Source organism: Heterocephalus glaber, unplaced genomic scaffold (assembly GCF_053883595.1).
Source record: "Heterocephalus glaber isolate CG9 unplaced genomic scaffold, H.glaber_assembly_v1.0 deba00001687, whole genome shotgun sequence".
Classification (NCBI taxonomy): Eukaryota; Metazoa; Chordata; class Mammalia; order Rodentia; family Bathyergidae; genus Heterocephalus; species Heterocephalus glaber.
In genome coordinates, this window is record NW_028258412.1 from 21,005,031 (window position 1) to 21,283,893 (window position 278,863).

General features: G+C 42.9%; 9 protein-coding genes, 1 long non-coding RNA gene and 2 pseudogenes across 28 annotated transcripts; 8 read left to right on the forward strand and 4 right to left on the reverse strand.

Moving 5' to 3' along the window:
- Window positions 1–8,003: 8,003 nt before the first annotated feature.
- Hvcn1 (hydrogen voltage gated channel 1) lies at window positions 8,004–42,584 on the forward strand. 4 transcript variants are annotated; one of them, XM_004843814.3, is made up of 10 exons: window positions 8,005–8,107; window positions 8,409–8,495; window positions 9,633–9,718; window positions 9,819–9,916; window positions 12,503–12,542; window positions 27,208–27,489; window positions 30,973–31,077; window positions 33,106–33,337; window positions 34,750–34,862; window positions 35,209–36,821. In XM_004843814.3, exons 5-10 carry the CDS (start codon window positions 12,522–12,524, stop codon window positions 35,272–35,274), a joined length of 819 nt encoding a protein of 272 aa, XP_004843871.2. In that variant the 5' UTR covers window positions 8,005–8,107; window positions 8,409–8,495; window positions 9,633–9,718; window positions 9,819–9,916; window positions 12,503–12,521; the 3' UTR covers window positions 35,275–36,821. The 4 variants fall into 4 exon arrangements, with proteins under 4 accessions (XP_087054468.1, XP_004843871.2, XP_004843870.2 ...); XM_004843813.3 differs by lacking the exon at window positions 9,819–9,916; XM_087198342.1 differs by lacking the exons at window positions 9,633–9,718; window positions 9,819–9,916; window positions 35,209–36,821 and adding an exon at window positions 42,344–42,584 and having other exon boundaries at window positions 8,004–8,107.
- Tctn1 (tectonic family member 1) lies at window positions 26,479–70,416 on the reverse strand. 8 transcript variants are annotated; one of them, XM_021257492.2, is made up of 15 exons: window positions 70,094–70,415; window positions 65,904–66,024; window positions 54,715–54,845; window positions 53,477–53,625; window positions 51,466–51,565; window positions 49,764–49,873; window positions 47,724–47,744; window positions 42,993–43,127; window positions 42,375–42,500; window positions 41,896–41,981; window positions 41,231–41,371; window positions 39,298–39,460; window positions 37,025–37,150; window positions 36,307–36,480; window positions 35,487–35,721 (listed from the first exon to the last, which is right to left on the reverse strand). In XM_021257492.2, the coding sequence occupies exons 1-14, from the start codon at window positions 70,362–70,364 to the stop codon at window positions 36,337–36,339; spliced, it is 1,824 nt and encodes a 607-aa protein (XP_021113151.1). In that variant the 5' UTR covers window positions 70,365–70,415; the 3' UTR covers window positions 35,487–35,721; window positions 36,307–36,336. The 8 variants fall into 8 exon arrangements, with proteins under 8 accessions (XP_087054466.1, XP_021113153.1, XP_012927241.1 ...); XM_087198340.1 differs by lacking the exons at window positions 35,487–35,721; window positions 36,307–36,480 and adding an exon at window positions 26,479–26,698 and having other exon boundaries at window positions 70,094–70,416; XM_021257494.2 differs by lacking the exons at window positions 35,487–35,721; window positions 36,307–36,480 and adding an exon at window positions 31,065–31,197 and having other exon boundaries at window positions 70,094–70,416.
- On the forward strand, window positions 63,352–64,698 carry LOC106009311 (G kinase-anchoring protein 1 pseudogene; annotated as a pseudogene).
- Window positions 70,417–90,766: 20,350 nt separating the features above from the next.
- Window positions 90,767–129,186, forward strand: Pptc7 (protein phosphatase targeting COQ7). Of its 2 annotated transcripts, XM_004843815.4 has the most exons (6): window positions 90,767–91,313; window positions 113,413–113,592; window positions 118,319–118,517; window positions 122,469–122,592; window positions 124,206–124,335; window positions 125,373–129,186. In XM_004843815.4, exons 1-6 carry the CDS (start codon window positions 91,082–91,084, stop codon window positions 125,429–125,431), a joined length of 924 nt encoding a protein of 307 aa, XP_004843872.1. In that variant the 5' UTR covers window positions 90,767–91,081; the 3' UTR covers window positions 125,432–129,186. The 2 variants fall into 2 exon arrangements, with proteins under 2 accessions (XP_004843872.1, XP_021113155.1); XM_021257496.2 differs by lacking the exon at window positions 113,413–113,592 and having other exon boundaries at window positions 90,776–91,313.
- A 663-nt stretch (window positions 129,187–129,849) lies between these two features.
- On the reverse strand, window positions 129,850–169,456 carry Rad9b (RAD9 checkpoint clamp component B). The gene is given in 13 exon segments (XM_087198677.1): window positions 129,850–130,245; window positions 130,247–130,274; window positions 133,586–133,664; window positions 139,379–139,622; window positions 140,929–141,051; window positions 141,649–141,713; window positions 141,806–141,912; window positions 149,962–150,065; window positions 154,934–155,033; window positions 164,999–165,113; window positions 165,437–165,586; window positions 166,402–166,472; window positions 169,272–169,456. Coding segments are annotated over 13 exon segments (1,251 nt in total). The 5' UTR covers window positions 169,309–169,456; the 3' UTR covers window positions 129,850–130,217.
- Vps29 (VPS29 retromer complex component) lies at window positions 169,432–178,395 on the forward strand. Of its 2 annotated transcripts, none has more exons than XM_004843819.4 (4): window positions 169,432–169,611; window positions 174,339–174,530; window positions 177,341–177,576; window positions 177,814–178,395. In XM_004843819.4, exons 1-4 carry the CDS (start codon window positions 169,609–169,611, stop codon window positions 177,929–177,931), a joined length of 549 nt encoding a protein of 182 aa, XP_004843876.1. In that variant the 5' UTR covers window positions 169,432–169,608; the 3' UTR covers window positions 177,932–178,395. The 2 variants fall into 2 exon arrangements, with proteins under 2 accessions (XP_004843876.1, XP_087054648.1); XM_087198522.1 differs by lacking the exon at window positions 169,432–169,611 and adding an exon at window positions 171,817–171,903.
- An 844-nt stretch (window positions 178,396–179,239) lies between these two features.
- Fam216a (family with sequence similarity 216 member A) lies at window positions 179,240–190,882 on the reverse strand. Of its 4 annotated transcripts, none has more exons than XM_004843820.4 (7): window positions 190,389–190,882; window positions 189,064–189,101; window positions 184,415–184,533; window positions 182,333–182,462; window positions 182,081–182,258; window positions 180,702–180,784; window positions 179,240–179,685 (listed from the first exon to the last, which is right to left on the reverse strand). In XM_004843820.4, exons 1-7 carry the CDS (start codon window positions 190,487–190,489, stop codon window positions 179,567–179,569), a joined length of 768 nt encoding a protein of 255 aa, XP_004843877.1. In that variant the 5' UTR covers window positions 190,490–190,882; the 3' UTR covers window positions 179,240–179,566. The 4 variants fall into 4 exon arrangements, with proteins under 4 accessions (XP_004843877.1, XP_004843881.1, XP_004843880.1 ...); XM_004843824.4 differs by having other exon boundaries at window positions 184,481–184,533; window positions 189,070–189,101; window positions 190,389–190,804; XM_004843823.4 differs by having other exon boundaries at window positions 184,481–184,533; window positions 190,389–190,641.
- Window positions 190,883–190,990: 108 nt separating this feature from the next.
- Gpn3 (GPN-loop GTPase 3) lies at window positions 190,991–206,552 on the forward strand. Its single transcript, XM_004921075.4, has 8 exons — window positions 190,991–191,217; window positions 194,121–194,229; window positions 197,454–197,621; window positions 198,744–198,868; window positions 203,482–203,597; window positions 203,685–203,781; window positions 204,675–204,803; window positions 205,364–206,552. Exons 1-8 carry the CDS (start codon window positions 191,170–191,172, stop codon window positions 205,424–205,426), a joined length of 855 nt encoding a protein of 284 aa, XP_004921132.2. The 5' UTR covers window positions 190,991–191,169; the 3' UTR covers window positions 205,427–206,552.
- Window positions 206,553–207,932: 1,380 nt separating this feature from the next.
- LOC147822027 (uncharacterized) lies at window positions 207,933–208,861 on the reverse strand. The gene is made up of 2 exons (XR_015446304.1): window positions 208,748–208,861; window positions 207,933–208,108 (listed from the first exon to the last, which is right to left on the reverse strand). It is a non-coding gene; the product is annotated as an uncharacterized LOC147822027 (long non-coding RNA).
- Window positions 208,830–221,381, forward strand: Arpc3 (actin related protein 2/3 complex subunit 3). Its single transcript, XM_004843825.4, has 7 exons — window positions 208,830–209,006; window positions 211,669–211,768; window positions 215,370–215,446; window positions 217,624–217,692; window positions 219,101–219,227; window positions 219,561–219,655; window positions 221,064–221,381. The coding sequence occupies exons 1-7, from the start codon at window positions 209,001–209,003 to the stop codon at window positions 221,124–221,126; spliced, it is 537 nt and encodes a 178-aa protein (XP_004843882.1). The 5' UTR covers window positions 208,830–209,000; the 3' UTR covers window positions 221,127–221,381.
- A 19,829-nt stretch (window positions 221,382–241,210) lies between these two features.
- On the forward strand, window positions 241,211–242,554 carry LOC101696348 (flap endonuclease 1-like; annotated as a pseudogene).
- Window positions 242,555–243,440: 886 nt separating this feature from the next.
- Window positions 243,441–269,350, forward strand: Anapc7 (anaphase promoting complex subunit 7). Of its 4 annotated transcripts, none has more exons than XM_087198519.1 (12): window positions 243,441–243,649; window positions 248,528–248,714; window positions 250,537–250,656; window positions 256,619–256,730; window positions 257,431–257,584; window positions 258,798–258,940; window positions 260,686–260,803; window positions 261,684–261,880; window positions 264,466–264,690; window positions 265,749–265,811; window positions 266,978–267,128; window positions 268,682–269,350. In XM_087198519.1, exons 1-12 carry the CDS (start codon window positions 243,549–243,551, stop codon window positions 268,869–268,871), a joined length of 1,761 nt encoding a protein of 586 aa, XP_087054645.1. In that variant the 5' UTR covers window positions 243,441–243,548; the 3' UTR covers window positions 268,872–269,350. The 4 variants fall into 4 exon arrangements, with proteins under 4 accessions (XP_087054645.1, XP_004843883.4, XP_087054644.1 ...); XM_087198518.1 differs by having other exon boundaries at window positions 243,447–243,649; window positions 248,504–248,714; XM_004843826.4 differs by lacking the exon at window positions 265,749–265,811 and having other exon boundaries at window positions 243,442–243,649.
- Window positions 269,351–278,863: the final 9,513 nt, after the last annotated feature.

Below are 278,863 nucleotides of genomic sequence, written 5' to 3' on the forward strand. Positions count from 1 at the left end.
TTCTGTCTCTCTCTCTTTTTTTTTTTTTTTTGGTGTGCTAGGTATTGAACCAGGGCCTCTTCCATGCTAGTCAACTCTACTATAGAACTACATCCCCAGCCCTCAAGTGATATATTTTTAAAATAAAAGTAAATATGCTCTCCTCACATATATGGTAGTATGTACTCAATAAGTATTTGTCAAATACATGAGCATTTTACTGCAGTTGCAAAGGCAGACACCCCATTCGCACTTTTTCCTTCTTCTTTTGGGTGGGGTGGACAGGATCTTGCTACGTAGGTCAGGCTGGCCTTGAACTCCAAAAGATCCTCCTACCTCAGCCCCCTGAGTGGTGGGATGACAGGCATAGGCCACCACGCCCAGCCTTAAATTTAATTGTAAATTACCCAGGTTGGCCTAAAATTTGAGTGGCTGGGATTACAGCTGTTCACCACCACAGGTGCGAGCAACTTTCTTCATTCAGGGCATGAATGTGGCCCTGGTGGCTCCTCTGCGCCTGGCCCTGGGAGGGAGGGCTCAGTCTGGCGGAGAGCCAGCACGGATGGGTGGGGGAGGGGCAGTCGCAGGGGCAGGGACCCTGAGAAGGAGCAGCTGGCCTCCTGAGGGACCGAGTAGGGGAGGCAGCCCTGGTGAGGAGCCCTGTGCTAGGAGGGACACACTGGGTGCTGGGGAGCAGCATCCCTCTGTGGCCACGGTCAGGATTCCCCACCTAGGAACAAGCGGAAGCCAGTGAAGGACCCTGAGCTTCACAACTCAAGAAAAATTCCTTTATTCTTAACTTAGTGGTGAGGACATGGGTTTTTTTTTAATGATAGTCCGAGATACGTTTTAATAAAGAGAGGCTGCCTTGCCTAAGACCTCACAGCAAGAGACTTATTTTAAAAACACTCTCACCCAGGCATGGTGATTACATTAATGTAATCTCAGCTACTTGAGAAGCTGAGGCAGAAGGATTACAAGGCCAGCCAGTGCAGCTGAGCAATTTAAAGAGACTCTGTCTCAAAATAAAAACTAGATAGGACTAGGACACAGCTCAGTGGTAGAGCACTGTCCTAGCATGCATCAGGCCCTGGCTTTGACCCCAGCACTGCAAAATCAAGCATTCAGCTTTGAGTCAGGGAAGGAGCCCCAAGGAAAGCAAGAGGAGAAGCAGTGGCACGGACAAGATGACATGGTTCCTATGACGTGGAGGTAAGGACAGAGGCTGGACTCCAGCATGTCAGGAGGGCACTGTGGGGCCTGCTGAGCCAAAGGTGAGGGGGACGGAACCCTTGTCCAGAGGTCATATGGTACAGTTAGGCTTGGGGCTTCTAAGGTAGAACATAGGACAGGCAGAACTGGCTTCTGGTTCATCTGTGCCCTGCACAAGCGAGAGCTGCCCTGAGCCTCCCTTCTCTCCTAAAGGGAGACACTGAGGTGGCGCGACCAAGGGAGGCAGGCTGCCTGGGCATCCCTCAGCACACAGCCCAGCATGCTGCCAACAGCGGTGGGTGTCTTGAGATGGCCTGGAGTGCTACAGGGAAACAGAGTCCCGGGACTCCACCAGAGATGCTGGCTTGGCTGCCGGGCCCAGGAATGTGCATTTTCATGGAGTTCAACATCAAGTGCTCCAGGGCCCACAGCTTTTATAAACCATGTACATACCCCCTGCCCTGTGTGGTGATGAAACAGGCCTGACATCTCTGCCTCTCAGTCAGCACTCTTCAAGGTGAAAGTGCAGAAACACCATCAAACCACCTGTACCAGAGAAGGATCCCATGGCTTAACAACTACTGTGCCAGGGTAGCTCGGGATCAGCAGGGTGCAGGCCTCGTGAGGTTCTAGGGACATGGCCTCTGCTCTTCTCCTAGCTGGCCTACCCCCCCCACACACCAGGCTTCGCCTGTGAGGCTGTGCATCTGTGCCCACAGTGGTCCTGGCACGAGGAGTCCCTGGCCAAGCTTGGCAGCCAGAGTGCTGCTGGCCTGGTTCAGCCAGTCTCACACCACTGGGACTGAACTCGGGACAGTCGATGTCTCCAGAAGGGGGAGCAGATCACCATCAGGGAAAACAAAGGACAGCCACCACTCTGTCTAAAACAAACTCTGCTTAGAAATAGCCTCAAGTGTCACAGGAAGTGCAGATAGCCTGGCTGTGATCAGAGTGCTGTGTGAGATGAAACCCCAAGAGACGCTCTCTTGACAAGATACTCCTTCTTCCAGAGCTTGCTGTCCTTCAGATGTCCTTCTTTCCCCCTTTTGCTAATTCAGGAGACCCAGCTTAAGTGCCACCTCCCCCAGGGAGCTGCTTCTTCCTGCTCTCCAGTGACCTGCACAGTTCCAGCAGAGTGAGTTCAAGTCCTACCCCACTGCTTCGTGGCCAGAGGACTTCACCTCTCTGAGCCTTGTTTTTCCTGTCTGAACAAGTGGCAGCTCCCTAGAGGTCTCTTCTCCACTTCCACAGCATAGACTTTGCCCCTGCACCCCTGAATAAGGCCATAGTTCTGCCTTCCCTTGAGCTGTGCATCCCTGGGACTGACTGTGGCCCATGGGATGAAAGTGGAAGTGGCAATATGTGAGGCTGATCTGGGACCCTCCTTGCAGAGATGCTGGCACACAGATTGCCCCTTGTTCATCCCCCGCTCCCCAGTCCTCCCACCTGAAATGCAGATGCTGCATTTCATCTTGGTCCAAGAGGACAGTGGCCCTGGAAAGGCAGAGGGGTGAGCTGGAGGGAGCTTCGTGCCCCAGCCTGTGGCATGAGGATACCGGTGGCTTGGTGAAGCCTCAGACAGTGGGAATTCGGCAGTGGGCTCGCTGCATCCTGTTCATCAGAGCACCTGCCCACAGGGCCGTGAGGACCCAAGGAGACAGGGATGTGCCAACCTCACTGCCCAGCGAGAGGAGAGGTGTCCCCTTTCTCCTCGTGCTCTTGTCCCCATCCAGGTCATCCTCCTGCCATCAAGATAGCTGTGCCCAGGGCCAGGGATTTAGCTCAGTGGTTCCGTCGCTTGCCTTACAAGCGCAAGGACCCGAGTTCGATCCCTGGTACGAGGAAAAAAAAAAAAAGATAGCTGTGCCCAGCCCCGCCACCACACAGGGCCACAGTCCTGACTGCAGAGACCTGACCTCACTCCCTCTCGTGGCCTGGGTTCCTTGGGTACAAATGGAAGACGCTAGCTCACACTGACAGCAGCAAAGATTTGCTGGATGGCCCGTGGTCCCCGCAGGGTGAGGGGGCCTGGAGACTCTCACACACCACCTGCAGCATCTAACGCTGAGTCCCGGGTCCCAGCCCTGAGCATCCCACCTCTTGGCTGGAAAAGGGGACACCCTGAGGAACAACACTGGTGGATAGGACCCAGCAAGAGTAAGTGGGTTCTCCCAGAGAGGAACCAAAGTGGCCGCTGAGCCAAAGCCAACGCAGGTGCACGTGTCACTGCAGCGGGGTGTCCTGGGCCAGCTGCAGGGGAGCAGATCCTTACCAAAACCCCAGGCAGCAAGGTGGCAGCCCAGGGAGTAGAGGAGGCTCAGCCCTCTCCTCCTTTAGCTCTCCTTCCTTGGCAGGAGCACACCCCTTGTGGCTTTGTCCAGTGTCCCTGCCCAACGTCCCAGTTGGGTTTAGGCCGCTCACCTGGCCAGAAGGTGGGAGTCACCCCTGGGTCCAACCAGCTGGGGCCAGAGCCCGCTGTGATTTTTTTCCCAAGTGACCAGCAGGGGGGACAAGTCACTACGGCTGACTCCAGGGCGTCGGCCTCTGCGCAGTGTGAAGGCCCAGCCACCCCAGCAGGCAGCAGGACAGGGACTTGGCCAGAGCATCAGCACCCCACCTGCGTCTGCCTTGGGTGCCCCCTTCTGCTTGAATCCCTTTCTCTTGGCTCACGACCCCCCAGAAGCCCACCCTGGTTTTCCTGCCACCTCTGCCACTGTTTCCTTTGTAGCTGCTTCCTCACCTGTTCCACTTGCACATTCTTGCCCTGTGCGTGAACTGCAGCCCCTTCACTGGTCTCTGCCCTCCTGTCTCCCCCACTGAAGATGTTTCAGTAATCCTGGCCTCCTTTAGCCTCTTTCCAGGACCAGCTCTTTCCCACCTCAGGCCCTTTACCTGTGCTCTTCCCTCTGCTCGGAGGTCGGTCCCTCTTTTCATGGTCAGCTCACCCACATCTTTCCGCATCTGCATGCTGGCTCCCTAGAGGCCTTCCCTGGCCCTGTGCCTCTATGCCCTCCTCTGTTACTATCTGCCTTAACCCCTGCTTATTTCTTGTATAATACTTTCAGTTTTGTAATTTGATCTTCATATGCCTCCCTGTAGACAGGAGGTGTGCTGAGGGCAGATGATACCTCTGCATTCTCAGGGCCTGACACATAGTTGACACTCAAAAACAACTTGCTGAATTAACGACACATCACTCAGCTAGAATGGGAAGGGATGGAGGCGGGACTGAGACCAAGTCCTATGTTCTTTCTACTCTTCCATACAATTCTGAACAATGAAACGAAGAGGGGGGTCAGAGTCATGCCTGTGTGCGCGCGCGCGCGCGTGTGTGTGTGTGTGTGTGTGTGTGTGTAGTCATACTAGGCAAGTGCTCCCCTGCTGAGCCACATCCCCAGCCCTGGCCATGCCCTCTAGTGTAGCTCTATCATCACACACAGATATGGTATGGGGCTGTCACTGCTGTAGATGAATCATATGTGCTGCAAAGTCTCTGCTGGGCCCAGGCAGAAGATGTAACTCTGGGAAATGCAGAGTGCCTCTTGCTCCCAGGCTGAAATTCACTTCTTTCCCCTCCTGACTTCTCACATTCCCTTAGATCCAGGCCTGGCTTGTGACCTAGGAAGGGAAGTGGCCAGCTGAAAACACTGCCCTGGAGAAACCAAAGCCACCACTGCCACGAAGGCAGCCCTCTTTCCTCCCATGGCCTGGCCTGGCCCCAGCTGTTCGTGGGCGTAAGCAGGCACAGACACCCAGGAATGGGTTAAGAACCCTCTGGAAATGCTCCATACACATCAGAAGACAGGGCACCCACATGCTTGTGTGAGGATGACTGACACACTCAGGCAAGACCGGCTCAGAGCTGGGTGACAAAGGAGAAGGTGAGGCGGGCTGGGGGCGGGGCCTCCCTTGTGCAAGAGAACGGCAGGGGCCTTGCCTAAGCCAGAACAAGGGTCCTCTAAAGCAGCTCGGAATCTCTCCGGGGCCTGGGCCTCTGACAGCTGTGAAGCCTCTTGGGCTCTTCTCAGAGTAACGTTTTCCAGTGCAGTATATTCCAAACCCCAGGTTATCGTGAAATGGTTTTTAATTACTTTTAAAACTGCAGCAAACACAAGTTCCTTCTTAATACTATAAGAACTAATGTGGTTCTCCCGCCTGCCTCGCAAGTGCAAGGACCTGAGTTAGATCCCTGGTACCAAAAAAAGAACTAATGTGACTCATGCACATTATATTTTGAATTCTCTACAGTATTTTGATTATAAAATATAATTTCAATTGATAACAAAGTGTTGATATTGCTCATGCAACTCTGATTTGTTACCTATATTCTTAATGGAAGAAAATGCTAATTTTCCATTTCAGATAAATAAAAATATAGATGTAATTGTCTTCTCACCCAGGTTTGTGACCTCCTGGATTCTTTCTGGGGACTGCAGGTTACTCTGCCCTAAGGACTGTTTCACTTCACCAACCTCAGTGGGATCCCTGCAAGGACAGAGGTCACTCCTTCATCTTTTTTATTTTTATTTTTTGAGGCAGGTCTCTCTATGTAGGTTCAGAACTCACTACGTAGCCCAGGCTGGCCTCGAACTCGAAGCAATCCTCCTGCCTCAGCCTCCCAAGTGCTGGGATTACAAGCATGTGCCACCACGCCTGGCTCATCTTCTATGAAGTATGCAGAGAGGGCCACACAGAGGCCCACCACTGGTCTGTTGTGTCTCATGGAGTTTCTTGGTAGATTACAATGATATCTTCTCTCTTCAGTCTTTGCACTTACTTCTTTTCCTGGCTTAATGCATTGGCTGGGATCTTCAGTACAGTGTTGAATAGGAGCAATGATAGCAGGTACCTCTCTCTTACTAAGCTCAAAACTCATCTACTAATTTATGTGATAAGAATGTAAAGCATCCACAGTGTGGCAATCTTTATGCCCTGTGTTGGGCATAAAGATAAACACAGATGACAAGACAGCAGAAGGATGTCAATGAAGGTGGCAATGCTGACATTGTGGATTCTGCAGAGGTGCTGAGCCTCTCCCTCGGGGTCCTGTTGCCCACAAAGTATGAAAGTAGACCCATGCTGGGCACCCCAGGCCCCAGGGCACAGGTCAGGGTGGGGCAAGAGGCAGGCAGGCAGGTGGGTAGAACCCACAAGTAAAGCCTCCAGCAGGGCATCAGCCAGAGCGTGGGGCCCAGGCCTGGCCTGGTGAGGACCCGTCTGTGCTGAGCTTATAGCTGCCAGCAGGAGCAGTTGTTAACATCAACCAGAATGGGGGCAGCCCCAAGGTGGGCAGTTGGAGGAGGGGATGCCTGGGCCCTCTCCTCTTCCCTCCCCCACCGTAGGCTGTTACCCTGGAGTAGGAGCTGGGGGCACTGCCCTCGTCCTCTCTTTTCTATCCAGCTGGTCCACGGGGAAGAGGAGAGCTTTTAGTAAAATACAAGGAGGTAGAAGTTTAGAATGGACCAGATTACACTTTAGGGCCTGGAATAGGACTGTGAGAATAACCAAATGTGGATAAGTCAAGAGATCAGACCAAAATTGTTTTAATAAAGAGTGCTTCCCAGCAAGAGTGGGAAGAGGGAGACAAGAAAAGCCAAGGGGAACAATACCCTCTGCGGGGTGGCTAATGCCCCCACAAGACAACCACACCCTAGTCCCCTGGAAGCAGCGAGTGTGTTGCCTGCCCTTGTGATTCCACTCTTTGGAGCGGAAGGGACCCTGGGCCATGCAGGTGAGTCCAGTTTTGGCAAGGCTGGGGCTCTCTGATGTGCCAAATCAGTGAGCTCGGGAGGGTTTGCAGCTGAGGTCACTTGAGTTGCCCCTTGGCCTGTGTTTCTGTTGGCGCTGAGCAAGCCATAGATAGAATTTCTTTGGGGAGGGACAAACTTCACACACCACAGCTGGAAATCAGCCAGGCAGGGCTCACTGGGGCTGTGAGGGACCTGAGTAAACCAACTCTATGAAGTAAGCCTCGTCTTCCACACCCTGCCCCATTTCTTAGTGACCTTGCAGAGTTTACTACCGCGGCCCAGAGAGCCATCTGTCCTGTTATTCCCTCGCCAATCATTGTCTAAAATGTATAAAAGCATCAGGCTGTGGTCATTTCTTTAGACTACACTCGCCTAGGAAGGTCCCGTGTGTGTAAAATTAACAAAACCTGACGCTTTTCTCTCTTATTAATTGGCTCCGTGGATCCAGCCAAAGCGCCCCCAGAAGAGCTGGGAAGATATCCTTCCCCCAACTAGCCCCAGGGGCCTTAGAAGAGGGGAGGAGGAGGCGCAGCGAGAGGGAGCAGATGTGGGACCTGCTCGAGCTGGGGGGACACCAGAAGCGCTGGCCCCGGGCCTGCAGGATGCCGGCAGCCTGCCAGGGCCACGTCAAAGTTCAGGGCTCCCCAGGTCCCACATCTGCGAGCGTGTCTGTGCCAGTGAGCTAGAGCGGTCGGGACCCCACAAAAGCAGAGCGGAGAGGGGTGTGGGAGACGGCGGCTGCCCTCGGGGGCTGAGGATCAGTGGCCCGCGAAGACGGAGGCCAACAGAACTGACCGTGCCGTGGGCCCGGGCCAGCCCCTCCGGGGGAGCCGGGGCGGCGTTTCCAGGCTGCCCACCCCTTAGGAGGCCGTGCCCAGCCCGCGCCCCGGCACGGCAGACCCTGCGGGGCCCTGGGGCCGCCCGCGCTGGAGGTCTCGCCCCGGCCGGCCGCCCGGAGGAAGGAAGTGCTCCCCTCCTCCCTCCCTTCCCTGGGTCCGGACCGATTCTCGGGATTCGCGATCGCTCCCGCGAGCAGACCTTCGTCCACCCGCGGGCGGGCCGGGGCCGGGCCTGCAGGGGGCGGGGCCCGAGGGCGGAGCGAGGCCGGGCGCGGCTGGGGCCCCGGGCCCACCCGTCGCCGCAGTGGCCGGGCCGGCGGGCGCAGGGTAAGTGCCGGGCCTAGCCTGCCCCTCCGAGGAGAGGGGTCCCCTCGCACCCAGCGCTCCGGTCCTCGAGCGAGCGGGGCTCCAGGGGGACCCGCCCCGTCGCCCTAGGTGCTCGAGTTTCCCGGCGCGGCGGCTGTGGCGCCCTGGACCCTTCCCCTTCCCCGGGGCCGGGTGGGGTCGAGGTGCGGGGAGCTCCACAAGCCGCCGCGTGCTCACCCGATCCGGGCGCCTCTGCTTCCTCCGCGCCGCCCGGTGAAGCAGCAACAGGTGAAGCCGGTGCCGTCCTTCCCTCCCTATTCAGGTGAAGACAGCAGGACTCGCAGAGACCGAGCCGCTGGCCTTGGTGACACAGCCAGAGCGGGCAGAGCCAGGACGCACAGCCAGCCAGGTACGTGAAGCCCGAGTCCCTCGTTCCTCATCCCACCTCCCCCTACTGCCTCACAGGGCAACCGTGGTAAAGGAGACCGGGAACAGGTAGTGCTGGGTACCCTAGGAGGAGGCTGAGAAGTGGGAGCGCCAGGGCAGCAAAGGCCTCACCTGGAAATACGTGAAGCACCCACTTCTTCGGGTGACTAGAGGACCGAGAATGGTGACTCGGGGCCGGGGGAAACTCCAGGACAGAGAGGGAAGTCCTCTCCGGAAGCCTCGACCTTCACCCAGGAGGTACTTCCCTGGGCAGGGGCCCTTGCAGGCTTAGCCATGTGACCTTGCCTCCCACTGCCTCAGTTTCCTTATCTGGCCCATGAGGCTCTGGGTGGTGCCTACCTCCCAGGGCCGCTGAGGGAAGTGAAATCCTGGTGCTTAGCCCCTCTGCCCTGATGCCCACCCTTGGAAGGCCCCACTGGAAAGCCAAAGCCTGTTGAGTGAGCCCAAGGGAGGGGCAGCAATTTCTCCCTTGATTCCCCCAGGAGACAGGCTGGTAAGGGCAGGGTTCTGAAAATCTGAGGACAACTTGCACAATTCCAGAACCGCTGTGTTACCCCCGAGCCCAGCCCTGACACTGGTTTAGCAAGAAGGGGAAGCCCAGGAGCTGGTGTCCCCAAGCCTCCCTTCCTGACCACTGCAGCCTACAACTTTGGAGCCATTGTCCCCAAGCCAGCAGCAAGTTTATCTCTGTCCTGAATCTGGCCACTGTGTCTCCACTCTGACCCCCAAATCCAGGCCTCCCCATGGTTCCCCTGCTGCACCCGACTCCCAAATCTTCAGCGTTCCTCCCATGCCTGTGACACATGGCTCCCGGTGCTCCTTCCAGTGCTGTCCACCACTCCTCTAGCAAGAGCCCCCTTGTTCTTCTGAGCCCTTGGCCCTCTCAGGGCCTGTGTGCTCACTCTTCCTTTTCCTGGGAATGCGCTTTCCTGAGATCTTGTGACTTGCCCCTTGAAATTCAGGTCACTTCCTCAGAAGTCTGCCCACTCCACTCAGGAGCTCTCTGGGGCTTTGCTCTGTTTTCCTTTCATCTCTGTGCTCAGCCCTGGATGATGTGATCTCCCTTCTGTGTTTCTTGTCTTTCTGTTTATATTCCCAGCTGAATCAGCCCACGGAGGTCCTGGCCTTTTTCCTGCCTCTTCATCTTGGAGTCCCCAGAACTCAGCGCCTGGCATTTAGTAAAGGGTCAGATAATTGTGTGCATTTGCAAGCAAACTGTCTAACCATCTGAGTTCTGCGTTTCTCCCTTGTTGCTTAACAGCGTACTTTCTACATCTCCACACAGACCTCAGCACTGTCTTCACTTCTAGCAGCTGTCTGCCTTCTTTAGCACTTCCCTAAAGTGGGACTTCTCCAGGTTTTAACACAACATCCAACTTAGCTGTAAGCATTATTTTCCCTCTTATGCATTATTTATTTATTTATTTATTTTTGCTATCAAATGATTTCTTTGAAATAGTTCTAAAATGGAGTGTTCAAGCCGAGGGCCTGCAAACTTGGAAGCCAGTTGCAAATGTCTGTTTAAAATAATCACCTCCCGGTCCATGTGTGTAAGTTTCCCCACAGCCCTGCAAGCATTGGGTTTTATCATTTTTATTTGTTTGGGCTAATTCAGTGAGGGAAGCAAGGGAGGTTAAAATTCTCTGCTGCTTGGGAGGGCAAAGCTGGCTGTTCTCCTGGATTCCCTGCGTGTGCTAGTTCTGTTTCCTGGCTTGTGAAGGAAGCTAGACTCTGCTGGCTGCAGAAGCTGCTCTGCCAACCAGCAAGAAACCTGCCAGTCCCATGTGCCCTCTGTGTGGAACCACTGGGGGAGAGAAAGTCTTTTTTTTTTTGAGTCTTTGTGAATATTTTTTTCAGCGTGGTAATATTCTACTTTATCAATTATAAACTAACTCAAGATGTGAGAGTTACTGTGTAGAGTTACTTACTGGAGCATTGGGGCAGGAAAAGACAGGGAATCACTTGAATGTTCACGGTCAGGGGGCTGAAACAGGTTGCTTGAGGGGACACCTGAGCACCATCCCAAGAAATGTCCTTGACCTAGGACACGTGGCACAGACCCATGCCCTGGCTGCTGAACAAGTGAACGTGAACTTGGTGGCTTAAAACAACCCACATTTATTATCTCCCATTTCTGTGGGCCAGAAGCCTCAGCCTTAGGCTCAGTGGTCCAAAGTGAGTTGCTGCCAAGGCTGCACTGCTTCCAGAGGCTACAGGGGGATCTGCTCACCCACTGCCATTGCCAGCTTCTAGAGGTGCTCAGGTTGCTTGTGTCTACCCCTTCTTCCATCTTCAAAGCCAGCAATAAGCATCTTCAGTCTTTCTCTGCTGCCAGCTATGCTTCTGTCTTCACATTGCCCAGGTCTCTGCCTCCATTCATAAAGACCCTTCTGGCTGGGCATGGTGATGCATGCCTGTAATCTCAGCTACTTAGGAAGCTGAGGCAGGAGGATTGCAAGTTTGAGGCCAGCCTGGACAATTTGGTGAGACCCTGTCTCAAACTTCAAAAAAATTTTAAAAGGCTGGGGTTGTAGTGTAACATTACAGGACTTGCCCATCGCACATAAGACCCTGGAGTTGATTCCCCAGCACTGTAAAAAACAAACCTTCTCTGATTACAGGGATTTTACCTGGATTATCTGCCCCCCACCGTCTAAGGGTCCTTAGAAGGAAATTATTCTAAGTGTCCTTAAGTGAAATTATCCTGCCTACCACCCCCCAAAGGAAATAAGCAAGATTCAGAGCAGTGTGTGGGCTCACATTTTTTTAAGGAAAAAACAAAGGAAAGGGGAGTGAAAGTATATATGTGTGTTTGTGAAGGCACAGAATACCCCAGAAGGCTGCACAGGCTACTGGCAGGCATAGCTGCTGCTGGGAAGGGCCTGTCTTGTCCTAGTACATCTTTTTGTATTATTTAAGATTTTTTACTACATGCATATGTCACTTATGTTAAAAATAATTTTGAAAAGTAACACATAGTCATTGTAGAAGTTCAGAAGCAAAGAGAAGGAAAGTAGCCACCCAACTGCCATGCAAAAATGACTCCCTTTTCTCCTAAAGATAACCACTGTGAAGAGTTTGGCTGTCCTTACAGACTTAACATTTTTGATAGCATTTTTTTTTTTAACATAGATGGGTCATCCAGCACATACTGCACTGTAATGGGGTTTTTGTGTTACTCTCCTGTATCCACATATGAAGACTGGGCAGCACTAGTCTCATGCTGCTCAGGTGTCCATCAGCAGACCCCATGGATGGAGCCCAGATGGCTTTCTGGCTTTCAGAGCAGTCCCAACGCTGTAATGCAGTGCCTGCCTTTCTGTCTTGAAATTGCAGTGAAATTCACAGAGCATAAAAGAAGTCACTTGAAAGTTTATAATTCAGCAATACTTCCTTCCCAGTACTGTGCAGCCCTCAAGCCATGACCCATATCTAGTTCCAGAACATCTTCACTGCCCTAAAAGGAAACCCCACACCCATTAAGCAGCCACTCCTCGATCTTCCCTGCCCCTAACCCCTGGCAGCCCTCTCTCTGCTGCTTTCTGTCTCCGTGGACTTGCTGTTCTCATCTTTTGTCAATGCAGATCACAGAGGATGTGACATTCTGTGAATAGCCACCTATCCTTAGCATAGAGTTTTCAAGGCCCATCCACGTCATAGCCTGTGTCTGTGGCTCATTCCTTTTTCTGGCGGGAGATCCCACATCCTGCTTCTTCATTCACCTGCTGATGGACATTGCTTTTGGAATGCTGTATTTCCGCTGCATACTCTCCATAGCAGCCCAAAAGCAGAGCCAGTGCCAAGCAGGCACATGTTGGGTGTATGTCTTTCTATGTACACTTTTGAGCTTTATACTAAATCAGACACTGTTACAACTAACTTATAACTAATTCATAAGCTAAGATTGCCAACCACATATTCAGAGATCGAAGACAGGATGACAGATCTGACAAATGTTTTCTTTTCCAGGTCCAGAGACAGCAGGAAAATGGCATCCGGTGATGGAGAGGTAAGTCGCTTCGGGTGTCCAGAAGCCTTAAAGTACCTCCCAGCTTCGAGAAGATAATTATGTTGTGGGGTTCCAGCAGGATAGAAAAAACCCCGTGACCTTGGCAACCTAGCCAAGGTCACAAAGGTGAAAAGCTAGAGAAGGTCTTCACAGATTCCCCAGGTAGCCTGGTAATCCAAATCAACCAGCTCAGCTCCCAGCTTTGCATTTTAATAAACACAGGCCATGAGGCCACACCCTTCCCCAGCCTGAGCCTCAGTTTCCTTAACCAGAAGATGACAGAAAGGTTCTTTACCACCGTTTTCCTGAGGAACTGTGGAAAGGATGAGACAGTGGTCTCTAAGCACTAGACCATCCCTGAGCCCGTTGGGCCTTTTCCTGACCACTCCCTTTTATAGGTAAGGAAACTCGGGCCCAGGGAAATAGAGCCACTTGTTCAGGCCCACACAGCTAGAAAGTGCAGAAATGGGCTTTCAGCCTGGCCTGACGCCAAAGCACAGATTTTGCCCCCTGTATTGTGTAGCCATCTGGAGTAGGCTGATGAAACTCTGTCCTTGATAGCTGGGGTGCCAGGCTCTTGGGGGCACAGGTGGCAAGCTGGAGAGGAAGCGTTGGCTTCCCCTTCTGTGTTCACGTGAAGGTTGTGCGGGCCCAGCCAGGGCAAGCTGTGTGCAGTGGGGTGAGGAGCTCATGGTAGCAACATCATGGGTGGGGCAGGGTCCCCAAAGCCCGTGTGGGTCAGCAGGACCAGGGAATGACAGCGATGGAGAGCTTGGATCTCCTCACACTCATGAGCCCCGTGCTCCACAAGTTCCAAGCATCGTTAGTAAGAAAGCTGGTTTCCAAGAAAGGCGGTTAGAAATAATACAGACGGTTCCTTGTTTTGCAATTCCCTATTATGTCAGGCAACCAAAAAGCATGTAGAAAGTCTGGCTCCTGGTTACCTTCTAGTTCCCAGGATACTGTATCAAGTATTAGCACAGGGCTGGATCAACCCCTACAACTGTTCTGGAAAATGAGTTTGTATCAGGAATCATAAAAATGTTCATATTGAAGCCTTGTTATCTCACAGAAAAAGAAATAATCCATAAAAACAAAATATTTTGTCATGCACAGTATCTTTGACAAATGTGCAAAAATGACTAAAGAAATAATTTAATGGCTTTTTAAAAAACAAAACAAAACAAAAAATGATGAGGCAGGAGGATCACATGTTCGAGGCCAGCCTGGGTAATTTAGTGACCTAGCATGACTTTATCTCAGAATAAATAAAAACGGGCTGAGGATGCAGCTCAGCAGCAGGGTGCTTGCTTAGTGTGCACAGAGCCTGGGTTCAAACCCCAGTACTACAAAAGGACAAATTCATGGCACTAGATACTGAGCACATTGGATGTGAGATGCTGTCTGTTGTAGATGGACTGTTATGTACTGTGAAGTACTTTGGTGAGATAAAATGACACAAGGCTGAAACAGACCCATTGCGAAACAGGCACATCCACCTTTCAGAGATGTTAAAAGGTGAGAAAATGTGCTTCTAGAATTGGTGATAAAGATGCTGAAAATGAGACTCAATCAAAATGCAACAATAAGACCATCTGATTCCTTGGAAAGTGTCTTGGCCAGGAAGAGGCATAAGTCGGGTGCCTGTAACTGGGAGAAAGATGCAGAATCATCTGTGATCTCAGACTATAACCCTAAAGATGCAGGTTTGAGAAGTAGATAAATGCTAGAGAAGCTGGGTGTGTCGGGCTGTTAGGAATGTGTTTCCCTTTTGCTCACGTTTCACACTAGTAACACTAAAAAAAAATGGATGTGGGGTGCGGGTCTGTCCCCTGGGATGAACAGCAGCAGGTAAACCTGGGGAGTCCAAGGGAATCTGGAGGAGGCAGGCAGGTGCGAGGTGTAGAGGGGGCCTCGTCCAGGCCTGGACCAGGGCTCAGAAGCTGCAGGGGCAGTGGTACCCAGAATGCAGGGCCTTCTGAGGATGCACCTTGGGGAGCTCTGGGGGCAGGAGCCTGCCTGTCGTCACAGAGGCGGTGGCATTGCTGGGGACCTGGGGAGATGGGCAGGGCCGCTAGGGGCAAATGGTCTGGTCAGAGAACACGTTCTTTGTCATGCTTGACTCTTGTCAAGTTCATTGTGTGGTTTGGGGGGGGGGGTTTGGTACCGGAGATCGAACTCGGGACCTTGTGCTTCCAAGGCAGGTGGTGGAACCACTGAGCTAAACCCCTGGCATGTTCCTTGTGTTTTGAGAACCTTGTTTTCACTGGTTTGCTTTAGAGCTCTCCTACTTTTTATGACAGAACAGCTGTGTTGTTCAAGAAATTGATAAGGTGGTTAGGGGATTCACAGTAGCCAGTTCTATGGAGATGGACTCAGCCCACTGTGGACCCCTGCCCTCCATGGAGACCTTCTCTGAGCCTCAGTTTCCCTGTCCTGTAAAATGGGAACGACCACACCAGGGCACACAGCAGTGGCAGGGGTTAAAGGAGACTGCACACAAAGTCCTTAGCAGGGTGCTTGGCCACAGCCACCACCACAGCTGTAGAAGAGGCATTAGTCGGGTGCCTATGAGTAGCTGGAGAAAGATTCAGAATTGTCCGTGGTGTGGGGCTGCGGTCTCCATCCTGAGGGCAAGCTGGCTTTGTGGCCCGTCAGGTGACTCGAATCCTGGTGGCATGTGCCAGCCCCACCAGGAGCCTGGGGCTGGCTGTGCTTTGACGCCTGCAGCCCCACGGCTCCTGTCACCTGATGGCTCCTATGCAGCAGCTGTGGGTCAGTGCTGGTGCCAGGCTGCACACCGGCCATCGCCACACCGAGGCTGGTTGGGTCGGGATCTCGGAGTCCAGGACAGGGGCATTCGAAACCCTGCAGCTGATTCCACTGTGCAGCTGGGTCGAGAGCAGGTTTTCCTAGTTACAGCAGTGCGGGGCCGGGCGTGTTCACATGGGGTCCTGCAGGAGGAGGGAAACAGGCTGGGCAGCCAGGTTGGAGCCCTAGCTCTGATTCTCTTGGGCTGTGTGACCTGGGGTTCATCACTTGGCCTCTCTGTTCCCCATTCTTCACTGGTAAATGGAGACAGTTCAAGACTCACTGCATGGGGCAGCTGCGCTGAGTATAATGGGCTCTGCCCAGAGCTCCTAAGACAACTTGGGACTTGGGACTTGGGACAGTGGCAATGGTCTATGCTTTCCACCCCGGTGAACACAGCTTCATGATGGTGCCAGGGTGGCAGCTGCTCTGCAGAGTCGGAGGGAAAGGAGGTGAGGAGCACAGTTCTGGGCCACCAGGTAGGTGCCTGGGCCCGTAAGACCCCGTCCTGCCAGAGCCAGTCAGCCGGCTCAGGGCTTGTTTTCATGAACCTCAAACTTCCTCCCCACCCTAGAGAAGGAACAATTTCTACGCTTATTTAAAGACTTCCCTGATCTTAAAAATAGGCATTCCTCAGAACACACAGACCAGTGGGGCGGGGAGGCACGAGCAGGTGGCTCCTGTGTCCCGGAGAGGAGAGCTAGGCTGAGGGGCTCATCCCACCCCCTGCGTGTGGCTGGGCACAAGCCTGCCTAGGGCCCTCCTATAGAGGGCACACTGTGTTACCTTGTGTTCCTGTGGTCTGTACGAGTGCCCGCCTCCCTTGCCTGCCACCTCGTGTTGGTTTGTGACCTGATGTGACTTCAGGCCAGTGTTCTCCCCGTGCTTCTGTTTCTCCTCCTATGGAGAAATTGATGGAGAGATTGTTCTTCCTGTCCTGCCAACTCCTTGGGATGGACACAGCCCCAGGGGTGAGCGGGGGAGCAGAGCTGGACCACAGCAGAGGGGCTGCATCCTGTGCTTTGTGGCCTCTGCAGACACACTTCTTCTGGGGTCCAGGTGGGCTGCACGGCCCTCAGGGTGGAGGGAGGGAGCTCGTGGCACGCAGGCCACCTGGAGCCTGACTCTCGCTCATACCCTCTGTGCCCAAGTCCTGGGGCCAACCCTGGCTCTGTGCTGTCACCAGTGTGTGGCTTCAGAGTCCCCTCCCTCACTGACCCCCTACATGAGATGGGCTCAGCCCCAGGCCATGCTTGGGAGGTAAACTGAGACCATACGTGGAAAGAAGATGAGCAGTGTGCTCCTGTGACACAAGAAATGTAAAAGCAGAGTCAGTCATACTACCTGGTGCTGCTCGTGTGTCTTGCTGGAGTTTGAGGGGGAAGTCGGCGGTTAATAAGCAAATCAAGTCCCCCAAAATAGCTCTGGAAGGGAACAGGGAAATGGGGACTGAAGGGGCACTGGGCACTGGGAATTGGAAGTTGGCTGAATTTCTGAAAAAGTCTTTGTCTGTGGTTGTCAGATGGCCCTGAGACAGGGGCTCCCCCGACACAGACAGTGGCTGCCGAGCCTGTAAAAATAGACACTCACGCGAATCTCTTCCCCATCCCTTGGAGGTCTGCTTTTCTCTCGCACGCACCCCGGTAGTGATTTGTGTAACACCTGTCACGTGTCAAGACGTGTACTTTGGAGGAGCAACTGGGATTCTGTTAATTTGTTTACTAAATACTTATTGGGCCCCTCCCTGTGGCTGAGGGAGGACAGTCTCTGCCACCCTCCACTGGCCTTCACAGCCCAGCACAGGACGCGGGCAATATGAAGGTGTAATGGCGCTGTGTGCGTGTGCAGGGAGACCCATCTGGGGCCAGGTAAGGAAGGCTTCCCTCCAGGGAGGCAATGTCTGGGCCTAAGCGGCAGTGGTGCACAGGATAGAGGGAAGGAGGCCGGGTGTCCAGGTACGTGCCTGTCATCTCCACTACTTGGAGGGCGAGGCAGGAAGGTCTGGAGTTTGAGGCCAGCTCAGGCAACTTAGGGAGATCTTATCTCAAAATAAAACTATAAAGAAGGGCTCAGATGTATCAAATAGTAGAGAGTTTACCTGGCATGTACAAGGCCCTGGGTTCAATCCCCAGTATCCCTCCCATACCAAAAGAAAAAGAAAAAACATCTAGGCCTAAGCCCTGGAGGATACATAGGGTGAGAGAGGCAGAGGGCGTTCTAGGTCATGGGGTCGCAGAGTGAGAGTGTGGTGCACTGTGGAACTGCAGAGAGGTGAGTGTCGCTGAGACAGAGGCAGGGAAGACCAGGAAGAAGTGAGGCCAGGGAGGAGACTGGCCTTGGGGACCGAGAGTTCAGAAGTGGCCTGAGACAGTGGGATGGGGCAGGGGCGACACAGCCTGATTGACATTGGATGGCATCAGAGGAGGGTCTGGCACACTATACTTTGGGGAGAAAAATGGGCACCAGGCCATGCCCTGGGGGGACGTAGAGGGAATGGGGAGCAATTTCAGTGTAGGTCAGTGAACTAATGAGCTGGTGGATCTCAGACATGAGGTGCAGACTGATTTGATTTCACATGATTTGAATGTGAACATTGAACACATAAGTGCGGTGATGCACATCTAATTTTAGCACTGTAGGAGGCTGAAGCAGGACAATCATAGGTTCAAACCCACCCTGGGCAACCTGGCAATTTAGCAAGACCCTGTCTCAAAATGAAAAAGGACCGAGGCCATAGCTCAGTGTGAAGGCCCTGGCTTTAATCCCAAGTACCCCCAAAGAAGGTGGGGGAGTCCCCCAGCCTGAGGACAAGGTCAGGGTCATGCTCAGGGTCCTGGGCTTTGTGACAGGAAGGTGAGCTCTGAGAAGCTCTGGGATATGGGAGGAACAGGATGGCAGGGACTCATGCAGGGGTGATAGAGTCCCCGTCAGCCATTCTGCTGGTGTAGCCGCAAGTGACAGACCTCCCTGAGGCACGGAAGACTCCGTCATCAGTCAGTTCCCGGGACTGACTGAGAAGTCTGGGGTCACAGGGGCCCTGCATAGTGGCAGATGAGCAGAGAAGGGCAACACCCATGGCCAGAGGTGCAGGAGAGGAGGGCAGTGAAGGGAGGGTGGAGCCAATCCCCGGAGGCTACTGCAGGCCAGGTACAGAGGCTCTGTGCCCCCCAGGCCTCTTCCCGCCAGAGCTGGGGCGGAAGCCCAGGCCCTGCTACTTCCGGGCCAGCTCTCTCTGACCCCTCTGTGGAGCTTTGCTGCTTCTGGCATGACAGAGTCTTGACTTAAAACCAGAATTATTTTCTGCTCTGCTGGGCGCCACAAATATTTTCATCCCAAATTACTAAAAGCTGCTTCTTTTACTGGTCGCAAGGTTTCAGAAAGAAAAATGTTCCTCTCCTGTAATGTAGAAAAGTGGTTTTTGCAAAGCCACCCAGGCTCCCACTGTGCCGAGAAAGGGCTCGGGCGTTTCCGGGGGAAACCATGGCCCAGTGTGGGAGGTGGGGGTCCAGTGTCCTCAGCACACAGGTGTGCGGGGGCTTCTTCCCCAGGTCAGATTTCACATTTGACCTGGGACACAGGCCCTGTCCTGCTGGAGGTTCAGAGCCAGTGAGGAGAGAGAAGTAATACTGGACACAAATCCATTTCTAATTGGAAATTGCAGCGAGGGCTCTGGAAGAGTAAAGAATGGGGGAATGAGCCAGGCATGGTGATGCACGCCTGTAATCCCAGCACTCGGGAGGCTGAGGCAGGAGGATCGCCATGAGCTCAAGGCCAGCCTGGGCTACATAGTGAATTCAAAACCACCCTTCACTACATATCAGGCTGTGGGAAGGATAGAGGCCAAGCGCTGTGGGGCTGTGTACGTCACAATGAGGGTCCTGGCCTTTGGAAGACAAAGGTGCAGACTGGGTAGCAGCAGAGGAGGAAGTAAGCTGCGGCAGTGAGAAGAGGGACAGAGACAGGCCCAGGACCCTGGCTGGGGAAGCATGGAAGCAGAAGAATCCAGGTGCTGTCAGGTTATGCAGGGGTCGTAAGGGCCCCTTGGGCAGCTCAGCATCTGGGAATCTCAAATCCGGCCTTTCCAAGGCACCGAGACACCGTGGAGAGTGGGCAGGGAGGGAGCCTGGAGCCCAGATTTCTGGATGACCCACTTGGGAGCACCAGCCCTCTACACGCCACCCGCGCCCGGCCTGCAGGGCCTTCCCCCGCTGCTTACCTAGAAGCTGTTGGGGGCATGGGAGGCTTAGGAAACAGATGGCATTCTCTGATAGACCTTGGAGCTTGAAGATTCTAGAAAGAAGAGGGAGATCAGAGGCAGTAACCTGTTTGCACCCTAGCCTTCCCTGAGCTTGTAAACGTTACCATGAGAAACATCCGAGCTTAGCCAGGTACAGTGGTGCATGCCTATGATCCCAGCTTCTCAGGAGGCTGAGGCAGGAGAACTGCAAGTTCAAGGCCAGCCTGAGCAATTTAATGAGACCCTGTCTCAAACCAAAAACAATTAAAAGTGCTGAGGATGTAGCTCAGTGTGAGGCCCTGGGTTCAATCCCTACCACCGTACCCCCCCAAATAAAATCTGATCTTGCACCAAAGATGAAGATTTTCTTAAATTTTACTTTCAAAGGTGTAATATATATAAAAGAATAAAATATTATCAAATACTTACATAATTATCAACCTGAATTGGCAGCTGTTAATATTTTGTCATACTTTAATCAAGTCTTGGGCTGGGGATTTAGCTCAGTGGTTCCGACGCCTGCTTTGTAAGCTCAAGGTCCTGAGTTTGATCCCCAATACCAAAAAAAGGAAACTTTAATCGATTCTTTTGGTTATTTAAAAAGCTATTTTTCAGATATTGTTCAAGTACATTTCTACATTTTTACTCCTATAGCCATTACTCCTCCCTGAGGGAATGACTGTCGTGAATTTCACTCATAAATTTGGTATCTTCTGGGTTTTTGTTTTTATTTTGAGGGATTTTTCTTTCTGTTTTGGCAATACTGGGGATTGATTGAACCCAGGGCCTTCACACTGAGCTACATCTCTGCCCTTTAAATTTTTTTTTTCTGGACCAGGGATTGAACTCAGGACCTTGTGCTTGAGAGGCAGGTGCGGCCACACTGAGCTAAATCCCAGGCTTTAAAATTTTTGATACAAGGTCTCACCAGGTCACTAAGTTCCCCAGGCTGGGCTTTAACTTGGAATCCTCCTGCCTCAGCCTCTCAGAGAACTGGGATCACAAACATGTGCTGCCACCATGCCCAACTGAGTTCATTCTTTTGTGTGTATCTAGAGGTAATCTGCCTGGAATTCACTGAGCCAAAATTTGCACCAACATGCTACGTTTTCCCATCAAATTGAGACAGTTTTCAGTCATTTTAAAATACTTTTTCCTTAATCACCCTGTTATCTCCTTCCAATACTATAGGCTCTTATATGTGACACCACTTATTATTGTTTCTGAGGCTCTTGTGTGTTGTTTGTTTTATGTGTTTTGTTTGTGTTTTTGAGACAAGGTCTTGCTATGTAGCTCAGGGTGGTCTTGAACTTTTGGCAGTCCTCCTGCCTCAGCCTCCCAAGTGCTGAGATTACAGATGTGCACCACTATACCTAGCTGTTCATTTTTTCATATAGTCATTTGTGTCTGCTTCCTATTTCCTATCGCTCTGTGTTTAAATTCACCGAACTTTTGTTCTGCAGAATCTCACTAGCTGTTAAGCCCATCAAGTGACTTTTCATTTCACATATGCATTTTTTAGCTCTAGAGAAGCCATTTAACTCTTTATAGTTTCCATTTCTTCGTTGAGATTCTTTGCCTTCTAATTAAGTTCATGTTTTCCTTGAAATCTTAATAAATTTCTAATAACTATTTTCAAGTCTTTATTGGCCTGTTCCATGATCTGAGTCCATTTGTGTCTTCTAGCTGATTTTTCTGCTGATTATATGTCACATTTTTCTGCCTCTCTGTCTAGTAATTTTTATTGCATCCTGGAAAATATGAATTGTATGTCGTTGAATCTATGTTATTTGTCTTCCCTAAGTGTTTTGAGATTTCTTTCAACAGATAGTTAATTTACTTGGGGATCAGCTTGATCATTTCAGGGTTTTTTTAAAGCCTTGTTGGGATGAGTCTAAGGTACCCCTTACTGTGGGACTAGATCAGGTCTATTTCTTGTGATCCTCTTGCCTCAGCCTCCCAGAGTCCTGGGATTACATCATGCACTACCATGCTCAGTTTATTTAGGTTAGGTCTCCATCTAAGGCATGCTCTTCAGAAACTTCTACTGAATGCTTAGGATGTTCACTGAAACCTTGATACTCTGACTATTGGAAACTCAAATCTGTTCCAACCCAGCCCTGGGTAATCTCTGATAGTTGCTCAGCTTATAAGATCTATTTTGGTACCAGGGATCGAACTCAGGACCTTGCACTTGTGAGGCAGGCATGGCACCACTGAACTAAATCCCCAGCCTGCCAAGAGATGTTTTATTTTCTGAAGGTTATATTTTGCCCCGCCTCATAGAATTTGCTTTATGCTGGTGAAGTGTATGACTCGGTCAAGTCCCTGAGTTTGGAGATCCTCTGCGAGTCCCCTTTCTTTGGTACCCAGACATGCAAGCTCCTGAGGTGGAGCCTCAGCCCTGTCCCCCTCTATAGCCCAGGAAGTCCCTTCAGGCAGAGTCGAGGGGACTGTGGGGCTCGACCCCAGTGGTTTCTCTTCTCTAGAATCACAACATATTTTCTGTTTTATCCAGTTTCATAGTTGTTTATAGCAGGAGGGATAATCTAGTGAGTTACTTTGTCATGGCCAGAAGCAGAAATCTTATTCTTTTTATATATTTACACTCACATTTTTATACATTCCAAAAGCAGTACATAATATTTTCCATGTATTTAAAGTTTTACCTATGTGGTTCATATTATTTTTCCATATCTTCCATTTTTTTTTTTTGGTACTGGGGATCGAACTCGGGTCCTTGTGCTCGCGCAGAAGGCAGTGAAACCACTGAGCTAAATCCCCGGCCCTCCATATCTTCCTTTTATACTAAACATAACCCCAATCCCTGCCAAGTACTGGAGAGTGAAGCTAGGCCCTTTGCACTGAACTACAGCCCCAGCCTTTTCCTTTTGTTTCTTTTCTTCTTCTTTTTTATTCTTAAGTTCTTCTATTGGTACATTTTAGGTATACAATGCATTTACATTTATGATTGGGTGTTTGTACCTATACATGATGTATCTTAGTTCTTATTTTTTTCCCCATTACCTGTGCGCCCTTCACCCCCACCACCCTTCCCTATTTACATAGATTTCGTTTCCATTTTTTTTTCTTTTCTCATAATTTTTCCTTTCCTTTCTTCCCTTTCCCCTTCCCTTCCTACCACCCCTACCTCTTTGGACCTTTTTTCCTATTTCAAATTATCAATTCATTTTAATCATTTTAATCCTTATTTACACTTTCAGTTTCTCACACTAGAGAAACTATTCGGTATTTACACATGTGTGTCCTATTTATCCATTATTATTTATCCATTTACCTATAAATGTCTCTAGTTTCTCATTCTTTATGGCTGAGTAGTACTCCATTTTATTAAAAAAACCGCATCTTCTTTATCCAGTTTCCAGTTGATGGGCACTTGGGCTGCTTCCAAGCTTTAGCTATTACAAACTGCCCCTATGAACATGGGTGCACATACATCACTGTGGTATGATTCTTTTAATTCTTTTGGGAAGATACCCAGCAGGGGAATAGCTGGGTCAAATGGGACCTGTAATCCTAGTTCTTCGAGGTATCTCCATACTGACTTCCACAGTGGTTGCACCAGTCTGCACTCCCACCAGCAATGGAAAAGGGTTCCTTTCTCCCCACACCCCCGCCAGCATTTGTTATTGGTTGATTTCTTGATAGCAGCCATTCTTTCTGGGGTGAGGTGGAATCTCAGTGTTGTTTTCATCTTCATCTCTCAAATGACCAGTGATGTTGAACATTTTTTCATACAAACACATGGAAACTGAATAACACCTTCCTGAATAACCAATGGGTCACAGAGGAAATTAAAGAAGAAATTAGACAGTTACTACAAGTAAATGATAATGCCAGTACAACATACAGGAATATATGGGACACAATGAGAGCAGTTCTATGTGGGAAATTCATAGCAGTGAATGCCCATATTAGGAAAACAGAGAGAACTCAGATAAATAACCTAATGCAAAACCTCAAGCTCCTAGAAAAAGAAGAGCATAACAAATCCAAAGCTCGTACAAGAGAGGAAATTATAGGGGCCGGGGATTTAGCTCAGTGGTTCTGCCGCCTGCCTCGCAAGTGGAAGGACCTGAGTTCGATCTCCAGTACCAAAAACAAAACAAAACAAAACAAAAAAAACACCAAAAAAACAAGAGAGGAAATTATAAAGATCAGAGCAGAAATCAATGCAATGGAGACTAAGAGAATGATACAAAAAAATCAATGAATCAAAGAGTTGGTTTTTCGAAAGAATAAATCAATAAACCTTTAGCTAACCTTATCAAAAAAAGGAAAGAAAAGGTGCAAATCCATGCAATTAAGAATGAAAAAGGTGAAGTCACAACAGATCCAACAGAAATCCAGAGGATCATCAATACCTACTTCGAGAACCTGTACTCTAATAAAATGGAAAACACAGAAAAAATGGACAGATTTCTTTTCTTTTTTTTGAGGCAGGGGCTCACTATGTAATTCAGGCTGGCTTTGAACTCACTATGTAGCCCAGGCTGGCCTCAAACTCATGTCAATCCTCCTGCCTCAGCCTCCTTGGGATTACAGGCATTCATGCACCACCATGGCTGGCCTCTGTCCTTTTTTATTTTTTATTTTGAAACAGGATCTTGCTAGCTTGCGTGGGCTGGGCTCTCAACTTATGATTGTCCTGCCTCAGCCTCTCAAGAGTGCTAGGGTTACAGGTGTGCACCACCACACCCAACTACACTGAAGATACTTTTTCAGATCTATCCACATTGCTATATTCAGTAACTTACATAGTTGAGTGTTTCAGGGTGTCTGGTAAGGGCAAGGGACTGTGCTAGCATGTGTGCCACTGCCCAGGGCAGAAGCAGCCCCTCTGTTGTGGGAGGAGGCAGATAGTAATGTCTGATAGCAAAGGCACAGTAAAGAAAATGCAGCAGGGGATGGAGGGTAATGGGGTGACCGGGCACAGCCTTCCAGGAGGGGAGAGGTTGAGCAGAGTCCGCCCTGAGCAAGGTGGGGCCAGGTAGGCGTCCTGGGTGGGGAGAATCCCAGGGAGAGACCAAGTGGCGCGAAAGGCTGCAGGAGGGTTTTGGGTGAGGGCACAGTGTGCTCTTGTGCACGTTTAAAAAATTCTCCATCATTACGCATGGGGAACAGGTATTGGGAGGCAGCGGGGGCTACTGCAGAAATCCGGGCAGGAGATGACGAGAAAGACCGGCCGGGACCAGACACGACAGTGGTGGTCCTGTTAAGGATGTGTAAAGGCTGGCTGGGTGTGGTGGCACACACCTGCAGTTCCAGCACTCAGGAGGCTGAGGTAGGAGGATCTCTGGGAGCTCAAGGCCAGCCTGGACTACATAGTGAGACCCTGTCTCAAAAAAATCAATAAAAAGGATATAAAGGCAGAGCCAGCAGAACTTCCAGTGGGGCCATGTAGGGCAAGGCAGGAACCAAGACTGATGCCCATGTCCTCACCCTACCAGAGGGGACAAACAAAATGCCTTGTGCTGAAAAGGACGTGGTTTGTGTGTTGGCTATTGAGTCTGGCGTTCAGGTGAGAGGTGGGGCTGGAGTTTGAGTGTAATCAATGTAGAGATGGTTTTTAAAAGTCAAGGTGCCCGGCAAAATCCTCTAGGGTCTAGGAATGGAGAAGAGGGGTGGTCAGAATTGAAGCCCTGGGAATTCCAACACTTAAATGTAAGGTTTTCCTTTTAAGAGATCGAGCAAGAGACTGGCAGGAAGCAACCACTGGGGAAGGAAGAAAACCAGGAGAGTGAAGGAAAGCATTTGAAGGGAGGAAAACCAGTGAAGGAAGCATTTGGAAAAAGGAATGACCTCTATTCAATGCCGTTGAGTGGGTACATGTGCTATACAACAAGGTAGTTCATTCTTTTCACTGCTGTCTAGTATTCCATCACATGAATAGAGAAGATTCATTCATCTGCCTCCCTCCATTTTAGTTAATGAATATTTGCAGCAAACATTCTAGAACCTGTCACCAGTTGGAGCACATGTGGGTGAGCTTGTTTTTGGATTGTGTCTAAGGAGAGAATCAGGAAATCATTAAGAATGAGACACACATGGTGGGGATTTAGCTCACTAGCACTGCGCCTGCTTCGCAAGTGCAAGGTCCTGAGTTCAATCTCCGGTACCCCCCAAAAAAAAGGAAAAGAAAGAAAGAGACACACAACTTCAGCTTCTCAAAATAATGTTGCCAGAGTGTGTCCCTAAGAGCTGCCATTTAACACCATCACCACCATCGACTAGTGTAGACGTTCGGGTTCTTCCCAGCCTTGGGAGTGGCTGTGAGTTCAGTGTGCATCTTCCTACGTAGTGCTGAGGTTGGGTACTTGGTCCTCTGGATTCCCTTTTACCTGACCTGTGTGTCAGTGTCCGTTGCCCAATTTCCTGTAGGGTTTTCCTTTTCTTTTTTACTTCTAAGATTTCTTTGTATATTCTAGACTCTAAATCTTGTTTCATTAAGTACATGCACATCCTTCCTCTTAGGGTGGGTGTCTCTGACCGTGGAGGGATATGGGGTGTGAGCACTCATGCCTGCATGTCGTATAAAAGCTTTTAGTTTGGATCCCGTAAAGTCTATCTACAAGAGAATTGCTTGTATTTGTTCTAAGATGTGTAGTATTTTTAAAACATATACATGACATGTCAAGGTATCGAAATTTATTGTGTGTGTGGTATGAGGTGGGGACAGGGTTTATTTTTCTTGGGTTGGAAAAGCCAGATGTTCCGACTTTTCCAGTCTGCTCCCACTACTGGAGACTGCCACCACCTCCCCTCAGGTTCCCACGAGGACATAAATCTGTTTAAATTCTCTTTTTCTGTTCCATTTGTCACATCACCTATTCTTGAATTCATACATGTACGTTATATTACTTAATACAAATTTGATACCTGGTAGAGTAAGGTGGGCACAGGGGAAGGCGAAACAATTTGCTTTTGCCTTGAAGTTATCTCTGTGAACAACGGCATGTGTAGTTAAAATAGCACTGGCTGAGCCAGGTATGGTGGTTCATGCCTGCAATCCCAGTGCGCTGCGGAGCTGAGGCAGGAGAATCACAACTTCAAGATCAGTCTGGGCAATAAGCAACTTAGACCCAATCTAAAAGTAAAAAAGGGAAAGGGGTGGAGATGTAGCTCAGTGCAAAGGCCCTCGGTTGGATTCTCAGGGCCATACACCCCCCCCCCCCCGCTAAATTTAGAAAAAAACTCCATTTGCCGCTCACCTGTCCAGGACTCATCTGTGGAACGAGGAGGGGAGAGGTCCCGTGACTTTCCTGTGACACTCTGGGTACTTTTACTCGTGGCCTGTCCTCCTCCCCTGCCTCTCACTCTCCCTGCCAGCCCTCAGGTTGTGATGTCCCTGAACCGTGGGGTGGCTTCCGGTAGGGGGGTGTCCTGCAACTGGGCTGTGGTTCCGACTGCGTTCGTCACAGCCAGCCAGACCACAACAGGGTTTCCTGTTGCCTCACTGACTCTGAGACCCTGGATTCTAAAAATAAACACACCAGAAGCTGCTGTGACCTCCCGGCCTCTGTGCCTGGGTGCTCTGGGGGCCCCGGGGCTCAGGCTGCCTGGCCTCACCCTCTTGCTCCTTGGCTCCCCTTTCAGGCCGTTACGCACAGGGCCAGGGTGGCCCCAGCAGAGAGGATGAGCCGGTTTCTGCGGCACTTCACTGTGGCCGGGGATGACTTCCACTCCTGGAACATCAACTACAAGAAGTGGGAGAACGAGGAGGAGGAGGAGGAAGAGGAGGAGCAGCAGCAGCCCCCACCTGCGCCTGCCTCGGGTGAGGAGGGCAGGAGCGCTGAGGCTGCCTCTGTCCCTGGGCCCAGAGCCCCCCTGGACTTCAGAGCCAAGCTGAGGAAGCTCTTCCACTCCCACCGCTTCCAGGTAGGGGGGCGAGGCCAAGGCTCGGCCGGGGCAGGGAAGGGCCCTGTGGGGAAGTCGCCAGGCTGCACGGTGGCCCCTATCACCACCACTCTTCACTGCACAGATGGGAGGTGAGCACCGCCGTGTGCCCGGCACCTGAGCAGCCCCAGGGGTCACGGGAGGGCCCCTGTCGTCAGGAGAACAGGAGGGGACGTAGCAGCTTCAAAGAAGAGCAGAGAGAACTGAGCCTGGCAGGGTGGATGTCTGTCCTGACATTTCGAAGGACATTCTGACTGTGGAGGACAAAGGCAGACTCACACAGAGACTCTGCCCTGGACAAGTGAGTGTCTGGAGCACAGGGAGGCCCTTGGGGCCACTGCTGTGGGCCTCCTCCCAAGGCCCACATCTCTTCGGAAGGAGAGAGGCAGCCCCTGCCCCCCTCATCCCTGACTTTTTTCTGGGGTAAAGCAGAGAAATTGTTTCGGCCTCTTTTTTTCTTGCTCTTGAGTGGCTTAAAGGAAGCAAGCCAACGCCACAGAGCTCTTTGCGGCCCTGGCCGTCTTCTGTGGTGTGACAGGAAAGGAAACGTGGTATTAACTTGTTGGGGTTGAAATCCCAAACCCTCAATTTCAGGAGCAGAAGGAAGGAGGCAGCTTCCTTCCAGCTGCAAGGGGAGCCCTGAGCAGCCCCCTCCAGATGCCCTGCAGCTCCCAAGTGCCCGGCCTGCTGGGGGCTGGGGCCGGCACCCTGAGCAGGGGCCTCCAGAGACATTCCCACTGGGAAAGAGACTGACTGCTGTGAAGTAGAGAATTAATTCTCATGCCACAGTCACACCTACTATGTACAGCAAACCTGTCCCCCCGCTCGCTGAGGAGGATCTGAGTCTGCAGAGAAGCAGGAATTGCAGGGGTGGTCACCCACACGGATACCGGTTACGAAGAGAAGTCCCCTCAGGGACACAGCGGGGCTCTGGGAGCTCAAGGGGTCAGGGACCTGCTGCATGCCTGGGACTGGGAGGAGGTGCTCTGTTGCCTGACACCCAAAGGCTGAGCAGCAGTGAGTCCTGTGGGTGTGGGTGGTTCTTAACACCGGTGATCTCCAGAGTTTTCAGTTTTCTTTTGGTTTTGTTTTCTTGTGGTGCGGTGATGGAGCCCAGGGTCTGGCCTGGGCTCTGCAAGCCACCCCCTCCAGTGCCCCAGCCACACCCTGTGGATGCAGCGGCCACCTTCCAGGCAGAGGGGCCGGGTTTGCCCAGGGCCAGGCTGGGACGGGGCTGCTGCCTTGAAGGAGTAGAGAAGGGCTCCTGGCTCTGTAGTGAGCAGAGCGACCACCCAGGAGGAGGGGCAGCAAGGTGGCCTGTAGTGGCACTTGGCTGCCATTGGGGGCTCTGGTGGGGGGGCATGGTCAGATTGGTAAGGGGCTGGGGTGGAAGCAGGGGAGCTGATTGCGGTAGGGGCTAGGGCGTAGAGGATTTACTCTGATGGGAGAAACTGTACAAGAAGATCTGGGAGGATTGTGAGTTTAAGCCTAGTTGGGGCAACTTAGCGACTTAGCAAGGATCTGTCTCAAATAAAAAATTTAAAAAGGCCTGGGGATGTAGCTTGGTGTGAAGGCCCTGGGATAATCCCCAGTACCACACACACACACACACACAGCCCTGGAATCCCATCCTTGGGGAATTTGAAGTGGCCAGGATGACACGACACAGAGTTACTGCTGTCACTTTGCACACAGGATGGCACAGCCAAATGGGAAGCCATGATGGACAGGACTGAGTAGATCTGGGACTTTGCTCTTACCCTGCACCCCTGCCTGCCAGGTCCTGTGCTGCAGCTTCCGTTTAATGGAGGCTCACAGCCCTGAAAGGTGCCAGGTGTGGCTGACAGGACCTGGCTGGCTCCCCTGAAGGGACGGGTTGGGGGTTATGGGCTGCTCCGAATTCCCTGTCTTTTTCTGTTCTCTGTGACATGGCTCCATGGCTCCGTGGCTCCCCTCAGACACCGTGCAGCCCAGTGAGTGGCACATTCAGGCCTTGGGGCTGGGGTCTGGGCATTGTAGTTGAGTGATCTTGCATTTTCTGTCTCATTTTTGTTTTTGTAAATTCAGGTGCAATTCACATAAAACTAAACACTTGAAAGTGAATAATTCTGCAGCATTTAGGATGTTCACAGTGTTGTATAACTCACCATTATCTAGGTCCAGAACACTCTCATCACGCCCAAAAGAAATGCTGTTACCCCCCATCCTCCCGCACCCCTGGGAACCATCCATCTGGATTTTGTCTCTTTGGAGCTCCTGTCCTGGGTGTTTTATCTTTTATCTCACCATGATGTTTGCAAGGCCTTTACCAGCATCACCCTACTGGACAGCAGCACGTATCAGTGCATCAGGCCTCATTATGGCTAAAACACGGGTTTGTTCTTAACATTGCTGTGCCTTGCTTTTAGACTACATGAGCTCTCAGATCCCTCGGGCTCTGAAATAAATCCAAGGATTGAAAAAAAAAAAAGAAAAAACCCACCACCATCACCAGAAGCTTGAATCTTCATTGAGCTACTGCATTTGGATATGTGTGGAAACTGAGCAATGCCACATCATCAAGACATATTATCAGGGCTGGGAATTTAGCTCAGTGGCACCATGCCTGCCTCCCAAGTACAAGGTCCTGAGTTCCATCCCCAGTACCAAAAACAAAATAAAACACATTATCAGATACTTTACTGCAATCATTAACTACAGGTTGAAATGGTCCAAAAGCTTAATGGTCCATTCTTATGTAGACATCAGCTTGTTTAATTTCAACCCAGAATTGCCAGTTGAACAGCAGACTCATTTTCAGAGGTCAAGATCCCACTGATCTGGCCAGGCCTGGTGTTGCAGGCAGGGAGGGCGAGGTAGGAGGGTCACTAATTCGAGGCCAGCCCAGGCAATTTAGGGATTAAGCGAAACACTGTCTCAAAATAACAAAAAAAAGTCTGGGATGTAGCTGTATGGAAAGGCCCTGAGTTCGATCCCTATTACCCCCTCCCTAAAATAAAAAGAAAACTCCGCTGATTTGAGGGGCAAGGCCAGGGACTAAGTGATGTCTGGAATCCTTCTGGGAAGAGAAGGCTCATGCACGATCCTTTGGGACTTCACTTTCAGGGTGATGCTGCCTGCTAGGTACAGTGACATTACTGTCATCCAGTTACCTGAAGAGCAGGTGGTCCCCAGGGTAGGGATGTGTTCAGTGACTGAGCCTCTGTTCTGTGCATGTCCAGGCTCCAGCAGAAGAAGTAGAAAAATACAAACTTTCATTACATTATCATTTTTTCCACCTAGGAAGTAGCATTCGATTTGAGATCGTGTATTTGAGAAAGTGATTGAGGAAGGCAAAGTCCAGTGGTGGCCAGGGGGCTGGAAATGAACCACAGACGCTCCAGTGGCCAGGCAGGCTCCTGCCCTTGGTGTCCGTACCCGCCATCCTGGGGGATTTCCAGGTCTCATGGTTTCTGCTGCTTGCAGGTCATCATCATCTGCCTGGTGGTTCTGGATGCCCTGCTGGTGCTGGCCGAGCTCATCCTGGACCTGAAGATCATCAAGGCCGACAAGAACAAGTATGCGGCACAGGTAACATCACTGTGGCTTCTCTGCACTTCGGGGCAGTGTGGAGCAGCGGGGAGGAGCTGGGCTGTTTGGTGTCATTTGCTTCCTGTCTTCTGATGTTTGTGCGGTGCCTACACTGGAGCCCTGGGTGACACCACTGAATCAGTTACTGACCACATTGGACCCTGATGTCACCCAAGGGGCAGTGGATGAGGGGGAGACCCAAGCTTAGCATCTTCCTGTGTGGTTTATGTGGAGATGCTGGGGCTCGAACCTGGGCCTCATACATGCAAAGCACGTGCTCTACCACTGAACGATGTCCCCGAGCCCTATGTGCTTTTAAGGAAAAAAGGGAATCCTGGACCGGGGATTTAGCTCAGTGGTTCCGCTGCCTGCCTCGCAAGTGCAAGGTCCGGAGTTCAATCCCCTGTACCAAAAGAAAACACACACAAAAAAAGGGAATGCTGTGCACATGCCTATGTTTTCAAGTGGTAAAAGGGCAGAAGGAAACATCAAACCTCCACGCACTCGCCCAGGGCAGCCCCCCTATCTCACTGTGCCTTAGTAGAATTTGTGATGCTGCCTTTTTTTCCTAAGTTTGTATCATGAGAAATGGCAGATAAACCTTTTGCCACATTAGCTTTATTGCTGTACATCCCCACCAACAGACATGTGTTTCTGTCACCGGCGTTGTGACTTCACCCCTAAACACATCAGCATGTCTACAGCCTGGCCCACATTATCAGACCTAAATCAGTGTCAGCAGCACTGTCTCTCACACCACTTGGATTCGCAGTCCTTCACTGGTCCCGAGAATGTCTTCTGAGATGCTTCTGTTTGCTGATCTACATACACCTCTTTCCCTCCTCACAACACTGACTTTTTTTTTTCTTGGTATTAGGGATCGAACTCAGGACCTTGCACTTTCGAGGCAGGCAGTGGAACCACTGAGCTAAATCCCCAGCCCACAACACTGACTCTTTAGAGTCCCACCAGCTGCCCTGTAGGATGTCTTGCATTCTGGATTAGCCTGTGCAAATCCGGACCAGAGGCCCTTTGGTTTGTTCCCTTCTCCCAGAAGTACACACTGGAAGTGAGGTCAGAGGCTCCATCAGTGAGGACTGCTCATGACGGGCTGTGTTCTTCACATGCACCCTTGGGGGACATCATGCCAGGGCCCCCGTTGGTGACAGTCAGATCATGACTTAGGTGGCAAATGCTGGTGTGCTCCACTGTCCGGGGCACTTGTCCCTCTGCAGTTATACATAGCCTTCCCGGTGATACTTTGTTCCACACAAATTTCCTTCCCAGTGAGCATCCAGGTCCTGGCCTGAGTCAGCGAATTCACTGGGGATATAATAATTTTCTAATTCTGCCTTTGCCTCCACCTTTAGTAACTGCTGTTCTCCCGTAAAGAAGAGCTTTCTTCGCCTTGTGTGTGCCTGCCTCACTGTGGGCTCATGGGTTTTTTATTCCTTGTGTGTAACTGTATTATTCTTTTTGATGTTCCAATTTGCCCCTCCTTGGTCACTGTGAGCCTCTTCAAGCTGTGTCCTTTTGACCTGAGTCTTTAGGCATTTCCCTGCTTTCTGGCACAAGAGAGAGAAGAACCAGGGACAAGAGAGAAAGGGGCTGGGGACAAGAATGCACCCTTCTAGGTCACAACCCCAGTGACTACCTCCAACCAGGCCACACCTCCCAACAGCACATTCAGATACTGAGCTCCTCCATGGAGGAGTCCACTGATGAGTATAGAGCCCATGATCCAATCCACGCCTACACATTAGACTTTGGGGGGACACATTAGATGTAAACTATAACATTTAGGGCACAGCTGTATGCACTGATTGCCCTTCAAAGGGCAGAAACCTGGCCAGTGGTGTTCGCAGCTGTATCAGAGAACAGGGTCTGGCTCTGGTGGCTCAGCATTTGTCACACCATGGAAGTATTCCACTGGCACCAGGGCAGGGGTCCTGAGGCCGGTCCGTGTGGCCTGCCTCAGCCTGTGACCAGAGGCCCAATCTCCTGACTGTGGCTCCTTGTCCCCTTCAGGTGTTCCACTGGATGAGCCTCGCCATCTTGGCCTTCTTTATGATGGAGATTTTCTTTAAGATATTTGTCTTCCGCCTGGAGTTCTTTCATCACAAGTTTGAAATCCTGGACACAGTGGTCGTGGTGGTCTCGTTCGTCCTTGACATTGTCCTCCTGTTCAAGGAGCACGAATTTGAGGCTCTTGGCCTGTTGATCCTGCTCCGGCTGTGGCGGGTGGCCCGGATCATCAATGGTACATGAGTCTCCTGGGCTGTGGAGGGGACAGGAGAGCAGGTGGGGCCGGGCATGGTGCTGGGGCCAGATGTTCAGACACACGTAGGTTCCACCATGGCCACCACCACCACCTCCCAGGAGCCTGGAGAAAAGGGAGCTGGTGACATTTGGTGGCCAACTGCTGCCTGTGTGGCCACAGATGGACAGGGCAAGTGCCATGAGAACTCCCTTTCTCCTTCAGCCCTTATTTTTATGATTATCAAAAGATAGAGAAGTTTAGACTAATCCCCAAGGAGTCTCTTGGGGTTTTTTTCTCAGAGGTTCTTTTTTTCCTCAGTGTTAGGGAGTTGAGCCCAGTGCCTTTGTGCTGAACTACACCCCTAGCCCTTTGTTTGTTCTGACACAGTGTCTAAGTCACCTAGCTGCCCAGGCTGGGCTCAAACTTGTGATTCTCCTGCCTCTGAGAGTGCTCAAAACACAGGCATGTGCCACCATGCTAGGTGGTCATCTTTTTTAATTTAGTGTTTCCCAAGAGGATTCCACTAAACCCAGACCACCTGGGGAGGGCACCCGCCCGAGGGCCCAGGAAGCTGAGCAATGCTACATGCCACATTCCTCCCTCAGAGAAAGTCATGGCATTCAGTAGCATGAGGTAGCCACGGTTTTCTAAATTGAACATTTTGGTGCTTCGGGAGAAATAATGCCTATAAACATGCCCTAGACTCTGGCAAAGGTGTGTGGGGAAATGGTATTTCAGGAGAAACTCTTTTGTCTTACACCCTTGGGCCTAGGGCCTCCAGTTCAGAGCTCTGCACTTCTGCAGATGTGACACGGCCGTGGTGACAGCCAGCTGCTCAGCTGGCAGTGACCTGGACGTCAATAGTGTACATCGTCTGCCACAGAGGGTGGGCAAGCTTGGCAGTGTGATCACTGCAGCACCCCTGCCAGGCTCAGGGCTCTCCAGATGAGGGGTTCACTGGGGAGGGGAGGGGCAGGGTGACACAGAGCTGCTCCTCTTGGTGGCCTAGTGATAACAAAGCTGCTCAAGAACCTTGCTTTGGACTCTGCCAGGGAGAAGGAAGCTTTCAGTTACCACTGGGGCGGCTTCTTCAAGCGAGTGACAGCTGCCAGCCTGGTGCTTCACGTGGCATTTGTGCCCCAGCTCCTGTCCCCAGAAGGTTTTGTGACAGAGCCTAATGTTCATTGTGACTGTGTGTGAGGATTTCTCAGGCTGTGTAGGCCAAAGGCACCTGTCGGGTAGCTGGGTACTGAGCAGTGCAAAACCGAAACACCTGGCCCACTGGCTCCACTCGGTGACGACTATCACTGCTCTTCCTACCTCTGTTCATGCATAAGAATATACTGCACATCTTTGTTTTTTCCCAATTACAGTAGAAACCAGTATTTCTGATGTACTCCATTACCTTCCAGGGATAATTATCTCGGTGAAGAGCCGTTCAGAACGGCAACTCTTGAGGTTAAAACAGATGAATATTCAGTTGGCGACCAAGATCCAACACCTTGAGTTCAGCTGCACTGAGAAGGTAAGACCCTGCGGATGTCCTGCTTGACATCCCTGAGTGTGGGGCTTCACATATCCCTGCAGTGGCCGCCGCCCTTTCGCTGGACCAAGTGGCCCCTGTCCCTTCCCACTTCACCCATCCCGCCTCCCAGAGCCATGCCCACAGCCCAGGCTATGCCAGGCAGCCCTCCTCTGGGCAGCTCTTGTCCCCACTGTGCTTGGGGAACCCTGTCTGATGGAGCAGTCTCCTCAGCAGCCTAAAGTCCACAGGACAGCAGCTCTCATGTGTCCCTGTCCCTGGGCTCCTCAAATGATTGTCATAAACCTGCTGAGGTTCAGGTCGATTCTGATATTTGCTTTTGCAATAGGAACAAGAAATTGAAAGACTCAACAAACTGCTGCGACAGCACGGACTGCTCGGTGAGGTGAACTAGGCATCTGCCAGCTCCGCTGGGGAAGACCCAGTCTCCCAGGCCACAGGGTGACGTGGGCCCCGTGGGGTTCGGGCAGACACAGCCTCCGAGGACAGCTCTGTCCTCTCTCGGTCTGACCGAGAGCTGCTCGTGTTATATGACAAGCGTACCAACTAGTTTCTCATACTAGACACTTTACTCTTGATTGAAAACGAACAAACCTGGACAGTGACTAGTTGTATATAAAATTTAATCTCCTCAAATGTACAGTTTTGAAATTTCACATGTCTCTGGTAGGGGCAGCACATCCTTTTGGATGAGCATTTAGAGAGGAAAAGAAGGCAGCTGGCTTGGCTGCTGGCCCCTCCGAGCAGTCCCTCCTCAGTGCAGACGCTCCAGGCTCCCGGCACCCGGCCTGGGATCCAGCTGCCTCAGCAGCTTCTCGCTGGCTCCACCTACTTCTGCCACCTGGCAATGTTTTTCTCGATTACTGTACAATTAATGTGTAAAAGCACCGCACTCCTTACCCTGGGCCCTCCCACCGCATTCTTCCCTCAGTGGCATCCCACGCCACCCCACCATGTGGAGAGCCAGCGAGATGTGGAGTTCGGCGTGGAAATGCCAATTAGACCCGAGCTGGCCCTGTAATTAATGTGATCTTCGGGAGAAGAGCCCCTCATGAGGCTTTGTACGCTCCTCGCATGATTTTATATGGTATTTTGCTATTTTTGTACTTATTTCAACGGGACTTGAAAGAAAACCTGAACTCTGAACAATGAACATTTTTAAAATAACTCGCATTAAAGCGGGATGAATAAAGCAGATAGACTCTCCCTGCGTGCACTGTGTCACAGGCTGTTCTCTGCAGTCTCCCAGGGACAACTTGGTTTCCACCTAGGACCTCCATATAGGATCAGCTTGAAATCAGAAGCAAGGAGAGCACAATGCCTGAGAGGGAAAGGTTCTGTCGGGAGGGGAGGAGAGGGCCAGGGTGTTGGTTCAGGGGCAACCTGGGGTGAAGAGGAGTGCGACCAAGTGGTCACAGGTGCAGACCTTCACAGCGGGCCTTCACGACCACTCACGTCACACAAACGGGAAGAAGAAGTCGAAGGGCAGCCTGGCATGGACGGTGGGCCGAGCCCGGAAGCCAGCCAGAGCAGGTGCAGACACGTCCACAAAAGTCACTGCCGTGGAAACGACAATCGTCCTTCCACTTCCTGCGTGGGTCTGTAGTAAAAAGTCAGAGCTGCACGCCTGCCCTCCAGTGTGTTAGCAGGGGGACAACCAGGGGACGCTGCCTTCCCCTCACTGGCTGCTACACCTCAGGCGTCTGATGGGCACGTGGTGGGCCAGCGAGCAGCTCCACCAGGCATCCCAACCTCACCAGGCTCGGCCGAGATGCGGCACTCACGAGACTCAATCAACTCTAATCAAGAATGCTAATGCCGACAGAACCTTGGCCAGTGGGGGCTTTTCTTTTCAAGTACAAGAATAACTGCAAAACTGTTTTGAGATTCCAGATTGTTTATCTTTTTTATCAGGTAATAAATTTCACCTGTCATATCTGAGTTTTGTTTGGACTTGTTTGTCTGAACCTCCAGCGTTTGGATTTTTGGTTTTGGTACTGGGGATGGAACCCAGGGCCTTGCTCTCTCACTGAGCTCCAGCCCCAACTTACGCCTTTTTATTTTTATTTCTGTGGAACTGGGGATTGAACCAGGGTCTCGAACATGTAACCCAGCCTATACCATTAAGCTCCAGCCAGGCCTACCTCGGGAAAGGCGGAGGAAAGGAGATTCGCCGTTACGTTTACTATTCTGGCCTGGGGGTTCAGTAAGGATCCATACTTGGTCCACTTCACTTCTATGACCAAAGCTACTGGGAGCAGGCAAGAATTCTGCAAAACAAAATGCCAGTCATCAATCTGAATATTATACAACCTCAAGTCAAACGTAATCTGCAGTTCAGAGTTTTAATTATAAAATGTTCCACATATTACAAAATGTTCCAAACAAGAGAATGAATAGATTCCAGAAGTTCAGATTGAAACAGCTTTGACAAAGCACATATTATTAAAACACTTAGTGCTTCAAAAATACTTCACACCTAATGTGACGTTTCCATTCCCTCTGATTTCCAGAGGCCAGTGTCACCTGTGAGTGGTGGTTGTCCACTCTCCAACTGTGGGACCTTCATGGCCTTAAGGGCCCCAACTTCATCTACCTGTCTACACCTACCTCAGGAGAGAGGCTGGGTGCGCTTGTGGATAATGGAAATTAACAGAAGTTAAACTTGACTGCATGTCTCCCTAAAATGCTCTGAGAGGAGATCTAAGCATTCTTTCCATCTGTCTAATTTCATAAACTGGCAACTAAGATATGACATTTGGGTATCCGGGCAGTGCCCGTTATGTTGAGCACCGAGAGCTCAGGCTGGACTCTGCGTGCCCCAGGACCTTTGCTTGTTCAGCCCCAAGGGGAGCATGGGGATCTGGGGTTTCCAGACTCTTGTCCTGCCTCAGTGTCTTTAATTGGCACATGTGTTAACTCTAGAAGCCGAATGGTGGGTAGCTGGGGATCCCATTGTATGAGGGTACTTTTCTGTGGGTTTGAAATTTTTCCATAATAAAAGCTTTCTACTAAATACTGCTTTTAGGGCATGAAACGCTAGCAGGCCTGCTAATACCTGGTGCCTGACAAAAAGTGCCAACGGGTCACGCAACTTAGAACTTTTCAAACCACGCAGGCTGCACAGTCCTTGCCAACACCCTAATACTGGGAGAGGCTGAGTACGGCTGTGCTCCCTGCTACCTGCACCTGGGTTTCACTCACGGGTGCCACAAGCCTGCTCCAGGCCCGCTGGGCTCCCTGGGCCAGCACAGCCCCAGCACAGCCACGAGCAGTGCCACCTCTGCCCTCAGCCTGTCCACCAGGGCAGCAGCCATAACTGGTGACTTCACCCAGGAGAAGCCAGGAGCAAGTTGCTGGGTCCCCTGGGGGCCGAGCAGCAGGGACAGAGACCTGGTCTCAGGTCTTCACTGGGGACTCAGCTGGGAGGGCAGACGGCTTCTGAGCATCCTCACCTCATCATGCCCTGCTACAAATGTGCCTGGAGCATGTGTGACAAGATAGCTGGGCAATTAGGGCATAAGACAGTGCACTGCAGTGACAGGACGGCCCACACTTTGCCAAGACAAAAGAACAGGTGGGCGAGGAGGCACATGTGAGCGGGCACCTATTTCTAGGATGTCGACTTCCATTAAACTTGCTGGGGAACTTTGGCATTAAAAGCACTTGCGTGTGGGCTGCCCAGTAGAGCAGGGAGAGTGGGCGGGCAGTGCTGTGGACAGGGAGGCATCCAGCTCAAGTGGGGTGGGCTCATGCTGTCCCCAGCGGGCTTGTGGGGCACTGATGACAACAGTGCAGGTTAAGCACCCCTTCTCTGAAATGCTGGGGACCAGGAATATTTGCATATGCATAATGAGTGAGATAGCCTGGGGATGGGGCCTACATCTACACGTGAAATTTGTTTCATATATACCTCATTCACAGCCAGAGTGTGGAACTTTCCACTCATGGGACTCAAAAAGTTCCAGATTCTGAGTTTAGGAATGAGGGATGCCCAACCTATAGGAACAGGATGGCGATCAGTAGCAGTTCCAAGTCAGTGAGTGACTGCCCACTGCTGCCCTGCCAAGGGCCACAGGCCAGGCCACATTACCTCCACTAACCTGCTCGACAACCCCTGAGGTCAGAGCTGTCCTTCCCATTTCACAGACAAGGAGACAGGCTCAAACCCATAAAGCTGCTGGCCAAAAGTGGGCGTGGGAGCACCTGCCTGTATTCCAAGCTCCTCAGGTGGCTGAGCCTACCTGCTAACAGTGGACAAAATCAATACTCAGGACACAGGCCAATCGGACTGATAGCAAAGCCTGAGCCCACCCAGAGCCAACCCACTTCCTTCACAGGTGGCCCCAGCTGCCTGTCACCTAACCCAAAGGTAGAAGAGGCCACCAGCACCTGGCCTTTAGCTTCTCTCCTTTACCTTGATGGTAGGCGAGTGGGTGATGAAGTGGACAGGCACCCAGTCCAGCACATCCTGCGCCCTGGAGTTGCCAAACGAGGCCACAAAATCCGGGAAGCCCTGGCCCTTCAGCAGGTCCTTCACCTTCCGTGCTACAAGCCGGCACGGGATGGCAGGGCTCAGCCTTTGGGGTAGGAAGAGGGCCGAGTAACTGTCAGCAATTTTTTTTTTTTTCTGGTGATACTGGGGATTGAATTCAGGGAGTGCTGGCTACATCAGCAGCCCTTTATTTTTTGATTTTTGAGACAAAGCCTCCAGAAGTTGCCCAGGCTAGCCTTGAACTTATGATCCTTCTGCCCCAGCCTCCTGAGGAGCTGGGAATACAGGCAGGTGCTACCATGCCCGGCCCACCAGCAGTTTTTACAGCAATTTTTACTTGATGACACACATGCCTCCCCAGTTTCATTTTCTCTCTCTCCAGAAGGGGGATCATTTGATAGATGGTAAAGTGTCCCTTAATGTTGCTGAATCCTGGCCATAGAGGCAATCCAAAACAGTATTTCCCAAAGTGAGTTCCACAGAAGCTCTTTCTGTTTAAGAAGGAACCATATCCAAAAGTTGGGAAGACATTCCATGTCCTCTGTCCCTCCTGAAGCATAGTGGCATATTAAGGAAGAAATCATAGTTTTAGCTGTAATTTGGTGTTTCCCAAACATAATGTAGTAAGGCCCTACACCCAAAGGCATCTTATGGGAATGTATTCCATGCAGCCCCTCTAAGAATGCTCTAAGGAGATCAGAGCTAATAATACAAATGGTGAATACTGGTCTAACTAAACAATGTCAGAATTACTCTGGGGAGAAGTACAAAGTATATGGGCGGTGGGGTAAGGAGGATGAAGGGCAAAGAGCCAAGTCTTTGTCTTCCAGAGTGAAGACACAATTAAAAACTCCTAAAACCAGCTGGGTGTGGTGGTGCACATCTGTAATCCCACTCTGTAAGGCTGAGGCAGGAGGATCACACATCCAAGCTCAGCCTGGGCAACTTGGTGATTTAGAGACTCTGTCAATGATAAATGAATGAATGACAGATAGATAGATAGATAGATAGACAGACAGACAGACAGATAGATAGATAGAGATAGCAAGATAGCCAGCCAGCCAGCAGCCTGCCAGCCATGCCTGGGGATGTAGCTCAGTGTGAAAGCCCTGGGTTCGAATGCCAGTACCAAAAAAAAAAAAATCAAGAAATACTATTATGTGCAGGTTATTTGAAGATCTAGGAGTAGGTTTTCAAAAACCAGCTACAGATGTTGAAAGTGGTTGCCTTTAGCAGGGAGCAAATGAGAGAGAGCTTCTGGCTATATAAAAAGCTGCAGGGCTCCTTGACATCTCATATTACATGCATATTTGATTTAAAAATTTAGGGGCTGGGGATTTAGCTCAGTGGCACCACACCTGCCTCAGAAGTGCAAGGTCATGAGTTCGATCCTCAGTACCAGAAAAAACAAAAAAAAGCCAGCACATTCAGGCTTCCTTTCACTGGTTTTCTTCTGCTATGTATATTAAATTCAGAAATACAGGAAGGACTTTCAGAGAAAATATTTTTGCCCTGGACTCAAGTGCTATGCAACCTTAAACATGAAACATACAGGTCCAGGGATTTAGCTCAGTGGTTCTGTCGCCTGCCTGGCAAGCACAAGGACCTGAGTTCAATCCTTGGTACAAAAAAAAAAAAAAAAGGAAACATACAAAGCTCTGCAATTTTTCCTCTGCCATGTTTGGCAAGAGAATGGCTATAATTGTTCTGCTACTATTCATTAATAGTAATAGACTCCACATGGCTTTCACAGGAGCTCAGCTGCTGAGGCAGAGGTTTGGTTACAGTGGGGAAGGGTGGGGATGCTGTGCTTTCTGATGGACACACACGTCCCCCAAAATGAGTCACCCCTCACCTGAGTTTGCAGCCAGCCTGCATATTGTAGCCGAACAGCACTGGGGTCCGGAGCCCCTCCGCAGCGAGGCAGTCTTGCTCAGTCGTGCTACGAAGAATAGTGAGTTGTCCGTATCTATTCGTGGTCTGAATTATCCCAGACATTCACTGAGAGTTAAGGGACAATTGCCCAGTGCCAGAGTAGCTTAATTCTCAGGTAAGAATGTGGTGTCACATGGTGTCCCTCGTGGGACCCAAGACCTGAGCAAGACCCAGATCCTCCTTCTCTAACCCTCTGGGATGTCGACAGTTACTTTCTAAGGGGATGGCGGGGGGGACCCCAACAACCACAAAAAAACCTCATTGTAACTGTTTTCCTTGGTAAGTCCATCCTCAGGAGAAAAATCCTCAGAAACTGGCCCTTCAAAATTCCAAATTTTTTAAATCATCAAGTTTGTTTTTAGGAGGCTCTGTTTAAATGTGAAACAGGATGCATCCAAATGTTGACTCCTCTGTCTTCAGATGTGTTTTAGAAGACTGGCATCTCCCCCTGCCATGCGGTGTCCCCTGATAACCCCCACCCTGGGTCACCAGGAGAAAGCTCCAGCCTGTCTGGCTCTCCCTCCCACGAGCAGCCCACAGAGCCCCGAGCGAGGCAGAGAAGTGCCCTCCATGAGGAAAGGATATCCCTTCTGAGGCTGCAGCCCGGCAGCCAGCGGGAGTCCCACCACATAGCCAGGGTTGCCACTGAGAGGAACAGGCCTTGTGTTTTGCTGAAAAACAATGCAGAAACGCCCCCCACCATAATGCTCATTTTTATAAGGAAATGGCAGGGAGAAAATGAAATGCTTTTCATAATAAAATCTGGAATTACCAACCAATAAAAGAACCTCTCCCCCTACTCAGAACTATAAATATATCTGCTGAGCGTGGGAGTACATCATGCTGTAAAAGAACAAGCAAACATGGCAGGGAACCTTGTTCCCAAAGGGAGAAAGATGCAGGCCGGGCTTGGTTGAGTTACAAACTCCAAGCCCGAATGAGCCCTCTGGTCAGTACAAAAGGTTAGCTGCAGTCATACTGCTAAATTGATTTTGTCTCATTAAGAAGTTATGATTCTTTTTTAACTTTGCAGTTAAAACCTGGACAAAAGTGCTCCAACTTACCTGAATAAAGTGAATTTCAAATGTCTGCTGCAGGGGGATCGATGCAGAGCTAACCGTCCCCAGAAGCAGTGAGAGGCCCGCTCTGGTGATCTCGCCCGAGTCTGTATACGTAAGGCTGTACTTCACCTGGAAGAAAATGAAACTCCAAATGCACCAGGTCCCCTTACATTTCAGCGGCTGCATTAATAATAAATAAAAGAGCCATAAACAGCAAGTCCCTTCCCATTTCTTGCAGGTTTTCTCCATCCAAGCAGATCTGAGCAGCATTCCCTCAGCATTACCCAGTGGATGGGGTCATCCCAGCCTCTCAGGGCCTAACATATGTCACTGGTCTAAACAAAAGGTGATTGGCCCCGCTCCACAGAGGAAACGAGAGTCCCAACAAATACAGCCATGACAAGACTGGGATGCAAGTTGCTAGGTTTGTGCAACAAGTAAATAAGCCTCCTCTGAGAAGATGGCATAAAGGCAAGCAGGAGGCCAGGCCAAGAGTGGCGGCACTGTAGGGCGGCCCAGGGCCCCCTTTGGAAGGCATCCCCTTACCCCATACCCCATAAGACGGGCGGCTAGATTCCACCACAGAAGGATGGAGCTTAAAAGGCCAAGCTGGGCCCCCACCTCAAGCACAACGTTAGTGCAGAACCTGTTGTGGCCAGAACCCACAAGAGACGGCACCCATACGCCAGCGTCTTCCGGGCGGGTCCGTGTTTGATTTAGAGACTGAACGGTGATGGACTGGACAGTGATCGGGACCTGCGAAGTAAATAAGACCTGTAGCATTAAAGGCTCTACCCTACAACAGAGGCGACGGGACTCAAGTAACAAAAGTGTGAGACAACCCCAGCCTTGCGCAGTGGGGGAGGCGAGCAATACACTACGAAACACAAAGACAGGGCCAGCTGGGGCGCGGTGAGAGCATGCACCTCACATGCACGAGGACTGGCTTCCAACCCCAGCACCAAAACACCCCACAAAAAGCAAAAGATATTTATTTTATTTATTTATTTATTTATTTTTGGTGCCGGGGATCAAACTTGGGTCCTTGCGCTTGCGCAGCAGGCGGCAAAACCACTGAGCTATATCCCTGGCCCAACAAAAGATATTTATATGTCAGTGCACATATACATTCACAAAGAAAATACTACAGAAGGTCATAACCAACTTTAAAAGTAGATACCTCTGGGCTGGGGATTATAGCTCAGTGGTTCCCCCACCTGCCTCGCAAGCGCAAGGACCCGAGTTCAATCCCTGGTACCAAAAAAAAAAAAAAAAAAAAAGTAGATACCTCTGAGAACATCTGTTAGCACAAAAACTTTCAAATGAATGTTCATGGCTGCCAGGTCCTAATAGCTAAAAACTGCAAACAACCCGAATGTCTATCACTTGATAGACAAATAAAATGTGGTCTATCCACACAAAGGAATATTATTCACCTGTAAAAATGAAGCACAATACATGCTGCCATGTAGATGAATCCTGAAAACATGCTAAGTGAAAAAAAGCCAGACACCAAAGGGTACACAGTGTGAGAAATGTCCACAGAGACAAAAAATCGTGGTTCCCAGGGGTGGGGGACAGCCTGGGAAAAATGAAGAGAGACAGGTAATGGGGTTTCCTCTTCAGTGATAAAAATATTCTGGAATTGGTGGTGATGGTTGCATGACCATGTGAATGTACTAAAAGCCACTACACTGTGGGATGAAAGTGGTTAAGTTTGAGGCTGGGGATATAGCTCAGTGGTACAGTGCATGTTTAGCATGTGAGGCCCCGGGTTCAATCTCTAGCACCAAAGAGAAAGCACAGAGGTTTCCACCACACATCTACATTCACGCCCTCAGCCCTAAACACAACTCCTACAGATAAATCCACACACGAGCACAGCGTGCAGCCCCAGTGTTCTCAGCCATGGCCCTCACAAGCCCCTGAACACAGCATGACTCAGTGAAACACTTCTCCACACAGCCTCACACACACACAAACTGGCTCTCTCTGGGTGGGGCTGTGGGCACCATGGAACAGATGGCAAACAGTTAAAGCAGAATCAGGAAGCCCTGGTGACCCTAATGCTATTAAAGGACACTTGTCATTTGTGGCCATCAGCAGCAGCAACAAAGCAACAAGCAATCTTCTAAAGATGCCTGGGCCGCCGGATGAGACCCAAATCTGTCACACATGCTCCACATTTCAATTGCGGAAGCCACCCTTTAGAAAGGACCTTGACGTATCCAGTTGTTTATATTGATTTGGACTCTGCCCTCAGCAATGTGCCAAGCTGTTTTTAATTTAAAATTGGTAAGGACTGGGGGAGTGATGGGCAAGGCAAGTGGATTCCAAGTTCAAAGCCAGCCTGGACAACTTAGTGAGACCCTGTCTCGAAATAAAAAGGGCTGGGGCTGCAGCTCAGTGGTAGAGCGTTTGCCAGTGTGTGAGGCGGGGCCCTGGGTTCCATCCCCAGCACAATATATGTAGGGAACAAGGAAAGGGCACGTTACTAGAACCTCTGCAGTGAGTCCTAGTCTCCTGTGAGCCACGGCAGCACAAGGTGAATTAACTTATTATACAGGAAAGGTAGAAAAAATGAGACTTTGAGAAGGAGCTGAGCTTTGAGTCTGATCAGCGCTGCTCTGGGCGGCAAAGACGAAAGCCCCCGAGCCTGCTGCACCTTTTACTCTGTACATCGGGGGAAACATGTAACAGATGACTCAGGACAGAGAGTTCAGTACATCGGGACAAACAAGGTGTAACAATCCAAGAACAAGGAGGAACTGAGTAGATGAAGATTTGGTTCCTCCCAGGATGTCTTCAGCTGGTGTAAGCTTGTCCTGAAGCATCACAGCATCACCGGATCATTGAGGTCTCAGTTGTGACCAGGGGCCAAAATGGAATTATGTCTCAAAATGCCATAGCTGGGTTGTAGGCAGGAGAACTAGGCCTAATCAAATGATTTTTCCCTAAAATTATGTAGCTTTGCTCCCAACAAATATATACTTATATGGATACATACATACACACACAGATGTGCAATTATTGAAGTTGTTTCTTTAGAGATAAATCAGCAGTCCTTATGTATCTGCTCTCATGACTGAGAAAACCTGCAACTGTCCTTCCAGGTCAAAACCTGTCACAGTAGAATGTGACGTGGCTCAGTAACAGAGTGAGCTGTTGTGTGACAAGAGTGGCAGAAAGACAAAGCCAATCACTGCTGTGCCCTCTGCCCAGCAAGCTGTACCAGTGGCTGAAGAAGCCTTCAGGGAGCCCTGTGCTGTGAGCTACCGCACTGCTCCTTCACCTGACTCAGGGAGACCCTGGGGTCCTGGACAGTGCCGTCCCAGCCCCAGCAGAGGCTCCAGCGGTGTGAACCTGGCTGGTGACTGCAGGCTGCAGTTCACACGAGCTCTGAAACACCTGTCACTTGGTGTCATTGATAGAGCTGCGATCGCCATCCACATCTTACTAGCAGGGTCACGGGCATGAGGCAGTGGGACTGGTCTGCTCTCTTCAATGTCTGTTCAGTCATAGCCACCCCAGCCCATCCACTGGGAAAGCAGCAAGCACATTTGGGGCAGAAAACACTTTCCTGGGCAGATCAGCAGCCAGGGACAGGAATTCAGGGAAATCACAGCAGGCTTCCAGCAGACAGGACCCAAGTCCATATTCCTGACCCACTGACAGTCCCTGCAAGTTTTGTCTTTTTTTCTTTTAAACCTTGCTATTAGTTTACATGCTTGTCCTTCAGGGCATAAGCTTTGGTGTCACACCATCCTGAGGTGAAGTCCCAGTTGGCCACATCCTGAGTGAGCAGCTGCAGGAAGCACAGGGGATGTGTGTGAAGCTGGTGACACGGAGCTGTCACGCTTGAGCTAGTCTAGCATTGTGGCAAAGTGCACAACCTCTGGGGCCAGGCTGCCCACATCTCCATGCCACCTCTGCTGCAAGCATATATGACTCGCCTGCCCACGAGTGACCATAACAGGACCTGCCTCCCTCCTAGGACTGGTGAGAGGGTCCCACACTTAGGACAGGATGGTGCCTGGCACCCACTCTGTACTCCTTGGCCATACAGTCATTGCTCGTGACAGGTCTCCCTACCCTGACGGAGCTGCCCTGTCAGCCACTCATCACGTAACCCATGACCCACATGTGGGGTGCTGCCCCAAACAGAGGCCTCATGGGCCAGGTAGAAGGGATGCTGCCCCAGACATACCAGTCTGGAGTGGCAGAATCAAAGCTCGTTCTAGTGGCTGGAGGGACCTAAGGGCCCTTCACATGGCTTTCAAACTGGGCTCCTCATAGGGATGGAGGAGGAAGTGAGAGGCTGGGCAGGCAAAGGCAGCAGCCTCGCTCTGGATCCCACTGTGCTGTTGAGGTTGTGCTGGAAAAAGGAGCCAGGAACTAAAGCAAGAGCCTCACAGGTAAGGAAATCCAGTCACCTGGCTCATCCCTCTCCAATATCTCCCTAAACCTACATGTGTGCAGAGACTTTAATGAAACAATGGCAGCCTGTGTCACCGCTGGGTGTTTCCTGCATGCTTCACCACCTGCCTGCACCAGGCTTCTGCAGATAGTCACCTTCTGTTCATTCACCCAGGGGCTGAGGTGCCGGGCAGATGAGAAAATAACAAAGCTGAAGTTGCCCCTAGCCTGTTCCACAGGCTTTGGGAGACCACAGCAAGGCCACTGCCTCAGGCCTCCTTGGGGACTGTGCACAGGGTGCAGACCTGGAATAAGGGGCAGAGGACCCATCCACAGACACCTGGGCCTCCTGCCCACAGCCCAAAGACTCCCGGCTGGGGCGAGAAGGCCTTGGGCAGAACCCACCCCAGCCACCCCTAAGGTGCACACCTCCCACCCAGGGCAATGCCAGGAGTCTCTGCTTTGCACAGAGCATCCTGGGAGGCACCGGCCCTCCTGACAAGAGACCAGGGTGGCAGCAGCCATGCTCACTGTCTGTCAGGTGGGCTCTGCCAAGGAAGGAGGAAAAAGTGTGCAAAAGCTGGGGTGCAGCTCAGCAGTAGAGCACTTCCCCAGCATGTGCAAGGGCCTGGCTTCCATCCCCATCCCCAGCACCTCAAACAAAAGGGAAGAAAATGAGAAATCCTAAAAATCTGAAGTGTGATTCCAAAAAGGTCATCTATAAGGAGTTTCCTATTTCATACTTCTGCTCACTGTACCCCATTATTATAAATGTACCCGTCTCAAAGGGCTCAGTGGATTATAAACTCTTACATTCCATTAAGAAATACTCGGTTGGGCCAGGGATTTAGCTCAGTGGTTCTGCTGCCTGCCTCACAAGTGCAAAATCCCGAGTTTGAGCCCCGGTACCAAGAAAAACCAAAAAACAACTCTTACCTGTGTTGTTGAACTGGGCACCTAGATAAAAAGAAACCACAGCAAATTTTGTTAAGTACAACAAAGAGAAGCATTTTCATAGCTCTTTCAGACCTTGGCCAAAGGCTATACTCATTCTTAAAGATTTCACAAGGAGAACACCACAACTGCCTTAATCAAGGCCTGCCATCTGCATGTCTGCATCTGGGCCACTGTCACTGCAGTTTCCTTCTCTTTTCACTTCCTTCTGGTTGGAAGCACAACAGGCCAGCTCAGCCAGCTGGTGTCATGAAGCCTCTGCACCCTGGTGTCATTACTGCACATTGCCACATGGCCATGGCTGCCATACCGTGTGGGAAAGGGAGATGCAGCCCCCACCCTCCTGGTCACTCTCTTGGCACCTGTCTTCACAGGAGGGACACCATCCCTGGCCCAGGAGCTTCCCATGGGCTCTTCCCGTTTTCCTGCCAAGTGCCACGCTTTTGTCTCCAAGCACAGCCAAACTCTCCTGAAGGATCGATCTCCCTCCTCTTCCTGTCCTTCATTTCTTGCAACCTCATCCCCAGACACCCTTGAGCCATTGTGAGCCATTGTGAGAGGGGGTGAACAGTCATGTTTAGGGAGGTCTGTGCTGAGAACTTACCCAGATGCTTGAGATGCTGTGAGAAGCCAAAGTAACTGGAAGAACTCAGGCCCAGAGGGCTGACTTACAAGAAGAGAGGGAGAGAGGAGAAGGGAGGGAGAGGAAAAGCTGAAACTTCATTCTGAACACAGGAGCCCAGATGCAGATGGGGCCATGGACTGCCTACCCCTACACACCACACACACACCCCAAAAAAGAAATCAGAGCCAGGTGCAGTGGCACAGGCCTAAAATCCCAGTTACTCAGGGTGATCACAAATTTGAGGCCAGCCTAGGCAATTTAGAGAGATATTGTTCCAAAAAAGAGGCGTAGGATATAGCTCAGTGACACACTGCTTGCCTAGCATGCATGAGGCCCTGGGTTCAATCCCCAAGACCCCACACACATATACCAAAAGAAATAGGGGGAGGAGGACTTTGGACAATAATCTTGTTTTGTTTTCTTGAGACAGGGTTTCACTATGTAGCCCAGGCTAGCCTTGAACTTGCCGCCAGTCTCCTGCCTCAGCCTCTTACATGCTGAGATTATAAGTGTGCGCCACCACACCTGGCTCAACAATCATATTGTTTTGTTTTCTTGAGACAGGGTTTCACTATGTAGCCCAGGCTAGCCTTGAACTTGCCGCCAGTCTCCTGCCTCAGCCTCTTACATGCTGAGATTATAAGTGTGTGCCACCACACCTGGCTCAACAATCATATGGTTTTTAATCACTGAAAAACTTCTCCTCTTATAACATCTCTCATCTGTCCAGTGGGCCAGGCCCTTACTCTCTGATTCCATTGCAGCTGGAAAGAAGGGGGCTCCCTCGCCCCATGACCTCTTCTTCCTGCTCCAGAAATCCCAATTCCTATCTTTTCCTGACTGCCAAGTTCATCTGCCAACCAGACAGTGAATTTTATCTTCTTTTCTGGTCTGCTTCTGACAGAGAACTCTTTTGGGTTCTTATATGATTATTTCTGTCATATACATTGAGATGTTTTTATTATTTCTAAAGTTTTTAGGTTCCTGGTAAAGATTTTGTTTTATTTGGGAGACAGACATTATTGGTTACTATCAAAATGAATGAGAGAAAAAACTGAAAGAAAAATATGAGCTAACTATATAAAGATAAAGATTATTTAAAGAATTAGTTCGATAATCATTGATACCAAAGTCCTTGAGAAATTTCAATCACACAACTGAAATTATTCTATACGTCTCATACTTTAACAGGGCAAAAAGAGCTGGGTATGGTGGTGAACACCTGTAATCCCAGCACTCCGGAGGCTGAGGCAGGAAGATCACCCCATGTCTGAGGCCAGGCTAGAATAGTGAGTTCAAGACCAGCCCAAACTGTATGGTGGGCAAGATAAAACAAAATGGCACAAAGAATAGAAAACGTACCTAATGAATCAGTTCTACTTCAAAATAATTCTTACCCTCAGAATCACAGGGCTGCTGTAATAATCCATCCTAAGGGCCTCCATTTCTTCACACTGTTCTAAATTTATGCTTCTGGTGCACTTAACAGCCTGGTTCACCAGAAATGCTGGAATCATAATATTCCCAAGGGAGAAAAAAAAACACAAAGAAGTGTTTCAGCTGTCCAGTGGTAACTGTCATTTAGGTGAAACTGCAAAATAAGTTGTAACATGGATAGGCAATATGTTTGAAGTAGGGATTAAAAATTAGTTTTCAACTACGTATAAATTTCACAACTCAGAAGGCACAAAAAGATACGGAACAGTCTCCCCACAACTCCAGTCCTTGCCCCACCCAGCCTTCCCCACAGGCACCAGCAGGAAGTTTCTGGTGCCTCTTTCTGGAAATAGACTATGCAAAATCAAAGAAAATATGTACATGGAACCGATTATAAATTATTTTTTCCACTCCTGGAAACAAATGCGTGCTAGATATACTATTCTGCCACTTGTTTTTTCCACTGAACAATGAACACCTAAAAGCTCAGTCTGTCTCAGTACATGAAGAGCTTCTGTCCCCCCTTTTGAGGGTCAGTTAGTGCTCTTTTGGAGATGCAGCACCACAATTCCCCAGTCTCCTACTAATGCACACCTAAGGCTTCTCTGCCCCTGCTGTCACCAACAATGCTGCATCTATTATCTCGCATGTGGGCCAGCATTTCTGCAGGATCAACTCCTTGGGGTTCAACAGCTAGATGGAAGGACTCCATCATTTGTAATTTTGATACATAGTATTGGCAAACTGCCCCTCACAGGGGTGGCACTGGTTTAAGTCCCACAACTGTGGAGATGAGTGCCTGCTTGCCCACAGCTTCAAGTGTTTTGAGCGATGTCAATCTGACAGGTGAAAACAGTATCTCGGTTTGGTTTTATTTTCCCCTGTCCCCAGCATGTGCAAGGTTAAGCACCTTCTCAACAAAATACATTCCCCTCCTTTTTCCTTTTATTTTGGTTTGTTTTTTTGAGATAGGGTCTAGGTATATATTCCAGGCTGGCCTTGAACTTGCGGTGAGCCTCCTGCCTCAGCCTCCCAAGAGCTGGGATTACAGGCATGTGCCACCACACAATTCCTACTGTCCATTACTTAGCCACCACATGATGGGACTCTGGGGGTGGTCTGTGGCTCCTCTGTCACTCTAGAAAGGAGGAGCAGGGGGTGTGGGAGGCAAGGGAGCCCAGCAGAGCATGGGCGCAGGCTGACTGCAAGGTTCTGTCCCTACTCCACTACCCCATGAGTGAGCCCAGCAAGAAAGCCTCTGGCTCTCCATTTCCCCACCTAAACAGTGGAGATTCTAACCTCGCCTTCAAGGATCATTGTGAAAACCATAGGTGATTAACACAATGAGCAGCACATAGTAAATGAGCTCAATAAACGCTGGCTGGTGATGGCCTTAGACCTTCCCACACCTGGAAACATTTACCAGCTGAGAGGGCTGTTTTCAGGTAGTGAGCTGCTCATCACTCCCAGCATTCAAGCAGTGAATGTCTGTGGCTAGAAAGACTCCTGCACTGGCCGGGGTACTGAACTCCAAAACCTCTGAAGCCTCTTTCAACCCTAAGATTCTGTTTCTAGTTGTGAACCTGTTTAATCATGACTGCTCCAGATGTAAACTAGCTGCAAGGTCTCTTTACAGAGAGGAAGAACAGCAGCCATTCTTACCAGCAGGGTTGTCATCAGTGCACAGAGCCGACGTGAGAGGCGAAGGAAATCTCAGAAACGGATGTGGAGACGCCTCGGGAGCCTGCAGAGGAGCCCCGTACTGCAAACACAGTGTGCAGCCACAGTGAGCATTTGTCTGACACTTCCAGGGCACTGACCAAGGGCCATGCAGCACTGCAGAGGTCAAGGTCACACTGGTGTGCAAAAGCCAGGCGAGGCCTTGCCCACATGGAGCTGGGATCTGGCTGTGGCACCTTTACAGATGTGCTTGTGTGGGCACATGTCGCTCGCTGTGTATCTGGCAGGGGACACAAGATGCCAAGCGTGTGGCTCCACAGACAGGGGCTGGGGGCTGGGCACGGAGGCTGGACAGGTGTGTTTTACAAGCGTTAATCCATCGGCAGTTATGGTTTACATTACAATTATACAACTTTTACGAATCAGTATTTTATGAAAGAATGCCTTCTTTCCCTAAACCAAATCCCCCATGAAATTCTCCCATGACATTCAAAGCCCTAGTTTATAGCTATTGGCCATATGGATAATTTTTGTGAATTTGAAAGTTCACCCAAATGCCTTGGTGCTAGTAAGGCTGTGGGAAAACAAGTCTTCTCACTGGCTACAGCTGGGGAAAGTGCTCAAGAAACAACAGGTTTTGCACTGACATGGGAAGAGGTATAAGATTATTACTGAAAAAATAATTTTCTAGAATAATGTAGATAACTATAAATCCAATTTCTATATAAGTACATTTCATAGATGCATTTAAAAATCAGGACGATTACATCAGTATTTCACATGCAGGAGTCTGCAGTATGAATTTTTAAAATTTTTTTTGGTGTGGGGGTGTGAACCCAGGGCCTCAAACAGGCCCATCACCAAGCCACACCCCAGTGCCTGCAGGATGAATTTTATTGGAGACCAGGGACCTTTAGATTTTTACTCAGGCACCTCTATATTTCTGCTTTTAGAACCACTGCACAAAGTTGGGCATGGTGGTGCATGCTTATAATCCCAGCACTGGGGAGGCTGAGGCAGGGGGATCGCCATGAGTTTGAGGCCAGCCTGGGCTGCATAGTGAGTTCAAGGTCAGCCTGAACTACATAGTGAGACCCTGTCTCAAAAAAAAAAAAAAGAGTATATTTCCCTTTTAAAGACATACTTTTGACAAACAGTTTATTCAAAGTTATATGTTACATTTCGTTCTTTTTTTTTTTTTTTTTTTTGGTACTGGGGATCGAACTCGGGTCCTTGCGCTTGCACAGCAGGTGATGAAACCACTGAGCTAAATCCCTGGCCCACATATGTTACATTTCGATGCCTTACTCAGGGATAGAAAATAGTGCACATCTTCCTAAAGTTTATGAAACTAAATACAATTTTAAGACAAGCATCCAGCCAATCCACATAATGTTAATAGCAGCAGACCTCGAGCATTTTGCTACATCTCTTAAGGCTGAGAACAAAGAATTCTGCAGAGGCAAAATGTAAGCTTACCACAGAAAAAAATCCTATGTAATTTTCACAACTTAGAAACATGAACATTAAGGCCAGATGCGGTGGTGCATGACTGTAATGCCAGCACTTGGGAGGCTGAGGCAGGAGAATCGCTGAGAGTTCCAGGCCAGCCTGAACTACACAGTGAGATCCTATCTCAAAAAACCAAACATGGGCTGGGGATTTAGCTCAGTGGTTCCACTGCCTGCCTTGCAAACACAAGGACCTGAGTTCGATCCCTGGTACCAAAAACAACAACAACAAAAACAAAAAACAAAAAAAGAGATATATGAATGTTAAAGTTTTTAATCTATAATATCAATTCTAGGGGCCAGGGATTTAGCTCAGCAGAACTGCACCTGCCTTGCAAGCACAAGGTCCTGAGTTTGATCTCTGGTACCAAAAAAATTCAATTCTAAGACTTGGGAAAGCCAGCTTTGCTGGTACCATATTGGAAGTTAACTCAAGGACAAAGTATTATGACATGGTGAGTAGACTCACATTCTCAACTCACCTCATATTTAGTATTTGAAGCATCTGATTTGCTTGTAAAAGAAACATCTGCTTCTGCATTCGATGTAAAACCTTCAGATGTTTTCATCCACCTATTAAAACTGTTCTCATCAGGGACTTCTGGGTTAATAAAGGATAATGCAGGTTTATCTGTTTTAGAAAAGGTATTTTAGATCAGCATAGAAGGTGTACTACAAATGATATCTGTAATATTTCTGAAACAGTTGTTAGCACTAAGGCTGATATTTAAGAGTGTCTTTTTGCATGTTCACTTCTCCAAGGACTTCTGGAGGCTTGTTAAATAAACAGGATCCTAGGCCAGGCCTGCTTCTCCCAGTGGGAGAATAATGGTTTCCCCTGCCTACAGGTAAACAGCATAGTAAAAACCATGGAGAATCTATCACTTTCTCCAACCCAGGGAAAACATGCTACAGATGGAGGACCGAAGAGGCTGGTGTATGGCAGAGAATGTGACAGTCTCGGGTCAGCCATCACTTCAGGTAACAAACCACAGTGCACACACCTGTTTTCAATCACAAGAGCACAAAACCAAAATATATAAAGACATTCCAAGAAGACGATGAAGTTGGACAGACAAAACTATAACTGTGTCCCTGATCTCATATTCTGAGAGCACTTCACACTCACATGTACTTTGGATCGAGACACTGACTTGAGCTGATGCTCAGATAAAAATAAAGATCCGGTTTTCATGCAAATATTCTTAGTAAAAAGAAAAAAGAAAAAGGAAATAGAAACCACAGGCAATGTTCAAAGCTGAAGCTGATTTCCAACCATTATGCCAGGAAGAAATAAGGTGAAAAACACACAGATAGCTAGATAGATAAAAATCTGGATTCTTGTGTATGTCTACATAGTATAAAACTTTAAAACCAAGAAGTCAGAGGCAACTACATAGCACAATTACTTGTAAAGAAACTGTGCATGCCACAGATCTGTAAAGTTCCTTTCAGTTACCTGTAAAATGGCCCCAGGGATACACACTACACATGTACAGCCAAAACACAGAATTTCCTAAAAATTTAACTGAATAAGGCATTTTTCCATAAATTTTATTTTTATTTATTTTTTTGGTACTGGGAATTGAACTCAGGACCTTGCACTTGCCAGGCAGATGCAGCTCCACTGAGCTAAATCCCCATCCCTGTTTTCCATAAATTTTAAAGAAAAATTTTCCAAAGTTTTACAAAATACTGTCTATCAACACCAAACACTTACAGTTTGTAGTATGAATGCAGAAAATAGATGGATTGATCTGGTCAACAAGTTTAAATACCCTTTGAGGTGGGTTTGCTGTGAAATTCAATGAGTAGATGGCTGCTTTTTGAGTGCAGAAGTGGCTGTCACCCCTGGAAATTAAAAATAATAATAGAAAGTTTGAAGGTAAAAGCACACAGTTTTAGCAAGATTATTTTAAAATTGTCAGATGCTTGTACTACATGGAGGGTACTTCTGGAAAGCGATGTTAAAATAGAATCCATTGTTACTTAGTTTCTTCAGTGTTAAAATGTTTAGCATTTGAAAAGTTTTCCATTAGAGGAAAAAGTTAAGACAAGTATATTATTAACTTCTAAGGAAATCTTCTCAACCATGAAATATAGATCAGGGTATAATTTTGATATGAATGAACCTTGTAAACTCCGAAAGCATCAATTATATAAAATTTTGTAGAACTTTAGATTGTTCATAAGTACCCAGAATAGATCCAAAATTCCTTGTCTTTAGGATAAAGCTGTCTTCAAAAGATTGTGAAAATGTGCAATCATCTGTAAGATTCGAAGCTTAGACATTATGGTACAGTCAAGTCTTCTATCAACCCCAGATTAACAAACTCCAATCAATTTGAAGCATACATCAATATGGTATGAAGATACAGTTATAACAAAAACGGTATTATATTCTATATATTGCTTTAAAGCCTTATTCAATTAATACATAGTATTTCCCATGTTATCAAATATGCTTTTACAATATTATACTAAATGGTTTCATCATTGTGGTGGTACATAACTGTAATCCCACCACCCTGGGAGGCTGAGGCAGGAGGATCACAAATCTAAGCCCAGCCCAATTTAATAAAAACCTTGTCTCAAAATCAAAAAATAAAAAAAGAGGCAAGGATATAGCTCAGTGTAAAGGCTATGGGTCCAATTCCTACTACCTGTCAATCAACCAATCAATCAATAAGGCTTCATGATATACCAGCTTCTGAATACACCCCATTTTGGTTTACCAATCCTCTACTGCTGGTGTAAGTTGTTTCTAACTCTCACCAATTATACATAAAGCTATGATGACATCCTTGTACATATGTCTTTATAAATATCTCTTAGGACATATTCCTGGAAGTGGAATTGCTGAGTCAAAAGGTACATTATTTAAGGCTTCTGCAACATGGCCAAATTGCCCTCCAGAAAGAGTCAATGTCTGAACTCACTAATGCTGTAGTAGGAGTGCCTATTTCCTTGTACTCTTCCCAAGACTGGATATTGTCATTAGGTTTTTACTGTTTGGGCTGGAGTGGCTGGCCTTGAACTCACTATGTAATTCAGGCTGGCCTTGAACTCACAGCAATCCTCCTGCCTCAACCTCCTGAGTACTAGGATTACAGGCATGTGCTACCATGCCTGGCTATGTAATGAGACCTTTTGAAGGATTTTTAGCAAGATGAGTGACAAGTTGAGGTGTGAGCTTAAGAAGTGGAAGGGGCAGGAAGGGACACAAGGCCTCTAGGGCAGGAAGACTCAATAGAACGGGGCTCCTGACTCCGGCTGCACTTGGCCAGCCCTCTAGTCCTGGGGAGTATCTCAACATCAGATCCCGAGCCTCTCTCCAGTCCCACTGTTGCAGCCTGGGGGAAGGGAGGATGGGGAGCCATCAGTCCTCATCTGACACAACACCTTACTCTGGCACCAGGCTTGGCCTCTGAGATCCACTGTGTATGGTGCTGCTGAATTAGGTCAGATGGGACCACAGGGTAAAGTCTAAACCCCTCAGCACACACGTGCACACACACAGGATCCCAGGAACACAAGTCCTGCTCTCTCCTCCACATTCCTTGCATCCCAGCCCTTTCAGACACACAAAGCTGCCTATACCCTCCTTCACCCCAGGACTCTGGCCAACTGGCTCCCTTGACCCAGAACGCCTGTTGTCTTCCTCTGTGCTAACTTCTACTTGTCCTTCAGGACACCGGGCAGCACAGGTTATCTTTTCTAGAAAGCCTTTCCTGGCCTGGCTGGCTGAGTTGGACGCTGATCCTCTGAGTTCTCCCATGGCTTGGAGCAGAAACTGCCATGCATTCATCCATCTTCCTCAATCAACCATAAGCTCTTTAATGGCGGGATCCACCGAACTTATCTCGATGCCTGGTGCTGGCAGCAAGAGGTGCTCAAGAAAGGCATGGTGAGGAGTGAAGACTGCTTAGTGCACACAGAGAAGGCCGACAAGAGGCATGGGCCAGGAACCTCCAGGTTTCTGTCTGAAAGGCTGACCACAGAGGAAGTCAGAGGGGATACAAAGAATCATTTAAGGGTGAAGAGGAGTCCATTCATCTAGTCAACTCTTTTTTTCTTTTTTTTTTAAGTGCTGGGGATGGAACCCACGCTAGGCAAGCCTCCTACCACTGAGTTCCAACCTAGCCCTGTCATTTTTAATGAGGTCCAACTGGATGGCAGGGCCTGTTTTAGGCACTGCTGATACATGAAGAACATATTTCTCTTGTGCTCTTTTCTTGTGAAATTGTCATCTGATGGGGGAAGTTGATGATAGTTTTATTATAGACAGTTAAACTAGGCAGAAATATTATAGGCAGTCAGACAGGGTAGACCCTTGAGAGAGTCAGGACAAAGGTAAAAACACATTGAAACTGTGGCCAGAGGCACATCTGTGAGAGGCCAGGCCTAACATAAGTGATAACACCTGGTCTAATAAAGTCTAGATAAACTTCAGTCACCTCCAAATATGACCATGTAAACACAAACACAGACATCTTCCCCAAAATGTAAAACAAATTAAGTTGAAAAACCAAGACACCCACTGCATTTTGGATATTAACCTCGTATTAGATAATATTATTTGCAAATATTTATTTCCATTCTGTAAATTGTTTCCTTATACTCACAGAAGTTTTAAAGTTTTATATAATTCCATTTATCTGTTTTTTAATCTTATTTCCAACATTTTTTATTCAGGAAGTCATTGCTCAATTCAATGTTTGGATTCCTGATTCTTCCGAGAGTTTCATAATTTTAGATCTTGTGTTTCGATCTTCAGTCTATATTGAGTCCATTTTGAATGACGTATAAGGGTCCAACTTCATTCTTTTGCAGGTGGGTATCCAGTGTTCCCCACACCATTTGTTGAGGTTATTTTTTTCCATTGTGTAGTCTTGGCACCATTGCCAAATAATTTGGCCAGATATTGAAGAATTTATTTCTGGGCTCTCTATTGAGTTCTCCTGGTCGATGGGTCTGTCTTGATGCCAGCACCACATTCTCTTAATTATTGTTGTTTTGTAGCATGTTTGAAGACAGGAAGTGTGAGGCCTCCAGTTGTGTTGTTTCAGGATTGGGTTGGCTATCTGGAGTCTTTGAGGCTTCATATAGCTTTGGGGATCACTTTTTTTCTGTTTCTGCAAAGAATGCCATTAGGGTTTTGGTAGAGATTTCCTTGAATCTGTAAATTGCTTTGTGTAGTGTGGACATTTTATCAGTATTATGACTTCTAATCTATAATATATCTTCATTTGTTCATATCTTTGATTTATTTATGTGATAGTTTGTAATTTTTATTGTAGAAGTCTTTCACTTCTTTGGTTAAGGTCATTCCTGGATATTTTTATTCTTTTTCATACTATACATTGTTTATGCTATATATTGATTTCTTAATTTTCTTACCATGATGTCATTATGAGTGTATAAAATCCAGCTGATTCTGTATTTTTATTCTGCAATTTTACTTTTTTTGTTCTAATAACTTTTTAAAGATGCTATCTTTAGGTGTTTCTAGAGATGAGCTCCTGTTATCTGTGAACAGAACTAATTTTATGGTTTTTTTCCATTTGTATGCCTTTCTTTTTCTTATCCAGTTGTTCTAGTTGGAGCTAGCTTACTAGTTCCAGTTATTTACTGTGTGAATAGCGGTGGTGAGAGTGGGTCTTCTTGCATTTTTCCTGATATCAGAAGGAAAACTTTTAGTTATTTCCTGTCAGTATGATCTGCAGTGTGAGATTTTCGTATATAACATTTTCTACCGTCTTCTATGTTCTCAGTTTATTGATTTTTTTTAAATATAAAAGGGTGTTTGGTTTTATTAAAGAATTTTTCTGTATGAAAAAAAAAACAAAAACAAAACTTCAGTCACCTCAGTGGGTGACCAACCTCAGACTCATCCCTTCCTGAAAAGTTCTTTGTTCCTTCCATGCACACTTGCTACATGACTTGCTTCCCCATTGGATCAATGTTATCTAAGAGACTATAATCTTAGTGGTTGATCATAGCTGTAACCCACATTGTACTCACATGGTTGTGCTCTAAAACTTCCCCTGAGAAGTGGGGTCCTTGGCAACCCACTTTCAGGTCCCCTCCTGCCTCTCAGAAGCTGTATCTTTCCCCTCAATAAATATTTCCTACTCTTCCCCCCACCCCACACTGGGAATCCAACTTGGGACCTTGCGCTTGCCAGGTAGGCACAGTGCCACTGAGCTACATCCCCAGCCCAAATATTTCCTACTCTTAGCCTCCATTGTTCCTTAAAATTCATTCTTCAAATTTGGGGAACACAAACTGGGTGTGTTGAACATCTAGCAGGTTGAGACTATATTTCCCGTATATCATTTGGAGGTCCTCTATCATATTTGGAGGTCCCACTGAGACAACTGGAAGGAGGTAAGAGTTTGTTTCATAGATTCTGGATTGTGACTCACTTAGGTAATCAAAAATTGTCATTCTTGTTTGTCAACTGCTTATGCCTTGAATTCTTATGCCTTGTCTCTTTTATGCATTGTTTTTTGTTAAAGTGATGGGAAATTTAAGTTGAGAACATGGGAAGATGATGTTTTTCTGATGAGGCATTATGCTTTTACAGGCAAGGCCTTATATTCCTGTTTTGTATATGCTACATTTGGCTGAATTTACTGGTGTTCCTCACTTGACCTGTTTGACTGTTGTGGTCTGTTATCTTAGGCAGTAGCACTAGGAAAAAGTAATGTTAAAACATCCCCTAGTGGACTCTGATATGAAATGTGATAAAATGGGTCTTTTATGAAATCTAGTTTATATTTAGGAACTACACATGCCTATTAATAAATCACGAGACCCCCATCTTCCAGTTAAAAGGCAATGGCCAGCAGCTATTATTAAGACTTGGGGGACAGGTTTCACTGGGACAAACTGACCCTGATCGCCCCTCTATACCCTAGAGGCAATGTCAAACTTGTTCTGCCTCAGTTTCCTTTCTGGTCTGATCTTCTGCTGGTGAGGAGGCAATCTTAGCTCTTGAGAGTCCCCTTTCTCACCTTTCTAGGCTGAGAGTGACAACTCATGAGCAAATTGTCTCAATAACTCACCATGAACATGAGAAGAAAAGACTTCCTTTTTCTGATCTCATTTCTGATCTTTCCCTGACACTTTGTACTTTTCTTTTTTGGAGGTATGTAAGATTAGAAAGAGAGGAACACTTTTCCCTATCCAACAGCTTAAAACCTTTACATTGAGCCCTTAGAAAATAAGCAGTTGTTAAAGCCAAAGACAGGAAAGTCATCATAGAGACAGTTTTATCTGTTCCTTACAAAACTAACAAACTGCTAGATTCCTTTCCAGAGACAAATCTCTGTTTGCATAAAACCACTGAAAGCAGAGAGGACAACTGAGGGCTCATGGCCAGGGCACCTCTCTGGCAGATACCCAAAGGTTCCTCAGTGGACGCTGGGTCCTGGTAGTCCAACTGGGTAACCAGCAGAAAAATCTTCATTTATCTATTGTCCCTACCTGCACTCCTCAGTGAGATGAGAGGTAACTCTCAGCAATCTTCTGGTAGTCTCTGTTCTGGAGTCACCAGAGATGACACTGTTAGAGCCCTCTCTTAAGCCTCCATTAAGAGTTGGCTTAGAGTTGGGCTTTTCTTTCTGCTAATAAGAAAAAAAAAAGCCCTAAATTTTTCTCCAACTCACTGAAAGTTAACTTTAAAATTCCCTGATTAGCTTTATCATCTTATAGCTATCCACCCCTCCCTCCAGAAAGTCAAGCTGAGACTGCTTGCAACAACTGTTTGACTTTCAGAGAACAGCTATCAGCTAGCAATTTACATTTGTGCCTTGTTTATGCAAACTAGAATAAAAAAGGGATTTTAGTCAGCCCTTCTCTTTCATGTGTATGTGTAGGAAACTGATAAATGTTTACTAACATATAAATTGTGGTTGATAAGCAATGGGTATAAGCTTAACCTGTGAGCTTTGGAGACATAGAAATTTTAGGGTAGATTTTGAGTAAAACTTAGCCTTATCTTGCTGCTACGGAAGACTACCTAGGTATTTAGGTAGATAACCTGACTATCTCTAGATTTCTTTTGCAGGCTGGGAGGTGATCCTATCACTTTCAATTTGCCCTCACTCTCTTTCAAAGAATTGGAAAACAGTGGATTTAGATCTTTTGATTATTGATTTTGTTAACAATTCTTCCTTCTTTAAACATGATTGTTACAGCTAAAAGCAACTGTAACTTGTGCTTTTAGAAACACCTGCTAGACTCAGTGGTGCTACCACCTGACTCACAAGTGCAAGGTCCTGAGTTCGATCCCTGGTACCAAAAAGAAAAAAAGAAAAAAAAGAAACACCTGCTAGAATTAGGAGTGTGAGTTTCCAGGAAAGATAGGTCATGAGCTGGTAAGCGTGGCCAGTCTGACCCGACCTATCTTCTACTCTTCAGACAGCTCTGGAGTGGGTCACCTCAGGGGATCCCTTGAGGATATGGAATCAAGTAGAAATTAAAGGAACACCAATTCTTTCTCTTGTATTTTCATGTGGGAGACTCAATGTCAAAATCTCATTCCTGGGCCAGGGATTTAGCTCAGTGGTTCCGTTGCTTGCCTTGCAAGCACAAGGACCCAAGTTCGATCCCTGGTACCAAAAAAAAAACAAACAACAACAACAAAATCTCATTCCTTTAAAATGTATTCTTAAACATTAGAAAATGTTTGATCCTCATATATTGAAAAAGAGTGGTTTAGCATTTTTCTGTACCCACACATGGCCTGCCTACTACCCCCTAGAGCCAAAATGGAATGCAGAGAGAAGTACAGATTATGATACTATTTCACAACTAAAATCATGCTGTAAGAAAGAGGTAAAATTGTCAGAATTACCTTACATTTAGACTTTCGTTACATTAAAAAATAATCCTTGTGTTCAAAATGCAAATATAAGCCACAAGAAGACCAGACACCTCTGGCCCTTAAGGTATTCACTATCACTAAGCCTGAGATACCCCACCCTTACCCTTTGGAACCTGAGGATGAGGTTTTCAAGGCAATCTTGATCAAAGCCTCATCCACTAATAACAAGCCTGAGGTTTTCCCTACTTGCCCTTTGGAGTCTGAGGTCCCTCTCCCTTACTCCGTGGAGTCTAAGGGTGAGGCTTCTAAGTCAGCCACAACTGAAGCCTCTACTGAGCTATAGCCACCAGTAGCTGATTTTGTTCAAGCCCCTCAAGGACAATACCCCTTACAAGAAGTAAATGGCAAATTCAGACATATTCATGTCCACGTGTCCTTTCCTCTCAATGACCTCAAACAGATCAAACAAGATCTGGGAAAGTTTTCAGATGATCTTAATAAGTACACTGAGGTCTTTAGAGGACTTACTCAGACCCATGAACTAGGCTAGAAAGATGTAATATTACTCTTAAATCAAACATTGACTTCTAATGAGAGACAAGCAGCATTACAAGCTGCTATTACATTTGGGGAGAAATACCATATTGTTAGTTTTAGAAGACCAGAAGACAGGCAGCCAGGGGAACAGCCAGTTCTCACTGGAGCCCAAGCAGTCCCTACCCAAGACCCCTACTGGCCTACCAACCAGATGGGAGAGTAGGAGACATCTCCAGGCACACATTCTTAAAGGTCTAAGGAAGACAAGAACTAATTAATTCAATTATTTTAAATTGCTAACTATTCATCAAGAGAAAGACCCCCACTGCCTTCTTAGATCATTTACTAGAGGCACTGATAAAACATACATCCCTAGATCCTGATTTGATAGGTCATATTATTTTTAAAGACTAGTTTATTACTCAGCCTCAAATATTGTTTAAAAAAAAACTACAAAAGATGGCTTTTGCTCCAGATAGCTCACTTGATACTTTAATGAAAACTGCCTCCTTGGTTTGTTGTTGTTTTTGGCACAGGAGATCGAACTCGGGGACCTTGAGCTTTCGAGGCAGGCAGCGGCACCACTGAGCTAAATCCCCGGCCCAGCCCTGTTTTCTATATTAGAAGTCTGCAAACTGCTCCTGTGTTTATAGTTAACACTGGAACATAGTTATGCCCCTTCACTTCTGTATCTTTAGCTGCTTTTGCTCAACCAAGATAAAGCTGAGAAGCTGCAAGACAGATCTACTCACCTGTGAAGATTAAAATATTTATTATCGGGTCGCTGAGCCCACCGGCTGGATCCTGGATCAGCGGAGGGCCACTCTCGGGCAGGGCCACGGTGGTGCTGGGTGGGAAACAGGAACCCAGGCCTGGCTGAGCCTGGGGCCACGAGTGACAGATTTGAAGCCGCTGCTGCCCAAGCTGGGTATTCCCTAGCCCCTAGGCTTCCTCTGTGTAGTTGTGAGAAATATTATCTACTGGGTGTCTACTGGTTTAGGACAGCTGTGATTTTGGGGTTAAGGAATTATTCTTGACAGAAGCATTTGAAAAGACAAAGCTGTACCATGGCCTCAGCAGTACTTATTTCTGTTCCCACTACAGCTTCTCGTTTTGCCCTTTTACAAGTAGATAGTGGCAGCGGTTCTGATTCTGAGCCTGGAAAAGGGAAAGGCTGGAATACTGGAAAGTCTCAAACTATGGGAAGCAAATCAATTACAAATGAGAAAAAAAGAGAAAAGGGAAGAAAAAAGAAAGAACAGCAACAGAGTGAAGCAAATGAGCTTAGGAATCTTGGTTTTAAGAAGATTCCCCAGAAATCCTCTCATGCCATTTGTAAGGCTCATCAGGACCTTCCATTGTCAAACCCTGTGTAGAAGGATTCACCAGAAGAGAACTGGCAAGAATGGAGACAAACAGATGAACAGCTGATATCTGAAATGTTTGCAGCTGATCTTGAAAAGGCACTATTGCTAAGTAAATTAGAATATGAAGAGCACAAAAAGGAGTATGAAAATACTGAAAATGCTTCAACTCAGTCAAAGGTTATGCATAAAAAAGATAAAAGAATCATCAAGGAAGAGATAAACCTCTCACAGTATCACTAAAAGACTTCCAATCTGAAGATCACATTAGTAAAAAGACTGAGGAATTGAGTTCTTTTCAGACCTTATCACATGATGGAGGATTCTTCAATAGATTGGAAGATGATGTTCATAAAATTCTTATTAGAGAAAAAAGAAGAGAACAGTTTACAGAATATAATGGAACAGATAACTGTACAGCTCATGAGCACAAGGAAGTGGTTCTTAAAGATGGAAGAACTGAAAGACTAAAGTTGGAACTTGAAAGGAAAGACGCTGAAATCCAGAAGCTGAAAAATATGATCACTCAACGGGAGGCAAAGTATAAAGAAGACAAGAAACGCACAGTTACTGAAAATGCTTCAGGAAGGTGAAATGAAAGATAATGCAGAAATACTTCTGCAAGTTGATGAATCACAAAGTATCAAGAATAAGCTAATTATACAGGTAACTTCACTTCATGCTGCATTAGAACAAGAAAGATCTAAAGTGAAAGTATTACAAGTAGAATTAACCAAGTATCAGGGTGGCAGAAAAGGAAAAGGAAACTCTGAATCTGACCAGTGCAGCTCATTACATTAGCCTTTGAAGTCAACACAAAAATTAAACTTTCAGGGCTTTTCAAAAATGTAGATATTTAATGTTGTGCAGCTGCTAGACTATGCAGTTTTGTTGAAGGAACAACAAGCAACTAGTTAATAATCTATAAATTTATGTTTTTTGGCTTAAAAGTGAAAAGAAAAAATTAGAATTCCAGTAGAACTTAATGATTGTTTACTATCCATACTTCTTGTCACTTTAGTTTTTCATCATTCAATAAAATTACTTTACTATTCAAAAAAAAAACAATGTTTATTATCTGGCCCCCTAGAGAAAAAGTTTGCTGACACTGATCTAAATACTGGACTCCACATCTAAAATCATCATACAGGCTAATAAGAAAAATGACATTCTAAATAATGCTCCCTAAAGCAGAAATCTCACTCTTGGGGTCCTGTACTTATGTAGGCAGGGGAGTAGATAGATTTTCAACAAAGACTGGACCATGCTATAGTCAGAAAATTAATCTGACTACACCACCGCATTCTCCCAGTTTTTTATTTGTTTTTTTTTGGTACCGGGGATCAAACTTGGGTCCTTGCACTTGCAAGGCAGGCAGTGGAACCACTGAGCTAAATCCCTGGCCCTGGGCTTTTTTTTTTTTAAACAACATTAGAAATAGATTCAATTTCCCATTGGGTGAATAAAATCAGTTCTCATGGGAAAAACCCAGGTACTTCAAAAAAAAGATTCAACCTGCCAAGTGTCAATTGTTAAAATGTGCTATAAGGAAATTTATATCCACTCTCTCAATAGCAAATTGGTCCATCCTGAATAAACAAACCTTTTTGAAGTGCTAAGTTTTTTCAAGACACTGAAATCTGAGATCAAATCATTCAGAGCAGATTATCTCTACCATGTAATCCACTGGGAGTCATTTGTTCTATACGTGAGCTGTGAGAACTCCTGGTAGAATTATATATCAAAGAGTATAAGCAAAACATTCCTGTCTGCTCAGTTGTTACAGGTGCAATGTTCTCAACAAGAGCCGTGAAATTAAACCACACTCTTCACCTGCACATGAGACTAACTCACTGATACAAGTATGATAGAGATCTGTTCACAACTCCAACTGAAATGGAATCTGATCTCCAAGCACCAAACTATCCCATTCTACTCTGAGCACCGTACACTCTTCTCTTTTCTTCTCTTTTGCCTGCACTATCACCCAACTGGATGCAAATAAGGGCTGCCTACTGCTTTACATATGGTTCTGCCCAGGATGGCTTCTGAACTGTGCAAAACATGGGAAATCAGGTTTGGGTTTTTCAACCTGGGGAAGTTTTCACTTTCTGTCTCCAGATTTTACTGGCCTAGTCAGTCAAATTTTATCAAAACTACACGTCATACACTTACGTGACAACTGGAACTGAGCAGGTGGAGAAGACACTGAAATCCACAGAGTTGCAGTCAGGGTCACAGCAGCAGTTGACATCACACTGTGCCGGGGACAAGTCACAGACACACAGAGCAGCAACTGCAGGAAGAAGGGTAGGATTCAGAGGGTTACCATCAGCGGGTGGTGACTGCCCCCTGCCATCACAAGGTGCCAGAAATCAGTTTCATACAAAAGGTCTGCTTTATGTTCCCTAGGGTGCTTTGGGGGAAATCTGTGAAGTGGATGTTATTCAGTTTGGGTGCTCTACATGAGAGGCATCTTGAGGCAGCTGATCACCTGACTCAGGAAGGGCTGTTCATGTTCCCGCTACAAGGACTCTGATTTAGAAAGCTCAATACGAAGACCGGACAGCTTCGTTTTTCAAAACTTTCAGGTGACACTGATAATTGGCGTGTGTTTAAGAACCAGCATACCTAATCATCAGAGAGCCATGGGTCCAGCCCCAGATTCCCAAACCCCTTCTCCTCTAGAGATTATAATTGGAGGAAGGACCAACTTAACACCTCTAGGGAAAATGGGTTTTCAGGTTTGTCCCTCTTCTTAGTACAGTATAATCTACAGCTTTGACGCTGAACTCATATTCCAGGTCTTTGTTTTTTTTGGTACCGGGGATCGAACTTGAGACCTTGCGCTTTCAAGGCAGACATGGCACCACTGAGCTAAATCCCTGACCCTCCAGGACTTTGGCCAAGAATTACACTGTCTCGGGTCCTTAGAATACCTTTGGTAATTCAGACAACAAAACTTGAAAGAAAGGCAGGACTCTCCACTATACAACTTTTAACTGCTGGTGATGATTATCCAGATTTTTAACTCCTACCTTTGTATCTCCATTTTTAACAGATGTAGTAATTACAAGGGGCAACCAAAATATACTAAGTGAATATTTAAATTAAAATTTTTATTATAGTAAAAGACACACCGCCATTAATCCCACTCAGAGTATTCCCCCTCAGTTTGAACACACTTACTCTATCATTCCTGCCACTTTCAGAAGCAGTTCTGGAAGTCCTCTTTTGTGTCTTTACAAGGTATGATCAAAAATACGGTGAATTCAGCTGCTGCGTGCCATCCAACAGGAAGGCAGGCTCATAAACGTTATGGTGTATGCCGGGGATTTAGCTCAGTGATTTTGCTGCCTGCTGAGCAAGCAGAAGGACCCAAGTTCGATCCCCGGTACCAAAAAAAAAAAAAAAAAAAAAATCAAGGAGGTGAACATTATGGTGTATCATCCTTTACTTTATTCACCAGATTTGGCAACGTGCAACTTCTTGCTCTTCCCCAATGTCAAAATGATCATGAAAAGTAAACATTTTGAATCAATTCAAGGCACTGAGTCAGCCAAGATGTACAACTAAAGACACAAAAGAGGACTCTGGACGGCTTCAGCAAGTGGCAAGAATGATGGGATAAATGTGTGGATTTTGAGGGAGATTCATGGCAATGTATCTTTGCTGTAATAAATTTTTAAAAATTTAAACATTTGCCAGTTTTTGATCATACAGCATTATGTGGATAAAGACCACTAAATTAAAAAATCTCAATTTCAGGCACTGAATTCTCAGCTATATTCTGTCCCACTTTATCACTGATTAAACTTTCCTACTAATTCACCCTCTGTCAAACAAGGAAAGCTTTTCAAAGAAATAGCAGAGCATGAGAATAAAAACACTGACTTCATGTTACTGATTATTGGAGGGTAGAAACAAGAGAAATAAAATCAGGGCTTCAATCTTATCCTATGTTTTGCTACTTTTTTTTTTTTTTCAGAAAAAGATCTCAAGTCAAAAAAGCAAAAACCTAACAAGAATCTCATGCAAATGCTAACAGAGGACTCATACAATATTATTTGTCTCTCTGAATTATTTCATGATAAAACTGTGGCCCCACAAAAGTGTAACATACTCTAGAGAAGGGTGTGAGAGGGGACGGTTTTATCAATAGATATGCAATGCTTTCTTACAAACATCTTCCCTTAAGTTACCTGCGCCTATCAGCATGTGCTTAGTAAGAGATGGAGCCCATGCACACTAATGGAACAAAGGGAAAGGGCAGTTAGGCTCCCTGCCTTATGGGTTTAAACTTACAATCTTCACTTGTTTATAAAACTTAAAAGCCCTTATAGGTAGCTATAAGAGTCCTAAGGATTAACCCATAGTATTTAATAATTCCACTCAGAAAAAATAAAGGTCTCTATTTGAGATGCAAGTGCACTGAATCATCCATCAAGGATCTGCGGAGCCCTGGCTGGATCCAACAGCACTCAGCTGCCCTTCTAAGCCTCTCATCTGCACACCTGGCTCAGATAGCAGGGATCACTCTTCTCTTCCACCAATACAGCCTGCAACTCATTCTGCAATTTTCCACCTAGCTCTCCAGAGATAGTCTCCCGCTCCAAAACTTGCAGCTGTATGGCCTAAAAGTAGGTAGGCCACCTGAAAAATGAAGATAACAGTGTCCACACCATTAGGGTACGTGATGATTAACTAAGACATCACAGGTGAAATGCCTAGCCCTGTGCCTGGCATACAATAAGCAATTAATAAATGAGTTATTACTGTCACAAGTCTAAAGAAGGTTCCTTTAAAAAGGAAGTCAAGCTGGGTGTGGTGATGCACACCTGTAATCCCAGCATTCTGGGAGGCTGAGGCAGGTGAATCAAAAGTTCAAGCCCTGCCTCAGCAATTTAGTGCTTAGTGAGACTTTGTCTCAAATTTTAAAAGGGCCGAAAATGTAGCTCAATGCAAAGACCCTGGGTTCAAACGCCAGTACTGAAAAAAAAAAAATTAAATACAAATTTATCACTCATACTGGGAAAATAGCCCTGAATACATACCTTAAATACTGATAGTTCAAGTACAGCTTCATTTAAGTGAGAAAATGTATTAACAGATGGGAGTGCTTCTTATGTGAATAAAAGATAACTCAGTCCAAAAACCTTAGAAAATTTGGGGTCATTGAATACTTGGTTATATTCTGTCCTAATAAATCACTGATTTAACTTTCCTATTTACCAGAACAAGCAGTTAAATATAAAAGTTTTATTTATGCATTAAAGTAGCAAATATATTTCTCTAATTTTTTTTGGTGCTGGGATTTGAACCCAGGGTCTCGTGCATACTACAGACACACACTACCACTGAGCTACATCTCTGACCCTGTATTTTTTCTTGCAGACTACTCAATTTCCAAAGGTGGCCTTTTGGAGAAATAATGGCTCAGTAACTCAAATTAAGGCCTAGAGTTCAGGATGTCAGAAAATGATGGCTTTTTAACTTACCAGAGCCTTAAAATAGCTTTTTCTCTCAAAAAAGAGATTAAAATGCATAGCTATTAAGGTTACTCTCAATCCAGACACAGGATTAAAAAATAATTTTGAGATCACAAATCCCACTGAGAATCTGCTGATTCCAGAAATACATATTCACAAACTTTTGCACTTACAAGGAGTCACTGACATCTCCTGAAGTCACCATGTCAAATCAGATTATAAAATATTCATTAAATTTTTAATTACAGAATTAAAGGATCACTTTTTGAGAGATACGTTGACTATCCCTAAATATAAATCCTACAAAGTACGAATAACCACTCATCCCATACCTTCCCAACTCCAACAAAACACAGAACTCCTGAGTTCTTGCGAGTCTAATCAGCCTCTTTAACCAGTCACACTAAGCTGGACCTTTGACGTCTGTTTTTAATAAGTTCAATGGAGCCTATGCATTAATTTCCACCACTGTCCAAAAACTTTTTTTTTTGGTACCGGGGATCGAACTCTGGTCTTCGCGCTGTCCAGGCAGACGCCGGAATCACTGAGCTAAATCCCGGGCCCAAACCTTTCTAATTTCATCTTCGGCTGCTCACATTCATTCATTATTGTCTGTAGCATTAATGATATCCAGGGCCAAGTCGAGTACTTTCAAAGATCTGATACGGTCCCACTCACGCTGAGCCTCAGTTTCCTCATCTGTATGACATGGATAATATCTACCAGGGTCACAAGTGGGAGGATTCACGCCTACGAAATACTCAGCCTGCCAGCACACTGTAGGTGTTAAGCTATCACTGTTACTCTAAGTCACCCAGGATACCCCTGCAATTTGGATCACTCTGGGCCTCCCAGGAATTAGCGTTTGGTACCCACCATCCGTGACCGGGGTAGGCCTGGGGCCGGAGGCGGGCTCCGGGGTCCTGGCGGTGCCTAGGGTCCTAGACGTGAGGGAAGGTCCGAGAGTGGCTGAGGGTGCCTCGGTGGAGTTGAGGTCCTCCGTCGGCACCGCGGGGGTGGCCACGGTTTGGGCGCTCACGTAGGCCCAGCGGGCCAGGAGCACCAGCAGGAGCACCAGCAGGAGCGACTGGAGACCCTGAAGCCCCATGGCCCAGCAGAATCCCGCGGAGCCTGAGCCCGGGACCATTAGTTGCCCGGCAACCGCGACAGCCAGGCGCGAAGCACCATGGGAAAGGGCCCGCGAGGAGGCGGAGTAGGCTAAAGGGGCGGTTCCTAGGCGAGGCCGGCGTGGGCGTGAGGGGCGGGGCCTGGAGAGGCCGGCTGAGGCCTGTAAATCCCACCTGTGATTCTTCGTCAGCCTCCTGCGCTTGTTTAAAAAAAAATACGGATTCCTGATTACACCCTCACGGGATCCTGAGTCCATTAATATAGGGCAAGGTCCAGAAATCAGTATTTCTAACAAACGTCCTGACGCAGCCCGAGAGTGAACGAAGTTTGGGAACCACTGTTCTAACTATAGATCTTTGGAAGCACGTGGAGTTCACATCCCCGTCCTGCAATTCTGTGTCTCAGACCCTGTCCACCCTGGCGTTGCCGTCTTTGTTTTGCATTACTCAGGAGGTCGCCGGAAAACTCCGTGTTGTAATAAGGGGGACAAGTGAATACTTAATAATTTTACAAACAAAAAAAGCTTGGGTAAAAATTAAGTAGACTAATTTATAAATCTTCAGGGGGAAACAAATCAAATCTAACTGGAAAATTACCCGGAGACCACAAGATTTAGGAGAGCTGTTCACTCCAAACTGCTCATTTGGGAGGTACGGAAGAGCAGAGATGCTGGCTGTACCTTTGACACAGTTCTTACAATTCAGAAGTAGTCAAAATACTTACACATATCACGATACTTATTCAAGAAATGCATTTCCAATTCAGAATGCCAAGCAGTATACATACCTAGTTTATTATATTTGTGTGGCAAGGCTAAATCATCAAAGTGACATGTTTAGCACCTTTGTGTGGCATTCCAGAGGCAGTGTATAAAAATATAATTGGATCACTCAAATGTGTAATACAGATAGTTCCAAAATTTTTTTCTACAAAGGATTGTTTTAGCATCTGACTGAAATTCTAGACTGCTTTTAGTAGTTAATGAAATATTTCACCAAAAAAAATCACAGATGGGGCTAGGGATTTAGCTCAGTGGTTCTGTCGCCTGCCTTGCAAGTGAAAGGTCCCGAGTTCGATCCCTGGTACAAAAAAAGCCACAGGACCGGGGATTTAGCTCAGTGGTTCTGCCACCTGCCCCCAAGCACAAGGACCCGAGTTTGATCCCAGTACCAAAAAAACAAACAAGAGCCACTATATTTTCCATACCTTCATCTGGTAACTTCTAAATTTAGGACATTTTCTTTTTGAAAACTGTTCTTTACTTCGAGGCCTCTACCTTCTTTTCTATTCCTTAATGTCCGTGAATCACTTTGTCCTATTTTTTGGTTTGACTGTGTGTGTGTGTGTGTGTGTGTGTGTGTGTGTGTGTGTGTGTTATTGGAAATTGAACCCAGGGCCTTCACACTGAACTACATTCCCCAACCCCTTTTGTATTTTTTATTTTGAGACAGGGTCTAAGTTGCCCAGCCTAGGCTGGGATTTATAATCCTCCTGCCTCACTGACCCAGAGTGCTGGGATTACAGGTATGACCACCATGGCAAACTTCTGGTTTGAATTTTTAAGCCTAAAATTAAATTAGGCTTAATTTTGGCTGGATTAAAATTTTGATAAAGTGCTCTGTGGCTCTACCATTTTTGTCTTTATGATTATGTAACTTCTAAAATCCTCTTAAAGGCTCACATCCAATGATTCCAACATGGGAAATCATCTTACTACCCTCTTTTGTCTAATCTCAACACTCAGTGGATGGCCCAAAAGTAATTTTATGACATCTAACTTCTTTTTATTTATTTATTTTTTTTGGTACCAGGGATCGAACTTGGGTCCTTGCGCTTGCGCAGCAGGCGGCGAAACCACTGAGCTAAATCCCCGGCCCGACATCTAACTTCTTACAAAATCAAAATGCAAATGGCATCAATTCAGTTTTGCAAATTTTAGGAATACTGAAACTTTTCATTTCACAGGTGACCCATTCCTGCCAGCTTTTTCGTCTTTCAACTGAAAGCATTCTTTCTCTCTTCCTTTGCCCTGACTTTTAATAGGTCCCCTCCTAAAGATGGAAGGATAGGAAGAGAGGCTGAGACTTAGATCCATGTCTTACCCCAAACTCAGCATTTGGGTTGTGCATAAATGTTTGTGATTTAAAATGTCCATCCTGGGCTGGGGATTTAGCTCAGTGGCACCATGCCTGCCTTGAGAGCGCAAGATCCTGAGTTCAATCCCAGATACTGCAAACACACATACAAAACCCAAAATCATAAAATGTCCATCTGTCACTCTAGGGTTGTTGGCATTCATAATTCCTTGTGGTCTGTGACAAAGCTAGGAGGAATCAAGACAATTCAGCTTCTTGGAATTCTCACTTGGAAAGTGCCACATGAACAGCCTGGAAAATCTGACAGGAAGAGTAGGTAGGCAGAAGAGAAAAAAAAAAAGCTAAGGCTAACTTCACAAGCCCGTGTCTATCACTCTGTTTTGCTCTTTGGTATGGTTTGGTGAATTGGCTGTCGTTGTTGTTGCTAAAATCATGGCTTCTAACCTGCTTAAAATTAGGTACCTAAACCAGATGTGGTGGTTCACACCTATAATCCCAACACTTGGGAGGCTGAGACAGGAGGATCACTGTGAGTTCAAAACCAGCCTGGGCTAAATGGTGAGTTCAAGGCCAATTTGAACTACATAGCAAAAAACAAAACAAACAACCCCAAACCCCCCTAAAAAGTCAAAATTTAAAAAGAGGCTGGAGATAAAAGATGTAACCCAGTGTGAAGACCCTGGATTCAATCCCCAGTGCTCAAAAAAAAAAAAGTATCTTTTTCTAGCATTTAACTACATATATTCATTCATCTTACCCAAATAGTTTACAAGAAGAGACAGAATCATCAAACTTTGTAAAGTTTGGAGCCACAGGGAGATCAAGACTGTGAGACCACGTCTGGTGGCATAGGCCTATACAGTAATCTCAGCACTCTGGGAGGCTGAGGCAGGTGGATCATGAGTTTGAGCCCAGTGTGGGCAATTTAGGAACTCAGTGAGACTCCATCTCAAAATAAAAAATGAGTTGAGGATATAGCTCAGTGTGAAGGCCCTGGGTTTAATCCCCAGTACAGGGGCGGGGGGCGGGGAACACATGGGAAAGCAAATGATTGGTCCTACCAGCTTGGCTGAAGAAACCAGTAATTCATTTCTAGACCAACACCCCAAAGAAAATAATCTTCAGCTCCTCTCCCTGCCCAACTCCCACGTGCCTAGCCAACCACTGCCCTTGTTCTTCCAATGTTTTCTGAATCATTTTGGGGATAGAAGGCCTATTTGAGCAGAATTCATATTTTTGAAAGATCTCAAATTTACATTTGACCTTTTCTCACAAACATACAGAGACATCCACAGACAGGCCTGAAATAAGAATTCCTTGTTTTATTATACAATTTTAAACTTGCATCCTATTATTGGGCCGAACTGCAATTCGAATAAACTAGTTGGCTTTTTTTAAAAATCATTTTTGCTTTCACTATTTTCCAATTGAAACATTCCAAACACAAAGAGAGGCCTAGAAAGAACACTGGGCTGGTGGTGTGGCTCTGTGAAGAGGGCTTGCCTGACATGCACAAGGCCCCGGGTTTGTTCCATCCCAGCTTCAGAGGGTGGAGGAGGACACAAAAACAAAAAGAAGGGAAAGAACACACTGTACTCTTCACCAGAATTATTCAGGTCTTAACATTTTGTTGCTTTGCTTTTTTCTCTTCAGTCAGGCTTATTGAGGGATAGCCTATATACCATCCCCTAATATAAATTCCAGAGGTACCAGTTTTGAAATATAGGTTTTTCTTAGACATCGATGTAAAGATCTTTTGGGTGTATAATTTTATGAGTTTTAGAAAACACATTACAGTCATATAACCACAAGTACAATCAAAGTTTAGGACACTTTGGAACCCCAGAAGATTCCTGCATGCACCTTTATAATTAGCCTCTCCTTTGTCCCAGCTCCTGATGACATTGAGCTAGTTTCTGTCCCTGTAATTTTCCCTTTTTCGGAATGTCACATTAATGTTATGTACCTTTTGAGCCTGGCTTCTTTCACTTATCTTTAAGATTCATCCATGTTGGGCCGGGGATTTAGCTCAGTGATTTTGCTGCCTGCTGCGCAAGAGCAAGGACCCGAGTTTGATCCCCGGTACAAAAAAAAAAAAAAAAAAAGTTTCATTTAAAAAAAAAAAAAGATTCATCCATGTTGCCAGTGTCAGTCCATTCCTCCATTAATATTGTTATTATAAACACATAACAGTGCATTTACCATCTTACCTGTTTTGTAGTTAGTAGTGTTAAGTGTATTCACTGATCATTGTGCCATAGACTACAGAACTTATCCATCTTGCAACACAGAACTCCATACCTCCTTAACACAAATTCCCATTTCCTCTCCCCTCACCCTTTGGTAACCACCCTCATGCTTTGTTTCTATTATTTTTACTATGTCAAATGCTTCACCTGCATGGACTCATCTGTGACGGGTCCATTGTGATCAGATGGGAAGACTGAGGCCTAGTTAGCCTCCTCAGTGAGAGCTGAGGAGAAAGAGGGCATCTAAGCGAGCTAACACACTGCAGGGAAAAGTAAAACCACCTGAGGTTAAGTCATTTACCTGGAGAAGTACCATGGAGGGAGACAGATGAATCCTGTGGAACTCTAATTGCTCATGCCTGTGTCTGAGTGAATAAAGCCAAGGTGGGCCAGTCATTTGGGGCTCTATGTCGAAAGAAGAGCCCCCTTGTCCCCCATATTTTAATTTGTTTCTGTGTCTCCTTATTTTTCATTCTTGTCACCCCTTGGTCAGGTTTGAGCTCAGCTCATAGGCTGGTTCCTACAGGGCATGTTGTAACATGTGACAGCCTTTCCTTCCTTAAAAATTTTTTTTTCCAGTACTGGGGATTGAATCTGAGGCCTTTGCACTGAGCTACATCCCTAGCTCTTTTTGTATTTTTAACTTTTGAGACAAAGTCTTGCTAAGTCACTCAGTTGCCCAGGCTGGACTGAACTTGCAACCTTCCTGCCTCAGCCTCTTAGAGTGTGTTCCACCACGCCAGGGAATCACATTTATTTATCCATTGATCTGTCAGTGGCCATTTGGGTTATTTTTGCCTTCTGGCCATTGTATAAGGCTTTGATGAACATGAGCTGTATCTCTTTGAGATCCCACTGTGAATTCTTCAGGGTGTCTCCTCAGAAGTGATATTCATGCATCATAATTCAATATTTAATTTTCTGAGGAGCCACCATCCTATCTTCCATATTGGCTGCACCATTTTGCATTCCCACCAACAACACATAGAATCCCAACTCCTCCCATACTTGTACTTTTCTGTTCTTCTGTTCTTTCTGTCAACCATCCTGACAGTATGAAGTGATATCTCATTGCACTTTAGACCTGCATTTCCCTAATGACCAGTGATGTGCATCTTTTCATGCACTTTTTAGCCACCTGTAGGTCTTTGGCAAAATGTCTATTAAGTCTATTGCCCATTTTCAAATTAAGTTATTTGTTGTTTTGTGGTAGAGTTGTAGAAGCTCTTAGATATTCTGAACAGTATCCTCTTATGAGGCAGAGGGGGCCTGACATTCCCCAAAGGTGCTTTCACTCCATGCCTGTCCCAGGCCCTTGGATCACTCTACAGCCACTCTAGGAGATACTTGCTTCAGTCCCAGATCTATCACAGATGACTCCACCCATCTGCAGCCAGGTCTGCAAGGGGCCCTTCACCTACCCATAAGAACCCTGTTCAAGCCCCCTCCTACAGGTCATCAGGGGCCCCCATGATGTTCCCCTTTGGTTGCAGCATGAGCTCAAAACAAAGCCTTCCCCAGGTGCCGTATTTCTGCCTATTCTTAATTTCTGTCTGGAGTAGCATGTGCTGAGCTGGCAGGTAGCCAGCGAACAACAGAGAGGAACAAAGAACTGCTGGGAGCTGCCATATCCCAAAGAGTTCCTGAGGCCTGCTGTTAACTGCTGGCTTTGAGTGACAAGAGAGGAGGGCCACGATCACTAAAAGAACTGATAGCTACTGCCATTCAAAGTTCGGGGATGTTAATGGTAAAAGACCTACACTTTGCCACTTTGTGATTTCTATAAGCATTGAGCAAGACTCCCAGCTGCTTGGTAACACCTTAGAACATATGGGACCCTCCCCTACAGAGGGCCCTGAAGAAGAGGGCAGACAGCATTGCTGGCGGTCAGGAGGCTCAGGAATCAGCTCATGTCTGGTTTCTATGCTACATGTGGCCAAGAAGCCACACTAGGTGGGGACATCATCAGATACACGATTTGCAAATATTTTCTTCAGTTCAGTTCCAGATCACTGTAGATCGAGTCTCTTTTTTTCCCCCTTCCCTTCCTTTCTTCATTTTTTTTTTTAATTTCTTCTTTCTAGTGCTGGGGAATTGAACCCAGGACCTCACACATAATGGGAAAGTGATCTACCACTGAGCTACATCCCAGCCCTTCTTAAAATTTTATTTTGAGACAAGCTCTCACTAAGTTGCTCAGGCTAGTCTCAAACTCACAACACTTCTGCCTTGGCCTCCTGAGTAACTGGGATTGTTTTTTGGTTTTTGCTTTTTTTGTTGTTGTTTTTTTTCGGTACCGGGGATCGAACTCAGAACCTTGTGCTTGCAAGGCAGGCGTGGTACCATTGAGCTAAATCCCTGGCCCTGCACAGAAATTTAAAGTTTGATAGAATTCTACTTTTCTTTTATTTTGTTGCCTGTGCTTTTGGTGTTATATGCAAGTAATCATTGCCAAATCCAATGACCTGAAGCTTTCTCCCTATCTTTGAGGAGCTTAACAGTTTTAAGTTTTATATTTAGGTCTCTAATCCATTTGAGTACATTTTTCCATATGGTATGGGGTAAGGTCCACATTCATTCTTCTGCATGTTTTCCCAGCATCATTTGTTAAAAAGATGTCCATTCCCCATAGCATAGTCTTGCCAGTCTTGTTGAAAATTATTTAGCTATGTATATGCTGGACTTTCTTTTAGTTCATCCCTTTTTATTGCTGTTAAGTGTTCCATTTGCCAGTTGAAGGAATTTGGGTTTTTCCAGATTTTAGTGGTTATAAATAAAGCCACTTACATACATTCATGTGTAGACTTTGTGTGACCATACACTTCTGTTCTTTTAGGTACATACCTAGGAGTGAGATTTCTGGGTTTTGTGGTCAACGTGTGTTTATATTTACAAGAAGCTGTGCAAGTTTTTTCCAAAATGACTGTCTTATTTGTATTCCCACCAACAGTGGGCGAGAGTTCCAGCTGATTCCCATGCTCATGAGCACTTGGAATGGTCAGTTTTGTTTTCATTTTTTGTTTTTAGCTACTCTGATAGGCTTGTCTGGTGGTGTCTCATTGTGGATTAATTAGTTGAATTTTAATAAATCCAACGTCCTTGCAAGGGCATACTTACATTGCATTTTAATCATGGGAGGCCAAAAGCGTCTGTAACATGTTAAATTCAGAAATGAATTCTTCACTTTTCTGTGCACGAGGTGCCTCAAAAAATGGAAGTGAGCTGGCCTCCTGCCTCCACTGAGATACACTGCACTATCCTTCCCTGCTTCTATTTTGGTTTCTGTGTCGTAAACATGTTTTTACTCATGTCCTGGGGACGTGCAGGTAGTTCCTCTTTTAGTCACTTCTTACTAGCAGCCTGTTGGTGAATTCTCCTTGAACCCTGAACCTGTCTTTTCATGCCCTGTTGTGAAGGTGGCATTCCAGCCTCAGCTGGTTAAAGCAGGTACGTGCTGTGAACCTACCTGTGTTGGAAAAAGCATAGAGACAGAAGAAAAGCAAACACAAAGTGGGTGGCAGTCTTTGGACATTGGTCAGGAGTCTCAGCCTCACAGAGTTGAAGTATGTAGACCCAGGTCTGACAAGGGTGACTCATTTATGGAGAAACTGAAAAATGTGGAATGTGCCTGACACTTCAGAGTTACCATAGACATAGTTAAGAGAAACCAGGGTAGAACAAACCCTAATTCCATCTTCAAGTCCCTGCATTATTGTCTGCTCATTTCAGAGTTAAAAAAACATGCCTGATACAAAGAGAGGAAGTCTAAGTCTGTTTGGACAAAGATTCAAATTGCTACTTCTTTTACCTGGAGATCACCTGCGAATTCTTTAAAACAAACATATGACACCTTCCAACTTGACCGTAGCCACAGGCTCCCCAGAAGAGTCTGCAGCTCACCACGAGGGGACAGCAAAGCATCACTCCTCTGTCCCACCCTACGTGACTCTGCCTAAAGGTCCCTCTAAAAATAGTCTCTGCAGTGCACAAGAAGCTTTCAACACTTGTGTGTGTACTACTTTGTGATTTAAAATGAATTATTTAAATTAAACAGCACTACTTTCTAACATTCCTGTGTAGCATGAGGGGGAACACTTTGAAAATAATGCAAAAAGTCCTTCCCTCCCACCAGCCTTGTCCAGTGCCTACTCCTTGAACTAGATTTGAAAGTAAATAACAAACAAATAAAACTTTTGCATTGTTTTCAAGCCTTTAAAGAATTAGACTCAAATATTATAATATGCTATAACTGGACAGACAAGAAGAGTATCTATTTGAGAAATTAGTAAAAATGTATCTCACTGTTCATAGCAACAGAGGGAAACCTGGGGCCAACACTGCCCAACAGAAAAATAATGCAAAGTACAAATGCAAGCAATTTAAGTAACATCAGATTGTCTAGTGCTGATTGTAAAAATGTAAAAAGACCCAGTACCCCCAAAAATGAATAAAATAAAAATTTTTTAAATGTCAAAAAACCCCAGTCAAGCCAGGTGTAGTGGCACACACCTATAACCCTAACACTTTGAGAGGCTGAGGCAGGAGGATTGAAAGTTTGAACCCAGCCCAGGCAACATAGAGAGATTCTGTCTCAAAATAAAAAGAGGAAAAAAGACAGGGATGTTTGGTCATTATGAAGGCCCTCAGTACAAGGGTCAGAGGGAGAAGAAACCGTCAGAGTTATGCTAAATGTGTGTTTTGGTATAAAGAAAACAAATTATGTTCCAAAAATGATTTTTTAAAACAGTATTGGCTGTTCGATCCCTGGTACCAAAAACAAAACAAAGCAAAACAAAAACAGTATTGGCTGGAGATTGGACTAGGGGCTCTCTGTCACTTACCTGAGTCCCCAGCCCTTTTTTTTTTTGGTACCCAGGATCGAACTCGAGTCCTTGTGCTTGTGCAGCAGGCAGTAAAACCTCTGAGCTAAATCCCTGGCCCTCTCCAGCTGTTTTTGAGACAAGGTCTCACTAAAGTTGCCCAGACTGGCCTTGAATTTTCAATCCTCCTGACTCAGCCTCTGGATTAGCTGCGATTATAGGCTGTGCCACTGTATTCAGCTGAAGCATGGTAAGGATTTGAGATCCCTCATGAGCAGTCCTCTTTCCCTTTCTCTGTGGGTTTGTACTTTTTCCATTCCTTTACTATCACTTCAGGAGTATTTCTGGAGAGAGCACAGATAACCGCATGGGCTCCATCTGCCATGCTTCTGTGTTTTATGTAAACATTTTCCATATCAAGCACAGAGAGATGGTACAGTAAAAAGATTAAAAGAACATATTCTGTAGTGAGGGAGGCTATGTGGTAGGGGGGTACATGGGAAATTTCTGTACCTTCTGCTCAATTTTGCTATGAACTTAAAATTGTTCTTTAAAAAAAAAGTCATGGTGGGTGTGGTGCGCATGCCTGTGATCCCAGTAACTCGAGAGGCTGAGGCAGGAAGATCACCCTGTATTCAAGGCCAACATGGGCTACATAGTAGGTTCAAGGTAGTCTGAACTACATAGCAAGACCCTGTCTCAAAAAAAAAAAAAAAAGTCTAGGGCCAGGGATTTAGCTCAGTGGTTCCGCCGCCTGCCTTGAAAGTGCAAGGTCCTGAGTTTGATCCCCAGTACCAAATAAAAATAAAAATTAAAAAAAAGTCTACTAAAAAAGGCACATAATCTGGAACCACAGAATTTGGGTTCAAACTCCTTCTTGTGCCACTTGCTGGCTTTGTAACCAAGGACTCACTTTCCATACTCAGATAACTGTAAAATGGGATAATGGGGCTGGGGATTTAGTTCAGTGGTTCCACTGCCTGCCTCACAAGCACCAGGTCCTGTGTTTGATCCCTGGTACAAAAAAAGGGGGGGCGGGTAATGTACCTGCTGCAAAGTGTGTGTGTGGTGACACTGGAACTTAATATGCCCTCCAAAAGCTTAAAATATTATTGGAGAAGTAGTACAGAGACCCTAACAGGGAAGAACAAGATGAGTCTGTTGAATTCCACATACAGCTAAAGAAGAAAAATTCTGTTAATCTTGAAGTTGACTTTTCCAGGTTTAGCAGCCCAGACTCAAGCAGTTCTACCTTCTACCTGCAGATGGCAGCCTCTGTCACCAAAACTTGGTTCCTTTCTCAGGGTTGACCTTGAGGAGAGAAAACCTCATCTTTCACTGGCTCCCGTTCACAGCGCAAATATTTACTGAGCGACTATTATGTGTCAAGAACCAGGGGAACAGGAGTGGTCAAGCAGATACTCAGAGTTGGCAATAGTTCTACAGCTTCATTCAGAGAAGCTGAGGGAGCCTCTTAAAGGTGTGTTAGTGCCAGGCAAAGGCTACCTGGTGAGACCTCTTTGGCAAAAAAAACCCCATGATGTAAAGGACACTACTTACCACCTATTGTTTTTAGGCCTATTTGCACTTAAAAAGAGATTTTTTTTGAGACAATCTCCTTGCTATGTAGCTCAGGCTGGCCTTCAACTCATTATGTAGTCCAGGCTGCCCTCAAACTCATGGCTCTCCTCCTGTCTCAGGACCCTGGGTATAAAAAAGAGATTCGTAAACTTTTATAAACTGCATCCTTCAGGAAAAGGGTTAGATGCTGACTAAAGGGCATCAGGATTGTCATAAATGCAGGAGGGCATTTCAGAGTAATGGGGTGAATGAACGCCAAGATTTAGGAATGATATGCCAGAGACTAATGATCTCAAAATGCTGCCAAGTTTTTACACCAAATACCTCCTTTTTAAGGAAGAATTATCCAAAATTTGGAAAGAAGACCAAGAGAGGGCAGCATAGTTCTTCTGACCTCTCCTCGAAAGCCCTTTGATAAACTCACACAGATTATATTAATTTGCCAGGCATGGTGGTACATGCCTGTAATCTCAGCACTCAGGAGGCTGAGGCAGGAGGATTGCCATGAGTTCAAGGCCAGCCTGGGCTACATAGTGAGTTCAAGAGCAGCCTGAACTACATAGCGAGACTCTGTCTCAAAAGATTATTTAATTCTGAAGCAAAGGTCTGCAAACTTTTTCTGTAAAGATCCAGAGAGTAACTATTTCCAGGTTTGTGGGCCACAGGCTATGTGTTGATAGTTCAACTCTGCTGTCCTAGTGTTTCAGCAGAGCAGAGTAGCTCATTGCTATAGTCAAGAGTTACTGCTCAGTGTCACAGCTAAGTGCCATAGCTCAGAGGCAGGGCTGTTTCAACTCAGTGTTGCAGCCAAGTGCCACGGCTCTGAGGCACAGCTGAGCTTTACAGCTCGGTGTGGTGGGTCTGGAACACAGCTCTTGATAATCAGATGGTCAGTAGAAGAGGTGGAGAAAAGCATTTATCACAGAGGGGTGCTGAGGCATGTTCAGAGGAGTCTGAGCACTGTACCAGAAATGAGAGCCTCCTTATATAGGGATCTACAGGGTAGGGGAGCATGCTCAATGAAGCAGGGGGCAGAGTTACAGAACATTCCTGAAGCAGAGGGGAGGAGTAACAGAACATTCCTGAGAGGGGGCGGAGCTTAATAGAACCTTTTTGTAAGGGGGCAGAGTTTAACAGAACATTCCTGAAAGGTCACACAGTTCAGTCACAAACCATTTTGATTCATTGGACAGGAGCCCAGCAACACTAACTTATATTTCCAAAACAAAAAATTCTGTGGAAAAAAAATGGAGGCAAGGCAAGGGCCTGTCTTATTGTATAGCACTTCTCTATCACTAGAACTTGGTGGCTGTAAAATAATGCAGCTTTACATGATATACAGATAAGTGGATAGAGCTGGGTTTCAATAAAACTTTATTTAAAACACAGAGCCTGGCATGTGCTATACTCCTGTAATCCCAGCAGGCCTATAATCTGTAAGGCTGATGCAGGATGATCACAAATTGGAGCCCAGCCTGGCAATTTAGCTACTTAGTGAGACCTTGTTTTGAAATAAAAAATGCCTGGGAATGTAGCTTAGTACAAAGGCCATTGGTTCAATTCCCAGTACTATAAGTAATTTAAATTTTAAAATATTTTTTAAAAAAACACGAGGAGGGGCCAGGGATTTAGCTCAGTGGTTTCACTGCCTGCGGCGCAAGCGCAAGGACCTGAGTTCGATCCCCCATACACAAGAAAAAAAATAAACACAAGGAGGGCTTGGGATTTAGCTCAGTGGCACCAAGCCTGCCTCAAAAGTGCAAGGTCCCTGAGTTTGATCCCCGGTACTGGAAAAAAACCACAAAGAGCAAGGCCAGATTTGGTTTATCTTCACATGCTTAGGCAAGGAAACATACATACTTGTTTGCTTTGCTGTTTATTACTTATAAAAGGCTCAGATTCTTGCCCAAAAGAATTTTGGATTATGTCTATCCAGTACAAAAAAAAAAAAAAAGAACCCACTAGGCTTATTTTTTTTTTTAGGCTTATTTTTATTAGTCTATAGATTAACTAGCTTTGTACCTGTTTCCTCCTTCTTCAAAATGCTCTCTGAACCAACTTCACCATTTTACAGTTTGCTCTTTGACAAGCTGAATATATTTTTGGCATGTGTTCCTTCTGTATGTACTTGAATGAGTCATATTTGAATTTTTGACTTTCTGCTTTGTTACACTTTTGTTGCTTCCTAGTAATTAACAGTAAAACCTATTCACTAATAAAAAGCCCCATGTTACTGAGAACAGAAAAGGAAGGAGGAATTTAGGGACTGCTTCCTATTTTGTTGTCAAACTCAGAGAACAGAAACAGAGAAAACTTTGCAGTTGGGAAAGAGTTTTTGCAGTTTGCCAATTGTATTAGAGAGGTTTCTGTCACTAGAACAAAATACCTGACATACACAATTTAAAAAAGGAAATGTCTGTCTCGGCTCATAATTTTGGAGGTTTCAAAGCCACGCCCCCAGGGACCACGTCCTTCAAACAGGCCCCACCTCCACTCTATTTTCTGTCTATGAATCTGACTACTCTAGCTACCTCGTAGAAGTGAACTCAACAGTATTTGTGCTTTCATGTCTGGCTCATTTTACTGAGCGTTAGTTCCATCCATGCTGTAGCAATAGAATAGTATTCCAGTGCAGGATTGCCTGTATTTTCTGTATCTATTCATCCATCAGTGGACACTTGGGGTATATCCACCATTTGACTGCTACGAATAACGCTTCTTTGAACATTTGTGTTCAAGTATCTGTTTGAATCTCTGCTTTCTCTTCTTTTGGGTGTACACCCAGAAATGGATTCCCTGTATCATGTAGTAATTCCATGTTTAATTTTTTTCAAGAAACAACATACTGTTTTCCATAGTGACTACATCATTTTATCCCCCCCACCACACACACAACACAAAGGTCCCAACTTTGCTGAATCCTTGTTCACATTTATTTTCTGTTTTTCGCAGTAATCATCCCAATAGGTGTGAGGTGATATCTTATTGTGACTTATTTTTGGTACTGGGGATCGAACTCAGGATCTTGCATTTGCGAGGCAGGCAGCAGAACCACTGAGCTAAATCCCCAGCCCTATTGTAACTTTTTGTTTTGCTTTGTTTTCGTTTTTTTGTTGTTGTTGTTGTTTTTGGTTTTTTTGTTTTTGGTACCAGGGATTGAACTCGGGACCTTGCGAGGCAGGCGCCAGGAACCACTGAGCTAAATCCCCGGCCCTGGCCCTGTTTTTGTTTTTTGAGACAGAGTCTCACTGTGTCACTCAGGCTGGCCTTGAACTCACTATGTAGTACAGGCTGGCCTTGAACTTGTGGCAATCCTCCTGCCTCAGCCTCCCAAGTGCTGGAACTACAGACATCCACCACCATGGCTGGCTTTATTGTGACTTTGATTTGCATTTCCTTAATGACAGTGATGTTAAACGTATTTTCATATGCTTATTTGCTCTTTGTATATCTTCTTTAGAGAAATGTCTTTTCAAATTTTTTCCCATTTTTAATTGTTTTTGCTGTTGTTGAATTGAAAGTTTCTCACACATCCTGGATATTGACCCATTATCAGATATGATTTGCATATATTTTCTCCTTTTTAAAAAACTTTTCACTCTGTTGTTTGTATCTTTTGATGCACAGAATCTTTAAATTTTGAGGTTTGTCCAAGTTATTACCTATATTTACTTTTATGGCCTGTGTTTTTTATGTCATATCCAAGAAATAATCGACAAATTCAATGTCATGAAGATTCTTTCCTATGTTTTCTCCTATAAATTTTATTATTTTAGCTCTTATACATAGCTCTGATCCCTTTTGAGATACTCTTGACTGTTTGTTTGTTTGTTTTAGTAGTGAGGATGGAATCCAGTGGTGCTTTACCATTAAGCTGCACTTTTTTTTAATTTTTGAGACTGGGTTTCACTGATTTCCCTAAGCTGCCCTTGAATTTAAGATCCTTCTGCCTCAGCCTCTCAAATAGCTGGGATTACAAGCATGTGCCATTGCATCTGGCCTTTTACTTTGTAATGTAGTCAAATTGACCATAATTTTCCTTAACAGCGTGTGTATTTTTATATATTATTAAAGTTATCATCGGGGCCAGGGATTTAGCTCAGTGGCACCGCGTCTGCCTTGAAAGCTCGAGGTCCTGAGTGCAATCCCCGGTATATATAAAAAAGAAAAAGTCATCATTTCTTCTCCTTATAGTCTATACTTTCTTCTAAAAGTTTTAGGTTTACTCTTAATCCCTGAAATTTACTTTTTTTTCTTCCTTTCTTTTTCTTTTTTTTCTTCAATTTTGAAATGTATTCTTGTCTATGCCATGAGTAGGGATCCAATTTATTTTTTCCAGAGGGATAACCAATTTCATATCATCTTTTAATAATAATAATTTACTATTATTTAATAATTATAATCATGCTAGTCATGAAGGTGTTCTTGATCGTGATAAAATATTTATTAAAGGTTTATCATACACCAGGTCTTAGAATAAGATCTGTGTCTCTTTTTTTTTTTTTATTTAAAAAATATTTCCAGCTGAGCATGGTGGAACATGCCTGTAATCTCAGCACTCAGGAGGCTGAGGCAGGAAGATCACTGTATGTTCAAGGCTAGCCTGAGCTACATAGCAAGACCCTGTCTCCAAAAAATACATACAAAATTTTTATTAGTGCATGTTTGCATTACATGTTTGCATTCATCACAGGGGGTTTGCACATGTACATAGCACATCGAATTCTTTTTACTTCCCCTTCTTATCCTTTCCCTTCCCTCCATCTCACACTACTTAAAAACTAATTAGTTTTTTTCCCACTCATTTGTAATATTACCTCAGCTTCCTGTCAGGTTTCCATCTGTTTGTGGGTCTTTTCTCCTTCTTAATATCTATCTAGCTGAGCCTTTAAAAACTCATTTCCTTTTCAAATTTGTCTGGTCTATTAAGGTCACACTTGTACCTTAAAAATATCTGCCTTTCTCCAGTTTAGTCAGCCAGCTTTCATTTGTCTTTCTCTCTTGAACTGGTTTTGTCCTGGTAGCATGACAGAAGCATATTTGTAAAAACCACCCATGTCCTCCTTGGCTTCCTGAGCAAACCTGTCTCCCCAAGACAGAAGCTGCTCAGTGTCAGCCTCCTGAACCATCATCTTGGGTTAGTTTGGGGGTTTTCATGAGGTTTTTCTACCTCAGCCCATGAAGAAGCACATCTCCTCCTGTTCTTCTCATCTGTTTTCATTAATAAACCACACCTCTATTCTGTAGGTAAAGTCAGAGTCTGAATTCCCCAAGTCCAAAGCCACGTTCAAGGCTCATGCAAAAAACAGTCAACTTGCGCAGCCAAAAGCTTTGCTGTCTGAGAGATCACAGGAAGCACAAACCTTCTACCCACCGGAGCTTGAAAGTTTGTAAGCTAAAGCTCTGCCCTCTTTAAGGTAAGCCTTCTCCGTCCAGGGGAGAAAGGCTTTTTTTCCCAATAATCTAATCCCTGTTCCAGCTGCCTGCTGAGGTCAAAGCTTGTACTCACATGAGTTAGGTCGAGGCCACCTGAGTGGCCTTGTACTCAGGTCTTTGCCAGTTAAAATCTTGCTGAACAACTGGAGTAGGCCCAAACTGCCCAGGTCAAGAATCCATTTGACCCACAATTTACCTTTAAGCCCAGAGCCCTGATTGCACCAGAAATTTGATCTTCACATGTTTTTTTTTTTGCCCTTAAATGTTAGTCCTTGTGTCTGCCTAAGTTTTCTGAAGAGAAAATTTTAAATTTTAAATTAACGTGAGTTTCATGAGGTGATATTTAATTACATTCTTTTTGGCCTTTCCAAATTCCAAACCCACCGAGGAGGAGATGCAGGAATCATGATACTAGAGCTCCAAAGTATCAACTTTATTTTGAAGGCTGATTGGAAAATATGGCTTAATTAGGCATGTTTTCCCTCTAGATCAAAGGATTTATTCAGTCATAGGCTAGGTTACTGCAGATCCCAAAGTGGAGCTGCACTAGATGACTAGCCCATCTCCAATTGTACTCTGCATTCACTGACTATCCGTGTTTTCCTTCTGGGATAATGATAGCCCCTCCTAACACCTCCAGTTGTCCACTCAGGCCTCTCACAAATGTCATCTCTGCACGAAGTGTCCCTGAGTGTTCTCTACTCCCAGTGGTCCCCGCTTCTCCTTTCTGAATACTTTGCCTCCTTTATTTCAACTGATGGCATTTTTTCCCTGTATTTACTTAATTTTAACCATCCTACTACAATGTGGCTACCGTCAAGTTCCCATATGTGTTTTTGCCCTTGACCTCATGCTTCAAATGTAACAAGTGATCCACAAATATTTACTCACTTGCCTGGCATTATTATAATCCAGTGGTGCTAAGTCAGGGGTGATTTTGCCCCCTAGGGGATATCTGACAATATCTGAAGACATTTTTGGTTATCCCAAAACAGGGTGAGGGGGCTGCTATTGGCATCTAGTGGGTAGAAACAAGAGATCCTAGTAAGCCCCCTCTAGTGCACGAGAGAGCCCCCCATGACACAAAATTATCTTGCCCAAAATGTCAATGGTGTTGCAGTTGAGAAAGCTTACCATAAACTAATGAGTGCTCCTTTTGATAAGGTTAGCAAGAAGAAATGAGAGGAGATCAGTGTATCAGTGTGGGAGGAAATTCTCCCTAGGAAATTCATGCCTATTTTTTTTTCTTTTAGAAGCTAAGGTTGCGGTAAGTACAGCGCAAAGCTCTTTCCTAATGCCATAGAGGTGCCCTGGGAGCACAGATGGTATTTTCACCGCTTGCTGGCTTCAGAGCATGGCGAGTGACCTCCCAGGAATCCTTGAAGTGTTAGGAATGTAACTCTGTTAAAGAAGAAAACTCAGGGCTGCTTAAGTCCAGCAAAAAGTCAAACGGGGAATTGTGCTCCTCAGAGAGGGCAGGGCAAGTGTTTCTGAAAGCACTCTCTCTTGCTACCCCAACCAAGGTGAAACTTCAGAGCAGGCTCTGGAATCAATGATTGAAGGGAACCTGAAGTCCGGTTGCCTTTTCCAAAAAAGTGGAAAGGAGCTTGAGAAAGGGTTCTGTGTGCCACGTGCTTCAGTACACATCTCATTTGCACGAATCTCATGTGCTGGAGACTCGAGGCACGTGGATCACTTGACTGAAAACACCAGCCCCATCAGAGCAGAGGTGACCGGCTTACAGGTACCTCTCATGTTCTTACTCACCCAACCCAACCGGTTCCAGTGACTGACACGGAAACAGAGTAATATACGCTCTGAAAATGAAAGGTAGGCTTGGTCCGAAGGAGTCTGACAAGGCCAGGAATAGGGGTTGACATATTATTTTTTTTAAAATCTTGGGCTGGGGATTTAGCTTAGTGGCACCATGCCTGCCTTACAAGAGCAAGGTCCTGAGTTCGATCCCCCATACTGAAAAAAAAGAAAACCAAAAACATACAAAGAAACAAACAAAATAAAACTTTTAAAAAACCTTGCCCTTGGAGTAGAGTTACCTGACAGGCTGGCTGGGACCTAGCAGTGGTGTGTATGCTTGAAAGAACAACCTTGAGCGCAGTTGGCACAGACAGAAATGCCAAGCAGAGGATTCTGAGAGGGGCCACCCCTTCTTATGGACACTCTCCAACTTTTATGCCATAAACACACACACACACACACACACACACACACACACAGAGCAAGGTGTGACTGCATTATTGGATTGTTCTGCCTTTTATCCAGGAAATAAACCTTTTATTTTTGTCTACATATTTGACGAAGTGCCGCTCACTACGTGATTTGTTCAGCTCAGTTTTGAAGACAAAAACATACAGAGTATTTGGCAGATTGTGAACTGCAAAAGTATTTAATGATGACAGTAATTAGGATAACAGAATAATATGTATTGAGTGGATGGTTCACAAGACTTTATATATATTAAGAAAATATAAAAAAGGATCATTTGAAGAACCAGATGGGTATCCCCAAAGTAACTGCAATTCTATCAAGAGTGAACTGGAAAAGGACCAACAGTGTTCCTAGGTGGTATATATTTATGTTTGAACTAAACTAAAAGTTATTTCAAATTGGATTACTTGCCCCAAAACTCAGTTTTCAATTGTTTGGGAACCTCATTCATTCAGTCATTCAACTTTTCAATAAACATTAGTTTCTTTTATTATTTATGTTCCTGTTCAATTATTCCTTCTTTTACTCAACATTTACAAACTCCCCTACTGTGGGCCAGGGATTGCGTTAGTCTAATAATATACAATGGCAAATAATTCTTGCCCTTGGGAAATTTAGACTCCAGTGAAATACTCATTCTTTCTTTCATTCCCTGAAGGAAGTATTTACTGTGTGCCCAAATGTTTTGGGAATACAGCAACAAAAAGCACAGGATCCTCAGATAATGGAACTACATCATAATGGGTAAAAGGAAGAGCAAAGGCAAAGATTTTGAGGCAGCCGTGAGCATGCTGGAGGCCAGGTAACAAAAAGAATATGGCACCAAACGGGATGGAAAAGGTGACTAGGGGCTGGATTATGTACCACCCCACAGGGCACTGTACAAACCCATGTTTGTACATTCCTGCACATATACAAACACATTCCTTCCTATTAGATTACACACTCACCCATAAGATTTAGCTGTTTGTTATTCAGCCTTAATAACATCAGATGAAAGTTACTTATAATAGTCAATATCTGGGGAAAGCTAATGATACCTTTGTTAGAGCTGATCTGAGATCTAAAAAAAAAAAGAGCTGCCTTTCTTTTCTTGCCAAGGGCTTCTCGATAAGGTGGCAGGAAAAAGAAAAGGGCTCCATCTTTGCAAGTCTGTAGCCCTCCATGTTCTCCATAGGCTTCCAAACCAGAGGCCAGGTGAAGATTTGCTTGTCCAGGTGAACTGTCATGAAAACTAAGATCCAGAGCAAAGAAATCTAGGCTGTGGAATTTACTCTCAATTTGGCAGAACCATGTGCAAAGTTTGAAACACTTGTTTGATGTGTCCATAGTATCCCCTCTACCCTGATAAAGTTGTATAACATTTTTCAGTACTTAAAGACTATGCAAAAAGTCTCTTCTTTCCAAACAGACTGCCACCCTAAATCATTCCAGTATACTGATTGTGGAAGAGTCATTATATCTGTAAATCCGTTTCTCCATATGTATACTACTACAGAATAATATGTGACTACAAGCTTGGTTTCTTTCATGTTTTTGTTTAAAGAAGTGGTGCCACCAAGACAGGAGGATTGCAAATATCAGGCTAGGCTGGACAATTTAGTGGAACCCTGTTTTAAACAAAACAAACTAGGCTAGAGATGTAGCTCAGTGGTAGACCTTGGGTTCAATTCCCAGTATAGCAAAAGAAAAGAATAAAGGACAGTGTTGTTATTTTTTATTAGCCCTTAAAAGATACGGTTAAAACAGAAAAGAAAACCTCCAAGAAGCTCATCTGTAATTCTCAGTAATTTAACCCAGATCCTGCATCTAGGGAATCCTCATAGGTCCTGGATTCTAGACAGCCAAGTCTAAATCCAAAGCGACTACAACTCAAGGACTACAACTCCCAGGAGACACTGCGTCCACATCTGCGCACGCTCAATTTCAGTGACCGCGTAGGGCTTCGAGCCCGAGTGGGCGGGGCTTGGAGTAGACTAGGGATTGGGGCGGGGATAGAGGTGTGGCCAGAGGGGGGCGGTGCTGCCGGCTCGGCCCGGAACACGCTAGTGGAGCGGAAGATGGCGGCGGCAGCAGCGGCCGCCTCTGGGACCACTCTCTGGCTTAGGTGGAGGAGCCGCTGGCTCTGATCTCGCTCTGGCTCCTGTGCGGGCGGCGGGGAGTGTGCGAGGCCCGGCGCGTCGGGCAGGGGCGGCGGCCATTGCGCGCCGCCCTGAGGAGCGCCCCGGCAGCGGCGGTTCGGCTGCGGCTGAGGAGAGAACCGGCTCCGGGCCTCCGCGTCCTCCTCCTCCTCAGGACCCCCGCCTCCTCGGGGGGGCGGCGGCGGCGATGTTCTCTGTCCTCTCGTACGGGCGGCTGGTGGCCCGCGCCGTGCTCGGCGGCCTCTCGCAGACCGACCCTAGGGCCGGGGGCGGCGGCGGCGGTGGCGGTGGCGACTACGGGCTGGTGACGGCGGGCTGCGGCTTCGGCAAGGACTTCCGTAAGGGCCTCCTCAAGAAGGGCGCGTGCTACGGGGACGATGCGTGCTTCGTGGCCCGGCACCGCTCCGCCGACGTGCTCGGTGAGTCCCGGGCCCGGTCCCCCTGCCCCGGGTCCGCCTCTGGGGACTCCCGACGCGGGGCTTCCCCGTTTCCCCGCGCTCACATGCCGGGAGCGCTTGTTGGCAGCCCGGCGCCGTGCCAAGCACTCCGAGGGGCGGTTTTCCTTTCGAACAAAAGCCCCCACCCCCATCTTAGGAGGAAACTGAGGCGCAGAGCCGTGGAGCCACGTGCTCAAGGTCACCGCTGGAGAATGTAACCAGGCTGTCCCCATCCAAAGCCGCACTCCCATTAGTCACTTGGCTTTGTCGGCCTCAGGCAACCAGTCCTCTCTCTCTCTCTCAGAGACACCTGCAGGCTCCTAACCTCGCTCTGGTTCCCTCCAGCCTTTCTCTGGGTGCCCCAGGGTTCTCTGGTTCCTTGCGTGCTCCTGACGCCTCAGCCTGGCCACCAGCTGCGGGATCGATCCCAAGCAGGCAAGACTCCTGATTCCCTCACCCCGAGACAGCCCAGCCGCATTCTCTTTGCCGCTTAGATCGTGACCCCATCTTCATTTTCGGAGTTTTCGCAGTAGATGCTAGTGGCCTGGTGATAAAAATTATTTTACTGTTTTCTCCCAATACGATCTTGTCCACTTGAGTTCACTTGGGGTGGCAGACATTCTCCTTGACCCAAAATAGAATGGTCGAACCTGCCTGCAGACTGCTGCCAAGAGGGCTTTGAGAATTGGTGTGAGCCTTTTGAGGCCACAGGTGCTTCCCAAGGCCTATTCTAGTTGGACCATTGAGGAGTGGGAGACAAAGTGCAAAGAGGGGTAAATAAAGTTCACAAGCAATCAGAAACTTTACTGAAAGGTACATCTTTGAAGATTTTATGTGTGCCACAAAATTGTATGTCGTTAAAGCTCTTTTAGTAAATCACGTCCTTTGAAATTGAAGGACATGCTGTCATTGAATTTTAAGTTCAACTGTCTCTTTCGTTTTCTCAGGTGAGATCAAATTTTTGATTATTTTAGATTTCATATGGCAAGGTAAAGTTTGGCATTGGAACAAATGATTTTGTAAGTTTTTTATGACAGTAATTTTTTTTTTTTTGATACCGGGATCAACAAACGGAACCTTGCGCTTTCAAGGCAGGCAAGTGGAACCAGAGCTAAATCCCCAGCCCCTGAAAGACTATCTTTTTAAAGAGATTGTCAGTACCTTTTTCTGCTACATTTAGAAGTACTTCACTCAATGAGCTTGTGACTTGGTTTGCATTTAAAGTACCAGTCAGAGTGGGAGTGTAGCTCAGTGGTAAGGGTGCTTGCCTGTAGCATGCCTGAGGCCCTCAGTTTGATCCCTAGCACCACTATCACCAGAAAAAATATCTACAGTTGGAGTCATAATACAACAGGATAGGGGATTATGAGCCACTAAAGTTTACCTTATAAATCTGCTTATAAAATAGGCTTTTGTGAAAGAGCTGTGGTTTCCACAGTTATACTTTGCATGGTTTGTTACCTCAGGTCTGAAAATGGTAAATGGAAAAGTTCTAGAAATAGTTCATAAGTTTTAAAAATTGCAGGCCATTCTGAATAGCATGATGCTCTCCTTCACGTTATCCAAGTTCTGTACACTACCCATTACTACTTGGTAGCCATCTTGGTTATCAGATCTATTAATCAATTGGGAGGGATCCATTCACATAACTTATTACAGTGTATTGTTTAAATTGTGCTATTTTACCTCTAGGTATTGTTAATCTTGCTGTACATAATTTATAAATTAAACTTTCTAATAGGTGTATATGTATGTAATAGAGAATACAGTATATATAGGGTTCAGAATTATCTGTGGATTCAGGCATCTACTGGGGCCTTGAGATGTAGTCCCATGGAGAAAGGGGAATTTAAATGTGTCAAATCCCTATGCTGAAGCTTGATTTTAAATTTTAGAGTGCTACTTTCATGGTGGAGTGGCATTAAACTGGGAAATTTTGGTCAAAACTCATTCTGTAAAGCATAAACATAATTTCATGCTCTGGCATTCTGACAGAAAAGTTTGAGATTCAGTTTTTTTTTGGTACCGGAGATCGAACTCGGGTTCTTGCTCTTGCGCAGCAGGCAGCGAAACCACTGAGCTAGATCCCCAGCCCCCAAGATTCAGTATTTTTTCTTTTTCTTTTTAATTCTTTTATTGGCACATTTTAGGTATACAATACATTTACATTTATCATTGGGTGGTTGTACCTGTACATGATGAATCTTGGTTCTTATTTTTTTCCTCATTACCTGTGCACCATTCACCCCCTCCACCCTTCCCTATTTACATAGATTTTGTTTCCATTTTTTTTTCTTTTCTCATAAATTTTCCTTTCCTTTCTTCCCTTTCCTTTGCTATTTAGTAGCTCTGTGATTTGTAATCTTAGGTGGAGCTTCCCATGAGTCTTATTTTCCTTATCTAGACTAGGATGAAGGGAGTGGACTACCTGGCTTTTTTTTTTAAGAGTACAGCTTCTGACAGTCAGATCATATTTTTTCTTTTTCTTTGATAGTAACTCTAATAGCATGCGTTACCTCCTATCTTGTTTACATAACACTTTCTGTAGATACCTTCTGTTTTATATCTAAATCAGTACAGTAGTTCTTAATTTGCATCATGTCTGTCCAAAGGCTCACTTCCCCAGAAAAATGTGCACAGAGACAAAAGTTCACAAATGCTCTCCGGAACGTCACTGACTGCATGTAGTTCGTCCATGTGCCACCTACCTGCAGGTCCATGCATGGCTTTCAGGTTGAGATCCCCAGCTCTACCTTTCCTAAAGGAATGTCATAAGGTACAACCAGTCATGTGGTTGCTTATGTGACCAAGGAGTAATGGTCGGCCAGACTTCGGACAAAGATCGCACGTGTGCACATGGCAGGGATGGGGACAGTGAGGGACAGGTTCTCCAGGACTGTCCTGTTGTGGAGGAGCTCTTCCAGAAAGCCATCTTGGGAGTCACCTGAAATAACTTTCTAAGTTGGCCTCATTTGATCCTTGGGTGCTGTGATCCAGTTAGGATGATGGTAGCTTTAATTTTATTGACATTATCTCATCACAGGCTGGTCTGATTATCTCTTGCTGTGAAAAGTGATGAATCTCAGTGGGTCTTTAAAACTGCTTTCTGTTCCAGAAGTTGGAATTATAACCTGAATTACTTTAAAAGGATCTTTTGAAAAAATAAATAAATAAAAGGATCTTTTGAGCTGGGCATGGTGGCACACACCTGTAATCCAGTACGCTGGGAGGCTGAGACAGGAGTCATGTAAATTTTGGCCCACCCTGTGCAGCTTATTGAGATCCTCTCTCAAAATAAAAAAACTACCTGGATTTAGTCTGCAATACCCCCACAAAGGCTATGTTGAACTTAAGTGCTTTTGAACTTTCTAGTTCTATAGATAATTCTTTTTTTTATTCATTAATTTTATTGGTGCATTTTAGGTATACAATATGATGGCATCCCTCATTGGGAATTTGTACCTTTGCATGATATACCTTGGTTCTTACTTTTTTCTCCATTCCCCTGCCTTCCTTTCAACTCCTCCACCCCTCCCTATTTATAAAGACATTGTTTCCATTTTTTCCTTTTCTCCTATTTATTCCTTTCCCTTCTTTCCTTTCCCCTACCCCTTCCACTTCCCCTTCTCCGCTGGACCTTTTCTTCCTATTTCACATTATCTTATACATTTTAATTCTTACTTACAGATAATTATTTTTCTTTTGATTGAGAACATATTTATTGCTCAGTATCTGTGGAAGTTAGATTATTCACTGTGGTCATTTGGGACTCCTTAACTGTTAGAAATGAAAGCTGTTTATTTCTTTGGTGACAAAGGAAATGCTATTTGGTTTCTTTAATTTAGAATTGATCTGTCCTATTAGTCATTCAGTGACTAAAAGTACTTGGTGCTTTACAACATTTTTGTAGTCCCCACTGAATTTCTTTTAGGAAAAACTAACTATGGTGGGTGTGGTGAGACACAAGAACCCCTCCTATCCCCTGGAAAATTGGCAAAGGTGCTTTGTCTTTATTAAGTTCAACAGGAGTAAATCAGTACCCACGAGAGCTATACTGTTCCTTCTTCCCCATGGCTACTCCTGAGTTCTCTTTTTCTCTATATGGCATGGCTTCCTGGGTACCCAAATATGAGAGCTGCCTAGTGTAATTACTGAGCATCCCACAGCCCTAAGATACTTAACAGTAGAATCAGACTGTTGAGAATTGTCAAGATTTAGAAACTTTGGAATCCTATTCCTTCATGTTGGTGATGAGAAAACAGAGGCCTGCAATAACTCTAGTTATTGGCAGAAGTAGGGCCCCACCTATTTTCTCCATCCCAGTTCTCTTTCCATATATCACTGGTCAAGTTTTCTTGATAAGATAACATGAATTTGGAACCAGTCAGTCTCCTGGTACTGTTTGTCTTTCTAATGCTTTTCCCACTTAGGAGTGTGTGTGTGTGTGTGTGTGTGTGTGTGTGTAACTTCTTTATTCACTCAGACTCATAACTGAAATGTGACAAAAACTCCTCTGCATGCTAAACCACAGTTTATGGAAACCACTTATTTTAAAATGGCAGCATGGTCTATGCCATGTAAATTCTGACCTCTGAATATTGAGTTAAAAAGCAATTCTTGTAAAACTGTGGGATGTTTGTTTAAGGTTGGTTTAACGAACCTAAACATGAAAATAAAATAATTTCAGGCCAGGGATTTAGTTTCATAGTACTGCCGTCTGCCTTGCAAGCACAAGATCCTGAGTTCAATCCCCGGTACAAAAAATGGAAAAGAAAAGAATTTCATATTCTAGCCTTTGTGATTTTGACTGTGGCCAGGATTTTGAATTGTTTTTTTGTGAGTCTTGCCAGTCTTAAAAATAACCTTAAAGTATAAAGATTATGTGAACAATAAACTGATCTAAATTTTATATAGGAAGTGAATGCATTAGATAAATTTGATATTTATAGTCATCATGATTTTTTATACTTGATAGAACTTCTGTATCTGAAAGTGTTTTCATAAAAGTAGTCTCTTTTATATGAAAAGTGAAGAGTGCATGCACATTAATTTTGGCCTTTCAAAAAGTCCTCTGGAATTTTAGCTAGACCTTAAGTCATGTCAGGAAACCAGTCTCAATACTATAGTCATAATTTTCTTAAAGTCTAATTTTAGTCCATTCTACCTTTTGATATGACATGACCTTGATCAGTTTTTTTAAAAAATCAAGCTATATAATTTATATGCCACAACATTCACCTTTTAAACTACTATTATGTAGTTTTTACATCTACAAAGTTTTGCAGCCACCATCATTACGAAGTTTCATCTCCCAGAGAGAATCCCCTACCCATTAGCAAGTCCTCCCTCATACCCCTTTCTCTCAATTCCTGGCAACAGAAAGTAGAATCTGTCTCTGGATTTGCTTGTTCTGAACATTCTGTATAAATGGAATTATACAATATCTGGCCTTTTGTGACTCTTTCGGTTGGCATAATTTGTTCAACGTTCATGTTGAAGTGTGTCGGTACTTCATCCTTTTTTATGGCTGAATAACATTCCATTGTAAAAATGTACCACATTTTGTTGATCCATTTATTCATTGATGGCCACTGGGTGGTTTTTTTGTTTGGTTTGGTTTGGTTTTTGAGACAGGGTCTCATTATGTAGTAAGATTGGCCTTGAAGTCACTATGTAGCCCAGGCTGGCCTTGCACTTAAGGAGATCCTCCTGCCTCAGCCTCCCAAGTGCTGGGATTACAGGCGTATGCTACCATCTACCATGCCTGGGACCCACTGGGTGTTTTGTACACATTTGTGTACAAGCTTTTATATGGATATGTTTTCCATTTTCTTGGGTATATACCTAGAAGTGGAATTGTGGGGTTATATTGTAATTCTTTTTTTTTTTTTTTTTTTTGGTACCAGGGATCAAACTTGGGTCCTTGAGCTTGAGCAGCAGGCGTTGAAACCACTAAGCTAAATCCCCGGCCCACATTGTAATTCTTTAACTTTGCAAGGCATGTAGTTTTAACATATAACTTATGTAAAGGAAAGTATTTTAAAATTGCATCAATTATGTAAGTTCTGAGATGATCAATACTTTAAATATACCTTATTTCATAATAATCTATGTGCTTTCCAGAGAAAATTGAGGAATCCTAAGGAAATGTGAGAATTGTGAGTTTAGTAAAAGCCATCTAGGACCCATTGAGAGACAGGGTTCGTGAGCCACTAACTGGTTGCTGTCTGACTTTACTGAGTATTCTGTCATTCTCTAAAAAGAGTAAGTGTTGATGGGTAGAGGAAGTTTGCTGTTTTATTTTAAAACTCCCACTCTTTGATTTTATTTTCAATTTTGCTGTATAGTTGTACCTTTAATAAAATAATTATAATCATCTTTATTTCAAAAGGCATTTCCTTATTTTTTTTTAAAGTAAGTCATATTTATTTTATTTTATTTGTTTTGTTTTTTTGGTACCAAGGATCAAACTTGGGACCTCGTGCTTGTGAGGCAGGCGCCGGAACCACTGAGCTAAATCCCCGGCCCCATTTCCTTATTTTTTTATAGTTTCCAAGTTACCTTGTTCACAAGTCTGTAATCTAGAGCTCTTTAGTTTAGTTTAAATGTTCTTAAGTTCTAACCTCTTTCTCAATTTGTTAATAATCTCTAGAGGATTCTGGATGAATATGTAATCTCTACAGGATTCTGGATGAATTTGTAACCTCTTTACAAATTCATCCAGAATCCTCTAGAGATTATTAACAAATTGAGAAAGAGGTTAGAACTTAAGAACATTTAAAATTAAACATGGCAAAAGGTAAGAAACAGATGAAAACTGATTGAGGGGTGGGGAAATATGGGTGGAAGGAGGCTGACCTCTGAACTTTAGCCTGGCTTTATGAAACTGGGCGATTCATAACCTGAAAGGTCACAGCAGTGTCCAAGTGGAGTTTGTACTAGTGTGTGACTCCAGAAATCCTACACCAGGTCAGAGTGTGCCCTACAGCTCTGTCCTTTGGATAGATCAAAGACTTATGTCAAGTTCAAGCTAAATGTCAAGTTCATTTTATATCTGTCTCCAGTGCCTTTTAGGAGAGGCCTTCCCTGGGGCCTGAGGTTGAGAATTTTCAGGAAAATGCTTGGAAAAGTAAGTTAACATTTTATTTCTAAGGAAATTTGACTTTAGTCAGTTGAAAATAGTGTCCCTTATGAGTTTGCCTTTCAATATTAGTTGTTAACTTTTGATCTCTTTTTAAGGAGTGCCCTACGTCCTTGTGTTTTGTTGTTAGTACTAAAACTTAGGGGTCTGTCTTGTTTGGGAGTTGTTATATATTTTAAAAATCTGAGTTTTCTGTCTCCTTGAGATCTAAAATCATTTGTTCTTATTGTTAATTCACACAAAAAATAATAAATCCAGACTTTGCAAAAGCTGATCAACTGCAGAAGGAATTAGGCTGATACCACTCAAGTTATTACTCATTTTAACTTGAGCTGACATTTGGCACACTTCTTTGAATTTAATTTAAAAGTTTTAAAGAAGAAAAAATAAATGCTAAGTGCTTTTGATTAAGATTCCAAGCAGGATTTGGGATAGATTGGGGAAGGAGCAGATGCTTTTTAAGGAATGAAAGTAATGTACTTTGTTTCTGTTAGCTATTTACTACCTGACACAAAATTCAGGTCTAACTAACCTATCTGTGCCTTATGAAGCGCTTTAGATTTGCAAAACGTTTATGTTGTACCTTTTTAAATTTTGTAATTCTTTGAAATAGTGTTCTTATCTCCACTTAATCTGAATCTGTTCCCTCATCTATAAAATTGACTGGTTAGTCAGGTTGGTACAGCTAGTATCATACTTAGGACTTGAACCTACATCTCTTTCTTAATGCTTTTAAATAATTGGTTCTGTTTTATGCATGTAAAAGTAGCACCTAGCCAGGCGTGGTGATGCACGGCTATAATCCCAGCACCTGGGAGGCTGAGGCTGGAGGATTGCTGTGAGTTCAAGGCCAGCTGGGCTCCATAGTAAGGTCAAGGCAATCCTGAACTACATAACAAAACCCTGCCTCAGAAACAAACAAACAAAAACAAAAAAGGTAACACTTGTTGAGAAAAGTATCAATATAACACCTGCAACTCATAACTTGGTATAGTTAAGGTGTGCACCCCCCAGTCTTTTTGTGTGTGGTTGTATGTATCCACACTGTTAAATACTGTAACATTAGATTACTTTGTATTCTGCACCATAATACTGTGGTGTAAATTGAGCATGTTTCCATACAGATAAGCAAGCTGCATCATATTCTGCATGTATAGTCTATAATTTATTAAATCAATCCTGTTTTTAGTTAGATTGTTTCCAATTTGCTGTTATAAATAACACTAGAGTATTTCTTTATATGTGAACATTTCCTTAGAGTAAATTTCTGGATCAAAGGCCATCAGCATTTGTGAGGCCTGTGAGGTAAATATTATCTTAGTGCTCTCAAAAAAGGTTAAGAGTACTTTATGCTTTTCCACCTGCTGTTAGATTCTGTTCATCTTGGATCTGTGCATTTAACATTTATAAATTTACGAGGCTCTTAAACAGTTATTTTTGATGTGAATCAGTTTCTATCTGTAAATAGTTGTAGAATTGATTGAATTGTTGCTAAGAATCCCAAGGATCTACTAAATGACTGCAGACACTTTGCCAGGGACTACAAAAGTGACTTCCTACAAAGAGTGCTTTCTGTTGAAGGGCCCAGTACTCTGTTTTTACTCAGGCTGATTCCAGCACATTTTTGCACTGGTTTTTCTTTTACTCTTAGTTAATAAATTATTTGGAAAAGAAAGGGAATTTATCCCTTTTTGGACTGCTGTGACCATACATTTTGATCTTTGAAGAATCAACTAGCAGGTTTTTTTGACTTACCAGAATTAGTCTATGGTGTCTTTTGAGGTAGACACAAAAAGTTGGGTGTGCTGAATGAAGCAACAGAAAGTGGTTCTGTTTTAACTTCATTTTTTCGATAGCAGTTTTGGGTAAGAAAGTAGATTTGCACTATTTCCATAAGAGCCAGAAAACTGCTTATGGCCTCTAGGTTGACTGCTAATTGTAACATGGTCATCTGTATTTTTTGTGAAATGAGAAATTCTAAACAGGAATGTCGGGGCAACCCACTTTCTGATCCCCCTTCTGTCTCTCTTAGACAGAAGCTGTTTTTCACTTAATAAATTCTTCCTACTAAAAAAATATAAACAGGGATGTCTTATGTGTGCATTGCTTTTAGAAATTCATTTCTCAAAAACCAGGTGTGGTGTCACACGCCTGTAACCCCAGCACTGGGGAGGCTGAAACAGGAGGATCAGTGAGAATTGGAGCCCAGGCTGGGCTACATAGTGAATTTAAGGCCAGTCTGAACTACATAGTGAGACCCTCTCTCAAAAAAAACCATTTCTCTTGGTTGCTGAGCTGCTGTTTACTTAGATATTACCATTTTTCTTGCTAATATATGCTGAACAGTTAATAGTCTTTGACAAGGTTAGTGTATTTTGTAAATTCATTCTATATCAAGGCACTAATTTATTTACAGATCATTTGAATTCAGTGAAGTTAATGCTAATCTGTAACCTCCTTATTCTTTTATCAGAATTTTAAATTGAAAATGATTGACCTGATTTTTTTCTTAGTGGGTTAAAGAAGAAAAACATTTTCAATATTGTAGTTAGATTGTTAAAACTGAGATGGAAGGCCATTGTTTTTGTACTCTGAGACATCATGGAAATTTCGTTGAAAAAATATATATGGCATTATAATAAGGGCAAAGGATAAACTGGGAAGCCTGAAATGGAGCCTTTGATTCAAACCTGGTTCATATTGTAAATCTAATATTGTATGTGAAATATATAGTTGTGTTTGATAGCCTTTATTTTTATCAGGAGTTTCTAAAATGGTCTTTTTCTTGCAGTGTGATTTAGTGTTCTAGACTTGAAGAAAGGAGTTCTAGAGAGAATTTTCCTCCTGCCTCTCATTTCACAGATGAGGAAACTAAAGCTTAGAGAAGTAATTTGGCCAGTGTTCTGGGTCCAGTCAGTGGTGAAGAAAGCTGGGAGTGGTGTCTCCAGGTGCATTTTCAGTGCTCTGTGTCCACATCCTTCTCTATCCGTGGTCTGTGCGGGGACATTTGCAGTGAGCTCCTACCACTACATAACGCCTTGTGCAGCATCAGGATCCAATACTGGTTCGTTCTTTTTGGAGTTCTTGGGTAACAGTTTGATTATGAGAGTATTGGTATTCATTCGTGTAACAGAATGTTGTGTGGATATTACTCCTTTTCAGTACAGTCAACTGAATTCATTATTTACTGGTTGCTTCCTGTTAGTCCTGACAGGTACTGTGAAGACCAAGATGAACAAAACAGACTTCAAAGCCCTCAGGTGTGTAGAAGGCAAACAGGTGCCGAGGATCAGTGTAAAAGAATACACATGAGGTGTGTGGAAGCAGTGAATCAGGGCCGGAGGGAGGTTTCTCAGTAAGTTGAGGTAAATGAGAAGATTGAGAGGCTCCAGAATGATCAGCAAGATTCCCCAAGCTATAGGTTGGCTATTTTGTGGCCGCCAGGGTTGAGCTAGGGGGTGCTGTTGACAATTGATGTTAACAAAATAGGTTGAAGTCAAAATTTTGAAGGTCACTGCTGCTGTTAAGGAATTGAGTGTTTTATGTTTTTGTTTTTGTTTCGTAAGAAGCTATAGAATATATGTTTACTTTTGTTCTTTTTGGTTTGGTTGTTTTTGAAGAGGTAGCACAGTCAGAGGGTACAAATGCAAAAGGTATTCAGGCTTCCTAAGATTGCATGGAGAAAAGGCCCTTTCTCAGGCTTGTCTCCTAGCTACAAAGTCCCTCTCCCAGGATGCAACCAGTGTTACTAGTTTCTTGTAAGTATGTGCTTCTAGAGTGTTTTTACACACAGAAGCAAATAAGGACAGAGGAATAACATGGACAAGGCAGTGTTGTAAAAACCAAATTGATCCGGGGGGTGCAGTGGGAGAACAGGAGGCAGAGGTGATTTAGGGAGCTACTGAAATAGTATGAGCTTGAAAGGGTGGGCCAGGGATTTAGCTCAGTGGTTCCACCGCCTGCCCTGAAAGTGCAAAGGACACGAGTTCGATCCCCAGTGCCAAAAAATAAAAATAAAATAAAAAATAAATAAAATGTGAGCTCTGGCATACAGTAAGCTGTGTGCGCTGAAGAGGTATTTGTTAAATGAGGTTATTTCAGACTCAGTATGGTGGTGGGTCATTTCTTCAAAGAGCAGGTGAATCTTTTTCCTTGCTTTTTGCAGACAAACGTTTATTCTTTAGTACTTGAAAATGTTACTGTTGAATGTTTAATGGGATATTGAATGGTGGTGGATGTGTGGCTAGAAAAGCTGAATGGACCACTCATCTTTTATACATTATCTCAGAGTGGGCATTGTCTTTCAGTTATGACCACAGACCAGCGTGTGTAGAGAGATAGCAGCCTACAGACAAGGGTCAGAGACTTTCTGATTGCTAAAGCAATCAGGAAAAGGCTAGACTGGCCTTTGCCTTTGTGTTGCCAGTTGATCTTCTTTTGTTTGTTTGTTTGTTTTTTGGTACCGGGGCTTGAACTCAGGTTTTTGCGCTTGCCAGGAAGGCGGTGGAACCACTGAGCTAAATCCCTGGCCCATGATTTTCTTGATAGGCATAACTCTCATACACTGAATGTCTGTCTTGAGCTGGGCACTGTGGTGGGCACCTGCTGGCATTATTATCCTGTTATCCTCCTACCAGACCCGCGATACTGTTCTTATTTATGAGTAGAGATAATGAGACTCAAGTTGCTGCCCAAGGATGCCCTTAACATGCTGCTCATCATAGTCCTGACTCTGGAGTTAGAGCCCAGATCTGCCTCCTGAGCCAGTGCCCTAGCCCAGGATCTATACTGCCTTTCAGGTTAGGTGTGATCTTTTAAACTTTCTTTTATTGAAATGGCTTTTGCTGAGTGTGAATACTACTTAATTATTAGCTATACCTAAACTAATAGTGGAGCAAGCCCCTTAATTAAGATCAATAAAAGCCTCCTTTTGGCTTTGGTGGCCTCAGGGCCTTCCTTTCTTTCCAGGGGACTCCTAAACCCCTGACTCGTGTACTGCATTGTTTGTGCTAATTAAGGGTGAGAGCTTCCTGGCATTGAGTGTAATAGTCATTTCATTTACATGGAGGTCAGGTTTCTGTGCTTAGAATTCTCACCTAGCTTTTATGACACATGCTTTATCCTATTAAAGTCATAGGAATTCCTCAAAACTCTCAACATCCTTCACATTTTCATCCTTCAGGGCTCATTTTAGACACTTTGTGTCTCCATGAATCCTTTTCTGATTCCTTCAGCTAGATACACTGTGATCTTTCTTGCTTTTGTTTCATTGGTTCATGTATGTTTTATTATAGTTATCTATCTTAAATATCTCCTAACTCTCCTCCCCAGTCACAATCATTTTTTGTTTTATTATAGTTTATCATAAATCTCTTCAAACTCCCCTCTCCAACCACAATCATTACCACTTGATTTTAAGTTCCAGTGGGCAGGAACTCTTATTACATGTAAATCTCTTTCAACTCTTTCACTAGTTTCTTTTATATAGTAAGTGTTCAATAGTATGTGTTGAATAACGTTGATAGTGAATGTGTATAGGACGTAGTTTTAACTGGATTTATATAGTTTTTTTTTATCCCTTCCATAAAAGTAACATGTTAGCCATGATTGTGGCAGCAGTGCACACCTGTAATCGTAGCATTTGAGAGGCTGAGACAGGAGGATTACCATTTGAGTGACTTCGAAAGACCATCTGGGTAGGAGCCAGTTGTGGTTTCACACACCTATAATGTCAGCACTTGGGAGGCTGAGACAAAAGAATCACTTTGAATTTGAGGACGGCCTGGGCTGCATAGTGAGCTCAAGGCAAACCTATGCTGCAAAGTGAGACCCTGTCTCAGAATAAAACAAGCCAGCAAGCAAGTGGGATAGGGAAGTGTAGCTTAATGTGAAGGCTATAAGGTTAATCCCCAGACTGGGGGAAAAAAATAAAGTAACATGTATTCAGAAAGCATGGGGAATAAAAAGAAAAAAACTCCTCATTCTCTTAACACTCAGGGGTCGTTACTTAATTGAACAATATGTAGAGTAAAAATATAATTAGTGTTCAAAAATTGGCAAGCTTATTTCAAAGGAATGATGTTTTCATTTAAATGGGGAGTCTGCATGTGACTCTTGACTTCTTTCAGAAGACAGTATTTTAGTCAAGGAGAGCTCTTATTTTTATGAGTAGGGAGAAGAAAGCAGATGGTAAATTGTAGCTTCTTTGAGATTGGGTCAAGGATATGTGTTAGAGGCGCAGTGCAGTGGTGTGCATGTGTAGTCCCAGCTACTCGGGAATCTGAGGCAGGAGAATCCATGAGTTTGAGACCATACAGCTTAATTGTCATAAATATTGTGTTAAACTAGGACCAGAATTCTAGATCTAATCTTGGAAAGAAAATCTTTTCCTCAACCTAAATGGCCAGTAGAAGTAGTAATGGCCAGATAGCTGGCCATTAATCGCTCATTACTTCCTTACTTAAATTAGCTGGCTTTATATTACTTTCCTAATACCTAAAAACTAACAGAAACCACAGCTTTAACAGAGCCATTAATTCTGTGGCACATTTAGTACCCTGAGTATAGGGTTACTAATTTATAATACAAGCGTGACACCCGGACTGCCTCCAAGATAATTTGTTTGTTGCTTCCTCCTGTCCAGAAAGGACTGCTAACAACATTTAGCATTTGAGAAAGATATTGTTGCAGGCCAGAAAAGAGTGAAATTGACCTTTTCAGTGACTTGCCCTTCACCTCTTCAGTTTCTGGAAGGAAGGCCAATGATTCATACCAATTCTATAAGTTCCCCAAGCCACAGTTGAACCAGAATAGATAATCCCATGTTAAGTCTTTGGTTTTTAAACAGAAGAGCTAACGTTACAGGAAGAAACATTCTTATTTTTTAAGCTTCTGTTTCTTCACACTGTTTCCTAACCCTCATTTCAGCACTTTTTGCTGCATTTCAAGACAAAGTAACTGCCCAGAGTAGCCTAGAAATGATCTTAAATTAACGAATTATTTTGGACAATAGACTTAATCTGTCAAGCTATAGGCCAACTATTCCTGCTCATTTGAGTTTTGTCAACTGTCCTGGGCAGTCCCATTTCTTTAGTAGAATCTGAGTTTTGCTTTTAGATTCTATTTTTACACATTTTATTACAAGGTTGAAACTTTCCATTCTCCCAGCTTCATTCAGGTTAACTCTTCTGCTGAGAGATTCTAGAGATCTTGACGTAGACTTGGTCTCTGGAGACTCAAGAGACGCAGGTTTCATTTTGATTATTGCTTAGGGGAAACATTGCAAAGGGAATACATGGCTTGCCTGTTAAAGCAGGCAGAACATCATAATCTATATAATTTCACCTCTAGAGAACAGAAAGGACTGTTAGTCAAAACATATTGCACTTCTTCTGAATAACTTGACTGTTGAATGTATTTTTTCAGTAATCCTGCTTTTTGTTCCCGTTGGGATAATCATTTGCAGATACAACATTTCACAGTCCTGAATCACGAGGGAGTGTTCTTAAATGCCCTGAGTTGCGGCTTAAGAAATGTTGATATGTGTGGTTTGTTCCGTTTGATAAAAAATTCAGTTTATATTCCGATGTCACTTTTCTCTAGTTAGGTTGCATGTTGTGATGCCCTTAGACAAGTGAGGGTGGCTCTGAGAACACTAGCTTGCAGTATTTCGAGAAGAACCTTGGCATCTGAAAAAGATAGATGGCATCACAAGGAATTTCCTCAACCATTTTCTCTTTAGATGGGGCCTCACTGCAGAGCAACCCCAGCTGATTCTACTGTTCAGCTCTGAATCCAGCCAGATTCTCCTCTGAGGTTTCAGTTCACTATTAGGTACTCATCCTAGCAGACAAGAGATGTTTCACTGATGGCAAAACAATCCCTGTAGAACCAGCTTGCTTCATTGGAGTGTGAGGCTTGAGGTAAAATGCCTCAAGTTCCTCAAAGATGCAAGGAATACAGACAGCTCATATTTGAAATACTGCCAGTTTATGTTAAATACATTTTTTGCATAAAATAAAATTGCCAAGTTTTCTTCATTGATGCTTATATTAAATTGAAGTTTAGGGTCAGGGATTTAGCTCAGTGGTTCTGCCACCTGCCTCGCAAGTGCAAGGTCCTGAGTTGATCCCTGGTACCAAAAAAAAAATTGAAGTTTAGTATTCTTTGGGCATCACTTTTACAAAATTTTGTTTTATAAGTAATTACATTTCAGTCTGGAAATGAGTGTAGCAGGAGGGGATTAAGAATAATGCCAGGGGCCGGGGATTTAGCTCAGTGATTTCGCCGCCTGCTGTGCAAGCGCAAGGACCCAAGTTTGATCCCCGGTACCAAAAAAAAAAGAATGCCAAAGTCACACTGAAGGCTGCTGGTCATGGAGAACAAAAGCAGGAGATACACTGACATTGGCTTGGTTCACAAGTCTTTCTCAAGGTGAGCCCCTCGCAACTACACAGCTAGGTGGCTGAGTGTGACTGGGAAGATAAGATTTTTTAAATTCCACAACTTGATTTTAGTACCAAATTTCTTTTCCTTGAACTTTTTGCATAGAACAAAGCTATTAAGTAAAATTCTGAAATGAATTAAAAAATCTGATTTTCTGAGTACATCAAAACTTTGATTATAGTGCTGAGGATTGAACCCAAGCCCTCACACATGCTTTGCTTACTCTCTACCACTGAACTACACCCCAGCCCTAAAACTTTTTTTTTTTTTTTTATGGTTATAACTGTGGTGAAAACAACATGTTAATTAGCATAATGAAAATTGGTTGTTACATAGAATTGTCTTATACAATACATGTAACCTAGATGTTGTGATGTTTGCCTATAATCCCAAAACTCTGGGGAGACTTGAGGCAGAAGGACCATAAGTTTGAGCACAGCCCAGGCAATTTAGCAACAATCTTGTCTCAAAAAAGTAAAAATATAAAAAAAAAAAAAAAAAGTAAAAATAAAGAGCTAGGGATATAGTTCGTGCAAAGGCCCTAGGTTTGATCCTAGTGTAGAAAAAAAAAAAAGAAAGAAAAGGATACATTTAAATGATGGCACACATACCAGAATTATTCTTTCTCCTCTCTTAACTCTTCATTTTAATTTTTTTTTCCCAGGTACTGGGGATCAAACTCAGGACCTTGCACTTGCACGTCAGGCACGGTGCCACTAAGCTAAATCCCCAGCCCTCTTAACTCTTCATTTTGGAAAATCAGTCTACAGGAAACTTAATGACATACTATATTTAAACACAGACACACACACATGCGCGCACACACAAACACACATCTCTCATATTTTCTAGTTGATCATTTCCCACTTCATAAAACTTGTATTTCCACCTAAATGATACAAATAAAGAAATTTTCTGTGCCCTGTAGTTTCTTCTTAGCCTTTTGCTCAGCTATTTTGGCTATGTAACCATTATCTTAATCTAATAATAATTGTAATTGGATTTTGGGTCAAAGGAAACACTTAAGCTAGATGTGTGCTCACAGAATGTTATTAATGGAGATATAAGATGATTGTAGAGAATTAAGGGAAGTCTCTTCTATATCATACACTGCCAACTCTTTATCTTGCCATTCAAGCCCTTTCTTGTTATTAACTTAGCCCACCCCTTCAGCTTCTTTCTCTACCACTGCAGAGATTGTATTATTTTGACAACTGTATACTTAGCTGTTCTTAATCTGTTATCATATCTATGATATAATCTGATGTCTAAAATGAGACAAAATTCAAAAGTAAGCTATTTGGCAGGGAATTCTCATTCCTAAGATGAAGTCATTGTTCCCTGCCCCTAAATTTATTACTCTCCATATTCTTCTTGAGCATTTTGTCCACCATTATGGTGACAGTTCTCAGATCCAAAACCTGGCCCTGACTTGCTTTGCCAGCTACAAACTAGGAGTTCCTGACTTCATAAAGAACGTTTCACACAGATGTCTTGCACCTGTAACCCAGTGTATCAGGACAAAATTCAGTGACTTCTAAGGCATTTCCACCCCCTTTCCAACTGTAGAATCATCTAATCTTACTCTTTCTGGTTCCTCACATCTAGAAACTCACTGATACAGGATATATTGACATAGAGTCTAAGGATCTTTTTCTATTTGTTCTTTCCTTTGTATTTCCAGTAATTTTCTATTCTATTTTTCTCATTACTTCTAATTTAAATTTTACAATTGATACCTGACCTTTAACCTCTCTCCCAACCCATTCTTTATACTTGCTATCAGGATTATTTTCTAAAATAGATTGGTTATATCATTTCTTCAGCGGCACAGGGGACCATTCAGTAGTACACCACAAGCTGTATATGAAAAAAATTTTTTTGAGGCAGAGTCTCACTATGTAGCCCTGACTGGCCTTGATCTCAGGCTATATTAGTAACTACATTAAAAAAAGTAAAATGAAACCAGTGCCATTAATTTTAATGTATTTATCCCAATGGATCTAAAACATTTCACTAGGGCTAGCGATTTAGCTCAGGGGTGGTGCGCCTGCCTGGCAAGCACAAAGTCCTGAGTTTAATTCCCAGTACTGGGAATAAATAAATAAAACATTTCACAGTGTTGTATATAAAACTATCACTACGAAGCTGGTGCGTGCCTGTAGTCCCAGCACTCTGGAAGGCTGAGGAGAAGGATCATAAGTGCAAGCCCAGCCTGGGCACCTTAGCAAGACTTTGACTCAACAAACAAAATTAGTAAGGTACTGTATGAATTTTGCTTTTGGTACTAAGTTTTTGAAATCTAGAGTGTATTTTACACTTAACAGGGAGCACTTCTCAGTCCACAAGAGCCACACCTCACACTCAGTAGCCTCGTGTAGTTAGTGGCTCCCTTCAGACAGCACAGGTCGGCAGCTGTGCCTGCTCCAGCTTCAGCCCCTGCCTTGCATTTTTCAGTGCTTCCCGGCTCATCTACACCCCAGCCACACCTAGTAATCTGCCATTCTTTCCCTCTCATTACCCTTCCTGCCTGTGAAAATCTGACTGACCCTCCTGAGTGGTTTCAGAGAAGTGTCCCTACAAGCTTCACCACTCGTCCTGATCCTCCCATGGTGACACTTACGGGAGCCATCGGCCTGATTCCTGTGTGAGCAGCCAAGCTCCCTGATTGTAGGGCAGCAGCCCAGGCAGGCTAGGTCTCTCTCAGCCCCCTCATCCTTGCCACAGCATATGCAGTGTGGTCACCCAGTGTGGTCTCCCTTCACTCTAGGGAGTGAGTAGCCCTATCACTTGGCATCAGGTAGTGCTGTGCTGACATTTTTGAAATCTTAAGCAGTTTCTTTAAAAATTATTTTACCTTTGAAATATATTCTGAATGAAATTTCCTTTATATCTAGATCAGTTCTCATGTTTAAAGGTGTTCTTATTCTTTGTGGCCTAAAGCTTTCGCTTATGCTAGAGAGGACATACTAATGTCCATGCAGAAAAAAACCACTGAATGTGGATAAAACTTGGTTTCAAATTTACATATGGTACAGTGTATAGGTTATTCTGGTTTTAGCCTGATTCTGATCTGGAATATGACTCTTGCCATTATATAACTTGTTCTTTGTAAGTAAATTACATGTGTATTCTAGCGCTTTTTCTCCACAGCTTTATTTGAAAGTTTATATGTCTTTTGAATTGCCTTTTTTCCTTAAGGGATTTTGCCAGTGGAATTTACCTGGCATCTTTTGCCTGTGTAAAAAGCAAAGCAAGTAGGTATCTGAAAGGTTGTGCTCTATTCTGGTAGAAATCTGATTAATATTGAAGGGATGTATTAGGTCAGATTCAACCTGCTGACAGAGTATTTAGTGAGAGCTAGGTTTGACTGTAAATGTTAGCACAGATTTTAATGGTTTTCTTTTTTCTTTTTTTTTTTTTAATGGTTTTCTTGTGAAGGACATTTATAAATGAAACCAAGTTGTGTTTAATTGTGTCCATTATGCAAGAGACTGGTTAAGAAGAAATTCTTCCCTTGAGCAGCCAGTTGTTTAAAAAGAATGAATGATTCATCAGATGGTGTTGCAAGGACTATAATTGTATTTTTAACATAAGTTGTTGCATTTAAAATTGTGGTGAAATCTTAACCCTAGTGAAATAAGAATTCCTGAAAAGACTTCCTCGTAAGCTATCCTAAAAAACACTCTTAATGATTTGCCAGATTTATTCACAACTGCTTGAAAAACAGAGTAAACTGTGACACTTCTAGCAAAATGGATCTGTGGTCATCTCTGGGGCTTCTCTTTCCCTAACCCCCAACCCCCAGTCTACTGGGAAGGCTTCCTGGTTCCCAAACATTGATTTCAGTCAGACAGAAACTGATTGCTTACTCATCCTCCTGCTTCTGCTTTTACTCTGCACACAGTGGGCAAAAAAATCTTTTTAAACTTTGTTATCATTATCATCATCATCTTATTATTATCATCATTATTATTATTTAAGCTTTTTATTTTGGAAAGATTCAAAATAGAGAGATGCATATACCTCTCATTCAACTTCAACAGTCGTCCATTCATGGCCAGGCTTGTCGCATCTACTCCCCCATCATCTACCCGCTTCTTCCCAGTTATGTTGAAATGAATTCCAGGCTTCATATCATTTAATCAGCTAGTTTGAAAATTCTCCAGAGTGAAAATTTGCTTCTTGGTTGGTCACATAAGTGACCATTAGTGGTAATAAGTTCTTTGCCACTCTTTTTATTGTATTCCAATTTGTGTTCTTGTACTACTTCAAGATGTGTTCCGTTTCTGTTTAGTAACGGCCATCACTGGAAAAAATAATTTCATGTATCTGTTTTGTGTTAAACTAGTTTTGTATCAAACACAAATTTTTTTTTTTTTTTTGCGGTTCTGGGATCAAACTCAGGACCTTGTGCTTAGGAGGCAGGCATGTTGCCACTGAGCTAAATCCCCGGCCCCTCAAACACAATTTTAAAAGATGTGTATGAAAGTTTGATTTACAAAAAATGTAAATGTTTATATGGGGTAGTAGTTCATACTCAGAAATCTTAAAACATTAAATTCCTGCTGGGGATGTAGTTTAGTGGTAGAGCACTTGCCTACTATGCATGAGGCCCTGGGTTTGATCCCCAGCATTTCAAAATAATAATAATCTTTTCTCTTAATTTTAAAAAATAAAATCATGTGGCCGGGGATTTAGCTCAGTGGTTTTGCCATCTGCTGCGCAAGCGCAAGGACCCAAGTTCGATCCCTGGTACCAAAAAATAAAATAAAATAAAATAAAATCATGATACATGCTAATGGTAAAAATAAAATTCAAGCATTATAGACAGACATGAAAGCAGACATTCTCTTTTTGTTTATTGATTGCTTTCAGTCTGTTATATCCAAAATAACTTGAAAAAGATTCTTCTTTTCTTGCACTACTGGAAATTGTGTGAATATTTCTTGGAGATCAAGAAAGGAAGACCTTCCAGGAAGACTATTAAAACCTTAATAATGTGTATATTTGACATTTTCTTTCAATTTCTCTTAATTCAGTAGGCAGAAATTGATTTTCATGTTGGAAAGAATATCACTCAGGAGGCTGAAACAGGCAGATCTTGTTTGAGGCCAGCCTGGAGTACATAGCAAGACACCCCCCACACACACACAAAGAGAGAGTAAAAAAAGAGAGATACAGTAACTGGCTTGGTATTTTGAGAGGGGTTGAAGAAGAGATTGTATGATGTTGACTCATGTTTTATTGACTTTATTTAACACCAGTTTCTTCTTGATAAAAGAGCTTTTAAGCAGACTATGAACTCATCAACAACTCTTGGACATGTGAAAATCTCTGCACTAGTGCTGTCCAGTGGAAATACAATGTGAGCCACATACGTAATTTCAGATGTTCTAGTATTCACATTAAAAATAAAAGAAAGGTGAAATTAATTTCAGTAGTGTATCTAGTGCATAAATCCAAAATATTTCAGTGTGTTATCAGTATAAAATTTTAGACTTTTTCATACTTTGAAAATCTAGCATGTGTTTTATACTTACAGTGCATCTCATTGAAGACCAGCCCCATTCATGTGTGATAATAGCTGTTGCATTGGGCAGCACATCCTGTCAAGGATAGTGGCCATTTCTGAGGAAGGAGGAAAGGGGCTGGGATATGTTTTTCATTTTGTTCTTTATTTCATTTATTGACACATGTCTGGCATTTAATATTTCCTGCTTTTGGTGGGTTCTTTTTGGTTTTGGGGGGGTTTTTTTGGTACCAAGGATCGAACTCGGGTCCTTGGCTTGGGAGGCAGGCAGTGGAACTACTGAGCTAAATCCCCAGCCCAAAGCCAAAGTCTTTTTTTTTGGTGCCGGGGATCGAACTCAGGACCTTGCAGTTGTGAGGCAGGTGCCAGAACCACTGAGCTAAACCCTGGGCTTGGTGTTCTTTTTTTAACGTGTACCTGCTGGGGATGGAACCGAGGGCTTCAAGATGCTAACTGCACACTAGTCTGGAGCTACACTCCAGCTCTGCTTTTTGTGTTCTTAATGATTGCCAGCTCAGACTCACTAGCATTAGTACTTTTAAAGAAAGTCATTCTTACAAAATCAATAGTATCTATAACTCAGATACTTCTATACAAAGGCAGTGATGATGCTGAAATCAAACTCTTGGCTGGGAGGCAATGCCACCCTGTGGTAGTTTAAAAGTTTATTCAGTGGGGCTGGGGATTTAGCTCAGTGGTTTCGCCACATGCTGCGCAAGCACAAGGACCCAAGTTCAATCCCTGGTACCAAAAAAAAAAAAAAGTTTATTCATCATTATAGGAAAGGCCAACTGATGTCTGCAGAGTGTGACTTAGTATTAGTGTATAATACATTAAACATTAGCACTTTTTATTCCGAATTGGGGTAAATATATGCACTACCACTATTAGAAAGAAATGGGGTAAGAATTCTTGAGAGAAAATTGGTGACAGTGTTCTTTAAATTTTTTTTTTTTTTTTAGGGGTGGCAGATGGTGTAGGAGGATGGAGAGACTATGGAGTTGACCCATCTCAGTTCTCAGGGACTTTAATGCGAACGTGTGAACGTTTAGTAAAAGAAGGACGGTTCGTACCAAGTAATCCCATTGGAATTCTTACCACAAGCTACTGTGAGTTGCTACAAAATAAAGTACCTTTGCTTGGTAAGTAAATGGCAATGTATTTCCTCTAGAGAAGCCACTTGAGGGTTAAAACAAAACCAAGAAAATGATTTGCCAGTCCAGCTCTTTTCTGAGGCTCTTCCTAGTGAGCAGAGTTTGGAGAAGCTGCAGGCTAACCAGAATATAGGATACTGCCTGGAGGGAATGTAAATAGGCACAGCCCCTTTGGAAAACAATCAGGCATTGCTAAATAAAGTTAAGCATGGACATATAGCATGCCCAGCAATTCTCCTTTTAGTTGTTTTCAGTAGACTAGAGAAAATTGCACAGCCTTGTACCTAGAGCCAGCTAGGTATAAGAATGTTCTAGCAACATTGTCAATAATAGCTGAAAAGTGGGAACAACCTAAAAGTTCATCAGAATAAAAAACTGTGAAAAGAAACAAAGCTGCTTGCAATACTCAGGAACATCTTGTGAAGGGGAAAAGAGGACACTGCAGAGTACTATCATATATTTCAAGTTTAGAAACATAAAAAGTTAAAAATGTATTTTCTGGGAGTTCTGAAACATGATAAAGAAAGGAAAGCAAGAGCTTGTAGTAGTCAGAACCTGGTTCCCTCCCAGGGAGAGGGAACAAGGCTAGGGTCTGGCCTACAGAGAGGTCAAGGTGCTGACAGCCATGTCAGGCCACCAGCAGTTGATTGGTCCATGAAATAGCTTGATACAAATGAGACCCCTGTCACTTGTATTGGAAAACTTAAAACTGACTGCCTCATGGTTTGTTTATCTGATATGCTAATGGAGCATCCTTTGGCCTGGCTTCTATATTTGCTTGTTAAATGGTTTTCGTTTTCTGGGAACCTACCCAGCCTTCTCAGCCACCTATCAGAAAGGGTGTTATTAAGTTTGTGTTAATTGCCAGCATCTTTCTGGTTACTAGAAGGGCTCCCTCATAGTTACCATCCACTTTTTTGACGGGTGTGTGTGTGTGTGTGTGTGTGTGTGTGTGTGTGTGTGTGCTGGGGGTTAAACTTGGGACCTCACACTTGCCAGGCAGGTGCTGTGCCGCTGAGCTAAATTCCCTGGCCCTCACCATCCACATTTACAATCAGCCTTCTTTCAGTCTTACTGCAGATTGCCACGTTGTGTATTTGCCTTCAACTTAAATCCTTTTTATAAAGGATTCTTTTTATCACTCTGCCATCTTAGTCTCCTCTGTGCTGTGATTAACCAGATTGTTTTCCTTCTAACTGAATAGAAATCTTGTCTTGCAATTTCTGTATGCACTGCTTTTCTTAATATCCTTCACTGGATATGCAATTGGGAGATTACCTGGCAAGAAAAGCATTCTAGATTCTATTTCTAGTACCTCTCTTATCAGTTTGCTGTATGGCTTTGGGCAAACTACTTAAACTGTTAAATGGAGAGAGAGTCCCAGACAGGTTCCAGAGGTTGACTCCTGCCTGTGCCAGTGGGCCCCTCTGCCACCACCATCTCTTCTCACCCCTATCATTTCTTTTTGCTTTGGACAGCCAGTTACAAACATCTAGCTAGCCTGGCTTTTTGCACTTTATGAGCTTTGGTATTTTGCTGTTTTTTTCCCCATTCTCTGCTTCCCTTCCTGTTCACTCTCATGTAACTTGGAAATGTTAATGAAGGACATGTTAAAGGTTTGCTTATATTGAATATTGTGATTATGTTTTTCATCAGAGACACATTGAAATAACCCTCTGTTGCCATCTCTAACATACATGTCCCTCCCCTAATCAACATGTCTAGATTGTTTATAACTAAACGTAAACAAATTTTGACAAAGATAGGTTGCTGAACCTCAGATATAATTGTAAGTAACAATAACTTTACAAGATTAATCATTTTTTAAATTGCTAAAAAGCCTACAAAGTAAATCAAATATAAAGGACAAGCCAGTAGTTGTGCCACTTACTTCTTTAAATGTCTAGCTGCTTTTGGGTCTGGGTTGGCATCACAGGCTAATTGTTGACATGTGTTCCCCTAGAAACCCTAAGTGCATTCATAAGGTCTTAAAAAATCAAAATGTCTTTAAAATTTGAGGGTTTATTCCTAATAAGGTTATCCCTTTCTCTGCTGCACAAAAGGCCTAGTAGAGGCTTACAAAATAAGGGGCTGAGTGATAAAAATATTTCCATTTTAGCAGGAGAGATTTGCCTGGGCCAGTCATCTAAACATCTGACACTCTTGGGACTTCCTTTCTTTCTCTTCTTCACCTGCTTGTTTGTCTGCAGACATGAGAATGATGAGCTCTTCGAGTATTAGGCACTCAGGGCCTGAGCCAGGTGTACATGTCAGTAATTTGAGGCGGCCAAGAAGGAGTGTACACCATGATCCTGCAAGGCTGGGGGTGTGTTCATCACTGGTGCTTTGGATTCTAAAATCTCCTGAAGACCATTTTGATTCTAACTCAGTGTGTTACTGTCACAGGGGCAGCAAAATGATAGCCTAGGCTTGTCAGTGAGTCATGATGAGTCAACATGAGTCTTTCGTACAGCAGAATTTTAAGGCTGTGCTACTCATCTGTCATTTTTTATTCTCAGGATCTAATTCTATCAGTTTTCAGAAGATCTTTTATGTAATTATATTAATGATAAATGGTTGGAGTTTTTGTGCATGCAGCTAGGAAAGAAGGCTAATTGGTGCCCTTTCCCTACTGTGAGCTATGGAGCAGGTTCTGGCAACACTACTAGTTAGTTATAGCACCTGTGATTTTCTTTTCTTTGGTAAATAAAGAATAGGAAACCAGTGGCATAGCTTTAGTGTCAGGTTAGAACCATCAATGCATATACTGCAACTTATAAGGAAATGGAATTTCTGAACATTAAGGATGAGAAAGATGCACATATTTTAGTTTTCTACATTAAGATACATTTTCACCTGACAAAAATAACAAAAATACCCAAAGCCCCACTAAGAAAACTATTAGTACTATGGTGATTATGCTGCCAGATTTATTCTTTCATATGTTTGTTTATGTGGAGAGTAATGGTAAGTGGAATTGAGTCTCCTGTGTGCTCACAGCAGCCCCATAAGGTAGGTACATGGGACATGGGTGCTTTTATTCCCCATTTTGTTAGGAAGAAACAGGCCTAAGGGAATCGGCTCCTTGCTCAGGTCACAGAGCCAGAAAATGATAGTGCACTGGGATTTGCACAGCTGGTTCCACAGCCTATTTGCTTTGTTTTTTAACTGTCAGCAGTTTAGAGTTTGTGTATTATTGCTTTTCTCTTTTTATTTATAGTAAACTTCATTTTTTGATATACAGTTCAAATTTTAATGGCCCAGTTTTTTTTAAAGGAAACTTTAATACTAATTGGTTATCTGTTTTACTTATCTTTCCAAGTGTATTTCCTTAACATAATTTTAATGGCTGTTAAATATCTAATACTGTGTGTTGTAAGTGTTTGACAAGACTTAACTAATTTTAATCCTTTAAGACAACTGAATGAGTTGGTCACTATTAGTCTGAATTCTGTAAATGAGGAAACTGGGGCACAGAGAAGTTAAAAAATTTGCCCCAGGTCACACAACTGGTAATGGCAGAGTGAGGATTCATACACAGGCATTTGACTCCAGAGTCTGTACTTCTCCAAGTGTTACATGTGTTATGTGAATGTACCATAATTTATTTTGCTAGTCCCTTAGTTTTAATGTTTAGATTGTTCTTAGAGTTCTTCTTTATCTTAATGTTTATGTACTTAAATCTTACTTGCATTTGTAATTATTTTCTTAGGATAAATTCTCACAAGTGGAATTGCTAGGTCAAAGGACAAGTACTTTTTTCAGGGCTACATTGCCCTTAGAAAAGTTCATTTTACTCTTTACCACAGGGTAAGAGTGAGCACATTCTGTACACTTTGCCAGGACCACACATTATCTTTTGATTCAAGTTAACTAATAAGGTTACTGATACGATGATCTTTTTCATATATTACAAGCCATTTACATTTATATCTTGGCAAACTGCATGTTTTTCTGCATTGCTGTTTTTCTGGTAGAGGTACGTATAGGTTTCAATCTTAGTTGGAACTGACCCCTTCTCCTCTTATAGCTAGGCTCTCAGCCTGAGGAAGCTGCACGCAGCAGAGGGGCCCGGGGCTCTGGCAGTGGCTCAGAGGTGGGCTCTTCTCTCTGAACACTGGTATCTGTAAAGCAAACAGGTTGATTCCACAAGCTACCTGCAACAGTTGGCCTTGTTACGTCATAGTGAGTCATTGGTCTCCAATAAAAGTTCATTACTTCAACAGCTGGAAATCTGGCTTTAAATTGTAGTTATGTGCTCTGTCTTAAATGTTAGTGAATTTTGTGGAGAAGGCTTCCTGCCAATGACTAATGAGAACTGTCAAGAAAATGTAACATTCTCATTCTGGCATTTAAGTATCAAAGCTCAGCAGCAACATGCTTTTGAGTGTTTGACATAGATTATAGCACAAGTGAAATGAAGTCATGATAAGGTACCAGTCGTTTTTATTTTTTTCTATCTCTACAAAAGAATTCATACCTCAGTGGCTTACTTACTGTATATAATGTAAATCCCTCTTCTTTCTCCACCATGTTGACCCTAATCAGGTTGTTGTTGACATTCTTGGGGACATGGATTATAACTAAGAAAGTCTTGTTTAGGCAAATGATTCATATTATGTGATGCTGCTTTTTGGAGTTAGGTGATAAAAGTATGTGTGTGCAGAGGCAGCTGAAGAAGAGAAAAACAAATCAATGTCCATTTTGTTTCTAGGTAGCAGCACTGCCTGCATTGTGGTGCTGGACAGAACTAGCCACCGCTTACACACGGCGAACCTGGGTGATTCCGGCTTTCTAGTTGTCAGGGGTGGCGAGGTTGTGCACCGATCAGATGAGCAGCAGCATTACTTCAACACTCCATTCCAGCTCTCAATTGCTCCCCCGGAAGCTGAGGGAGTCGTCTTGAGTGACAGGTAATCTCCCCTCAGCCATGTTTGTGCAAGATGTGACTCACCCACAAGTCCCCTCCCATCTCCTTGAATCCACAGGGATAAGCACTTTTCTGTTTTCCTGTGAGAAGAGAAAGCACTGTGAGAATGCTCTCCTCAAGAGAGAAAACATTCTGGTCAGGCTTCAAAAGCTATTTTGCTTGACCTAGATGCTATAGCCAAATTGAACTCTGATAGACACCCAATAACATGACAGTCCTGAAAATACTGTTTCAGGAGTGTTCATTTTTCATACCAACACCACATGGTATGTGCAGTGTTGCAGTATGCCTATTAAATTGTACTGGAGAAAGGAGTCATTGTTCATGCCTGTCGTTGCCCATGCAAGGTTTTATGTACACGGGGAAGCCCACCAGTAGACATCTGTTTTATCTATCAGAATATCTTGCTGATTCTCCAACCATGTTTTCTTTGTTTGTTTTTGTGATACTGGGGATTGAATCCAAGGCCTTCGGACTGAACTACATCCCCAGCCCTTTTAATTTTTGTTTTTTTCCCTGCCCTTTTAATTTTTTGAGACAGATTTTGCTAAGTTGCAAAGTTGCCCGGGCTGGGCTTGATTTGAAGTCCCTCTGCCTCAGCCTCCCAGAGTGCAGGGATTACAGATGTGTACCATCATGCTGGCTTGGGTCTTCTTACAGACATCCCATAGAATTGCAGGAGAGTCAGAAGTGATCTTGTCCTGCACATGGTCTGTGACAGTGTCATTGAAATGGTCTCAATCTTTTTGTCATCTCTTAGTTCATTCTTAAATTATTAAGAATCTTCCGGGCTAGGGATTTAGCTCAGTGGTTCCTCCTCCTGCTTCGCAAGCGCAAGGTCCCAAGTTTGATCCCCGGTACCAAAAAAAAAAAAAAAAAGATGTACTAAGAATCTTCCAAGATAGTTGGAACTTTTGGAATTAACCTCATGGCTTATCTTTTCTTAGATCACAGTAACACTAAGACAGTCTCAGGTTTCACTGCCTTTGAAAGTCTCAGCTTTCACTGGCACAAACACTTGCAATTCATAAATTAGTAATGAACCTTTTGTAAAAATTCAAGTATTCTAACAAGTGCTTTTTTGTTTTGTTTTTCTTTCCTACTTGTTAGCTCTTATTCAAGCAGATCTGAAGTCCAAACCAAGATAAAATGATTTTTTTTCGTGCTGTCTCTGAATCTGAAATGAACATATTTCTTCATTTGAAAAGTCTGTTGCTGTGCTTGCTTCGGCAGCACATACACTAAAAAATCTGTTGCTGACTCCGAAAGAAACCCTTTCTACTTTCAATTTAGTCAGATTGCCATAGATTGGAAGAATATTTTATTCTTCAGTTGGTTTTAATACACATTATTATTAACCGTATTGGAATAGGGAGACCTCAGAAGCTCAGGGCCTTACTAGATGCTGTGCTCAGCTGACAGTTTTTAGAAAAGGTACTTTAATTTTCCTTCATTTGCTGCTGCTTGTTTTGGCTCCTCAGTGCTGGACCAGCTCTGCCCTATTGCACATGCTATCTTGGGGACAGCTGCACTCTCCCAGCCTGCCAGCCAGCAAGGTGGAGGTGGCTTCCCCGGGAGCCCAGAGACAGCTCGGTAGCATGTGATCACAGCTTGTGTTTCAGTGCAGTCAAAAGTTTCCAGCAGCACAGTATGTTCGATCAAAATGCGCAGAGCTGCAGCTGGCGGAACACCAAGCTCATGGGTGGGAGTATTAGCAGAGGAGGGCTGTCCAATGGGAGCAAGTCTCTCATGGGCAGAGTAGCAAAGGCCACTCCTGGGGAAGGAAAAACCTCAGCATAAAATAGAGCATCAGTGCCAACCTGGCCATTAATCTACACTCTTAGAACCTGACTCGTTGTCTCAAAGACTGAGCAGATGAGGGTGTCTTGTGTTGCTTCTCTTTCTTCCACAGAAGGAATTGACCTGCTTTCTACCAGTTATATAGCAAATTTTTTCCCTTTTAAATAAGAGGGATCAACCCCAGGGTGCTCTACCACTGCGCTACAGCCTTTTGAGTTTTTATTGTGAGATAGGGTTTTGCTAAATGGCCCAGACTGACCTTGAATTTGTCATTTTCCTGCCTCAATCTCCCCAGTAGCTAGGATTACAGGCGTGTGCCACCATGGCCAGCTAATTTTTTTGTTTTCTACTGCTTCATGTGTCTCCTTGGTTATTGGCATTCTTATCTATAAAATAATATTTTAATCTTGGATGTCTTATTTTTTGGTACCGGGGATCGAACTTGGGTCCTTGCACTTATGAGGCAGGCGGCGGAACCACTGAGCTAAATCCCCAGCCCTAGATGTCTTTCTTTAGTAGCTGTTTTTACAAAACATTCATTGTGTAATGTAGAAGTACGAGTGTTCCTGCACACTCCCATCACAGAGCTCTAGGTGTACTACTCTTAGTTGTGTCAAGCGAAGATGAATCAGAAATTTTCTCAGTATACTTTGTGTAAATCCCTCCACATGAGTAGGTTTGTTTGTTTTTATGACTTCACATATTTTATAACGTGTTACTGACACCAGTGTTGGGGATTTTCTGTCAAGGCTGGGGTGATTTGTTTCTGGCCTCTCTCTTCTAGGTCAGTGGATTTTTTTTCCCTGGCTCTCACTCCCTGCTTACAGGTTAAAGCAGATTAGACATCTCATCTTTCCTTACTCTTGGAGGCCCAGAAGCAGTAAAGGTGGTCTTTAGAAATGGCCAAGAATCAGCCTCAGAAAGGGCCATGAACTCCTCATATATCATCTTTTCTCCCATCTGGGATTTCTCCCAAGTCTTCCTTTGTTTTAGACCTTTGCTTTGCTTTGCTTTGCTTTGATATCTCTTCTTTCAATTTAATTTTGTTTGTTTATTTTGGTTTTTTGAGTCAGGGTCTTCTCTGTAGTCCAGGCTAGCCTTGAACTCCCCATGTAGCCCAGGCTGGCCTCAGATTTGTGGCAGTCCTCTTGCTTCAGCCTCTCCCAAGTGCTGGGATTACAAGTGTGCCACCACACTTGGCTCATGTTTTTTTTGTAAAAGTTGTAGTGGGCTGAGGATTTGGCTCAGTGGTGCCTCGCCCGCCTTACAAGCCCAAGATCCGGAGTTCGATCCCCAGTACTGGAAAAAAAAAAAAAAGTGTGGTGAGAAATCTCCCTGCTATCTCTGACGTCAGCCACACTTTCTCTAGAAGGAGCCACTGTTTAGAATTTCTTTGAATCTCTCCAGGTCGATTCTCTGCATTTAGAAGTCTCTACATTTATGTGTCTTTTCCTCTGTCCATTTTTTTTTTTAATTTAACAGAAACAGTTGCATATGCTGAACACTCTGTACCTTCCTCCCTTAACAACATATTAAACAGCTTTACCTAATTTGGAGAGTCAAATACTTTGATTCATTCAGTCACCCAGCAGATATCTCCTAAAGCTCTACATGTCAGGCACACTCATATAAATACGACAAGCACATTGTGACCCCTAGGAGATGTACTGTCCTTACAGTGCCAGAACCACTGCTGGTGTCCATGAGCATTTACTCCTCTAGAACTAGCACACTCTTCTTTGGCACCCTCCTGAGAGGTGGGGCCCAGCATGCGGGGGACTGATGAGTGCAAATGAGTAAGAGAAGATAGAATTTGGCACTGAAGAGTTAGGAAAGAGAGTCATTTCCTCTAGGGTTTTTAAGGCACATCAGGTCTGACTCAGAAGAGAGCCTTCCCCCTTTTTAAACCACATGTGACTAATCAGTAGACTTAATTTTACTTAGTGGTTTTAGTTAATCTTTATATGAGAGTCTTGAATTAATTTTTCTCAAGATGAAAGATTTCACAATGAATTTTTTTAAAAAGTTGATTCCATTTAAAAAACTCATTGCATTGTAAAATGGTGCCGGGGGACCCTTTGAACCTTGTCTGTAAGAGGCTTGCTTAACTTTGCCCTCCCTGTCCTTGTCACAGCCCGGATGCTGCTGATAGCACCTCTTTCGATGTCCAGTTAGGAGACATTATCCTGACAGCAACAGATGGACTCTTTGACAACATGCCTGATTATATGATCCTTCAGGAGCTAAAAAAGTTAAAGGTAATTAACTCAAAGGCTAGTTGTTGGAAATGGTGGCCCGCTCTGGGCAGCTACCTTTTATTGAGTCACTTGCACTCTCTCTTGGTAGCTTTGGAAAGAACTACTTTATGAACGTTAGGAAATGGTAGTTCTAATATTCCAAGCAATTGTAAATGGAAATATTCACAAGAACTTGAAGGGAAAAGCAGCTTTTAGTAGGGCAGTAAAAACCAGATAAGGACATTTCTTGTTAGTATTTTTATTTTTATTTTTATGGTGTTGTCGGCTGGTTGTCTTTTTCTTGTTTTATTCTTATAACACACCCAGCAGGTGTTAAGGTGGAGAAAGACAGGAAACAGTCATGCCAGGGCCAGCCAAGGGCAGCAGGCAGCTTGGAGCCTTGATGCGACCTGAGCTGTCTGCAGTAATGAAACAGTGCAGACTTCTCCCATGCAGAGAGTGGCAGGAGGTGGAAACCAGGATTTTCCCATTCTCCTGGCTTTGTGAAAATACTGGCTCTGGGGAAAAAATCAGTTTTTCCCCCATCTTTTTGTCCAGCTACTGACTTTGGGTAAGTTTCTTCAACTGTTCAAGCAGTAGTTTCCTCCCATATAAAATGGGGAATGACAAAGGTCTTATCTTACAGGCTTGCAGAAAGCAGCAACCAGGACCATTGGGAAGGAATCTCTTAGTACCTTGCCTTGTGCTGCTCAGTAACTAGTGCTTCTGAGCAGTAAAGCCTGTGTTCTTTGTGGTAACAGTGGCAAACAGGAACCATGCCATCCCTGCCCTTGGGGGGCACACATTCTAGTAGGAGAACAGATAATACAGAGAGACAAGAATGCGTGACAGAATGTTGATGGCAGATAGGAAGAATAAGGAGAGTAAGGGAATAGAGACTACTACAGGCACTGCTACTTTTTTTTTTTGGTACTAGGGATCAAACTCAGGACCTTGCACTTTCAAGGCAGGCGGCGGCACCATTGAGCTAAATCCCCAGCCCATGCTACTTTTGAAAATTACTCAGGGAAAGCCTCTTAGATGAGGTGACATTGAAGCAGGGATATTTTAGACTAAAATGATTGGAATCTTGAATGTCGGAACAAAAACGGACCTCATTGTCCCATCCCTGTCTTGCAGATGAGGAAGTTGAAGCAGCAAGAACATGGGTGTGGCTCAGAGTTACATAGCTAGACAGGAGTCATCATGTTATAAAACTCTAAGGTATTTTCAGGAGGAAAATGGTCACTTGGGAAGCAAACAGTGTTGGCCAGGGCGCATACCTGAGGAAATATGGTCATCCTGATAATTCTCTTAGAGGCCAACTTTTCAGTCCATCTCATTTTAACAGGAATACCTTCAGGATTTCAAATGAGAAAGAAAAATAAAAATCCAAACTTCAGGGCCCAAGGGCACTGAGCTTTCTGACCGAGGTGTGTAGGCAGCACTGGTGGTATCGCTCATTAGTCACAGCCTAAGGGTTAAATGCCCCGCTAACTAGAAAAGAACTTCAGTGTGGAAAATGTGTTAGATAAATGATAAACATCTGAAAGAGTGGACTCTGCAAGTACACTTGCATACAGAAATTATTCGAGGCCTTATGGTGAAAATAACTCTTCACCCTCTTCTCTTAGAATTCAAATTATGAGAGTATACAACAGACTGCAAGAAGCATTGCTGAGCAAGCTCATGAGCTGGCCTATGATCCGAATTATATGTCACCTTTTGCACAGTTTGCATGTGACAACGGATTGAATGTGAGAGGTAAGCATTCTTTGGGAAGGTCACAGGAACTAACTGGGGACATAGCAGAGTGGGAGCATTCTGGGCTCACAGTGAGACTGCAGGTATCCTCTCCCAGCTGGGAGCCTCGCCTATGAACAAGGTCAGGAGGGCAGGCCTGTGCCAGCTGTGTCTTCCCTTCCAAGGATACCCTTCAGAGCTCAACTCCCTTGGCTGCAGAGGAGTCAGAACCTGAAGGCTTTCTTTCTGCCACTGCACTGCTTGGACCTGAACCCTAGAAGCCCCTGAGCACTGCCAGGAGGCCCGCACATTCCTAACAGTTGAACTTTCTGCCCTTCACGTGTCTGACATTTCGCTTCTCCCTTCCCCTGCCTCTGTGGGACTCATTGACAGTATTTGCGTGCCAGATTGCCACAGCAGATTTTGAAAAGAAAAGCAATGTGAAACTGCCCTTGACTAAAGAGTCCTTCTGTCTACTGTGTGGTGTGAGTTTGGGAGCTGGCCAGTCTCAATGACATGTTGGTGCTAGCATCTTAGAACTAGTGGGCTTGGTCAGGTTCTTGCTGACGTAATATTATGACATGTAGACCATTTCTTAGCCCTCTAGGAAATGTTAAAATAGAAAAAAGCACATGCCATAGCTGTTTGGCAGATTAGAATACAAGGCTATTCCTAGTTTCAAAACACTGGATATGTTTGTCCAAATTAGGATTGTGGTAGAGGCATGTAACTTTCTCATCAGGCTGAAGTTATCTTAACAGATTGCATCTCTCCTGTGATAGATGTAAACAGAGGATGTAGTAGCCATTTTCAGAGTTCCTGTTGTAAAGGCATAGGGAAGATCTTTTTAAAAGCTTCAATTAAATTACATGAAAATTCTTGGTGTTTAACATTTTAAAATATCAAATATGTTTTTCTTCTTTTTTTTCTGCTAGGGTATACTGACAAACCAAATCTGCCTGAAATGGAAGCATTTTTCTCTAATACTTACTTAGACCCACTTTTTTGACTGACCTTTCCTTTTAAGGTGTACTGATAGGTCTTCCCTTCTGTTGCAGGTGGAAAGCCAGATGACATCACTGTCCTTCTCTCAATAGTGGCGGAGTATACAGACTGACTCACCCAGCTGTTCACTCCTGCCTTCCCTCATCATCCCACTTGTCCCTGCCATGTGTGCTGATCCTGCTGGCAGGACCACGTTTCTTTGCCACTGATCTCAATGGCCAGTGATGTAAGCCTTTTGCCTGTCTTTTTGAGATCCGTTGAGATCTTTGTTGAGAACCACTACTATCGTTCTAGCTTGTATCTGCCAGCAACAACTGAAGAGGTACAAGATTTGAAGATTGGCCTTCATTTCTCATGGAGATCTTCAAAGCCTATTACTTTTCAAAGGCTATTACTTTTCACAAGCAGTTGAAATACAGAAAATGAGTAATGTTGGTAAAGTGAATTCAAAATTACAGTGTGTTAAAGGGATTTTAAAAGTCTAACACAAATTGTATGTCTACTAAAAAACATACATCATTCATCAAAAGAAATGTTACACATATACTCCACAGGTGTTGTCTTTGTTATGATGATTGGGTGTGGCATTATGTTTTCATTAAAAACTCCTATTTTCCAGGAGTTTATAATTCTGCTCTAAAACTGCCCTGGGTTATGAAACTTTGATCCCCAGAGCTTTTTAGTTACAAATTGGAAGGAAAGTTAATTTTAGTTTTATGGTTGCAAATGTTCTGTGCTTTTAAAAAGATGCTGTGTTCCTGTGATTAAAGTTTTGGCAGTTTATTGATTAGTCCACATCACAGGCTGGTGGCCTGATCTAGAGGAGAGGGTGAGGAAGGAGACACCTTACCAAAAATTTTTAATGGAAATACTATTCAAGGTTATAAAACTCCTCAAAGCCTAGAATTTACTGTTATGGCTGAAGTTTTTCCCTGCTGTTCGAAAGGATGCCCTAGATGGGATTTCTAGGCCCTAGGCCTGATGGGTTGAGAACAGACAGCTGTAGCTAGAAAGTTCACTGGCTTTGATGGTCTGCTGCCCATCGTGCCCTCCAGCCTTCCCTTAGGAGCCCTGCTTTCCTAGAGCATGCACCGAATTCACTGCAGCCACCTGGCAAGCGCACCGTACAAAGTGCAGTGGCCATCATACAAAGCCCATGAGGAAAACTAGTGATGATCTGACATTGCAATTACCCCAAGCAGAAATCTAGGGGTTTCTGAATCAAGCTTAATGTTTACAGTTTCCGAATAGCCATTTGCAGTGTACAGTTTCCTTATAAAACTATCCCGCATTCAGTTTCCCATTACCTACAAGCTCAAACTTATTTTTAAGGTTTGTGTACAAGTTGACTGCTGTAAAGATATATATTTTTGGGTCAGTTTTTTCCTTCATTAACTTGGTGGTAGAAAAAAATATATATATATACTTAGAAACCCTTAAATTAAAGCCATGTTTTCTATGAGTCAGGTAACATTGGTGTATAGATGAGAATGCAATTAAACCTGATGAGCATCTACTTGAGAACACAGAATGTCTTTTCTCTAAAGGAGATACTGACTCCCTGGTTTATTGCATTAAAACTTATGTTTGAGGTTACCTCAACTTCTTTTAAAAGATTTTGTTTTGTGAAATTGTACTGTATATTTGAGTAACTGTTGAGCTTTTGTTTTATTTAAAATTGTTTAACATGTACCATGTACATGTCATTACTATATTTCAATGCATCATGCTTGTAACAGGCATTTCATTTATAATAAGAATGAGTTATTCATTTGTAAACCATTCAGTAATTTATGTACTATTCCTAAATTGGCATAATGTTAGATACCTATTTTGAATCACCTTTAATTACATGTCAGAATGCCTTAACTACCCTAACTTGATAAAACCGAATTCTTTGATAGAGGAGATGGGGGTGGGGTGGGGGTGGAGGGAGACTGTTTCAGTAAGGAGAAATCATCATGCTCTGATCGAACACAAAGCATGAGTGGCAAGTGGTGGGGTATTTATTTTGCACAAACTATTTGCAGTCTCTCTGTATTTAAAAAGCAAAGAAAGTTGCATCCAGAAAGGGTTTGTTAAAAGGAATACATTTATACTAGACTGATGACTTCAGCTCTAGATTTGTAATTATTTTTGGTCAGAGGTATTTAGCCTTACGATCTGGATATATTTTGCATTAATTTTCCGATGCCTACGTTTAATTCCTAGTAAGAGCAGTACTGGTCAGGTTATTGGCTTTTCTGCTGTCATTTAGCCCATCAAACAATGTGTGACATGAAGCTAAATTGGTGGTGTTTTGCAGACTCATTTAATCAACTTACTTTTTTGAGAAATGATAGAAATCAACAATGTGGTTGTTTCAATGACACTGAAAATAATGGGACAAGAACTAAGTTCCACAGTGGAATTGACTTTGGACCAGGCCTATAGGTTAGTGACATAAAATTTTCTACTTTCTTTTTTCCCTGTCCTTTTTGTGTTATGCACTTAATTTTATAACTGCCAGGGATAGGCAGAGTGCTGCTTAACAAGTAACTCTCCTTTTCCTCTCAATGTCAGAGGCTATGTTGGTCCTAGAATAGAATTTTCCAAGCCACACATCCAAGCTTCTACAGTGTGACTGAGCTGTACCACTTGGTGGGGTCTGATTCTGAACCTGGTGTGTGTGTGTGTGTGTGTGTGTGTGTGTGTGTGTGTGAATTGTATTTTAAATCAAGCAGTGTAAACACATTTGGCTCATGTAATGGAGTTTTATAACAAAGGAGAAAATTTGGATTTCTAATTTACAAATGGCAAATTATTTATCCTTCTCTGGATTCACCAAAGACCAGTAAAGTTTATAGCTTTTCCATCTATATTTATAAAGCAATACTGTATTATAAAAATCAATATTTTTATCACATGCTTGAAATTTTTATTTTGTTCTGTTTTAAAATGTGCACTCTGAACATATCAGAACCTTATTTCTTCCTATGAACTTAAGCTGCCTGCGCACACACACACAAAAAAATTACCAAATGGTGATGCATATATAGAGTCCATAGGGTCTTAACAAACTGAAAGAAGGAATGAGGGGGAAAAACAAGTTGTTTGTCCTGAATTACTATACTGTACTTGTGTGACATGGTTGATGGGTACTGGCTCACAGAACCATTCCAGGTATGTGTGTCCGGGGGTTGGGCTGCATCTAGAGTAGAAACTCGGTCCGGGGCTTTGCGCAGTGGGAGGGCACTCTCTCCTGTCAGCCACACACGTTCTAGATAGAGTAGCCCGCAGATGGACATTACCTTCAGTACCACCAACCTATTATAATATCAAGTAACAAGGCAGGAGTCGGAGAAGTTACTGAGTCTGTTTTGGAAATGGTTGACAGGATTGGCTAGAACTGTAAATGTTTGTACTTTCGGATAAGTTCATGGTTCCTTGTCATCCTATGCCAGCTATCTTTGATAGAAGCTACAGCATTCAGTTTCTCTAGAAACTGAGTCACATTTTTGAATTTAGCAAATTTTACCTTGCCTAAAAAAAAATCTGCTTTAAAAATAAAACATGAAGCAGAAAACCTTTGGATTGTATTTGTTTAAAAAAATAAATTTGTTGTAAAATTGAACTTCTCAACTAAAAAGAATATTCATGTCAAAATTTGTTAGCAGGTAGTTGTGGCAAAGATGGCTAAATAATGAAACAAATTTGAATCTGTGTATACTAATGAGCTGCTTTTTCTGTTGAGACTATCATTATTTGTCTTACCCAGGAGGCAATTACCTGAATTGGACATCAGAAATATAACTTATGCAGGAATAGTTCTGTAAATACATTTAAATAAACTGTAAAGGTATTTAATAAATATAGTATTTATACTAATCTGTGTACTTGTTTTGGTTTCAGTAGTAACTAAGTAAGACACTGGCCCTTGACATTGAGTTTCTTGGTTTCTTTCAAGTCATTTCATTAACCTACCAGTGACTCTGCATTTCATAGCTATCATTTTCTGTCCTTTACTATTTTAACTGCCCTAGCTTTCACAACAGCCTCTTTACATCATTAGTTTCCTCAAAAATTCATCAAAATGGATTGATCATTAAGTGTGAAATACAGAGGTTTTCCAGCTGAGGCTTTATACCTTCCAAATAGCACAGAATGAAGCTACTAAAAACTTCGGTATATTTGAACTACAATCCAAAGTGCTTACAGTTGAACACTGTAACTATCTCTTACAGACCAGTGCTGCACCAGGCAACTGCTGAGGATGATGCCTTCACAGCTAAACCCCCTCCCTGTTTCCATGGATGGATGGAACACTTCGTCCTCAGCAAGGACACCTGAACTTAATCTTGCCATGTACATGTTCACTGCAGTCATCTGCCTTTGCTAGGAATATTAGAAAGTCAGTGTTAATCATCATTGTAAACTTAAGACACATATATCTTAGGCCTACAGTGTGAAAGAATGTAGTTGAAATTATGTAGGCATTGTTGGTTTCCACAAATAGCGCGGTAAAAGCCCATTTTCATTCACTTGAACATCTTGGGATGAACTTGAGTTTTTATTAGGTTATTGTGGGTAGTTATGACTCACTACTAAGCTACAAGAGCCAAATTCATCCTGGTTTCAGTTAGTTCACAGTTCAGGAGCATACTAATTCACACAGCCACCTTTTAAAGTTTCTTACACAATCTCAAGTACAGTTGCTTGCCAGATAACACCGCCTGTGGTTTGATGGCTACTCAAAGACTTAGCCATAAAAAAGCTCATTCGTTGCATTATAAACAGACTTAAGATGGAAGAAACACACCATAAGCTATTATGTAACTGGATTTGTGCCAGTTTTTTTGAGTTGTACAGGTAAGAAGCTAGTAAGTCTCAACAAAGAACAGAGACATTTGTCTTCCACCTCATTCCACTCCAAACCCAGGCTCTCTTAAGTAGAGGTTGGTGCTCTGTATCAGATAATAGGAAATATTTGGTCATTTCTGTTAAATTCTTTTCTGAATCACACTACAAAATAAAAAAAAAACTTACCTTGAAACCAGAAAAATTGGAGGCTAGGAAATAAAATTCTACAATAGAAGACCAAACTGAGTGTGGTGGCGCAGCCTGTAATTCCGCCATTCTGGGAGGCTGAGGCAGTAGCATCACAAATTCAAGCCCAGGATGGACAATTTAGTAACTTAGTAAGACTCTCAAAAAAAAAAAAACAAAACAGGCTGGGGATGTAGCTCGGTGCAAAAGCCCTGGGTTCAGTTGCCAGTACCAAAGAAAAGTCTAAAGTGATCTTTTTTATTTTTCCAGGGGTTACTTTATTTAAAAAATATTTTTTTAAAAAACCCAAAAAGTCATATTATACAAGAAAAGGTTGCATAAGTTTGCTGTTTCTGAAAGCTCCAAAATCCAAACGTTTGCAATCAAATACAGAAGATAACCTGACTACTAATGGTAAAATTATTTCAAGCCATTCTGCTCTGCAAATGGCTGCCAAAGGTTTCCTTTTATAATACTGGCAGAGAGCTGAAGACTCCAGGGTGAACATGCACAAACTGAAGAACTCAAGTAGGCTTTTTTCCTACACAGAAAACTTGTGCCTTCAAGTAACAATAATTTAAAATTTTATACACTTGACAAGCAGCTATTTCTAGATTGAGTCATGTACAAGACGATGTCGTTTAGACAAGTAGAGGCTCTTCATGTTAGGGAAGTCTGGGAAACTCTTACACACTAAGTGTGAAAATGTGTGCTTCAGGTGTAGGCGGGTCAGTCATCTTCACTGTCACTTGCCATGGCCAGACTGGCAAAAGGCTGGTTGAGGTGTTCTTGCTGGTCAGAAGAAACTGCTCCAAAGAACATGGAAGAAAACTAGAGGAGAGAAAATAACTGCACTGTTTATTCCCAAGTGGAGGTTTGCTCAGTAAAACTCCCATGTGACAGTCCTCTTTCAGAAACATGGCCAAAGTGATTCCCCTGGCTTTGCTGGTGATGGTTCATGTGACACCCGCAACCTTTGTGACTGGCCCAGCACATTCAAAACTAGACCCTTTGCTAGACCCTTTTCCGAGGCCGAAGACAGTTTGCGACAGTGATCTGTGACCGCTCCTGGAGCCACAGGAATGCCAGGGCTGAGAGGCAGTCGGGCAAGCTGAACGTCTCCCCTAAGTTCCCTTCCAGGCCAAAGCCCATTCCCTCTGCGTCAGCACTGAGCCCCTCCTGGCCGCTACTCTGCTCCACAGGAACATCAGCTTTTTCAAATGCTCACGTCTCTCATCTAGAATACAGAGCCTGGCCTCACCCGGCTCCTCTAGCTGCTGCCATCCCTGTGCCATGGAACTGTCTGCGTGTGCCATCTCTTCGCATTCTGGTCTGAAACTGCTCTTAACTGGACACCACATCCTGAACATCAGTGCCTGTTTTCAGTCTTCAACCTGCTTGACTCACTCTGAGCCTTCCCTCCTGTGCCATCCTCTGCCCCACTCTGGCCATCCAACTGCTCTGGATGCTCATCCTCTCCTACCCACCTCCACTCAGGGTACTCAACCTCAGCACTGCTGATTTCTGGAGTCTGACAAGCCCGTCTTGGGGACTGGGCTGCTGCGTGAGATGCCAGTAGTTGTAACTTCCAGGAGGCTCAGATACTGCTGAGGTCCGCTGGGGGGGACAGTCACCTCTGGTTGGGAACCATGGCTTCAGATGATGGCAGTCCTGACACTGAAATTACTTTAGCCCATGTATGCTGCTATTTAGTTAATTCCTGCCACCTGACATCCAAAACAGAACTCATGATCTTACAAGCCTTGAACCTGCTTATCCAAACTAAGTCAACTCCATACCTCCCTTCTTACCTCCTGGAACCTCCGTCACCAAATCTGGGAGTTTTGCGTGCTGTGTTAGCTGTTTCACTACTTCTCTTGACTGCTCATCTAAGGAGTCACCATCTCTCAGATGCTGCACTGGGAGACCGTTCTTGCCTCACTGCACCCTATTTTTTACACACCTAAAGGTACCTTGTAAATATCCAACTGTCAGCCTTCCTTATTAAAACGCTGCCAGTACCCTAAATACTAAGGTACCTTATATGGCTATTGACATGGCTTACAGTACTCTTCAGGCATGATTTCATTCTACCTCAGTTGCTCTAGTTTTTATGCCCTGTCTCCCCCTATCTGCTCTCCAGCCACCCTTCAGCTCCTTAAAACTACACTCCCTCCCACCATAGGCCCTTTGCATGTCCTCCAGCTCCTCCCTGCACACTCACTTTGTTATCCTTTCCAGCTCAGCTCAAACAGCAGTTTTAGAGGAAAACACTGACCTGGATCAGGTCATTTTGCACCATCTTCTCAAGGTACCCAGAACTTTTCTTTCATTGAGTTTATCACAGCTTTTAAAAAAACTACCATATTTCTAGGTATGTGACTTTTATATCTGCACCCTAGTCCCTATGCCCTATTTTCCCTCTAGTCTTTAACCGAATCTGGGGACCCTACTTAGTTTGCTCCCCATAGCATCCCTTCCATGACTACCCAAGCCATGGCCCCTGGCAAACACCTGCGGGAGTCACGCAGTAGCATGTATGAGTAAACGAGGCAGCCCTGTTACTATGTCATCCTCACTACCAGAGGTGCGGCTCTAAGCTGGCAGTTCTGACAGCAGCTGCAGACCTCTGGACCCAGAGAGAAAACCCCAAGTTACCAGGGACAGCAATTGTGCCTGTGAAGACTTATGTCACACAGCAAGAGGAATTAAGGTAGTGGATAGAAAGCAGCTGGCGTGGACGAAACACGCAGGCCAGTGTGGTCACAAGGATCCTAGGATGTGGAAGTGCAGGAAAGAGAGAGCTGGAGGGAAGCAATGTGAACAGAATTACCTGCCCCAGAAGGTGGAAGGAAGGGCACCATGAGCCAAAGCTGCAAAAGGGAAGAAAACAGATCCCACCTGGGAGGAGCACAGTTCTTCCAACACCTTCATTTTAGCCCAGTCTTCAGACCTGTGGGATATTATATTTCCGTTGTCTCAAACCACAAAACAAACCACATGTGGTACCATATACCTGTAATCCTGTATACCTGTAATCCTGTATACCTGTATCCTGTATACCTGTAATCAGCACTTGAGAGGCTGAGGCAGGAGAAGCATGAGTTTGAGGCCAGCTGGGGCCATACAAGGAGACCCTACCTCAAAAAAAGTGCTATGTTGTAGGAGCAACAGGAAGCTAATACACTGGCTCTGAACATAGCCAGAGGCACAGTGTCAGTGCCTCTTGGTCTAATCTTACCAGAGGTCAAGTCTAAAGCTGGAGATGACTGGAAGAGCGCCTGTGTCTGCTGAATGAGTATCGTCATGTACACATTGTTCTGTGAGACCAGAAAGCTAAGGTTTACTCTGGTCCCTGAGAGCTGCTGAATTTGCTCTTGGCTTAGGCTGAGTGCCACTTGCTACTCCCTTGTTCCCATCCTTTCTGTGGCCTGTATCTTGAGTGGCTCATAATGGAGTCCTTCTCCATGTCTAACAACCTTATAGTGGAGAAAACTTGACAGTGTCCAGGAAACTGGGAATGGCCTCAAGTCAAATATGAATTGGGCAAGAAGACAAATTATCATAAAATACTTTTTGGTACCGGGGATTGAACATGGATCCTTGTGCTTGCAAGGCAGGCATTGGAACCACTGAGCTAAATCCCCGGCCTATAGAATACTTTTATAATAATACACATTTTTCCTAATGTTAAGTGATTCTGGGGGCTTTGTATAACTTCTTGGTTTTGTTGGAGCTCCAGTGGCGCAACTGGTTAGTGCGCGGTACTTATATAACTTCTTGGTTAAACCTAATTAAAAGTACAGCAGAAGAAACCACTGGGCCATTGTTATGGCTTGGGTCTGGATGTCCCCCCAAAGCCTCATTTGCTCAGAGGTGGCTGAATCTGGAATGTGTGGATTAAGGGCGAATGATTACTAAACCACTACACGTGAGTGAGTGGTTTGGCACTGCCCTAATTCCTGTAGTCTGAGTAAGATAAAAGAGGCAGAGAGACACTGTTAAACTTCCTCTTGCTACTTTTGCTGCTTTGTGCACACCACGTTGTTTCTCTGCGACGCCTGTCTGCCATCCACCCTACTTTGGAACCAGCCGATTATGGACTGAAACCTCTACGAACTGTAAGCCAAATAAACCTCTTCCCCTTTAACTTTGGGTGTCGGGTATTTTGTCTCAGCAACAAGAGACAAGTAACTAACACAGCAGTTATTTTGAATATAGTAATACTCTGTCATGGTTTAACTTTTGAAAACCGCCTTCCTTAAAGTAGCACGATTTTGGAATTGGATGTTTTTAAATCCTTTTCTTAGGAACCAGACAGAGTGCCACCTGCCTGTAATCTCAGCTACTCAAGAGGCTGAGGCAAGACAAGTGCAAGTTAGATGCCAGCCTGGGCAACTTAGCAAGACTCTGTCTCAAAATAAGAAATAAAAAGGGCTGGAATGTAGCTCAGTGGCAGAGCACTTGCCTAGCATGTGTGAAGTCCTGCATTTAGTACCAAAAAGATTTTTTTTCTTAAGATATCCCAAACCAGGGCCAGGGATTTAGCTCAGTGGTACCATGCCTGCCTCACAAGCACAAGGTCCTGAGTAGGATCCCTGGTACTGAAAAAAAAAAATCCCAAAGCAAGGTTGAAGGTATGTATACTACTGGCTATCCACCAGGAGGACAGAATGAGTAAGACTAAGACCTCTGCTCGATGAACTCACAATCTATCTTGTGGAGTAGCAAGTATGTATGATGTTAGGTTATTACATGACAGTTATAACAAACAGGATGAATGAAATGCTGTGAGTGGAATGAGAAGGGCTCCGAAAGAGGAAGGTTTAGGGTAGGCCTTGAAGGGTGGATAGAAGTTTAAGAGTGGAGAAGAGCGGAAGACCAGCACCCAGGCCATAAGGAAGAACGGCACAAGCGAGAACAGATGTGTGCGGCCACCTTTCCACCTGAAAGCAGGAGTGAACCAAACACACACACATGCTTCCCGCCGCAGCAGTGTTGCCTGCGAGCTTGTTAGCTAATGCAACCGGACAGAAGAGATGGGCTAGAGACGTTAATAAAACCATCTTTGTGTAAACATTGTAGTTAGTAGGCCTGACAGAATCAAAGATAAAATAATGGAAACAATAAAACAATTCAGGAGATAATAACTCAGTAAGGTAGCGGTGTAGAAAATTAACATGCAATAAATAAATGAAACCATGCTGGAAAAAGAAAAGGGTGGTGGAAAGAACAGGAAAAAAAGAATTGAAATGTGTTATGTACATCTACCAATTCCCTACAGTGAATGTACCGTCACTATATACTGCAAACATGTGCTAATAAAAGTTTAAAAAAATGAACATGCAAAAAACAGTAGCTCTGTAGACACAAAAGAGGCAGCCAAAATATAACGGTAGAGAAAACTACTTCTACAATAGCAACCGAAATTAATTACATTGGAGTATAGTAATAATTAGTAATAATTCATATAGTAATAATTATTACATAAATAAGACTGATGTGCTGCCTGCTACACTAAGAAGGTGCCATCTCCTAAGAACTTTAAAACACTCCTGGAAAACAACAAAAATAGACTTGAACCAACCAAAAGACATCACCTGTTTTGAGATAAACGACAACACAAAAATGTCAGTTTTGCCAGGTGTGATGGTGCACGCCTGAAGTCCCAGCACTCAGGAGGCTGAGACAGGAGGACTGCTTGAAGTTCAAGGCCAAACTGGGCTACACAGTGAGTTCAAGGCCAGCCTTAACTGCATAGTGAGACCCAGTCTCAAAAAAAGGTCAGTTTTCCCTAAATTAACAGAAATTTAAGGAAATCTCAATTTAAAAATTACTGAAAGAATGTTTTCATGGAGCTTGATAAATTGATATTAAAGTTTAAATTAAAAATAGAGGAGAATGAGGGGAAGGGGAAAGGAAAGAAGGGAAAGGAAAAATTATGAGAAAAGAAAAAAAATGGAAACAAAATCTATGTAAATAGCGAAGGGTGGAGGGGGTGAAGGGTGCACAGGTAATGGGGAAAAAAATAAGAACCAAGATACATCATGTACAGGTACAAGGACCCAATGATAAATGTAAACATATTGTATACCTAAAATGTACCAATAGAAGAATTTTTTAAAAAACAGACAAGAATGGGGCCAGGGATTTAGCTCAGTGGTGCCACTGCCTGCCTCAAAAGTACAAGGTCCTGAGTTCAATCCCTGGTGCAAAAAAAAAAAAAAAGACAAGAATGGCCAGGAAAAAACCTGACAAAGTCCATAAAGGGATGGACACTAATTCTACTAGACACAGAAACATACTCAGAATCCACCTAATGAAGTGTGGCCCTGATACATGCAGAAAACAACAGGTTAGCAGAACAAAAAGTTCAGAGACAGAAGTCCAGAGTAGGAAAGAAATTTAATATATGACAAAGGGGACAGAGCAGATGACTAGGGCAAAGGTATGCTTTATAGGTGGATATGAGTTGGCTCCATAGCCATTTTGAAAAAAAATAAAATTATATTTATACTTTACACCAGGAACATGGTTCTGCATGTAAATATAAAAAGATGAAATCAGCTGGGCATGGTGGCACACACCTGTTCATTTCAACTACCTGCATGAGGCAGAGACAGGAGGATCACAAGTTCAAGCCAAACCCAGGCAATTTAGCAAGTTCTTGTCTCAAAATTAAAAAAAAAAAAAATGTCTGAGGATGCACTTCAGAGCTAGAGCCCTGCATCCCCAAGATCCCAGGTTCAGGCTGGGGATTTAGCTCAGTGGTTCCGGCACCTGCCGTGTAAGTCCAAGGTCCCAAGTTTGATCCCCAGTACCAAAAAAAAAAAAGATCCTAGGTTCAACCCCAGTACCATAAATAAGTAAATTTAAAAAAAAATTTTTTGAGCCTGGGTCTCACTTTGTAGTTCAGGCTGGCCCTAAAGTCACTAGGTATCCCAGGCAGGCCTTGAACTCACAGTGATCTTCCTCAGCCTCCCAAATCTACAGGCATGGCCACCATGCCCAGCATAAATTTTAAAACACATAGACATTCCAGAAGAAAATGGGTGAATTCTTTAACTCTTATATACAGAAAAGCTTTTTAATAACTGATTCAAGGGCTGGGGATTTAGCTCAGTGGTTCTGGTGCTTGCCTCGAAAGCGTAAGGTCCCGAGTTCAATCCCCAGCACCCCCCAAAAAAGTAAATAAATAACTGATTCAAACTCCTTTGACTTTTTTGTTTTGGGGAGCTTTTGTTTTGGGGAGCTTTTGTTTTTGTTTTTTGAGACAGGGTCTCATTATGTAGTCCTGGCTGGCCTGGAACTTGTGATTCTCAACCTCCCAAGTGCTGGAATTACAGGCTTGTGTCACCATACCATGCCTGGCTCAATTTTAAATTTAAGTTTGACTACATAAAATGAAAAAATCTTCCCCAGTAAACCTTAAAATACAGCTAACAAAGTAGGAAAAATGTGTGCACCATAAATCAAAAGATAAATGACTAATCACCTATAAATATATACAGAAAATTCGGAAGAGATGTGAATAAACAATTCACAAAAATTATAGAATGGGGTTTAAACACATAAAAAAGATCCTCAACCTCACAATTTAGAGAAATGCAAATAAAGCCACACTGAAACACTACTATTTCTCAAATACCAGTTTGGAAAAACCTTTGCTGAAGTTCAACTCTGTGCTCCTCTACTGCTGCAGGGTAGCTGGGATTAAGGCATGTGCTACAATGCCCAGTGGAAGTACGAAATTATTTAAAATAAAAAGTTACACAAAAAATTAAACAAATAGAGTGGCTGCATTATGGTAAAGTTCCTGGCATTGCACTGGCAATGGCTTCAGTCAGGCTCACGGGCGTGGGCTGCAGGGCACGGGCAGACCCTGGTCCTTGAGGTTGTGCTTTGCAGCCATTCTCCCCGTAGTTTACCCACGAAAACCACTGGTGTGGTTCCTTGAGAGGAAACCCATCTGCCATTCCTGACACAGGGTGTGTTTTGATGAGTCAGGCAGGTAGACGCGATTAAATACCCCAGGGAAAATCTATGCCCTGAGGAGTTCCGGCTCAGACTCAGGAGAACCAGAAGGAGCTAAGAATTCTGAAAGCAGTAGAGTAATGTAGAACAATAACATTTATGGAGCACTAACCAGGTGTCAGTAATATTAACTTGATTAATTTTCATAAGTCTACTATTAAGGAAAACTGAGGCAAATATCAGTAACTTATCCAGCTACACAGCTAGGAAGTGACAAGAGAGAAGGTGGAATCGAGGAATGCCAATTCTGGAGACGGTGCTCTGCAGGCCCCGCTCTCCTTGTCCCCCTGAAGAAGCTGGCAGGAGGAGCAGGAAAGATGAAGGCCCACAGTGGTCCACGGGGACAAAGCAAGGGTGGCCAACACCCTCCAGGATGGAAGTTCAGCTTTGCCACAGTGAGGCAAATAATTTCCTTCAAAAATAGAGCCTTTTTAGAATTTAACAATATGATAGAACATTTGGAGTGAAGAGATCTGCAATGGTGATCGTGGAGCTTACAATTCAAATTATTGCTTTTCCTAGTGAGAAAATGAGCAACCTTAGTGAATTTCAGGGACCTGAAACAGCAGGGAAAAGATTTCTTCTTGTTGCTTGTGAAAAAGCAAGCACACTGTGTTTGACCCAAGACTTATCTATGTGACCTTAGCACACTAGATGTATTCAGAGACAGTCCTAATTTAACGTCATAATTCATTCTGGAGACAAGTGATCGAAATCTCTACATTTTGCAGTGATATTCTACAAATCACACTTCTCTCCATCTGAGACTAGCCTTAGCCCTGCCCTTTCAAAAATTCAGATAGGGGCTGGGGTGCAGCTCAGTGACAGAGCATGTGCTTAGCATGCATAAGCCCTAGGATCAACACTCAGCACCAACAAAAAAGCAAGAAAAAATTACTTTTCAGGAGATTGGCGGTGGGTTAGGGCCAGAGGATGGCAAAGGAGGCTGGTGACAGAATTCTAACAGAGATGCAATCACATCTCAACATTTTTCTCTTACCTTCCTGCGGGAAAAAGAGTTCGGCTCCTCTTCAGTGTCTCCGACACTGCTTCTGGGCACCTCATGAATATTGTCCAGGTTGGCCTTTTTCAGCTGGGGGCTGCCATGGTCTTCCGCTGCTGAGTTCTTCACGGGAGTCCCCTGAGGACAAAGCCTTTTGGGTGTTGTTTTTCTTGAGATACACTCTGGGGGCTTGTGCATTCCCCTTTGGCCAGCCTTTGAATTCAACTGTCGCCAATCTGACCTGAAGTATTAACAGGGATAAATGCACCAGCTGTTTACTTTGAAATGTATTTTTTTTATATATAACAGAACAACATAGGATGACAATGATAAGAATAATGATGTAGGGAATGTACTGAAATAACACCAAATGAATCGCTGAAAGTTCAGTTTTATGTATATGATCATTTAAATATTCCCTTGGCAGATTCAGATCTTTCAGTAAAGTAACTCAGTACACATGTAATATGGGAACAGGATCAAGTGAGAAAAAAAGCTAAACAAATCACTAGACATCCGTATGATAACATTTTATGAGGTCATGAAAACTCACGTCTTTAAGTCAAAATCAGTGATACTGGAATAGGCCCACAATATATTTTATGGGGAAAACCAGGATACAAAGTGACATGGGATCCCAATCTTGGCTTTTTAAATTTTTTTTTTTTGTGATACTGAAGACGGAACCCAGAGTGTTAGGCATGCTGGGCAAGCACTCTACTACTGAGCTTTAACCACAGACTTTTTACTTTATTTTATTTTCAGACAGGGTCTCAGTAAGTTGCCCAAGGCCTCAATCCTCCTGCCTCAGCCTCTAGAATAGCTGGAATTATGGGGATGCACCACCATGCCCAGCTCCAATCTTGTTTTCAAATATAAGTGTATGCGAAATAAAAAAAATCTAAAAGAAATACAGTGAGCTAAAATGTTAATAGCAGCTATCTCTGGGTGATGCAATTATGGATGGGTTTTATTTTCTTCTTTGTACTTTTCTGTATTTTCCAAATTTCCTATAGTAACTTTGTGTTACTTTATAAAAAAACATACTTTCCCAAAAAAATTATTAAGAAAAAAGAAACCAAGAAAACCAATGGCTGTCCTATATCTGAGGAGTTCTAGTAACGAACACAAATTTTCCTGTGAAACTTAACACTCTATCACTTCTAAAAAACAACTGAAAAGTGAAAATGAGTTTTGAGTTATAACAAAGATAAACCAGATAGTCCTGTTAAATTCTAACTTTTTCTTTTTTTTGGTAGCAGGGATCAAACTCGGGTCCTCAGCTTGCGAGGCAGGCGCCAGAACCACTGAGCTAAATCCCCAGCCCTGTCCTGTTAAATTCTGGTTAGAAGAGAAAAAGCAAATATCTGATACAAGACTAGTAAAATTTTTAGGTTACAGTTTGGTCTCCACAGCTCTTTCAGATTCAGTCAATATTTCTGATATAATGTTTTATTCCTAAGCTAGTTCCTAAAGCTACTGGAATGTTTCACAATGAAGCGGCAGTGACTTTCCCAACCAATAACAAAGTTAAAACATAGCCTTACCTTTTTCCTGCTTGCGAAAGACACAGTGATTGAGGGGAACATGACCTGCTTGAGTTACCAGCTAAAGTAGCCAAAATGAAGTTAGCTTCCAGTAGCATATCAACAATACTCAGAGCCACAGGTCTAAGAAGGCAAAGTCAGAGCAAAAGTGACACTCGTTTTCCAATGGACACTAGGGCCACATTAGAAAATGATACTTAACTCTGGAGTAAAAAGGAACAGTACTAGTAGATGTCTTCTTTGTGTTGTCTTAAATTAACACAATCTTAAGAGCTAAAAGGCCCTTTAGAAATCATCAGATCCAATCTAAAATTTTAGTTCTAGAACATATAAAGTATCATAGTTTTATAGAGACTTAACTTGCTTAACCCATTTATAATTTTCTAATTAGGTAGTTTATTCAGCAGCATATCAAACTTATAAATGTTTCATTCTGTTGAAGAATGCATCTTTCTCAATCAAGTTACCAATTTAAAAAGTCATGTTACATGGGCCGGGGATTTAGCTCAGTGGTTCCGCCGCTTGCCTTGCAAGCGCAAGGACCCAAGTTCGATCCCCGGTACCAAAAAAAAAGTCATGTTACAGCATCTTTTCAAAATTTTAGTCTGATAAATGTTGCTAGTAAAGTTAAGGAATTCCTGAGATGTGTGAATTTCACACACAGAGTTTTATTATCTATAACAAACAAAAAGAAACTCAGAACAGTTGCCATGGACCTACTTCCCAGGAAAATCAAAATGAATGGACATAGGAACATGTACAGCTTCTGAAAATATCAGCATTCCCTAAAGGAAGAAAAGGAAAAAATAACTTAAAGTCTTTATTAAAAACTACTGGTGAAAATTTGAATTTGAATTTGACATCACTATGTGTTTACCTTCAATTCTTTACAGCAAAATGTTATTTCAGTATCCAAACCAACCTGAAAGAAGTCAAACTCATCTGGGCCAACAAGCATCTCACTATACACAGAATTGGTCAAATCTGCTAAATGTTATAGGAAAATAAAAAAAAGTTACTCCCAGAGGTATTTTAAAATTTTTAATCCAAAAATATAATCATAAGTAAGAGGTTAAAATATCACAAGTTCTCTCAGAGTCCTTCACGGAGAGCCAGGATCTGGGTCTGTTCCCTCCTGTGGAATCTGGGTGGGCTTTGTGACTGTTCTGGCTGATAGGGTGTGCCAAAGTGACCTCAGCCAGTTTTTGAGCCCAGACATGAAGAAACTGGCAGTCTCCACTTCCTGTCACCTCCAACACTCCCTCTTGTAACTCGGCACCATGCCATAGGAGGTCCAGGGCACATGGAGAAGCCACCTGTGGGCTGGCACTGGGGGTGACAGCTCAGCTGAGCTCCCTGCAACAACTGTGAGCCACGTGTGGGTGCCAACGTCGCCTCTCAGGTGATTCCTGCCTTCCACTAACCACAGCTGTGTGAAGGACTCCACGTGAGACTGCCTGGCTAAGTCCCCTCAGCCCCAGAGAGAAGCCAGAGAGACGATAAATTACTGTCCTAAGCTGCTATATCTTGGGGTGGCTTGTTATAAGCAATTAATAACCAGAATATCAAAAAGCCTAGTTTGTTCTAAAGGGAACTACTATAAATACAGTTTACATGTAACAAGGATATTATATTTTATTATATTCAATTTTGTTTCAAAAGAAACTTCAAAAATTAACCCCCACCCAAAATTAACAAAAAATAGAGTAAGAGATAATAGGATCTATTAAACTAAATTGTAAAACATGGTTTAAAAGTGAATTTAAAAATTTTTTAATTGCCGGGGATTTAGCTCAGTGCTTCCACCGCCTGCCTCACAAGCGCAAGGTCCTGAGTTTGATCTCCAGTACCAAAAAAAAAAAATTTTAAATTGAGATAATAATTCATTTACTACAACATTCATCATTTTAAACATACAATTATGTGGTTTTTACTATATTCACAAGAAGGTGTAACCATCATCGCTATCTACTGACTATTTTTGTCACCTCAGAAATAAACCTTACACCTATCAGCAGTTGGGTTTATTCCCCTGGCCCTTCTGCTCCCACAGCCAGCAGTCACTCTTCTACTTTCTGCACAACTGACTGAGATATCCTGGGTATTTCCCATGTGTGAAACCATTCAATATGTGGCCTTCCGGTTCTGGATTCTTTTCCTCAGCACAGTATTTTTCACATGCATCCACACTGCTGCATACATCGGTATTTACTCTTTTTTTTTTTTTTTTGGTGCTGGGGATTCAACTTGGGACCTTGCGCTTGCAAGGCAGGAGGCAGAACCACTGAGCTAAATCCCCAGCCCTGGTACTTACTCTATTATGGCTGAGTATTATCCCACTGTGTAAAGAGAGCACATTTTGTTTGTTTGTCCGTTCATGAGCTGATGACATCTGACTTTCCATTCTTAGGCTGCTATGTGGTGGTGCTATGAATACTCATGTGGACTGTGAGGTATAAGACACTTATTAAAGATGGCAGAGGAACAAGACAGAAAAAGCCTGATGCTTTGACAAGCATGGAATAACCATACTCACCACTATTATTTGGTTTTGTGTTTTCTGGCATAGATGAAAATAATCCTTAAAAGTACATTTTACAATTTGTAATATTCTGTTTTCTCAAACAGGTAAGCTTCATATCTCATGCCTTCTTTTTGTTTGTTTGCTTGTTTGTTTGAAACAGGGTCTTGCTGGCTGGCCTTGAACTCCCAGCAATCTTCCTGCCACAGCTTTTTTTTTTTTTTTGGTACCAGGGATCGAACTTGGGACCTTGTGCTTGCAAGGCAGGCAGCAGAACCACTGAGGTAAATCCCCGGCCCCTGCCTCAGCCTCTTAAGTGCTGGGATTACAGGCATGCACCGCCATGCCTGGTATTATCTTTACTGCCTTATATTCAATAAGAGATTATTGAACTTGGATTTATTATCATAGGAAACCCTGATGTTTAAAACTTTACAAGTACATTCCAAGATAATCAAAGATACAGATGCTATGCCCTTTATTACATATACATTTATTAATTTATTTTACTGGGGATTTAACCCAGGGCCTTCACACTGAGCTATATATCCCTAGCCCATTTTTTATTTTGAGACAGAGTCTTGCTAAATTGATAACTTGTCCAGGCTAACCTTGAACTTGCCATCCTCAGCCTCCCATAGTGCTGGGACTATAGGTTTGAACCACCATGCCCAGCTACACAATCACTTATGATTAAAAAAGTGAATGATGCACCAGAAGTATAATCAACAAAAGAAAAATGGATAAGCTAGGCTCCAGCAGAATTTTTAAATCTGTGTTTCAAAGAATGCTATGAAGAAAATAAAAAGAGCTGGACGTGGTGCTACGTACCTGTAATCCCAGCACTCAAGAGGTTGAGACAGGAGGACTGCCATGAGTTCTAGGCTAGCCTGGGGTACATAGTGAGTTCAAGGCCAGGCTGAACTACATAGCGAGATCCTGTCTCAAGATTAAACAAAATTAAAAAAAATTAAACTAAAGAAAACCAGAAAAAGAAAGAAAAGAAAAGAAAAAGAGCTGGAGCACTCGGGAGGCTGAGGTAGGAGATCGCCATGAGTTTGAGGCCAGCCTGGGCTCCATAGTGAGTTCAAGGCCAGCCTGGACTATATAGTGAGACCCTATCTCAAAAAAAAAAAGAGCTGGGAGTAATGGTGCAATGCCTGTAATCCCAGCTACTCAGGAGGCTGAGGCAAGACGATTCCAAGTTCAGGGCTGCCTGTGGAACTGGATGAAATCTTTCTAAAGTAGACATTTTTAAAGGGGCTGGACATATAGCTTAGTGGTACAGCGCTTGCCTAGCATCTGTGAGGCCCTATGGTCAATTCTCAGTACCATGAAAAAAGGAAGAAGAAGGAAGAAAAAGAAAAAGAAAAAAAGAAGGAAAAAAAGAAAAGGAAGGAAGAAAACAAAGAACCCATGGGATTGGAGGAAATATTTGCAAATCATATATATAAAAAATAATCAAAAGACAACCCAAGTGAAAAAAGGAAAGGGGATTTGAATAGACATTTCTCCAGAGAAGACATGAAATAACCAATAAGCACATGCAAAGATGCTCAGTATCATTAGTCCTTAGGAAAATGCAAATGAACCCACAATGAGACACTACTTCACTCCCTCTAGGCTGGCTATAAGCCAGAGGCAGACAATAGCAAGTACTGTGAAGGACAGAGAATCGGAACCCTCAATCACTGCTGGTGGGATGTGAAAGGATACACTCAGAGCTGGGCGTGATGGCACACACTTATAACCACAGCTACTCCAGAGGATGAGGCAGGAAGATCAAAAGTTCAAGCCAGCCTGAGCAACTCGGTGTGACCCTGTCTTAAAATATGAAAAGGGCTGTGGATATAGCTCAGTGGCAGAATGCCTGTCTAGCATGTGCAAACTCCTGGCTTCAGTCCCTCATACTGAAAAACAAAAAACAGTGCACCCATCGTTGGAAAACAGGCTGGCAGGTTTTCAAAATGCTAAACACAGTGTTACTCCAGGACTTAGCAATTTCACTCCTAAGTATATGCCCAAGATAAATGAAAACATATGTCCACAAAAACACTTGTACATAAATGTTCACAGCAGCATTACTACTAAGAACACAAAAGTGAGTCAAAATGCCTATCAAATGGTGACTGGGTAAATAAAATGTGGCATATCCATTCAAAGGATATTATTCAGCAATAAAAAGAAATAAAGTATATACTGATAAACACTACAACACAGAACAACATTGAAAACCTTGTCCTAAGTGAAAGAAGGCAAATGCAAAAGGCCACATGTTGTATGATTCCATATATGCGAAATGCCCCAGAACAGATAAGCCATAGAGACAGAAAGTGGACTAGTGGCCACCTAGGGCTGGGGTTGGGAGGAAATGGGAGTGACTGCTAATGAATACGAGGTTTCTTTTGGGGGGTGGTGCTTAAATATTCTAAAATATTCTAAAGTAGATGATGTTTGCATAAGTCTAAATATACTAAAAAATGAACTGGATACTTTAAATAGATCAATAGTATAGTATGTGAGTTATAGCTCAATAAAGTAGCTTTTAAAAACAGAACGAATTTGAAAGAAAAAAAAATTTTTGTCTCCCAAACCCATCCCATTTCCTCCTACCTCACTCTTCCCTTCCCTACAATATCTGTATACAATTTAAAAGTACCTTTGTTCAAAGGAGAAATTCAGTATGATTTTTTTCACCTTCCTTTTGAACTCTGTAACAACTTAGAGCCTGCTTTAAGTTTGTTTCACATAAATCAAACTGTATATATTAAATACCAGAGTTCTTACCTAAATTGGTCTGAGATGAATACAATTTCTAATGGGAAAGATATAAAAGTACAATTTTGATTCACATATATTCTTTGTTTTCTTTTTCATTCATATCTTTAGTAACTTAAATATCATTCATTTATGTCTTTAATAACTTAAATAACTACATGTCAAAATAACTTTAACATAATCTTGTAACACCAGGATTGTGAATGACAATTGTATCTACTGGTAGGGGCTATTTTGGAAATCAAACTTTATTTTCAAACCCTTCACCTAAGCAAATTTCTACTTTAAAAGTCCTGTTCTCCAGCTAGTAGTGTAGCTCCATGGTACAGCAGCTGCTTAGTATGCACAAGGCCCTGGGTTCAATCTATGTACAGCAAAACAACAAAAGGTCCCATTCTCACACCTGTGTCTGTTTGAGCTGGTCATTAATCAGTCATCAATATTTCCCTATACAATGGTCAGATTTACATTAAATTTATTGTTTATTCCAATGTATTTATTCTTCATTGCTATTGTAAATAGGTTTCCTACTACTATGTCCTTTGAGTACTGTTCATGTACATGAAAACTATTTGATTTTTTTCATGTTTGTGTTATATCCTGCTACCTCTGGATTATTTTACTGTTTGAGTTTGATCACTGATTTGTTAGGGTTTTCCAGGTGTACTACTGTATTATTTGCAGATACAAATGACGGTGCTACTTTTTCTTTAGTGACTGACTTATCAAATTGCATCAATTAATAAGTAATATATTACTAAACAGAAATGGAGATAGATAAGGCATTCTTATGTTATAATTTAGTTTTATAGTGTCCCCAAAAGTCTCATGTGTTTTGAAGGTGATTAGACTGTGGGGACACTATACTCATCAGCAGATTTAACCATTGAGGAGTCCATGGCTGAATGTGCCGTTAGGAGGTGAGGCCTGGTTGGAGGTGAGTCACTGGAAGGGGTGGGTATTCTCATCCCCAACTCCTCTCTTCGCTCTCTGCTTCCTGGCTGGCATGGATTGAGCACCCTTTCCTCTGCTAGGCCCCTCTGCCACCCTGTTTCTGTCTTGGAGCCAATTGACTATGGACTGAAACTATGAACCAAAATAAACCTCCCTTCCTTTAAGTTGTGGGTGTTGAGTATTTTGTCCCAGCAGGGACATCATATTTTGTTTTTCACCTTACCAGAAATGATACTAATGTGCTCCTATTAAGTAAGATGTAGGCTTTAGGTATTTGTAAAATACATAGATTTCACTGTGTCAGGAAAGTGTCCCTCTTCCTATATACTTCAGTGATTTATATCAAGAACAAGTGGGGCTGGGGATTTAGCTCAGTGGCACTGTGCGTGCCTCACAAGTGCAAGGTCCTGAGTTTGATCCCCGGTACCAAAAAAAAAAAAAAAAAGAACAGGTATTATGCTCTTTATAAGTCTTTTTAAAAGAAACTATGGAGGTAACCATATACATTTTTTCTTAGAACAGTTAATACAGTATTTTATGTTCATAAATTTTTCTAATATTGAGCCAATCTTGCATTTTCAAATAAATACTACTTGGTCATGGCTTTTGGTTTCCTTAATGAGCTGTTGAATTTTATTTCCTAATATATAATTCTACTTTTATAAAGTATACATTTTAAATGAAAATATGACCATACTGTATATACCATTTATAATATAACAAATAATATATCCCAAATATTTTTCTATGTCAATAAGTAAATTTTTAATAATTATTTATGTATGTAGCTTTTTCTTTTTAGTTTTTCAATACAAAACTACTCCAATAAATATCCATAATGTATCCCCATAGAGAGAGAGGAATGTATTTACACATACACACATAAGATTTCCCTCACTCAACCAATCTCTTGCTGTTTGATCTGAAATACAGAAGAAGATACACCAAATTACTAATCTTATCTCTAGGTACGGAATTTCAGGTGAACTTTTCATTTAAGCTTTTAAAAATATTCCTCATTTCCTTCCATGCACATGAATTATACACAGAGTAAGGACAAAAGTTAAGTGATTTGTATTTTTCAATTGTCCCAATAATACCTTAAGTATATATTCATTTCAAGCAAGACAGCTCGCATCACGCCCACTGTGCCAGCATTGAGGAAATTCTATAATAAGATAAAACAGTTGGGTCCCCAGGCAACATAACTATAACTATTTGTTAGACAGCTACTCACAAGAGACAGTGTTTACTGGTTACTAAATGAACATCTTTATTCAGAGGTGACATGATGAAACAGAAAACAGACCCTTTCCCTAGCTGAGCATGTATTTTCCAGATCATACACTGCTGCGTGCCAAGAAAGAACCCTGCATGAGACTCGAGGAAAGCAATAAAAACACAGCTTTAGAAGCTTGCACCTGGGAGCCCAGCTATCTGTATTCAGACCCTATTATGGACTGTGTGACACCAGGCAGGTCACACAGTTTCTCCATGCTTCAGCTTCTTCACAAGTCAACAACGGTACCTACACCACAGGGTTGTTACAAAGATCAAGTGAATTCATAAGGTAATTCATAATGTAATTCATAACGTAAATTATTTAAACTAGATCTTGGCATATACTAAACACTACAGAAATCACCTGACCCAGTGTAAGTCTTGATTCCACTGGCTTTTCACTTTAAAATCATAAAGTCTATTCCTTTACATCCTCTCTTTACTGCTAACTACTAGCACCAAAGACAAATTAGCCAAAGGCAAAATGTTTTAAACAGCTTGTTGTACCAAAAAGACCAAGTTTGTTTTGTTTTGTGGCACTGGGAATCAAACTCAAGATATATGCACTGAGCTGTCCTCAGCCCTTTTTAAATATTTTTAAAATAAAAAAAATTTAAAAAATATTTTAAAAATTTAAAAATTTAAATTTTAAAATATTTTTGAGACAGGCTCTTGCTAAGTTGCTAAATCATGCAGACTGTGCTTGAACTTAGAACCTCCTGCCTCAGCTTCCCAGGGTGCTGAGATTACAGGCATGCCCCACCACATTGGGCTCCTAACAAGTTTTTCTGATATTGAAACTCAGTTCCAAGTAGGGCATGGTGGCGTGTACCTGTAGTTCCAGCAGGGAGACCGGTGGAGCCTATGAGTTTTGAGATCAACCTGGACAAATAGCAAGACTCTGTCTCAAAAAAACAAGAAAAAACTCTATTGCAACTACATAACTCTTGAAAGAGCTGACTTAAGGAGTATCACATTTTTACCCTATGTATTTGCCATCTGGAATATTTTACATTCTAATTCAAAGTTACTTTTTCTTCCTGTGTAGTCAAAGATCATCTCAATTAGATTGCTGGCCTCTTAGTTTTTCCCTATGCAAAACAGAAAGGATGGTAAGTGAGAAACAGATCTTAAAAATTAAAATGAAAATATACTTTTCTCAGTAAAAATTCTCTTAACTTTAAGATAACCTGAATTTCAAAGCCAAATATTTTAATTACTAGTTCTGTTAAATTTCTTGAATCTCTTACTGGATAATATAATAATAAAAAAATTATTATCTTTCCATACATTACTGTTTTGTTACTCTTTTTGGGACTGAACTCGGGTCCTTGCTGCTTGCGAGACAGGTGGTGAAACCACTGAGCTAAATCCCCAGCCCCCACATTACTGTTTTTAAAACAGGAATAAATATTATGTTATTAACATGTACTATGTAGCTAGTAATGAAGACATGCTGGAAGCATACTCCATCAAATCTCCACAACAGATATCCTTACCCGCCAATTCCCCATGAGCACTCTTGAGGCATAAATTCAGGGGAGAAACAGCAAGAGTAACATCCTCATTTGATGAAAAAAGAACCATTGCCTCAGCCAGCAATCTATAAAATATAATGAAAAGTCTTGACAACATTTGAAAGACAAATAGAAAGGCATAACTTTCTTAAGAGGGTTTCAAATCTTTAATCTGGAAATGAACAGGCTAGTTCGCCTGGGATTAGAAAAGTTTACCCAAAAGGCCTATCTTCCTTCTGAGATACAAACTGCTATATTTCTAGTATATCTTTAAATTGTAATTTCATTTGAAGGCCAAGAGAATAGCAAAATACAACCTCAGTAAAACATGTGAAAGCTGCAGTCTAAACAACACAACAGAATCAAAAATCTATCTTTAATTCTAAGTTTATACATGTCCCATATATATTTTTTAAATTGGCCCAAGATGATACTGTAAAGGAAGACAGTGGAAAATCGAATTGTTTAAATATGGCTGAGATGAACTATGCTGGAGACCCATTTGAGGGGTAGAGGTTTACAGAGAGTCTGCTGCCTATATTTCTTTTCCTTTTGTTACTTTCCTAGACTATATATCACCTATTACTTTTAAGATTCTCTGGACATCCCAAATGCCATTTATTCCTGGGGTTCCTCTTTTTTTCTTTCCTTTTTTGATGGGATCTATGTAGTTGAGCTTGACCTTGAACTCACTGTGTAGCCCAGCTTGGCCTTGAACTCGTGCCCAATCTCCTGCCTCAGTCCCTCCCTTCCCTCAGTGCTGGTGTCACAGGCATGTGCCACCACCCCTGGCTGGGCTTCCTTTAAAAACAGTTTTATGTGAGGTGTAACTCATATAACACACAATTCATAGATTTGAAGTTGTTTGATTTGCATTTCCCTCACGACCAGTGATGTTGAGCAACTTTCCATGTGCTTACTGACAATTTGTATATCTTCTTTGGGGAAATATCTATTAAAATCCTTTGCCCATTTTTAGTTATTTGTTTTTTTTAAAAAAATTGCATTATAGGGCTGGGTATTTAGCTCAGTGGTTGCGCCGCCTGCCTCGCAAGCTCAAGGACCGGAGTTCGGTCCCCCATACCAAAAAAAAAAAAAAAAGTTGCATTATAAGTACTGTCATTGTTTTGAAATTGAGGTGTTGCTAGATAAAAATGAAATTTTAGAATTAATGCAATCTTGGTGTTAACATGATGCTAGACATTAGCTTAACAGTGTTTATTGATGTCAAAATGTCATGAACACCTAGCAAATTCAGAAAGGAACTTGTGTATTGCTAAGGGGAAGGTGTTATACAAGATGCCAAATCATTTATTTTTTTTCCATGGTGCTGCAGATTGAACCCAAGGTCTTTCATATACTAGCCAAATGCTGTATCATAAAACTATACCTCCAACCTCTAGGATGCCAAATAACTTGATACAAAAAAGAATGATGCACAAAGACCCGAGTTCGATTCCCGGTACCAAAAAAAAAAAAGAATGACAACATGAATGTAATTCAAAACATTAGAAAACTATAAATTGTTAATATATTCTCAAACTTTACTGGTAATAAAGAAAATAAAACAATAAAGAATATTGCAAACACTATTTTTTACCTATTAGATTGGGAGAATTTTTAAAGATTAATTATATCCTCTACTTAGAAGAATTCTCCTACACTTTTAGTGGGAATGTAAATTTATACAAATTTTACATGGCAATTTAGTCCTCACTATCTATTTAAAATTTGCATAAGACTTTGGTCCCGAAATTCTATTTCTAGGACTCTGAGTTACATAGTCAGTAACATGGCCCTCAATGATCCTCACCTCCTGGTATTCTCCTTAACTGTGGGCTGGACTTAGAGATACACATCTAAAAAAGAGAAAAGTGGCAGAATTGATGAGACATCAGTTCTGAGATTAGATTATCAAAAGACCATGGCTTTTTCAAGTGTGGTGGTGCATTCTGCTAATCCCAGCTATTCAGGAGGCTGAGGAAGGAGTATTGCAAATTCAAGACCAAACCGGGCAATTTAATTCCATCTCAAAATAAAATAAAAAGGGCTGGGGATGTAGCTCAACACTGGATTGTTTACTGAACGGGCATGAGGCCCTTGGTTTAATCCCTAGTACTAACAATAACAAAAAGAAAGAAAGAAAGAGAGAGAAAAAAGATGAGAAGAGAAGAGCAGAGCAGAGCCAGGGTCCCAAGCTTGATCCCTGGTACCAAAAAAGAAAGAGAAAGAAAGAGAGAGAGAGAGGAAGAGAGGAGAGGGAGGAGAGGTGAGGGGGTTTCCATCAGTTACCCTTTGTGAGGACTTCAGGCAGCCAAGAGCCAGGCACACATGGTATAGACCTAAGTCCTACTAAAAACCACATGTATGAGCTTAGAAATGGATCTTGGGCTCCCAACAGCCACATCAGTAAGCTAGGAAGTGAAGCCCTAAATTAAGCCTTCCCATGAGACTGCACTCCTGCTTGAACCCATGACTTCACCTCATGAGAACCTGAACCAGAAAAACCCAGCTAGGCCACACCTGTTACTACAGAGTAATAACTGATGTTTGAAGGCTCTATGTTTTAAAGCAATTTGTTCTGCAACAGCAGGTGGCTAATACACTAACCTATGCACTACTAGCAGAATTGTTCATGATAGCAAACAGTTGGGGATCTGGCTCACTTTAGAGTGCTTGTCTACCATGTGAGAGGCCTGAATTCAATCCCCAACACTCTCTCTCTCTCTCTCTCTCTCTCTTTGTGCCAGAGCACTCTGGGACACTGAAGCAGGAGCATCACAAGTTCGAGCCCAGCCTGGGCAATTTAGCAACTTAGTAAGACCTTATCTCAAAAGAAAAACTAAAAATGGGCTGGGGAGGTAGCTCAATGTGAAGGCCTTGGGTTCAATCCCCATTATTGAAAAGGAAAAAAGGCAAGTTCCAAACAATATGGAAAGTAGGACATTTTCTTTTTTTTAAAGTATGTGTAAGTGTCATTCTAATAAATGATAATAATGAGAGAAATAAAGAGATTCACAGTCAAAGGGAGAATCACAAAACAGGGGTTACCTGCCAAGTGCGATATAGGGGTGGTAGAAGAGAAAGACTTCCATTCTTAATCTGTTTCACTCTTCTATATATATTGGATGTATTGCAAGGACTAGGTATTGCTTTTTAAATTTTTTATTCTATATTTGATTTTAGCTTATTAGTACATTTGTGTACTATATGACATTTACATTCTTTGTGTGGAGTTGGCACATGTGCAGAACATATCTTCATTCCTCTTTTCATCCTCTTTCTCTCCCCTCACTCTCACTTCATCTCTTGATTCCCTTCCCATGTGACAATGATCTATCTCTCTACTTATCTTTTATTTTATTCTTTATTTTTACTCTGAGTTTCACATATTAAAGAAACCATGTGATATTTAAGCTTGTGTGTCTTATTTCACTTAATATTTGGTCTCAAGGTGCATCCATTTTTCTACAAATGACTCATGTTTAACCTACTTTATGGCAGAGTAGTAATCCATTGTGTGTAAATACCACATTTTCCTTATCCATTTATCTGATGGACATATGGGCCGCTTCTAAGATTTAGCTATTATGAATTGTACTGCTATAAACACGGTCATGTATATATCACTGTAATATGATGTTTTTAACTCTTTTTTTTTTTTTTTTTTTTGGTATTGGGGATTGAGCCCAGGACTTTGTACTTGCGAGGCAGGTGGTGGAACCACTGAGCTAAATCCCCAGTCCTGATGTCTTTAGCTCTTTTGGAAAGATACCTAGAAGGGGAATAGCTGGATCAAATGGAATCTCTAGTTTTAGTTTTTTGAGGACTCTCCATACTGACTTCCAGAGTGGTTGTACTAGTTTATATTGCCACTAACAGTGTAGAAGTGTCCTTTTCCCCCTGCAGCCTAGTTTGTTTTTACCTGATTTCTTGATGATGCCCATTCTTTCTGGGTTAAGATGGAATCTCTGTTGTTCTAATTTGGATTTTTTTTTAATGGCCAGCAATGGTGAGCATTTCTTCATGTATTTATTGTACTTCTGTGAAGTATCTATTCATTTTGCTTAATCATTTTTTTGATTGAGTCTTTTATTTAGGGGTCTACATTTTTTTAGTTCTTTATACATTCTAGATATAAGTTCTCTGTCTGAGGAATAGCTGGCAAAAATTTCTTTCCATTCTGTATGCTGTCTTTTCACTGTTAGTTGTTTTTTGTTTGTTTGTTTTTTACTGTGCAGAAGCTTTCTAATTTAATATGGTCCCATTCATTGATTCTCAAAACTATTTCCTGTGCTACTGAGATTCTGACTTTTTTCATTTTAAAAAACAACACAAAAATATAATTTGGCTCAGAAAGTAATGCTAATTAATGTTTAGGGCTACGGCTGAACTAAAAAATTGGGCACACTTTCACTGACAAATATGTCTCACTCATTATCTAAAGAAAACACTTAAATAATTAGGGATAAAAGTCAGTTTGCATCAAAAATGTTAAAATTAGCCAAGCACAGTGCAGCACACCTGTAATCCTAGCTACTCAGGAGACTGAGGCAGGAGGATCATAAGTTCAAGGCCAGCCTGGCAATTTAGCAAGCTGTTAAAATTTCCTCTGGCTGTGTGTTCTAAGATTCAGATAAGTACCATATAAATGTAAAGCATTATAAGATCATATATTCTTCTCTTTTGATACAGTTTACTATAGAAAGTCATCGATGGAATATTTTTAGAATTTTCTTGACCACCAAACTATTACTGCTACCATTAGGCAGATGCTATCTACTATTACCTTTCTCAAGGTTTCTTCTTGACCTTGTAAGGTGACTTTCTCTAAATCAAGTTTTAGTTTTAAACAGGAAAAAAAACTGTAACTGAAAAGATTTTCATCACTGTTTTCACCCTGAGACCCTTTCATATCCAGAAAATGAAAAATAAACAACAAAGTACTCATTACCTTGGTTGAATCATTAGAGTATTACAACACATTTTCTTTTCAAAATTAACTTGCAAAGGCGAACTTTCTTGGAAACACACATTATGAGTTTTTTTAATACCTTAAAAAGAATAAAGACATTAAAATAAAGGTATTAATTTTAAGGGCAAAATGAACAGATTTTTAAAATGTTTAAGATTCACAGCCAAATTAAAATAATAAACTTACACACCAAAAAATTAAAAATAAAAAAAATTTAAAATACAGTAACATTTACTATCTGGAAGGATTATCTAGTCTCGAGCTGCACTATTCCTTAGGGAAATGTGTTATCGCTCCCTAGTGGACACCAAGCAACATGTCGCTCCGTGACCAACAGGCAGTGGAATGTCCGAATTCCTTGAAAAGACAAGCGGTTTCTCAAATCCTTTGTAAGACAGGGACTCTCCACTCCTGAGCACATCTCTAGGATTCTCTTTTAGCACCTCTTACTCAGAACTTTTGGCAGTTAGGCCTCCCCATCTGTCCTATTAATGGATTTCCCTATAGAGGAGGGGGAGGTAATGACACAGGTTGAGCATCCTTTATCCCAAGTGCTTGGGACCAGAAGTGTCTCAGAACTGGGAGATGTTCAGATTTTAGAATATTTGCATAGAGCTTACCTGTTGAGTATCTCTAATCTGAAAATCAGATTTTAGATCTTGGATCTTTTCATATTTCTTATTTTCAGATTAGGGGTTTTGAGCCCATAATGAGTAAGGCCTATGTGCCAGGACCTGCAGGACACATTTTGCATACATTTCCCTGATCCTAACAATATTCCTATGGGGTAGGGACTTAATCTTAGAAGAGGAAACCACAGCTCAGTGAGATTAAGTGACATTGAAAGCTATACTGTTTTAACAAGCACAACTAGAATCTGGATCTGTTTGTATATTAATAAAATAATCCTGTAGTATGAACCACTATGTCCCACTAGAAGTATTTCTCAAATTATGTGTTTTGTGTTTTTGTGATTGTTCTGTTTTACTGAATTAGTAACAACAATAATACTGTACTTATCAACTTAATGTATTATATTATTTAATGAGCACCTCTGTGTATCCGACTGTATTAGTTAGCTTTGGCTAACAAATCACCCCAAAATTGTGCTCGCTTCGGCAGCACATATACAAATCACCCCAAAACTTAGTGTCTTAAAATAACAAACACTTGTTAGTGTCATGATTTAGCTGAGTGGCTCTTCTGGCCTAGGCTGGGCTCAGCTGTAGTTGGATCATCTAGGGATTTCATTTCCTGTCTGGGGCTTCAGCCAATGGTTGGGATGGCTGGGATCAATGAGGCCTCTCACCATATGGTCTTGGATCCTCCAGGAGGCCATACCGTGCTTGTTCTCCTGCTGGTGAGAAGGTTCTTAGGGCTGTCGTGGAAGCTACTAGGTCTCTTGAAGCCCTGGCTTGGAACTCACACAATATCACTTCTAGTGCATTCTCTTGGTATCAAAGCAGATCTGTGATCAGCTGAGATTCAAAGTGGGGAAACAGACTCCAGATTTTGAAAGGAGGGATTAGAAACAATCTGGGAACTTTTTTTGGTAATTGACCACATAGTACTGATTTTAAGAGGTGAAACTTGTTCTAGCAGAGCACAAATGGGATAAAAATCTCTGTCCTTGCAGAGGTTACATTCTAGCGAAAGGAGACCAATACTAAGAAAATAAATGGGCAAACTAATAGACCATGGAGTGAGACATATCCCAAGGAGGAAGTATGCCAGGGCTTCTGAAACCTCCACAACCTTATATAGTGATGGCAAACCTTTTAGAGCTTTCAATGATAACAAACAACCCACTACAGCATGGGTGCCATAGGTTCACCACCACTGTATACATTCCCGGGTAAAATGGGGAACTATTTGAGAGTTTGAGCACTGCAATGACATAATCTGACCTGTTTTAAAGGGATCACTGTGGCTTCTGTTTAGGGAAGGCATGAAGCTTAAAAATTCACCCATCTTGTCCATATACATATATATTTTTTTGGTACCGGGGGTCAAACTCAGGACCTTGTGCTTGAGAGGCAGGTGTGACGCCACTGAGCTAAATCCCTAGCCCCTTAAAATATATTTTTAAGATATTTATGGGAGATAGTTAACAGATGCTCATGGCTTAACATGTTTCTACTGGCTTGAACCACCAATGCTGCATGCATGACTATCTCATTGGGTGGCTTGTACCACGAGTGGTACAAACAGATCTAATCACTTTTATTGGTCTTTTTACTAATAAAATTAATAAAGCCTATAAATGGATCAAATATAGCTGCTTGAATAGGAATACTGTCCAAATATAAACATTAATACTGTTCATACCAATTAAAATTATTCCAATAATCAACAAATTTATTTAAACATTTTATACATAAAGGCAGCTGATTTGTGTAGAGTGCACAAAACATCATAACACATTTGGCATTTTTCGTGGCCACAGCAGACCCACTTTTTCAGATAATTTTTTGTTTGTTTTTTTGTTTGTTTGGTTTTTTTGGTACTGGGGATCAAACTTGGTCCTTGCGTTTGCATGGCAGGCGGCGGAACCACTGAGCTAAATCCCCAGCCCTTTCAGATAATTTTTGATAACATTCTCTACATGGCTTGCATGTGTTTCTTGCTGATCTTAAATAAGTGTTTATAAAGTGAACATTTTTTTCCAAATAATTTGTGCCTATGACATTTGTTCATAGGTTAGTAGCTTATCAATAATTAATTCTCTAAATTTTAACATTGAAACCTTACAAGTACCCTATTGCTGGTGTATATAATATGCATTTACAACTTCTGTACCACAAATTAGCTGTACTGCGATTTTTGTACCATTTTATGTTTTCCATAAGGAACTGTATATGATATCTGCTCTGCTACATCAATGCCTTTCTTTACATTACTGTAATCAGAGAGGCTCTGAGATGTGGCACAAGCCACCTGATGGGACAGTCACGCATGTAATCCAAGCCACCAGATGAGACAGTTAATTCCAATCAGAGCCGCCCAGGAGCAAGACATACAAATCACTGCCCGCTGTGCACGTGATAAAAAGCAAAACCTAGGGCCGGGGATTTAGCTCAGTGGTTCCGCGGCCTGCCTTGAAAGCGCAAGGACCCAAGTTCAATCCCCAGTACCAAAAAAAGAAAAAAAAAAGCAAAAGCTATCTAAACATAGACAATGAAAAGTTAGTCACTCTCCACCTTGACCCCTGCCACCCTAGAACCCTCTATGAGAGCAACTACTGTTACTGGTGTTTCCAGAATTCTTTAGAAAGAGCCTATACATATGTAAGCTCCTTCGTGCCTACGTAACAAATATTTGAATCAAGTGAATACTGTATTAGTGTTGTTGAAGATGTAAAAGCTGAGAAATGTCTTTTTGTTTCTTGCTACTTCCTCGCTTTCCCTTTTCCTTATGAACACACACTAAACACTCTCAACCTCTACCGTTGATCGCACTATTCCGTCCTCTTAGAATGTCTTACGTGACACCACTATCCAGCTTGCCCAAGTACCATGCACTGTACCATTTTTAAAGGAATGTGGCCCAATGTACTTCATCATTGTCGTTTTTCTTGTTCTCCTGGTTCAATAATAGTTTTCCTTGATAGGATGTAAATGCCATACGATTTTTTAAGTCTTGTTTTTTCCCTTGGTCACTTGTTAACTTTATCTCCTGCTATACAAGGTACTCATTACTGTAAAAAGATAAAGTGTTTTTACCAGAATTTATTTCTTTCATCAAGAAAGTCTATTAGCCAGGGAATATGGCACAGACCCGTAATCCCAGCTATTCTGAAGTTCGAAACAGGAGGATCACAAGTTTGAAGCAGCTTGAAAACTTACCAAGAGCCCATCTCAAAATAAAATAAAAAGGCCTGAGGGTGTAACTCAGTGGTAGAGCACTTGCCTAGTGTGTGTAAGGTCCTGGGTAATGCAAAAAGAAAGATGAAAAGAAAGGAAGGTGAGACAGGAGAGACAGAGGTAGGGAGGGACAAAAGGAAAAGAAGAAAAGTCTTATTATTTAAAAAATTGAATAAGCCAGAGCCAGCCATGGTGGTGCACACCTATAGTCCCAGCTACTCAGGAGAATCATCTGAGACTAGGAGTTTGGGACCAGCATGGGTAACAGAAAAAGACTCCATCTCTAGAAAAAAAGAATAAATATTAGCTTAAGTGAAAAGAACACTTTGTAATATAGATGACTTAAATTCTGACACAAGCCCCTTCCAACCAGACTCACAGAACAGTAAGAGGAGCTGGAGCCCTGCAGTCCATGGAGGATGCTGAAGACTGGGGCTTCGTACCACCTGCTCCTGCCCTCAGGATATCTGCTGCTGTGGTGGAATTCTGCTTGCCATTTCTGGAACTTCGCTCGGTGGGTCCAGAGAACTCTTGGAGCCTGAAGCAGTATAGCTAAGGAACAACCACTACTGTAGGGATATCACATTCATGAGGTGTGGCATTTGAGAGGTCATTACCACCCTTCTGTCCTTTTAGCACCGTGCTGTAGCCAGTTCAACCGGCCTCTCATTCTGTCGGCTTTGAGGAGTCGGGTAAGACTCTGACTTCTGGAATCACTCCAACTTTGAGGGAATGGCTGCGTATGTTTTTTGACCACGTGATTCCTCAGAGATAGGGCAGGAATCTGAAGGAGTTAAAATGTTCTAAAATCTGACAAGTGACTGGCACACGTGTAGAGTGCCTTGTGACAAAAACTTAAGACCTTGGGTCTAGCCCTCTCCTCTTCACCTCATTAAAATACAGGCATGAATCAGAGTTTTATTTTAACGAAATGCACCCTCCTTCAGAAACCCCTCACTCCTGGGCACCTGTCTCCTTGAGCCAGGACAGAACTTATTACTTATGAGCAGGTTGTCTGTATATAATATCCTCTAGGGACAGCCCACTGACTCATTCTTTTTTATTGTTTTTTTTCTGCAGTCCTGGGGATTGAACTCATGGTCTTTGGACAGAGTTACAACCCCAGCCAGCCGTTTCTGAAATTTTATTTTGAGAGAAACTTGCTAAGCTGCCCAGGTTACACTTGAATTTGCAATCCTCCTTCCTCAGCCTCCTGAGTAGCTGGAATTACAGGTGTGTGCCACCGTGCCCAGTTACTGATTTATTTTTAGAGACTCAGACCAGTGTGAAAGGAAATGTGGAGGTTTAGTGGAACTATTAATACATGAATAATATATTTCAGATGAATCTTGCTCTTAATTATATAAATGACAGAAATCATTCTTTTTTCTATTAACAGATGTTAATCTAAGAAATCACTGATTTAGATGATGATTATGGTTAGATCCAGAGAGGATAGTTCTTCTTGGTAGCTCACGTTTTGGTGACAGTTTTCTTTCTTTCTTTTTCTCTGAAACAGGAAGAGAGGGAGAAGGACAGGAAAGGAAATTCACTATGTAGGCTAGGCTGGCCTTGAACAATGGCAATTCTCCTGCCTCAGCCTCCCGAGGGCTGGGATTATAGGCAGGCACCATCATGCTGGGCGTGGCAAAGGATTTCTACCAATGAAGACAGCTAAATTTACTTCACTACCCTTAATCTCTTCCCAAATTCCAAATCTTTATTTCTAGCAGCTAATTGGATATCTTTGCTCAGGTGACTTTTCTCAACTAAACTTGAACAATATTACTACTCCACCAGATTATTAATGTAAAGTCGCAAGCGTAATCTGCTGTAAACACATGCACTTTTGGCAAGTAGAACTACTTAACCCAATTAGAGTAGCAGCCTCCATGCCCTACCTCCTCTTCTTTCCTGAGTATCCTTTCCCAAGTGTGTAGCAGCCATAAGGTTCAGGTGGGACTGACCCAGGGCCTCTCTGGCATAAACCAGCTGGTGCACTCTGACCACTCCTTGCTGCAGCAGAATGTGGCCCAGATATGGTGACAGGACAAGGCAGTTTGAGAACGAAATTCCTCTTGCCACCAGGGTTCATTCAGATGGATCTTACCAGAGTGAAGCCAAGCCCTTCTGTTCAATGGATACACAAGGCAGGAAACAGGAAGTGTGTAGCCTGCACTGCTGGTGCAAATCACCCAATAAGCTTCGGGATAAAACACACAGATGACAGTAGGGCCAAGAAAGGTTTTTTTAAAAAAATATTATTTTATTGGTACATTTTAGGTATACAATATAATGACATTCATCATTGGAAATTTGCACCTTTACATAATCACTCTTGGTTCTTATTTTTCCCCCTTCCCCTGCTCTCCCTTCAATCCCTCCATCCCTCCCTATTTACAGAGACTGTTTCCATTTTTTTCATTTTCTCATATTAATTCCATTCCCTTCTTTTCTTTCCCCTATCTCTCCCACTTCCCCTTCCCCTCTGCCCCTTTTCTTCCTATTTCACAGTATCTATTATACCTTTTAGTCCTTATTTACACTTTCAGTTTCTCATACTAGAGAAACTATTTGGTATTTACACGTGTGTCCTGTTTATTTCACTTAAGAGTATCGCCTCAATGTACATCCACTTAGCTATAAATGTCTCTAATTTCTCATTTTTTATGGCTGAGTAGTACTCCATTTTATATTAAAAAAATTTTCTTTATCCAGTCTCCAGTTGATGGACACTTGGGCTGCTTCCAAGTTTTGGCTATTACAAACTGTGCTGCTATGAACATGGGTGCACATACATCACTGTGGTATGATCCTTTTAATTCTTTGGGGAAGATACCCAGCAGGGGAATAGCTGGGTCAAATGGGACTTCCAGTCCTAGTTCTTTGAGGTATCTCCATACTGATTTCCACAGTGGTTGCACCAGTCTACACTCCCATCAGCAGTGGTGCAGGGTTCCTCTTTCCCCACAGCTCTGCGAACATTTGCTATTGGTTGATTTCATGACAGCAGCCATTCTTTCTGGAGGTGGAATCTCAGCGTTGTTTTCATTTTCATCTCTCAAATGACCAGTGATGTTGAACATTTTTTCATATGTTTATTTGCTATTTCTACTTCTTTGTTTGAGAAATGTCTGTTCATTTCAGATGCCCATTTTTGGACTGGGTCTTTAAATTTGGGAGGTCTGATTTTTTTAGTTCTTTATAGATTCTAGATAGTAGACCTTTGTCTGAGGAGCACCAGGTGAAAATTTTTTCCCACATTGTGGGTTCTCTCTTCACACTGCTAGTGGTTTCTCTTGCTGTGCAGAAGCTTTTTAATAAGAGATCCCACTTGTTGATTGTTTGCGCTAGTTCATGGGCAACTGAGGTTCTGTTCATAAAATCTTTTCCTCCACCAATGTCTTCAAGAGTTCTACCTAACCTCTGTTCCAGCCGATTCAGCGTTTCTATTTTAATATTTAGATCTTTAATCCATTTCGATTTTAGTTTAGTGCACAGTGAGAGATATAAGTCTAGTTTTAATCTTTGACAAGTTGAAACCCAATTTTTCCAGTGCCATTTATTAAAGAGGGTATCTTTCCTCCAGTGAGGGTGTTTGGCTCCTTTACTGAAGATGAGATGGCTGAGTGTGTCTGGAGTTTTTTCTGCACCTTCTAATCTGTTCGATCGGTCCTCAGGTCTGTTTCTTTGCCAGTACCATGGTGTTTTTAATCACAGTAGCTTTGTAGTATAGTTTCAAGTTGGGGATTGTGATACCACCTGCCATGTCTCTGTTACCTAGAATTGCTTTTGCTATTCTGGGTCTCTTCTTGTTCCAAATGAATTTTTGGATTGTTTTCTCAAGGTCCATAAAATATGCTGCTGGGATTTCAATTGGGATTGCACTGAATCTATATAGCAGTTTGGAAGTATGGCCATTTTCACTATGCTGATTCTTCCTACCCAGGAGCAGGGGATGTCTTTCCATTTTCTGATATCATCTTCAATCTCTCTTTTCAGGGTGCTATAGTTTTCAGAGAAGAGGTCTTTGATTTCTTTTGTTAGGTGGGCCAAGAAAGTTTTTAAAAATAAGCAGCAGCTGCAGCCTGGTTGAAACATGCCTATGACTTAATTTCAAACTTTGTTTACGTGAGCCAATATTCCTCTTTATTGTTGAAGCCAGTTTGAATCATTTTCTGGCTTTTAAAGTTTTTTTTCTTCTACTACTTGTAACCTAAAGCATCCAAATTCATATGGCCATCCTACAAAAACTGCTACAAATTAACCAATCATAAATATTTACTTGACATTAACAAATAAACCAGTGGAGAGATATTTCAGAAACTGAGCACCTGGTTACTAAAAGCCCAGATGGAGATAAGGAAAGAACATAACTATAGTACCAGCAGTTATAGTGAGTACACCTGTGTGTCAGGCACCACATACATGTGATCTGAAGGCTTTCTGTGCTTATCATCGTGGTCTTTGCAGGATTCTCCTAATATATGAACTAATGTTCAAGGAATGAGAAAAATGATGCTAAATCATTGATTATTTCTAAGAAAAAATATGGATTATATGCAGGGGATTTAGCTCAGTGGTTCCGCTGCCTGCCCCGCAAGTGCAAGAACCCAAGTTCTATCCCCGGTACCAAAAAAAAAAAAAAAAAAACCCCAAAAAACAAAAACCATTTATAAAAAATAAGGATTATAAGGTAAACAGAAGTAAAAATATAGGGCCGGGGATTTAGCTCAGTGGTTTTGCTGCCTGCTGTGTAAGCGCAAGGACCCAAGATTGATCCCTGTATCAAAAAGTTTTTAAAAAAAGAAATAAAAATATATTTAGATAAATGTAAGATAAAATTAAGAAATACAAATTATAAAAAGTTAACCGTCCATAAGACCATTTAACTACAAGAAAGATTTGGATCAATATTACAAGTATTGAAGATTGAATCTAAGATCTTTGCATTGAGCTATATCCACAGTCCTTTTTTATTTTTTGACACAGTCTTAGTAAATTCTCTTAAGCTGGATTCAAACTTGTGGTTCTCCTGCCTCAGCCTCCCAGAGTGCTGGAATTACAGGAGTGTGTCATCACAGCTGGCTAAATATGAGCTTTTTTTTTTTTTCTGGGTACTGGGGATCGAACAGGAGTGTGTCATCACACCTAGCTAAATATGAGCTTTTTTTTTTTTTTTGGTACTGGGGATCAAACTTGGGACCTTGTGCTTGCGAGGCAGGTGGCGGAATCACTGAGCTAAATCCCCAGCCCAAATACGAGATTTTTGAAAGCATAAAATTCCACCTGTTAACTTCAAAGAAAATAGCCACAGTCATAGTACAGACAACTAGGCCATACTTACAGAATGTGCAGGCAATCTTCTAAATACAATAACAACTCACTGATTCCTTAGAAAAGTCCTAACAGACTGATACTAACATTATGTTTGTTTTCCATCCTGGGAAAGGGCAGCATAGATATAATGTGCCCAACATCTCACTAGGATGGGGTAGAACTCGATTTCACCCTAAACTTGGTGGCCTCAGAGCCCATGCTCTGAATCACGCTATGGACTTTAAAAAATGTAAAAGTCCTGCAAGCACAACGCTATAAGATCTAGTTTGCAAGGCTAGGAGTCAGGAAATCTGTCTGACAGCTTGGGGTAGCAGAGAGAATGAATGCAGTCTTTGGCACCCTCTCTTGTGGGGCCTGGATTCAAAACCAGGCTGTGTCTTGCCAGTTCTGTGACTGGGGTCTGTCACCATGCTTCTCTCAATCCCAGATTTGACAAGATCTGCCTTCTAGGCAACTATCAATACCAGCAGGCATTTTTACTTTCTGTTTTTACCTATGGACATTTGTAGTGAAGCCAACACATACAAAGCGCTCTTACAAAATATCAAGCAACCAGTTCACTTTAGAATAGCCAATTGAAATTCAAATGGACATTTAAAACATTGGCTTGTAGCAGGCAAAGCTTGGGCTATAGGCAAGTCATAAAAGAAAATCTTCAATACCAATCATTTTCAAATCCTTCTACAGAGACAGGTAAGATACTACAACTGCTTTACCAAATAACTACACAATGCCTAAACAATAATGCTATGCAAAATATTGATAGGGAGTTTGAATATTCTAAACAGGAAAAATATTAAAAAGAAAAAACAATATTTTAAACCACTTAAATTATACCTACCATGTCTGCAGAAGAACTGAATAACAACTTTGCACTTGTCAGATGTGGTGAATATTTTGCACTTCTCTACATATCTTTCGAATGAATTTACACATCTAAAGATGGGTAGAATTGACTGCAACACAATTATATTATACATATTAAGAACATACTTGATTTTTTCAGTCTTTGTTCTTTTCAGTACTGAGAATTGAACTCAGGACCTTGCACTTGCCAAGCAGGATCAGCACCACTGAGCCAAATCCCTGGCCCAAGAACATACTTCATATAGTTGTTTGGTTCATTTTTTTAAAAAACTAACAAAACAGAAGTACATGTTTTCATCACTAAATATATTTGTCCTGCATGCCATTTAAACTGCTAAGTATAGAATATGTTATATCTTATATAACAAATATTTCTCCCATAAAACAGAGAACCAAGGCCACTTATATTTACCTTCATTCCCAATTTGCAATTTAAATACAACGATCTGCCATCGTCATTCATTTCTTTTGAGGCTGACCATTGATAATGTTCAAAAAACACTGACGAGAACAGGACATATCCACATGCCGACGAAGAAGAATTTAAAGATCTTAGAGCAAGCTTGAAAAATAAAATAGCTGTTTAGGCCAAAGCCAACTTTCTTTAAGTGATAGTTTAATTTTTTAAAATTCTAATATATTTAATGTTATAGTTAAATATGTTCAAATAAGACCATGCATTATACTATACAATGTATATTAAATTTGCATATATCTATACATGCATATGGGTACATATCTACATTGCATACATAAATCTTAAAAATCTTGCACTTTAAAAATGTAAGTGCCTGTAAGGATTTTTTAACTTTAATGCATGAAGAGGTACAAGGTAATATAAAGGAAGCTACATCAAGTTAGTTGTTCACATCTTTGTAGTGGGAAAAAAAAACATTTCTAAGATTGAACCAACTAAATTCCATTTGGGAATACAAGCCCAAAATTGTCAAGTCTTTTGAATTTTAAGAAAAACAGGAAATTCATATTTTTACGTGGTCTCTCTCAATTTTTGAATGTTAGAAATTATTTCAATTTGGGGTGGAAAGGGTGTTGGGGATTGAAACAGGGCCTTGTGATTGCTAAGCACACACTCTACCACTAAACTACACCTCCAGTCCTTCAAAAACAAAACTGTCCCCCTAAAATATTTCTCTTGACCACCACTTAGTGACTTCATGCTTAAGTCAATTATGTTTATCTGCATGATTTTCAAGTTCACTATGCTATAAGTACATTCAGATATGTAAAATAAAGTTGAACAGTGAAAGGGATAACTGTAATTTGGGAATTTCCTGGTTAATATTCAATCTGGACTGGGATCTTTAAACACCTTCGCTTGCCTGAATACACAGTCTATTACTTAACATTCTTACTTACACCTTTTTCCGATGGGTCTAGCCACAGCTCATCACTCACTCTTGATAGAGCTTGGATTGCTTTCCCAAACACTGCAGAGAAAAAGAAAGATGCTGTTTACATTCTTTTTAGCACTAAAATATATCATAGGACTACTTCAGCAAGCAGAGGACTCAATATAAATTCAAAAACAGTGGGATCTACGGAACAATTTGTTCCACCAGGTCAAATTTTTCAGTTGAACAATTTATTCCTGCTCTGTAGGTCAAATTCCTGGATAAGAAAATAGGGGCTTCTGGTATTGTAGATACTACTTATCAACGTGGTACTGATATTTGGAAATTGTTGGCAAACATTCTACCGAAACTTTCTGGTCTATTTTGCAACACACAGTTCAGCCTGATTCTACCATTCCCTCTGATGCATGGGCTGTGTGTACTTGTAGTCACCCTCTCTTTTGGCTTACAATATGTTCAGGTTAACACAATGATTTCAAGTTCTGTTTCGTGTCAAGATTTATTACAACAAATGTAAATCAAAGTGAAGGCATGAGAGGAACTCATCCCAATATGTTGAACTTATATTTGGTCAAATTTATTCAGTGCAACAGATCTGGAAATAATACTTTCAAATCCCTTTCCCTGCATATATCAGAATAATTTCTTGTCAATTAATATGCTGTTTGGCTTTTAGTTTTAGTACAATTATCTAGGGAGACATTCTTCTATTGATTACATATAAGAGACAAACTGTTAAACTGATCCATACAGCATTTTACAGACTAATGCTACATTGCTTTAAGAAATACAGGGCAGGGCGTGGTGGTGCACGCCTGTAATCCCAGCAGAGGCAGGAGGTTTGCAGAGAGTTCAAGGCTAGCCTGGGCTACATAATGAGTTCAGCGCCAGCCTGAACTACAAAGGGAGACCGTCTCCAAAAAAAAAAAAAAAGAAAGAAATACAACATAAGGCAGGGGATGTGGCTCAGCAGTAGAGCACCTGCTTAGCATGTGCAAGGCCCTGGGTTAAAAAAAAGTACAGTGTAATATCCTTGGAAAAACATCAGTTGCACAGCAAGAGCTCAGTAAATTTGAATAAAATTCAACAACACTCTTTCTTCTACTTGCCATTGTGTGGCGCTCTTGTGTAAGGCCAATTTCCAAAATAATGTATTTTAAAACTTGGTTTAAATAAATATAATTGCCAAAAAAGTATGGGAAATGCATGGAAAGAATGACTTTAAATTTTTAACAACTTAGATGGCAATGTCAAAACAAGTTATGATAGAGAAACTAAGAGTATTCAAAATGCATCTTTAGGGCCGGGGATTTAGCTCAGTGGTTCCAGTGCTTGCCTTGCAAGTGCAAGGTGCTGAGTTCAATCCCTGGTACAAAAAAAACCTCAAAACAAAATGCATCTTTGATGTTTGAGGGTATCTTGGAAGATGCCAGATGTTAGCAAGGAAGCTGCCAGACTTTCCTATCAAACACATTTAGGTGCCCTATCAGACAGAGAGGCTAGGGCTAGATGAAATACTGGTCTGACCTAGTATGACACCATTAATGCTATTATGAATTATGAATAAGTAAAACCATGACAAATAGATATTGGGTAATATGCTGGACAGCCTTATTAATCCACCAAAAGGTATAAAAATTGAAAAGTATTTACAGAATTTAAAATCAGATTACAATGCTTAAGAATCACAAGTGTGTATTCCGAGAAAGATAAAATAACCTAAATGAATATTTTTAAAAGTTAGAGGCATTTGTCCTTTTTCCCAGTTTATATTCAATTTTTTCTGGACTAATGCAGACTTTTCAATCATCCAATGACTATCTACTAAGCACCGACTATGTTCAAGTAAAGCCCAGTGCAACAGGGTTACAACAAAGAGCAAGACAGGTTCAGTTCTTGCCCTCCTAGCACTTAAGGTGTCCCAATTTGTCCCCAACACAGGGGAAGCCAGCAACAAGATACCATTCACTCACTGATCATTTTCAGACTACACTGTAATTTGTAGGAAGCTTTTACTTTTCTAAATACTTTCCAGATTAACTTCAGTTTTTGGAGGACTATTTACAATGAAAATAGTGTCATACACCCCGTTATTACTCAGCTCTTTTTTGTTTGGTTGGGGTTTTTTTGGTACCGGGGATTGAACTCGGGTCCTTGCGCTTGCGCAGCACGAGTCGAAACCACTGAGCTAAATTCCGGCCCTACTCAGCTCTTCACATTCATTCCAATTTGATGTCTACAACAAACCTTATTGTTACTAATCTCATTTTACAGATGAGGAAACTGACCTCCAAAGTGACTTAGTGGTTAGTCTTAAGGTCCTATATTTTAAAATGGTAGAATCTGGAATAAAAATAACTTTTTTGTTTTTTGCTAGGCACGAATACTTTTACTGACCATCCATTTTTTTTCTCTCAACTGCTCCCCACAAGTCCTGACCATCCCAAGTTTGAGGTCTGATGGTACAGCTAATTTCTTAGACACTACCCATACTAAATACTATGCTTAAATAAAAAGAGATTGGGGGCTGAGGCACGAAAATTGCCACGTTTGAGCCCAGCTTGGGCAACGTAGTAACTCAGTGAGGCCTTGTCTCAAAATAAAAAATAGCGTGGGGATGTAGTTCAGTACAAAAGCCCTTGGCGTAATCCCTAGTACCACAAATAATAATAACAATAAATTTAAAAATAAAAGAGCTGGGCCTTTATCTTTTTGCCAGAAGATTGCAGGACCCTCCAGGGGTCCGGCTATGGCCAGGCCTCCGTCTTCAGGTCTTGTACACAGAGACAAAGAGGAAGGCTAGACCGATGGTGGAAACGCTTCATGACCTTTAGGCTTTCTCGCTTCTACAAAGGAAGGCAAGAAGTTGTTCACCTTTCACCTGAGTTCCGCTCATTCCGCACTTCAACATGGCTACGGATACTAAAAGGCAATCTCAAGGCGTGCCTCAGCGCAAAGGCCCCGGGTACCCGGATGTTGCCCGAGCTTTTCGAAGCTTCGTAACCTCATTCCTCTAATTTCAACCCTGCCTCCACTAATTTCAAAAACACAGCTTCGCTTTTCGGCAGGAAAAGGCCAATGCGGTCCTCCGTACGATGGTCACCCGCCGACCTCGTTTTTCATTGGTTGTGGGAGAAGTGGGTGGATCACGGAGGAGCCTGAGGAAGAGGGTGGCGGCAGTGGTGGTGATTGAACCGAGCCGGTTGACAGGATGGTGAGCCCTGAAGCTGCAGCGAGCGAGGCCTGGGTCTTGGCTGGGATGCTGTGTTGTGGGGACCCATGAGGAGAATCAGGGCGAGGGCTTGGGCTCCCGGAGGCCCTGGTGGGCGCCGCCACGGCGCTGGGGTAGGGAAGGCCCAGGAGAGGAGGAGTAGGGAAGGACAGCGGCTACTTCTGGGTGCGGCCGGCTGTGGCCTTGCCGCCTTCCCTAGGGGCCAGAGGACGTCCTAGAGAAAGCAGGGTTCCTCCCAGCTGCTGGTGCTGTCACGAGATCTACGCTCGAGCTGGGGAAGGCCTTCGGGCCTGTAACTAGAGCGTCCCCAGAAAAGGGACACAGTCCTCCACCATTTCCAAACGGGGAGGCGAGCGGTGCTGGTTAAAGCTGGCCTCACGATACAAAATGGGAAATAGGAGAATTCACTAGCCGTTTAAGTTTACCATCCAGAGAAAGGGAATGAAAGGAACCTCTTCCCTCTGAAATAAAGTGCAGCTACCGCTGGAATGTGGTGTTGCGCGCTCAGAGGCCAGGGTTTGGCCCTTAAAATGCTAGAACTACTGGTTTCTTCTGGATGATACGATTCCTTAGAGCAAAATTCCTTCATGGTGTGTGAACTCCTCGAAAGTGTTTGGAAATTTTTGTGAATTTGTGCGTTTTGTTGGGGATAGGACCAATGTTGGTGTCTGGGGTGCTTGGGGAACATTAGTTCATTTGTTCCACATTTCCCCAGTACCCCCAACCAGCTTCAGGCTATCACCCCTTATCCCCTAGTAGGTTGCTACCCCTGAGACCTTCCTACAAAAAAGCTGGGGAGCTGCGAGTGGAGAGGGCTCACAGCTGTATATTTGAAAGTGCCCTGGGCTCTAAAAAGTCAACTTTTTCCAAAAGAACTCTGATTATTTGTGTTGGTGGTGGTAAACTGTTAAGGAACTTCTCTCTCTGATAGACATCCATTGCATTTTTAATATTACTGTTCTGTGACAAGTATTACCTTTCAAGAGGTACCTTACAAATAACTGTAACAGTCAAAGGTTTGTGGTAGTATATACTTCTTTCCCCCAACCCGGTTCTGGTGGTTAAATCTAAGACCTTCTCACTGAGTTTCATCCCCAGCCCTTATATAAACTTTTAAATTTTGAGACATGATCTCTCTAAGTTGCCCAAGCTGGGTTTGAGATCCTCAAACTTGAGATTGAACTTGAGATCCTCTTGCCTCAGCCTCCTAGCATTATGGGATTACATGCATTTGCCACTATGCCTGGCTCCTTTAAATGCTTTAATCTCTCTTGATTTTTTTTCTTCAAAAGAAACTCTCGTTAACAGTAATTTTGGACAAGTACATTTTGTCCAAGTGAAATGAAATAACTACTTGCCATGATTCCATATTCATGTTTCTGAAGTTGTTTTGAGAGGTGAACACATTTTTAGAGTTAGTTGTACTGTAACATTACTCTTTGTAATGAAAAAGAATTGGGCAGAATTTAGGATCAGCCAATTCTTTCATAAGCAAAAGCATTTTATTTAGCAAAGGATTCAGAGATGTTTAACAGTGTACAGTGTCCAAGGATGTGAACAGAAAATTTAGATATGGGAAAGGTCCAGTTTTAGCTGGATGAGAGAATTAAAATCAATATACTTGAGGGATAATTAGACCCAAGAATGTAGAAACTGTTAGCCTATAAGCTATTACGATGAAATTTGCAAGTTGTCTCATAAAAATCTAAATTAATAATTTTATTTTATATAATCATAAAATTTTAACAGAAGAGAAACAAAAGGAATGTACGTCAATGTGGAGAATAAGATTAGGAAAAATTTCTGGGCATGGTGGCACATGCCTGTAATCTCAGTACTCCAGCACTGAGGCAGGAGGATCACTGTGAGTTTGAGGCCAGTCTGGGCTACATATTGAGTTCAAGACCAGCCTGAACTATATATAGCAAGATCTTATCTCAAAAAACAAAACAAACAAAAAAATTTTGGAAAAATAGAAAAAATTGGCATGACAAATTTATTTTGAAAAGTACTGTATATACATTTGTTTCATATTTTAAAATACAGCAAATGGTTCTTTTGGTATTTTGAGCACAGCTGATTTTTAACATTTTCTTTCATAACACTCAGAAATCATTAACAATTTTTGCATATTCATTTGGTATTGATTTTTTGTTCTTTTTTAAGTTTGTTTCCTTTTGTTGCTTTCTTTTAACATTGGTCATGTCTCACCCTTTTTTTTTCCATTCCCCTGTCTGCAATCAACTTCTTCATTCCACTAAGACTGGGCACAGAGTAAGTTTCTTCTCTTAGCTCCTACTAACAACGGTTGTTGGGCAGCTGATTTCTAACTGGGTTTCTCATCCTTTTAAGATCTGTCAAATAAGAAGTCACCAAAGCCCCATGCTTTTTGGTTTTTTTTTTTTTATATGAATTTAACAAGACTGCCTTTCCAGGATCTTTTGCTGTCTTAAAGAACTATATAATCTATGTCTAACCTGATTTTGGGCAAGGACACTATTCAACATACATTATGTGACCATATTTCACTTATAATTTTGTCACCAGCAGGAAACCAAAGGATTCTGTATAAAGATTTTTAATTAATTTGAAATCATTTCTGTATGGTCATTTGTACAGTTATAGTTTTAGAGTATTAATAGTCTTGGGTACAACTTGGAAATAATGCACAGTACTTTGTAGAATCTACGTTATCAGTCATTGTAAAGTACTATGTTTCTCTAATGTTCTTCCAAGTACGTTCTGATTGAATAGCTTCTTGAGGGTTTTTTTTTCTTAATGTAGAAATCTATTTTTTACCTTTTTTCTCAAAAGTTTGCTATACACATTAACTATGTACAATCCATATCCCTCTCTAAAATGAAGATTGTTCTTTATCAACATACTTTTGTAGTGATTACCAATGAGAGTGGAAACTTTGTGTTGGTTTTTAGTCTTACAGATGTTTTGTCCACTAAGATCTGTATTGAGACAATTAATAAAAGTTATTTATCAATATCAGCTGAAACTATTCTTTATAAAGAGACTTATTTAACAGTTTTTTTTAAAAGTGTGCTGATTTTGCAGCCTTGTGTTACTCTATGTCCTGATAACAATTCCTTTCCTTTGCCATAATTTTAATTTTTGTTGCCAGACGAATCAAGCTTGTTTTTTTTTTTTTGTCTGTTTGTTTTGTTTTGTTTTGTTTTGTTTTTTGGTGCTGGGGATTGAACTCGTGACCTTGCGCTTTCGAGGCAGGCGGCAGAACCACTGAGCTAAATCCCCGGCTCTCAAGCTTGTTTTTGTAATTATTTTAATTTCACATATTTGTTTTTTGATTAATTCCAGTTTACAAAGTCTGTGGTGACAAAACTAGTTTGTTTTATCCTGTTAGATATTTAATGTTTTCTTTGATAATATTAAGTAGTCTTGCCTCTAAAAGCAGTTAAAGAACATATCTGTTAATGAGTGGGATGTCTGTAAGGCAAACCATCCTGTACAAAATGGGGGTGTTAACTAATCAACATGAAAAAAGTTAATTCTGTCATCCTTTGAAGGACAGATACTGTTTTAAAATAAGCTTTGTAACAATCTTCTGTTAAATCTCTGCATTAAAATAATATTACTGTATTTCTCAAATCATGAAATTTTATAGGATGGGAGATTTTAAATTTAAGAACAAAATGTATTGTCATCTGAGACTATGTTGCAGCTAAACATTTCTTGCTAAATTCATCACTTATTTAGCTGACTTCTCTATGTTAATGCTCAAATGCACATGAAATGTTGTGGAAATGTTATTTTTTAAGTGTGGTAACTATACTAAGGGAACATAGTTTAATTCAAAAATAAAAATGAGCAAGGAAGTCAAGGGAAGGAAACTGAAGATACCGAAGATCATAATTTAAAAGCACATGTTCATGTATTGAAACTCTGAAACAAAGGGTGTTTTTTTATACCTCTGTAATATATGGCTAATAGTTTGAAGTAATAAAAATGGTAAATTTTGGCCACTATTCTCTAAATAGTCAAGTAGCTTACCAGAATTATTATTTTTCTTTATCACATTTTTAATAATTCCCTCTAGTGATGTTTCTGGAATTAATGTATAAGTTTTACATTACAACTGCAGAAACATGAATTACCCTATCAGTCTTCAAAAATGTCTCCCCAGCCCTACAAAAAACAAAAATTCTAAGCTGGGCATGGTACAGCTTGCCTATAATCTCAGTATTTAGGAAGCTGAGGCAAGAGGATCTCTGTGAGTTCAAGGCCAGCCTAGGCTAGTGAGTTCAGGACCAGCCTGAACTACATAATGAGACCTTGTCTCAAAAAAAATCCCCCCAAATAAATTAAAAAACAAAAATTCTAAATTCCGCAGGGCCCAATACTATACTTTGCATTTGTGTTTTTGTTTTATTCATTATACTTTATAGATAGCTAAATGAATCAGTTTAGAATGCTTAATTTTATTCTTGGTAAGTAGAATGATTACCTGTATTGTATATGCACAATTTTTTATGACCAAAACAAAATAAAATTGATATAGGACACATTATGTTCCCATGTTTGTTTAAATGGCCATGATAGAAACTATATGAATAATGTCTGTTCTGTTGGGTTCTGGAATCTCTGGTGAGTTTAACTTTAAAGGGGAGTTGTGGGAGAAGAATGACTTGTTTGGACCTCATGTTTAATATTACTCCTTATCTCACCTTGACACTTTAAAGTTGGTGTTGGTATTAGGAGACCTGCACATCCCACACCGGTGCAACAGTTTGCCAGCTAAATTCAAAAAACTCCTGGTGCCAGGAAAGATTCAGCACATTCTCTGCACTGGAAACCTTTGCACCAAAGAGAGTTATGACTATCTCAAGACACTGGCTGGTGATGTTCATATTGTGAGAGGAGACTTCGATGAGGTGATGTATTTCCCTTCCCTTTCCCAAACATTTCCCTTTTTGATTCTTACTTACATAAGCTTGGTATTTTAGACCAGGGTTTCTCAACTGGTAAGGTCTCACTCCCCACCTTTTCTTAACAAATTTAAAATTACAAATCAAATATTTTTGCATCTGAAATGCTTGGGACCAGAGTGTTTTGGATTTCAGAATTTTTCAGATTTGGGATGGAGGTGGGTGGTGCAGATTGACCCTGAGTATTGAACTCAGGGCCTCTGCCCTGAGCTACATCCCAAATGCTTTATTTTTTTATTTTGAGGCCAGGTCTTACTAAGTTGCCCAGGCTGGGCTTGAACTTCCCATCCTCCTGCCTCAGCCTCCCAATATGCTGGGATTACAGGAATGCACAACCATGCCCAGAATATTTGCATATACATGATGAGATATTGTAAGTGCCTACATTTTAATTATGACCTGACATATAATGCCAGGTGTGTGAAATTTCTACTTTTGGCATTGTGTAGGCACTAAAAGTTTTAGATTTTGGAGCAATTCAGATTTTGGATTTTTGGATTAGGGACAGTCAACTTGAACTACATTTTCCTATCCCTTTCTGTTTGAAAATTTCTGATTTAGACTACCCAGTAAACATACTAGTTTTAACTATATAAATTGGAACTGAGTAAAAATGTTACTCTTTTTCGTAGTATATCATTTAATGTTTTTGTTGTTGTTGTTAGACTGAAACAGCTTTAGTATCCTATTCCAAGCCACCACATAACTTTCCCATGTTTCAGCTTCCTGGTTCTAAATTTCGTCACTCCTCTCCTGACGGCCCTTCCCAAAGCTGCCTTTCTCAAGGCTTGTCTTTCGGGCAGGAGAGTTTTGAGGGAGCAAGAAAACTGTTGTGTATCTTGAATGTGGTGGGGCCTACACACCTGTTGGCATTTGAAATGTACACTAAAATGAGTGATTTTGCTATATCTAAATTATACCTTAACAATGCTGACTTTTTTTTTTGGTACTGGGGATCGAACTCGGGACTTTGTGCTTGTGAGGCAGGCAGTGAAACCACTGAGTTAAATCCCCGGCCCTAACACTGACTTCTTAAAGAAAACAAAGAATTAGGATCTGTACCGTCCCAATTTGGCCCACTATTAATAAGATGTTTCAGAAATTATTTCCCTTGTTGACACGAATAATAGAATAGATGATTCAACCCTTGCCAGTGCTAACATCGTATGATTTAGAATGATAAACCTGATTCCACTATGAAAATTTATTTTGTACTTCTGGGAATATAATCTATTTCATAAATTGTTTAATTCAGTTGGTGCTCTAACAGGGTTCCTTTATGCCAAACTGAATGGACATAGTATGTTCTATTTTTTTAAAGGGGGTTTTAAAAATAGTTTGAGTAAACTGTAGGTAGTATGGAAGGTAGTTTGAGTAAATTATAGGTAGTATGGAAAGACCAGGAAAATAAGGAAAGGGATAAACTTCTTGTTAATAATTAGGATATAGGTCTGTTTATTAAATACATATTAGTCTATCTGTGTCGTGTTTAAGACAGTTTGGGCCAGGCATGGTGGCACATGCCTGTAATCCTAGCTACTTGGGAGACCGAGGCAGAAGGATCAAAAGTTTGAGTCCAGCCTGGGAAATTTAGCAAGATGAGATCCTATCTCAAAAAAAAAAAAAAAAAAAAGCTGGAGGTGTTGGTCAGTAGTAGAGCCTTTACCTAGCATCTGCAAGGCCCTAGCTTCAGTCTCCACTACTTAAAAACATTTTTTTTTTTGGTACTGGGGATTGAACTCAGGTCCTTGTGCTTGCAGGGCAGGCGGCAGAACCACTGAGCTAAATCCCCAGCCCTAAAAACATTTTTTTAAAAAGTAAGTTTGAGGGCTAGGGATTTAGCTCAGTGGTTCTGCCGCCTGCCTTGCAAGCACAAGGACCGGAATTCAATCCCCAGTACCAAAAAAAAAAAAAAAGTAAGTTTGTGCTTTTTTTTTTTTTGGTACCGGGGATCGAACTTGGGACCTTGTGCTTGCAAGGCAGGCACCGGAACCACTGAGCTAAATCCCCGGCCCTAAAAAAAAAAAGTAAGTTTGATTAGCAAGAGTTAATTTTTTTCTTTCTAATTCGCTAAATTCACAAACCCTTGAGCCATGCTATAACAGTTTGGACTGGGCTGGGGACTTAGCTCAGTGGCACCACACCTGCCTCGCAAGCGCAAGATCCTGAGTTTGATCCCCAGTACCAAAAAAAAAAAAACAGTTTGGACCTTAGTTCAACCACTGTCTGCCATGTAACCTTGGCAGGTTATTTTAATCTCTTTGTGCTTCAGTTTCCTCATCCATAAAGCAGGGATCATAACTGTTATAGCCTGGGATATAACTTGAACATACTGTAGTTCACAAATCATATGCTTTAGGTAGAGGAAAATCGCAAGTTTAGGGGAATAATTATGCTTTACAGCATGCCTCAAAGAACCCTTTTTTTTTTTTTTGCGGTACTAGGGATCGAACTCAGGACCTTGCACTTGCAAGGCAGGCATGGTGCCACTGAGCTAAATCCCTGCCCCAAAGAACCCATATTTTATAGAAATCAACACAATAAAGGGATTGGTTGATAGATTCCAGTTTACATTTGAATAATTATGTTTTAAGCATAAGTGAAGTATTTTATACTAACAAATCAAATATTTATAAATGTATTTGCTGTGGGATACTGTATCAAGACATCCATATGAGGTTGAGTATTCAAAGATTGATATTTTATAATATCACCTCTAAAATACTTATTTTCCTTTTGTCTATTTCTTATGTTAGAATCTGAATTACCCAGAACAGAAAGTTGTGACTGTGGGACAGTTCAAAATTGGTCTAATCCATGGACATCAAGTCATTCCATGGGGAGATATGGCCAGCTTAGCCCTGTTGCAGAGGCAGTTTGACGTGGACATTCTTATCTCAGGACACACACACAAATTTGAAGCATTTGAGCATGAAAATAAATTCTACATTAATCCAGGTTCTGCCACTGGGGCATATAATGCCTTGGAAACGTAAGTAGCGTGCCATTTAGGAATTTGGGGGCTTTGGTAAGGCAACTGCATGGGTGACATCTCATAAAAGAGAAATGTAACCTTTTAAATAATTCTATCCTTTTTGGTAATCTTTTGTTAATTGTTCTTTTTAAATTGAAAATAATCGGATTTTTCCTTGAGTCCAAGTTGTTATCTTCAGTAGAAATTTATAGTGCTTATGCTTTTTAGTATAAAATAACTCTTTTTTTCTTCCAGAAATATTATTCCATCATTTGTGTTGATGGATATCCAAGCTTCTACAGTGGTCACTTACGTCTATCAACTAATTGGAGATGACGTCAAAGTAGAACGAATTGAATACAAAAAATCTTAAAGCCAGGCTTGTCTTGATGATTTTGTTTGTTCTTCATTCCCTTGTTCAAGTAATTAAACATTTAAGAGCCACACAGCTGTATCACTTTTATAATATTTTGCAGTAAAGTATAATACATCTTCTCTGTTAATACATAATTGCTCTATGCTTGTAAACTATAAGAATATATTTAGTTTACATTATAGTATATGGCTTATGAAAAAACCCACCACACAGTAAATGGTTACGTTAAGAAAAATGTATCCTTATAATATAGTAACTTCAAAGTTGGGTATTTGGACTCTATTACAAAATAGTGCATGAAGAGAAAGAATCCAGACTTTCTGTATATATTTTTCTCTTCAGTACTAAATGTTTACCTTTCATTTTAATTTGATTGATAACGTGTGTTTAATTTTTAAAAACAAAAATTTAGAGACCAAATGAAACTGTGTGGATGTATTAAAGTGAAGTTGATGAGATGACCTTTCAGAGCTCTTTTCTGTGTCATAATGTTAACCTCACATTTTATTTCCTAAATAATATACCATATTGACATGTTAAATTAGCAGTGGTTCTTTATACTGTTGCTACTCCCATTTTTCAAGGTTTAACAAAATATTTTTTAAAAAAACCACAAAAAGGGCCAGGGATTTAGCTCAGTGGTTCTGTTCAATCCTCACAAGCCTGCCTCACAAGCACAAGGTCCCGAGTTCGATCCCCAGTACCAAAAAAAAAAGGAAAAAAAAGAATCTTCTCATTGCCGGGTGTGGCGGCTCACACTTGTAATCTAGGCTACTTGGGAGGTTGAGATAGGAAGATCAGAAGTTTGAGGTCAGCCTAGTGAGACCCTGTTTCTAAATAAAATATAAAAAGAACTGGAGATGTAGTTAAGTCGGAGAGTACCCTGGGTTTGATCTCTAGTACCACCAAAAAAATCTTTTCATCAGTGCAACTATTCTCATTTGGAACTAGTTTGAGCAACAGTTTTTATGAGGCAAATTTGATGGTTTGTTTGTTTTTTTGTTGCAGTACTATGGAATAAACCCAGGACTTTTTAATTATTTTATTTAAAAAAATTTTTTTTTTTAGGTTCTTCCTGAGTTGCCAGGCTGTGCTCAAATTTGTCATTCTCTTGTCTCAGCCTCCCAGAGTTCTGGGAGGACAGTAATGTGCCACCACTTTTGACTTGTTTTACATTTCTAAATTGCATTCAAGTAGGAAATATTTATTGAGCACCTTCTTTGCAAGTCATGGTGTTATCTCTACCAAATGCTATTCTGTATCTGTAGTTCAAGAAAATCAAAAAATACTTATAGAATATTCTAATGTTGCCATATTAGAATTTATTGTACACAGAAGAATTATACAATGCATTTGTCAGATTTAAAGAAAAATAATTCAATTTTAAGTGACAAGAAAAATTATAATTTACCCAGACAGAAATACAAGCATATATTACACATAAATTCTGTTACACAAATGGCACTGGTACATGGAACTATATCAGACCAATTATAATTGTGAAAGTTTCTGAACAAACCAAATGGATGACTTAATGGTGAATAACACTATCCTACACACAGGGCACAATTTACGACCCCTTTGGCATGATGTCTGGATATCAGCTGCTGTGTGAATTCAGTAACGAGACTATCAGGTTAACATTAGGTGTTCTCCCTGTTCTTCAATGGACATTGATTGCATACATTTGTTTAACAGATCATCTTCCTTTTTTTCTTCATTCATGTATGATCCAGAATCATTTGAAGAAACTGAAGGAAAAATAGTTTGTCAGTTTTGAAAATAAAGTTGGGAATACACCTTACAAAATGACCTGACTATGCCTTTAGCAAAGACAAACTGCCTGTAATTTTCAGCTTTCAGTCACCTCCTCTTCCCCCAAATCACTTACTCTTTAAATTAATATTCATAGAATTATATCCTAATCAAGGGTCTGCATAACAAATTCTGAGTATTATATTCCTATAGATTTTCTAAATCTCTTGGTTAGAGAGATGTTTGTAGATCTGGGTTCTGATGGATTCATTCTCTGTGACGTCTCTGACCTTGATATTGTAAATTTTTTTTTTTTTTTTGGTGCCGGGAATCAAACTCGAGTCCTTGCACTTGCGCAGCAGGCGGCGAAACCACTGAGCTAAATCCCCAGCCCATTATTGTAAATTTCTTTATTTAGAATTAGAAATACCTTGAAGGACTGGGGATGTAACTCAGTGATAGAGCGCCTATTTAGCATGTGTGAACCCCTGGGTTTAAGCCCTAGCTCCACTAAAAGGAAAAAAAAAAAAAGAAATGCCTTGAATCTCACTTTCTTGAGCAGTACATTTTGGTTGTTTTTTTAGACATTTTAGCGTCTTGCTAGGTAGTTCAGGCTGCCTTGAGCTCCCTATGTAGCTCAGGCCAGGCTTGAACTCTCGGCCATCGTCCTGCCTCAGCATCCCGGGTGCTGGGATTACAGGCATGCGCTACCACACCTGGCAGAGCAGTATGTTCTTACAAATGAAAGGATAAACTTTCATGCTTAGCTTTTTTCTTTTTTTTTTTTTTTGGTAACCAGGGATCAAACTCAGGACCTTGTGCTTGCGAGGCAGGTGGCAGAACCAGAGCTAAATCCCCGGCCCATGTTTAGCTGTTTTATCTGAAACAATCAAGCAGATCACATTCTAAAACTTTTAATGTCTTCAAAATGAAACTATTTGGTTTAATAATTCTTAAAGGTAGTGTAGTATCTTCAAAAATGCATATGTATATCTTTAAATTTCATATTTACCTGATTGCATGAACAGTTTACTTGGTCTTCTGAAAATCTTCAGTGACTTACATCTTATTTTAGATGCATATCCAGTTTTTAACCTGTAACAAGGAGATATCTTAGTTATAGCCAACAACATGAACAGCTGCCTAATGCATGTGGAAGACCACACAAATTCTTTTTTTTTGGTACCAGGAATTGAACTCAGGGCCTCATGCTTGCCAGGCAGGCACTATGCTGCTGAGCTACATCCCTGGCCCACAAATTCTTTTTTCTTTTTTGGTACCGGGGATCAAACTTGGGACCTTGCGCTTTTGAGGCAGGTGCCGGAACCACTGAGCTAAATCCCCAGCCCATAAATTCTTTTTATTACCTTCTGGAATTACCAGAGGCCATTTAAGCTCCCAGATTCTCCTGTGATATATTAACCTGGCAATGCAAAACTATTATAACACAATTTGAATACTAGGGCTTTCTCTTTTTACCTCTTTCCTTTTTCGCTTTACAGTAATTCCCTGTGCAGAAGCAACTATATATTCCTCCTTTTAGAAATATTTGCATTTTGAGTTTGAAAGGATGATATTGAAGAAGCAGTCTATATTTCTAGTTAATTGAAATTTTTACAATTCCACAAAATATATTGTAAAAGAAGTGGCACATCCCATTCAGCTCAGTGAAGAGAAACTAAGATCCTTTTGTGCTTTTTGTCCATCCTATTCTGAGTTTAGTAAAGTGAATATATTAAGGAACAGAAATTTTAATATCACTTTGGAAACCTCTAGATAAAATTGGGTAGATTTCCTCCTTAAGTCATAAGACAGGGTGGGGATTTAGCTCAGTGGTTCCACTGCCTGCCTCAAAAGTGCAAGGTCCCAAGTTCGATCGCCAGTACCAAAAACTAAAATGTTACTTAAAAAAAAAAAAGTATGGCCGTACCACCCTGAACACGCCCAATCTCATCTTAAAGTCATAAACAGTCTGGGCAGGGCATGGTGGTGCATGCCTTTAATCCCAGCACTCAAAAGGTGAAGGTAGGATTGTGAGTTTAAGGCCAGTCTAGGCTGCAGTGAGACGCTAGCTCAAATAGCCAGCCATGGTGGTGTGTGCATTTAGACGCAGCACTCTAGGAGACTGAGGCAGGAGGATCACAAGTTTGAGCCCAGCCTGGGCAACTGAGTGACCTATTGAGACCCTGTCTCAAAATAAAAAAAGGACTTGGGATTTAGCTCAGTGGGAAGGGCCTGAGTTCAATCCCCAGTGATGGAAAAAAATGAAGTGGGCTGGGGATTTAGCTCAGTGGCACTGCGCCTGCCTCAGAAGCCCGAGGTCCTGAGTTTGATCCCCAGTACTGCAAAAAAAAAGCCACAACAACAAACAAACAACTATAAGAAACAGACCCTTCTTTGTTTCTCACTGGCCGCCAAAGAGAATGCTGGATGATCATTTCAGGTGCAGATGCAGCTGCGCCGCTAAAAGAGTCCTCTCTTTCCCTCTGGTGTCGCCATGTAGTGCAGGGGTAATGCTGTCTCTGTGAGTAACGAGAGCTGAGGCGACTCCTGTGATGAATGAGGACACCTGCCGTACAAATCACCTGTTAGAAGACTCACTGCATGTGAAAACTAGGGAGAAGCTAACTGGAGGTCACCTGCCTGGCTTTAATGAGCTGCGCTGAATCACATTCATGTACTGCCCCTTCATGAATGTCCTCAGGTAGTTTGTGTTATAGATCTTAGCAATGCTGCACAGATAACGCTTCTGGCCCATGGTGAGATCTGGATGCTAAAAGACAGAATAAGAAGATTTGTAGTCTGTGTTGGGGAACAGAGGTGGCAACCTTCCTTATCCGAAAAGATGGATGTTGGGAACAGTACCATCTGTACCTTTTATTTAAGCAAATTCAACTATGATAACTTTGCCAAAAGAGAGAAAAATCGCCATTTAAAGACAGCAAATGAGCTGAGCATAGTGGCACACACCTGTAATTCCAGCTACTCAGGAGGTTGAGGCAGGAGGATTGCAGGTTTGAGCCCAGCCTGAGAAACTCATCAAGACCCTTTCTCAAAAACATGAAAAGGGCTGGGACTATAGCTCAGTAGAGAGCACTTGCATAGCATGTGTGAGACCCAACATCCAATCCCCCAAACTCCCCTGCCAGAAAAAAAAGAGTACAAAAGTTCTTTCTTTTTCCATTCTACTAAGTGACTCAGGTGTCCTATGAGCTTTGAGAACCCACAACCCTAGAGGAACAAGGAAGGAGAAATCTATTATAACAGCAAGTTTTAGTTCTCATGTTCCTCTCAGTGGGGGCATCTTGCATTCCTTTTTTTGTTGTTTTTTTGGTACCAGGCATCGAACTCAGGACCTTGCAAGGCAGGCATGGCGCCACTGAGCCAAATCCCCAACCCATCTTGGATCCTTAATGTGATTTTGGATGTATAACATGGTACCTAAAAGGAACCCAATTACTCTACTTAGTCTCAACTAAAACAGTCTTTTCCAGAAGAATTTCTGTGTAGGACATGGGCCATATGGTCAGCAATCTAAGTAATTTTGACCAGTGTACTTTTTTGAAGTTAATGTTTAAGATGTGAGACTATTATATATGCATATGTATATACACATAGGATTTACTGCACTAAATTGGTAATAAATCCAGATAAAAATCAAAATGTTGGCCAGAAAATTTTACCAGTGTACAAAAATCATTAACTATTCACATATTAACTTTGCTCTACAGATACAACTTCTAGCAGCTATGATTTTTTTGTTTGTTTGGCTTTTTGAGACAGGATTTCACTATGTAGTTCAGGCTCACCTTGAACTCACTGTGTAACCCAGGCTGGGTTCAAGCTGATGGCATCCTCCTGCCTCAGCCTCCCAAGTGCTAGGATTACAGGTGTGCATCACCATGCCCAGCTGCAGGTATGATTTTTTTTTTTTTTTTAACTTTATTGCCATGGTTGGTCCTGAATACATGGGCTCAATGACTCCTGCCTCAGCCTTCTAAGTAACTGGGACTACAGGGACAAACCACTGTACTTGTCTCCTGCAACTATGATCTTTAGTACAAGTCAACAATTGCAAGATCCTATTGCCATTTTCTTTACCTGCTTTCATCTAATTTTGTAGTTCTTGAGTAATATCTTGTGATTGAGTTTTTAACACTAGAACAAAATTTCCTTAATATCTTTGTAGTTGGGGCCTTGAGCTTCTTGAGTAAAAATACATTAAATCTGAAGTATTATAAAGCTCTAAAAAATTCTTATGATAAGGAACCTACAATCCTTGCATTTATTTGTTATTTACCCAATAGGTATTTATTGACTTCTAGATAGTATGCTGGGTACATACTTTGTAATCAGCAGTGCCTTAATCTCTAGTTAAGTAGGTTAGTAAAAAGTTCAGCTCTAAATTTCAAGGATTTTTTTTTTTGAGACAAAGTCTCTCTTAAGTAGCCCAGGCTGGCCTCAAACTCATGGCAATCCTCCTGCCTCAGCCTCTGAAGTGCAAGGATTACAGGAATGTGCCACCACGCCCAGTAAGAATATTGCTATTTAAATTTTTCCTTGGGAATTAGGATATAACTCAGGGGTAGAGTCACTGCCTAACAAGCACAAAACCCTAGCTTTCTCTCTCTTTCTCTCTCTCTCTCTCTCTCTCTCTCTCTCACACACACACACACACACACACACACACACACACACACACACACAAATTCCCTGCTGGCATACCTTTAGAAAGGATGCACCCATCATTGATTTAGAGATGTGAATTTGAATTTGAGGAGTTTTCCATACCTCTTGCAGCTTGGCTATGTGTGAGTTCACTTTGTGTCCATCTTTGATTCTATCTGTAAGCAAGCATATTATTGTGAATTTCAGAGGCAAAGATAAGTTCATGAATTTTAATTAATAATATCTAGATATTTACATTGTATCAATCATGACCCTGGAATAGTGATGAGTATTTTAAATCAGATGGTAAACTGGAAGAGCCTGTGTGACATGCCCTTTGGTTGTAGAGCACACAAACATCTTGACTAGACATGTCTCCAAAGAAGATACAGAAATAGCCAGTAAGTACATAAGAGCTCAGTATCACTTATTACTAGGATTACAAATTTTTTTTAAAATGAGATACCCATTAGGATAGCTGTCATGAAAGAGAGGAAAAAAAGAGAAAGAGAAAGAGAGAAAGAAAGAAGAAGGAAAGAAAGGAAGGAAGAGAAAAAAGGAAAATGTGTTGGTTAGGATTTGGAGAAACTAGATAAAACAAATGGATGAAAGTGAGGAATTACAACACATATGCATGGTTTCAAAATATAACCTTGTGTTATTGAGAGGTGAAGTGAGATGAAGATGAGATTTTATTTAATGGCACATTGTACTGGAAATCTGAAGACCTGCAGATTTAAATTATGGCTCTTGTTATGATTTTTTTATTTTATTTTTTTGGTACTGGGGATTGAACTTGGGTCCTTGTGCTTGCGCAGCAGGCGGCAAAACCACTGAGCTAAATCCCCGGCCCATGATTTTTTAAAAGATTGTAAAATTACAAAAATGCACATGAATCAAGTTTTAATATACTGTATGATGGGTGGATGAGGCATTCTATTGTGCCATTTCTTTCTTTGGATTCTCAGCCAAGGTTTGGCAGTGCAAGAACTCTGTAACGTTAGCAAATTCAATAAAAAATATAACCCCAAAATATACCTTTACAATGGGTAAAATAGTAATTTTACAATGGGGAAGGACTGCCAAACATCAGCTGGAGCAAATAATCAAAACTGTCAGTAAGGGACTAATCCAGAGCAGGTGTCTGTTATCTGATGAGCCAGGACAAACAGTACCATGGTATTCCTGCTAGAAGTGCATAACCTGAATCTTCTCAAGAGGAACCAACCATCAAACAAACTCATATTGATGGAAAACCCACAGAAGAGCTGGCCTGTGTTCTTCATAAATGTCAGTGTCATGAAACACAAACACAGCTAAAAAATATGACCACTGAATACCATGTGTGAACTCAGATTTGGGGGAATAAATGTCATTTGACTTTGATGATTATTTCATGAAATTGCAAATATAGTTATTTTTTGTGGTACTGAGGATTGGACCCAGGGGCTTTGCATTGGGCTACATCCCTAGCCCTTTTAAAAAAAATTTTCAGGGCCAGGGATGTAGCTCAGTGGCACCGCACCTGCCTGGCAAGCACAAGGTCCTGAGTTCAATCCCCATACCGCACCCCCCAAAAAAGAAAGAAATATCTATTCTTACAGTAGCTGACATTTCAGTTTGCAGTTTCATTTTGGGGCCGGAGATATAGCTCAGTGGTGCCATGCCTGCCTCACAAGCACTAGGTCCTGAGTTCAATCCCCAGTACCAGAAAAAAAAAGGTTTTTTTTCAGACAGTTACTAAGTCACTAAGTTGCCCAGGCTTCCTTTGAACTTGCAGTCCTCTGCCGCAGCTTCCCAGAGTGCTGGGATTGATTACAGGTGTCCACCATCACATTCAGCTATAGTTTCTTTTTTTTTTTTTTTTAAGGAAATGTACTTTGCACCTGCCTGGCTGGGTGTGGTGGGACACGTCTGTAATCCCAGCACTCAGGCAGCTAAGGCAGGAGGACATTCGGGGCTACATAGTGAGCCCAAGACCAGCCTGAACTACATATTGAGACCCTGTCTCAAAAGGCGGGTCACTGGGCCAGGGATTTAGCGCAGCGGTTTCGCCGCCTGCTGCCTGCTGTGCAAGCGCAAGGACGTGAGTTTGATCCCCAGTACCAAAAAAAAAAAAGGAGGAGGGCATCCTATTTACAACTCACCCTTAAACAGTTAAGAATAAATACAAGATAGGTAGGGAGGTAGGTGGGTGGATGGATGGATGATATAATTAACATCTGGGACAATCTTAATGAAGGGACCCCAGAACTTTATGTACTAATGTACTATTCTTACAGGGCCGGGGATTTAGCTCAGTAGCACCGCACCTGCCTCGAAAGCACAAGATCCTGAGTTCCATCCCTGGTACCAAAAAAAACCAAAAAAAGATACTCATTCTTACAACTTTCCTGTAAATCTGAAAGTCAATTTGAACTTTCAGAAAGTCATTTTAGAAATGTAGTTTATTGTTAGGTGGAATAAAGTGTTAGTAAATAAGTTACTGAAAAATGGGTTTTACACATTGCCATGAAGCCTGCCAAATTAAAACAAATATAAAGTAGTACATACGTTTGGGAACCAAGAGGATCATGTTAATTGTTAGGGACCACTGACCTTTGAGATATTCCACTCACCTTTGCCTGGGCCAAATCTGTCTATAGAGAGTGGGGAAGGGTCTAGAAAGGAGGCTCATTGTGATTACATTCAACATCGACATGCTGACTCCATGTGCTGACTACTGGACCAGGGGTCATGATGTCATTAGTGGGCTCCATTAGTCACAGAGTTCAGAGGCTTCTAGGACTCAAGTTGTGTTTAAAATGAAAGGATCATGTCTCCCATTTACAAAACACTAGTTCCTCTTGCATAGGCAAGTCTTTTCAGTTATGTTCTATATTAGTCATTATTGGAACATGATCTATTCCAGCTGATCCGTTAAAAAGGATATAAATAATAAGGCTTTCTGTTGCAAAACAATAAAACAGGACACAGAGGAAAAACTAGATTCTCTGCCAAGAGTTGGCTGTATTATGTATGTTAAATAATAGGATAAGACCTTAAGTCCCAAAACAGAGGAAAACAAGCACTTGTTAAGTAGCCTTTTTTTCCTGCAATTATACAGACATACACCGTCCACTGTAGAAGTGCAGAATAAGGGAAATAAAACCTCTAATAACAAGACCTAATAATAATTATTTCAAAGTATTTAGATATTTATGTTTCAGAGTTTTTACTTGAGTAGGATTCTGCTGTATGTAAACATTACATTTTTGATATTTAGGAACTTTTCTTGAATCTCATATACTGATAATTGTTAAAAAAATTTATCTCCTTCCACATCTAGATTTAATAATTACTTTTTTTTTCTTCAGTTAAGACAGGGTCTCACTATGTATTAAGGCTGGCCTTAAACTCACTATGAAGTCCAGTCCAGTCCAGTCCAGACACAGCAATCCTCCTGCCTCAGCCTTCTGAGTACTGAGAGTACAGGCATGTGCCACCATGTCCAGCTAATTATATCAATTTTATACCAATTTTGTTTTCTGTTTTTTACATTTAATTATAATTCATTAGGCTTTTTTACATAGTTTAAGAATTATAGTGAGGAATCTGAACAAACCTCCAATGAAACACATTATATGTAAACCAAGAGTGAACCCTAATGTAAGTATAAGTGTGTTAGTATAAGCTCATCAATTAGAACAAATCTACCACTCTGGTGGGGAATGTTAATAATGGGAGGCTATGTATGTGTGGAAGCAAAGGGGTTATGGGAATCTCTACATCTTTTCTCAATTTTTCCGTGAACTTAAAACTAAAAAATAAACTTTTTTAAAAAAGCACATTATAAAAATGATTAGGTTATTCATGAATGTATGTATTTATGCCTATCTATATACATATATGGGTGTGTATTTTTCCCTAGGTAGCTTTTCCAAGGGGAAGCAAAGTGAATTCAGGTTTATATCATTGAATTTAAAAAAAAATTTTAAAACTGTAACTATACCTAAATACTACTACACATACGGAGACACACACAAACACACACACACGTTAGTAAACTACTTTCTCTTTCTCCAGAAAAAGAAATGAGCAAGAAGCCTTTAAGGGCTTGTTTTTGTCTCCTAACTCTTAACAGAGAAAAGGAATTTAGCTCTATCCTTTAAGTGAGAGGACAGTATTAGCACTGAGATATATTTTATGATCTCTGAAGCTGTTTATCTCAGAATTTCTTCTTTCAATCTGTGTGTAAGCCCAAGGCTGTACTCGTGGTTTTCAACCAACAATTGTGAGCAGTGTTTTTTAAGAATCACTGCTAATTTTTTAAATGGTTGATAGGAGACTTATTTACAAAAGAGAAAGAACCTGGCAAATTGTTCTTTGAAAATCTTGAAGAGTAAGCTGGCACAGTGGCATACACCTGTAATCCCAGTATTGAGGAGGTAGAAGCAAAAGGACAGCAAATTCAAGCCCAGCCTGGGCAATTTGAGACTCTGTCTCAAAAGGTTGAAAAAAAAATTTTTTTTTAAAGAACTAGGGATATAGCTCAGTGGTAGAGTGCTCCTGGGTTCCATTCCCATTACTGAAAAAATAATAAAAAGACTATCAAGGATGCTAATAAAGTCGAATTTTAAAACTCCATTGTGTAAATAGTACAGGCAAATTGGCTTCTCTCAACCCTGTTATTCACAGCTATTATCTACTTTATATGTGCTACTCACCAGTACCTTTGGGATTGTAATAAGACTGTCCAGCTGATCTGTTAAAAAAAGATATAAATAATACGTAATAATTGATAGCTTTATAAGCACTAAACAACATATTTCAAACAAAAAAAGGGATGGTATTGAATAAGCTTTTTACTTTGCATGATTCTATCAGACAAAATGTCTTGCAAATTTTCTGCTACAATTCTGCTTACATACTAATGGCTCCACTTTTTTGAAGTGAGCTGAGATTTTTAACACACTAGAAAAGATTTATTTTTAACCGAGATCTGGTTTTACTTTTATAGCTTCCTAATTTCATTACTACTTTGAGCTCAATAAGTAGCTTGGGCTTCTGTGCTATGAGTACTGGAAATACTATCCTTTGAGGAGTAATTAGGATGTGCTGGAATTGATAAATTGGTCTGTACTGTTTCCAATTTTGTTAAAATCCTTTTAGCAATAAAACCCACTTCCTCCAACTTATTCAATGACCATAAGTTCCTTGATCTCCTGACAGGATCCAGGACTCTGTCAAGCATCATAAAGAACAGAAAACTAAACAAATGTAACAAAAACAAACCAGAACCTCAACCTATTTTTGAAGTCTTCAATGGGACCAGCTATAATGGCGCATGCCTCTAATCCCAGCACTTGGGAGACTGCGGCAAAAGGATGGCACGTTTGAGCCCGGTTTGGGCACTTTAGGGAGATCTGTCTCAAAATTGTAAAGGGCCTGGGGATGTAGTTCAGTGTGAAGACCCTGGGTTCAATCCCCAGTACTACAGATAAACAAAAGTCTTCAATGGCATCAGGTATTATAACAACAACATGGCATGTTTGCAGAAGGAGCCATGGCTGTGGGCTGAACGGGACCGCAAATACCCGGCAGCTCTCGCTTTTAGAAACAAGGGAAGGAAGGAACAAGGACAATGACTTCGGCAACTAATTTTCTTCCCCATCGAGGAAATCGGCTTAAGGACTCAGGGAGTCTCCTTCTGGCTGGGGAACGTCTCCCCTCTCCCTGCTCCCTGCCGTCCCGAATTCGCGCAGAGATGGGGGCGGGAAGGCGCTTTCCCCAGCGGGGCCCGCAGCGCCCCCTAGGGCCGCAGGAGGACGCACGCCGGCGACTGTCGCAGTCCCGCGTCTCGTCTCTGTACCAAAGCCTCCGAGCTCCCTCCAAAGCCCTCCCTGAAAAGCCACGGACCACGGCACAGGCCCCTCTCGGTTCTCTTCAGTGCGTGCGGCACCCGGCCGCGAGGGCTGCCGCAGCGCCCGCCTCTGCGGGGGGTCTCGGCCCGGGCTGGGCCCCGCCCCCACCCTCAGGGCCCCGGCCTCACCCGCCGCCGCCGCCGCCGCCGCCCTCGTCCCCGGCCACCACGGGCGGCTCCGCGAAAGAGCCGCTGTCCGTCCAGTCGGACTCAGGACCCTGGCCCGGCATCTCCCCTGCGCCCCGACCGCGAGCCGTGTGCGCCAGAAGCACTCCCTGCCCTCCCCCGTCAGTACGCGTGCGTCAGGCGGGGAGCTGCGGGCGAAGAGCAGGCGACGCTGGACACTGCTCGCGTCGCTTCGGGAGAGCGAGGCGGGCAGATCCGCGACCCCGGCGCTGGGTGGAGGAGGGGCGGGAGTCCTTCGTTTGATTGCACGTTGGAAGAGATTTTTTTGGTGGTAGAGATGTGTCATTGGAAGCAAAAATACATGCTCCCTAAAACAAAAGGGTCAGTATTCCAGACCCTCAGCAAATTGCGTATCTTGAGTGTCAACATATAAGTGAAAATTCAGTACACAAACCAAGGACCAAAGCACCAGGAAGCGGTCCGTTGCGGGAAGTCCGTTATCACCCTAGCAACCAGGTTTAGCCAGTTTCTTCAACTGCGGGTTTCCGGCTACTACTTTTGCACATGCTCGTATCTTTTCCACCAGACAATCGTTTCTTCAGGACCCGATTCTCATTTGTCTTGGCCCAAGGAACGCTCCGTAGTCAGGGGTGTGGCAGAACTGGAGCCATAAACGGGATTTGGATTGTGATTGGTTCACCTTTAATGTTCCCGGAACTCGGTGGGTGTCGCGCGCAGGCTGAAGGGAGTGTGGCTGTCGGCAGCGGGGGCCTGGAGAGCCGACATGCCCCGGTATGCGCAGCTGGTCATGGGCCCCGCAGGCAGTGGGAAGGTAAGGAGATAAAAATCGCAGTGGGAAGCAGTTCATTTCTTGAGAAGGCAGCGGGTGTGTGTACTGGGGTGGGTCTCAGAGACTTTGGGCAACTCACTTATGCCCTTCGTGCCCCGTTTTAGCTTGAAAGAAAAATTACGATAGCTGTTAATATTTATTGGTACTCGAGCCGGGGATTTAGCTCAGTGGTTCCGGCGCCTGTCTCGCAAGCGCAAGGTCCCAAGTTCGATCCCCGGTACAAAAAAAAAAAAAGTGTGGGGGGGGAATGTAATATTTATTGGTACTGCGCTCAACGCCTTATTTATTTACACAACCACCTTGTGAGATAGGTCTTACTATTCTCAAAAAGAAAGGGTTAAGTGTCTGCCCAAGATCACATGGTAGTATGTTACGGCCAGAATTTGAGTCCAGTTTTTGTCTAACTCCAGAATCAGACCTTATTTAGCACCCAGGAAGTTAACGTGGAGTCTTGTCCTTTACTGTTCTCAGAGGTTAGGACATAGACTTTTGGTATTTGTGGTGGATATTAGGTGCTACATGGAGCTGACATTAAAAATCATTGGATCATATATGGAGAAAGTTGTTCCCTTTTCAGTTCTCTCAGTTCTTCACTTTGTAGTGAGGTGAGATTTGTTTGGTTCTAGTGTATCTTCAACATTTAATTCCCAAGTCTTTTCAGAGAGCAGATTTTAGACTCATGACTTTTAATAGGAAACTCTGTTTAGCTAGGATTAAAAGTTTAATCCTAGCTAAAAGTTTAGAGGTCCCCAGTGGCACATGTCTGTAATTCCAGCTCTTCTGGAAGCTGATGCAGGATTGCAAGTTCAAAGCTGGCCTCAAAACAAAATACAACAAAAGGGCTAGGAATTTAGTTCAGCACTCCCTGTTTTTTTGAGGGGAGGGGGGACTTGTAGGGTTTTGTGGGGAGGTTTTGGCTTTTTTTTTTTTTTTTAAAGGCAGGGCCTCACTATATAGTTTAGGCTGGCCTTGAACTTGCCAACCTCCTGAGTCAACCTCATGCCTCAGCCTCCTGAGTGTTGGGACCACAGGTGTGCACCACCAAGTACTCCCCGGTTTCAATCTCTAGTACCACACACACAAATTCATTTAAAAGTTGTATATAATTTTATGGTTACCTTCATATTATGATAAATGTAATCATAATTGGTTTCTGTTTACAATAGTGATAGTTTCTCTTATAAACAAATACTAAAGGAATAATGTTAGAAGCACTCAAATACAGTAGAAATGGTGAAGATAGTGGTCAAATCACAGACGTGTGGGAAACACTAGAGTCTGTGGATGTGTCCTGTGGCATCTGTCTTCAAGAAACACGTTCTGAGCCACTGACCTTTCTAGATTCAAGAGGTACACATGTGACTAAGTGACCTTTACCTATTCAGAGCCTGTGTCTAAGAAGATAGATGACTTTCTGTTAAGACATGGGATGATCCCCGGAGATGGCTTCCAAATCAGAGAGAATAATGTGTGTAAAGGAGAGAAGCATGATGGAAATTATCTGTATTCTAGATTTTTTTTTTGGTACTGGGGATCAAACTGAGGACCTTGCACTTACAAGGCAGGTGTGGTGCCACTGAGCTAAATCCCTGGCCCTAGATTAATTTTTGAATTGTGTTAAAAACTATCTAAAAATTTTTGATGGCCACTACCAAAAATACTCATTGAGAATGTTCTTTATGTCAGGTACTGATTTGAGCCCTTGTGATTGTGTAGTGAACAAAAGTCTTTGTCCTTGTGGATGTTATGTTTAAACATAGTAAGTCAGTCAGATAGAAATAATTACCAAGCATTTATTATGTAACAGGTACTGTGCTGGTCCTTGGGGTTATAAAACTGATTGAGAAGCTAGGCATGGTGGTGCAGGCCTGTAATCCTAGAACTCTGGGAGGCTGAGGCTGGAGCATCCAAAGTTCAAGGCCAGCCTGGACAACTTGGGAACTTAGCAAAAAGACCCTACCTCAAAATAAAAAAATTTTTTATAAAGAACTAGGAATGTAGCTCAATGCAAAGGCCATGGGTTCAATCCTTTTAACTGGAAGGAAAAAAGACTGAGATAACAGCTCTGTCTTTAAACAGGGTGGGTGGAAGAGACAAAAAGTAGCTTAGAGGGCTGGGGATGTAGCTCAGCAGCACTGAGCAAGGTCCTGAGTTTGATTCCCAGTACTGAGGGGGAAAAAAAAGTAGCTTAGGGATTTTAACATTGTGTGGTAAGGAATACTTGAAGAGTAAAGAGCTCTGTAAAGCAGAAGTGACAAGCTGATAACTCATCTGTGGGCTATTTTATTGACCTTGATGCTTCCTCTTTGGAGTGCTGTTTTCCTAGGTTGACAGGCATATTCCCATGTGCTCAGATACTCCCTACTCAGAGACATCACACATCACCGTGGCCCTTCTACCTAAAGCTTTGTTTGGACTCTGTAAGTCCTAGTAGAAGAACTGCATGTTGGGTGCTACACTGAAAGAAGTCTTTCCTTTTTTTCTTTTGAGGCTAGGGATCAAATCCAGGGCCTCATGCTTTTAAAGCATGAGCCCTGCCTCTAAGCTACATTTTCAACTCCAGAACACTTCCCTTTAAATTCCCCTTGTTGATTGTTAAAGCAATAAGTAACTTTAATGATCATAGAAGACAACCCAGTTAGAGACAGAAAATTGAAGGCCAGAGAGGAAGCAGCTTCCATGGCGTTTCCTATGAGTTCAAGGCAAGTCTGGAGCTACAACCCAGGCAGTGTCTTTTGTCTCATTTTCAGCCAGCCTTTTGGTTATGAAGCCAGTGGCTTGGCTTTAGTGGATACTGCTCCAAAGAATGTGGAGATACCTTCTAGGTGTACAGAGAATATCATTGCACCGCGTGATCTAACTCCACATGCCTTGTGGCATTACAGAGCACCTACTGTGCCACCGTGGTCCAGCACTGTGAAGCCCTCAACCGGTCTGTCCAGGTGGTCAACCTAGATCCGGCAGCAGAACACTTCAACTACCCTGTGATGGCTGGTAAGTCCTGGCAGAGCCTTCTCCTCATGAAGGGCAAGGGTGGAGAAGGCAGGGAGTGCTAGCTTCTAGGCAGAGAAACTGAAAAATTTCAAAAACTGTTACACTCTAGTCCCTTGGTTCGTGGTGAACCTCACGAGGGTGAATGTCATTTAATGCTGCGTATTCATGGGGATGTGTGACAGTATCCTTTCTTGGTTTTTCACGTAGGATTTATAATGAGTAGACTCCTCCCCTACCTCTCTTCCCTTCTGCTCCTTTCTTGCTTAGTCCTACTGTAGTAAATCTATACTAAAACTAATTTGATTGCAGTACACAGAAGGTACTCAAGCTAGTTCAAGCAAAAAAGAATAAAGTTAAGTAGAAACTACTCACATCCCAAAGATGCAGTTTTTTTTTTTCCTTTGGTACCAGGGATCGAACTCGGGACCTTGCACTTGCAAGGCAGGTGACAGAACCACTGAGCTAAATCCCTGGCCCCAGCAAAGATACTATATCTGGGTCCTTTATACCTAGATACATAAAGCCCCAGGTCTCGATGAGCTTATAGGGAAAGGAGTGTGGTTAGAGAAGAGGAATCCAAGACTGAACCTTGAAGTTGTTTCTTCTTCAGAGGTCCAGTAGAGGAGTGGCATCAGAAAGGAAGGAGGAAAATATACCTTCACAAATGCCAGGTGAGGCCAGGCAGGATGGCGCGTGCCTGTAGTCTCAGCTCCTCAGAAGGCTGAGATGGGAGGATCACTTGAGCCCAGGAGTTTGAGACCAGCTAGGTCACATAGTGAGACCCTGCTTCAAACAAAAAAGAAAATGATACTGAAGATGTCAAAGAGATTAGAAATAACCTCAAGAGGGCCGGGGATTTAGATCAGTGGTTTCGCAGGCACAAGGACCAGAGTTCAATCACCGGTACAAAAAAAACCTCAAGTGTGAGAAAGGAAAGGAGACCTGAACTGGGAGGGTCTTGCCTTTGCTAGCAGTGTTGGTAGTCAAGTCTGATTTCTGATAATGGTGGGTGTGGTTCTTATCTCAAAGTGGGTGGATTGGGGAAAGGCTGGTTGGAGAGGAGGAGATACTAGAGCCAAACTATATGGTGCACACTTGTAATCCTAGTACTTGGTAGGCTAGAGCAGAAGGATCGTGAATTTGAAACCAGCCTGGAAAGATATACTGGATAGACTCAGAGCCTCTCACAAAACCCAAGAACAAGATTTTTATGAGAATCTAGGCTCCAAAACATAAAAACTAGCAAGAACCAAAACCTGCTTTCTGTCTATCTCTGCTCTTTTCTCTTTTCTTGCTTTAGTTTGTGTGTGGCCTGGTAAGGTACCCAGGTTTACATCATTTTCTGGTTGAGGTGTTTTACCAACTGACCAATGTCTTTGGTTCATCCTTCTAGAAGACCAATTTTATTGTCCCTGCGTGGATCATTATTTATCCTTGGAGGAAGGGTAGGAATGGAATATCAGTGTAAATATGCCTGTGAATGAAGCCCAGTTCCCTATGACAAAGATTATAGATTTGGGTAGAAATATAAATAAAAATCTAAGGTAGAGCCAGGCATGGGCTGTCCTTTCAACTAATCAGGAGGCTGAGGCAAGAGGATCATAAATTTGAGGCCAGCCTGGGTAACATAGTGAGACCCTGTCTTAAAATAAAATTTTAAAAGGCTTGGAGATGTAGTTCAGTGGTAGAGCCCTTCCCTAGTAGCCATGAGGCCCTTAGTCTATACTCAGTACCAAAACAAAACAAAAACCTAATATCTAAATACTGATTTCCAAAAATTTTTGAGAACCATAAATATTCCAGAATTTTTAAGCCCCTCTTATAGATGATTTATGTTAATTTTCATCCTTCTACCCAAGGATGTATGATTCTCACCCCACTTCCCATTTTATAAAAGGGAAAGTGAGGCTCTGGAGGTTAAGTAGCTTCCCTAGGATCATCATGTTAAAAGACAATACCTTGACTGCCTGTCTGGCAAGGTCAAGGTCCAGAGTTCAATCCCTGGTACAAAAACAAAACCATAGCTTTCATTGTTTTCACTTTTTTTTTCTTTTGGTTCTGGGATTTTAATTCAGGACCTTGAGCCAGGCGGGCGTGGTGCCACTGAGCTAAATCCCCGGCCACTTTTTTTTTTTTTTGAGGCAGGGTCTCTCCCTTTGTAGTTTAGGTTGGCCCTGAACTCACTATGTAGCCTAGGCTGGCCTCGAACTCAGTGATCGGAACTCAGTGATCCAAACTCAGTGATCCAAACTCAGTGATCCACCTGCCTCAGCCTCCCAAGTGCTGGGATTACAGGCATGTGCCACCACACCCGGCTTTTTTTTTTTTAATAGTACATATTCACATGGTTCAAAATGCAAAAGACTAAGCCTGTGCTGGAAAATGTCTCCTTCCCAGCTCTGTTCCCCAACGTTCAGATCTCCTCCCTGGAGGAAGCCACTCTTAACAGTTTCTGGTGTGTCCTTCCAAAGATGGTCTGTGCATATAAAATCCAGGACGTATATTTATTACGGGTGTCTACTGAATTTTTGTTTTTCTGTTTTGTTTTTAAGACATATGATTCATTGTTTTTTCTAGTACTGGAAAATCAAACGCCAAGGAGCTCTGTCACTGAGCTATATCCCCAGAATCCCCATCCCTTTTTCTTTTTTTTTTTTTTTTGGTACGGGGGATCAAACTCGGGTCCTTGCGCTTACAAGGCAGGCGGCAGAACCACTGAGCTAAATCCCTGGCCCCCCATCCCTTTTTAAGACATCATCTCACTAAGTTGCCAAGGCTGGGGTCAAACTTTCAGTCCTCCTGCCTCAACCCTGAGTAGCTGGGATTGTGGGCATGCACCACTTGATGGTATTCTTGCAGACTTCTGCACCATTTATTTATTTAGGTACCAGGGATCAAACTCAGGACCTTGTGCTTGCCAGGCAGGCAGCGGAACCACTGAGCTAAATCCCTGGCAATCATTTATTTTTACTTAATTATTTATATATGGGAGATTGTATTAGTCCTTAAAGCACTTTCCCCTTTTTGTGGCTAAATAGTACTCCATTGTACAATGTCTGGCTATATAATAATTTATTGGTCAGTTCCTTGTTCATTAACACTACTACAGTCAAAAGTACATAAATAATTTCATACATGTGAGTTTTTATATAATTGTTATTATGGGAGAGGATAATAAGTTTCAAGTGAATAGTTCTATTCTCGGCCCTGTCTGTCCCTTTCAGATATCCGGGAACTGATTGAGGTAGATGATGTGATGGAGGATGACTCTCTGCGGTTCGGTCCCAATGGAGGATTGGTGTTTTGCATGGAGTATTTTGCCAATAATTTTGACTGGCTAGAGAACTGTCTTGGCCATGTGGAAGATGACTACATCCTTTTCGACTGTCCAGGCAAGTCAGGAATGTGAATATGTGTTGCTTTCCTTGAAGATGTAATTGTGTTCTCAGTGGAAGAAGGTGTGGTGAGCATTTATAGCTCTAGACTGTAGTGCAGTAAGGTGCCAAAGTCTTAAACTCATCCACTGAGGTTGTTGAGGGAATACCATAGAGAGTGAAGGAGCCATGGTCTCTGCCATCACAGAGCTCACAGTCCACAGAGCGCATGAATGTAAACAAAATCACCCCCATGATGACTTAATATTCATTTGTGACCAGCATCCCACAGAAGTAACAAACTGTCATGAAGCAGGGAGCTTAGAGAGGCTTCAGATCTGGTGGCCATTAAGCTGGGCCATGGGGCAAAAGTGAAAAGACAGTGGTCCAGGCAGAGGGCACAGCAGGCCGAAGGCCTTGAGCAGCCAGGAACGGGAGGGTTTGAGGCACTGCAAAGGGCAGAGTGGCTGGAGCACAGTGACCAAGGAGGAAAATGCCATATGGTGAGTCTGGTAATTACAGATGGTTTCTTTTTTGGGGGGCTATGGGGATCGAACTCAGGACCTTGTGCTTGCAAGGCAGGCACAGGAACCACTGAGCTAAATCCCCGGCACCCGGATGGTTTCTTAAGACCTGAGCCTAACCTAGCTAATCATTTATGGCCCTCATCTGTTTCTCCCCTTTGTTTCTAATTGAACATAGATATACTTGCAGTAAGTGTATACATCATAAATGTAGGGTTTGGTGAGTATTTCCAAACTGCACAACCCTTTGTAGTATTCTAGTACTTGCCTTTTTTCCCCATAATGCTGGATATTGAGCTGGGTGTGCCAGGCAAGGTCTTATGGAGCTATATTCCCAGGCTCAGTACTCACTTTTGACTGGTAAACTATGTAGTGTGAGGAGCTTCATTTTGTACATTAGACTGGGTAGTTGGCTTGAGATTCTCATGGTGGCATTACCTTAGGTTTTATGATTGATTTGAGAGGCTGGAAGGCCCTATAAAAATTGCGTACGTTATTACAAAGAAGTGATCTCCAATTCTTTTTCCACCATCATCTTAGGGGGAAAATTTCTGTTCTCTGTTTGATGTTTAACCTATTTCCTGTTTGTCCCATTCTTGTGATGTTCATCACGTAGGTCAGATCGAGTTGTACACTCACCTGCCTGTGATGAAACAGCTGGTCCAGCAGCTGGAACAGTGGGAGTTCCGAGTCTGTGGTGTGTTCCTTGTTGATTCCCAGTTCATGGTAGAGTCCTTTAAGGTATGAGGATAAATCTTTTGTTGATTTTTCAATGATGGGTACAAGCAGAAAACAGTCTCCTTTAATTACTGTGTGATTCTGGACATTTCACCAGACTATTTCAGTGATTTAGTATCCCTTGTTATTGAATTATGCTAACATTTTAACTTGAAAGTAGTAAATGATGATATCATACAGATTTTGAGAACCTGCTTATCAAGAAAAAATTGAGGTAGGTGGTATTTTTTAAAATATAGAGGCCAGGAGACCTGACACATGATGGGCATTCAAAACTAATCATCAGCCAGGCATGGTGGCACATGCCTGTCATCCCAGCACTCAGCAGGTTGAGGCAGGATCACCACAAGTTAAAGACTGGTTTGGACTACTTAGTGAGACCCTGTCTCCAAAAAAACAAAACAAAACAAAACAAAAAAATTATTAAAAAGAAAACCAAAACTGTAGGTGGACTTCCAGGAAGATGGTGAAGCAGTGAACAGCAGAGAAACAGCCTCTCCAAGATTTGGTGTCTAGACTCTGGAATGTAGAACATGAGAAGACTGTGGGAAGTGGGTCCCCAGAACCCAGCAAAGATCTGAAGGAAGATGAAGAGAGAGACCTCAATGTAGAAGAAGGAGGTGGCAAGCAGTGCTTTCTCCTTGAGCCCTGATTTACTGCATGGGAGGTGCAGCTAAAACCTGAAGACACAAAGTGACTTCTGGCAGTGCCAGAGGCCTCCATGGAGAAACACACCAGTGGAATGTAGCAATGGATGCAACAGACTGCAGTGGCTGCTGAGTTATTCAGTCTCAAATGCCCCCCAGGAGAGGGCAATTGTCTGGTAGCCATCTTGGAGAGGGACCAACTGACCTCAGAACTCTGAATTTCTCAGATAACTACAGAGATGATTACCATAATGAAAGACATGGTTAGTGATTCTAGAACAGATACAGATAGTTTTTAAAAAATTAGAAGAGCTTAGGAAAATAATGGAAACCATGAACACCCGACATAGGAAACAAATGAAATCCATGAAACAGATTCAAACATATCCAGGAGTTTAAAAGTTCCATTGAAAGGGCTGGAGATTCAGCTCAGTGGTGCCGCTGCCTGCCTTGCAAGCGCAAAGACCTAAGTTCGATCCCCAGTACCAAAAAGAACCTCAAAAATTTCCATTGACAGTATTCACAGCAGAATGAGCCAATGTGAGGAAAGAATGTCAGATACAGAAGACAGTATTTTGATAAGTGATCATGAAAAAAAAGATTTCTTAAAAATAGAAAGGGACCATGAAAAATCCAACAGCTGCTAGATGATGCAAAGAAGAAAAACAAGATTGATCAGTGTCAGTGAAAGCAGGAGACAGTGCAAACAACTTAAAAAGCCTGTTTACAGAAGTAATGGCAGAAAACTTCACAAGCATGGAAAAAGAATTTGACATACACGTAAGTCAGGCATATAGGACTCCAGTTAGCCATGATAAAAAAAAATCTACATTAGGGGCCGGGGATTTAGCTCAGTGGCACTGCACCTGCCTTGCAAGTGCAAGTTCCTGAGTTTAATCCTCAGTAATGCAAAAACAAAAAATCTACATTGTTAGAATGAATAGTCAAGATTCCAGAAATTCAACACAAGAAGAAAATATTAAAAGCTATTAGAGGGGGAAAAAAATCACCTATAAAGGGAACCTCATCAGAATCACAACAAATCTCAACACAAACCCTTGAGTTAGGGAGAGCTTGGAGTGAAGTATTTCAAGCCCAGAAAAAACGACCTCCAGCCCAGATTGATGTACCCTGCAAAACTTTCAAAATTGAGGGAGAAATAAGATATTTCCATGAAAAAGAACACCTGAAGAAATTCATGACCACCAAACCAGCACTCCAAAAATGTTCTGAAGGACATTCTAGAAAGAGATAACAAGGACTACAACTCCATGAACCCCAACAGAATAAATCCACCATAAATAAAGCAAGTAATTAAACGGGGGGGGGAAACAGGAACCAACAAGAGGAAAATAACATGATAAGTATAAGCCAATACATATCAGATATAACCATCAACCTAAATGGTCTCAATTCACCAATGAAAAGAACCAGACTGTCAGAATGGATCAAGAACCCAGATTGAACAATATGCTGCATACAAGAAACAAATTTATTTCAAAAAGAAATTCATAGACTGAAAGTCAAAGGTTAGAAAACAATACTCCATGGGATAGGAACTTGGAAAAAAGCAGGGTAGCTATTCTGTTTGCAGACAGTGTGGATTTCAAGCCAAGACTGATTAAGAGAAACAAAGAAGGTTACTACATCCCTGTAAAGGGAACAATCTAAGAGGAAGAGATAATAATCATAAATATATATGCACCAAATACCAGCGCATCAAACTACATAAAATAAATATTAACAGACATGGAAAATCAAGCACTAATTCAGTTGTAATGGGACCTGAATACTCCACTGTCACAAATAAATAAACTAGACAAAAAATCAACAAATATCAGAACTGAAACCAAACCATTGAGTAAATAGACTTAGTAGATGTCTACAGTGTTCCACCCCACAACATCAAAATACACATTCTTGGGCCGGGGATTTAGCTCAGTGGTTCTGGCGACTGCCTCGCAAGCGCAAGGTCCCAAGTTTGATCCCCGGTACCAAAAAAAAAAAAAAATACACATTCTTCTCAGCTGGACATGGGACATTCTCCAAAATAGACCACATACTAGCTCACAGAACATGCTTAATTAATGCAAAGGAATTGAAATTATCCAATGCATATCATCATACCGTAGTGCAATGAAATTGGAAATCAATGGCAAAAGAAACCACAAAAACTTCATAAACATATGGAAATTAAATAACACCCTCCTGAACAACCAATGGGTTACAGATGAAGAAATAGAAATGGCAAATAAATATATGAAAAAATGTTCAACATCACTAGTTATTCAAGAGATATAAATTAAAATAATACTGAGGTTCCATCTCCATAAAGAATGACTATTATCAAGAAATCAACCAATAAAAAATGCTGGCAGGGATATGGGGAAAAAGGAACCCTTTTCCACTGTTAGTGGGAGTATAGACTAGTGCAACCACTGTGAAAATCGGTGTGGAGATTCCTTAAAAAATTAAAACTAGAGGTTCCATTTGAGTCAGCTATTCCCCTTCTTGATACCTTCCTGAAAGAATTAAAAGCATACCATAGCAATATATACACACCTATGTTTATAGCGGCACAGTTTGTTATAGCTAAATCTTGGAAACAGCCCAGATGTGATACCAATGGTTGATACCAATGAATGGATAAGGAAGATGTGTTTTTTTTATACAATAGCTTTTTTATACTCTGCCATAAAGGATGAGCTTGAGACGTTTCTAGCTAAATGCATACACCTTGAGACCATACTCTTTTAAGTTAAATAAATCAGACACACGTGTTTAAATACCCCATTGTTTCTCTGGTATGAGAAACCAGAAGTGGAAATAAGGACCAAAATGTATAATAGATATTGGGAAATGGGAAGAAAATATTCAAGTGAGAAGGGGAACAAGGGAGGGGGAATAAGAAAGGAAGGGACAAGGGAAAAAAGACAAAAATGGTAACAGCTTTTGTAAATGAAGGAAGAGGGTTTGAAGGGAGGGGAGGGGAATGGCAAACAAAGAAACAAGATACATTATGTCCAGGTATAAATTCCCTATGATGAATGTTATTATGTATATCTAAAATGTACCAATAAAAAAATAAAATATAGAGGCCAGATGCTGAGCATGGTGGTGCATACCTGTAATCCCACCACTCCAGAGGCTGAGGCAGGAGGATTGCCACAGGTTCAAGACCAGCCTGGCCTACATAATGAGTTCAAAGCCAACCTGAACGACACAGTGAAACTCTTGTTTTTAAAAAAAGAAAAAAGAAAAATACATATGGCAGGGGGCAGGAGGAAAAGAGAGGCCAACCAGGCATGATGATGCACGCCTGTAGTCCAAGTACTCGAGAGACTAAGGCAGGAGAGGATCACTGTGATTTCAAGGCCAACCTGGGCCACATAGTATGACCCTGTCTCAAAAATAAATAAATGAAATATATAGAGTATGTTAATAAAAATAAGTGTTTTTAATTTGCTGAGGACCTTTTGTCCAGTTTACAAACTATCTAAATCCAATTTCATTTCTCACAAATAGCTCTTGAAGGTATTAGATGGGAAGAGTGATTAACAGTGCTGTCTAAATCCAGATATGTAATCCCATTGCTTCTCGGCCTTTTGGCTAGATCAAGTGCAGATATGTAATCACTGGAGCTTAAATCTACATCTTCCCTCCTCTTTTTCTATAATTTCAGCATTTCTGGTGGTTTCTTTTCTTTTTTTTTTTTCTTTTTTAAGGCAGATCTTGCTTTGTAGTGCAGGTTGACTTTGAACTCACTATGTAGCCTATGCTGGTCTCAAACTCCAAGCGATCCTCCTGCCTCAGCCTCCTAAAGGCTGAGATTACAGGCTTGGCCACCACGCCCAGCTAGCATTTCTTTTACTTGGGCCACTTCTCTTCCAAGGAGGAGTAGAAGGCCCTTTATTTGAAGACTTTTTTTTGCCAACAACTAACTCATCTCTTTTCTGTTTCTTCCTTCAGTTTATATCTGGCATCCTGGCAGCCCTGAGCGCCATGGTCTCTTTAGAAATCCCACAAGTTAACATCATGACGAAAATGGATCTGCTGAGTAAGAAAGCTAAAAAGGAAATTGAGAAGTGAGTTCGCTATTCTTCCGTTACCGTCAGTTCTCAGCTGCTGATTTGTTCTTCCTTTTATTTGTTAGTCTTTTCTCACTTTTAAAGGTTTCTAGATCCAGATATGTATTCTTTGTTAGAAGATTCAACGAGTGACCTACGAAGCAAAAAATTCAAAAAATTGACTAAAGCTGTATGTGGACTGGTAAGCTTTTGAAATGCAGTTTTGGATTTTTTTTCCCCCTAAATAACTCAAAGTGTTTGCCCACATCCAGTCAGTGGCCACCTCTGCAAGAGGCACAGTCCAGCGCAATGTTCTGCAAAGAGGAGGGAGGTGGCCAGGGACTGAGTGGACCATAAGAAGTTTAACTTAGAAGTAGTTATTGTCACAGGCCTTGATGGCACATGCCTGTAATCCCAGCACTCAGGAGGCTGAGGCAGGAGTATTGCCACAAGTTCGAGGCCAGCCTGGGCTACATAGTAAGTTCAGAACCAGTCTGAACTACATAGTGAGACCCTGTCTCAAACAAACAAATAAAAAAGTAGTTAATGGCAGGCCAATAAATTAACATGTTATTATTTCAAGCCATTTGGACAGCTCTGAACTGTTTGTACCTTTATGACATTTCTAGCTGGTGTTGAATTCAGATAAATACTCATGGAACAGTCTGTCACAGTAAAGAGCCAGTGAATGTTCTGAAGGGTCAGAGGCCAGAAAATCAATAATGATTTGTTGGTGTTCTGTCTCTGGCTACCTCTCCTCTGCCTCTACTCCAAAGACACAAATCTTTTTTTCTTTTTTTTTTTTTTGGTGCTGGGGATTGAACTCGGGTCCTTCCACTTCCAAGGCAGGCAGTGGAACCATTGAGCTAAATCCCCAGCCAGACACAAATGTTTTTAAGCAGAAGTATAAATGGTTATAAAACTCAGATCTGGGCTGGGGATTTAGCTCAGTGGATCCACCACCTGCCCCACAAGTGCAAGGACCTGAGTTTAATCCCCGGTACCAAAACAAAAACAAAAACTCAGATCTACGTTGAAAATTATGTATTTTCCACAACTTCAGAACGAACTTTTCTTGAAATCCCCAACTCATAGATTGATGACTACAGCATGGTTCGCTTTTTACCTTATGATCAGTCAGATGAAGAAACCATGAACATCGTATTACAGCATATTGATTTTGCCATTCAGTATGGGGAAGACTTGGAATTTAAAGAACCAAAGGTAATTTCTGATTTGAGGTTTTTATTGGCTTTGGGGAAAATATCTGCCAGCACTTGGCAGCCTCCTTCATAATCCAGGCAACTCCTTAAATTAGTTTTTTGTCATGGTGGCGATTACTTGGGCTTTTCTGGATAATGTCTGAGACTTATACCTGTGTCCAACTTCCCTCTACCTTGTATTGAGGTGATATCAGTGAGTTAAGTCTCTGGGCTTGCAGCTTGGGGTTCTGTGCAAAGAGGAGGTGAAATCCATTTGAAATTGGCTGCTCTCACACATGTCCATGGGGTGACTGATGACAGTCGTCAGGAGAGCACTAGCAAAGCAAGTTGGCCAAGAGTCATTTTCTATGTAAAATGCTTGAGATGCACAGTGGTTTACAATATCTCTGGAAAAAGGCTATCCATCATGCCTCTTTCTTCGCCATCAACAGTTTACCAGTGGTCAGTACCTGGAGCTGGTACTGGCTTTATTAGTTGCATAGAAAGCATTCCCTGAATGGTGTGCAACACTTGTCTAACTGGGAGTAGTGAATATATCTTGTTTTGTTTCCTTTGTGTCAGGAGCATGAAGATGAGTCTTCCTCTATGTTTGATGAATATTTCCAAGAAGGCCAGAATGAATGAAACGTTTACTAAATGTCACCATATATATGTATGAAGATCTTGTGGCCAAATAAGCAGAATATTCTCTTCAAAAGAGGCAGTAGTAGAAAGCTGCTTATTTTAAGAAAAAAGGAATACTTGGCTCTTTGCCAGGAGCATCCCTGGATCAAGTTATAAGTTATTCTGAAACTGCTTCTGTTTAAGGGGAATCTTTTAGACCTGGAAGAGGAGCTCAGTGGAAGAACACCATGAAGCACATGCAGAGCCCTGGCTTTGATTCCCAGTACCACAAGGGGGAGGGGGGCTGTAATCTTTAGTGGGATTCTAATCATATCAATTTAATTATTTTTTTCTTTTTAGGTTTTATGTAGTTCAGTCTGGCCTTGAAGTCACTGTGTAATCCACCAGGCTAGAATTCATGGCAGTCTTCCTGCCTCAGCCTCATAAGTGCTGGGATTACAGGTGTGGGCCACCACACTTGATTTATCAATTTAGATTTTAAAAATCAGAGTTCAGATGAGGACAATAGATATAGCTCAGTGGTAGAGGATGCTTGGCTTGTGGTGTAAGGCCCTGAGTTTAATCTGCCACCAAAAGAAAAAAAATTAAAGTGAGTGCAGATAGGTTTGTATATAATATAGGTTAGTACCTGTTCTGTATATCTAAGGCTAGTCGAACTTTATTTTTATGGCTAGATTTTTTTTTTTTTTGAGAGGCACAAATTATGTTAACAAAATTAGGTATTTATCTATCTCCAAAGGAAAAAAATTTGAAAAGTTATAGATAACACCATTGCCTATCTGTATCTTTTTATTTTTCTACATTGAAAATTTATTATTTGTATAATTAAAAAATTAAAATAACTATTTTGAGATATATGTGTATATAGGAAAGAAACAGAAGGGCAGCACTAAACTATCATTACACTCTTGTTTCCCAGGCAGAATTTGAAATTCATAGCCCAAGCAAAGATTTGAATGCGTAAATTTTCCTAAGTATCAAAATGTAGGCCATGTTGTTTTTAAAATGCAGTCTCGGGCCAGGGATCCTCAGTGGTTCTGCCACCTACCCCGCAGGCAAAAGGACCCGAGTTCAATCTCCGATACCAAAAATAAAATAAAATAAAATGCAGTCTGAGCATTTAAAACTTTATCCATTCCTTGAGTAATATGCACCAAAATGCAAAAGAAATCCTTAAGTACTGCCAGGCCTTGTGTTAAACATTTTTACATCAGCTCTTTCCTTTAATCATCACACAGGCCTCAGCCTCCAGTGCTCATTTGCTCACTGATCTGCCGCCTGCACAGATTAAGCCCTCACAGAAACCCTGCAACTTGGGTTCAGCTTTCATCGTTCTTTGGCCTAGATAGCAGAAGTCCAGCTGCAGTGTCAAATTTGGTCCATTTTAGCTGGGGATTTAGCTCAGTGGCACCATGCCTACCTTGCAAGCTCAAGGTCCCCAGTACCAAAAAAAATTTGATCCATTTTAATTAAAGAAGCAAAATGAGGCACCAAGGGCATCACTGGTGGCTTGTGTGGTAACCTGGAGGAGGGAAATTGCCAGGTGTCCACAGCACTGAGTGGTGGTGTGAGCTGTTATCTCACCAGTGCCCATCAGAGAAGAGCATGAGGAACTATCCAGGGCTGCTTGGGGACTTCCTGTGGCCCTCAGAAAATGAAAGGGTGGAGACACCCCAATCGCCCAGTGTTAGTGTATTTGGGGAGATAAAGAACTTCTCTTGCCCTCTTCATTTCTCCCTAGGCTGTACCTCCTTGCTTTAGCTTCTGGAGAACCTAGTATGTCCCCCTGGGAGGAAATGAGCCAAATTCTGCTGCCTCTCCCTGTGGACATGGGCTTCAAAGAATCTGACCTTCCAGGCCTCAGGGACTTTACTGTCTGATATGAGTTTAATGAGTTTAACACAGTTCATTGAGGTTCTGTGGATGCCAGGCACTGGACAGGAAAGAATGCTCACAACAGACAAGGCCTTACTCAGATGGGGCCGACTTCCTAGTAAACACTTCATTCACCTGCTGAAGGGTAGGAGGTGAAAAAGGTAATAAAGTGGAGTGACTAAGGGGTACTCTGGGCCTCTTCTAGCTGGGTGTGACGGTGCAGGCCTGCACTTCCAGCACTCTGGGAGGATGAGGCAGGAGGGTCACAAACTGAAGGCTAGCCTGGGCACTTTAGTGACTTAGACTGTGTCAAAATTTAGGAAGGAGGGCCCGGGGATTTAGCTCAGTGGTTCTGGTGCTGGCCTCCCAAGCGCAGGGTCCCGAGTTCAATCCCTGGTACCAAAAAAAAAAAAAAAATTTAGGAAGGAGGGCCTGGGATTTAGCTCAGTGGTTTCGATGCCTGCTGCTCAAGCCCAAGGATCCAAGTTCGATCCCCGGTACCAAAAAAAAAATTTAGGAAGGGCTGAAAATACAGCTTTGTGAAGGCCCTAGGCTCAATGCCCAGTACCACACACAAAAAAAGCCTCTTCTTTTAGTGCTGTTTGGCCAGGGGGCTAAATGAGAACTCAAATGTGGAAATAGGTTTATTTTGTTCTTTGAGACAGGGTCTTGCTCTGTAGTCCAGACTGGCCTTGGACTTGCAGCATTCCTCCAGCCTCAGCCTCCCAAGTGCTGGGATTACAGATGTGTTCCACCATGCCCAGCTCAGATGTGGAAATAGGATCCAGAATATTCCAGTCTGCAGGACTAGAGACAAAAATGGCACAGAAGCAATAATAAACAGCTTTTCACATGAGGTGTTTCTAGTAATGAGTTTTCAATATTCTCCAGGCATGTAAATTCTATACTTTCCATGTAGTTCATTTCATCTTCACAAAATGAGGTAAATATTGTCATTTTTAGGTGAACTGAGGCACAGAGACATGAATTAACTTGCCCAGAATTGCACAGCTAGTATATGTTGGAAGTAGGAATCAGACCTAGTGTCTTATTTCCTCAACCGCTATGCAAAGAATGGCAATACAAGAATGTACAAATTCCTGCTTTGCTGTGCTCCACTATTTTCCCGTTTTAAAAAGCAGTGGGTTGGATTCATTCATTCACTTGTCTATTTGCTGATCCTGACCATGTACCATCACTGACACAGACGTGAGGGAGACAGCCCTGAAAAAACGGACACAAATCCTGCCTTTTTGACATTCACATGGATGGGGAACCGGTAGAGAAACACCAGAAGTAAACTAAGGGAGGAACCGGGAAAGAAGACGACAGAGGGCCGAGGAGGGGTAGAATTTAAAACAGTCCAGGGAATGGGTCACTGAAAAGGTGAACTTTAAGGAAAAATGAAGTGCTCGATCACCAGGGGTCCATAGGACCGGAACCCACCTCCCTTCCGCACCCGTTTTACGCATGCGCGAGCCTCACAACTTGTGCTTCGTGATCGTGCGCCTCCTAGCGCTCCTTCACATCCGCGCAGCCGCAGCAGCCAGCGCCGTGACCGCAAGACCGGAAGGGCTTCCTCCTCCTGTCTCCTCCCCTTCCGGCTCACTTCCGCCCACTGCGCCTGAGCCCCCCGACCGAAAGGGTCGTGTTCTAACCAAGTCCTACTCCTCACTGTTGAAGCCTCGGCCCAGCTAAAATGCCGGTAAGCGTTTGATCCTGAGGTGTGAGGAGACGGCTGGGACTGGGGAGAGCGGCGGGAAGTCGTGGGTGCGCTGAGAGAAGCGGGCTGAAGAAGACGGAAAGGAAGTGGGGAGTCTGAGAAGGGGGGAAGCTAGGGAAGAGGCTGGTTCCTGTAGGATCAGAGCCGTCTTGGGGTGTTGGCTTTGGGGGCTGCGGGGCGCGGACAGAGTGGGCCAGCGGCCGGCGCTAGGGAGGAGGCCGCCACCGCCCTACCTCGCCCTTCTCGCCGTCCCAGTCCCTTGACCGGCAGGATTCTCAGAATCTCGCTAGAGCCGGAAGCCAAGGGCTGTGCTTTTTATTTCTCGTTTCTCTAGATCCAGCTTCTCATTTTTTCTGTCAGGGCCACTTCCTCCTCCGCCCTTGGGGGCGGGTCCCGTCTCCTGCTAGTCTCTGTCAGACCCACTTCCCTGTCGCCTCCCTACAGTGGCGGCCACCCCAGAGGCAGCTGGGTTTAGATCCCTCAGCCTATCCAGGGTTGGCTCTGGTACCCAGGGGTCTCCCTTTTGTGAGTGCATTGGAGTCGGAGTAAAAATTGCTGATGGTCCCACTGTCCTTAATTTCTGACAGCCAGACTTGAGGGCTTTATCGCCATCGTTATTTCCATTTTGCAGATTAGGAAAAGTGGCTCCGGAACGTACATTATATTCAACAAACATTACTGAGCATCGACTGCAAGCCAATCGCCAGCACCACAGCGAATAAGGCCAACAAATCCCCACTCTTAAGGCTCTTGCGTTCTAATGGAGAGATAGACCATAACACGGAAATAGGAATAAAGGAGATAATTTCAGTGCCAAATGCTCTGGAGGAAATCAGTGGATAACAAGGCAGTGATTGGTGAATGGGAGGGCAGAATCTGCTTTAAATAAGGCACATCCATTAAAAAAACAACAAGTGGGCCGGGGATTTAGCTCAATGGTTCCGGCGCCTGCTGGGCAAGCGCAAGGTCCCGAATTCGATCCCCGGTACCAAAAAAAAATAAAGCAACAATCCATAGTTACAGCTATATATTTTAGGAATCCCATAGTTACCATTTGACTCCAGAGTAGTGCCAGGGAGCCCCAGAGCTACACACTTCCTAAATTATTCCATTTAATTCTCACAGTGACCCTATGAAGTAGATACTGTTAACTGGTCCTGTTTTGCATAAGAGACTGAAATTTGGAGAAATGAAGTGACTTGCATAAGGCTGGGTACTATACCAGCAGGAGAGCTAGATTTTGAGCCAGGACTCTCAAACTCTGCTCATTCCTGTTACACGGAGGCCACCCTGGACTTACTCTGTGACTACTTACTGTATTCCTGCTTTCTCCAGTAGCCTGAAAGTTCTTCAAGGGCAGGAACCACACTGCTCTTATATATCTCTATCACTGTGCCATGCACATAGAAGGTGCTTGATGATCGTTTGGTGAATGAATGAATGAATGGGCATGTTGTCTTAAAAAGCCAGACATTTTGAAAAAGCAGAACTAGTAACTGGCATACAAAATGCTCTCATAAATTACTTTTTTCCCTCTCCTTTAACTCACGCAGTTACCCACTAAAGGCAGTATAGATATTTTACAAGTTTGAAAACAGACTAAGGGAAGAAAAGAGATGTCTTGGTTAAAGACACAAAGCTAGCTGGGATGGGGAGTGTACCCCTGTGATCCCAGCACTGAGGCTGGAGATTCACAACTTCGAGCCCAGCCTGGTCAACTTAGTGATTTAGCAAGAGCCTGTCTTCAAAAAAAGGAGGAGTGGGAGAGATAAAGCTCAATGTGAAGGCTTTGGTCACTGATAGCAAACCTTTTAGAGCTTTCAATAGCAAACAGCCACTGCAGCACATGTGCCATAGGTTCACCCCTCTGACCTAGGTTCAATTCCCCGTACTGAGGAAACAAGCTGGGAAGTGGTAAAACTGAAAAGCTTGAGTCCTGGTTAGGTAAACCAGCTGGAGAGTGGGTAACCTGACTTATAAAGTAGTGGAAATGCTCCCACTGCAGTGTCACTGAAGGGGAATTAAAAGAGGTGTACAATGGCACCTGATAGCATATTTCCTCCATAAAGATACAAAAGACATAAATAATCTTAAGAACATAGACAGTAGCAAAATCTAGTTTTTAAAAATTGGGAAATAGTACTTACCTTTGTTTTTGGGGGGGTTGGTTTGGTACCAGGGTTTGAGCTCAGGACCTTGCACTTCCCAGGCAGGTGCTGGAACCACTTAACTAAATCCCGAGCCCCCTTTGTTTTTAATATATAATTTAAGTGCAAGTTTATATAATTTAATTTTTGAGCATGGCTGTGTTTAACAACCAGCTTGCAGAATTCCTCAAGAATTTAACAAATGCTTTTCTTGCCGGGCATGATGGTACACACCTGTCATCTCAGCACTTGGGAGACTGAGGCAGAAGGAACAGAGTTCAAGGCTAGCCTGGGCTACATAGAAAGACTTTGTCTCAAAAAACAAAAACAAAATTACTAAGACCTTTTAAAACCTCTGCACATCACTGGTGCCCTCCTTGGCATCTTTCCCCTAGTTAATCTTGGGCAGTTACTTTTTTTTCTTTAGAGGAATGTCCTTGCCTGACCCCATGCTTGTCGTCCTTCGGTTTCTGTATTCTAAATTGGTGCTATTGCAGGCCTACCACTCTTCTCTTATGGACCCCGACACCAAACTTATTGGAAATATGGCGCTGCTACCTATCAGGAGTCAGTTCAAAGGACCTGCCCCTAGAGAGAGTAAGTCTAAACCATTGCTTTCAAATGTTGGTATAAAATGCCTAGCAAAGCTTCTGATAATATCAAGTCAGGAAATTTCTTAGCTCAGTCCTCTGTCTCCTGTTGCTCTTTTACTTTCTGTTTACTTGGTAGGTATTGTATTTTAGACCTCTTAAGATCACACTTATGCTGGGCATGATGGTACACACCTGTAATCCCAGCACTCAGGAAGCTGAGGCAGGAGGATTATTGTGAGTTTGAGAGCAGCCTGAACTACAAAGCAAGCACCTATCTCAAAAAACCAAAAAGATAAAAAATAAAAAGATTATGATTATATGTTGCATTTAATAGGCAATCATATTGTTGCTTCCAGTTTCTCTAGGATATTTTGCTGAGAGGAAAGTGGAAATGTACTTAATTCTGGACACTGTTCCTATAATCACTATCAGTTCGTCTAACTTATCTACTGCTGCTACCTCTATCGAATGCCAGGGCTCCATCTTTTCTCTGCTATCACATTGGAAAAGACAAACATCAAAAACTATTTTAAGGGCCAGGGATTTAGCTCAGTGGTTCTGCACCTGCCTCAAAAGCACAAGGTCCTGAATTCTTTTTTTTACTTTTTTTTGGTACCAGGGATCAAATTCTGGTCCTTGCGCTTGCGCAGCAGGTGGCAAAACCACTGAGCTAAATCCCCGGCCTCGCAAGGTCCTGAATTCAATCTCTGGTACCAAAAAAAAAAAAATTTTAAGCCAGGTGTGCTAGCAAACACCCATAATCCCAGTTACTTGGGACGTGGAAGCAGGAGGATCCCAAATTCAAGGCCAGACGGAAATTTAGCTAGACCCAGGATTAAAATTAAAATTTTTGAAAAGGGACTGGGAATGTAGCACAGTGGTAGAGCACCCCCTGGATCCAATTCCCAGTACCACAAAAATAATAATGTTTTAACTTCTTCCCTATCCAAATCTACTTCCTTTGTCCATTCTTCAGAATCTTTATTTTTAGCAATGCCCAATTCTAAATCTTAAAGTGCACTACATATTATTATTCATTTCTGCCCTTGTTTTTCTGAACTTTATTTCTTTGCTTTCTTGATACTGTCTTTTTTAGGAAGGAGTAGGTAGTGCTGGGGAGTGTAGGGCCTTGCACATGCTGACCATGCATTCAGCCACTGAGCTAACCCCAGCTCCTCACATTCTTCTTTCTGAAACACTTTTACTGTTCTTAAAGCCTCATTCTGTCTCACACATTGTCAGAGGGACTTCTGACACATTCTGAGATGTTCTGCCAACAGTGTAATTTGTTTTTTTATTAGACATGGTTTCCCTGCACCCAGCAAAGGTCTGGACTGAGTTCCATTCATGGTTCCAAGACCATGGTTATAATTACCAACTTTGTACAGATCCCATAGTCTGTTGAATCCTGCCCAGACTATTTGACTTGACCTCCTCTTAATTTAATTTTGTTTTCAATACTGGTTGAAAGCTCAGTAAACCTAATAAATTTGGTGAGTCACCAGTTTTTATTTGATTCTGAGAAAAAGGAACAGATGGAAAAAGGCAGACTGAAAAAGAAGAGCAATAATGTAAAAATTAGAATGCAAAGAAAGAAAGAAGAGTCATTGTTGGCTTAGATTCCTTAAGAACATTTTTATTCAGTATGCAGGGGTGCACACACACACACAGACACACCCTTTCACGTGGTTACAGATACCATATACTGTATCAGAAGAGGCAGCTAGCCAGGTATGGTGCACACACCTGTAATCCCAGCACTCAGGGGCTGAGCCAGGAGGATCACCATGAGTTCGAGGCCGGCCTGGGCTACACAGTGAGACCCTGTCTCAGAAAACTACACACATATAAAGAAGGTGCTGGAGCCGGGAATTTAGCTCAGTGGTTCCAGCGCCTACCTCGAAAGCACAAGGTCCCGAGTTCAATCCCTGGTACCAAAAAAACAAAACAAAACAAAACAAAACAAAAAGAAGATGCAGTTGACCAGAATGGGAATAAATCTAAATACCACTTTTACAGTTCTTGGGTCCTTAAGGGAAAATGAGACCCTAAGAATCCAAATAGAAGATAGATGACCTTGTTGCTGTTCCTAAAGGGGCTGGATTAGACCCAAATGAGAGTGGAAGCCTGTGTTGTGAGCTAAATAATTTAGCATTAATCAGTTCTGAGGCTGATGGTGTAGCTCAGTGGTAGAGCATGTGCTTAGCATGAACGAGGCCCTAGGTTTGATCCCTAGCCCTACACACACACAGATTTAATTACTTTTATCAGCAAGTAGTTTCTGAATGCTTTTTATATACCAAGCACCCTTCTAGATTCTAAATCCTTTCATCTTCACCACCTCCTATCATTATGTTAAAAACAAGTCAGTTTTTGTAAGCACTGTTGAGTCCTCTCCTAAGAAAGTAGATTGTAGGGAACACAAGTCTAGAATTAGAATTCTGTTGAAATTTTTCAGCGGAGGAATGAGCTAGGATGAAGACATTGAATTGTAGTGGATTAAAGCCCAGCCTTTGCATTTCTGCTGTGTGAGAGGGATAGCAGTCGTGGACAAGAAATATAAATAACTTACTGAAGCCAGATGCTGGATATCAAAACCTTGGGATTTTGACCTTTTTAAAATGAAAAAAGGTGGCCAAGACATTGCGTAATGAAATCTGTCTCTGTCACAGCAGTATTTCCTGCTTTTCTCAGTCTGTAGCCACTTAGAACAGCTTGTATAAATTGTGTGTGTGTGTGTGTGTGTGTGTGTGTTTTGGTACTGGGAATCAAATCCAGGGCCTTGGGCAAGCTAGGCAAGTGCTCTACCATTGAGCTACACCCCCAACCCCCAAGTACTGTACATTTAAGTCACAGGTTTCACAAAAAGAAGGATGTATGTCCAGCCTCCAATATGTTCCTAATTGAGTTTTTCCCCTGAAACTACAGTATGTAAATTCAAATAAGTATATACCTTTTTACTGTTTATTTGTTTGAAATAGAGCCTTGCTATGTAGTTCAGGCTGGCCTTGAACTCACTATGTACCCCAGACTGATCATGGCGATCCTCCTGCCTCACCCTCCTGAGTGCTGAGATTACAGGCATACATCATCACACCCAACTAAATTTATACCTTTTAATTTAGAAAAGCACTTTGTTAAAGTTAGGCTGTGTCTCAGTCTGTAAATACACTAAGAGAGATCTCAAATGATGTTTACCAAATGTCAATAGTAGTTATTTGTGGGTAGTCAGATTTAGAGTGAAAATTGAAATTTCTTTTTCTAATAACTAATTCTTTTTCTAATAACTTAATGTTCTTACAAACATACATAATTTTTTTTTTTTTTTTTTTGTACCGGGGATCACAGCAGGCAGCGAAACCACTGAGCTAAATCCCCGGCCCAACATATATAATTTTTAGAAAATGATGAAACTGTAAAGTTAGGCCATGTACTTATTTTTCCAGAAAGTTTTTGAGGACTGTTTTAGAAGCCTCATTTTCATTTACCATTCCAAGATAGTGAAGCTTGGATTTTTTTTTCCTTTATGGCTTTTGTAGATGTTATTCCTTGCATTTGGCTAATGTTCTCTGTCCTCTTTCTCTTTTCTCTTGTGTCCTGTTTAGCAAAAGATACAGATATTGTGGATGAAGCCATCTATTACTTCAAGGCCAATGTATTCTTCAAAAACTATGAAATTAAGGTAAATTACAGAATTTGTAATATTTTAGTTTTCTGATGGAGATATCTACCTTGCAGTCAAGGTTGCTGTAGGGAGTAAATATAATGAACTGAGACTGTGATTTTTTTTTTTTTTGGTACCAGGGATCAAACTCGGGTCCTTGTGCTTGCACAGCAGGTGGTGAAACCACTGAACTAAATCCCTGGGCCGAGATTGTGATTTTTAAGTTCCAGAATGTGCCTAGTGTTAGTCTCTGTGTAAATATTAATTTCCTTTTTTCTTCCAAAATATATACCAAGGGTTGGCAAACTATACCAGGTCTGAGGGGCAACTCTGACCCTCTGCCTCTTCTTCTCCTTTTTTTTTTTTTCTGCCTCTTCTTTAAAGTTTTGTTGGAGCACAGCTGTGCACATTTGTTTGTAGATTATTTATGGCTGCTATCACACCACAGCAATAGCAGTAGAATAATTATGACAAACACTGCATTGACCCACAAAGCCTAAAATATTTACTTCCTAGTCTGTACAGAGAAAGCTTGCCAATCCCTTGTTTAGATACATTTTATTTACTCAATATTAATTAAGTACTATGTGCCAGTCCGATGTACAGGATTAGTCCACTACCAAAAACTCTTACATGTGCATATATATACATATATATGCCACTTGAGCTTTGAAAAAATATGAAGTGCTCCCAAATTTAAAGTTTCAGATTTTGGAGCATTTTAGATTTTCAATTTTCAAAGCAGGGATGTTCACCTGGGAAAGTCTGTGCCAGTATTCCAAAACACTTCTGCTCCCAGTCATTTCAGATAAGGATTGCTCGACCTGTACTTTTGTGTCATAGACCTGAGTTGGAGAATAGATACTGGAACAGAAACTTCTAATAGATATTAGAGAAACTTCCCTGAGCCCTCTTACCCCTTCTGGTTTCAGGGAGAGGTAGAGGAACGTGGGAAAAAAGAGGAGAAAATGAAAAGCAGTTTCCTGAGCTCCTGCTATGAGCAAGTTACAAGGAATGGCAAGGATTTTTGTTGTTGTTTTGAGACAGAGCCTTACTGTACAGCTCAAGTTGCAACCAGGCCTTGAACGCATGATCCTCTTGCCTTAGCCTCCCGGGTACTGGGATTACAGCTGTATATTACCACAACTGGCTATAAATTTCTTTCTTTTTTTTTTCTTTTCAGTACTGGAGATTGAACTCAGGACCTTACACTTGTGAGGCAGGCACAGTGGCACTGAGCTAAATCCCCGGCATAAATTTCTTGATAATATCCTAACATATGTAACTTTGACCTTTCCGTGCCACACTTTGACCTTTTCGGGATCAAACAGGATATGAGATCTTCATTTGTAGATTCTTTGTCAGGGGAGGAGTACAGACTGGCCTTGGTTGAGTCCAGGGTCTTGCTATGTAGTCCAGGCTGGCCTTGAACTCACTGTGTACCCCAAGTTGGCCTTGAACTCGCAGTGCTCCTCTTGCCTCAGCCAAATCCATGTGCCACCATGCCCAGTATTTTGTAGACTTTTGATCAGAGATTGTAATCTAAGCCTCCTGAGATGTTAACTGAGTGTTTTCTATATCTTCTGCATGGTCTAAATGTTGTGTTTATAACAGGTATAAATAAATATATTTCTGCCACATTTCATTCTTTCTCCAGTATTGTATGTTAAAAATAGGGAAATGTGTACTTTTTGGTGGTTTTTTTTTTCCCGCCTATGATTCTGTGTAAAATTGGGCCTGCAGCAACATGCCACATTTGATCAATATCCATGGTCTTCAGATTTCCCTTTTGGTCAGGTCAAGATGTTGGTCTCATGGAATTCTTCAAGAATGTGTCACACGTGAAGTAATTGCTTCCTCCTTTTGAGTAATGAGTGTTTGTTCTTGGCAGAGAGCCTCAAGTGAAAGGGTTTCAAATTAACCTACCATATGGTGCACCTCAGGTTTCCCAGGCTGTTTTGTTCATTCTCCGTCCTACAGAGTTGGGGGCTGTTGACACCAGCGAGGGGAGCTGAGAAGAAGAGCAGTTGCACAACTCGGGGGAAGCTGACGGCTCCCTCTTAGAGCGGGTTTCAGGAAACTGCACACTCAGATATTGGCACTTGGATGCCAGAGTAGCTGAATGTTGGGTATATAGTAGATAATCTGAAGTCAGAGTTGCATTCATTTTTTAAGTTTTCTTTTTCCCCTTGCAGAATGAAGCTGACAGGACTTTGATATATGTAACTCTGTACATTTCTGAGTGTCTAAAGAAACTCCAAAAGGTAATCATAAACTTGATGATCATTTATCGGGAAAACATTACTGATGTGTATTTACCCTCCAGCTACCTGGGTTTTTTGACTTTAAGGACAAGTGAAAATATTTCCTCTGAGCATGGTGTTAAGAGAAAATGTGAATATGTCCTCAACTCCTAATGGAGTTGACCAACACAAAAACTAGAATAGTGATGTTTTTTCCCCTGAGTGTTACAGACTGAACCCATAGCCTCCTGTGTGCTAGGCAAGTAGTCTACACATTCCTAGCCCTTTTTCTGTTTTATTTTGAAATACGGTCTCAGCACGTTGTCCAGGCTGACATCAACTTGCAATCCTTCTGCCTCAGTCTCTCAAGTATCGAGGATTACAGGCATATGCCACCATGCCTGGCCAGAAAAAGATTGTGACATTTTAAGGCTTTACGTGTATTTTTCGAGACAGAAATCTTGACAGAATTTACCTTGACTTAGAGGTCCAAAGGTAAAATTCAAGGGTCCATGAAGTGGGAAAAGATTGCATTTTTCTTTCCAATAACTTCTAATTAAAATATAGCATTTTCTTTTTGTTTCTTTTTTTTTTTTCTTTTTTGAGACAGGGTCTCATTTTGTAGTCCAGGCTGGCCTCAAGATGAGATCAAGATCGCTACATAGCTCAGCCTGGCCTCAGGCTTGCAATCCTTTTCCTTCAGCCTCCATAGTGCTGAGATTACAGGCATGAACCACCACACCCACCAGCAGTAACTTCAATTATGAACACAGGCGAGAGTCAACAGTAGTGTTAGCAGTGTCTGTGACGTTTGCTCCTAAGGAGTCCATGATGTCATATTACATAGAAGTTGAAGATGTTTTGAAATTTTTCCACACTCATCACTACTTGAAGTTTTATTTGCTACATCTTGTTATTGTGAGCATTTATAAAAAGTATATGTGTGATTATGTCACAAGTTAGGTTTTAATATTTTAATTATTCTATTTCACTATAATTGGTTTCTCTTGTAATTTTATTATTTATTCATTTAAAGCATTGTTCTGAGAAAGGACTCATGGGATTTAGTTGATTTCAAAAAGGACCCAAAAAACATTATATCCCAGCCTTAGCTGCTTAAACTAAAAAATTATAATCTGGATTTATTCTTCTTCCTTTTTTTGGTACTGGGGATCGAACTCAGGACCTCACGCTCACCACACAGGCACTTTGCCTCTGAGCTACATACCCTTGGATGTTATTATTCTTGTCCATGTAAAAATATGTGCATATATTTTTTTTGGTTTTGTTTCTTGAAGACAAGGTCTTTCTACGTAGTCTAAGCTGACTTTATACTCACTGTGTGGTCCAGCCTGACCTTGAACTCATAATCCTCCTGCCTCAGCCTCCCAAGTATAGATGTGTAATTTTTTTTTTTTTTTTTTTTTAGTGCAATTCCAAAAGCCAAGGAGAGAAAGAAATGTATACACTGGGAATCACTAATTTTCCCATTCCTGGAGAGCCTGGTTTTCCATTAAATGCAATTTATGCCAAACCTTCAAACAAACAGGAAGATGGTAAGAACAAGATGTCTGCCCTCTGTCTCTGAGGCAGAAGAAGGTTTTCTTCATTTGCCATTCTCCCTGTTCCTTTTCTTGCCTCGATTATTATGCAGATTGAGTATAGAATCATTAGGATGTACATGCTTGTATCTAAGTCACTTTCATAAGAGTCTTGGTAGCAAGTGTGGCATGCACAGAGCCTTTGGGACCAGAATGAATCAACCATTTGATCTATCATTGCTTTTTCTTATCCTGTTTGAATGTATAAAGATGTTTTGCCAAGGTCGGTGTTCAGACCAGCAGCCAGGCCATTTGGATGAACTCTCAAGTACATTTTTTTGTATTTAGAGGTGATGAGAGCCTACCTGCAGCAGCTAAGGCAAGAGACTGGACTGAGACTTTGTGAAAAAGTTTTTGACCCTCAGAATGATAAACCCAGCAAGGTAAGAGCCTCTTCTTTGGCTGTTTAATTGCTAATTCACTTTTTAGCTTGTTGGCCACCATTAAACACATTAAGATCTTCCATTGCAAGAATGCTTTTAGCCTTGCACACTCTGCACACGTGTGGTCGCAGCTCCTCAGGAAGCTGAGGCAGGAGGATTGCCATTTTGAGGCCAATTTAGTAAGATTCTGCCTCAAAAAAAAAAAGTAAAAGGCTTGGGAACCTGTAGCTCAGTGATAGAACACTTGCCTAATATGTGTGAGGCCCTGGCTCCAGTCCCCAGTAGGCAAAGAAAGGAAAGAAAGAAGGAAAGAAAGAAACTTTTAATTTCTACATCTCACTGTTGTTTAACTTGAGTATGTACTTAGTGGGTAATAATTCATTGGATCACACTGAATAAAGAATCATATCTAGTAAGGAAATTTTAGTTGTCTTCCTCCTTATGTTCTTATGTTGGGGCATAATAAACCAAAGGTTTTTTGTAGATATCTTGGCTATGTTGTGTAGTCACCTTTCAGTACCCATTGGGGACCTAACTCTGTGGAAGGTAAAATGGCGTACTATGTGCATGTACATAAAATGATGTACTATTGCATGTGCCCTACCCACATCTTCTTGTACACTTTAACTCCTCTCCAGGGTATTCACATTACCCAATATTACATAAATGCCATGTAAAAACTTGTGCTACTTGATCACTTAGGGAACAGTGACAAGCAGAGGAGGCTGTTGACTATAGATGCAGTTTTTTCCCCAGATATTCTCTGTCTGCCATGGGTTGACTCTGGAGATGCAGAACCCACAAATACAAAGAGCTGACTGTATAACATTTACGTACTTTATCATAATTTTGGTTTTCTGTTTGTTTGGTTTTTGGTTTTTTAAGACAGGGTCTCACTATACAGTTCAGGCTGGCCTTGAAATCACTATGTAGCCCAGGCTGGCCTCGAACTCATTTCAATACTCCTGTCTCAGCCTCTGAGTGCTGGGATTATAGATGTGCACCCCCATGCCCAGCCATTATAATTTTGAGTGACTTACACATCTAGAAAATTTTGTATGTGCTTCTGAGGAGTTTATAATGTAAGAGAAGCTGGACTAGTATTAAATTTTATTATTACATAAATTTGAATTCTGCTGGGCTCAGCAGCACATGACTGTAAACCCAGCATTCTAGAGGCTGAAGCCAGGAGGATCACAAGCTCAAGCCTAGCCTGGGCACCTTAGCAACTCAGCAAGACCCTGTCTCAAAATAAAGAATAAAAAGGGCTGGGGATGTAGCTCAGTGTGAGGGCCCCAGGTTTAATCCTGAGTACCTAAATAAATACATAATTTGAATTCTGACCTCACCCTGCAGCTGCATTGTGATTTGATTCCAGTCTTCATTCCATTTTGTCCCCTTCTGACAGTGGTGGACCTGCTTTGTGAAGAGACAGTTCATGAACAAGAGCCTGTCAGGACCAGGGCAGTGAAGAGCGTCTGGCTGCCACTGTCTCCAGAGTCCGGGCGGTGTTTTACAGCAGGATGTGCACAGTCCTTGGCCTTGCTTTCATAAAGTTTTACACAGAGCAAGTCGGAGCCTGTCTACCGGGGAAGCTCTTGGTCAACAGTTCGGGTATGGGGGGTGGGGGGTTGAATTATCCAAGGGTGATTCAAAAATTTCTGCAGTATTAAGCTGGTGCTTAATAATAATAATAATAATTAATAATAAATCTCTGATAACTTTATTGCTTATCTTTGACATTCAATTTAAAAATTTTTAGCTAAAATTCACAGACTATAGTATGTGTACAGTTTAGTGGTTTTAGTATCGTTTTGCAATTGTGACCACTATCTAATTCCCAAACACTTTCATCATCCCAGAAAGATGTCCCTGTACTGCAGGCCTCTCATTCCTCCCCAGCCTCCCTTCCTTCTCCTGTTCCCCAGGATAGGACAAGTGACCTTATGTGTCCAGCTCCTTTCACTTCAAAGTTTTTAAAACTCATCCCATAGCGTGTATTAGTAATTTTTTTTTTTTGAAACAGGGTCTCACTGTATAGTTCAAGCTGGTCTTCAATTCGCTATGTAGCCCAAGCTGGCCTTGAACTTGTGGTGATCTTCCTGCCTCAGCCTCCCAAGTGCTGGAATTACATTGTGAGCCACCATACCGGGCAGCACTTCTTTTTTTTTTCTTTTTTGGTTGCTGTGTACATGAGATAAAATATACATACTACAGTGCCGTGTATGTGTGTGTGTTACTTTCTGCAGTGTTTTATTCCACACAGACGAGGGTGGCTCCATCCTGGGCAGTTGCCCTCCTCATGGCAGCACATCACTCAGCTCCTTGCACTTCCTCTTGGGCTGCCGTGTCTCCCCATCCTTCCCTTTGAGGAATCTGAGGGCCCCATTGTCCTTGGAGACCTGTCGCGCCCACTCAGAGCGGTGGAGCCACACATCTTTGGTCATGTCCCACACGGACTTGGGGTGCTTGGTGAGGCCCCGAGGCGGCCACTGTGCCTCAGTTTGCTCACGTTCTTGGTCACTTTGATCACTTTGTGACCCAACAGCAGCCATGGTTGCTGCTCAGTGGCTGCTACAGCGGCTACAATGTGTATAATTTAGAAGCATTAATTACATTCACTGGGCCATGCAACTATTTTATCACTTTTCCCAAAACTTCCATCTCACAAAATAGAAACTATAAGCATTAAGCTTCCAAGCTACTCTTGGTCTCTGAATTTGCCTGTTCTGCTTAATACAGAAGTGGAATCAAACAATATTTATCCTTTTGCATCTGGTTCCTTTCATTTACCATACTGTCTTCAAAATTTATGCATGTTGTAGCATATAGCAGCATTTCATTTTATTACTGTGTAATATTCCCTTGTATGAGTACACACCGTTGTGTTTATCCATGGACATTTGCCTTATTTCCATTTTCTGGCTACTATGAATAGTGTTGCCAAGAACATTAGTGCACAAACTTTTATGTGGACATGTTTCCATTTCTCTTGGTTATATCACTAGGCGTGGAATTGCTGAGTCATATGGTAATTCTGTGTTTAACTTTCTGAAGAACTGTGCTAAGTTTTTTCCCTATTTTACATTCCCATCAGGAACATGACAGTTCTAATCTCCCTATATCTTCACCAGTACTTGTTTTTTTGCTGTCCTAATAGATGTGAAGTAGAATCTCATTGTGGTTTTGATTTGTACTTCTCTAATTAGTGTTGAACATCTTTTATATGGATATTGGCAACTTAACCATCTTCTCTGGAGAAATGTTTATTCAGATCTTTCCCCCTCTTTGTGGTAGTAGTGGTCCTGGGGATTGAACCTTGGGCCTTTGCAGTTGGCTACAACCTCAGCTTTTTTTTGAGACAGTGGCCAAGGATAGGCTCAAACTGGTGGTCCTCCTGCCTTGACCTCCCAGAGTGCTAGGATTACAAGTGTGCCTCTAGGCCTAACTTCTTTTTGTTTTTGTTTTTTGTTGTTGTGTTTTGTTTTTGTTTTTTGTTTTTTTAAGACAAGGTCTTGCTCTGTAGTTCAGGCTGGACTTGAACTCACTATGTAGCCCAGGCTGGCCTCAAACTCACAGTGATCCTCCTGCCTTAGCCTCCCAAGTCCTGGGATTACAGGTGTGCGCCACCACACCCAGCACTACTCCTGGCTTCTTTGTCCATTTTTTACTTGGCTTATTTGTCTTTTGCTGCTGAATTGCAGGCTTTCTTTACATATTCTGAATACTATTTGCAAAATATTTTTACTTTGGGGTTTTTTTTTTTGGTACTGGGGATCGAACTCGGGACCTTGCGCTTGTGAGGCAGGCGCTGGAACCACTGAGCTAAATCCCTGGCCCTTTTTTAACTTTCTTGAAGATGTCCTTTTTTTTTTTTTGGTACTGGGGATCGAACTTGGGACCTTGTGCTTTCGAGTCAGGTAGTGGAACCACAGAGCTAAATCCCCACCCCCTAAAGATGTCCTTTTAAGTACAAAAGTTTTTAATTTCAGTGAAGTCCTGTTTAGTTCTTTCTTTAGTTGCTTATGTTGATTTATGCCTGGTCTTTTTTTTTTTTTTTTTAGCATTTTCTGCTTTCAGCTCATATTTAGGTCTTTAATACATCTTGAGCTAATTTATGTACACAAAGTGAGGTCTCATTTTTCTTCATCTACACAATTGTGGGGTTTTTTGTACAGGAGCATAAACTACTTTTAGCATCTCATCACCTCCCATACCTCCTATTTGGTCCATTCTTTGCATGTGGCTATGTAGTTGTCTTCAGGACCATTGTTGAAAAGACCATTCCCATTGAATTATGTTGGCTTCGTTAGCAAAAATCAGTTGACCATCTCACTAGGGATTTTACCCAGTGGTAGAGCCCTTGCCTAGGATGCACAAATCCCTGGCTTTTTTTTTCTTTTCTTTTTTTTTTTCTTTTGTTTGTTTATTGAGATAAGGTCTCCCTATGTAGTTCAGGCTGGCCTTGTACTCACTTTGTTGCCCAGGTGGCCTCGAACTCAAAGTGATCCTCCTGCCTCAGCCTCTGAGTGCTGGGATTACAGGCAAACCCCTGCTTTTAATCCTTGGCGCTAGAAAAAAGAATACAGTTGCTCATAAATGCATGGGTTTATTTCTGGAGCCTCTCGATTGTCCATCCTTATGTGACACTCATTTTTATATTTGGCCAGTTTTCATTATTTAAAAGGTTTTTGTTATTTGGGTGGTAGAAGTAGCTATTATTTGAGTTCTTCCAAAACTGCATGTGACCACGTATTTCCTGATACATTAATGTAAATGTGGTGCCTGAGGGAGCGCCTTGAACCCTTCGGACACAGGCTATTGCACTGCCATCTATGGTGCACCTTTGAGTGTTTGAGAGGCCGTTTTAGTATCTGTCAGGGTAATACTTGGCCCTGAGTACAGAAGACACAGTTCACTGTGCCCTGGGCTTTTGTCTTTCTTTGGAATCAGGAAGTAGTTCCAGGATGGAGCCATTTAAGGACATCACTGGACCCAGCTCCTGGTTTCCTGCTCCACTTTGCCTTCTCCTGTGACTGTCATACCCGGTCTCCAGGTGGCCTCCGTCTCTAGTTTTGGTAGGGACCAGGGAAGTGGAACAAGAGGGCTGAAGAGGACCCAGCTGAGGACACCTTTACCCTTGCTGGAAAACCTGCTGGAGATGTGGACTGGAGTCTCCTGGCCTCTAGCAACAGGGAATCTGGAAGGAGGAAACACTGGGTGTCACTGCCCTCCCGTAAAGGTCAAGGAGGGGAACTAAGTTTAAATCTTATTAAAACTGGAGCTTTACAGTGTTCTGGTGCGTTCTAGACCATTTCCTTTCTGGTTGTATGGATGCATACATTATTTCATGCATGAGTGCAATGCTGTTGAGCATCTGTTCACTGAAGGCTTGAATTAGATTGGTTAGTTGAGTAACCACATTCCACATACCTGACAGTATTGATAGGGAAAACTCCCAGGCCGCGGTGCAGCTCAGTGGTAGAACTTGTGCTTAGCATGTGGGAGGCCCTGGGTTCAATTCTCAGCACTCCCCAAAAAAGGAAGAAAACAAAAATCTTACTGCATAGATACTATGTGACTGGACAGTCTTAAAGCCAGAAGAGTCAGCCAGCCGTGGTAGTGCACACCTGCAACCGCAGCATTCAGGAGGCTGAGGCAGGAGGATTGCTGGAAGTTTGAGCCCAATCTGGGCCACATAATGGGTTCAAGACCAGCCTGAACTATATAGCGAGACTCTGTCTCAAAAAACAAAAAGGGGGCCGGGGATTTAGCTCAGTGGTTTCGCCGCCTGCTGCGCAAGCGCAAGGACCCGAGTTCGTTCCCAGTACCAAAAAAAAAAGAAAAGGGTCAGGGATTTAGCTCAGTGCTTCTGCTGCCTGCCTTGCAGGCACAAGGTCCTGAGTTCAATCCCCAGTACCAAAAAAAACCAGAACAAACACAAAAAATACAACAAAACAAGCCAGAAGAGTCCTGTTCTTGGGTTTGTGAGTTGTTTCTTTTTCCCAATCAAAATTCTTACCTCAAATCAGGTTCTTGGTGTTTGTGTTAAAACCTCCTGTCACACACAGAGACATGTCAAAAAAAAAAAAAAGCCACAGTGATTCGCTTTTAACAATCTGGGAGTGTTGGGGGCAACTGGTTTTTTTCCTTCTCACCTTTTGCTGTGGGCCTGTTCCATTTGTGCCAGCAGGGGGCACACGGGTCCTAGGAGCCAGAAATCCGCTTCTTACTCCCCTTCCTTCCCAATGATAGCAACTGTTGTGTTTTATAAACGTGACAGAACCATTTCCAAAAGATTTACAATAGATTTTTAAAAATAGGGTCTCACTGTGTAGCTCAGGCTGACCTTGAACTCACAGCGATCCTCCCGCCTCAGCCTCCCAAGTGCTGGGATTACAGGTGTGCACCATCACACCTGGCTTAGAATAGATTTTACATGAAGAAGCGCACTATCATGGATTTTAAAACACAGTTTTAAACTGGGCATAGTGGTGCATGCCTATAATCCTAGCACTCTGAGAGGCCGAGGCAGGAAGATCACCTGGAGTTCACGACTAGCTTGGACTGCATACTGAGGCCCTGTTTCAAAAAAAAGAAAATTTTAATTGAAATGTCATGGTGACAAGCTATGTGTGGTGGCACACACCTGTAGTCCCAGCACTCGGAGAGCTGAGGCAGGAGGATTGCCATGATTTTGAGGCCAGCCAGGGCAACATAGTGAGTTCAAGGCCAGCCTGAATTATACAGCGAGACTCTGTCTTTAAAAAAAAAAAAAAAAAGTAATCATGACATTAAAAGAAAATCATTATAAGATGTATCTTTTTAGAGAAAGCAATTTATATATTTATTCATTTTTGGTACCCGGTATCAAACTCAGGACCTTGTGCCTGCGAGGCAGGCATGGCACCACTGAACTAAATCCCCAGCTGGGAAAACAATTTGGTAATAGCTATCTGATTTTTTTTCTGGTACTGAAATTGAACCCAGTTCTACCACTAAGCTGTACCCTCCAGCCCCTATCAGATTTTTACTCTTTATTCTTTTTCATTTTTTATTTTTTTTCCTTTAATTCTTTTATTGGTACATTTTAGGTATACAATACATTTACATTTACCATTGGGAGCTTGTACCTGTACATGATGTATCTTGGGTCTTATTTTTTTCCCCATTTCCTGTGCGCCCTTCACCCCCACTACCCTTCCCTATTTACATAGATTTCATTTCCATTTTTTTTCTTTTCTCATAATTTTTCCTTTCCCTTCTTTCCTTTCCTCTTCCCCTCCCACCACTCCTACACCTTTGGACCTTTTCCTATTTCAAATTATCAATTATCATTTTAATCATTTTGATCCTTATTTTCAGTTTCTCACACTAGAGAAACTGTTCGGTATTTACACGTGTGTCCTATTTATTTCACTTAAGAGGATGGCCTCAATATGCATCCATTTAGCCATAAATGTCTCTAGTTTCTCGTTCTTTATGGCTGAGTCGTACTCCATTTTATAAAAAAAAACACATCTTCTTTATCCAGTTTCCTGTTGGTGGGCACTTGGGCTGCTTCCAAGCTTTAGCTGTTACAAACTGTGCTGCTATAAACATGGGTGCACATATATCACTGTGGTATGATTCTTTTAATTCTTTTGGGAAGATACCCAGCAGAGGAATAGCTGGGTCAAATGGTACCTCTAGTCCTAGTTCTCTGAGGTATCTCCATACTGGCTTCCACAGTGGTTACACCAGTCTGCACTCCCACCAACAATGGAGAAGGGTTCCTTTCTCCCCACAGCCCTGCCAGCATTTGTTATTGGTTGATTTCTTGACAGCAGCCATGCTTTCTGGGGTGAGGTGAAATCTCAGTGTTGTTTTCATCTGTATCTCTCGAATGACCAATGATGTTGAACATTTTTTTCATATATTTATTTGCTGCTTTTACTTCTTTGTCTAAGAAATGTCTGTTCATTTCAGATGCCCATTTTTGAATTGGGTGTTTGAATTTGGGGGGGGGGTCTGATTTTTTTCAGTTCTTTATATATTCTAGATAGCAGTCCTTTGTCTGAGGTATAGCTGCTAAAAATTTTTTCCCCAGATTGTAGGTTGTGTCTTAGCTCTGTTGGTGGTTTCTCTTGCAGTGCAGAAGCTTTTTAATAAGATGAGATCCCAGTTGTTGATTCTTTCTGCTAGTTCCCATGCTACTGAGGTTTTGTTCATAAAGTCTTTTCCTATGCCAATGTCTTCAAGAGTTCTACCTAGGGTCCAGGGATTTAGCTCAGTGGTTCTGGCACCTGCCTCGCAAGCGCAAGGTCCCAAGTTCAATCCCCAGTATCAAAAAAAAAAAAAAAAAAGTTCTACCTAATTTATCTTCCAGCAAGTTTAGTGTTTCTGTCTTAATATTTAGATCTTTAATCCACTTTGATCTTAATGTAGTGCATGATGATAGGCGTGGGTCTAGTTTTAATCTTTGGCAGGTTGAAATCCAGTTTTTCCAACACCGTTTATTAAATAGGCTATCTACTCCAATGAGGGTGGTTGGCTCCTTTGTCAAAGATGAGATGGCTGAGTATGTCTGAAGTTGTTTCTGCATCTTTTAATCTATTCCACTGATCCTTGGGTCTGTTTCTTTGCCAGTACCATGCTGTTTTTATCACAGTAGTTTTGTGGTATAGTTTCAAGTTGGGGATTGTGAGACACCCCCCGCCCCCCAGCCATGTCTCTGTTGCCTAGAATTGCTTTTGCTATGCTAGGCCTCTTCTGGTTCCAAATGAATTTTTGGATTGTTTTCTCTAGTTCTGTGAAATATATTGTTGGAATTTCAATCAGCAGTTTTGGAAATATGGCCATTTTCACTATATTGGTTCTTCCTACCCAGGAACAAGGGATGTCTTTCCATTTTCTTATATCCTCATCAATCTCCATTTTCAGAGTGCTATAGTTTTTCAGTGTAGAGGTCTTTTGCTTCCTTTGTTAGATTGATTCCTAGATATTTCATTTGTTTGGATGCTATTGTAAAAGGAATTTTTCCCTAATTTCTCTCTCAGTGAGTTCGCTATTTGTGTATAAGAGGGCTATTGTTTTTTGAGTGTTGACTTTATATCCAGCTACTCTACTGAATCTGTCAATTAAGTCTAGAAGTCTTTTGGCCGAGTTTTGTGGGTCTTCTATGTAAAGTGTCATATCATCAGCAAATAATGACATTTTAACGTCTTCCTTTCCTATTTTTTTTTTTTTTGGTACTGAGGATCGAACTTGGGTTCTTGCCCTTGCAGAGCAGGCAGCGGAACCACTGAGATAAATCCCTGGCCCCTTCCTTTCCTATTTTTATTCCTTTTATTTCTTTCTCTTTTCTCTCTTTTTTTTTTTTTTTTTTTTTTTGGTACCAGGGATCGAACTTGAGTCCTTCAGCAGGCGGCAAAACCATTAAGCTAAATCCCTGCCCTCTTTCTCTTTTCTAATTGCTGTGGCCAATGTTTCCAGAACTATACTGAACAGGAGTGGTGATAGTGGGCATCCTTGTCTTGTTCCTGATTTTAGTGTGAAAGTTTTCAGTTTTTGACCATTTAGTATGATGTTGGCTGTTGGTTTTTCATAGATAGCCTTAATCAGGTTGAGATAAAGACCTTCTATTCCAAATTTCTGTAGGGTTTTTATCATGAATGGATGTTGGATTTTGTCAAATGCCTTTTCTGCATCTATTGAGATGATCGTATGGTTTTTGTCCTTGACTCTGTTAATATAGTGTATTACATTTATTGATTTATGAATGTTGAACCATCCTTGCAACCCTAGGATAAATCCAACTTGGTCAGAGTGTATGATCTTCTTGATGATCCTCTGTATTCTGTTTGCCAGTATCTTGTTGAGGATTTTTGCATCTATGTTCATCAGGGAGATTGGTCTGCAGTTCTCTTTTCTCAGTTGGGTCTTTCCCTGGTTTTGGAATCAAAGTAACATTTGCTTCCAGGAATGAATTTGGAAGCCTTGCTTCCCTTTCAATTTCCTTGATGAGTTTAAAGAGTAATGGCGATAGTTCTTCTTTAAATGTCTTGTAGAATTCAGCAGTGAAGCCATCAGGACCTGGGCTTTTCTTTGTTGGTAAATTTTTTATTACATTTTCAATTTCACTCATTGTAATTGGAGTGTTTAGAATTTCTATCTTCTTCATTTAACTTTGGAAATTCGTATGTATCTAGGAATCTGTCCATTTCTTCTGTGTTTTCCATTTTATTAGAGTACAGGTTCTCGAAGTAGGTATTGATGATCCTCTGGATTTCTGCTGGTCTGTTGTGACTTCACCTTTTTCATTCCTTTTTTTCGGTACTAGGGATCGAACTTGGGTCCTTGCGCTTGCGCAGCAGGCGGCGGCGAAACCACTGAGCTAAATCCCCGGCCCACCTTTTTCATTCTTAATTGCATGGATTTGAGCCTTTTCTTTCCTTTTTTTGATAAGGTTGGCTAAAGGTTTATCGATTGTATTTATTCTTTCGAAAAACCAACTCTTTGATTCATTAATTTTTTTGTATCATTCTCTTAGTCTCCATTGCATTGATTTCTGCTCTGATCTTTATAATTTCCTCTCTTGTACAAGCTTTGAGTTTGTTATGCTTTTCTTTTTCTAGGAGCTTGAGGTTTTGCATTAGGTTATTTATCTGAGTTCTCTCTGTTTTCCTAATATGGGCATTCATTGCTATGAATTTCCCACATAGAACTGCTTTCATTGTGTCCCATAGATTCCTGTATGTTGTACTGGCAATATCATTTACTTGTAGAAACTGTCTAATTTCTTCTTTAATTTCCTCTGTGACCCATTGGTTGTTCAGGAGGGTGTTATTCAATTTCCATGTATTTATGGGAGTTTTATGGTTTCTTATGTTATTGACCTCCAATTTTATTGCACTATGGTCTCATAATATACAGGGGGTAACTTCAATTCTTTTACATTTACTTAGACATGTCCTATGAGCTAGCATGTGGCCTATTTTGGAGAATGACCTGTGTGCAGCCAAAAAGAATGTGTATTCTGATGTTGTGGGGTGGAACACTCTGTAAACATCTATTAAGTCCATTTGTTCAATAGCTTGGTTCAGTTGTAGAATTTCGTTGTTAATTTTTTGTCTAGATGATCTGTCCATTTGTGATAGTGGGTTATTGAGGTCTCCTAATATAATTGTATTAGTGCTTATTTGGTTTTTCATGTCCATTAATATTTGTTTTGTATAGTTGGTGCATATATATTCAGGATTGTCATCTCTTCCTCTTGGATTGTTCCCTTCACAAGGATGTGGTGACCATCTTTGTCTCTCTTAAATAGTTTTGGTTTGAAATCTACTTTGTCTGCCAATAAGATTGCTACCCCTGCTTTATTCTGGGTTCCTGTGGCATGGAGAACTGTTTTCCATCCTTTTACTTTCAGTCTATGAATTTCTTTTTTAGTTAGGTGTGTTTCTTGTATACAGTATATTGCTGGATTTTGCTTCTTAATCCATTCTGTCAGTCTATTTCTTTTGATTGGTGAATTGAGGCCAGTAACATTGATAGTTATAATTGATAGATATTGACCCATCCTTGTCATGATGTTTTACTGTTGTTGGCTCTTTTATTTATTTTCCCCCTTTTCCCTTTAGTTTCTTACCTTGCCTGGTGGCTTTCCTTGTTGGGCTTCATGGAGTTGTGACCTTCATTGTCTTTTTCTAGGATATTGCTTAGAATTGTTTGGAGTGCTGGTTTGGTATTCATGAAATTTCTCACGTGTTCTTTGTCATGGAAGTATCTAATTTCCCCATCGATTTTGAAAGGTAATTTTGCAGGATACAATAGTCTAGGTTGGAAGTTATTTTCTTTTAGGGCTTAAAATACTTCACTCCAAGCTCTCCTTGATTTGAGGGTTTGTGTTAAGAAGTGAGCTGTGATTCTAATGGGCTTTCCTTTGTAGGTGATTTGTTTCCTTTCTCTAACTGCCTGTAGAATTTTGTTCTTCTGTTGGATTTCTGGGATCTTTACTATTATATGTCTAGGTGTAGATTTTTTTTGACCATGGCTAGTTGGAATTCTATATGCCTCACTTATCTGTATGTCCAATTCTCCACCTCTGTCTGGGAAGTTTTCCACTATTACTTCTGTGAACAGTTTTTTTATGTCAATTGTACTTTCTCCTGTTTTTTTGAGGACTCCTATCAGTCTTATATTATTCTTCTTTGCATCTTCTAGCAGCTGCTGGATTGATTTCTCATGGTGCCTTACTATTTTGAAGAGATCTCTGTTTTCATGGTCTTTAACCTCAGTCCTTTCTTCTGTATCTGATATTCTATCTTCAGATTCCCTTAATCTGTTCTGCATGCTTTCAATGGAGTTTTTAATCTCCTGAATATCTGTTTGAATCTGTTTCATGGATTCCATTTCTTTCTTATGTTGGGCAGTCATGGTTTCCATTTCTTTCTTATGCTAGGTATTCATGGCTTCCAGCATATTTCTGAGCTCATCTATTTTTTTATTTGTTTCTGTTCTAGAGCCTCTAATCATGTCTTTCACTCTGCTCACCATCTGTGTAGTTATCTGGGAGATTATTTCTGTTTTGAATTTTTCTAGAGCCTCATTCATCTGTTTTGTTACTTCCTGTGCTATCAGTTCAGGGTGTCCAGGTGGTTGATTATCAGACTTTTCCACCTCATTTCCCCCAGAATTGCCTTTTGTGGGGTGGAATTCTGAGTTTGTGACTTGCTTAAATGTCTTCTCATTATTGTTTTTGGTACTGTCCTTGGTTTAATTCCTGGGTTGATACTTTGAAGTTGTTTATTGTAAGTATCTTTGTTGATGTATTTAGAACCCTTATGGAATGATTGCTTCTCAGAGGTGTCTTCCAGATACAGCTAGTCTTTAGGTTTTGAGTCTCTAATGGCACTGAGGCTGTGTCATTTTCATTATACCAGGAAGGACAACTGATTAGCTCAATCACAACACCTTAGCCCAAGTGATACAATCAGCAACACAATAGCATCAAATACCTCTTAGAAAATGACAATTTGTGGTAGTTATTAATCTATCACCTTTAATTGTGTTAATTAAATAAAAATCAAGGACCAACCCAACATATGTTTATAGTAAATAAACTCTACAATATAGTAACTTTACCCTTCGGGGCAGGCAGCGGAACCATTGAGCTAAATCCCCAGTCCCTATCTTTACCTTTCGGGATGGGGAGTTAGAAGGAGTTGGGGAGGAAGGAATAGGTAAGTAGAAGGATAGGGGAAGGTTAGCAGTGAGGCCAGAGGGCACAGGCAAGAGAAGGAAAGAGAAGAAAAGAAAGATAAAGAAGAAATATGAATTAGGGCCAGAACAGGAACACAAAGGGAGATGAAGAACAATGTGGGGCAGCAAGGGAGCGAGGCAGAGAGAGAGAGAAAGAAAAGAGAAAAGAAAGAAAAAAGAAAAAAAAATTTAAAAAGAGTAACAGAGAAGAAAAAAATTTAAAATAAGAGCAAAAAAAATAGTGGTAGTTTTGAAAATAACAAAAGATAAAAACGAAGGCCCTCCTTCAGGGTATGTCTCTGCTGTCACAATAGATAATGTGGCAGCAGTGTGCAGTTATAAGTCAATGAATCTCAGCCAGTCACAGACCTGTGAGATTCAGGCAGATTTCTGGCTACAAGTCCCAAGTTGAGCTCCCTGTCCTCCTGCAGGGTTGCACTCTGCAAGGTTCTACTGCAGGTTCTAGCAGCTGCCCTTCCCCTGAAGATAGTCCAGGTTCCAATGGGAGGTGGTGATCCCTCCAACTTACCAAGCACGGTTGTCTGGTGTGCCTTTATTTCAGATTCTCTTCACTTTTCCAGTGGGCTTCAGTTTTCATCAGGGAGCCTGAGAGAGGCCCTCTGTTGTTCATTTCTGCAGCTCTGGACAATGGCCTTTATGCCCCCCGTGCCTCTATAGTGTGGATCCAAGTAGCTGCACAGCCAAGAGGCCAGAGGTGGGGGTGGGGGGCTGTCTGTGGCTCAGCTGGCAGCTGGTGGGTGTGCCTGGGGGGGTCCTCTCTTCATTGTTTTTGATCCAGCAATTCATCTTCACTCTTCAATGTTGGGAAGATACCTTAAGATTTTTTTTTAAAAAAGATACTTCATTGAGTTTTTTTTTAAAAGTCAAGGCCAGTTTTTGCGTGTTGTTTTTTGTTTTGTTTCATTGGTTTTATTGAGACAGGGTCTCACTGTGTAGTTCAGGCTGGACTTGAACTCGTTATGTAGCCCAAGCTGCCCTAGAACCTGTGGCAATCCTCCTGCATCAGCCTCCTGAATGCTGGAATTACAGGTGTGTCCATGCCTGGCAAGGCCAGTATTGAGTATGATCTCAAATCAGAAATGGTGGTGCACACCTGTAATCTTAGCACTTGGGAGGCTGAGGCAGGACGATTATGAGTTTGAGACCAGCCTGGGCTACACAGCAAGTTCGAGGCCAGCCTCAACTACATAATAAGACCCTGTCTCAAAAAAATCAAAAAATAAGTAAATAAAATAAAAAATAATGGGCCGGGGATTTAGCTCAGTGGTTCTGCCACCTGCCTCGCAAGCACAAGGACCCAAGTTCAATCCCTGGTACCAAAAAAATAAAATAAAATAAAATAAAAAATAAAAAATATTTTAAAAACAGCAAAAAATAATCAGCCTAAAACAGTCTCAGGATGACAGTCACCTTATCCTTTTTCCTTAAACATCTGATTATTTTCATCATTTTAATATGTCACTAATTATGGTCATATATAGAAAGATTACAGCACCTGGAAATAGTTGAACAAGATTTACGTGCATTGTTTTATTATGAATTTTCCTTGTTTCTAAAATTATTAGTACTGAAGGTCTTAATAAAAAAAATTGGAGCTATATCCAGAAAAGGATGTGATACTATTACACCAAGAGCCATTTGGTTTATTTCCCCTCGAGTTTTGTTTATAGGGGTCAAGACCACCATTCCATGAGGATAGTGTCATCTCAGACTGCAAATGTTGTGTGTTCACGTTAAGATAAATCATCCATCAGGATTTTCCACTTAGCTTTTAGATCTGGCAGCATGGTAAATGTTTTTCTTTTTCTTCTTTGCAATGCTGGAGGTTGAACCTGGTCCTTGTGCATGCTAAACAAGGTGTCTACCACTAAGCTACAGCCCCAGTCCCAACACTTCATGTTTTTTAATCCTTTTAACACTTGCAAGAACCTCATGTGGCAGATACAAGGCTGTCTCTTTTTCCCAGATGAACCCAGGGCCTACAGAAATTAAATAACTTCCCCAAACTCACACTTGTGGAAGTTGGCAGAACTGGCAATTAAACCTGAGTCTGTCTGAACTCAGAACTGACCCTTGCAGAATCAATAAGATGGTCATTCTGCCACACTTCAATTTTCAGTGACATATTCGTGCAACAGATGGGGACATTGCTCTGTTTGTTGTGGTGTGCCAGCTATTGAAAGGATATACAAGAGGGCCAGGGATGTAGCTCAGTGGTGCTATGGCTGCCTGGGAAGTGCAAGGTTCTGAGTTCCATCCCTGGTTCCACAAAAAAAGAAAGATGTACAAGAAATGCAAATGCAGTCTCTGCTCCCCAAGACTTTAGCAGTTGGGTGGAAAATGTGTGTTGTTGGGGTTTTTTTGTTGTTGTTTTTTTTGGTACCAGGGATCAAACTTGGATCTTTCAGCTTGCGAGTCAGGCGGCAGAACCACTGAGCTAAATCCCCAGCCCTGGAAAATGTGTTTAACAAGATACATGAAGTCAGGCATGGTGGTGCATACTTGTCATCCCAGCACTCAGGAGGCTTAGACAGGAGGATCAACGTGAGTCTGAGGCCAGCCTGGGCAACATAGTAAGTTCAAGGCCAGCCTGAGATACATAGTGAGACCCTGTCTTTAAAAACCAAAAAGAAAAATAAGATACTTTTCACATTATTATGTGATTTTTTAGCATTGTTTTTCATGATTCACGTGAGCATTGCTTGTGGGAAGATTGCTTAGGGGACAGCAGAAGGCTGCATAGAGAGAGCCACACACCCGCCACGCATGGTCTAGTGGAACCGACGTTGTCAGGCACTATATGTGCTCGTGTGACTTGGGCAGCAATTACGAGCAATGGTATTTCAATCTTGCTTGTGAAGACAGGTGTTTATAGTTACCAAGCAACATGTAAGTTTCCTTATTTGGTTATTGAAACTGGTATTTTTAAAATGATTTAATAAATTAAGTTTTTTAAGCCAGGCATGCAAGGTGGTACATGCCTGTCATCCCACCCCGGGCAGTTTATTGATTTAGTGAGACTCTCAAAAAAAAAAAAAAGTTTACAATCCTGGGGGTATAGCTTAGTGGGAAGTCTCTGGGTTCAATCCCCAGTACCACAAATAAAATAAGATAAAATTAAATAGCATATTCAGTGAGGTTGGAGTGTAGTTCAGTGGTAGAGCACTTGCCTAGCTAAGCCCCAGGCCTTGGGTTCAGTCCTTGGCACTGGCAGGAAAAAAAAGTTCAGTGGTTCTTAACATGTTACATTATTAATTTTATGTATATAACATAAAACTTGTCATTTTAAGTATAATCCAATGGCATTAGTTACATTCATAACATTGCACAACCATCACCACTATTTTCAATTTTTTTTCATCATCTCAAAAAGAATTTGTATTCATGAAATGACAACTTTCTATTTCCCCTCCACGCAGTCCCGGTACACTTTCCAATGTTTTGTATTATTTTTTTAGCCAAGGTCTCACTATAGAGTTCAGGTTGGCCTTGAACTCATGGTGATCCTCCTGCCTCAGTCTCCTGAATGCTGGGATAACAGATGTGCACCACCAAACCAGGCCAGTCCTGTAAATTTTAATCTACTTCACTCTCCATGGATTTGCTTATTCTAGGTATTTCATAGAAGTGAATCATACAATGTTTATTCTTTGGTGTCTGGCTTCTTTCACTGAACATAATGTTTCTGAAGTTCATCCATGTTGGAAGACATAGGAGATGTCATTCGTTTGTGTGCTGAATACTGTCCCATTGTGCAGCTAGACCACGTTCTGTTTACTCACCCTTCCGCTGATGGACATGTGAGTCATGGCTATTGTAAACAGTGCTGCAGGGAACACAGTTACACGAGTATTTCTTCTGGTTCTTGCTTTCACGGTGTTTTTTAAAAATCACCTGCTGCCGTTACATCAGAACTCCCCTTGAGACTTGTCCCTGACCTGTTAGCTAGCTGTTTTCTATTACTGTTTGAATTATTCTAGCTGGGCATGGTGGCGCATGCCTGTAGTCCCAGCACTTGGGAGGCTGAGGCGGGAAGATCACTGTGAGTTTGAGGCCCTTGTAGGCTGCATAGTGAGCTCAAGGATAGCCTGAACTGCAAAGTGAGACCCTGTCTCACAAAAAGAGAAAAGAAAAAGAAAAACTGTTTGTTTCATTAGTATGTGTTTGTGATATGCCATGAATGTAGTCATGGTGAGGAATTGGCCTGTATTGCATCTTGACCTTCTTTCCTTCCCTCCTGTCTGTCCCATTCCCAGATCCCCTTCCCATCTCCACAAAGTCTATCTCCCTGTTTTCTATCATCTTCTTTTTTGTACCAGGGATTGAACTCAGGACCTTGCACTTGCAAGGCAGGCACCGGAACCACTGAGCTAAATCCCTGGTCCTATCATCTTTTTTTTTTACTTTGCACTTTAAATTATTTTCATATAAGAAAAACCATTCAACATTTAACTTTCTCCATCTAATTTATTTTGAAAGCATGAAATGCTTCATAAATTTTACATTTTTAAAAAAATTCTGAGACATGGTCTCACTAAGTCACTAAGTTGCCCAGACTGGTTCCAAACTTTCCATCTTCCTGCCTTGGCCTCCCAGAGTGCTGGGATTACAGGCATGCACCACCCTGCCCAGTTTAAATTGTGTTTTGAGACAAGGTCTGGCCAAATTGCCCATATTGGCCTTGAACTTATGATCCTCCTGCCTCAGCATCCTGAGGCTCTGGAATTACAGGCATGTACCTCTTTGCCCACCTCACCCAAACTCTTGAGCATCAAAGGGTGTGCTGCAGTTAATTCTGCAGGGAGAACAGGCATAAACTGAGATTGTCCTAGAGAAACTTCTAGAAATAGTTGGGCTTGAGAGGGAGCGGACGCTGCGTTTACTGCAAAGCACATCGAGTTTGCAGGGACAGGCATCCTGCATGTGTGTTTGTGTTGAGAACTGCCTCACACACGAGAGGCCAGGCTGGATGTCACAGAGCCCTGGATGTGTTGTCCTGCAGCCACCATCCTGAAAGAGGGCAGACAGAATCGACTCCCTGCAGTCAAGGCAGATGCTTTGTCTCGAAGTTGCTTTTCCACTGAAAAGAAGCCAGGAGACACTTAGGGATGGTAAGTAATGTTTTCCTTAGAGCAATTCACAAGTGCTGTGTTTTTTTCCCTTGTACAAAAGACAGATCTAAGAAAACTGTGTAATGCGTCTGGAAAAGGTTTCCGTGTTTGGGAGGCTGCTGGACGGTTAGAGGTGAATGGAAGCTGGACAGAACACTGAGGTTTATGAATCACCTGCTGCTCCCCTCAAAGTTCATGTCCAGTATCATCCCAGGCCTCACTGTCTTCATGTACAAAGATGAATGGACATGGAACAACCTCGAGAATCCCCTCCAGCTCCAAAATTATATCTTTTTTTTTTTTTTTTTTTTGGTGCCAGGGATCCAACTTGGGACCCTGCACTTGTGAGGCAGGTGGTGGAACCACTGAGTGAAATCCCCAGCCCTATATCATTTAAGCAGATGGTTCAATGGGAGAGAACTTGTCCCCTTGGATATTTTGCTGTGTGTCCAAAGTTAGGTTTTTGTTTTTCTGCCAGAACAGGAGATTGAACCAAGAGCCTCTGCACTGAGCTACATCTCTAGCCCTTTTTTAATTTTTGTTTTTTGAGACAGGATTTCATTAAATCTCTAAATTTTCCAGGCTGGGCTCAAACTTGGCATCCTCCTGCCTCAGCCTCCCAGTACTGGGACTGCAAGCAACATCACCACACCCAGCTCCAAATTAGTTTAATGTCATATGTGCCCTTAAATAATATTAAAGTCAGTATGGTTGATTTATATTTTTAGCTAATTGACTAGCAAAAAAATGAATAAAACAGAGAGGAAGGATCCTCCTTTAAACATTTTGCTTCATACATACTTTCTGGGGGTTTATCAATCCCACAGGTGTGTTTTACACTACATCTTGATAAGAATTATCAACTTTTCTCCTACCATTTATCCATTGCTATATTCTCTTTCATTTCTCCCATCTTTCTTTTTTTGTACTGGGGATCGAACTCAGGACCTTGGGTTTGCGAGACAGGCGCAGTGCCACTGAGCTAAATCCATGGCCCCCACCCTCCCCCCCTTTTTTTTCCCTTCCTTCCTTCCTTCTTTCCTTCCATCCTGTATAGGGATGTAACCCAGGCCCTCCACACTGGCTACATCCCCAGCCCTTATTTATTTATTATTTTATTTTGAGATAGGGTCTCAATAAGTTGCTAAATTGCCAAGACTCAGTTTGAACTTGAAATTCTCCTGCCTCAGCCTCCCAGAGTGCTGGAATTAGAGATGTGCATCACCATGCCCAGCTCATTTTCTGCTTTTGAAGCCAAACTCCTCTGCTCAGCACACCAAAGTGTCTCTCCCTTTCCCTTCCTCTTCTTTCTCCTCCTCCTCCTCCTTCTTTTTATTTGTCTTCTTTCTTTCCTTCTCTCTTTCTTTCTCTTTCTTTCTTTCTTTCTTTCTTTCTTTCTTTCTTTCTTTCTTTCTTTCTTTCTCTTTTTTGTACCAGGGATCGAACTAAGGACCTTGTGCTTGCAAGGCAGGCAGCAGCATGACTGAGCTAAATCCCCAGCCTGTTATTTTTCTTTTTTCTTTTTCTATTTTTTGGGGGGAACTGGGGATCAAACTCAGGACCTTGTGCTTGCCAGGGAGGCATTGGCGCCACTGAGCTAAACCTCTGGCCCTCTTTTTTATTTTTTTGAGACAGGGTCTCACTATGTAGCCCAGACTGGCCTCGAACTTGTGGCAATTCTCCTGCCTCATCCTCCCAAGTGCTGGGTTTACAGGTGTGTGCCATTACTCCTGGTTAAGTGCACTGAATATTAAAAAATAACTCAGAGAACCCTTTATCCTACATATTGGACCAGTACAGAAATGAATGTTGCAGTTTCTGATTTTGATCCTTAAATCTGCATAGTTGTCAATGACTATCAAAACGAATCCTCTTTTGGATATTCTTGTTCAAAAGGCAATAGAATCAGGTTTGTCAGTCATCGGACCATGAGGTCATAGTTTAGCAAAAAACACTGTCAGTTTTACCTTTGAAACAACAGATAGTTACAAAAAAATCTTACACATAAAGCATAAATTTGGCAGAGATTTATAAGTTTCCAATTTCACAGTGAATCCCAGACATTTTATTTTATTTATTGGAATCCCAGACATTTTAAAGGCAAAGATTCTAACTAGCACACAAAATGACAGAAGTGAAATAACTCAAGCGCTGCTTATTTCAAATAGGCTATTTAAAAGCAAAGGTTTGTGATACCACAGGCCTAGAGACAGAAACTAGCTCAGAGAGGGAGCCAGATCTGAACTGAAAAAAAAAACAAGTGGTTGGGCTGGGTAGGGTGGCATGTTCCCGAAATTCCAGCTACTCAAGAGGCTGAGGCAGGAGGATGGCAAGTTTGAACCTAGGTTGGTAATTCAGAGAGATCCTGTCTCAAAATTAAAAATCAAAACAAAACTGGGGATGTAGCTCAGTGGTAAAGTGCCCCTGCATTCAAAACATTATAGGTAAGTGTGTGTGTGTGTGTGTGTGTGTGTGTGTGTGTGTGAGTGTGGTGGAGGATATTGTGTAATGGCAATCTCCAACTAACTGCCATGCACAGTATATAACATAACATCATATTGGGTAAAAGTAAGTTATAACACTGTGCTAATGTGAAGTTTAAATATATATTATTAGAACTCAATATTAACAGGAACAAAATGAACTTTGGAGGCCAGGCATGGTGGTGAACACCTATAATCCCGTTACTTAGGAGGCTGAGGGTTCGAGGCCAGCCTAGACTACATAGCAAAACCCTGTCTAAAAAAGGGGGGGGGCCTGGATTTGATCCCCTGGAGCGTAAAACAAAGAAACAAATCCATGATTATGACAAAGACTTCTCTTGAAAGTCAAAAGACAAAAAGCTCCATCCTGGAACCAACAAACAGAGTTGCAGCTGCCTGGTTAGGAAGTGCGATCTCCACTTTGCCTGTCCCCTTTCCTGTGGTCCTAATGTGCTGAGTGCTAATACTGTACCAGTTGCCATTTACCAAGATGCTCACGCATAAGTTTTTCAGAGCAGATATATTTGTATTTCTTTGCAAATCTCCCTTCCTTCCCTCCCTCCCTCCCTCCTTCCTTCCTTACTTTTCTCTCTCTCTCTCTCTCTCTCTCTCTCTCTCTCTCTCTCTCTCTCTCTCTCTCTCTCTCTCTCTCTCTCTCTCTCTCCTTTCTTTCTGCAGTACCTGGGATTGAACTCAAGACCTTGCGCCCATCAGGCGGGCACAGCACCCCTGAGCTACATCTGAGGCCCTTGCAAATGTTTAATCAAATGACAGGGCGGCTAGAGTGAGCTGCGGGCGGGCTCAGAGGAGCGGGGCCTGGGACTGACTACTTTGGCGCTACCCAACCAGCGCTGGCGATGGAAGCTTGACAATGGGAATTCAAGGCCTGACCACACTGATGGCTGATGTGGCCCACAGTGCTATCTGGGAGAATGACATCAAGAGCTACTTTGGCTGCACGGTGGCCATCGACGCCTCCATGAGCATCTACCAGTTCCTGATTGCCGTCTGTTGGGGGGGAGAAGCGCTGCAGAACGAGGAGGGCGAGACCACCAGCCTGATGGGCATGTTCTGCCGCACCATCTGCAGGATGGACAAAGGCATCCAGCCCGTGTATGTCTTCGATGGCAAACTGCAGCAGCTCCGGAGCGGCGGCTGAGGCAGAGAAGCAGCGGCAGCAGGCCCAGGCTGCAGGGACAGAGGAAGAAGTGGAAAAGTTCACCAAGAGGCTGAAGGCCATGAAGCAGCACAATAACAGCACAAACATCTGCTGAGCCTCATGGGCATCGCGTGCCTCAATGCTTCAGTGAGGCGGAGGCCAGCTGCGCTGCCCTGGTGAAGGCTGGCGTGGCTGCTCTTCCTGGAGCCCGAGGTGCTGGACCCCAGTCTGTGGGGCTGAAGTGGAGCCCAACGAGGAGCCGGCCAAGCTCCTGTGCAGAGAGAAGCAGTTCTCCGAGGAGCAGATCCACAGCACGCGGCAAGCGCAAGGAGCCAAAGCCCAAGGGGTCCACGAAGAAGAAGGCGAAGTCAGGGGCAGCGGGGAAGTTTAAAAAGGGGAAGCAAACCTGCCGTGCCCCTTGTCCCCAGAGCGCCTACCTCTGGTCCTCTCAGAAACCTAAGCTAGTGGTGTTGTGGCAGGAAGGTCGCAGAGCTGCTGTTTCCTCTTATTGTTGGCAACAAGGGTTTGACCACTGGATGTATCTTGGGGTGGGTGGAAACTTGAACTTGCTATGTGATGCGTTAAGGCGTTATTCAGAGGAGTAAGTTGGCGAGCTCTTGCAGCCTTTCTAGGCAGTTGACAGAGTTGAGACTTTGGGATCAGACACTGGTTTCTTAGGCTGTTTTTTTTTTTGTTTTTTTTTTAAAGATATGAAGGGAAAAACAATCATTAAAGTGGTGAAAGTATCCTGAAAATAAACAATCAAGTGAAACAAAATATAAACCAAGATGTAATTCTTCAAGAAAAGAGTGACAGGCCATATGGGAGGGCAGTGACAGTGGAAAATATTGTTTAATTGAAACCCCGAAGCAGCTTTAATCAATTACCTACTTGGCCCTTGTATGCATTTCAGTTTTCGATCCAATAGTTTTTTTGTTTTGTTTTGAGACAGGGTCTCACTATGTAGTTCTGGCTGGTCTTGAATTCACTATGTCGCGAACACGTGATGATCCTCCTGCCTCAGCCTCTTGAGTGCTGGGATTGTAGGCATGTGCCCAAGGAATTTGAAATCAGAACGTCTTATCCTAAGTGGACTATTCACTCCCTGAGCCCCAAATGCAAGCAAATAGCTTCAGTTTCTTCATCTGTGATAAGGGAATGGGAATTTCAACTTTATAGGTTGGTTTGTGAGCATCCCGTGCAGTAATTAGCGTTAACATTTTGAAATATTAACTGTGAGACAAATGCTGGTTCATTCAGGCACCACCTCATTTTAAAATTTATACTTTATTCACACTGATCTAGGGAGTTATTTCACAGGGTAAAATATGCCCGTTGTACCAAGGAAGGTATTCAAGGTGAAATACCTGAATCTGACAGGAACACAAAATACCTGAGGGGGTGTGGCGCCTTCAGTTTACTACGCATGCGCAGATATGAAAGCTGTTAGGCCTGCCCTCGGCGCCTGATTAAAATATTTAATTTAGACTGTCAAAAGTCTCTCATACCTTACTATATTTACTTTTCCTTTTATTATAAATGCTCGTACATTATTAATTTCTGAGACAGACTAAAGCATGTATTCCTATTGAGGTGCCTTTTGTCCCATTGTAAACCCTAAATAAAATTTGCAGTTTAGGATGATGACGTAATTTCTCTGTAAAAACAACAAATTAACCCACCTCACAGGGCCGTGGGACTGTGGGCGACATTTTAAATTCAGGCACTTCAGTAGTTACCTGTTTTCTTGGGGGCGGTGCCACGTATGGACCCCATGGACCCCGGCGACACCGCCATTTTGAATATTGCCTTAAAGGGTCTTCTACTGGCTTTTCGCGTCCCTGCCGTCGCCGCTACTCGCGGTGTTGCCGGGCAAGATGAATGTAATAGACCATGTGCGGGACATGGCAGCCGCGGGGCTCCACTCCAACGTGCGGCTTCTCAGCAGCTTGTTACTTACAATGAGTAATAATAACCCGTGAGTTGAGTCGGGGAGCGGCCTGGGGTTTAGGAGCGGGGGCTGAGGTGGTGTGGGAGGAGCCGGTAGGAAGCAGTGGTCTCAGGACCCCAGCTGAGGCTGCGGGGTCCGTGAGCGTCTCTGCAGGCGGAGCCAACTTGGGGCCTTCTGCGCGGAGGCTCTGAGGTCCTAGGGCCCGGGTTCGGACTACTTCCTGAGGCACCTGTCGGCGGGCGCAGCGACTGTCACTTTTCTGGGTCGAGTCTCCCCCCGAGCCCCGGCTTCTTCCCGAAGGACGTTTCCTTGCTGCCGCTCATAGAAACCTGGTCCCCTGGTTTTTTGTGGCTTCATCCCACATTTGAGATCGGTATTTTCCACCGAGTGACTCGCGAGGGTCCCTCCCTCTCGCCCCGCCCCGGCAAACCCCGGGCACCTGCAGCACCTTCGAAGGATTCACACGAGCTATAGGAGCAGTGCTACTTTCTTGTGTCACGTCTGCCGTGCATTGAGGCGTAGACGAAGCACAGGGCTTCTTTCAGCCTTAAGAGGGTAACCCTCTTTGGCTTGAAATCCTCCATTGCGCTAAAATTCTTTCCCGGGGCTCCTGAAGCCAAACATTCACCTTATTCTCTGTGTGATTCCATCGCCTGGCTCTGTCCAGGGTACTCCAGCCTCCCTGGCCAGAGCTCGTTTTCAAATGTGGGAGTTTTGCACTTGCTGCTCCTGATGCTTGGAGTCCTCATCTCAGCTGCTTCATTCAGATTTCAGGTCAGGTGTCCCTCCCAGGGATCTGTCTTTGACCTGAATTATCCCGTTCTCCTACTTTCCTATTCCGTGGACCTGTTTTGTTCTTTGAGTCATCTATTCAAGAAGCACAGTGCCTGTGTGTAGTCACTGAAAGTGCTAAAGAAATGTGTACAACCTCAGGGACGTGAAGTACTTTAACCAAGTTCACACATCCAGTGAGTCCCCTTGGGCTCCAGAATCTCCATTCTGTGCAGTGGAGTAGACAGTGTTCTGCCTCCAAATGGCATTATGATGGGGTCTTCTTTTCTGTGTTCCCATTACATTTGGCCAGCTCTAGAAACTGCTCTAGGTCAGAAAGGCCTGTGACTGCCTGAATGCAGCTACTGCTCCTGGTTCATTTCCATCACTGTGCTCTTGACCTCATAACAAGATGCATCATTTTACCACCATCTGCTTGGTGTTGACAATAAGGAGCACTGGTCTCAGTCAGCCTTCTTTGTTTATTCTGGAGCCTTCATTTGGTTCTGAGTGATCTGTCAAAGCATACAGTTTCCACTATTGGGGATTACTGCTCTTGTCATTACTCTTGCTTCAAAGCATACAGCTTCCATTTTGGGGATTAACACACCAGTCATTACTCTTGGTTCTTAAAGATGTTGCAAGATAGCTTGAAGCAGTTTGATTTTCTGGCTAGACTAAGTTGATATATGCTTTTTCATATTAGGTTATATTGGCAGTTACTTAGCTTCAAGAGGCATTTAAGTTCTGACCTTTATTATTTTGAAACTTCTTGAGTAGTCAGTACATACATTGTTTCTGCCTCCTTTTTTTTTTTTTTTTTTTTTTTTGAGATAGGGTCTTGCTATGCAGTTCAGGCTTGCCTTGAATTCATGATGTAGCTCAGGCTGGGCTTGAACCCAAAGTGATCCTCCTGCCTCAGCTTCCTGAGTGCTGGGATTACATGCCCCTGAGTCTTGAACCTCACCACTCTTTTCCTTCAGTGACAATAAGTATTAAAATTTTCATGTATCCTGCCAAAAATAATTTATGTGTGCATACATAGGCAAGTATGTTACAGTATGTAAATATGAGTGTTTTTTGTGGGCATAGTAATATTTTCTCTTTTTCTTTTTGTAGTACTAGTCATTGAACCCAGGGAATGCTGAGCTACAATATCTCCAGCCATTTTTTATTTATTTTTTGAAACAGGGTCTCACTAAGTTGCCCAGGCCGGTCTCGAACTTGTGATTCTTCTGCTTTAGCCTCCCAAGTAGCTGGGGTTACAGGTGTCCACCACCACACCTGGCTAATATTTTGTTTATCCAAGTATCAAATGCTTATTTCTCATTGCATACATGAAATCTTAGAGTTGGAATAGATCTTAAGCCATCTGGACTATACCTTTCACTCCTTAAATTTCCGTCCTAACTTTATATCCAGTGTTTAGCCTGTTTGTCATTCTTGTTTGTTTTTGTGCTGGGAATCAAACCCAGGGCCTCACAGATACTAGGCCAGCACACTGCCACTGAGCTATAATCCTCAGCCTTAAAAAAAAAACAAAGAAACCATAATAAACAATGTTGTGATGTAAAAAATAAACGAACATACAATATAACTACATACCATAGAATTCATCCTTTTAAAAATATTTTGTTGTTGTTTTGAGACAGGGTCTCTATAGTTCAGGCTAGCCTGAACTTGCAATGATCCTCCTGCCTCAGGCTCCTGTGTGCTGGGATTTATAGGCATGCAGCTGGCTTGAATTCATCCTTTTTTTTTTCGTACCGGGGATCGAACTCGGGACCTTGCGCTTGCAAAGCAGATGGCGGAACCACTGAGATAAATCCCTGGCCCTTGAATTCATCCTTTTTTTTAAAAAAAAAAGTACAGTTCAGGGCTGGAGATGTAGTTCAGTGGTGCCATGCCTGCCTGGCAAGCGCAAGGTCCTGAGTTCAATCCCTGCTGCTGCAAAAAACCCCCAAAATGTACAATTCTGTTCATTTTATTGTATTCACAAGGTTGTACATCCGTAGCCACTAATTCCAGAATGTTTTTAAGGATTTTGTTGGGTTTTGTTGGTGGTACTAGGGGATTGAACTCAGAACCTTGTGCTTACAAGGCAGGCACAGCACCACTGAGCTACATCCCCAGCCCTAAGGATTTGGTTTTTTTGAGGCAGGGTCTTACTATGTAGTCCAGGCTGGCCTTGAACTCAAGATCCTTCTGCCCTGCCTCAGCCTTTCAAGTGCTGGGATTATAGGCATCTACCACAATGCCGAGCCCAAAATGTTTTCATTACTCCCAAAAGAAACACATCTATCAGCAGTCAATACCTAGTCCCTCTTCTTTCAGCATCTACTAATTTATGGACCCTATTCTTGATATATTTGTGAGAAATTAACTGTCTACAATTCTTTGATTTATTTTTTACCTAGCAACACTGTAAACTCATCTAAATGTGGAAAGAAATAGAATTGGACGTTAAAAAATACGAGTTTCTCTATAAAGAATGGTTGCCAGGACCGGGTGTATAGCTCAGTGGTGGAGCACTTGCCTAGAATGCAGCACATTGTGCTCGCTTCAGCAGCACATATACTAAAATAGAATGCAGAACATTGTAGACAAAGAGAATGGCAGCCGGGGATTTAGAATGCTTGTGAGCACTATTTAAGGTTAGAGAAATAGTTTTGAAACATGCTGGTTCTTTCACATTGTCTTTACACCTCTGGCACTCAAAGAGATAAGAATGCTTTAAGTGCTAGTAAGATTTACATGTATGTGAGATTAAAAATAGATTTAGTCAAACAAGGTGAATTCCCTTTCCTCCCTTCTCTATCCTATTGGATATCCCATTTTATTCTTTTTTTTTTTCTTTTCCAGTATGGGAATTGAACTCAGGACCTTGAGCTTGCCAGGCAGGCACGGTGCCACTGAGCTAAATTCCTGGCTCCTCTATTCTTATATTGACATTTTCTGTAGTATTTGAGGAGTTTTAAGATTCGTATTCAGAGTGGTGAAGTTTTTATTTTCCAGGTCTTCAACCCTTCTTTGGTAATATTAAATTATTATGATCACTTTTCTTTGTCACTGTTGTCCTTTACACTTGTTATTAGCTGGGGATGGTGGCACATACCTATAATCCCAGCTGATCAGGAGGCTGAGGCAAGAGGATTGAAAGTTTGAGGCCAGTTTGGGCAATTTACTGAAAGCTTGTCTTAAAATAAAATTTAAAACCAGGCATGGTAACTCATGCTTGTTATTTTAGCATTCTGGGAGGCTGAGGCAAGAGGATTAGAAGTTCGGGCCCAGCCTTGGTAACCAAGCAACTTAGTGAGATCCTGCCTCAAGATGAAATAAAGGAAAGGTCCTGAGTTTGATCCCCGGTACCAAAAAAAAAAAAAAAAAGATGAAATAAAGGAAAAAGAAGGGCTGGGGATGTAGCTCATTGTGATGGCCCTGGGTTCTAGCCCCAGTACAATAATAAATAAATAGAGTCTGGTATGGTATAATCTTAGCACTTGGGAGGCTGGGGCAAGAGAATTGCCAGTTCAACACCAGTCTAGGCTACATAGTGAGTTCAGGGCCACCTGAACTACTTAGAACTGTCTTTTAAAAAAAGGAGGGCTGGAGATACAGCTCAGGTATAGAGTGGTTCAAGTGCTTGGGTTCAATCCCAAGTACCAGAACACACACAAAACAACCTTTCTGGGCTGGGGATTTAGCTCAGTGGTTCTCCCGCCTGCCTCACAAGCACCCAAGGTCCCAAGTTTGATACCCGGTACCAAAAAACAAAAAACAGCCTTTCAATGGGCAGTATATCAGACTGCTAAGATGGCTTAGATTAGAGAAGGAGAGAAAAAGATGTATCATGTTTTCTTTGTATAGCTCTGTATTATTGGATTTTGTTTATAGGTATCATTGCCTTTTTAGGAAGTAAGAAAAATGTATTATTTAAGTCTGTTAAGGTAGTATCCTAGATGTGTTCACCATTGTTTGTCTTACGCATACCCTTTTAGGGAGTAGTACTTAAGGTATTTAATTTTTTGTGAACTCGTTATACAAGGCTTTGTGCTAGGCTTCTGTGAACACTAAGGTGGTGTTTCTGACATTTCAAAATAACCCATGTAGGGGTATACTTTCTTTGTTTTCTAGTGAGTTGTTCTCCCCATCTCAGAAGTACCAGCTTTTGGTATATCATGCAGATTCTCTCTTTCATGATAAGGAATATAGGAATGCTGTGAGTAAGTATACCATGGCTTTACAGCAGAAGAAAGCCCTAAGTAAAACTTCAAAAGTGAGACCTTCAACTGGAAATTCTGCATCGACTCCACAAAGTCAGGTAATTGAAAATAGAATTGATTTTTGTTTTTGTTTGTTTTTTTTCTTTTCTTTTCTGGGCTTGAACCCAGGGCCTCGTGCATGCTAAGACAAGTGTTCTACCGTTGAGCTATACTCTGAGCCCCAGGATTAAACTAATTTAGATGATGGCTAAGATTAGACATAGAAAATGGTAAAATATGTAACTTAAAGGGGAACCAACTGAAGAGACAAAAACTACTTAGATAGAAGAATATGTTCAGTGAGTGATCTTCATCTTGTATTTCTCCTTATGTAAAACCTTTGCTTTCTGACACTGAATGGAAATCATGTATATCATCCAGATAGGATCATTCATAAAATAGCTAACATTAGCAAGGTGTGGTGGCACATGCCTATAGTCCCAGCACTCAGGAGGCTGAGGCAAGAAGATCTCCGAGAGTTCGAGGGCAGCTTGGACTACATATGAGTTCAAGACCAGCCTGAACTATATAGCAAGACTCCATCTCAAAAAAAAAAAAAAAAAAGTTGGGCCGGGGATTTAGCTCAGTGGTTTCGCTGCCTACTGCGCAAGTGCAAGGACCTGAGTTCGATCCCCGGTACCAAAAAAAAAAAAAAGCTAACATTTAGTTAGTATTCAATATATTAAGCACCATGCAAAACTTTTCATATGAATACATTGAATCATCATGGATTTATTTGGTTTTTTTGTTTGTTTTGTTTTGTTTGAGACAGTGTCTCGCTGTGTACTCCAGGCTGGGTTGAACTTGTGATGACCCTCCTGCCTCAGCCTCCTAAATGCTGCCATTATAAGCATGCACCACTATGCCTGATGTACTTATTTTTTTTTTTAATTTTGAGTCAGGGTCTTGCTATGTAGTTCAGGCTGGTCTTGAACTCACTATAGGTATATCTCAAGACTGGCCTCAGACTTGCTGCAATCCTCCTGCCTCAGCTTCCACCACACCCAGCTTGGTCTGTTTTTTTGTTTTTTTTTTTTGAGACAAAGTCTCTGTAGTTTAAGCTGGCCTGGGATTCCTTATGTAGCACAGGCTGGCCTTGAACTTGGGATTCTCTTATCTCATCCTCCTAAGTGCTAGGATTACAGTCTTATGCCACCATGCCCAGTTGGAATTTTTAAATAATTTGAAATCTATAGCTTATGTGCCTTTTAAAAGTGCAATTTTTCTTTTGTACTGGGGATTGAACTTGGGTCCTTGTGCTTACAGGGCAGGCGGCAGAACCACTGAGCTAAATCCCCAGCCCTTAAAGTACAATTTAATGGGCATAGTCACAAGATTGTGCAACCATCAGTACTGTCTAATTTCTGAAATTTTTCATAACCCTAAAGAGAGTCCCATGTTTTTAACACTCAGTCCACATTCCCACTCCTTTCCTCCCCTGGCAGTCACTAAGCTTTGTCTTTGATGTACTATCTCCTGGACATTCTGTATGAACGGAGTCATACACTATGTGGCCTTCTGTGTCTGGCCTCCTTCGCTTAGTATTTTGTTACTTTTAAGGTTGATCTATTACAGCATGAATCGGCTCTTTATTCCTTGTTACTGCCAAATATTCCCTTGTATAGATGTGCCACATTTTGTTTACCTATTGATTAGTTGAGGGACATTGATTCCACTTTTTGGGCATGAACAATGCTGCTGTGAACATTTGTGTATAAGTTATTTTCTGGATATCTGTTTTCAGTTCTCTTGACTATATCCCCAGGAACAGAATTCCTAGATCATATAATGATTCTGTGCTAACGTTTTGAAGAACTGCCATTCTGAAGAGATACAGAATGAATGCCACACATTTTGAAGAGATGTGTTCTTGTCTCCTAGTGTCTTCCATCTGAAATTGAAGTGAAATACAAAATGGCTGAATGTTATACAATGTTAAAACAAGATAAAGATGCCATTGCTATACTTGATGGGATCCCCTCAAGACAGAGAACACCCAAAGTGAGTTGAATTAACAGATTGCTATGAATTTTTCTCCTTCCCAGCCCTCCCAACCCTGCTTCTTCCATGTCTTCTCTTTGTGTTAGGAGGTCCATCTGAGCATTTTACTCATGACTGTAGCTCTCACTTTCTTCCTCTCTGAATAGGATAGGGGTTGAGAGAGGTGGGTGAATGACATTCTTAAGAGACGTTTTTTGGTACCAGGGATTGAACTCAGGACTTTGAGCTTTCGAGGCAGGCAGCAGCACCACTGAGCTAAATCCCCGGCCCCCTTAAGAGACTTTTAAAACTCAGCTGATGCACATGATAGCTGGACAGTACTACAAGTATATATTCTTTTTTCATTTCTTGCTATAGGGCATAGTGATTTGCAGAACACTTCCACAGCCAGATGTGGTGGTGAAAGCTGGGAATCCCAGCACTCAGAGGCTGAGGCAGGAGGATTGCAACTTCGAGCCCAGTCTGAACAACTTAATGACTTAGCAAGACCCTGTCTCAAAATAAATTAAAAAATGGATGGGGATGTAGCTCAGTATGAAGACCCCAGGTTTAATCCCTAGTACCACAAAAACAAAACAAAAAACTTCCGGGTAACAAAAACTTTTTTAGAGCTTCGTTTTTTGCATTCCATAGGTGTACTGATTTGATAATGAGAATGATTTTATTAATCCTGTCATTTTCATAGTCAAGGGTTCAAGACCTCTTTGTGCTTGTTTATGTGTGGAATATATGTTTGTGTTTGATTTGGCATCATATTACAGTAAAGAGTATACCTTTAACTCAAATCAAAAGATCTAGGGTCTTTGAATTTAGGGCATATGACCTATGTGCAGTGTGAGCTTGAGCAAGTTATCAATCTCTTAGCTTTCTTTTTTTTCCCTATTTATAAAGCGAGGATAATAGTGTTTTTTCTATATGCAAAAATACCTTCTTTTTTTCTTGCATGCTGTGGATCAAACCTGTGAGTATGCCAGTGTATGCCAGGGAAATGCTCTACCAGTGTAACTTATCAATGAGCTACATTCCTAGCCACACAGCCACCCCATATATACCCAAGGGCTTGCACACACTGGGCAGTTTTTAATAGACAGGGTCTTGCTGTGTAGTGCAGGCTGGCCTTGAACTCACAATCATCCTGCCCCATCCTTGCCAGTGCTGGGATGATAGTTATGCATCGTCATACTTGGCTGCCATAAAAATACTTTTTGAAGTACTGTTCTGAAAATAGTAAATTGGATGTTTATCAAAAAATTTTTTAAGTCTAGTTTAAATCTTTGCTATTAGGGTTGCATGTATTTTATATTCTGACATATAGTTTCATGTCACCTGTCCTTTTTATTTAATTATTTTTTTCCATACCAGGGATTGAACTCAGGATCTTGTGCTTGCAAGGCAGGCACAGTGCCACTGAGTTAAATCCCTGGCTGTTTCGTCCTTTTCATTTTTTGAAAAACTGTTGTGTGAAACTTGTGTTTAACAGTAGGGATTTTTTTTTTTTTGGTTCTGGGGATCAAACTCAAGACGTGCTTGCCAGGCAGGTGGGGTGCCACGGAGCTACAACCCCGGCTCAACAGTAGGGAATTTTTTTGGTAAGATGTCTGTATATCCTCCTACTCGTAAAACAAGGAATCTAAGCAATAGGGAGCTCAAGTATTTTAGTTAATACTTCATTTAAATGTTACTAAGTTTTAAAGGTCACCAAACTTGATAAAAAACGTATTTAAGACTTCCTCATATTAAGGAACTGATTACTATTTTGAGTGTTGGGGTGTGTCTGTGTATGCCTGCATGTTCGCACGTGTGTTGAGGATGGAACCCAGACCTCAAGCATGCTACACTTATGCTGTACCACTGGGCTGTAGCCCCAGCCTTATTTTCTGAGTTTTAAAACTAATATATTTCCTCAGTATATTTTATGATAGTGTCTTCTGTTAAACACACTTGGAAATGTATCATAGACTAACCTGTCTCGTAATAAACTTGAATGCCAGGGCTTTTTGTTTTTGTTTTGTTTTTTATTTTGAAACAGAGTCTTGTTAAGTTGCCCATGCAGGATTCAAACTTGAAATTCTTCTGTCTCAACCTCTCTCAATGCTGGGATTACAGGCATGTGTTACCATGTGTACATAGTTGGATGCTACATATTAAATTGTGTTCTAGTATCCTAGGAAAGTCTTCTTACCCTAAGAATAATTTTTTGTATATATGAAGAATATCTGTTGCTATAGCTGCTATACTTAATGTGTCTTTTTTTTTTTTTTTTTTTTTTTTTGGTACTGGGGATCGAACTCAGGACTTTGCACTTGCAAAGCAGGAGTGGTGCCACTGAGCTAAATCCCTGGCCCTGAGTCTTCCTTTTAGAAGAAGCCTTTTTTGCAGTACTGAAAGTTGAACCCAAGGGCTTGTATACACTAGGCAACTCTCTACCGCTCCACCCCTTTTTACTTATTTTTATTTTGAGATAGTGTCTTACTAAGTTGCCCTGCTGGGTCAAACTCCCCTTCTGCCTCAGCCTTCTGAGTATCTGGGATTACATATGTGTGCCATCACACCTGGCTCATGAAGCTGTTTTTATTATAAACATTGAATGATACTGGTACATGTTTTACTAGAAATATACCATAATTTCCTTCATAATGACTTGGAGGTATTTGGGGATATATTTTTGGAAAACGAGGAATGCAGAGAAACTTGGCTTTGTGGCATCCAGTGCTTGATGATTACAGCCATTGTTCTTGGAGGGACTTGAGTGTTTGTTAGGAGTACGTATCCTCCTTGAATTAGAGCTTGTGTAGACAGGAATAAGCAAACATGTGTCTCCAAAGTAAACCTATAACATTTGCAGTTTTCCTTCTTGTCAGGGAGTTAACTGTCTTCTCAGTCTGTGTAAAGGACAAGGAAGTGAGTCAGAATATGTCTAATTGAACATCTGTTGATGTATGGTAAACACCACACATGTTCCCTCACATTTTAAAAGAAAATTCCAGGGCCCGGGATATAACTCAGTGGTTCTGCCCCCTGCCTGGCAAGCACAAGATCCTGAGTTTGATTCCCCCCCATACCAAAAAAAAATGTCTAAAAGAAAATTCCAGTGTCAGATTATTATATTTTGGTAAATCTTCAACTTTTTAGAAGTAAACATACCAACACACAATTTCTCACTCACTTTTTAGAAAATGACTGCTTCTCTGTAACTGGTGGAATATGGCTTTCTAATTTTTCTAAGTAAAGATCTGTTTTAAGAATTGACTTTTTCACTCTGTAGTACTTGAAAAACTCATTCTTTCAGAGTGATAGTCAAGTAGCTTAAAGGAAATTTGGTATTTGTTGAGATTTATTTCTCTTTCTTTTTTTTTTTTTTGGTACCAGGGATCGAACTCAGGACCTTGTGCTTTCAGGGCAGGCTGTGGCACTACTGAGCCAAATCCCCGGCCCTCCCTCTTTCTTTTTGAAACAGGGGCTCTCCCAATTCAGTCTGGCTTTAAACTCACTATGTGGCCCAGGCTGCTGGTCTCGAATTTACAGCAATCCCCCTGCCTCAGCCTTCCTAGTGCTGGGATTACAGGTTGTTGAGATTTCATCAATTTGTTAATAACAAGCAGTCAAACTTTACTCTTGAAATGTTGATACTCTGGAGTTTTCCTTTAAGCACTTTCAAAATAGGTTAAAGTGGAATATCTGAGGCCACATAAAAATAGTTTTATTTCTAGTATTTTATTATTTCATTGCTTGAAGTAGTGTGGATTAATGCTATACTAAATTTTTGTATAATGTAGGTCCATAATTGGAACCGATGTTGTTTTTCAGAGCCAATCTTTTCTTAATTTTTTTTATCCAGTACTGAGGATGGGAACCCAGGGCCTTGCACATGTTAGGGAAGCACTGTACCACTGAGCTACATTCCCAGCTCTTTTTTGTTTGTTTGTTTTTTGTTTTTGAATTTTTGGTACTGAGGATCGAACTCGGATCCTTGCGCTTGTGCAGCAGGAGGCAGAACCACTGAGCTAAATCCCCGGCTCCTTTCCCAGCTCTTTTTTAAAATTTGAGGTGAGTCTGGCTGAGCTGCCCAGACTGGCCTCAAGCCTCAGCCTCCCAAGTAGCTGGGTTTACAGGCATGGGACACTGCACTTGGCTCAGAGCCGCCATTGTTTTTAGTGTTTACAATACAAAGAAGTGATGTTTGTTTTGGGGAATAAGTACATGCATATAACATAGTTTAATCATTTTTAAAGAGCTGTTCTTACTAAATATCTGTCGTGCCAAGCCACAGATAATTGAAGATATGGTGTAGTGGTACCTCGGTTCATGAACATTTTTGTTTGCAAACAGTTTGGTTCACAAACGGAAACGTTTAGCAAAATTTTATTTTTGTTTGCATCAGGTAACAAACATGACCACAGCCATCTTTCGTCCACAAACGCAAACGTGACCATCTTTTCCAAAATCATAAAACAAATTAAGTTTGTGAACTAAGGTAGCACTGTACTGAGGACTTTTTTCTTTTGTGCCACATGTTGACTGCTCCTGTTAGGTTAATGATTGGCCCAATCACTGTGTTGTGTTTAAGATGTATTTATTTTATTTTATTTTTAAAATTTGTTTTTTTATTTTATTTATTTATTTATTTATTTGGTACTGAGGATCGAACTTGTGTCCTTGCACTTGTGCAGCAGGCAGCAAAAACAATGAGCTAAATCCCCAGCCTCCTTTGTTTATTTTTGAGATAGCATCTCACTGTGTAGTTCAGGCTGGCCTTAAACTCACTATATAGCCCAGCCTGGCTTTGAATTTGCAGTGATCCTCTAGCCTTAGCCTCCAAGTGCTGGGATTTGCAGGCGTGTGCACCCACACCCCGAAAGAACTTTTAGTTTTAAATTGGTTTTTATTTTTGTTTTTTTTTTTGGTACTGGGGATCAAACTTGGGTCCTTGCGCTTGCGAGGCAGGTGGCAGAACCACTGAGCTAAATCCCCGGCCTTTTAGTTTTAAATTGGAACATTGTGCTTTTCTCTTTGTACTATTAAGAAGATCATATGCCCCTCCCCTGTCATTTCTATAGTCTATGAAACTTTTAGATATTCTCTAATTTTTCCTGTTGTGTATTTAGGAAGAATTGTTTTAAGATTGTTTTTCTAAGTTACATCTTTAAACTGTGCTAAAATGCTGATGTCTGCACTCACTGGATTTAAGTAGTGTAGCTAATCTCTGGATCATTGTCCCTCTAGAGGTCAATTTTTTTTTTTTTTTTGGTACCAGGGATTGAATTCAGGACCTTGCACTTTTGAGGCAGTTACAGTGCCAGTGAGCTAAATTCCTGCTCTTGGAGGTCAGTTTGAGTTTGATTTTTTTTTTTTTCTTTTCTTTTCTTTTTTTTTTGAGTTTGATTTTTGTAGCATTACCTTGGTGAATCAGACAGTACATCTAGGTCAAAGCTGTAGATGTTAGACCAGAATCTAGCCACTAGTCTGATTGTCAGAAGCCAAGTATTTTACTTCTGTGTGTATCAGTTCTTTTGGGGGGAGAATCAGTCTGATCCTTCTTAACTGGCCATGTCAAGAATTCCTCACTTTATTATGCCTTAATGTTAATTGAATTTAAATATGTAAAATTGAGCACTTTTAGAATAGTTTATCATCTTAAGATCAAGAAAGAATCAAGGTAACTAGAATTTTGGAACGTTTCTCATGTGAATGTGTCTTTTGGTTAAGTGAGGGGGTAATGTGACTTTCCTTTTAAGAGTTGGGAGGACCTAGGAAAAGCAAAGGTAGTAATATCTTCTTTGTTTTGAAGAATGGGGTTTGTCCTTTTTTTTTTTTTTTTTTTTTTTTTTGCACAGGGCTGTTGGTAGATTTTCCAGTAAAAAGTAGAATAGTAGCTGGTAATAAAAACCAGAACTTTTTCATGGTGAGATATTTTCTTGGCAGATGCACTTACTTTATTGTTCTTCATTTTTTATTTATACAGATAAATATGATGCTGGCAAACCTATATAAGAAGGCTGGTCAGGAGCGCCCATCAGTTACCAGCTACAAGGAAGTATTGAGGCAGTGCCCACTAGCCCTGGATGCCATTCTTGGTATAGATAATTTTCTACCATTTTCCTGGAGTGTTTCCTGTCAGATAGTAGTTCTCAATTCATGGGTGTACATTTGAACAGATTTTTTTTACAAAAGTTTCCTGCAAGCCAGGCATGGTGGTACACATCTGTGATCTCAGCACTGAGGGACTCTGGGGCAGGAGGATTGCCAGTTTGAGGCTGCCTGGACAACTTAGTGAGGCTGTTTCAAAATAAAAAATAGCCAGGCATGGTGGCACACACCCATAGTCCCACCACTCAGGAGGCTAAGGCAGTAGCATCACTGAGATCTCAAGGCCAACTTAAACAACATAGCCTGCCTCAAAAAACCATAAATGAATAAATGAAAAAAAGAGCTGCAGATACAGGTCAGTGGTAAAGCATTCCTGGGTTTGACCCCCAGTACCACCCCCCAAAAAAAATTCCCTACATTGTCACATATTGAATGAAGAAATATTAAATGATTTTTTGCAGCTGAGGGGGTAGCTCATGGTAGAGGATGTGCTTATCATTCTGGAGACCCTCGGTTCCATCCACACCACCAAAAATTGATAATTAAATTATGGTCTTTCTATTGCATGCATGTTGATCAGAATAGGGCAGGGATTGCCTTCCAACCTGCGAAAGTGTAGCTTGTTCTTGCACTGTGGAAGAGGGATGATGTTCCTTACCTTCTTTGCCCTGCTTTCTGTTGGGTTAGGTTTGCTGTCCCTTTCTGTAAAAGGTGCAGAGGTGGCATCGATGACAATGAACGTGATCCAGACCGTACCTAACTTGGACTGGCTGTCTGTGTGGATTAAGGCATATGCCTTTGTGCACACTGGTGACAACACAAGGGCAATCAACACCATCTGGTGAGAGCCACAGCATTGGTTCAGTATTCTCCTGTCTGGGGGTCTCGTGCTTACATTAGCAGTACAGAAAAATGCGACACTTAGTGGGTTGCAGTCAGTTACCTTTGGGTTGTGTTGCTCTTGTGATGTCCTGAACCACTGAGAACGTAATTGTCTCTGCTGGGAACCCGTAAAATGTAAAGCTGGACTGAACTTGTTTGTGGGCATGCAAAGGTCATCCCCCTTCAAGAGTAGCCTGAGACCAAGAAGAATTTAGCAACTTAATGAGACTTTTTTGTTACGTTTTTAAAAAAAATTTATTTATTTATTTATTTATTTATTGGTACCTGGGATTGAACTTGGGTCCTTGCGCCTGCACAGCAGGCAACGAAACCACTGAGCTAAATCCCTGGCCCTTTTGTTATGTTTTTAAATAAAGACTTGAGGATGTAGTTCAGTGTGAAATTCTGGGTTCAATCCCCAGTACTACCAAAAAAAAATGAATGCCATGGTATGCTATGCTCAAACCTGGAAGAAACCTTTCTAGTCTCCTCACAAATGTAACAAATGTAGTTTATTGTGGCACCTGGGCTTTCTTTTTGGGGGGGGGTGTCTTTCTTTTTATTCAGATAAAGTCCTAAGACAAGAGGCTGGGGTTTTGTTTGGTAAAGAGTCAATAGTTGAGTAATAAGTAGCTGTCACTTTTGAATGACATTCCGTTCAATACTATGTATTTTTTTTTGTCCTCTGAAAAACCATAACTAGAAAGTTTTTAGGTAGGGAACGATATCTGATTTATTTACTTTCCTAAAGAATGTAACTTTTCAAAAACAGTAAACTCAGAATAAAAAATAATCTAGTGTACACAGCTTAAAAGTTTTTTTAGCCAGACATTGTGGTGCATACCTATAATCCAACACTCAGGAGGCTAGGACAGGAGGATCACCACAAGCCAACGTGGTCTACATAGCAAGTTCAAGGCCAGCCTACAATATACAGCAAGGCCTAATCTCCAAAAAAAAATTTTTTTTATTATAAAAAACACAGAAAAGAAAGTAATGTCTATATGGTAGTCTCCCAGATTCAACAACTAAGTATTTTTAATAGATTTTTTTTTTTGGTACCGGGGATCGAACTCGGGATCTTGTACTTGCAAGGCAGGCAACACAACTACTGAGCTAAATCCCTGGCCCATTTATAATAGATTTTAAAGTTCATTGTTTAATATCTTAAGTTCACTAGAGAAAAAGTCCTTGTTGCGAGATAATGTGGACTTGCTGGGAAGCTTAGCAGATCTGTACTTCAGAGCTGGAGACAATAAGAACTCTCTCCTCAAGTTTGAGCAGGCTCAGATGCTGGACCCTTACCTGATAAAAGGTGAGTAATTCTTGGGGCAGGGCAGGAGGGGCTAGAGGGGCAGATCAGAGAAGACAACAGGAAGTATAGTGTGAACTGATACTGCTTTTCAGAGCAGGGTTTTAAGATTTATTATAGTAGTCTTTTTTTTAGGTCCTGGCACATGTCTCTAACACTTTGGTTATTTCATTTTGAACAGTTATTTTTGCTTGAGTTTAAGTGTCATCTCCTTGCACACTATTATTTGGCTTTTTTTCTTTTGGAGGGAGTCATAGCCCCTCCTTATGAATTATAAATTTATGATGTGCGAGACTGAGGATTTGGATGACAACCCCAGAACTGTAATATCCTTTTAAGGAGTTTTACATGTCCTTTGTATAAATACAAGGGATAAGGGAACACCTGTTAAAGGGATAAGGTGCCAGTGCATGGCTGTAATCCCAGCACTTGGGAGGCTGAGGCAGGAGGATTGCCCTGAGTTTGAGGCCACCCTGAACTACATAGTGAGACCCTGTCTCCAAACACCCGCCCACAAAAACAAAACGAGAAAAAGCTATGTGTGTCGGGGAGTAAGGTAAGTAAAGGCAGTAATTAGTAGCAAACAACAGAAGATTGCTCTGATGGAGTAAGGACAGGGACTTCACAGGTTGGCTGGTGGGTGACTGGCCATGTGCGGAGTGTGAGTGCTCAGGAATAGTGGGAACTGAGATCAGATAAGCTCATATCTGTTTGTAAAGGCCCAAAAAATGCCATAAGGAAAATATGCCTCATGACAATAGTTTTGTAGACTGTAGAGAGATTGAGCCAGGGAGTGGACCTTCACAGGCACACAGATGAGAGCAGATACAGGATGATGAATTTGTTTGTGTGCCCACCCTCCTGCCTGGTGCTTATTCTTCTTCTCCATGCTGCCTGTGCCCATGATGAAAGTGTTCTAGAAGTGCTGTCTGGGGGCAATGGCAGCTTGGACTTGGAAGCTCAGTCCCAAGTCGAGGGCCCAGTGGGGTGTTGCTGTAATCTTGATTTGAGAGGAGTTTTCATGGGAGTCTGAAGGAACAGCAAGGAATGAAGGATGGTGGTGTGAGGGGCTGATGGGCCTTTCTGTAGACCTGAGGGAGAGGGGCTGGAGACGTGGGGTGTGTGGAGGGTGGTGCTCTTGAAGGAACTGCAGTGGACCCTTGACTTACAAGCTTGATCAGTTCCCAACCAGCTCAAGTTGGTTGTAAGTCAGTACAGCTGAGATCTGGACATTTACCTGGGTACACGCTATAGATAACAAGAGACAGATGAATCTCCCATTAACCCAGTTAACTCAAGTTGTTCGTGTGTGTTTTCCTGGAGTCAGCCAACTTGTGAGAATAACCTGTCCTTTTCACCAGCGCAAGTGTGTGTCCTCACTGCCAAGAGCTCCTGGGAGACAGCACTTACTTGATGCCTTTTTTGGGCCTTTTCTGATTATGAGCTTAGGATAGCTGTGTATATTACACCACAGATATAGGGACGGCAGTTCATGAAAAAACAGCTTTTCAAATTGTGAGGCTGGTCTTTCTGCTCCTTTGCCTCATTTTGGGTGGGCTTTGCTTCTTAATGGTCATTTTGTAGCAAAGTGCCAACACTGGTGGGAGGAGCCCATGATGATGGAAAAGGATCGAATTCTGCAGCAGCTGGGACTTCCACTTGGGCTCTGCTTAGTGGTTCCTGCTCCTTTGTTAAGGATCCTGCTTCTTTAATGAAAGAACCTCCTCTCGTCACGTCCTTCCTTTTAGGAATGGATGTGTATGGCTACCTCCTGGCACGAGAAGGGCGGCTGGAGGACGTGGAGAACCTCGGCTGCCGCCTTTTCAATATTTCTGATCAGCATGCAGAGCCCTGGGTGGTCTCTGGGTATGTTTGTGTGTTTACCTTCCTCTCCAGTTTTTTTTTTTTTTGGTACCTTGGATCGAACTCGGGTCCTTGTGCTTGCACAGCAGGCGGCAAAACCACTGAGCTAAATCCCTGGCCCTCCTCTCCAGTTTTCATTTGATTCTTTAAGCAATGGTGGTTTCTCTAAAGAGGTTTAAGAGGTAACCAGAACTGGATCAAATCATGCCTTGTGACTTTAGATGCACATGCACCTCTCTGAATCTGTTTCTTATTTGAAGAAGGGGTTACTAACCCCTGCTTCTAGAGGTGGCACAAATGGGGATAGTGAACACCACCCAGCGACAGGGTTAGAGCTGCTCCTTATTGGTTCAGAGCTGGGTGTAGCTCACTCATAGGGGCTCACCTAGCACATGCAGGGCCCTGGGTTTGATCCCCAGGACCACAGAATAAAAGTAAATAAACCTATGTTGTAATTGAGCTGGTTTTACAAATCCTTCAGATGTCTCTCAGCTCATAACTTATCTAGATTGGCAGGCTCTTTTCCATAATTTTTCCTTTCAATGTCAAGCTTTCTGCTTTAAAGGTAAATATTTAGCCATGCATGGTGGTGTATGCCTATAATCGTAGCACTTGGGAGGCTGAGGCAGGAGGGTTGCTGCAAGTTCAAGGGCAGCCTGGGCTACATAGTGAGACCCTGCCTCAAAAAAAAAAAAAAACAAACTTAAGGTGAATAGTTAGTCAATTTTGGTTTATTTTGCTTTTTCGCTAACAGGTTATAGTCATGAGTGTGGTTTGTAATAAGAATCGTGTATTAAGACCTTCTCTTTGATTTATGGATGCAGCTTCTTCATAGTCCTGTCAAATAACTTCTAATGTCCGTCCCCACCCCCCCACCCTCCAGGTGTCATAGCTTCTATAGCAAACGCTACTCCCGGGCCCTCTACTTAGGAGCCAAGGCGATTCAGCTGAATAGTAACAGTGTTCAAGCCTTGCTACTGAAAGGAGCAGCACTGAGGAACATGGGCAGAGTCCAAGAAGCAATAATCCATTTTCGAGAGGCCATAAGGCTTGCACCTTGTCGCTTAGATTGTTACGAAGGTAAGTGTGAAGTATGAATCCGCAGGCAACTGCACTCAGATGAAAGGTGTCAGTAGGCCAGCATCTCCCAAATGTTGTATATTAGAATCGCCTGGGGAAGCTTTTAAACCTTCAAGCTGATCAAGCTGCCAGGTGCCCGTGGCAGGGGCGGGGGGTTTGGTGGGGTGGAGCACAGGAACTGTAGATAGGCACTGATGGTTTCTGAAGATCCCCCCCTCGTGCCATTATGCAAACTAGTTTGGGAATTACTGCATTAGGGCTTTCACTAGAATTTCTCCCCATCCCTTTTTGTATCTTTTTTTTTTTTTTTTTTTTGTAGTTTTTGGTAAAGGGTTAGTTGGGATAGGTACTTGGTCCTTTTTTTCCCACTTCAAACGTGGCCAGGTGATTAATGAGAATCTCTGTCAGGCGCTGTGCTAAATTTCTTGGTTATGTCTTTGTTCTCTTCACAGTTGTCTTATTTGAGTCAGAGATACTGCTCAAAAGGTAACTGCCAGGAGGCAGTGTGGGCTACGGGAACCAGTCTGTCCATTGTGACCTTCAGAGTGGGCACGACTGGGGTCCAGCTTGGTTTTGTTATGTAATGCTTTAAGTTCATGTGAACTGACCCTAGGAGTTCAAAGGAGCTGTGCCAGCTTCAGCAGCACTTGGTGACTCAGTCACAGACATTAAAATAGATCTAGAAGATGCAGTTCCTCTAAAACATATTTTTATAAGAATTTAAAAATAAACCTAGGAATCTAGGAGTGATTTGCTCTTAACAGGAAGATAAGTTCAAATCTGAGAAACAAAATTTGGATATTGGGGGAAAGAACAAATCTGCTTGTATAGACAGAGCTATGCCTGTTGTGGATTTGTGTGGGGAAAGGAGGTTGACTTTGATCTTGAAAGAACTCTAGGGAACTAAGCCTCTGGCTTGAGGCTAACCTTTTTTTTTCTTTTCTTTTTTTTTTTTTGGTACCGGGGATCGAACTCAGGTCCTTGCGCTTGCACAGCAGGCGGCGAAACCACTGAGCTAAATCCCCGGCCCTTTTTTATCTTTTTGAGACAGGGTCTCCACTATATAGTTCAGGCAGACCTTGAACTTGCTGTGTAGCCCAGGCTGGCCTCAAACTCATGGCAATCCTCCTGCCTCAGCCTCCCAAGTGCTGGGATGACAGGTGTGCACCACCACGCTCAGCAGAGGTTAACTTCTTGATCTTGCAACTGTAGCTTCCCTAGTCTCCCAGCAGCACTGATCGTGCTAACTCCATTTTTTTTTTTTTTTTCCCTAACTCCTTTCTGCCACATACCTGTTTCACCTGAGTCAGGGATGCTGGTGGGTAACTCTGCTACCACAGTGCTTGGTTGAGGGGTGTTGGAGGAGTTCAGGCAGAGGACATTCCCCAGTTGGCCAGGGAAGCCTCATGGGCTGCCTTCCCTCTAGCTGTTGTGTGGAGGTTGGATTGGGGTAACTCTGGTTATGCCCTTTGGTGGTCTCCAATGGCACTCCCTTCCTTTGCCGGTGGACACCCTTCATTTGTGAAGGATAGTCTGTGTGTGTGTGTGTGCACATGTGTGTGTGCGTGCGTGCATGCGCTCATACTTGCATGCGCCACTGGGCCTTGGTGTGCTAAGGTCATGCTCTGCCACTGGGCTGTACCCTAGCCTGTGAGATGGATTCTTTAATTTTCCTTCCAGAGTTGCAGTGGAGCTTTAGCAGGGAAGTAAAACTACGCAGTGAGTAGTTGCAAACAACTGTGTTTGGAATCTCACGTGTTGCCCTTAAGAGTTAGGTAATTTCTGGTTAAGTAACCAAAGTGTGTGGAAGAGCATGCACAAAATGTTATAAATGCTGCTAGGATGGAGGAGTATGCAGAGAGAATCTGCCAGGAATTGTGTGGGTTTGGGGTTTAAGCTGTTTTTCTGTTTTGATGAGTGCATTGTGCTAAAAAGTTCTTCCTCTGTTCTCAACTTCTTGGCATGAAGAATTGAGTTCACTTTTCTTGAAGTGACCCCGTAGAGCATTTTGCTTTTGGGATGAAGAGAGATTGGACCTCCCAGTCTCATTATATTGGGTCCATCTGCTGTAAGTGCTTTCCTTCCAGTGTAGGGAAGCCCTCAGCAGGTGCCTTTGAGATAGCTTTTTGGTTTCAGATGGAAGAGTCTTCCTTTCTTCCTACATGGCTTGGTAGCAGGTTCTTTAGTTTGTAGAACTAAAACTTTGGGCCTGCCTTTGGCCTACAGGTGACTGAACACAGCTGGAAATAATGGCTGAAGAGGCAGTGGAACCTTGGTATCATTGGAAACTCATCTTTCACTGCTTTAATCTTCATACTCTTGCATACAGCAGAGTAATGATTAGTGTCACATTTGTTCTTTAGCCTTCAGATGGGCTGCGCATAGGCTGCCGTTTCCATTGCTAACGGGAGGTGCAGTTGCAGGACAGGTGCTCTGTTCCATCAGTGTGGCCTCCAGTCCAGTCTCACCATTGCTGTTCTGTCTGGCCTGCCCTAGGTCTGAAACCTTGCAGTTTGGGGCACTCTCAGCATGGAAGCACAGCTTGAGATGGTAATGTGACTGAACTTTGTTTTGATTTTTTTCAGGTCTCATCGAGTGTTACTTAGCATCTAACAGTATTCGAGAAGCAATGGTAATGGCAAACAATGTTTACAAAACTCTAGGTGCCAATGCACAGACTCTTACTCTTCTAGCCACTGTTTGTCTGGAAGACCCAGTCACACAAGAGAAAGCCAAAACTCTGTTAGATAAAGCCCTGACCCAGAGGCCGGACTACATTAAGGCTGTGGTGAAAAAAGCAGAACTACTTAGTAAGTATCTTATTTTTTGCCCAGTTCATCATTGATATTTGTAAAACCAAATCTCAGTTGGACTCCCAGCCCCAGCTGGTTACAGATGACCAGACAACTGTGTTTTTTGCATTCGATCTGAGCCTACTACAGTTGGTTTATATTTAGCACAACCAAAATGTAGCTGGCTAGACCTGCTTAGACTAGCTGAAACCAGCTAAAATTGATTAGTTTCTAGTTAGCTCTCTCTGTCTGATGTTAGTTGTCCTCAACTAGTGTAGCTAACTGATTTTAGCCAGTTTAAACTGGTTGTTTTTGGCCGGGGATTTAGCTCAGTGGTTTCGCCGCCTGCTGTGCAAGTGCAAGGACAGGAGTTTGATCCCCGGTACCAAAAATAAATAAATAAATAAATAAACTGGGTTTTTTTTGGTACCGGGTATCAAACTCGGCCTTGTACCTGTGAGGCAGGCTAAGCGCCACTGAGCTAAATCCCCAGCCCCTAAACTTTTTTTGAGCTATCTGGATTTTCTAACTACTTTACTTTTTTAGTGTCTATCTATCTATCTTTGTGGTACTGGGGATTTAACCTAGGGCCTTTGCACTACCACCCTGCTCTTTTTTATTTTTATATTTTAAAATTTTGAGACAGCGTTTCATTAAGTTGCCCAGGCTGGGTTCATTCTTGTGACCCTCCTGATTCAGCCTCCCAGAGTACTAGGATTATGGGCATATGCCACTCTTCCTGGTGGGTGTGTGTGTAAGAGTAGGAAGAATTTATTGAAAGATAGCTTCTGTCTAAGAGAGACAGAAGGGAAGCCGGAAAATGGTTTACCTAGCGACCCTGCTTCCTCGAAAGCACAAGGACCTGAGTTCCATTCCCAGTACCAAAACAAACTTGTCAAAGGTGTTTCTTGTTTGTTTGTTTGTTTTGGTACCGGGGATCAAACTCGGGTTCTTGCACTTGGGAGGCAGGTGGCAGCACTGCTGAGCTAAATCCCTGACCCTCTCAAAGATGTGTTTGTTTTTTTGGGGGGGGGGGTACCTGGGATTGAACTCAGGACCTTGTGTTTGTGCGGCAGGCGCTGGAACCACTGAGCTAAATCCCCGCCCCTCAAAGATGTTTTATGGGACAAAGCCACAAGGTGAGGTGGGTTCAAGGTGGAATAAAACTATAGTCAACTAGTAAGATTGCAAGTACAGTTGCTTAGGTAATATGGCTGCAATGAGAAATCACGAGGTGGATAAAACTATGATCAATAAGATTACAGTAAGTATAGTCGCTTAGGTAATATTGATTAAATGGGGATCCAGTGGGGAAGCAAGTCACATAGCAAGCATATAAGAATTTTCAGTCAGGGACCTTTCCTGGAAGGGGTGGATAAGATCTTGGTCCCCCACTGAGATGATTGATACCTATTTAGAATATCAATCACTACTATTCATCCTGGGTGTGATAGTTTCTCTTCCCTTACAATGCTGGCCTTCAGTGAATGTGTCTTGATTGTCCATGTTGGCTCCTTGCATCCCAGCCCTAACTGCCTACAAGACATCTTATTAACTTGCCTATCTATAATACTCCCCGTTCTGAAGAAGTACCCCTAACTGCCATGAGGGGGCAAAGAGCGAAGACCAAGATCGTTCTGGGTACTTCCTATTTTTTTTTTAATTATAAGAAAATTTTAATTTTGGGTCACAGTTCTTGACCAAGATCAAGAAGCCACGTCTGGTGATGGTTTTCTTGCTGTTAAGAGTCCTGAGGCAGCACAGGGTGTCCTGTTGTGAGGGATGAAGAGTATACCTTGTGTCCCTATTTAGGAGATTTATGATGATCTCCTGGATTTGGGCTCATCGGCAGATAAAATGCATTTGGCTTTTTCTCTGAACTAGGGTTAAGAATACATTTCATAGATTCCCTCGGGCTTGGACTGCCGGTGGTACACGCGTGACTGTTCTGTCAGGCGGCACTTGTACCACTGGGGGGGAAGTGGTACAGTCATGGATGGACAGTCACACACGCATCCCTGCTGGTTCAAGCTGCCCCGCAGTGAGACACAAATTATAGCCCTGCTGCAAACGTGTTAAAAAGTTAGATCTCAAAAGAAAAAGTTCTCAAGCTGCACGTTTCCTAACAAAATAAGAATTGAGATGCACTTGCTCTTGCTCTGTCACACCGTCATTCCCTCGAGGATGTCTGCTAAGAAGTCATCAGATTGTGGTGGTTGGTATGGTTTTATGTATATGAGCTGAGCTGGGAATATATTTTCAAAATGCTGTTGAAGTAAGACAGTAAGGGTCTTTTTCTTTTCAGGCAGAGAACAGAAATATGAAGATGGAATTGCTTTGCTGAGAAATGCACTGGCTAACCAGAGTGACTGTGTCCTGCACCGCATCCTAGGAGATTTCCTCGTAGCTGTCAATGAGTATCAGGAAGCAATGGACCAGTATAGTATAGCACTAAGGTAGGCACCGCGCCTCCTGCGGGAAGGTCACAAGGAGGGTAGAGGCAGCAGCCAATGCAGGGCCGGTGATCCGACAGCGCGCACACACTGTGCCCACAGCTGAAAACAGAACAGTAATAGCAATGGCAGGAAAATGATAGAACTGTTTCACTCATAACCCACACCTTTACAGCATCCATGTTCATTTGTGTAGATCTTCCTGTCCTTGCCCACACACATACATACTTTTATAGGGTTATTCTGCATATATATTTTCTATCCTACTTTTTCAAATCAGAGTATTGTAAGTACTTTCCTGTGTTTCTAACTACTGTAGTAGTTGAGAACTTGAGTTCGAGTTTGAATGCTACCTTCACTCTCATCTTGGGCGTGTTACTGAGATTTCCTCGTCTCTGACCACTTCATGGGATATTCAGTAATTGAGGATTAAATGATTATTCCATGTGAAGCTCTTGGCACTGTGCCTGGTACATAGCAAATATGAAATAAATAGCGGTATTTGTACTGTTCAGTACAGCAGTGCTTTCTTCGAGGGTTGTCTGTATCTGAAGTCATGGTGAGGGGCTGTGTGTAATCGGGTCTGGTCACATCCGCCCCCTGCTAGTCACAGACAGTTGAGCAGCACTGTGCTCCTGGCGTCTTGGTGAACACTGGGGCTGCTGTGCTGCCTGGAGCTCTCAGAGGCAGCGGGTGCCTGGCCACAGCAGAGGAGAAGACGTGGGGGTTCAGAGGACGAGAGCTCCAGGTGCAGGTGAGAGCTGCACAAAACATCTCTGAGCAGGAGATGTGACAGATGAACCTACGTGTATGTGAAAAAGAACAGGAATCCAGTGTGGGTTTTGGCTGCTTTTGGGAAGTCCAGAAACAAGTGAAAAAAATTTTAAAAACAGACTTTGATTAGAGGTGGGATTTGCTGAGAATGGGACAGTTGGCTGGATTGGGTGGTCATGAAGTCAAGAGGAGAATGCTTAGAAGCCAAATAAATGTTCTGGAGGCGCCGAGCCTGGCAGGGTTTGGCACATGCGATGCACATGCCTGGGTAGGGGCAGCCTCGGGGCCTGGGTCGGAGCTAGGAGCTTAGAAGTCAGTTCCATGGTGCAGCACATTTCTGGGTGACAGCCGAGATCTGCTGCTGGCATGTTTCATTGCGTTATTGGAACACGGAACAATTGACCTGCATGAAGAATAACTTTTTTGTAATGCCATGGCTCAAACTCCCCTATTTAAAAAAAATTACATTTGAATTTTTCTCTCTGTTTGCTGGTAACCTCCTTTAGTGGGATGCTAGGGGCAACAGGTGTGAAAAAGTTTAAGAAATTTGTGAAGGAAAACTCAAATTGAGAACTCAAAGAATTAGGAAAGGATGCCTTTTTTTCACTTCTGGCATGGACTGCCTCAGTCCAGCCTTGCAAGCTGGAGTGGTCCAGAGAGGCCAGGGGTTAGCGTTTCCTCTGCGATCGTACTCATTTCACTGCTGGCCGGCTAGATGACAAATCAGCCCACGAGAAGCAAGGCAGAGATTCAGGCCTCTCCTCTGTTTTGTTGTCCCCTAGTTTGGACCCCAATGACCAGAAGTCTCTAGAGGGGATGCAGAAGATGGAGAAGGAGGAGAGTCCCACGGATGCCACTCAGGAGGAGGATGTGGACGACATGGAAGGGAGTGGGGAAGAAGGGGACCTGGAGGGCAGCGACAGTGAGGCGGCCCAGTGGGCCGACCAGGAGCAGTGGTTTGGCATGCAGTGAGGGACGCAGCCACCTCTCCCAGTGCTCCTTGGACCTGAGCTCTGGCTGGGACTTCATGTGACCACTAAATGAGCCCAGCCAGCCTTCCACGTACCTCCATCCTTCCCTGCTTCCCAGAGAGGACGGAGGAGACCCCGAGTCCGCAGCCTCTTGGGCCTGCAGGAAGGGGCCTTTGATACGCCAGCTGCCGCATCCAAAAGCTCGAGGACTAAATGGGGACTTGTGTTTGACCTAGATGGGTTTGAAGGAATGGCCCACTCTCCCCACAAGGCTGGAGGCTGGCCTGTTCCCAGAAGTCATCTTTCTGGTCTGTCCCCTACTGACCGGCCTGCCCTGGTAACAATGCCTTAAGCCAATGAAGTTTTCCTCTCTGCCATGGCTGGCGCCTCGCCTCGGTCTGGGCCATCTTGAGAAGTAGGCGTGACAGGAGTGTGACCAGGATGCACGGGTAGCTGCTAATAAACTGGTTTGTGCAGTCACTGTGTGTGGGGGAGCCTTTTAGAAACCTTTGCTGTCCTCTTAGAATGTGGTGGTCTGGCCCCAGAATTATTTGCCCTGGATTCCCTTTCTCTGAGTGTTGGGAGCCCTGGGGATTGAGAACCTCAGGTAGCCATGCACTGGTTCGTCCGTTTGGTTTGGGGAGGTGAATTTCCCCAGGCCTCAAGTCTCTGGCCAGATCCCTCATGCAGCTGCTCAGCTCCTTCCCTGGGCCGAGCTGGGCATGTGGATCAGCATCAGTCCTGGGCGTCCCCTGCAGTGGGTGCTGCAACTGTGCTGGGTGCTGGGTGTTGGGAGACTGTCACCGCCCTTGCCCTGCAGTTGGTGGTGAAGGAAAAGGATGTCAAAGCCAACCCCAAGTTTTCATTAAACAATGAATCAAAGGTGCTGTAAAATGTGAATTTGATGGTAAGGGAAAACGACACCCAGTGGGCAGTGGCTTAGGAGCTTAGAACATCTCATAACTGCAGTTTATAATGACAGTTACGTGAGTCTTTTCGTGTGAGGCCCAAAGCCTGTGCAGCATTGCTTGGTCTGAGCAGGAGCCTAGCAGGCGTCTGGGTCACACCAAGTGCAGTGTGGCCGGGAAGAGACTGTCCATTGGCCGGATGCCCATTCCTGGTGCCACCTCACAGGCTTCCTCAGCTCCACCACAGGCCTTGCTTTGACAGAAGACAAAACCTTACTTCCCCTACTCTGGAGGGAGCTCTGACCTGCAGGTCAGGATGTACCCCTGGCCTCTCTTTCCTCAGCGTATCCCTCGGCTCTGCTGGAGCCCTTGGTTCAGTGTGGCCTGTGTGTCCCCGAAGCTCTGGGCTGGGTTGCCCAGGCCCCTTCCTCTTCACACAGTCTCCGAGGACCAGGAAGCACCCCCCTTCAGCTGTTCCTTAAGCAGCTGCTGGGAAACCAGGCTGCCCGAGTAGTGGGTCATGCAGATACCTGATGGTGTCCCAAGTGTCGTCCTCCATCTCCCACCCAGCTCAGACCAGAGGGGCTCCAGGTGCTTGGCTGTGCAGCCTCCTGGGCTGAGGCTTCTGTGAGCCCAGGAAACGTTATTCAGCAGGGCGCCCTCTGAGCACCATCCCAGCTGGGAGAGCCGGCTGCTGGGGGCTGGGGCTGGCATTCCCTGAAGTCCTTTCTGCTGGGGTCCCGGCTGAGCAGGAAGCCAGACCCAGAGTCAGGGTGCTTCCTGCCCTTTGGTGTGGACTTCCCGTTCCCCACGCTGAGCTTGTGCTGAGTGCTGAGGACCTGCCCCTGAGAGCTTTGGGAGGGTTGCACTCCTGCTTCTAGATGTTTCCTCAAGATGAGGCCAGCTTCTGGCCAAATCTAATCATTAAACTTAAGAGTACTTCTCAGTGGGCTGGGGATTTAGCTCAGTGGTTCCACTGCCTGCTTTGCAAGCGCAAGGACCTGAGTTCCATCCCCAGAAAAAAGGAAAAAAAAAAAAAAAAGAGTACTCAGTGATACCACTTTCCAGCACCAAACCCTAAATTCAACCTAGGGTCAGGCTCTGGGACCCTGGGATCTGCATCTTCAGTCACTTCCCACCCTGATTTCCTGTTCTCTGCAGGTCTTTCTGGACCAGATACTGAGATGCCTGCAGGGCCAGCCCAAACGTGGCTGCTCAAGGGTTCCAGGAGCCACAGGCCTGACCTTGGAGGCTCCTGGCAGCTCCACTCTGCAGCTGCCTGTGGCTCCTGGCTCTCAGCCTGCACTGGCTCAGCCGAGGCAGGCTGGGGCCCGTGTGGAACCACTTCCTGAGATCGGGTGGGCCTCTCTACCCATGACCATCCTTGGGGCTCCTGCTCAGGCCTGCCAGGCCGGGGCTGCATTACCCACTGATGACAGGCAGCAAGGCCAGACTGGACATGCACAGGAAGGCTGCTGAGGTGAGTGTCTCAAGTTTTCCAGTCCCCAGGTGCCTCCCTGCTGCAGGGCAACAGGCGGGCCTCAGCCTCCCCCTCCCCTCCCCTCCCCTCTGAGGCTCAAAGACCTCGGGAGCTCCGAAGACCTGCCGGGCCTCATGGGCCCTGGTCAGGGCCAGGGCATAGAGTTATCCCAGGTGGCCTGGGAAGATGACGATTGCTGGCAGAGCCACGCTTGTCTCTTATTTCACAAAACAGCATGGCAACACTGGGAATAGGCCAAGACCCCGCAAGTCAGCTTCCTTAGCCATTAAAACATCAATTTAAAAATCAGAATACCCTGTGCATTGTCGGTGGGGATACAGAATGGTGTAGCTGTTGTGGGACAATCTGCCATCCGGTCCAGCAGGGGACGCCCAGGGCCATGAGAGGGGACTCAGACAGAGATGGGTGCGCTGTGTCCTTGGTGTTCTCAGCAGCCGTAGGCAGCCGCGCCCAGCTGTTCACAGACATGAGTGGATAAATAGAACGTGAGCGCTTTAGACAGCGGACTATTACAGATGCTCCTCATTTAACAACCTGCAGCTTCATGAATGTTTGTTCGGACTTACGACTCATCTTTTTTTTATATACAGTTCTGTACATCTTGTTTATAGAGCCCCCATGTCTTTTGTGCAGTACCTCTTGTTTATACAGTACAGTAATGCAAAGCCATCAAGTTGGAGTTTCCTTTGATCATTCTTTGTTTTGAATATTGTAGAGTATAGTTCTTCACTTAGTGTCCAGTGCATTTGCTGACCTTGCCTCAGGAATGGGACTCAGTAGTTAAACAAGGAATGTCTGTATTCAGCCTGAAAAAGGAAATTCAGACACTGCAACATGGGCAGACCTTGACATTATGCCGAGTGTGAGCAGCCACATGGAATGTGTCCCAGGTACTTAGAGCAGTCAGATTCAGAGACAGGAGGTAGACTAGAGGTTGCAAGGGGAGGGAGAGGTCTAAGTGGCCCAGAGTTTCAGCCCAGATGGTGACAGAGGTTTTCGGGCAGAGAACCCTGAGGGTTGTGCAGTGTGGATATACTTAATGCCGTTGAGCTGCACTCTTAAAACCAGTTCAAGGGGCCGAGGATTTAGCTCAGTGGTTTCGCTACCTGCTGTGCAAGCGCAAGGACCTGAGTTCGATCCCCAGTACAAAACAAAAAAACAAAAAAACAGTTCAAATGTCAAATCTTAGATTTTTAACACAAAAAAGTAAAGAAAGTGCCTATAATCTGGCCATTAGATAACTCATTACCACATCTTAATTTATGTGAAGTACAGCATGTATTTGTAATGTAAAAATATATGTGGCTAAAAAAATTCAAACAAACCCGAGTGTGGTGGCGCACACTTGTAATCCCAGCATTTGGGAGGCTGAGGCAGGAGGATCACCTGAGGCGTTGTGGGTTTTGTTTCCTGCCTCAGCTGGCCTCACCTTCAGCCTCCTGGCCTCCCCTGGCTCCGCTGGGGCCAGTCTTCCCCAGGAACTTGTGATTTGTTTTCATTGCTATTTCTTTTTCCTTTCTTTTTTCAGTACTGGAGATTGAACTCAGGGACTCAAGCTACCCTCCAGTGCCTCCCCCATTTTAGTTTGAGACAGGGTCTTGTTAAAGTTGCCCAGGCTGGCCTTGAACTGGTGATCCTCCTGCCTCAGCCTCCTCAGTGGCTAGGATGACAGGCGTGTGCCAGTGGCTGCTGTATCTTGACTGCTTGGGGCCAGGCCACAGAGCAGCCTTGGCTAATGATCACCTCAGCCTCGAGATCCTTGAAGTGGGAGAGGAGGACTTGGTGCTGGTCACCGAGAAGCAAGCTGGGGCCCGGCGGACCTGTTCGCTGTTTTGTTCTGCCAGGGCCTTGCTCCCTGGAGCTGCGATCTCCACCCACCCTTCCCTTATGTTCAGATAAAAAGGTCCTCCGTCTCCTCTGTCCCTGAAGCCCTAGGGCCCCTCAGGTTCAAAGGCTATAACAGCATCGTCTCAGTACGGGTTTCACAGCCACTTAAATCTTCCGTGTCTGTCTCTCTATAAACAAGCCTCTGGTGACCTCCTCTGTGCTCACAGCTTTTTCCTTCTTTGGGTAAATTCCCAGCAGGGGGATTTCTGAGGAGCAGCGTTTGCTCTGGGAACTCTGCAGGGGGCTGGCTGTCCTCTCCCTATTGCCGGCCTCCCACTGCCAGGCTGAACCAGGGCCCCCGAGCGCCACCCTGCTCACCCCGGCCTTCTTGGTCTTGGCCAGCTCTTGTGGGGCTCTCCTGGAGGTGATCAGACTGTGCTTGCTGGGGTCATTGAGCTGCATTTCTGGGGTCCCTCAGAAGGGTTCCCTCTGACACTGGTTGTGAGGCCCTTGGCCTCTGGTCCCCTGTGCTGTCACTGGGTGTGGGCGGAACACAGCAGGGACGTCAGTGCCCAGAGCCCTGGGGTGGTGGATGTGGTGGGGCCTTTGGGCCTGGCGTCCTGTGGCTGGAGCCTTGTCCTCCTGCCCTTGCCCTGGACCAAGTGCCAAGCCTGCTCCTGGTGAACTTAGCTCTACTCTGCAGCTCGGTCCCCACAGCCTCAGGGATTAGGGCCATGAGTGGGAATCTCAGTGACAGCGTCCCGTCCTGACGAGCCCCCGTCCCAAGGGGCTGACTTGAGTGACCCACAGTGTCCTTGGGCCAGCCGGCTCTGCGCTGTCCCTACAGTGGCTGCCACCGCCTCTTCCTGGGCCTTGACGGCATGTGCTGGGAAGGGACAGGTGGCCTGAGCACACCCCCCAAACGCAGTGCTTCCCGGAGTGGTGGGCCCAGTGCGAGCTGACATGTGGGGGGCAAGCGCCGTCATCCTGGGGAAGTCAAAGCCGTGCGTGTGGACAGCCCGCGGTGACCTCAGGCCGGCCCGTCGTGGTTTGTCTTTGTTCAGAAAGTAAGACTTGGGGCTGGGGCGAGGCTCACGGCAGGGCGCACACTTAGCATTGGCACAGCCTGGGCTCAGTCCCCAGATCACACCCGGAAGCAGTGTGTGAGACAGTGCACACAGAAGCACATGGAACTTGTGCCTAGAGACCCCAACAAGTGCATGCACACAGCACACAGTTGAGAATAGAATGTTGCCATCACCCCAGAAGCGCAGCCTGTCCTGTCCCACCCCTCTGTCTGTCCCTCTGCCCTTCCCTTCCTCCCTCCTCTACTCTCTACCCCTGCTAGAGGTAGCCACTATCCTGAATTGTGTTTGTATGTACACATATATTTATTTGGGGTTTTTGAGACAGGGTCTCGCTATGTAGCCCAGGCTGGCCTCAAACTCGGGACAGTCCTCCTGCCTCAGCCTCCTGAGTGCTGGGTTTTCAGGTGTGAACTACCACACCCAGCTTTGAATTTAATTTTTATACTACTTTGTTTTCTGAACCTAACCTTGGTTAAATAATGACCTCATTTTCCTTGCTTGTAACATACTGTTATTCCCTTGTCTCATTTTTAGTTTGCCCATAATTTTATCCTAAACAGTATGTACTTGCTTCTTGAACTTGTAAATGGAGCCGTGTTTTTTCATATCTTCTGCTTAACATTTAAGAAATTGGTTCATATTAATACTGCTATAACTTATTCATTTTTTATTAATAGACTTTTTGTGTTTATTTTTGTTTTTGGTACTGGGGGTTGAACTCAGGACCTTAGGCTTCCAAGGCAGGCGCAGTACTGTTGAGCTACATCCCTGGCCTGGTTGTTTTTGAGACAAGGTTTCATTGTGTTATCCAGGCTGGCCTCAAACTCCAGGACTCATGCAATTCTCCTGCCTCAGCCTCCCAAGTAACTGGGAATATATATAGGTGCACACTAACATGCTTGCCTTAATTTTGAAGTGTTTTGGTTTGGTTTTTTGGTGATACTGGGGATGGAACCCAAGGGTGCTCTACCACCGTGGTACTTTTCGAGTCTTATTTTCATATTTTTATGGTACTGGGGATTCACACAGAACCTCATCCCCAGCCTTTTTTATTTGAGGCAGGGTCTTGCTAAGTCACGGAGTTGCCCAGGCTGGGGCTCAAACTTGGAGTCTTCCTGCCTCAGCCTCCCTCAGTACCAATCTGGTTCTTTGGGGTGTGGGATTTTGTGTGTGTGTGGTGGGGATTGAACCCAGGGCCTCGCACACACCACACGCACATTTTACCACAAGCTGCACCACCAGCCCTCAATTTCTTTTTTTTTTTTTTTTGGTACCGGGGATTGAACTCAGGACTTTGCGCTTGCAAGGCAGGCGCCGGAACCACTGAGCTGAATCCCCGGCCCAAGCCCTCAATTTCTTAAAGATTCACATATAATACATTTGAACAGATAATGAAATTTGAGCAACTGTGAAATCTCCCCATCCTGCCTTTCTTCCCCTCATCCCCTCTCCAGAAGCAGCCATATCTCCTGGTTTCATTTTGCACAGTCCTGAGGATTGAACCAGGGGCCTCATGCATGCTAAGCAAGCGCTATGCCACCGGTCTCCATCCCCAGCCCTGTTTCTGGTATATGTTGAAGTCACGTCAGTTTACGAGTATAGACCACCGCTCTTTATTTGCAGAGTTCATCAGTTTCTTGTCTCCATTTTTGGTGCAATCTGGTTCTTAACTGGTTAAGATTTATAAATAAATACAAAGGTTACACATTGTATATTGAAAATCACCAACTAAGGTATTTCTGTGTAGTTTCCAAACTTAGCCATTTTATAATTTCTCCTAATTTTGACAGAAAACAACCAGCTGAAGTTGGCCAGCAGGCGCCAGGCAAGCACTGGCCTTGTTTCCCGCCTGCAGCCTTGTTGCAAGTGCAGGCGGGGCTGAAACAGGGACAGGAGGGATGTGCTTCAGGGACTTTGTTGTTGTTTTTCTTGAGACAGTCTCGCTGTCCCATCCAGGCTAGCCTTGAACTTGAGGCGAACCTCCTGCCTCAGCCTCCTAAGTGCGGGGATTACAGGTAAGTTCAAATTTTATTTAAGTCTACATTTTAAATTTAACATTACCAAACATCACAATGAGGGAAAAAAAAAAGAACCCAGAACACAAAAGAAAAAGATAAAAGAAAAAAACAATATCCCCACAGTGTATCAAGGCTTGAGAATTTAGTTTCTGATGTATAAACTGCCATGGGCAGAAATTAGCACATCTATCAAAAATACAGTGCCAAACTAATTTACATTTTTATACAGATCAAAATGTGTTTATTTAGTATTTTCATGGATGCATTATGTAAAGAAAGAATCAGATGAACCTCTGAAGACATCTCATAGACTCTGGGCTCGGCATGAGGACTCTTGACTGTGCTGATGCAGTGCCATTTAGGATCGTGTCTCATTTTCCTTGCCATTCATTCTCACTCAGTCCCTTGGGCTCTCTCTCCTGCTGCTTTGGTCATTTGCTATGTTTGAACTTTTGGTTTCTCCCATGGGGACAGCAGCGAGCTCGTCATGTCCACAACTGACAATGACTTAAGTCCCCTCTGTCCTGTATCACCTTGGCTCCACTCACTCCTGTCCCCATCAGGACTCTGCCTTGTGTGGCATCTGCAGGGAAGAACTAGCTCTGCTTGTCTGGAAATGCCTATTTCACCTGAGTCTAAATCCCAAGTGGACCCCAGGCTCACTCAGCTCTTCTGGCTCCTGTCGTCACTTAGTGGTCATTGTCTGCCACTCCTTGGAAGGAGCAGTCCTCCTACCCCCACCTTGGGTCCCCCTGCCTCAGCCGCCCAGTGCTAGAATGGCTGGCCCGGTGCAGGCCTCTTCAGGGAGTGTGGTCAGGCTTCCTTGGATCTGGCAGGCGTTCCCTGTAATTAGATGGGCAGGGCGGCATGGTTGGGAGGATCCTGGGCGAAACAGCCCTGTCACCTGGGGGGAGGGCACTGCACCATCGGGGCACGGCACCCAGGATGGCGTCACCGGCTCAGGTGGTTTGCTGACCTGGGCTGCCTGGCTGAGTTAGTGTCTGTCAGCTTCCTCCCCTCCAGCCCCACTGGTTGTCCCCTTTTGGAAGAAGTCGCCATCCCATCTGAGAGGACTCCTCCCAGGCCCTTCCCTCTTCCACTTGTCAGCTCACGAGTGACATCTGAGTTCCCCTCTGCTCTGCTCTGTGTCACTCAGGCTGCCCAGCACGCGCCTTTCATGTCTGCCCCAACCCTCCCTGGCCTGTCTCACCATCCCGGAACCCTCGTTAGGGGTACTGTCCGCAGTGTGACTCCGGGGGCTGCAGGGGGCACTGGGAGAAACCAGGAGTGTGCCGAGCTGTGTGTACACATCACTGCCAGCATTCTGTATGGTGCCCTCCGTGTCCACATAGGGGCTCATCTGGGAGCCTCCTACCTGAATCAGAGCAAGTCACCACACCCCTTACTCTGGGTCCTGGCACCTATGTCCCAGCATTCCGTCACTCAGAGACCATCAGTACTAGAAACTGTAAACTTCTCCCTATTTGAAAACAATGAATGGTAGAGGCTGGGTGTGGTGGTACACACCTGTAATTCCAGCACTCAGGAGGCCGAGGCAGGAAGATCCCTGCAAGGCCAGCCTGAACTGTAGGAGACTGTCTCAAAAACAACCAAAAGAATGGCAGCACATTAGTTGGTAAACTGCTCTGCATTTAAGCATTTCCTAGGCAGATAATGCATCCTGGACAATGCTCTAAGCTAAGCATGCAGGCCTCTCCTTTTCAAGGGCATCGCAATACTCCATGATTAAACGGTTTACTTTACTCAGCATCCTGCCTAGAGTGGCTCCCAGGTTATCTACCCCCAGGCTCTTGCAAACAGTGCATTCTCTGACCCGTAACTCCGTGCAAGTGAAGGCCTTCTTTGGAACCCCTGCGGACTGGGGACTGTTCCTCTGTCCGCCTGAGCACCTTTGTGCTGCTGTCCACAATGGAGAGAACCAGCCCAGGCTTTGAGATCTTTGCCCATTGCATGTTTAGGAAATGAAATTCTCAAATACAGCACAAGGATCTTTTCAGGACCCCGAGAGGGTGAGTAGTATGCAGAAACTGCATTTTGTGCTTCCCGCTTTCTGCTATGGGGCTGCCTGTGTGGGGCCCTGGACTTGATCCTTCATACTGCAGAACCCACCCGGACCCGAGGCAGGGCACCGACTGCCCATCTCGAGCCAAACACACGGTGTCCTGTGCTGTGCACTCGGCCCACTGCAGTTGACTCCTCATGGCGGCTGGGGACAAGGCCGGTGACCAGGTCCATCTTGGGGTTTTGCCAGTGGGGTAAGAAGCTTTTTGTATTTACAAACTACTCAGAATTTTTGTTAAAATATTTAACTGACTTGTTTTAGGGGATCGAACTTATTTTCATTGTCCGTCAATCCATGTGGATTCTTTTGGGGACTGTTTCTTCTGAGTTGCCTACTCACACAGTACCTTTGCCTTGTAACTGAAACGCCCCCTTCTCAGGCCACACATTCCATTCCTAGGGCTTCATGCTTTGTTAGGCACAGCATGCATCCCTGTCACTTTTTCTGTCCCTCTTCATTGTCAGAATGGCCTCAGCCCTTTCTAGAGATTGGAACTCCCTAAGTTGCTCGGGGGGCTGGCCTCAAGCTTGCAACCCTCCTGCCTCAGCCTCCCAAGTGAAGTGGCAGG

Coding starts and splice junctions, on each gene's coding strand:
- Hvcn1 (XM_004843814.3), top strand. CDS start 12,522: ATGGCATCCGGTGATGGAGAG. Junction 12,543..27,207: donor TGGCATCCGGTGATGGAGAG/GTAAGTCGCTTC, acceptor CTCCCCTTTCAG/GCCGTTACGCACAGGGCCAG. Junction 33,338..34,749: donor GGTGGCCCGGATCATCAATG/GTACATGAGTCT, acceptor ATTACCTTCCAG/GGATAATTATCTCGGTGAAG.
- Vps29 (XM_087198522.1), top strand. CDS start 171,832: ATGTCTCACCCTTTTTTTTTCCATTCCCCTGTCTGCAATCAACTTCTT. Junction 174,531..177,340: donor TGAGAGGAGACTTCGATGAG/GTGATGTATTTC, acceptor TTCTTATGTTAG/AATCTGAATTACCCAGAACA. Junction 177,577..177,813: donor GCATATAATGCCTTGGAAAC/GTAAGTAGCGTG, acceptor TTTTTCTTCCAG/AAATATTATTCCATCATTTG.
- Pptc7 (XM_004843815.4), top strand. CDS start 91,082: ATGTTCTCTGTCCTCTCGTACGGGCGGCTGGTGGCCCGCGCCGTGCTC. Junction 118,518..122,468: donor GGAGTCGTCTTGAGTGACAG/GTAATCTCCCCT, acceptor TCCTTGTCACAG/CCCGGATGCTGCTGATAGCA. Junction 124,336..125,372: donor CAACGGATTGAATGTGAGAG/GTAAGCATTCTT, acceptor CTTCTGTTGCAG/GTGGAAAGCCAGATGACATC.
- Anapc7 (XM_087198518.1), top strand. CDS start 243,549: ATGAATGTAATAGACCATGTGCGGGACATGGCAGCCGCGGGGCTCCAC. Junction 264,691..265,748: donor GAAAAAAGCAGAACTACTTA/GTAAGTATCTTA, acceptor TTTGTGCGGCAG/GCGCTGGAACCACTGAGCTA. Junction 265,812..266,977: donor TTATGGGACAAAGCCACAAG/GTGAGGTGGGTT, acceptor TTTTCTTTTCAG/GCAGAGAACAGAAATATGAA.
- Tctn1 (XM_021257492.2), bottom strand. CDS start 70,364: ATGGTCCCGGGCTCAGGCTCCGCGGGATTCTGCTGGGCCATGGGGCTT. Junction 49,874..51,465: donor CACTGATGACAACCCTGCTG/GTAAGAATGGCT, acceptor TTATGATTCCAG/CATTTCTGGTGAACCAGGCT. Junction 36,481..37,024: donor TTTCCTCCGCCTTTCCCGAG/GTAGGCCTGGCT, acceptor TTTTTACTACAG/ACCCACGCAGGAAGTGGAAG.
- Gpn3 (XM_004921075.4), top strand. CDS start 191,170: ATGCCCCGGTATGCGCAGCTGGTCATGGGCCCCGCAGGCAGTGGGAAG. Junction 191,218..194,120: donor GCCCCGCAGGCAGTGGGAAG/GTAAGGAGATAA, acceptor GTGGCATTACAG/AGCACCTACTGTGCCACCGT. Junction 194,230..197,453: donor CAACTACCCTGTGATGGCTG/GTAAGTCCTGGC, acceptor TGTCCCTTTCAG/ATATCCGGGAACTGATTGAG.
- Fam216a (XM_004843820.4), bottom strand. CDS start 190,489: ATGCCGGGCCAGGGTCCTGAGTCCGACTGGACGGACAGCGGCTCTTTC. Junction 180,785..182,080: donor CCAGTGAGAAACAAAGAAGG/GTCTGTTTCTTA, acceptor TCCTTGTTACAG/GTTAAAAACTGGATATGCAT. Junction 179,686..180,701: donor TAAACTGTTCATGCAATCAG/GTAAATATGAAA, acceptor TTTTTCCTTCAG/TTTCTTCAAATGATTCTGGA.
- Arpc3 (XM_004843825.4), top strand. Junction 211,769..215,369: donor AGGACCTGCCCCTAGAGAGA/GTAAGTCTAAAC, acceptor TGTCCTGTTTAG/CAAAAGATACAGATATTGTG. Junction 217,693..219,100: donor GTCTAAAGAAACTCCAAAAG/GTAATCATAAAC, acceptor TTTTTTTTTTAG/TGCAATTCCAAAAGCCAAGG.